Genomic DNA, 288,358 nt, shown 5'->3' on the forward strand with positions numbered 1-288,358 from the left:
GAAAATATGATCCCAAAAAAGTGTATGTATATCACACGTACACAACCACACTAGGCCCCAATTACTATTGTTTGTACCCCTAAAAGGCTAGGAGTAGGGGGAGTATGGAACAGGCAGCACCCTCAAACCTTCAGAAGTATGAGATGAACCCCAACAACTTGGAAAGGTGGATCTCTCTCACACGTACCAACACAGACTATCCCCCAATTTAACTGATCCCCAAAGGTTTTTGATTAAATAGCGGAATAGAAAATATGATCCCAAAAAAGTGTATGTATATCACACGTACACAACCACACTAGGCCCCAATTACTATTGTTTGTACCCCTAAAAGGCTAGGAGTAGGGGGAGTATGGAACAGGCAGCACCCTCAAACCTTCAGAAGTATGAGATGAACCCCAACAACTTGGAAAGGTGGATCTCTCTCACACGTACCAACACAGACTATCCCCCAATTTAACTGATCCCCAAAGGTTTTTGATTAAATAGCGGAATAGAAAATATGATCCCAAAAAAGTGTATGTATATCACACGTACACAACCACACTAGGCCCCAATTACTATTGTTTGTACCCCTAAAAGGCTAGATGAGGAGTAGGGGGAGTATGGAACAGGCAGCACCCTCAAACCTTCAGAAGTATGAGATTGTGTTCACTGTACCCCACAAAGATTGAGTTCACTGCACCCCACAATGATTGTGTTCACTGCACCCCACAAAGATTGTGTTCACTGCACCTCACAAAGATTGTGTTCACTGTACCCCCCAAAGATTGTGTTCACTGCACCCCACAAAGATTCTGTTCACTGTACCCCACAAAGATTGTGTTCACTGCACCCCAAAAAGATTGTGTTCACTGCACCCCAAAAAGGATGTTGTTCACTGCACCCCAAAAAGGATGTTGTTCACTCCACCCCAAAAAGATTGTGTTCACTGCACCCCACAAAGATTGTGTTCACTGCACCCCAAAAAGATTGTGTTCACTGCACCCCAAAAATGATTTTGTTCACTGCACCCCAAAAAGGATTTTGTTCACTGCACCCCAAAAAGGATGTTGTTCACTGCACCCCAAAAAGATTGTGTTCACTGCACCCCAAAAAGATTGTGTTCACTGCACCCCACAAAGGATTTTGTTCACTGCACCCCAAAAAGATTGTGTTCACTGCACCCCAAAAAGGATGTTGTTCACTGCACCCCAAAAAGATTGTGTTCACTGCACACCAAAAAGGATTGTGTTCACTGCACCCCAAAAAGATTTTGTTCACTGCACCCCAAAAAGGATTGTGTTCACTGCACCCCAAAAAGATTTTGTTCACTGCACCCCAAAAAGATTGTGTTCACTGCAGCCCAAAAAGATTGTGTTCACTGCAGCCCAAAGATTGTGTTCACTGCAGCCCAAAAAGGATTTTGTTCACTGCACCCCAAAAAGATTGTGTTCACTGCACCCCACAAAGGATTTTGTTCACTGCACCCCACAAAGATTGTGTTCACTGCACACCAAAAAGGATTGTGTTCACTGCACCCCAAAAAGATTGTGTTCACTGCAGCCCAAAAAGATTGTGTTCACTGCAGCCCAAAAAGATTGTGTTCACTGCAGCCCAAAAAGATTGTGTTCACTGCACCCCACAAAGGATTTTGTTCACTGCACCCCACAAAGATTGTGTTCACTGCACACCAAAAAGGATTGTGTTCACTGCACCCCAAAAAGATTTTGTTCACTGCACCCCAAAAAGATTGTGTTCACTGCAGCCCAAAAAGATTGTGTTCACTGCAGCCCAAAAAGATTGTGTTCACTGCAGCCCAAAAAGATTGTGTTCACTGCAGCCCAAAAAGATTGTGTTCACTGCAGCTCACACACAGAAAAATGGATGTGGATCACTGACACCTGCCTATCTCCAATCCCACACCACACAGCAATATCGATTGTAGTTTGTAGAACACAGTTTCCCTAAAATTCAGCAGACTCTGTCCCTAACAGGATTGAGAAGAGATCGTAGATCAGGATTGAGTGCAGACCCCACCCCCCACACAGCAATATCGATTGTAGTTTGTAGAAGACACTGACCCTATAATTCAGCAGACTCTATCCCTAAAATGCCTACAACTCGCCCTGCCTAAACACTCCGACCTGTCCCTCAATTCTATCCGGACACAAATGGTTTTTTCCTGCCTATCTTTCCCTAATCAGCAGCCAGCACGTTGATGTGTGCTCTGTCCCTGAATCTAAGCAGCATAATGACGCCGCTGCGGCTGCCTCGAACTTATAAAGACTTGGTCACATGCTTCAGACGGCCAATCACAGCTACTGAGACATTTGCAGGCATGGCTGGGATGGCTTAAGGCACACCAGTTAAACGATTGTTGATTGGCTGTTGAAAGCCCGCCATGAAAAGAGCGCCAAAGCATGCAAAACCCGGAAATAAAACGACCGAACACGGATTTTTACCCGAACATACAGTAAAGTGTCCGTGTCCGTGTTCGGGTACAAAAAATCCAATTATTCGGTACGAACACGAATAATACAGTCCGTGTTCGCTCAACACTAAACATTAGCAAAAACCTGAGGACTCAGAGTGGAGATAGGGACACATCCTCAAAAGCTTTGTCAGTGTTTAGTCACCTGAATGTTCCAGGCTATAACCAGGGTCTATGGACTACACGGCTTGTGTCCTATACTGTACAATTAGGATATTCCTTCTCTGCTTAGTTTTTGTGGGCCAGTGGATCAGTGTAGCAGGAAACAAACCTATTTAGAAGGAAATGTCAGCAGTAGCAGCCTATGTATGTTTATTTAAAGCCTAACTGCACTTTTAGGGCTCTTTCACATGGAGCGGACCGCGTTGCGATCCGCTCCGGCACTTTTTTTTTTTCACGGAGCGGATGACATTTGTGTCATCCGCTCCGTATGTCCGCATATCATCCCATCCGTTTGTGGATGATATATGGAAATTATGTAATCTATGGGCATTGCGGATGTCAGCTGATGACACCGCTGACATCCGATTTTCCTTCCTTTCTGCTTTTTGAACGGAGGAAAAATTTTTGAATTTTTGTAAAATCTTACCTGTAAAATTCCTCTCTCTGAGTCCTCCGACAGTCACCGCCTCTTCATATTCGTCACTATGGGTTATTGACCTTTGCTCCGTAGGAGTAGCTAGGCAACAGAATATGTCAATATTAAAGCTTTTAACATATCCCACCCCAAGGGGGTGATCCCCTCAGTCAATACCCTCCTGCTTCCTGTATCCATACCTCAGTTTCAGTAGAATAGCAGTAGAGTACACAAACCCCAAAAGAGGGGCGGGGGCGGCGACTGTCGGAGGACTCAGAGAAAGGAATTTTACAGGTAAGATTTTACAAAAATTCCGTTTTCTCTTACGTCCTCCGACAGTCGCCACCTCTTCATATTCGTCACTATGGGGACGTCCCAAAGCAGTGCATACATGAGGGGTGGGAAACTCAGCCACGCCTAAGGCAACGCAGTACCCACAGCAGAAAAAAAAGGAACCTTACCGAAAGGAAGGAAACCAGCTGGGCAGCATGAAAAAAACTTGCTCAACAGGAGCAACAACCCAGGAAAAAACAAATAACCTAGGGATAAAAAAACATCCCAAACAGCCAAGGGCCCAAAAACAAGGGACCCTAAGGCACTGCCGCACTAAGAACCTTGCGGCCAAAGGAAGCATCTGCCGATGCCTGAACATCCACTTTGTAGAACTTTGAGAAGGTGTGAACGGACGACCAAGTCGCCGCCTTACACACCTGAGCCACAGAAGCCCGATGATGACAGGCCCAAGACGTACTCCGAGATCTGGTAGAGTGCGCCTTCACAGGCATAGGGGGAACTTTTCCCTGCAAAGCATATGCCTGTTCAATGGTCTGTCTGATCCATTTGGCGATGGTAGAAGCCGACGCCGCCATGCCCTTCCGAGGCCCCTCTGGAAGGACAAATAGAGAATCCGTCTTGCGAAAGGATTTAGTCGATGACAGGTAAACCCTGATCGCCCGAACAACATCCAAGGAATGTAAAGCCACCTCCTTTGGATGTTTAGGCTTCGCGCAAAGCGAAGGCAAGACAATGTCCTCATTGAGATGAAATTCCGAGATCCTCTTCGGAAGAAAAGAAGGGTTAGGTCGCAAGACCACCTTATCCAAGTGAAACACCAAATACGGAGACCTGCAGGACAAGGCTGCCAGCTCCGACACTCTGCGAGCCGAAGTGATCGCCACCAAAAAAGCGACCTTCTTGGACAACATGGACAACGAGATCTCCCTGATCTTTTCAAAAGGAGCATGTTGCAACACGGACAGAACAAGGTTCAAGTCCCATGGAGGCAAAGGCTCCCTCCTAGGAGGGACCAGGTGCCGCACCCCTTGAACAAAAGTGCTAACCAAGGGGTTAGACGCCACAGGGCGTTGAAAAAGAACGGCCAGCGCAGAAATCTGACCCTTAATCGTGGCCAACGCCAAACGCTGGTCCACACCCGTTTGAAGGAAAGACAACACCCTAGACACCGAGTATGAGCGAGGGGAAAACCCCCTGGACTCACACCAGGCAAAATAGGCCTTCCAAGTACGGTAGTAAACCTTCCCCGAAGAGGTCTTTCTAGCGTTGATCAAAGTGTGAATGACCTCAGGGGAGAGACCCCTATCCCTCAGGACCTCAGTTTCAACAGCCAGGCCGTCAAAGCCAGCGACTGTAAAGCAGGATGGAATATAGGTCCTTGAGACAGAAGATCTTCTTGAAGAAGCAGACGCCATGGAGCGTCGACCGCCAGATTCACGAGGTCTGCGTACCAAGACTGGCAAGGCCAGTCTGGCGCCACCAGAATCACCGTGAGCGGTTCCGAGGACAACCTGCGAAGGAACCTGGATAGCAGCTGAATCGGTGGGAATGCATACATCAGACGATACTGATGCCACGGAGCCACTAACGCGTCCGACTCGTCTGCCCGAGGATCGTGCGTCCTTGCCACGAACCTTCCCACCTTGTTGTTCAGAGGCGGCACACACCAACGTTCATCAGTGGCGGGTGTGAAGGGATAACGTAGCTTGAACCTACTTGGCACAGCAAAAGGCTTCTTTATATTGCGCCATTGTTCACTAACAGCGCGCTGAAAATCCTCAGTGCAAGGAAAAACCTGCGATGATTTGCGCCTCCGCTGCGTCCCATAAGAGGCCAGGACGGCAGGAGGACATGGTTCATCCTGCAAATGCAGTGTTTGTTTGATAGAAGCAACCAATTCATCCATGATTGCAAGCTCTTCAGACGAGCCAGGAGGGGAATCATCAACCCCTTCAACCTCTGCCTCCCCTTCCGACCCTACAAGGTCCAGGGACGAACGGGACCCCGATAAGGTGACCCCAGCCATAGCAGCCCCATCACCATCGCCCTCTGAATCAGAGGAAATTGAAACTCTGGGCCGTTTTGTGGATTGAGCAGCCACAAGCATCTGCACTTGAGCAGCTAGGTTAGCCACAATGGTAGCCAAATCGCCCCCCTCGGGGGAAGCAGCAGACCCTTGGCCCCCCACTAAAGTGGGAGGAAATTTGCTTTCCTGAGAATCCATGCCCCAAAAGTTTGCAGGAAAAAAAGGGGTACTGCCCCTTTAAGATCGCGGCGAGCGCAGCCCACCACACACACACAGCACACACCGACCCCCACAGGGAGAAGTACAAAACTTAGGCAAGGAACACAGGAATAAGGAAGGTAAACCTGGAGAGATCACTCAGGATGCTGCATCGATCACTGTTCTCTGGGCAAAGGAAGTGATGCAATACCGACCACTCCTATAAAGCCTATGGAAGGCTACACAAAAATGGCCGCCGGAGGAGGACTGCAAAGGCAGAGATCATGCAGCGCTGACATGTGGCCTGAGCGATCGCCGCCAAAATGGCGGCGCTTGGCGCCAAAAACGCCGCTCTCCCCACACAGTATCGGCCACCATAAGCCTGCTGCAATAAAATGGCGGACCGCAGCAGCGGTCGCCGCAAGTATGCCCACAAACATGTCTCACATCATGCCCCACAGCATACAGCATGTCACACAGAAAAAACACAGCCTGCAGCCCACAGAAAGCAGCAATCCAGACAGGGAGCCCAATAGTGTTTACAGACATGCAGGGTTACACAGTCCCAGACTGACACCCACTAAACAGACAGGTCCCCACACAGAGTACACTTACCTCCTGAATGGCGTGGGGAGCCCGCCCCAAGCGATCAAGCCACTGCACAGAGGACAGGGAGAGTCGCAGCCAGGACGCAATAGAACTACGGTGCGAAACCGCATGGCGTCCAGTGAGGTAGCCACCTCACCGCAGCATCCCTGCAGCGAACAGGGATGGGTCGTTCACACATGCCAGGAAAAAAACCTGACTGAACGCTCGATGGCAGGCTGGGAAGCCACTGGCCCTGAGCCCCGGAAAACCAGGGAGGCCAGCCCGAGACCCAGCACCGCACGATCATCTTCATCAGAAGAACCTAACTAGTGCTGAAAAATAAACAGCTATAAAAGGAAGAGAAAAAAACTTCAAAAGAAATCAAAAGAGAAAAGAAGCTGAGACTGAAAAGCCCCAGCACAGAATCAGCCAGCCTACTCCTGAGCTAGACAATTGAAACTGAGGTATAAATACAGGAAGCAGGAGGGTATTGACTGAGGGGACCACCCCCTGGGGGTGGGATATGTTAAAAGCTTTAATATTGACATATTCTGTTGCCTAGCTACTCCTACGGAGCAAAGGTCAATAACCCATAGTGACGAATATGAAGAGGCGGTGACTGTCGGAAGACATAAGAGAAAATAGGGTTCTGTTCCGTTCCAAAAAACGAAACAGAACTGAAAGGAAGAAAATCGGATGTCAGCGGATGGTATTCCGCTGACATCCGCAATGCCATTGACTTACATTATGTCCGTAAATCAGCCGCAAAAAAATAGGATGATTTGCGGACATACGGAGCGCCCGTGTGAAAGGGCCCTAATTGTCCCTTTATATTATAGTCTGTTTGGGCCAAGCTAGCCCAAACTATTTACTGCACTAACAGGTGTGCTTTGCTGGGGATGCATACTACTACTACATACAGTATACAGCGCTTTTTTCTGGCAGTGGCACACAAGACTTTCCATCCCATTCCCAGGAAAGAATAAAATCAGGATGAGCCCTTCTCAGCCATTCACAGGAAGCATAGTATTCTATGAATGAATACAAAGCTTCCTTTAATTGTCTGAGGTAGGCAGATGTTAGGTTTTATTATTCAGACAGACTAACCAACCAAAAATGTATGCTCTTAGCTGACAAAAGCCTGTTAGAAAACAGATTCCGATATCCTAAGATGATGGAAATACAACACAAATCTCTCCAGGAATGTGTGTGTTGGAACCAATGCTACTTTGTATAATGATATTAACTGGATTGCCAATGTCAACTGTTGTCACAGGCACTTATTCCCTCTTATTAAGGCATTTACCGGTCAGAAATCCCATCTTACAGCGATAACATTTCTTGTTCCATTTACTCCAGTTCCCCAATTTCCTTCTATGGGGCAAGGTGGGACAGGGTGGGACACTTCGGGCTAGAGCTGCACAATATTGAAAAAAAAAAAAAAAAAAAAATCACATTGCGATATTTTTTTCCCCACAATATAGATTGCGATATTTTTTTGCGGCGGAGCCTCTTCGTCACGCATTTTTAGTAGTGATGAATGTTGTGAAGGTTGGCTGCGACTGAGCGGTGAGCACCGTGAGCAGTGGCACAGCAAACCAATGACGTGCGACTGTGCAGGCACGCAGAACGTCCAGCCTTCTGACCATACAGGGTTAAGGTAATGTAGGGCAGAACTGCAGCCTTCTGATTGTACCATACAGGATTAACATTACTGTAGGGAACTGTGTGGGAAGTATCACAGCAGGTTAAGAGCACCCCCCTGCCCCACAGGCTGAAATTGCGCCGCACTAAAAGTATTGAGTGCACTACTGTGTAAAAACGCACTTCAACTAGATTACATGGTATGTTACCATGCGATCTGGTGCGGGCAAACGCACTGCATTTGGGGTGTTCTTTGCACTCACACCCACTGTAGATAGCAAGGGCAGTGCAAATGGAATGCAGGATACCATACGGGAATGTGGGTTTCCAGCACCACATTCTATATGAATAAATAAAGAGAAAAAAAGGGTCTGTTTACTTAAAACCAAATCTGCCCATACACTATGAAGTACCCTATAAACTGGCTGAAACCCACACCCATGGCTGGCCTGACACAATCCTCTCACACTTCAACTGAAAATTCATAGTCCCAAACTGTAGTTGCATCCAATCAGATGCAGCCACTGTTTAGGTATTCTGACAGCTGCTTGTGCCGGCTGTCAGAATACAATAGCCACAATTGAGATTCACCCAGCCACACTGCACAGATTCATTGCAGGCTGAATGAAAAATTCTAAGTGTATGGCCAACTTTATTTCAGTTACTGGTAGAACCAGGCAGTTTGTCTCATTTCTGGTAGACACCATATTTGGGATTTCAGTTCCACCCACTTTCCATGGCTAATGCCGGTGTAACGTTAGAAAACCATACCTCGTTAGAATTCCATACCCTCGTCACTTCCTGTCTGAAACAGCTGAGCAGCGTAGCAGTGCGCATGCTCAGAGCCCCGGATACGTCATTGCACAGCAGAGAAGTTCACAAGTACGCATGCTCGGAGGGAATGAAATTATCACGGCACTGTGTGTAATGTTATACTTGCGGCGGTTACATTAAAACAGTTTGGCTTCAACATGGGTCATCTCCTCTCCTATCCCTGTCACTTCCCTGATCTCGGCTAATAAATATAAAAGCGGCGGCGGGTGTATGAAATGTAAATGACGGCGATCTCGGCTCCGTGATCCGCTTTTATATTTATTAGCCGAGATAAGGGAAGTGAGAGGGGAAGGAGCAGAGATGATTCATGTTGCAGAGGAGTTGTTTTAATGTAATTGCGGCAAGTATAACATTACACACTACTATGAGAAATCCATACCCTCTGTAGGTGCACCGGAAGTGACGAGGATATGTTTTTCTCACGGGTATGGTTTTTTCACGGAACACCGGTGTACTTGTAATGTCAACATGACTAAGTAGAATAGATGCCATTATGGCTATGTAAACTCCTCCAGATGCAACAGGAAAAGTCACACTTAGTGGGGGAGGAGCTGAACCAGGAATTAAGTAGCGAGATCTCACAAAGCAGCTAGGTAATTTAACTCATCCATCCAGAATTTGAATTCAATTGAAATCCAGAAATTAAATATTTTATTTGGTGGATTCATTTTGTCAACAATTTGAACATAAAAAACGTTTAAAGGAATACCCGGTTTCCTGGAACAGAGATACCAGTATAGCTCCAAATGACATTTGTACAGTACAAATGTCAAGTAAAAAACATTATGTCAAGAAGGCAACGCTACAGGTCTGCCATATAGTAGAATACTCCGTATTCATTCACTTACCTAGAACATTAGTTTTAATATGAACCATTTCAGTGTAAAGCAAGGTCATCAATTTTCTCTGGCATGAGAAATCTTATATTTTATTTAGATTTTACAACTATAAATAGAAAATATAAAAGTTAACCAATATACAGTGCTATAAAGTTATTTTCCCTCAAGATGTTAATATGTGCAGCAAAAAGGAGGGACAAAACACAAATACAGCTATCTCCCAAGTCAAATCAGTGCAATTTCAAAACCTGTGCAAAACTGTGTAGAGTCCTTAATTTGTGGACAAAATTAGAAATGCTCTTCTAGACCATACTCCTTCATTCTTCTAAACGTGGTGACAAATTCATGAGTAGCATTAAAAAGGCATCTGGTCAAATGCAAACATAAGAAAAAAAAAAAGGAACTTCTCCACTTGGACTTGGGAGTCTTCTTGATTTTACACTGCAGTGGTTGGATTACATCACAGAACAACTGGGATCCACAGCCTGGTGGCCCTAAACAAAGTGCAAAAGGAAAGAGATCAAAAATAATGTACTTTTACATCAGGCTGAACCTAAAGTCTAGATGAGTTCATGCAATTTTTGTTTTTTGCCAATTAGTCCACTCTCACAGTATGTCTAGCACAAAATAAGAAGATCAATTCTACAGCGCTCTGTACCCACATTTGCCATCGTACTCCATAACAGTGCAGAGGGCAATTGTTATGTGCAAAGTACATTCACCCAAATAATTTTTTTTTTCAAACACCCACGACCTTATTATTTAGGGTTTTAGCAAGACCAGCTCCTGCTTCCGAAACAGTCACAGCACACCTCCAACCATTACCATCACATCTGGAACACAAATAAAAACCCTTAACCTAAGGCAGGCTACAGAGGTGCGAATTTTGCAGGAAAGAAATTTGCACAATTCCTCCCATCAAACACTGACAGTGCTGACAGGGTAATCCCTCCCGCCGAGACATTGTATTCTACCTGCAGGGGAAGCCTTGCCAGCTGGGAGAAGACAGTGATTATTGCTAGCGGCTATAACAGCTGCTAGCGATAATCGCAAGTAAATCATCAACTTGGTACATTCAGCCTGCCCATGCATGGTTGGAATCTTGGCCTCAGTTTACATATGAGTAAATGGGAACTTGTAAAGGAAAGCCTGAATAAGTGAACTTGAAGGCATTCAAGAAAATATGTCAAAGATCCCTTGGGCAGGAGATTGTAAAAAAGGTAACCAAAGCCCCTTCAAACTGACTCGTCTCTCCCCTTCTCTGCCAACAAAAAATTGTATAGTTTAGGGCAGCCTTCCTTAACCCTTATACCCTACAGGTGCCCTTAAAACAATTGAAGTTTCAGGAAACTGCTAGAAAACATATCTACAGGTCATGGCACATAAACATGATCAGTAAGTTACAAAACATTTTAAGTAATGACTGAAGAAAATGACAAAACTAGAGTATCTGACTAAAAATTGTAGCCTCCCCTCAAACCAGTCGTCAATGGAAAAATGTCTCCTAAGGATGATCATACAGGATTTATTCTTTAAAATTTCAACAAGTGGGTTGAACAGATTCCCCTTCAATGTGGATGAAAGAATCACTGCCGCTGAGCCATTGTATTATGCTGACAGTGAGCCCTCCCTGTTGGCAGAATACAATGAACAGTGTTGCTGGCTATAGATCGGCTTGTGTGCTACCAAGCTAGTCCATACATGGAACAATATTTAAGCAGCTTCCTGCTGAATTGCCCAAATGTCAATCCATGTATGGATTCCTTAACTTTGATAGTCGGTGGAAAAAAGCCCCCCTATCAATTGGGGATAAGTGTAGAAGCGATCTCTACATTGGAAGTCAGTGGAGGTAGTTGTAGGTAGATCAATCTGCCAGTGCTCAAGGAACCCCTAGCAACCTCTCTGAAACAGCTAAGTTCCACTGATTTCTGATTGATAAAGCCTGCTTTAGGGACCCAGTTAGATCTCTGAATCTAGAAGTAGAATTCTGGGCTAATCTTAAAGTGGATTTTTTACCCTTCCTTCTCTGTCTTTTTTTTTATTTTTTAAACCCCTAGTTACCTGGTGGTGTGTTTTGCACATTTCAGATACTGACCCACCCAGCAGATCAAGAGTTGTCCAGTTGAGATCCTCTTCTCTTCAGGGAGAGATTGGTCCTGCGCCACAATGTTTTGATGAGACATCGAGAGGCGGCTGCCAGCTGTTCCAGGTTTAGCCGGTGTGCCACTCAATGCCTTGCTGCTAGCCCCGCCCCCTCCTCTATTGAATAAGACTATGCTTCCTGGAATATGTGACATGCATATGCCAGGAGGCAAAGAGGACAGCGCAAGTCATTCGCCCAGGTGAGTGTCGTGCAAGAGAGGCAGGGCCAGACAATTTCTTTAAAAAGAGCGCCATTTGTGTAGAGAACCGGAGGAGGGGTGGAGAGGAAGGATAATGTTTTTGAGGGTGAAGATCCGCTTTAAATAGGACCCCCAGAACCTATACTAACTAATCAGGCTTTGGCCATCTTGTTACCCCCATCCGATCTCCCTCTGGCGGCTGCAGGGAAGCAGGAAAAAAAAAAAAAAAAAAAAACCTTGGCATTACCCACCAATCACACATAAAACAGCATGGACACATCCATACCCGGTCATCTGCAGACTACCCCATATACTTTCCAGTCTGTATAAAGAGCCAAGCAGAGTAAAAACAAGGCATTCTACCACCTTAGTAATTCAGATCTCTACAAATTGTATAGTGAATCAAATAGGAGGTCACCCGTTATCTTCTCTTCCATATATGCCTGTACAAGTTAAAATTACCCCAGGGACCTTCCATTTTCAACAGGTGAACTGGTCTTCCATCAAATTTTCTGTATATAAAAAGATGACAGTTTGGTCCCTTAACCCCTTCATAACCAGGGTCTAAACAAACCTTAACCCCCAAGCCCAATTTTGCAACTTTGGCATGTGTTTGGATGATATGCAGTGTTAAACTATCTACTTCGTGTATCCAGGTGGATTATACCTTGTTTGTTTCCAGGCCAATTTAGGCTTTCATTAGGTGGGAATGGGAAAGAAAAATAATAATATAAAATAATTATAATATATATATATATATATATATATATATATATACATACATACATACATACATACATACATACATACACATACACACATATATACACACACACAAACACACACACAAACGCAGTATCTCACAAAGAGTACACCCCTCACATTTTTGAAAATATTTAATTATATCTTTTCATGAGACAACACTGAAGAAATGACACTTTGCTACAATGTAAAGTAGTGAGTGTACAGCTTGTATAACAGTGCAAATTTGCTGTTCCCTCAAAATAACACACAGCCATTAATGTCTAAACTACTGGCAACAAAATTGAGTACACCCCTAAATGAAAATGTCCAAATCGGGCCCAATTAGCCATTTTCCCTCCCCAGTGTCATGTGACTGGTTAGTGTTACAAGGTCTCAGGTGTGAATGGGGAGCAGGGGTGTTAAATTTGGTGTTATTGCTCTCTCTCTTACTGGTCACTGAAAGATCAACATGGCACCTCATGGCAAAGAACTATGAGGACCTGAAAAACAGAATTGTTGCTCTACATAAAGATGGCCTAGGCTATGTAAGACGATTGCTTAGACCCTAAAACTGAGCTGCAGCACAGTGACCAAGACTATACAGCGGTTTAACAGGACAGGTTCCACTCAGAACAGGCCTTACTATGGTTGACCAAAGCAGTTGAGTGCACATGCTCAGCGTCAAAGCCAGAGGTTGGCTTTGGGAAATAGACGTATGAGTGCTGCCATCATTGCTGCAGAGAATGAAGGGGTGGGGGGGGGTCAGCCTGTCAGTGCTCATACCATACGTTGCAAACTGCATCAAATTGGTCTGCATGGCTGTCGTCCCAGAAGGAAGCCTCCTCTAAAGATGATGCACAAGAAAACCCACAAACAGTTTGCTGAAGACAAGCAGACTAAGGACATGGATTACTGGAACCATCTCCTGTGGTCTGATGAGACCAAGATAAACCTATTTGGTTCAGATGGTGTCAAGTGTGTGTGGCGGCAACCAGGTGAGGAGTACAAAGACAAGTGTGCCTTGCCTACAGTCAAGCATGGTGGTGGGGCTGCATGAGTGCTGCCGGCACTGGGGAGCTACAGTTCATTAAGGGAACCATAAATGCCAACATGTACTGTGACATACTGAAGCAGAACATGATCCCCTCCCTTCGGAGACTGGACCGCAGGGCAGTATTCCAACATGTAAGGACCCCAAACACCTCCAAGACGACCACTGCCTTGCTAAAAAAGCTGAGGGTAAAGGTGATGGACTGGCCTAGCATGTCTCCAGACCTAAACCCTATTGAGCATCTGTGGGGCATCCTCAAATGGAAGGTGAAGGAGCGCAAGGTCTCCAACATCCACCAGCTCCGTGATGTCATCATGGAGGAGTGGAAGAGGACTCCAGTGGCAACCTGTGAAGCTCTGGTGAATTCCATGCCCAAGAGGGTTAAGGCAGTGCTGGAAAAAAAAATGGTGGCCACACAAAATATTGACACTTTGGGCGCAATTTAGACATGTTCACTTAGGGGTGTACTAATTTTTGTTGTCAGCGGGTTAGACATTAATGACTTGTGGGTTGAGTTATTTTGAGGGGACTGGAAATTTACACTGTTAAGCTGGCCAAACACTAGTTCCAACTCATTTTCGAAAAAAATAAAGAGCAGACGATCGTGCCATCATGTAATGACCGAATTTCGAACGATAAATCGTTCAATGGACATAAATGAACCAGTTTTGCCTTCAGTTTGTTACATACGCCTAGTGCAAACAGTTCGGGCAAGAAACACATTAACCTTTCAATTTATCGTTCGTTTGGAAGAATTTTCAAAACTGTTCCTTCGATTTTATGGGCTCTGAAAAGTTAAAACCGATTTTCTATTTGTGCCCATTAACTGGATGGACGAAAAATGAACAAACAGACCAAATGACAGATTTGAGCAATTTTTCGGCTAGTGTGTGGCCAGCATAATACAAGCTGTAGCAAAGTGTCATTTCTTCAGTGTTGTCACATGAAAAGATATTATATATATATATATATATATATATATATATATATATATATATATATATATATATATATATATATAAAATGTATTATATATACATACACGCGCACACACACACACACAAATAAATTCTACTCCTGTCAATCGCAGTGATACCACCTATGTGTGCGTGGGTTGTTCTTTGTACCTATAGCAGGGCAAAGAAACAAAAAATGGATTTTTGTAAAATCTTACCGTAAAATCCTTTTCTCTTAGCTCATTGACAGACGTAGTCCTCGGTGATACACCACCTTCGGGTTATGTTGCCTCCACAGGAGCAGGACTAGACAGGAAATTAAAAAGTTTTGGCCACACCCTAGGGGCAGTCCCAGAGGGTATATCCTCTCTCTCTCTGCCTCAGCAAATCAGTTATGTGAAAAAGCAGTCTTTAGAGATTTTAACCCAAATCAAAAAACAGAGGGGCGGGGACTACGTCTGTCAATGAGCTAAGAGAAAAGGATTTTACGGTAAGATTTTACAAAAATCCATTTTTCTCTAGCGCTCATTGACAGACGTAGTCCTCGGTGATACACCACCTTCGGGACGTCCCAGAGCAGTATCACAACTGAGGGGTGGGAAAATGAAATCAAATCCCAATCTAGAAGGCCCAACCGGTGCCAACTAGAAGTTTACAATGCTCATCCTTAATGATGAGACTCAACAAAAAAGAGAAAATTTTTTTTTTTTTTTTTTCCAAACAGAAAAAAACCCTCGAGGTAGACCACCGGTCTCCTCAAATTGCGGCCTGCAAAACCTTGCGGCCAAATGAGGCATCCGTCGATGCCGTCACATCAATTTTATAGAATTTTGTAAAGGTATGTACCGACGACCAGGTGGCCGCCTTACATACCTGGACCACTGACGCCTGATGGCGAAAGGCCCAGGAAGTACTGAGCGCTCGAGTGGAGTGCGCCCTAACAGGGAACGGAGGACTCTGACCCTTAATAGAATAAGCCTGTGCCACCGTTTGTCTAATCCATTTGGCAATGGTCGCGGCAGATGCAGGCAAACCCTTTCTGGGGCCATCCGTGATCACAAAAAGTGAATCCGTCTTACGGAAGGATTCCGTAGCTTTCAGGTATACCCTGATTGCCCGAACCACATCTAAGGAATGCAACGCATGTTCCCTATGATGCTTGGGCTGAGGACACAAGGAAGGTAGTACAATATCTTCATTCAGATGAAAATCTGAAACCACCTTAGGAAGAAAAGATGGCTTAGGATGAAGTACTACCTTATCCCTATGAATCACTAGGTAAGGGGACTGGCATGATAATGCAGCCAGTTCTGACACCCTGCGAGCAGAAGTGATAGCCACCAAGAAGGCCACCTTCTGGGATAAAGTAAGCAAGGGAATCTCCCTGATTTTTTCAAAGGGAGGTTTCTGTAGAACCGACAAAACCAAATTAAGATCCCAGGGCGGTAAGGGCGCGCGGACTGGAGGAGCCAGGTGCCGCACCCCCTGGATGAAATTCCGCACCAAGGATTTGGTAGCTAAAGGCTTCTGAAAGAAGATTGCTAATGCTGAAACTTGACCCTTGATGGTGCTCAAGGCTAGCTTCTGCTCAACCCCTTGTTGCAAAAAGGCCAATATTCGAGTCACCGAATAGGTACGTGGAGGAAATCCTAAAGATTCGCACCACGCAATATAAGTCTTCCATGTGTGATAATAGACTTTGCTGGAAGTCGCTTTCCTTGCTTTAATAAGGGTAGGAATGACTGAAGTAGACAAACCTCTGTCCTTCAGTACTTGGGTCTCAATGGCCAGGCCATTAAACCCAGCGACTGCAAAGCATGATGGTAAATTGGTCCTTGAGACCACAGACACTCCCTGAGACGAAGTTCCCACGGAACGTCTACGACTAACATGTCCAAGTCGGCCAGGCCGGCTTGAGGAGGCCAGTCTAGAATTTCTAGGACCACTGGCGCTGATAGAATCTGAACCAGGCGTCCCTAGAGGTATCTGGCCCCGACCATCCGAGAAAGTCTGGTCGTTTTCTGTTCCCACACATTTATCAGATACCTGATAGTTATCAGGAAAGGTGATCTTTTCTGGTTGAACCTCAGGGACCGAAGTCACCCGACTAGAGGCTACTTGGCCTATCTGGTCAACCAGATCCGATTCCTGTGAGGTATCGGGACTAATCTTAGGAAAAGGTAAAGGAAAAGATCTATTCAGGGAACGGTAACTACCGCTTCCTGTAGTACTTAAATGTTGGAAGGGAAGAATCGCACCGGTAGTAGTGGTTGATGCTCGATCTAATGTCCTGAATACCGGTGAAAACGTCCCCCCACCCTGAAACCGGGTGGGGGCGCACCTTCAGGCTGTTTACTCCTTTGCTTCGGGTTTGGCTGGGTTGGTCCTTTGCTTGTCCGACCAGCCCTTCTTGAACCCTCCTGGAGGAGTCTTGCCTTTCCCGCTAGTACCAGCCGGGCGCCCTTTATGGGCGGTAAAGAAAGGTCCTCGCTTGTTGCGAGGTCCCTTAGCTTTAGCAGCCTGTGGCAAAAAAGTGCTCTTGCCCCCAGTGGCATCCTTAATGATTTCATCTAGGTTGGCCCCAAATAGACGATTCCCCTGAAAAGGGAGATTTGTCAAGGTCTTTTTGGAACCTAGGTCAGCTGACCAGCATTTTAACCACAGCACACGTCTGAGGATCACCGCTGTCTTAGATGCATGCCCTAATAAGGGAGTAGTGTCCAAGGCTGCGTCACAGATAAACTGTAGCCCTTGTATAATCTGTTCCATCAAATCAGATGTCTCCTGGGGAATATCTTTTCCCCTAAGATCTTGGCGTACCATTTTCGCCCATTCCGTAAGTGTCTGGGAAACTAGACCAATAACAATTACTGGTCTAAATGCTGACCCTATCAGAGAGAAGATGGTGCGGGACTCTGCTTCCATCTTTCGATCCACCGGATCCTTAAAGGACGAAGTGTCCTCCACTGGAATAACCGTGGCTTTATTCAGCCTGGAAATAGGTGGATCCACCACTGGTGGTACCGTCCATTTCTTAAGGATGGATTCCTCAAACGGATAGCGTCTAGCAATACGCTTGGAAATAGTAAAGGTACGTTTAGAATGCTCCCATTCTCCTTTAATCTGATTACCGAAACATTTAGGTACAGGAAAAACCTTCACCGTTTTGATGGGCTTATTAGTACCAAAAGGAATCTCTGTTTCAGTTGCCTCTGCCGGTAAAGCCTCAAGTTTTAAGGTTTCCTGCACTGCCAAAACTAGTGCGTCCACCAATGCTTCTTCCTGAATTATAGCAGGAGAAGAAGCGTCCTCCTCACTGTCTGAGGGGGCTTTACCTGGGATAACAGCCCTTGCAGAGGAACCTGCAACTGCAGTGACCATCTCTGAATCAGAGTCAGAGGTGTCAGATAGTATAGGGGTAGGCGGGGGTCGCTTCCTTGACCCCCGTCCCTGACAGGCCGCCTCCACCCGAGCCACCATAGACTCCAAAATTGCTGTAAATGACTCTATACTCTGTGCACCGGCGGGTCCCGTGGCCCCCTCGAGGGAAACAGGTGGGGGAATATGTGTGGCAGGGTCCATGATAATTCCAGTCACTTCCTGGATAATAGGATTCAAAAATAAAAAACTTTTTCTTTTTTTTTTTTTTTTTTCAGACCCCCAGCGCCACAAGCCCCTTAGTGTTACCTGCTAGGGATCCCTATCGATCGAGAGAGAGAGAGAGATAGACCCCCAGGCTCACCACTTGATGCTCAGAGTTTAACTGCAACAGGTTACAGCGCTGTCTTGACAAACAGGAAGTCTTTTGGCTGGCTGCCCAGGAAGAAAGGAGGCGGCTCCGCCCCTCTGCACGCCTTCCGGCGCCTCCCCCAAGCTCCACGAGGTGTTAGATCACCTCAAACATGGCCGCCCCCATGCTGGAGACACGAGGCTACGCCAAAATGGCGGCTCGTGCGATCCAGCAAAAAAAATGGCGGCGGCCTGTACTGAATAGCGGTGTGCTGCAGGGCACACAACACTCTCTCTGCATGGGGATATGGCGTGGTTGGCGGTACCGGCCCTGGCGGACCGCATGGCCATTCGGGAGGCCTGCTAATAGCTGGAGATCTGATTAGGAAGGCAGTCTACATGTCCGTGGCTTCTGACTGGTAGGTAGCCTATTCTTAACACCGTAAGATTCCCAGAATGCCACAGATTACATCTTTTTAACATGTATACAATTAGATTGTTAGCTCCCAAACCAAGCCTCCTGGCTTTTTGCACATAAAATCACACTCAAAGTAGGAGGATCTGTGTCATGTTATAGGATAGAGAGGGACTCTATCTTACCATACAGAGAGGGGCCCGCGTTCACCACAAGACCCGCCAGGGGAAAAGGGGGAACATACTACTCACCATACCGGAACCAGGCGGGCACCAACTCCTGACAGTACCCCTCTCCACCGGGGCGGGAGGGCTGTCGACCGATACGGACGCCGTGACTCATGGTCTTTGGCGTTTCAGCGAGACGTTTAACTCGCGTGGACAGTCCTTTAATGGGACTTTGTCGCGGCCGACCCAGCGCGGAGCTATGGCCTGCACGCGCTCGTAGGCTGAACTGGGGTGACCACCGGATCTCAACATCCAGCCCGTCGCCCAGTTCAGCTTTCTTGCTTGAAGATCTCACAGGAACACTGGAGAAAAAAAGCTGTCTAAAAAATCCTTTAAGAAAAAATTCTTGCCAGGACCTAAGATCCCAGCAAGGTATCTAGGTCCTTACTCCTAACTAGACAGAAAATAACTGATTTGCTGAGGCAGAGAGAGAGAGGATATACCCTCTGGGACTGCCCCTAGGGTGTGGCCAGAGCTTTTTAATTTCCTGTCTAGTCCTGCTCCTGTGGAGGCAACATAACCCGAAGGTGGTGTATCACCGAGGACTACGTCTGTCAATGAGCGCTAGAGAAATATAACTTTTTTTTCCCCCCACTTTTGACCTACCTAAACACACTGACACTAAAGCCGGCCATAAATGGATCGAATATTGGCCAGTTCAGCCGGGACCAGCCGAGATTCAATCCATGTATAGGCAGGCTGATTGTACCAAGGTCAGTCCATCCATGGATTTGGGTTCAAACAGCATGTTGGATTTTTAGCATGCGATTAATGCCAGCAGCAGTAATCATTGTGCTCTCCCGGCAGGGACGCTTAAACTGAACTACACTCAAACTTAGTCAAACACTGAACAAACTAATCTTTTTTTTTTAAAACAATTTTTGGGCTTTTTTTTGTACAGAAATCTCCAGTGAGAAAGAGGTACAATGGATCTTTTCTTCCTCACTAGCAGAGAATCTGAATACAGCCCTATTCCATTTCAGAATGTATCAGAAGATACCCTCATACTAGACATCTCCTGCTACAGCCCTGTAGAGTCATACAAATCATCAGTGTGTCACAGTCCTGTAGCTGGCCAACATATGTCATGAAGCCATGGGGCCTGGTCAACGGTTATTAAAAATTACCATAAAATTATGGCACCACTTTAGTGACTAAGAAATATTAGGTGAAAAAAATAAAATTAAACAAACCACCTTCCCAAGTATTCTGCCTTCATATAGGATATAAATATATACATTGTATTGGATGCAAAAGACTCCATGAAAGTGAGCAAAGGTAAACAAAAACACACAAAGCATGGAAACAAGACAGCCAAACGTTGCAAAGGATTATAAACTAGGAGATGATTGTTAGTATATGAGGAAATCCGAATGGAAGTTATGAGGATAATATGTAACATTTACAGTGCTGGGAAAAAGTATTTGCCACCTTCCTGATTTATTTTTTGCATATTTGTCACACTTAAATGATTCAGATTAACCACTTGCCGACCGGGCCATAGCCAAAATAAGGCTACAGCGCGGTCGTCTAGTTCTGGGAGGGCGTACATGAAAGTCCTCCCAGAATCGCGCTCCCGGGGACCTGACGCATCACGGATCGTGGTAAATGAGAGCGGTCCTTTACCACGTGATCGCTCCGTCCAACGACAGGGCGATCACTTAAACTGGCGCATGCCCGGTTCATTTCTCTCCTCGCATGCTGTACATAGCGATCAGTACAGCGTACAAGGAGAGGAGAGAAACTGCAGCTGCACGCCTCCTCTGCCTCAACCATGCCCCATCCATGTGTAATCTGTGCCTGATCCATGCATCATCTGTGTCACATCCGTGCCCACCCATGCCACCTCAGTGCTCATGAATGCCACCTCAGTGCTCATCCATGCCTCATCCGTGCCCGCCCATGCCACCTTAGTGCTCATCCATCCCACATCTGTGCCCGCCCATGCCACGTCAGTGCTCATCCGTGCCACGTCAGTGCTCATCCGTGCCACACTCATGCAACTTCAGTGCTCATCCGTGCAACGTCAGTGGTCATCCGTGCCACATCAATGCCACGTCAGTGCTCATCCGTGCCACATCAGTGCTCATCCGTGCCACATCAGTGCTCATCCGTGCCACATCAGTGCTCATCCGTGCCACATCAGTGCTCATCCGTGCCACATCAGTGCTCATCCGTGCCACATCAGTGCCACATCCATGACGGTGCTCCCTGCATGTTGGGCCTCTGTATGTGGTCAGGCTGTGGAAAAGTGTCACACACGTGGCATCGCCATACTCAGGAGGAGTAGCAGAATGTATTTTGGGGTGTCATTTTTTGCTATGTGCATGCTATGTGTTAGAAATGTCTTATAAATGGACAACTTTGTGTTGTGTAAAAAAAAAAAATGCATTTTGGTTTTCTTTCCACATTTTCCAAAAACTTTTGGAAAAAAATGACATGTTCGAAAGACTCATTATGCCTCCTAGATTATGTGTTCGGGTGTTTTCTTTCCAAAATGGGGTCATTTTGTGGGCGTTTCCATTGTCCTGGTGCTCCAGGACTTTCAAAATTGTGATAGGTCGTCAGAAAATTATGTGTGTAATTTTTGCTTCTAGAACGTCTGACGGTGCTCCTTGGATGTTGGGCCTCTGTATGTGGTCAGGCTGTGGAAAAGGGTCACACATGTGGTATCCCCATACTCAGGAGGAGTAGCAGAATGTATTTTGGGGTGTAATTGCAAGTATGCCAATACAGTGTGTAAGAAATAACTTCGTAATATGACCATTTTGTTAAAAAAAAAAAAATGTTTTTTTTTTTTTGCAAAGAATTGTGGGAAAAAGTTACAACTTCAAAAAACTCACCATGCCTTTTACTAAATACCTTGGAATGTCTACTTTCCAAAAAGGGGTTATTTGGGGGGGTATTTGTACTGTCCTGACATTTCAGGGTCTCAAGAAATGAGATAGGCCATCATTACATTAGGGGTTATCAATTTTCAATGATTGGTACCATAGCTTGTAGACTCTATAACCTTCACAAAGACCAAAAAATATATATCTTTTTTGGGTTATGGTTACTAAAGATATGTAACAGTATACATTTTGGCCAAACTTTATGAAGAAAAATTACAAAATTTGCAAAATTTAAATCCAAAACGAAGAAAAATGCATTTTTTGTTTTACAAAATTTTCGGTCTTTTTTCATTTATAGCGCAAAAAATAAAAAACCCAATTATGATTAAATACCACCAAAAGAAAACTGTGTGGAAAAAAGGATGAAAATTTAATATGGGGACAGTGTTGCATGACTGAGTAATTGTCATTTAAAATGTGAGAGCACTGAAAGCTGATAATTGGACTGGTTAGGAAGGGGGTTTAAGTGCCCAGTGGGCAAGTGGTTAAACAAATGTTATTACACAACGATAACCCGAGTAAATACAAAATGCAGTTTTTAAAATGATGATTTATTAAAAAAGCAGTCCAAACCTGCCTAGCCCTGTGAAAAAGTAGTTGAGCGTGCCCCCCCTTTGCTAAATCATGAATGAACTGATTAACCACATTTTTTGGAAAGTGGTTGAGTCAAGAAATCAATTAAATAAATGCTGTCTGACTAAGCCCTCGTTCACATTGAATGCAGCTTTGAAATCATGTGACTTCATCTGAACTAGTACGATTTCAAAGCCGCATTTCAGTGCGACTTCAGGGACGACTTGAAAGACAACTGTGCAGGTTCATGCAGGTTCATGCATAGATGTCTTTTGAAGTCGCCCCCGAAGTCAACAAAAGTGCAGGAACTACTTTTGGAAATCATGGCGACGTTGCACCAATTGGGACGGTGCCATTGCCGGCAATAGACTGCAATTTGTTATGCGATATGACCTGTCAAATCGCATGTCAGAATGCACTGATGTGAACAGGGGCAAAGTGAAGCACGCTACACAATCTCAAAAAGCAACATGCCACGATTTAAAGAAATTCAAGAACAGATGAAAAAAAAAACTGACATGCATCAGTCTGGAAAGGGTTGCAAAGTAATTTCTAAAGCTTTGGGACTCCATTGAACCATGGTTGAGAGCCATTATCCACAAATGGAGAAAACTTGAACAGTGGTGAACCTTCCAGGAGTGGCCGGCCTACCAAAATTACTCCAAGAGGACAATGACAACTCATCCAGGGGGTCATAAAAGAACCCAGATCATCATCTAAAGAACTGCAGGCCTGACTTGCCTCAGTTAAAGCGGAGTCCCACTCTAAATTTATACTTACCTCCATCTTCTCGCTCCGGGTCACCTGAAAAACAAATGGATAATCGCAATTTTTTTTTTTTAACTTAACTTGTAGAGAAAATATACTTACCTTACTTCCTTCTTCCTCCCCTCGGCGGCCGCGGCGATTCTTCACTTCCTGGCTTTTGCAATGATTCCTGGGAGCTGAACGTCATCGCTCCCAGGAATCATTGCGCCTGCACCGGCCCCGACGTCATTTCCGGGGTGCGAGAGTCATTCCCTTCTAAACAGCTTCTGGGCATGCCCAGAAGCTGTGGAGGGATGACGCGCGCGCACCGGAAGTGACGTCGGGGCCGGTGCAGTGCATCGTGGGACCGAAGAAGAAGGAAGAGGATGGAAGAGGACGCGGAAGAGGATCGCGCTGGCTTCAAGCTGCCCACACCTGAGATGGCAGCGCTGGACAAGACATTTTCAAGGTAAGTATTTCTCCCAAAAGGTAAGTGCAACCCGGGACAGATCAGAGGCTAGCCATTGTGGAATGTGCTAGCCCTGACTGTCCCGGGGGTATTTTTATTAAAAAATGTATAACCAGGGTGGAACTCCGCTTTAAGTTGGGTGTTCACGATTCAACAAAATGGCTTCCATGGGAGAGTTCCAAGGTGAAAGTAACAACCAAAAAGAACACAAAAGGCCTGTTTCACATTTGCCAAAAAACATCTTGATTATTCAAGACTTTTTGGCAAATATTCTGTGGACCGAGAGACAAAAGTTTAAACTTTTTGGAAGCGGTGTCCCTCTTGACATCTGGTGTAAAACTAACAGAGCTTTTCAGAGATCATACCAACAGTCACACGTGGTGGCAGTAGTGTGATGGTCTGGGGCTGCTTTGCAGCTTCAGGACCTGAACAACTTGCCATAATTGATGGAACCATGAATTCTGCGCTCTACCAGAAAATCCAGAAGGAATGTCCTGCCATCAATTTGCAACCTCAAGTTCAAGTGCAGTTGGGTTATGCAGCAGGACAATGATCCGAGACACCAGCAAAATCACATCTTAATGGCTCAAAAAAACAAAAACAAATCCGATTGAGATGCTGCAGCGTGACCTTAAAATGGCCGTTCATGCTGGAAAACCCTCCAATGTGGCTGAATTATAACAATTCTGCAATGAAGAGTGGGCCTAAATTCCTCCACAGTGATGTGAAAGACTCATTGTTGGTGATCGCAAACGCTTGATTGCTCAGTCATTCGGTTAAGGAGGCAATTACTTTTTCACATAGGGCGCTGCAGGTTTGGGCAGCTTTTTTCCCTTAATAAATGAAATCATCCATTTAAAAACTGCATTTCCGGGCTAATAAAATATGTAAAAGAAAAAATAACCAGGAGGGGGGGGGGGGGAATTGGATTTTTGTACTTACCGTAAAATCCATTTCTCTGAGAGGAGAAACTGCGCTCCATAAATCTTAACTAGTGGGTTACATTGCCTCCTCCAGGATTAGGAGTAGGCAGAACAAAAAACACCTGGCTACGCCCATGGGCCATCCTCTGCTGGTATATAACCCCCCTCAGCTGGTATATAACCCCCCCCCCTCTTTGCTCCAGGTAATCAGTATTATAAGTATCAAGACTCCATAGAGGGGTGGGTGCGGTGTCCGTCGAACTCAGAGAAATGGATTTTACAGTAAGTACAAAAATCCTATTTTCTTTCGTTCATGGACGGACACAGTGCTCCATAAATCAATTAGTGGGACGTCCAAAAACAGTGCCAAAAGGAAGATGAGTAGTGGGGAAAATAACCCAAGGCTAAACATAAGAGCCCTTAACCGGGCCACAGGAGCCCTGTCTGAAAAATAATAAGGTTTAAAGAAAAAACACCCCTCAAGAGGGAACAGCCCCTCTTAAACAGCAGCCTGCAAAACTTTGCAGCCAAAAGAAGCATCGCAGATGCCAAACTATCTACCTTTTAGAATTTTGTGAAGGTATGCACGGACGACCAAGTGGCCTCCTTGTAAACGATATTGCGATATTGAAGCCTGATGACGAAAGGCCAAAGAAGCACTCAGCGCCCGGGTAGAATGCGCCGTGACAGGGAATAGGAGGGTTGGACACTGGTGGACTATCCCACTTTTTTTAAAAGTGACCCCTCAAAAGGGTAACGTACAGCAAAACCTTTGGAGACCGCAAAGGGTCATTTTGGTTGTTCCCATTCCCGCAAAGGAAAACCTGTCAAAATAAGGCACATAAGGAAACACCTTTGGAGTGCGAGGTGACTTATGCGTACCAGACGACACCGACACATCTGTGGCTACATCAGCCGCATCCTCAATTTTTAAAGTCTCACGCACTGCAGTGATAAGTGCGTCTACCAGTGCTTTTTCATTTGCTGCTGCGACCATGGAGGAATCATCCTCACTATCTGAAGGATCTGGGGGTGTAATATTAAGCCCCCCTGGACGGGCCGCATCCACGACGGCATCAGGCTCAGATGAGATAGACTGAGCAGGGGTAGGCGGGGGATGCTTCCTCCTGGGCCTTTGCCCACACGCCATTGCCAACCGCAACACTAAGGACTGCCGGACCGCCATCAGTGCAACCAGGGGAAGCTGGGGTTGAGGAACCTGCCACCTCCATGAGGGGGGTCAGTGGGGGAGATGTGACCCTGAGGTTCCATAAGGAAAGGAAGACCAAAACAATCTTTTTGGCACCACTAAACGATCCCCCCCCCCCCCCCCCAAGGCTCAGGGTACCTACCAGCACAGAGAGATAACAAAGACCCCCCAAAGACTCACCCTACGGACCCAGAGGAGTGACGAGAATTCAAACCCAAAATGCGCCGGAGGTAGAAAGGTAAGAACTTGGCCTTTAATAGAATAGGCCTGAGTCACCGTCTGTCTGATCCATTTAGAGATGGTAGCCGAAGAAGCGGCCAGCCCTTTTCATGGTCCGTCCGTAACCACAAAAAGCGAGTCTGACCTCTGAAAGGACTCAGCTGCCAGATACACCCAAATCGCACGAACCACATCCAAGGTATGCAAAGCAAATTCCTTGGGATGAGCCGGCTTGGGACACAAGGAAGGCAACACAACATCCTCATTCAAATTTAAGTCAGACATCTTTGGGCAAGAATGATGGACAGGAACGAAGAACCACTTTATCCCTATGGAACACCAAATAGGGACTGCAACAGGATAATGCCACCAACACAGATACCCTGCAGGTAATAGCCACCAAGAATGTCACCTTCTGGGATAATGTAGGCAAGGGAATTTTATGAATATTCTCAAATGCAGGTTTCTAGAGAATCGAAAGCACTAAATTTAAATCCCATGGTAGCAAAAGAGACCTACAGGTGGATACACATGTCGAACCCCCTGAATGAAAGTACCAACTAAAGAGTGCGTGGCTAGGGGTCGCTGAAAGAAGATTGCCAAGGAAGACACCTGGCCCTTGATGGTACTCAGGGTCAACGTCTGATCAACGTCCCGTTGAAGAAAGGTTAAGATCTGAGCAACAGAAAATGATCAAGGATGAGCGCCAATCAACTCACATCAAGAAATGTACGCTTTCCATGTACGATGGTATATCTTGCTGGAAGAGGACTTCCTCGCCTTCACCATAGTAGGGATCACTGATCCAGATGGACCTATATCCCTCAGTACCTGCCTTTTCAATAGCTAAGCCACTAAAACCAGCGACTAAAGCAGGATGGTAGATCTGCCCTTGGGACAACTGGTCTTCTCTGAGAGAAAGCCCCCAAGGGACGTTTACGGCCAACAGGATGATTAGAAGATCCTCGCTCTTGATTTCTCGCAGGAGCAGCAGAAGCAGCCTAAGCCAAGGATGATGCTGGCCTTAACATGGTCCTTGGACGCCTGCGGTGTCTGCCAGAGGAAACCTTGATCATGCCACGAACCTTGGTATCCTCCTGTGGCGCAAACGGAACTGTCTGGAAGGTGGATACCACCAGACTCATAACCTGTATGCAAATCGGGAGAGAGAACGGTCTGTGAGACAGCAGCTGGTGAATCACAGCCTCTGGTTCTTGAAATGTGTCCAGAGGAAGGACGATCCTGATCAGAATTAAAATCAGACCTAGGTAATTTAATTTACTGGATAGGGGAACCTTAGGTAGTTCGGACCTCACCTGAACCTTTGCAGGATTTTGCGGATCTCCTTGACGCTCACAAAAGTAGTCCACGGGACCAGAAACCAGCAAAGATGTCCCCCCACCCTAATAATGGGTGAGGGCAGACCTTCATGATGAAGGGGTCTTGTCTGCGGATCCAGAGAAGATAGCTCTAGGCTTACCAGATTAAGGTTAAGAACCTCCCAGGGAAGATTTGAAAGATCTATTTCTCTTATTCTCTGTCCCAGAAGCACAAAGGAATTTTCTATGGGCTGAGAAGGAGGGCCCCAGTTTCCAACTAGGCTCCTTCCCTTTCCGTGACTGTGGCAGGAAGGTACTCTTTTCTCCCGTGATACCCTGCGGACCAATTCTTAAACCACAGCACGCGCCTAATCATCACTGCCGAAACACCGCCGAAAAAGTTTTGACAGCACAGGAGCTGTATCTTAAGCTGCATCACAAATAAATTGCAGCCCATGGACCAACTGGTCCGCTAAATCAACATAAGCAGCAGGGACCTGCTCACCCCCCAGGCCCTGGCTTAAAAGCTTGGCCCATTCAGTTCAGGTCTAAAACACAAGGGCTGAGGCAATGCCGAACCAGCCATAGTTAACATGCTGCGTGCCACAGCCTCCGCTTTGTCAGCCGGGTCCTTACAGGACAGGGATTCCTTTACTGGGATCATGGTTGCTTTACTCAACCTGGAAATAGGAGGGTTGGACACTGGTGGACTATCCCACTTTTTTAAAAGGGACTGCTCAAAAAGGTAACGTACAGCAAAACCTTTGGGGACCACAAAGGGTCATTTTGGTTGTTCCCATTCCCTACAGGAAAACCTGTCAAAATAAGGCACATAAGGAGTGCGAGGTGACGTATGCGTACCAAACGACACAGCCACATCTGTGGCTACATCAGCCACATGCTCGATTTTTAAAGTCTCACGCACTGCAGTGATAAGTGCAACTACCAGTGCTTTTTCATTTGCTGCTGCGACCATGGAGGAATCATCCTCACGATCGGAGGGATCTGGGGGTGTGATATTAAGCCCCCCTGGATGAGCTGCGTCCATGATGGCATCAGGCTCAGATGAGATAGACTAGATAGACTGAGCAGGGGAAGGCGGGGGATGCTTCCTCCTGGGCCTTTGCCCACACGCCACTTCCAACCGTGACACTAAGGACTGGGGTTGAGGGACCTGCCACCTCCATGACGGGGTCAGTGGGGGAGATGTGACTGAGGTTCTATAAGGAAAGGAAGACCAAAACAATCTTTTTGGCACCACTAAGGGATCCCCCCAAGGCTCAGGGTACCTATCGGCAGAGAGAGAGAACAGGGATCCCCCCCAAAGACTCTACGGACCGGGAGGAGCACCGAGTATTCAAACCCAGCATCATCATTAATGCTATCCTAGTTCATATGTCCCGGGCACAGGAAGAGGAAACGAAGGAGAAAGCAGAAGAGGAGGAGGAGGAGCTTCAGCAGCTCAACAAGGCCTCAGTCCTCCAGCATCCCCGTGACATCATCACACAAACATGGCCGCCAGCCGGAGACCAGCCACACTAAAAGACAATGGCCCTGTGACATCATTCGGCTCCACAAACATGACCACCAACCGGAGACTATCTAGACTAAGGGAAAATTACCCCCATCAGCTACACTGAAGCATGCTGACAGGATCTTTCCTGCACCCTCTACAAAGGGGATCCCCCCCCGAAGGTAGGACACACGTTTAGGGGAGACTCTGCTGTGCACTCTGCACTGGGACCCCCTGCACTATACCACCACTGCAAACAGCAGGGCATTCACCCATGGACACTTACAGAGTGGGAATAGCAGGGGAGACCCCAGGGGGCTCTGCTGCATTCTCTGCCCTGCTCCAGACAGGGGGGAAGGGAGTGGGGGGGAAGCCCAGCTCAGTGAGAGATTTAAGGATAGGAGAAGGGAACTGTCCCTGAAGGTTACCCGTGTCCCCCCCCCCCAAAGAAAAAGGGGAGAGGAGGGACTGTACTTACCCTTCCATGGTGTGGGTAACGCTCCAGACAGAACTCCTTATCACTAAAGTAGGGGAGCTGTCGGCCAAGGGACCGCTGCGACTCAGACCCAAGCCCAGTGGTATGCGACCCTGCGAGAAGTTTAACTTGCAGGCCAGCCTCTGTCTGTGAGGATATGTTGAGGCCAACCTAGCGTGTAGCTGCGGTCTGCACGTGCCCGCTGGCTGGGGGGGGGGGGGGTTGGGGACACTGGATCTGGATTATCCAGCCCGTTGCCCAGCCCAACAGTTGATTGTAGATCTCCTGAGAGAAAAAAGACCAGAGATCCCAGCCAGGAGCATAGGTACTTACTCCTGACTAGACAGATTAAAACGGATTGCCTAGAACAGAGAGGGGGGGGGGGGTTATATAACAGCTGAGGATGGCCCATCGGCGCAGCCAGGCATTTTTTTTTGTTCTGCCTAGTCTTGCTCCTGGAGGAGGCAATATAATCAACTAGTTATAATTTATGGAGTGCTGCGTCCGTCGATGAATGAAAGAGAAATAAAAGCTTAAAGAAAAAAAAAAACACTCAAGAGGGAACAGCCCCTCTTAAAACAGCATGTAAAACTTTGTGGCCAAAAGAAGCATCCGCAGATGCCAAAGTATCTAATTCAATATTCCAAACAACTGAATCACCCAATCGCTTACTCCACTGGGGAGGACAAGCGTGTCGCTCTCCTCAGGCAGGGAACTCCAAGCATAAGCACATGAAATAAAAAAGAAGGTGCAAACACCTGGTGCATTACCCTTGGATACCTTTAAAAAGTTTATTAAAATGCCAAAAACATGCTCACAGACATGAAGAGCAAAAATCGGATGTAGAGAATCCACCAAATGTGGAAATGAACATGTCCATGTAATTGGACAGTTGACGCATGTTTCGGGAGTCACACACTCTTCCTCAGAGCTGGTCTGTCTTTCAGGAGACCCAAATATATACTGAATTCACTTGTATAAGTTCCTCCCCTTTCCCCTGTGGGCGGGACCAACTGGTATCTAAACCAACCAGCAGCCTCCATGGCTTCCAAATACTTCTACTGCCTTACAATGTATGGCGTATAGTCAAATGAAAAAAAAATGAATGAATTAAAAATGGATTAAAAAAGATGAACTTGAGATAATGTTAATCTGGGGATGGCTCCCAGAGCTAGGATACTGAAGAAGCCTCAAGAATGTAGGATGCACAGCTCGGTAAGTGGGACCATGGATCCCCAGGGGCAACCTTTACATTGTGATTTGATTCTTTATGTATATTGATTATCATCTTAAATTCATCTTTAATTTTTATTTCAATTTAAAAGACAAACAAAAAGTGAGTCTGACCTCCAAAAAGACTCAGTAGCTGCCAGATACCCCAGAATCGCACAAACCACATCCAAGGTATGCAAAGAAAATTCCTTGGGATGAGCCAGCTTGGGACACAAGGAAGACAACACAATGTCCTAATTCAAATGGTAGTCAGAGACAACTTTTGGCAGGAATGATGGACAGGGACAAAAGAACCACTGTCCCTATGGACCACCAAATAGGGACTGCGACAGGATGATGCCACCAACTTCGATACCGCGGGCTGAGGTAATAGCCACCAAGAAAGTCACCTTCTGGGATAACTTAGGCAAGAAAATTTCCTGAATATTCTCAAATGGAGGTTTCTGGAGAATCAAAAGTACTAAATATTAATCCCATGGCAGCAAAAGAGGTGGAGTCACATGTCAAACCCCCTGAATGAAGGTACCAACTAAAGAGTGCGTGGCTAGGGGGTCGCTGAAAGAAGATTGCCAAGGCAGACACCTGGCCCCTGATGGTACTCAAGGCCAACTTCTGATTAAACACCCTGTTGAAGAAAGGTTAAGATCCGAGCCACAGAAAAGGATCAAGGATGAGCGCCAATCGACTCACACCAAGAAATGTATGCTTTCCACGTATAATGGTATATCTTGCTGGAAGAAGACCTCTTCCTCGCTTTCACCATAGTAGAGATCACTGATCCAGACAGTCCTCAGTACCCGGCTTTCAATAGCTAAGCCACTAAAACCAGCGACTAAAGCAGGATGGTAGATCAGCCCTTGGGACAACTAGTCTTCTCTGAGAGAAAGCCCCCAAGGGAGGTTTTTCAGCCACCAGGATGATTGGAAGATCCTCGCTCTTGATTCCTCACAGGAACTGCAGAAGAAGCCTTAAGCAAGGATGATACTGGCCTTACCGTGGCACTTGGACGCCTGCGGTGTCTGTCAGAGGACCCCGTGACCTTGTCACAAATTTCAGTATCCTTCTGTGGAGCCGAACCTGCTAATAGGAGCTGCATGTAGGACTGTGCACACAGAACTGTCTTGAAGGTGGATACCACCAAACTCGGAACCTGCATGCAAAAATGCGAGAGACAACTATCTGTGTGACAGTAGCCGGTGAATCACGGAATGTGGTCCCTGAAGTTTGTGCAGAGAAAGGACAACCCTGGTCAGAAATCGAATCAGACCTAAGTAAATCAATTCCCTAGACAGGGATAGGGGGGACCTTAGGTAGTTCAGACATCAGCTGAACCTTTGCAGGAATTAAATCCCCACAAGGAGACTCAAGACCTAAAAACCTGAAAAGGACAAGCTTTGTCCCCCTTTCTGGGTACCCCCAAAAGAAACATTTAGCAGATCTCCTTGACGCTCACCAAAGTCGTCCACGGGGCTGGAAACCAGCGAAGATGTCCCAGCACCCCATTATTGCTTGAAGGCAGACCTTCATGCTGAATGAGTTTTGTCTGCTGGCCCGGGGAAGCTAGCTCTATGCTTGCCAAACCAAGATTGCTTGGAACCTCCCAGAGAAGATTTGAAAGATCCATTTCCCAGAAACCCGAAATAATTTACTATTGTCTGAGAAGGAGGGCCCCCGCCTGCGACGAGACTCCTTCCCTTTCCTTGACTGTGGGGCAAGAATGTACTCTTGCCTCCCGTGATACCTTTAATGATGTCATCCAGGGTAGCCCCAAACAAGCGATCGCCTTGAAAGGGCAGATCAGTGAGAGCTTTTTTAGAGGCTTGGTCTGTGGACCAATTCTTAAGCCGCAGCACGCGCCTAATCACCACCGCTGAAACAAAGTTTGGACAGCACAGGAGCTGTATCCAAAGCTGCATCACAAATAAACTGCAGCCCATGGACCAACTGGCCTGCTAAATCAACATCAGCAGCAGGGACCTGCTCATCCCCAAGGCCCTGGCGCAAAAGCTTGACACATTCAGTTAGGGTCTGAGACATCAGGACTGAGATTAAGACTTTTTTGTAAGGGTAACTGGGCTGTCAATTGCAGAGGCTGTCTTCTCCCACTGAGGCAGGACGTAGGATGTATTCCACGTCGTCAGACCTAAAACTTATGTACTCCGCTTACCTCTTGCCACGAGCAATACTCACTTATAACAGTGACTACAGAGATATCACACTGGCCCATTCACCCATGGGGACTATCTAGGACTAACAGTGGATCATCGGGGCGCCCACGATCCTGCCAATTATCGGCCATTGCCTTTACTATTTCTCTTCTCAGTGAACAATGTCCTAGTGAGATCAGACACTCGGTTTTAATTGACAGCCCAGTTACCCTTACAAAAAAGACTTCTCTTGGTATACATTGTGTATAGAACTCTGGTTGACCCCTGAAGAAGGGTTTTCATACCCGAAACGCGTAGGGTCCTGTCCGGTTCTTTCCACTAATGGTGCCTAGGAGTCTTCGGTTTGGATACTGGTCTGTCCTTGCATGCAGGTTTTAAATTCACATATATCTAGTTGTATGCTAGATATATAATTGTTTGTTCTTAATATTTGTGTTTTCTATGTAATAAAATTGTCAAATTATTTATACACAGTTGTATTTTTTGTTCAGTGTTTTAGTGGCACGTAAAGTCCCAAACCATTGGGGGAACCCTTTTTGTAACTAAAAGGGTAGAGGGGGAACTGTACTTCCCCCTTCCATAGTGTGGGTTTTGCACCAAATGGAACTCCTTACCACCAAAGTAGGGGAGCTGTCGGCCAAGGGACTGCTACGACTCAGACCCAAGCCCAGTCGTATGCAAAACTGCGAGATGTTTAACTCACAGGCCAGCCTCTGTCCATGAGGCTATGTCGTGGCCAACCTAGCACGTAGCTGCAGTCTGCACGCACTCGCTGGCAGGGGCGGGGGGGGGGGACGGACTACTGGAGATAGATTATCCAGCCCTTCGCCCAGCCCGGCAGTTGGTTGTGGATCTCCCGGGAGAGAACAAAAAAAGATGTAAACAAGGAGAAGGTTGCTAGGACCAGAGATCCCAGCCGGCAGCCTAGGTCCTTACTCCTAACTAGACAGATTCAAATTGATTACTTAGAGCAGAGAGGGGGGTTCTATACCAGCCCATGGGTGTAGCCAGGTGTTTTTTGTTCTGCCTAGTCCTACTCCTGGAGAAGGCAATATAACCCACTAGTTATGATTTATGGAGCGCTGTCCCAGTCGATAAACAAAAGCGAAAAAACTTTCACAGCACTGTACAACAGTATTATGCAGTAGGGGGCAGCATGCAGACACCGATCCATGCAAGAGGCCTCACCTGCAGACACTGTCATCATGACATTAAGCAACATTTCTTTTTCTTTCGTTTTGGCTGAATCACCAAACAAACAGCAATGTAAGACGGCATATTCAAATCTCTTCTCCCAGAAATAAATTACCAAATGAAATCAGGCTATATACATACCCTGGCTCGAAACTCTGATAGCTCCTCGTCCAAAAAGTCATCATCTGTCTCTCCTTCCTCTCTCTGTACTCTAATGAGGGTAAATTCAGCACACTCCTGGAGGAAAAAAATAAAAGTGCATTTGTGATTTGATAAGTGTGATAAATGGAAGCAACAGGAATGAACCAATACCCCGATAACACTTATGGGTATCTTCATGCAGTGCAGGTTGTCAAGAAGTACAGTACAGAAGATAAAACAAAACTGCAGAAGTAATTTACGTGCAAGTTCACCTTTTTACAATTAACAGGTCAACCACCGTACACTCTCCGCCCCCAGGCCCTTCTGCACACAGTGGGGTGAACAATTATTTGATACACTGCCAATTTTGCAAGTTTTCCTACTTACAAAGCATGTAGAGGTTTGTAATTTTTATCATAGGCACTCTTCAACTGTGAGACGGAATCTAAAACAAAAATCCAGAAAAATCGCATCGTATGATTTTTAAGTAATTAATTTGCATTTTATTGCATGACATGTATTTGATACATCAGAAAAGCAGGACTTAATATTTGGTACGGAAACCTTTGTTTGCAATTACAGAGATCATACGTTTCCTGTAGTTCTTGACCAGGTTTGCACAAACTGCAGCAGGGATTTTGGCCCACTCCTCCATACAGAGCTTCCCCAGATCCTTCAGGTTTCGGAGCGGTTGCTGGGCAATATGGACTTTTAACTTCCTCCAAATATTTTCTATTGGGTTCAGGTCTGGAGACTGGCTAGGCCACTCCAGGTAGTAGAACAATTCTCCTGCGCTCGAGTATAACATAGGCCGGAAGGAAGAGAGCTACTTCAAACTTGAGTGGGTAAGCTTGTGGTCTTGCTGCCCCTTCAGGATCTGAAACCAACTAGGAACAACAACAGAAAAGAAAAAGGGCGCACTGAAAAGCCAAAAGATGAGCAACTCTTTTTGGCTCTGAGGAAGGGGGTTCGCCCTTGAAATGCGTCAGCCTAGACAGCAGCCCCATGCGGCACACTGAATACCATTCAGCACAGTGCGGTTCCTTGGCACCTTGGAGACTATATGTGTATTATGTTGATGTATGTATGCACACCTGCTTTGTGAGTATAATGTATACTTTTTAAATATTTTTAATACATTTTTAGTGGTAATGCACTATGTCGGTGCACCCTTTTTCTTTTCTGTTGTTGTTCCTAGGCCACTCCAGGACCTTGAGATGCTTCTCATGGATCCATTACTTAGTTGTTCTGACTGCGTTTTCGTGGTCATGCTGGAAGACCCAGCCACGACCCATCTTCAATGCTCTGGAGGGAAGGAGGTTGCTGGCCAAGATCTCGCGATACATGGCCCCATCCATCCTCCCCTCAATACGGTGCAATCCTGTCCCCTTTGCAGAAAAGCATCCCCAAAGAATGAGGTTTCCACCTCCATGCTTTACGGTTGGGATGGTGTTCTTGGGGTTGTACTCATCCTTCTTCCAAACACAGCGAGTGGAGTTTATACCAAAAAGCTATTTTTGTCTAATGAGACCACATGACCTTCTCCTATTCCTCCTCTGGATCATCCAGATGGTCATTGGCAAACTTCAGACAGGCCTGGACATGTGCTGGCTTGAGCAGGGGGACCTTGTGTGCGCTGCAGGATTTTAATCCATAACGGCGTAGTGTGTTACTAATGGTTTTCTTTAAGACTGTGGTCCCAGCTCTCTTCAGGTCATTGACCAGGTCCTGCCATGTAGTTCTGGGCTGATCCCTCACCTTCCTCATGATCATTGATGCCCCACGAGGTGAGATCTTGCATGGAGTCCCAGACCAAGGGAGATTGACCGTCATCTTGAACTTCTTCCATTTTCTAATAATTGCGCCAACAGTTGTTGCCTTCTCACCAAGCTGCTTGCCTATTGTCCTGCAGGCCATCCCAGCCTTGTGCAGGTCTACAATTTTATCCCTGATGTCCTTACACAGCTCTCTGGTCTTGGCCATTGTGTGAGAATTTGGAGTCTGAGTGTGTGGGAACAGGTCTTTTATACAGGTAACAAGTTCAAACAGGTGCAGTTAATACAAGTAATGAGTGGAGAACAGGAGGGCTTCTTAAAGAAAAAATAACAGGTCTGAGAGCTGGAATACTTGTTGGTAGGTGATCAAATACTTATGTCATGCAATAAAATGCATATTAATTATTTACAAATCATACAATGTGAGTTTCTGGATTTTTGTTTTAGATTCCGTCTCTCACAGTTGGAGAGTACCTATGATAAAAATGACAGACATCTACATGCTTTACAAGTTGCGGCAAAACCTTGCGGCCAAAAGCAGCATCCGCAAATGTCAGTACACCCACTTTATAAAAATTTGTGAAACTGTGCACAGACGACCAGATGGCCGCCTTGCAAACCTGTATCACTGACGCCTGGTGGCGGAAAGGGTGATGAGCTGTGTTGCTTTTATGCCAAACATAACATTTTGCATTGTTGCCAAAAAGTTCGATTTTGGTTTCATCTGACCAGAGCTCCTTCTTCCACAAGTTTGGTGTGTCTCCCAGGTGGCTTGTGGCAAACTTTAAACAACACTTTTTATGGATATCTTTAAGAAATGGCTTTCTTCTTGCCACTCTTCCATAAAGGCCAGATTTTTGCTGTATACGACCGATTGTTGTCCTATGGACAGAGTCTCCCACCTCAGCTGTAGATCTCTGCAGTTCATCCAGAGTGATCATGGGCCTATTGGCTGCATCTCTGATCAGTCTTCTTGTATGAGCTGAAAGTTTAGAGGGACAACCAGGTCTTCGTAGATTTGCAGTGGTCTGATACTCCCTCCATTGCAGTGGTCTGATACTCCTTCCATTTCAATATTATCACTTGCACAGTGCTCCTTGGGATGTTTAAAGCTTGGGAAATATTTTTGTATCCAAATCTGGCTTTAAACTTCTCCACAGCAGTATCTCGGACCTGCCTGGTGTTTTCCTTGTTCTTCATGATGCTCTCTGCGCTTTAAACTGACCTCTTGAGACTATCACAGTGCAGGTGCATTTATACGGAGACTTGATTACACACAGTTGGATTCTATTTATCATCATTAGTCATTTAGGTCAACATCGGATCATTCAGAGATCCTCACTGAACTTGTGGAGAGAGTTTGCTGCACTGAAAGTAAAGGGGCTGAATAATTTTGCACGCCCAATTTTTATTTATTTGTTAACAAAGTTTGAAATATCCAATAAATTTTGTTCCACTTGTTGTTGATTCTTCACAAAAAATTACAGATTATATATATATATATATACACATATACATACATACACACATATATACACATACACATATATATATATATATATATATATACATATATATATATATATATATATATATATATATATATATACATATATATATATATATATATATATATATATATATATACACATACACACATACATATATATATATATATATATATATATATATATATATATATATACATACATACACATATACACACACACACATATATATTCACACACACATAATTTATTTTTATGTTTGGGAGTTCTAAGTAATTTTCTAGCAAAGAAAAAATTGTATTTTTGACTTACCGTAAAATCCATTTCTCTGCTGTTCATTGATGGACACAGCTCCTGATATTCATAACAATTGGGTATATACTGACCCCTATTAGGAGTAGGACACTAGGCAGAAACAAATTCTGGCTACACCCATGAGCAGTCCCAAGGGATAAACTCCCTCTCTCCATAGCCACTCAGGTTTGTTACAAGCAGTGTCAGGAGAGTTCTAACTCCACAGAGGGGTGGGTGCTGTGCCTGTCAATGAACATCAGAGAAATGGATTTTACACCAAGTCAAAATTTGGATTTTCGTTCTATGGACACCGCTCCAGAATCTTCTTAACCCTTGGGTTATGCTGCCCCCTACAGGAGTAGGACACTAGGCAGGAAAAAGCTTTAACACGCCTATGGGGAAGTCCCAGGGGATATACTCCCACACTCTTCTATAGGCATTCAGTTTTGTTGCAAGCCGTGTCAGAAGAAAAATAACCCAACTCAATAGAGGGGTGGGTGCTGTGTCCATGAATGATCAGAGAAAAGGATTTTACGGTAAGACAAAAATCCAATTTTCTCCTTTGTCCATTGCAGGCACAGCGCCAGAATCTTAACCACTGGGACATCCCAAAACAGTGTTAAACATAAAGGGTGGGGAAAACAACAGAAAAAATTCCCAATAGACTAAACCTAGCCAACCAGGTAACATGGAGCTCAACCAGGAACAACTGGAGCTCACCTGAAAACAATACACCCTCAAAGAGAACCAGGTCTTCTCAAACAGCGGCCTGCAAAACCTTGCGGCCAAAAGCAGCATCCGCAAATGTCAGTACACCCACTTTATAAAAATTTGTGAAACTGTGCACAGACGACCAGATGGCCGCCTTGCAAACCTGTATCACTGACGCCTGGTGGCGGAAAGCCCAAGAGGCACTCAGCGCCCACATGGAAAGTGCCTTAAAGTGGTTGTAAATCCACCTTAACTCTTACCCATAGGCAAGCCTTTAATAAGGCTTACCTATAGGTACTGTAACTACGCTTTTCCACTGCATGGAACCGAAACAGTTCGGCTCGCTTTTGCGCTTTTCCACTGCATGGTACCGCATAGTACGGTGTTGGAACGGTTCGGTACGGTGGCGCTTTTCCACTACATGGAACCGAACAGTACGGCTCGCTTAAACAGTACCCCCTATCCTTCAGCACCTTGCTTTCAACAGCCAAGCCGTTAAAGCCAGCGACTAAAGCAGGATGGAAGATTGGCCCTTGGGCCAATAGATCTTCTCTGAGAGGAAGTCTTCAAGGGCATCAGCGACCAGCCGTACCAGATCGATGTACCAAGATGGACGAGGCCAGTCTGGAGCCACTACGATAACCAGATCCCTTCTGCCTCGATCCTTCGCAGGAGACGTGGCAGAAGTTTTAGTGGGGGAAAGGTGTATATCAGATACTGGCCCCAAGGAGCCACCAGTACGTCTGTGGCGTCGGCCAGGAGGATCCCAAGACCTTGCCACAATCCTCTGTACCTTCCCTTTGAGATGAGAGTCCAACAGGTCCACCTCTGGAGTTCCCCACCGGAGACACAGCTGAATCTTAGAATGCCGGCTACCTCCCAAGGCCGGCAGGACACTTCTTGTGCCCCCTTGGCGATTGACATACGCCACGGCCGTGGCATTGTCCGATTTAATCCTTATCGGGCACCGCCGAAGGCTATTTGTCCAAAGAGCCAGACAAATCTTATCACCCAAAGTTCCAGTATATTGATTGGAAGTCATGACTCCTCCAGAGTCCAGACCACTTAAGCACATCCGTGCCCAAAACGCCTCCCCACCCGGACAGGCTGACAACCGTGGGAACCACTGCCCAGTATAGGGGGAAGGAAGGATTTCCCCTGTCGAAGCACCAGAGAGCGAAGCCAACATATCAGGGACCCTCTCGTATCCCGCTCAACAGGATCAGATAGTCTAGAGACTGTGGATTCTTGTCCCACTTGCCAAGAATGTCTCTTTGCAGAGGTCTCCAGTGGAACTGTGCAAACGGAACCGCCTCGAAAAAAAGGTAAACCCCATCAGGCACAGCCGACTGCAGGACAACAGGAGCTAAATCGCATCCTGCAGCTTTTGGAGTTTTTCCCCCTGGAAGAAACACCCTGGCTGAAGCAGAGTCCAGAGTCAGACCCAGATAGTCCAACTTGGTGGACGGAACCAGAGCAGATTTTTGGAAGTTAAATTACCAACCAAACTCCTTCAGTCCACACAATTTAAAAGTTGTTCTTTAGAGCTTGCAGAAGATAGTCCAGGTACCCAGTACCACAATCTTCTGCTGCCACTACAATGCCAACATCGGAGCCAACACTTTTGTGAATATCCGAGGAGCTGAGGCGAGACCAAAGGGTAATACCATGAATTGATAATGCTCCCCGCCCGCAGCAAGGATGACGAAACGCTGATGACCGACATATATTGGAATATGAAAGTAAGCGTCCTTTGATGTGGGGATGTGGGAGAACAAAGCGGGTCAAAACCTTGAGGTCTAGAATTGGACGTATATCAAAAGGAAAAAAAGTTTGTATGAGGCGCTACCTGTTTGAGCAGTATCTAAAAAAAGGAGGCATGGTAACCCCTATACAGGTGTATGTGCACCCAAAGAAACTTAATAAAGTGCTTAGTGCAAGAGGTGAATATTAACAAAACACCCCCCAAGGGGAAAAAAAGTGCACTGTGACAAATAAATAATATACTTAAAACGTGACTGCTCATACATTTAAATTATTATATAAAGCTGACAACATATAAAGTGCCAGTGAAAATGTGCAAAAAAACTGCAATATCCATAATAATATGCCAATTATTTTATTTTTTATAGAAACACACCCTACAAGTGTAATCGGTAATGGTGAATAAGTGAAAGTTCAACCACAAAGTATATTGTGAGTGAGGTGCCCAAAGATAGCAACCGATTAGTAACACTCTCACCCAAATATTCCTCTTCTGGGCCAGAGAACTGGATATGTAGCCACAGAGGAAAAAATCCAAAGCCAGGGGTTCCTTCAGTCCTTCAGCCCAGCGAACCACGTTGGGAGCTGCCTCCCTCAAGATGTATTAATACTCTTCTAGTCCTAGCTGATAGGCCAAATTCTGAAGCCCACGAACCATCTCCATGAGATTAGTGATGGTTCGACTACCCAATTCTCTTAGCATTTCAATGTCATCATTTTCCAACTCAGCCATCCACTTGGGCGGAGAACTTCCAATTGGACTCTTAAAAGAGGCAGCAAATTCTGCAACTCCTGAGAGTTGCTCAGGCCACAAGTCTGGTGATGCCCGGTCCAGTTTCTCGAAGCTCAGTAAAGACGTCTCCAGATCTGTTCCTCCAATGATCAGGTAAAACCGGACGGGCCAGTTCTGGTCTCCTCGGGCCTCACACAGGACACCGGCCTGACTTAAGTGATATCATCCAGGAAAAGATCCAAACAGGCGACCCCCAACAAAGGGGAGAACCGATAAGGCCTTCTTGGAAGACTGGTCTGCAGACCAGCATTTCAGCCATACCATGTGCCGAAGGACCACTGCTATCACGGACAGCCTAGAAACTAAGGGAGCTGCTCCAGAGAGGTATCACAGACAAACCGCAAACCCCTGGACCAAATGGTCCGCCAGTTCTGCAAGGGCAGGGGGAAGCTGTTCTCCCTCCAGATCCTGGCGCAAAAGCTTTACCCACTTCGTTAAAGTCTGGGACATCGATGCTATAGTGAACACCGGCCTAAGGACCGAACCAGCCACAGTAAACATGTGGCAGGCCAAAGTCTCGGCTCTCTTGTCAAAGGGGTCTTTAAAAGCCGGAGATTCCTCCATTGGAATTAAAGTAGATTTATTCCTCCTGGAAATCTGAGAATCCACCACAGGTGGGACTGTCCACTCTTAACAGGGACTCTTCAAAGGGATACCAAGGGATTCCCTGTAGCAAAACGCTTAGGCACCGACTTATTGCGCTTAGGTCACTGACTCGCAACAATTTTGTCAAAGTAGGCGGTAAAAGGGAAAACTGTTGCCGCTTTAGGGGAGCTGCGGGTACCAAAAGGGACTGGCGCCTCTGACGCAGCAGCATCTACATACTCCATTTTTAAAGTTCAGAGCACTCGAAGTGCGTATACACAGACCCAGTAGGGTCGCTACCTAAGAACACCCCCGAAACAAAGACCCACAGTGACTGTTTAGAGAGGCTGGGGGTAAGGGAGGGGAACCCTAGGGTCCGACCATCACAGGGAGGGGCCAATGTCTACCAGGGTAGAAGGGGGGAAACTACTTACCACACCATGAAACCGGGTGGGCACCGCTCCGGGCCAAGAGGCACACTGCGACTCAGGCCAGGACCAGGTTGTATGCGCCCTCGTAGGTTTAACTCACAGGCCAGCCCCCATCCAGTGGGGCTAAGTTGCGGCCGACCTAGCGTGGAGCTGAGGCCTGCACGCGCTTGCTGGCTGAACTGAGGAGACCTTAAGAATTTAGAATATCCAGTCTGTTGCCCAGTCCAGCAGTTGATTGTAGTTCTCACAAGAACAGAAAATTAATAAAAAGAGAAAAAAAAGACATTTAAAAAGAAAAAAATGCTAGGATCAGAGATCCCAGCAAGGAACTAGATCCTTACTCCTGACTAGGCAGAAAAAAAACTGAACGCCTATAGCAGAGTGTGGGAGTATATGTACTGGGACTACCCCATAGGTGTGGGAAAGCTTTTTCCTGCCTAGCGTCCTATTCCTATAGGGGGTAGCAAAAACCAATGGTTAAGAAGATTCTGGAGCTGTGTCCCTCAATGAACGAAAGAGAAACCATTGGTTTTGTCCCAAAGCAGTGTTAAACATGAGGGGTGGGAACAAGAAAAAAATTCCCAAGGCTAAACATTAGCCAACCAGACAACAGGAGCTCAACCAAACAACTGGAGCCCACCCTGGAAAAAAAAAAAAAAAAAAAAACACACCCCTTCAAAGAGGATCAAGTCCTAAAACATCAGCCTGCAAAACCTTGCGGCCAACACTTCCACTTTATAAAACTTTGTGAAAGTGTGCACCGTTGACCAGGTGGCCGCCTTGCAAACCTGAGTCACTGATGCCTGATGACGGAAAGCCCAGGAGGCACCAAGTGCCCTAGTAGAGTATGCCTTGACAGGGAAAGGAGGAACCTGACCCCTGATGGAATAGGCCTGAACCACCGTCTGTCTGATCCATCTGGAAATAGTCGCAGAGGAAGCAGACAACCCTTTGAGGTCCATCCGTGTGCAGAAAGTGCAACTTTCTAAAAGACTCCATAGTTGCCCAGACCACATCCAAGGCATGCAAGGCAATTTCCTTTGGATGTTCAGGCCTGGGGCACAGGGAAGGCAACACAATGTCTTTATTCAAAAGAGAATCAGAGACAACCTTTGGAAGGAACGACGGACAGGGACGAAGAACCACCTTATCCCTGTAAATCACCATGTAAGGCAGACAGGATAACGCCGCCAATTTAGACACCCTGCGCACGCAGTGGAAGCTCCCAAATATTTTCAAAGGGAGGCTTTTGTAGCGCTGAAAGCACCAAATTAAGGCGACAATGGAGCCCGCACTTGAGGAACCAAATGTCGGACACCCTGAAGAAAGGTACGCACCAAGGAGTGTGTGGCCAAAGGTCATTAAAGAAAGACCGCCAAAGCAGACACCTGGCCCTTGATGGTACTCAAAGCCAATTTCTCTTCAACCCCCCCACTGAAAGAAGGTCAAGATCTGAGCCACCGAAAAAGAGCGAGGAAGAATCCCAAGAGTCTCACACCACGCAATGTACGTCTTCCACATATGATAGATCTTCCTGGAGGTAGATTTCCTAGCTTTAAACACAGTATAGGAATCACCGACTCAGATAAACCCCTATACTTTAGCACTTATCGTTCAACAGCCAAGCCATCAAAGCCAGCAACTGTAAAACAGGATGGAAGATCGGTCCTTGGGACAGCAGATCCTCCCTGAGAGAAAGCTGCCAACCAACGTTGGCAATCAGCCGCACAAGATCGGCATACCAAGCCCTTTGCCACTAAGATGACCGGAATCCCTTCTGCCTCAATCCTCTCTTGACCGAGCCACAAACCTTTGAACCTTTCTGTTTAGCTGAGACCCCAACAGATCCACCTCGGGGATGCCCCACTGGAGACACAACTGATGAAACACCTCCAGACTAAGGGACCACCCCTCCGTGGTCCAACGCCTGCCAACAGAAGTAATCCGCCTGCCAATTTTTCACCCCGGGAATATGTACAGCGGGGAGGGCTGAAACAAACCGTTCTGCCCACCTTAGAATGCTGGCTACCTCCAGAGCCGCCGGGACACTTCTTGTGCCCCCTTGGTGATTGACATAAGCCACGGTCGTGGCATTGTCTGATTGAATGCGCACTGGACATCTTTGGAGACAATCCGTCCAATGTTCAAGGCACAGTCTGATCGCTCGGAGATCCAAGACATTGATCGGGAGTCTGGACTCTTCCAGCATCCAGATCCCCTGAGCAGAATGCTTGCCAAAGATGCCTCTCCAGCCAGACAGGCTGGCATCCGTGGTGACTAATGTCCAATACAAGGGGAGGAAGGAATTTTCCAGCTGGAGTATGAACCCACCATATCAAGGACTCCTTTGTGCCAGATCTGATTGTCCAGAGACTACAGAGTCTTGTCCCATTTGGTCAGAATTTCCCTTTGCAGGGACCTCGTATGGAACTGTACAAATGGAACCACCTCAAAAAGGTAGACACCATCAGGCCCAGCACCCACATGCAAGTCTGGAGGGATGGCCATCTGCTGGACAGCAGGAGACAAATTGCAGCCTGCAATTTCTGGATTATGTCCAGAGGAAGGAACACTCTGGCTAAGGCCAAGTCCAGAGTCAGGACCAGATAGTCCAGATTTGTGGACGGAACCAGAGCAGAATTCTGAAAATTCAGAATCCAGCCAAACTCCCGCAGAGTTCGTATTGTGTTCTCCACCAGAGCAGAAGTAGACTCCGCTCACAGAAGGACATCGTCCAAGTAGCCCAGTACCGCGATCCCCCATTGGTGTAGCAAAATGTGCACTGGGGCTAACGCTTTTGTCTAAATAGGCAGGGAAAGACACCACCTTTGCCGCTTTGGATGGCTTGTGAGTGCCAAAGGGCACCTGCGCCTCCGTCGCAGCTTCACCATTCATCTTCAAGGTCTTACGCACAGATACAATCAGTGCATCCACCAGCGCCTTTTTCTGCGCGGTCTCCGACGTGGAGGAATCATCCTCACTATCAGATGATTCCAGGCGTGTGGTTGCAGACCCAGCAGGGTGACCCACATCCGCGGCTGAATCAGATTCAGAATCTGATGAGACAGATAAGGCAGGGGCGCTTTTTGCTAGCCCGTCGCCAGCAAGCCACCTCCACCCAGGACACAAGGGACTCCAGGACCGCCGTCAGTGCATGGATGGATGGTTGGGACCCGGAGGGCCCTGCAGCCTCAGAGGGGATCAGGTGGGGAAATATGCTCCAAAGAGTCTCCATTAGTCTCCAGGGGGACCCCACAAAAAGTGTAAAACACTGCTAAAAGGACAAATCCCACTGAGCTGGCAGCACCAAATGAGGGACTTGGCAGGGGGGGGGGGCCTGAAGGAAGGAGGGGAAACCCAGGGGTCCGACTCTCCCAGGGAGGGGCCCATGTCCTCCCCCTGGAGGGCTTTAGGGTGAGGGGGGACAGCTACTTACCATACCAGGAACCAGGCGGGCACCGCTCCAGACAGAACCCCTCTCCATCAAAATGGGGGTCTTTCGGCCAGGAAGAACACTGCGACTCGGGCCAGCCCCCGTCCAGTGGTGCTGTCTCGCCACTGACCTAGCGCTGAGGTCTTCGCGTGCTCACTGGCCAGACTGGGGTGACCACTGAATCTAGATTATCCAGCCTTTAGCCCAGTGCGGCCGGCAGTTGATTGTAGATCTCACAGGAAAAAAATCTATGAGAAAAAAAACTTTTCTATCTGAAACATTTTTGCCAGGACCAAAGATAACAGCAAGGAAATAGGTCCTTACTCCTGACTAGGCAGAAAAACTGAATGGCTAAAGCAGAGAGAGTATACTCCCTGGGACTGCCCATGGGTGTAGCCAGAATTCTTTTCTGCCTAGTGTCCTACCCCTGAAGGGGGCAGTATAACTCAATGGTTATGAATATCAGGAGCTGTGTCCATCAATGAGCAGAAGAGAAATAATGATTTAAACTTGTAAGCAACAAGTGTCAGAAAAAGGCTAAGTCTTTAAGAGGTTAAAATGCCCTCGCTTACAGATGGAAATTCATTCCTTTGATCTAAAGGATTGTAAAACATTGTGTTTATAGTTATCTTGCAGCCTTATGGCACTTTTCCACTGCAAGTACCGGCTCGGCTCCACTCGGCCCTGCTTGGCTCGGTTTGGTTTTCCACTGCATGGTACCGCATGGTACGGTGTTGGAACAGTTCGGTGCGGTTTGCTTTTCCACTAATAGTAAGTGGGTAGGATAACAACGATTCTCTGACCAATCAGTGGCTAGTAGTGACAAACAGTGAAGGCTGCATGCAAAGGATTGTGGTATATGGTACCGGCCTTCTTGGAACCACAACCGAGGTGGTACTGTTTAAGCGAGCCATACCGTTCGGTTCCATGTAGTGGAAAATCGCCGCCGTACCGAACCGTTCCAACACCGTACCATGCGGTACCATGCAGTGGAAAAGCGCAAAAGCGAGCCGAACCATTCGGTTTTGTGCAGTGGAAAAGCGCCATTAAAGTTGGTAGACATTTGCTGGAGGCTCTTTTTTTTTTTTGACAGCTGAGTGAGCAGAGAAAAGCTCTGTAAGAATCAAGGACGTTTTAAGATCATGAGGGGGGTGAATCGAGTTCGAGATTTTTTAACGATTAATCGTGCAGCTCTATGACACTCTGGCAGCAAAAGAGGTTTAAAAGAGCAAAAGTATTTTCCATGAGCATACCAACTTGTCCATCTGACTTATTCGGTGCTAGAAACTTGCCCCGGCTGCTGCTTAGTTACGGCAGCTTCAGCATGTCCTGAGAAGCAGAAGATAGCTTTCAAACTCCCATGCGGCAATCACTGACCGCAATGGGAGAAGATTTCAGCCAGAGCGCATGCAACCAAAACTGCTCCTCCGTGCAAGCTGCAGCAATGCTTCTGAAGTGTTTACATTTATTGAAGTACTGTTAACATTTAACCCCAATCTATGAAAGTCTTTTGCTGCCATCTGCGTCTACCTGGTAGAGATTTCCCCTGCCTTGCCATCTCCTTTCCTCCTCTCATGCCCTGGTGACAACTGTTACCCTGATTTCTTGTCTGGGACAGAGACAAACACTGACAGGAAAACTCCACAATTAGGCAAAAAAAAAAAAAAAACACAAACTCTTCCACAAAAATGTGACTTTTAAAAGTTAACACCAAGTTAGGTCATGGTTTAAAAAATTAAAATATTTAGTAAACGTCTGCAAAACATGCAGCAAGCATAGGAAAAAAAAAAGAAAATCAAGTTTATTGTGCCAAAAATCCAATAAGTATCAACAGTGCCTTGAAAAAAAAGTATTCATACCCCTTGAAATTTTCCACATTTTGTTATGTTACAACCCAAAACGTTAATTTTTTTTTTATTGGGATTTTATGTGATAGACCAACACAAAGTGGCACATAATTATGAAGTGGAAGGAAAATAATAAATGGTTTTCACATTTTTTTACCAATAAATATCTGAAAAGTATGGCGTGCCTTTGTATTCAGCTCCCTTTAGGCCCCTTTCACACTTGTGCGACTTGTCCTGCGATTTGGGACTGCAGAGTCGTATGACAAGTCGTACTCCATGATTTCCATGGAGTACCGTTCATATCTATAAGACTTCAAGTTGCAACGACTTCAAAGCAGTCTCTGCACTACTTTGGTCCGAATTTGATGCGTTTTGAGGTCCATAGACAAAGGCCACAGGACAACCATTAGTCGTGCACTCCACAAATCTGGCCTTTATGGAAGAGTGCCAAGAAGAAACCCATTGTTGAAAGAAAGCCATAGTCGTGTTTGCAGTTTGCAAGAAGTCGTGTTTGCAGTTTGCAAGAAGCCATCCATGTGGGGGGGGGGGGAAGACACCGAAAACATGTGGAAGAAGGTGTCTGGTCAGATGAAACCAAAATTGAACTTTTTGGCCTAAAAGCAAAACGCTATGTGTGGCGGAAAACGAACACTGCAAATCACCACCATGAAACATGGTGGTGGCAGCATCCTGTTGTGGGGATGCTTTTCTTCAGCAGGGACAGGGAAGCTGGTCAGAGTTGATGGGAAGATGGATCTAGCCGAATGCAGGGCAATCTTAGAAAAAAACCTGTTGGGAGTCGGCAAAAGACTTGAGACTGGAGCAAAGGTTCACCTTCCAGCAGGACAATGACCCTAAAAATACAGCCAGAGCTACAATGTAATGGTTTAGATCAAAGCATATTCATGTGTTAGAATGGCCCAAAGTCCAGACCTAAATCCAATTGAGAATCTGTGGCAAGACTTGAAAATTGCATCCAATCTGACAGTACTGACTCAAATGCACGCTACACTTATTTGTAAAAAAAAGTTTAAAAAAAAAAAATTATTTTCCTTCCATTTCTCAATTATTTGGCACTTTGTGTTGGGTCTATCATACAAGATCACAATAAAATACATTTATATTTTTGGTTGTGCGTGACAAAATGTGGAATATTTCAAGGACTATGAATATATTTTCAAGGCACTGTAACCACATTCGGTCTCTGCTGCAATGAAAAGTCAAGCAGTGTTATCCGCCCTGCCCAGTTCTCCCTCTAAACTACAGAGGAAGGCTCCGATTAGTGGAGGTAACAGGGAGAACTGGATGGACTGATGTCTTTTTTCAACCTCACTAACTATGCAAGATGTTCTGTAGTCCAGCAGGAGAGAACTGAGCAGGACTGACAAACACTGCTTGGTAGTTTAGTGTAGCAGGGGCATTGTGCTGTCAGCGCAAACTGGACGTTAGGAGCAGATTGGATTTTGGCAGGATAAAAAAGGTCATATACAGTAAATGTACCTGCAGTTTGTTTTTTTTTTTTTAAAAAGAGGCAAAAAACGTATGGAATGCGCAGGCATTGAAGAGATTTCCTGAATATATTTATTTTGATCAGACATACAATAATCTTAAAATAAAAATGCAACACAAAAGATGCCAGAGTAGCTCCTAGCAGCTATTATGCTGGTTATTGTATTTAAAGTTAAGAGTCTGCCCTTTAAAGTGATATTAAAGGCAATTTTTTTATTTTTTAAAAATAAACATGGTATACTTACCTGCTGTGTGCAGTGGCTTTGCAAAGAACAGCCCCGATACTCCTCTTCTCAGGTCCCCCGACGATGCTCCTGGCCCCTTCCTCCTGCTGAGTGTCTCCAGAGCAAACAGCTTGTAATGGGGGCAACCAGGCAGGCTTGCTCCTAAGCCATGGCTCTGCGAATCTATTAGCACACAAAGCTGTAACTCGGCCCCACCCGCTCTCTCTCCTCAATGGCTCCCATTGCTGTCTCAGCCAATGAGGAGGGGCTGCTGCAAAGAGGTTTTATTTAACCTTCATGCATAGAATGCATTAAAAGGTAAAAAAAAAAATACTTGAGCCTTTAGAACCACTTTAATAGCAATGCACTTTTGTTCAAGTGAACTTTCAGCAACTACAGACATGCACAAAAGTAAAAACGAAAATCAATTTAGAGGAAAAAGCTACATCAGCATTGCTGGGCCCCATACAATAAAACCACTATGAATGGAGATGTGATATATGCCCAGAAATGTGCTGCATGGGAAAAACTGGATTTTTGACTTACCGTAAAATCCTTTTCTCTGAAGTTCATTGACAGACAGCTCCATATTCTTGACCATTGCTGCCCCTTACAGGAGGAGGACCCTAGGCAGGAAAAATCTTTACCACGCCTATGGGGCAGTCCCTGCAGGGATACACCCACTCTGCTATAGGATTCAGTTTTGTTGCAAGCAGTGTTTTAGAAGAAAAAAAAAAAAAACACACACATCCCACTCAGAAATAGAGGGGCGGGTGCTGTGTCTGTCAATGAACTTCAGAGAAAAGGATTTTACAGTAAGTAAAAAATCCAGTTTTCTCCATCCTTCATTAACAGACACAGCTCCATATTCTTCTTGATCATTGGGACGTCCCAAAGCAGTATTTGCATGAGGGGTGGGAAAACAATGCAGGAAAGAACGTAATTCCCCAAAGGCTAAACTTGGCCAACTAGTGAACATGGAACTCAACCAGGAACAACTGGAGCTTACCTAGAAAACGTACACCCTCAGAGAAAATTTTCGCTTTTAACCGCTTGCCGACTGCTCACAGTATATTTACTGCGGCAGTCAGCCCCTCACAGGCAGAGTGACGTAGGTCTACGTCGCTCGCCTGTGAGGCTCTGGGGAGCGGGCGCGCTCCCGCGCGGTCATGGACCCCCCCCCGCGCGTGTGACCAGCGGACCCGATGTCCGCCGGTCACTCGGCGATCGGCGGGGGAGAGGGACAATGTCAGGCAGCTTGTGTAAACAAGCCACCTGTCATTCTCCTCGGTGTAAAGACACTGATCACACGGATCTATGTAGATCCGTTGATCAGTGTCCTTACAGCTCAAGCCACAGCCAATCACAGTAGAAAGCACGCCCCTAGGGACACACACAGCCCCTCCCTCCCAAATAAAGTTAACCCCTTCACTACCAGCGTATTTTTACAGTAACAGTGCATATGTATAGCACTGATTACTGTAGAAATGTCACTGGTAACCCCAAAAGTGTCAAAAATGTCAGTCAAGGGTCCGATCTGTCCGCCCCAATGTCGCAGTACCGCAAAAAAAAAAAATCGCAGATAGCCGCCATTACACGTTAAAAAAAAAACAACAAAAATTACAAAAATCTTTCCCTTTGTTAGTAAACGCGATAACTTTTGCGCAAACCAATCAAAATACGCTTTTTGCGATTTTTTTACCAAACATAGGTAGCATAAAACAAATTGACCGAAAATGTTAAAAAATTTAGATTTTTACATTTTTTTTGGGGGGAATTTCAAAAAATGTGAAAAATATTGTTGTTTTTGCAAAATGTACGCTCTTTTTTTGTTTATAGCGCAAAAAGTAAAAATCGCACGGGTGATCAAATACCACCAAAAGAAAGCTCTGTTTGTGGGAAAAAAGGACGTCAAATTAGTTTAGGTACAGCGTCGCACGACCGCGCAATTGTCCGTTAAAGTCACGCAGTGCCGAATCGCAAAATACCCCCTGGTCGTTAAGCAGGAAAATCCTCCGGGGCTTAAGTGGTTAAACGGCAGCCTGCAAAACCTTGCAGCCAAAAGAAGCATCCAAGGATGCCTACAACTCTATTTTGTAGAATTTTGTAAACGTGTGCACAGACGACCGGGTTGCCGCCTTGCAAGCTTGCATTACTGACACCTGATGGCAAAAAGCCCAAGAGGCACTCAGCACCCTAGTAGAATGCGCCTTCACAGGGAAAGGTGGAACCTGACCCTTCAGTGAATAAGCCTGTACCAACGTCTGCCTGATCCATTTGGATATGGTCGTGGCAGACGCAGCCAACCCCTTCTGAGGTCCCTCCGTGAGGACAAAGGGTCAGATTTCCTGAAAGTCAGTAGCCGCCAGGTAAACCCTTCTGAGGTCCCTCCGTGAGGACAAAGGGTCAGATTTCCTGAAAGTCAGTAGCCGCCAGGTAAACCCTAATTGCTCGATCCACATCCAAAAAACGCAAGGAAATTTCCTTGGGATGCTTGGGCTTAGGACAGAGTGAAGGCAGCCATATGGCAAACCCCTTGAATAAAAGTGCAAATCAAAGCATGCGTAGCGTAGCTAAAGGACATTGGAAAAACACAGCCAAAGCTGACACTTGGCCTTTAATAGTACCCAAGGCCAAGCGCTGTTCAACCCTTCTTTGGAGAAAGGTCAAAATCCTAGCCACCGAAAAATCCTAGCCACCGAAAAAAGGCGAGGATGCACCTTCAGCGATTCACACCATGAGATGTACGATTTCCACGCACAATGATGGATCTTCCTGGAGGTAGATTTTCTAGCCTTTAACAGTGTAGGAATCACCGAGTCAGAAAGACCCCTGTCCTTCAATACCTGGCTTTCAACAGCCACGCCGTTAAAGCCAGCGATTGTAACACAGGATGAAAATTGGCCCTTGAGACAGCAGATCTTCCCTGAGAGGAAATCTCCAAGGAGCATCTGCGTCCAACCTTACAGAGCTACGTACCAAGACTGGCGAGACCAGAATCCCTGGTCGCAGGGGAGGGAACGCATAGATCAGCAAACACTGACTCCAAGGAGCCATCTGTGGTGTCGGCCGGAGGATCCCGAGACCTGGCTACAAACCTATATAGCTTCTTGTTGAGTCGAGAGGCTAACAGGTCGACATCAGGTGTTCACCACCGGACACAGCAGGTGAAACACCTCCAGGTGCAGGGATCATTCCCCAGGTAATCCGCCTGCCAGTTCTCCACTCCTGGGATGTGCACAGCGGAAAGGGCTGGAACAAAATTTTCTGCTTATTTCAGGATCTCAGCCACCTCCTGGGCCGCCAAGACACTCTTGGTGCCTCCTACAGCGAAGCAAAGAAAACGCTGGTGTCCAGCGTAAATAGGGATGTGTAGATATGCGTTCTTGATATCAATGGAGGCCAAAAAGTTTCCTTGGTGTAGGGACGCCACTACCATGAGAATGGACTCCATTCCAAACTTCTATACCCACACAAAGCGCTTCAAAGCCTTGAGGTCCAGGATTGGACGCACTTTGCCTTCTTTCCTGGGAACAGTGAACGGGTTTCAATAGAACCCCTGAAAGCGTTCCCGAGAGGGAACCGGCACAATCACCCCTTGCGACAGTAGATCTTGTACTGCCTCTCTTAGATCCCTTAACCGACCTGGAGATAGGCGTAGATTGGATGGGAAGAATCTGTCCGACGGTTGATACCTGAATTCAATCTTGTAACCCGATGGGATCAGTTCGTGGAATAATTTGTCCTGAATCAAGGCGGTCCATGGTTCCGGAAAGAAGCGAAGATTTCCCCCACCCCTGTTACGGGTGAGGGCATCCCTTCGTGCAGATGGGGATTTGTCTGTAGATCTGGATTGGCCTGCTCTCGGCTTACCCGGATCATGTCTTCTTGGAATCCCCAGAAGACCTAAATGGCTTAGATCCTTTCTCCTGCGTGTCGGGGTGAATGAAAAGGCCACCTGTGGGCTGTAAAATAAGGCCCCCATCTATTATGTGGTGACTTGCTCTTAGAGGATTGAGGAAGAAGAGTACTCTTCCCACCTGCAAGACCCTTGATTGTTCCTGGGACTCCATATGAACCCTGGAATAGCGTGATATCATCCCTTTAAAATACAAAAGGCAAGCTAAGACCGAAGTCCCAGCCGGGAACTAGGTCCTACTCCTAAACTAGGCAGAAAAACAATCCTATAGCAGAGTGAGTGGGTGCATGCCTGCAGGGACTGCCCCATAGGCGTGGTTAAGATTTTTCCTGCCTAGTGTCCTACTCTTGTAGGTGGCAGCATAACTTAATGGTCAAGAAGAATATGGAGGTGCTTCTGCCAATGAACGATAGAGAAACCAACAATTCTGAGAAAGAATTGTGATCTTGCAAATTAAAACTGAAAAAAGCATTGATGGCAAAAGGTAAGCGTTAAAAAGATGCCATATCCAGTATTAAAATGTAAATAAAGGGTTCGGACAAAAAAAGAAAAGAAAAAAATAAATAATAATTCTCACCTCTCTGGTAGAATCCAGGAGAGTTATTTTGACATCATCCTCTGTTCCCCAGGTCTTTTGAGATTTCCAAACCAGGTCAGCGGGAGGACTGTGCAAAGCTCCAGCACCAGCAGCCCATATCTATTATAATAACATGACATATAAATGCAAAATGATACCCTTAATACGGTGTAAAAACCGACACGTAAAATTTATGGAGCTCGTCTGTGCATTAAACAATTAAATTACACTTCTTTAAATGTTGTTTCATTTTGGCAGTTGTAAGCACAGACTGCACAGCATACACAGCCTGCCTGCACTATAAATAAAAATTAGACACAGGGGATTTTGCAGGGAGTAAAAAAAAAAAAAAAAAAATCCTATTTTCAATTTCTCGTTCGTTTTAGGACACGGTCTTAAACCATTAGGACATCCAAAATCAGTCCAACTGAGGAGTAGCACCAGGAAAAAAAAAAAAAAAAAAAAAACACACTAATAATAGGTCCTACATAACAAGAACTAGGAACCGTCTGCAGTTCAAAAAGCTGCCCCAAGGACCTCACACCCCATGCTGGCATCTGATGATGCAGAAAAGTCTACCAGGTAGAACCCTTGTAAACAGAATACCAAGTGGCAGCCTTGCAAATCTGGGGAACAGAGGCCCAGTGCAAGAAAGCCTCAGGATGTGCGCGCTGCCCTAGTGGCTTAGTGGAGCGAGCCCTGACTGCAAGTGGGGGCCCTATCCTAAACCCATAAGCTTGAGTGACAACCTGTATATGCCACCTAGAGATGGTAGAATGGGAAGCCGATGCACCCTTTCTATGCCCATCCAAAATGACAAAAAGGAATCGGTCTTCCTGAAAGAAGCAGTGGCTGAAAGCCTTGCACAGCCCAAACTACATCCAAAGAATTGAGGGAAATTTTCCTCTGATTAACTAGAGGGAGAAAGAGAGGGATGCAAGAACAATAAAGATTACAGCGATTGTAAAGCCAGGTTTTTTTTTTATCTTAATGCAACAGGAGGTAGGAGCCAGGAGAGGAGAAGGATCCGGGCCATTCTGTGAAAAACCACTTCACAGAGCAGGTAAATAACATGTTTGTTATTTTTATGGGAAAAAAAAGACTTTACAATCACTTACAAACCACAGGTCTCAATACCACCTTTTTCTTGTGCAAAGCAAAGAATAAAATAAAAATTCCTTGCAGAATAAGGACAAAGCGCGTAAAAGGTGTAAACAGGGGCTTCTGGAAAGAGAGAAAAGGAAAAGAAACAAAAAAAAAAAAAAAGTCTGAACTGGGGGGGACCCTCATGAAGACTCCCTGCACAAAAGTTCCTAATAAGAATGTGGCAAGCCAATAGTCTCCAAAACAGAAAAGAAAGAGCAGAGACCCTTGATTAAAAGCAAAACAATGATCCAAAACCAACTGCAGAAAAAAAAAATTGCAAATGGTTGCCAGCAGTTACAGTGTATCATTACTGCTCACTCACTGACTGCTAGAGGTTACAGCACACACTATGGCTCACTGTTTATTTTTTCGAGGTTACAGCACATGACTACTGCTTGTTGATTGGTTTCTAGAGATTACTGTACAATAACACTGCTCACTAATTGGTTACTAGAGGTAACTGCACATCCTTACAGATCAATAATTGGTTGCAAGAGGTTAGTGCACATCATTACTGCCCACTGATTGGTTTCTTGGTGCACACCATGGACTGGGGAGGTGACGGGACCCATCAATAGATAGAAAACTCCTAATGATACTAGTACTCCTGGGATCAGTGGCATTGCTGGGGAAAGGGAGTGACCAGTGGCAATACTGAGGGGTAGATGGGATCAGTGGCAGTGGTGGAGGGATGGGATTAGTCAGGAGGCAGTACACTGTGGCAAATTCTGAATCATGTAGAGCAAAGCAGGAAATCTTTGGCAAGTATATAGTAGGGGATTCTACACTGACCACCAATGTGAGGGGAGATTCTACACTGACCACCAATATGAGGGGCAATTTGCACTGACCACAATGCAATGGGTGATTTTACGCCCCCCCCCCCCACCCATATAAAAAGAGGGATTTCTACACTGACACCAATGTAATAAGAGTATTTCTACCAACCACCAGTGTAAGGGGGAATATACAATGACCTCCATGTAAGCGGGAGTTTACACTGACAACCATTGTTGAATAGATTTGTACTGACCACCAATGCAAGGGCAATTCTGCACTTACCACCACTGTAAAGGGAAGTGTACATTGATCACCAATGTAATGAAGACGTTACACTGACAACCAAAGTAAGGGGGACATTTACACTGACCACTAGTGTGAATGAAAGGATTTTTCACCAAGCCCAATGTAATGAGAAGATTTACACTGACCACCAATGTAACAGACATTTAGACTGCATTCACATTTCTTGTGTCAGGAAAACATGCAAAATTGTTTTCCTAACACCACAGAAATGTGCTGCCCTTCATCTGATACACAGCAGTGGCATTAATTGTTAATGACACCTTCACGCATCTGCTGAGATGTGCGTATTCACATCCACCAAAATTCAGGGTGCTGTGCCACCATGGTGTTTTGAAAAAAGGTTCCCCCTCCAATTTGCTTACATTTGCAGAACAGGCTGATGGTAGGCTTAATGACCTCAGTTGTAGGCAGGACTTTCAAGCCTTTATCTCCCCAGTGGGCAGCATTCAACAGAAGTGAAGGTAGATATGACCTCAGGGTGTCATGATATACATATCAATGCTGCCTCTATTTACATATCAATGCAGCTGGTCCACGGCTATTTACATATTAATGCCACACAATTTACATATCATTGCAGGTTATTTACAGGTAAACACAGGGTCTGCAGGTGAGTCATCTGTACATGGCAATAGGGCAGAGCTGGGCAGCTATGGGACTAAAACTTTAGGGGAATTTAAACAGGGATAGTTGGCAAGTATGAGGCAGCTGCTTTGGGCCCCACAACAATGATGGGGCCCAGGGCAGCTGCACCTTTTGCCCTGCCTTAAAGATGGCCCTGGTCCTATAACACCTTTAGGTGCAGGAAGCATTCTCCCAGATGACAACACTTGCCTGCAAATTGTCTATACTGGGATAGTAAAAAGCTAATAAGGCAAGAATCCGCAGTTCCATCCAAGACAGCATCTGCTCTACCTCTCTTGCCTCTGCAAGAGGTCATGTTACTTATCTGATGATTTAACTGAATCCAAATAAGATGGCCACCCAAAAGCTTAATTCAATACCGAAGGGACATCCAGATCACTTGATGTTCCAGGATGTGGATTGGGAAACTAGGTTCCTCTGTCAACCAAAGCTCCTGCACCAAAAGGGGCCCAGCACCTGGCAGCAGAGGGCTTGAAAATGATTTGCAGAGCCTTGGAGTGCCAAACCTTGTGCCTGGTTAGAGAGTCCCCCTCTGGAAGGAAGAGGGTCACAATGTGGAAGCTAAAACCAAAAGGAACACTTCTTGGAGGAACTGAACAAAAATCTTGGCAGGAACAGATGGAGGGGACTTAAATTTGCTCCTTAGGTTCTTCTGTCAACGGAAAAAGCTATTGCTCCCAAGAGCATTTCTGATGAATGCATTCAGAGCCAGCCCAATAAAACCAAATCAAAGGTCAAAAGGTTCAAATAATTTAATTTAGGAAAGTTCCGCAGTCCACCACTTTAACCGCAGAGCCCTACATTAGAGTATGTGCTCTAATAAAAGACATATCTGAGGCCATCGCAACTAACCTTTGAACAGCCCATACATATGGTCCTCACGCACAATGATCTAAAGGGTCAATGACATCAGCAGTTAAATCCTTTAGAAATTTGGACCAATCAGACATGGTTTGGCAAAGAAAAATTACCCTCCAAGGGTATTGTAGGCAACTTGAAGAAGGAGAGAAAGGGCTGGATCAACAGTGGGAACGAACCACTTTTGAACAAAAAGGACAGAACCCATGTGGAGCCTACTTCTTGATGGTCACTTCCAGGCTCATCCCACAACATCCAGTTTAGTGAGGTCTAGTGCACTCCAAACCACAGGCTAAGCATGAATGTACTCCATAGCAGCGAGTCAGGGGAGTACACCAGCAGCTATGTAGAGAGCCTTGAGGGGAAAAAGTTGGTAAGAAAAAAAAAAAAAAAAAAAGAAGAAGAAACACAAACTAGGTTTGTGTAACATAGCAGAACTAAAGAAAATACATTTATCCTCCTAGGACTCAAACCGCTCAGGCATGACCAGAGTAGGAGAGTTTATATTCTCTTGGACTAGCCGACAGTTTTTTTTTTCTTATTTCCAGTGTCCAACACTGCCAACTGTATAATGTAAAATCTAAAAGGTTTAAGACTTCTTTTGTCCCTCAATGGGGAAGAAAAAAACAACAAAAACATTTGCGTACTTACGAATGCAGACGTAGGAAATGCTTTAAAACATTTGTCTGAGAACATATTTAGTGTAGATGCCAATAGCCATTGCCTTCTAAAACTAGCTTGAAAAAGCCATCTTTGGGCACCAGTGTGTTCCAGCCTTTGTTGAAAAGCTACATCCACATTTCTGATAACTGAGCGCTGCTTAGCCTGTTAAACACCTTATGTCCATTTGCACATATACGATACTCAAAAACTAAGGTACTCAACAGGACAGACAACTAAATTTCTAATTTGAAAGTCCCAAATATTTTCCAGCACACATTTTATTTTTTATGACATAAATGATGCTTTTTTTTTTTTTTTAAAAAGGCAACAAATAACAGTTAAGGGTTCTATCACTGCTGGCTTGCTTCTAAAGGTATTACAACAACAAAGGTAAGAATACTTACCTATGGGATTGTGCTTTAAACCATAAAACACAGTGGTTAACCTAAAAAAACACAGAATACAAGGTCTCTTCATTTAGTACTTACAGTAACACGTTGGCCAGCTTTAAGGATGAATCGCCCTGGAAGCTTATAACTAATCTCAGGAAGGCTTCCATGCTCTCTATTAACTGTCCATGCACTTAGTTGTTGATCCTGTGTAACAAAAATAGTTTTATTACAGCGAATACAATTCAGTGAAACACGTAAAAAATATATACCAATAAACCTAACCGTAAGAAACAAAAAAAAAATGTGATTTACAGATGAGTTCAAAGACTTTAAAATTCCATCCACATGGCCAAAATAAAGATCACTATCTCTGTTAAAGCGTTGCAAGTTGAATCTTATACATGTGTTGGGTGCACTGCTGTACCAGCCTGTATAAAAGATTTTGAATAGCTTGCAATATACACATCTTCAAGAGAGGGGAAAAAAATGGATTTTTGTAAAATCTTACCGTAAAATCCTTTTCTCTTAGCTCATTGACAGACGTAGTCCTCGGTGATACACCACCTTCGGGTTATGTTGCCTCCACAGGAGCAGGACTAGACAGGAAATTAAAAAGCTCTGGCCACACCCCAGGGGCAGTCCCAGAGGGTATATCCTCTCTCTCTCTGCCTCAGCAAATCAGTTATGTGAAAAAGCAGTCTTTAGAGATTTTAACCCAACTCAAAAAAACAGAGGGGCGGGGACTACGTCTGTCAATGAGCTAAGAGAAAAGGATTTTACGGTAAGATTTTACAAAAATCCATTTTTCTCTAGCGCTCATTGACAGACGTAGTCCTCGGTGATACACCACCTTCGGGACGTCCCAGAGCAGTATCACAACTGAGGGGTGGGAAAATGGAAATCAAATCCCAATCTAGAAGGCCCAACCGGTGCCAACTAGAAGTTTACAATGCTCATCCTTAATGATGAGACTCAACAAAAAAAGAGAAAACAATTTTTTTTTTTTTTTTTTCAAACAGAAAAAAAAAACCCTCGAGGTAGACCACCGGTCTCCTCAAATTGCGGCCTGCAAAACCTTGCGGCCAAATGAGGCATCCGCCGATGCCGTCACATCAATTTTATAGAATTTTGTAAAGGTATGTACTGACGACCAGGTGGCCGCCTTACATACCTGGACCACTGACGCCTGATGGCGAAAGGCCCAGGAAGTACTGAGCGCTCGAGTGGAGTGCGCCCTAACAGGGAACGGAGGACTCTGACCCTTAATAGAATAAGCCTGTACCACCGTTTGTCTAATCCATTTGGCAATGGTCGCGGCAGATGCAGGCAAACCCTTTCTGGGGCCATCCGTGATCACAAAAAGTGAATCCGTCTTACGGAATGATTCCGTAGCTTTCAGGTATACCCTGATTGCCCGAACCACATCTAAGGAATGCAACGCATGTTCCCGATGATGCTTGGGCTGAGGACACAAGGAAGGTAGTACAATATCTTCATTCAGATGAAAGTCTGAAAACCACCTTGGGAAGAAAGGATGGCTTAGGATGAAGTACTACCTTATCCCTATGAATCACTAGGTATGGTGACTGGCATGATAATGTAGCCAGTTCTGACACCCTGCGAGCAGAAGTAATAGCCACCAAGAAGGCCACCTTCTGGGATAAAGTAAGCAAGGGAATCTCCCTGATGTTTTCAAAGGGAGGTTTCTGTAGAACCGACAAAACCAAATTAAGATCCCAAGGCGGTAAGGGCGCGCGGACTGGAGGAGCCAGGTGCCGCACCCCCTGGATGAAATTCCGCACCAAGGATTTGGTAGCTAAAGGCTTCTGAAAGAAGATTGCTAATGCTGAAACTTGACCCTTGATGGTGCTCAAGGCTAGCTTCTGCTCAACCCCTTGTTGCAAAAAGGCCAATATCCGAGACACCGAATAGGTACGTGGAGGAAATCCTAAAGATTCGCACCACGCAATATAAGTTTTCCATGTGTGATAATAGACTTTGCTGGAAGTCGCTTTCCTTGCTTTAATAAGGGTAGGAATGACTGAAGCTGACAAACCTCTGTCCTTCAGTACTTGGGTCTCAATGGCCAGGCCATTAAACCCAGTGACTGTAAAGCATGATGGTAAATTGGTCCTTGAGACCACAGACACTCCCTGAGACGAAGTTCCCACGGAATGTGTACGACTAACATGTCCAAGTCGGCCAGGCCGGCTTGAGGAGGCCAGCCTAGAATTTCTAGGACCACTGGCGCTGATTGAATCTGAACCAGGCGTCCCTAGAGGTATCTGGCCCCGACCATCCGAGAAAGTCTGGTCGTTTTCTGTTCCCACACATTTATCAGATACCTGATAGTTATCAGGAAAGGTGATCTTTTCTGGTTGAACCTCAGGGACCGAAGTCACCCGACTAGAGGCTACTTGGCCTATCTGGTCAACCAGATCCGATTCCTGTGAGGTATCGGGACTAATCTTGGGAAAAGGTAAAGGAAAAGATCTATTCAGGGAACGGTAACTACCGCTTCCTGTAGTACTTAAATGTTGGAAGGGAAGAATCGCACCGGTAGTAGTGGTTGATGCTCGATCTAATGTCCTGAATACCGGTGAAAACGTCCCCCCACCCTGAAACCGGGTGGGGGCGCACCTTCAGGCTGTGTACTCCTTTGCTTCGGGTTTGGCTGGGTTGGTCCCCTTCTTGAACCCTCCTGGAGGAGTCTTGCCTTTCCCGCTAGTACCAGCCGGGCGCCCTTTATGGGCGGTAAAGAAAGGTCCTCGCTTGTTGCGAGGTCCCTTAGCTTTAGCAGCCTGTGGCAAAAAAGTGCTCTTGCCCCCAGTGGCATCCTTAATGATTTCATCTAGGTTGGCCCCAAATAGACGATTCCCCTGAAAGGGGAGATTTGTCAAGGTCTTTTTGGAACCTAGGTCAGCTGACCAGCATTTTAACCACAGCACACGTCTGAGGATCACCGCTGACATAGATGCATGCCCTAATAAGGGAGTAGTGTCCAAGGCTGCGTCACAGATAAACTGTAGCCCTTGTATAATCTGTTCCATCAAATCAGATGTCTCCTGGGGAATATCTTTTCCCCTAAGTTCTTGGCGTACCATTTTCGCCCATTCCGTAAGTGTCTGGGAAACTAGACCAATAACAATTACTGGTCTAAAAGCTGACCCTATCAGAGAGAAGATGGTGCGGGACTCTGCTTCCATCTTTCGATCCACCGGATCCTTAAAGGACGAAGTGTCCTCCACTGGAATAACCGTGGCTTTATTCAGCCTGGAAATAGGCGGATCCACGACTGGTGGTACCGTCCATTTCTTAATGATGGATTCCTCAAACGGATAGCGTCTAGCAATACGCTTGGAAATAGTAAAGGTACGTTTAGAATGCTCCCATTCTCCTTTAATCTGATTACCGAAACATTTAGGTACAGGAAAAGCCTTCATCGTCTTGATGGGCTTATTAGTACCAAAGGGAATCTCTGTTTCAGTTGCCTCTGCCGGTAAAGCCTCAAGTTTTAAGGTTTCCTGCACTGCCACAACTAGTGCGTCCACCAATGCTTCTTCCTGAATAATAGCAGGAGAAGAAGCGTCCTCCTCACTGTCTGAGGGGGCTTTACCTGGGATAACAGCCCTTGCAGAGGAACCTGCAATTGCCGTTACCACCTCTGAATCTGAGTCAGAGGTGTCAGATGGTATAGGGGTAGGCGGGGGTCGCTTCCTTGACCCCCGTCCCTGACAGGCCGCCTCCACCCGAGCCACCATAGACTCCAACATTGCTGTAAATGACTCTATACTCTGTGCACCGGCGGGTCCCGTGGCCCCCTCGAGGGAAACAGGTGGGGGAATATGTGTGGCAGGGTCCATGATAATTCCAGTTACTTCCTGGATAATATAATTCAAAAATAAAACTTTTTTTTTTTTTTTTTTTCGACCCCCAGCGCCACAAAAGCCCCTTAGTGTTACCTGCTAGGGATCCCTATCGATCGAGAGAGAGAGATAGACCCCCAGGCTCACCACTTGATGCTCAGAGTTTAACTGCAACAGGTTACAGCGCTGTCTTGACAAACAGGAAGTCTTTTGGCTGGCTGCCCAGGAAAAAAGGAGGCGGCTCCGCCCCTCTGTACGCCTTCCGGCGCCTCCCCCAAGCTCCACGAGGTGTTTGGATCACCTCAAACATGGCCGCCCCCATGCTGGAGACACGAGGCTACGCCAAAATGGCGGCTCGTGCGATCCAGCAAAAAAACTGGCGGCGGCCCGTACTGAATAGCGGTGTGCTGCAGGGCACACAACACTCTCTCTGCATGGGGATATGGCGTGGTTGGCGGTACCGGCCCTGGCGGACCGCATGGCCGTTCGGGAGGCCTGCTAATAGCTGGAGATCTGATTAGGAAGGCAGTCTACATGTCCGTGGCTTCTGACTGGTAGGTATTCCCAGAATGCCACAGATTACATCTTTAAAACATGTATACAATTAGATTGTTAGCTCCCAAACCAAGCCTCCTGGCTTTTTGCACACATAAAATCACACTCAAAGTAGGAGGATCTGTGTCATGTTGTAGGATAGAGGGGGACTCTATCTTACCATACAGAGAGGGGCCCGCGTTCACCACAAGACCCGTCAGGGGGAAAGGGGGAACATACTACTCACCATACCGGAACCAGGCGGGCACCAACTCCTGACAGTACCCCTCTCCACCGGGGCGGGAGGGCTGTCGACCGATACGGACGCCGTGACTCATGGTCTTTGGCGTTTCAGCGAGACGTTTAACTCGCGTGGACAGTCCTTTAATGGGACTATGTTGCGGCCGACCCAGCGCGGAGCTATGGCCTGCACGCGCTCGTAGGCTGAACTGGGGTGACCACCACTTTGATATCCCAAAGCAGTGTCAACATGAGGGGTGGGAAAACACAGCAATACACAAATTCCCAAAAAGGCTAAACAGAGCCAACCAGGTAAACCAGGAGCTCAACCAGGAACAACTGGAGTGCACCAACCAGAAAAAATACACCTTCAAGAGGCAGGAGCCTCTGCAACAGCAGCCTGCAAAACTTTGTGGCTGAACGCAGCATCCGCAGGTGGGAGTACATCCACCTAGTAAACTTTGTCAATGTATGCACAGAGAACCATGTTTCCGCCTTGCACACTTGGACCACTGACGTCTGATGAAGGAAGGCACAGAAGGCACTAAGCGTCCTTGAAGAATGAGCCTCAACAAGGAAAGGAGGTACCTGACCCCTGATGGAATAGGCCTGCACCACCGTCTGCCTAATCCATCTAGAAATGGTCACAGCAGATGCGGCCTGCCCCTTATGAGATCCATCCATAAGGACAAACCGGGAATCCGATTTCTGAATTGACTCAGTCGCCGCCAGGTACACCCAAAATCCCCGAACCATATTCAGGGTAAATAAAGCAATTTCTTTAGGATGTTTTGGCTTAGGGCATAAGGAAGGCAACATAATGTCTTCAGTCAAGTGGAAAGTCGAGACGCCTTAGGAAGGAACGACTGACAGGGACACAGCACCACTTTGTCCCTGTGAACACCAGGTAAGGTGACCAACAAGACAATGCAGCCACCTCCGACACCCTGCGTGCAGAAGTAATAGCCACCAAGATGGCCAACCTTCTGTGAAAGATTCTGGAAGATCGGCCCTTGAGACAAAAGATCTTCTCCGAGAGGGAGTCTCCAAAGAGCATCGGCTACCAGCATTACGAGTCCTGCATACCAAGACCGGCGAGGCAAGTCTGGAGCCACCAGAATGACTGGAATCTCTTCTGCCTTTATTCTGTGCAGAAGCTGTAGTGAAGGAAAAGCGTAAATCAGATGATACTGACACCAAGGGGCCACCAGAGCGTCGGCCAAAGGATCCCGAGATCTTGCCACAAACCTCTGAACCTTCTGGTTGAGATGAGAGGCCAACAGGTGCACATCGAGAGTCCCCCACCAAAGACACAGTTGTCTAAACACTACCAGGTGCAGAGACCATTCGCACGGCTCCAATGCCTGTCGACTGAGGTAGTCCCATCTGCCAATTTTCCACCCTTGGAATGTGCACAGCAGAGAGGGCTGGAACATATCGTTCTGCCCATCTTAGAATCCTGGTTACTTCTCTGACCGCTAGGGCACTCTGGGTGCTCCCTTGATGATTGACATATGCCACAGCCGTGGCAGTGTCCAATTGAATCCTTACCGGGCACCCTTGCAGACGATCCATCCACATAGACAAGCAAAGTCTGATAGCCCGAATCTCTAGGATATTGATCGGCAGACTGGACTCCTCCTGCGTCTAAACCCCTTGAGCCAAATCTGTGCTCAAGACATCCCCCCACCCGGACAGGCTGGCGTCCGTGGAAACCACTGTCCAGTACAGGGGGAGAAAGGACTTCTCCTGTCGAAGCGCCAGGGAACGGAGCCACCAAATCAAAGATCCCCTCACAGCCCGGCTCAACAGGATCAGATTGTCCAGAGATTTAGGATTCTTATGCCATTTGGCAAGAATCTCCTTTTGCAGAGGCCTGGTATGGAACTGAGCAAACGGAACCGCTTTGAAGGTGGAGACCATCAAGCCCAGCACCTGCATGCAAGTTCTGAGAGACGACCGACTGTTGGGCAACAGGAGCAGAATCGCATGCTGCAACTTCAGCAGTTTCACCTACAGAAGAAAAACCCTGGCTGAGGCTGAATCCGAAGTCAAGCACAGGTAGTCCAGGTTGTTGGACGGAGTCCGATCTGATTTCTGAAAACTCCGTTTCCAGCCGAACTCTTGCAGAGTTCGCACAGTGATGTCCAGATCGTCTTTTAGGACAGACGGAGACTCTGCTCGCAGAAGGAGATCGTCCAGGTACCCCAGTACCACGACCCCCCTCTTCCTGAGCAAGGCTAACACAGAAGCCAACACTTTTAAAAACACCGGAGGAGCTGAGGCGAGACCAAAGGGTAAATGGATAATGCTCCTCTCCCACGGCAAAGCGAAGAAAACGCTGGTGCCCGACATATATTGGTATATGAAAGTAAGCGTCCTTGATATCGACAAAGGCCAGAAAATCCCCTTGATGAAGGGATGCCACCATTGTGCAAAAGGACTCCAGCTGAACTTTCTGAACCTGCATAAAAGCAATTCAGGGCCTTGAGGTCCAAGATTGGATGGACCTAGCCTTCCTTCCTGGGAACAGTAAACAGATATGAATAAAATCCCTGAAAACGTTCCAACTCTGGAACTGGCACAATTACTCCTGGTGATAGCAGATCCTGCACCTTCCTGTAAAGGCCCTCCAGTGGATCCAGGGACAGGCGCAAGTTGGACGCAAAGAACCTTGCCAGAGGCAAGGACTGAAACTCGATCTCGTAACCGGACAAAATCAATTCGTAGACCTATTTGCCTTAAAAGAGGTCCACGGGTCCGGAAAAAGGTGAAGACGTTCCCCCCACCCCAGATACTGATGAGGGTGCCCCTTCTGGCAGAGGAGGGCTCGTCTGTGGGACCAGTGGAACCCACTTGACTTACCAGCCCAGGGTCTCTTGGTCCCGTGAAGTTACGGGTGGATTTTGAGCCCTTGTCCTGCGAGCACACGAGACAAAATGGCCGTTTGTGAGCCGAGAAGAAAAGACCACGTTTATGACGGGGCTCTTTGCTCTTGGCAACCTGTGGAAGCAGAGTACTCTTACCTCTCATAAAACCTTTAATGATCTCTTCCATAGAAGCTCCGGACAGGCGGTCTCCTACAAAAGGGGTATCAGTCAACTACTTTTTGGAAGTGTGGTCCGCAGACCAGTATTTGAGCCAAATCATGCAGCAAAGGATCACAACTTTTACCGGCACTCTGCAGGCTAAATGGGCCTCATCCAGAGAGGCATCACAGATACTGTAACCCCTGTATGAACTGATACTCCAGCTAAGAAGGCTATTTGAACCCCTTCCAAATTCTGGCACAGAAGCTTTGCCCATTCCGTTAAGGTCTGGGAGACCAAGGTGATGGCAAACACTGGCCTCAAAATTAAATCTGCCATTGTGAAAAGGTATCGGACCAGAGCCTCAGCTCTCTTGTCCACAGGGTAATCCTCCACTGGTAGAAGCGTGGCTTTATTTAATCTGGAAACCTAAAAATACACCACCGGTGGTCAGTTTCTCCCAAAGGTGCTCTTCAAAAGGATACTTCCTAGCGAAACGCTTCTGTATCCCAACCATGCTTTTCAGGGATCCCCACTGACTTGCGACAATCTCGTCTAAATAGGTAGGAAAGGGGAACACCTTCGTCACCTTGGATGGTCTGCGGGTACCAATTTGCGCCGACGCAGCATTAGCTGTGTCCTCCAATTTTAAAGTTTCCCACACTGATACAATCAGTGCCTCCACAAGCACCTTTTCATTTATAAAGGCAAAAAAGCTGCCCAAACCTGCCAAGCCCTATGTGGAATAGTAATTGCCACCATCCCCTGCCCCTTGCTAAATCAATGAACTGTGATTAACCAAATTTTTTTGGAAAGCCGGGTTAAAATACAATTTCCACACTCAGGCCTGATTACTGCCAGAGCTGTTGAATCAAGAAATCACCTAGGTGTACGTTTATTAAACTGAGAAGTTTTTTTCCTCAATTCAGTTCTCAGAGGAAAATTCTCTCCTCTGCAGCCAGTTTATGAAGCCGAGAAGGTCAGTTCTCATAGGGAGAACAGAGGAGAAGTTTTTCCTCTGAAAACGACCGAGGTCCATGTAAAACTGGGTGGTCTGCATGTGATCCCACGAGATATTATGAGATTACAGCGCCGCCCAGTTTAAAAAGAACATGTAATGACTAACGAAACATCAATCTAGCTACAGATATATACATTTTTACAGATATATACATATATAAATAAATAAAAGGGGTGTTGAAATTAATCGTAGCATCAATGCATCGCGATGCAGCCTTGAACAATTCAAATTCGATGCCGAAGAACGGCCGCATCGATGCATGGATGTCATCCCGGCTCCCCCCGCCTCTCCCAGGACATCCCGGCCAGTACACTCTAAAGTTAAAACAAATCAGTGTCAGTGTTTCAGGGACCCCTTCCTACAGTGTGTAAGGGTTAATGTAAACCGATGCCTCTTACATTATGTCCGATCTTTTATCCCCGTCAGTCACGTGCTCTCTGGCCAGCCATTCCCCTCCTCCCCCTCTTCCCAGCCGGCCGGAGTGCACCAGACCGACGGCAATGAAAGATCGGACATAATGTAAGAGGCATCGGTTTACATTAACCCTTACACACTGTAGGATGGGGTCTCTGAAACACTGACACTGATTTGTTTTAACTTTAGAGTGCACTGGCCAGGATGTCCTGGGAGTGCGGGGGCTATATAATGTAAATTGGCTGTCTTATGTAAATGGGGGGCTGTCTTATGTGCGGTCTTATTTAAATGGGGGGGCTGTGTTATGTAAATAGGCTGTGGAATGTAAAGGGGACTGTTTAATGTGCAGGGGGGCTGTGGAATGTACTAAAGGGGGCTGTGCCATTTCGTATTTACGGTTCTAAAAAAAAAAAAAAAAAAAAAAAAAAAAAAAAACTGTTGTGTTCAGACTTTGCTAAATGCAGGGAGTGTCTTTTTTTTTTAAGAGCAGATAAAAAAAAAATGGAGTTCATCTGATAGCTTGAATTGTTTTAATGAAAACCACAGGCAGTAATTAAGATGCAAAAAAGACAAGTAAATGTCTCCTGCGCTCAAATGTTGCGTAAAAACCAAAGAGATAGTGGCTAAATTGTTGGCATCTGAAGTCTTGCTGCCCTCTCAGGATGATGGGTGTCCACACAAACTGAAAGCATGAAAGACAAGAGAAGTTGCACCAACCTAGAGCGATACCATAAAACATTTATTGGAAAATTGTTAAAACCACATCATACATTATACTCACTAGAGTATTCTATAAAGAAGCATAAAACCAAAGGATTCCTTTGACTGTCCAGAGACTGCAGGACCATATTCCTTAAATAGGACAAGCAAACTTGAAGGTGTCCATAGAGATAGGGCTCTGAGGAAGAGGGTTCTCCCTCGACACACGTTAGCCCTATCTATATGGACACCAAGTTCGCTTGTCCTAATTAAAGGCATATGGTCCTGCGGTCTCTGGATAGTCTAAGGAATCCTTTGGTTTTATGCTTTAATATAGCACACTCTTGTGAGTATGATGTATGACGTGGTTTTAACAATTTTCCAATGTTTTATGGTATTGCATTAGGTCAGTGCACCCTTCTCTTGTCTTTTATAGTAATTGTGATGCACCGTGGAATCGAATCGCTGACAGGATAATCGTAATTGAATCGTGAGACCAGTGTGAAGATGCGCACCTCAAATATATACATACATACATATACATATACACAGTGCTTTGCGAAAGTATTCGGCCCCCTTGAACTTTGCGACCTTTTGCCACATTTCAGGCTTCAAACAAAGATATAAAACTAATTTTTTGTGAAGAATCAACAAGTGGGACACAATCATGAAGTGGAACGAAATTTATTGGATATTTCAAACTTTGTTAAATAAAAAACTGAAAAATTGGGCGTGCAAAATTATTCAGCCCCTTTACTTTCAGTGCAGCAAACTCGCTCCAGAAGTTCAGTGAGGATCTCTGAATGATCCAATGTTGACCTAAATGACTAATGATGATAAATAGAATCCACCTGTGTGTAATCAAGTCTCCGTATAAATGCACCTGCACTGCGATAGTCTCTAAGGTCAGTTTAAAGCACAGAGTGCATCATGAAGAACAAGGAACACACCAGGCAGGTCCGAGATACTGTTGGAGAAGTTTAAAGCCGGATTTGGATACAAAAAGATTTCCCAAGCTTTAATCATCCCAAGGAGCACTGTGCAAGTGATAATATTGAAATGGGAGTATCAGACCACTGCAAATCTACTAAGACCTGGCCGTCCCTCTAAACTTTCAGCTCATACAAGGAGAAGACTGATCAGAGATGCAGCCAAGAGGCCCATGATCACTCTGGATGAACTGCAGATATCTACAGCTGAAGTGGGAAACTCTGTCCATAGGACAACAATCAGTCGTATACTGCACAAATCTGGTCTTTATGGAAGAGTGGCAAGAAGAAAGCCATTTCTTAAAGATATCCATAAAAAAGTGTCGTTTTAAAGTTTGCCACAAGCCACCTGGGAGACACAAACATGTGGAAGAAGGTGCTCTGGTCAGATGAAACCAAAATCAAACTTTTTGGCAACAATGCAAAACGTTATGTTTGGCGTAAAAGCAACACAGCTCATCACCCTGAACACACCATCCCCACTGTCAAACATGGTGGTGGCAGCATAATGGTTTGGGCCTGCTTTTCTTCAGCAGGGACAGGGAAGATGGTTAAAATTGATGGGAAGATGGATGGAGGCAAATACAGGACCATTCTGGAAGAAAACCTGATTGAGTCTGCAAAAGACCTGAGACTGGGACGGAGATGTCTTCCAACAAGACAATGATCCAAAACATAAAGCAAAATCTACAATGGAATGGTTCACAAATAAACATATCCAGGTGTTAGAATGGCCAAGTCAAAGTCCAGACCTAAAAGCAATCGAGAATCTGTAGAAAGAACTGAAAACTGCTGTTCACAAACGCTCTCCATCCAACCTCACTGAGCTTGAGCTGTTTTGCAAGGAGGAATGGGCAAAAATTTCAGTCTCTCGATGTGCAAAACTGATAGAGACATACCCCAAGCGACTTACAGCTGTAATCGCAGCAAAAGGTGGCGCTACAAAGTATTAAATTTAATTTTACATGCCCAATTTTTCAGTTTGTTAAAGTTTGAAATATCCAATAAATTTCGTTCCACTTCATAATTGTGTCCCACTTGTTGATTCTTCACAAAAAAATTAGTTTTAGATCTTTAGGTTTGAAGCCTGAAATGTGGCAAAAGGTCGCAAAGTTCAAGGGGGCCGAATACTTTCGCAAGGCACTGTGTATATTATAATATATATATATATATATATATATATATATATATACACATACACACACACACACACACACATTATATACACATATACATATATACATACACACAGGGCTCAAAATTTCAAGTCATGAGCTACTAGCCAGGCCTTAAGAGTGAAGCCCCGTACACACGTACCGAATGTCGGCCCGAACGATCGGCCGTCTTTTGTCCGGTGCTGTCCTGTCGGCTGAAAAGTGCTAAAGACTGCACACGAATTTTGTCGGCCAACAACAGCCGACTGCAGAAGTGATGTCATGTGATGGTTAACTTTCCATGTGTTTTTACTTTTCTGAGCATGCCCAGTCTTGCTAATCTGCTGTTTGTCAGCCGAATTCTGTACTGACTGAGGAACAATCGGCCGTTCTGGTGACGGCCAACAAATATTTTTAAAGTCTGCACGACAGCTTCTGTTCGGCCGAAAATGCGCTGTCGGCAGCATCATACTAACAAGCCTACAATCGGCCGATTGGTCGGCGGCCGAATATTTACGGCCGACAATCAGTACGTGTGTACGGGGCTTTACTCGCCACTTGTTGCCCCACCCAAACCCTACCCTGCTCTACCCCTAAACACGCCCTCATAAAATATCTAAAAAAATTACACTGTTAATGCTTTAGCATGTCCCCTTAAATTGCAGAGCGCCCACAGCATGTCCCCTTTCATTGCAGAGCGCCCACAGCATGTCCCCTTTCATTGCAGAGCGCCCACAGCATGTCCCCTTAAATTGCAGAGCGCCCACAGCATGTCCCCTTTCATTGCAGAGAGCCCACAGCATGTCCCCTTTCATTGCAGAGAGCCCACAGCATGTCCCCTTTCATTGCAGAGAGCCCACAGCATGTTCCCTTTCATTGCAGAGCGCCCACAGCATGTCTCCTTACATTGCAGAGCGATCATCACCGTGTGCAGAGACCAGCGTGCACTTACCTGCAGCGGGCGGCTTCTCATCAATCCTGCGCGTCCTCCGTGTCTCCCTCCTCCTCAGCCAGTTACAATCGTTTGCCTTTTGGCCAATCAGGAAACACCTGCCTCCTGATTGGCCAGTAGGAGGAGGATCCCTGTGACAATCGCGAATACTCATTCGCTATTGTCACACAATGGGTGGGCTCAGGGCACAGTGCTCTGTTCCCAGAGCCCATCCTTTTCTAAAGTAATCGCAAGCTGCCGTTAATGGCGGCGGCGGCAGGCACAGCTCGCCATCCTCAAAATTCCACTCGCAAAATGCGAGTAGGCGAGTGGATTTTTGAGGGCTATATTATATATCTATATCTCTATTCACACCAGATTCTCCACCTCTGAGCTGGAGAATCTGGGAGAGAGATATTTCAGAGTAACGGCTGTGAGATCTTCAGATCTCACTTTCATAAACTGGCAGTTTGTGACAGTACAGTCATGTACTGTGAGCAGCGGAGAATATGCTCTCTGCTCTTCATCTCAGCTACTTAAACCAGTGTTCACCAAAGATCAGCCATGATCCTGAGGAACAGGGCTTTTCTCGGTTTCATAAATAGACACCTTAAATAGAAGCTGTCTGACAAAGTAAAGCACGCTAAAATATCTCAAAAAGCAACACATAATGCCGCGATCTAAAGAAATTCAAGACGAAAAAGTAAATTATATTTATCAGTCTGAAAAGGATTGCAAAGCAACTTCTAAGGCTTTGTAAAAGACTCCAGTGAACCACAGTTATAGCCATTATTCACAAAAGGAGAAAACTTGGAACAGCGGTGAGCCTTCCCAGCAGTGGCCAGCCTGCCAAAATTACTCCAAGAGCACGACGACGACTATCAGGTGGTCATAAAAGAAACCAGAACATCTAAAAAGAAATGCAGGCCTCACTTGCCTCAGTTAAAGTCAATGTTCGTGATTCAACAATAAGACAGACTGGGCAAAAATGACATCCATGGGAGAGTTTCAAGGCGAAAGCCACTGCTGACCAAAAAACATCATTGATTTTTTTTTTAAACCATTTTTTTAAACCATTAATGAAAAAAAGAGGTGGTCCTGTACTCAAAGGGAAATGTTTATGTGTAGAGAAATGTAATAGTCTGTGCCGGTATACGTAACCTTTGCCTGGATCTGCTTATTGGGAGGTCAAGATACCTTTTTGTCTAGGCCACTACTTTAATGTTGTTAATTTTGTAGAGTTTGTTTATTTCTTTGGGTTTCTAACCCATATGTTAATAGATATAAACATATAATAATATGCGGTTTCTTAGATGTACAACAGCACATTGACTTTACTGCTTTAGATACAATTTGTCTTATCAGTAGTGTCGTATTAACCTTTGGCTTGACATTGGCAAACTTTTTTTTTTTGCATGTAATGAAGCTCTTAAAATGAGCTGTACCTACTTATATTCCACTATAAAAATTAAGTTAAAAAAAAAAACAAAAAAAAAAAAACAACAACAACAACAACATGGATGGTGGTAGTGTGATGGTCTGGGGCAGCTTTGCAGCTAGAGGACCCGGGTCACTTGCCATAATTGATAGAAACATGAATTCTGAGCTCTACCAGAAAATCCTGAAGGAGAATGTTTTGCCATCAGTTCATTACCTGAAGCTCAAGCGCAAGGTTATGCGGCTGGACAATGATGCGCAAACACACCAGCAAATTCACCTCTGAATGGCTCAAAAAAAACAAAAACAAAATTAAATGTTTTGAAGTTCCCTAGTCAAAGTCTGGACTTAAATCTGATAATTAGGTTTAGGGGGCAATTACTTTTTCACATTGCGCCAGGCAGGTTTGGACAGCTTTTTTTTTTTTTCACTTTGTAAATTAAATCATTTAAAAACTGCATTTGGTATTTGGGCTGTGTAATATTAAAATTTGTTTGATCTGAATAATTTAAGCGTGATGAATATGCAAAAAAATACAATAATCAGGAAGAAGGAAAACGGGATTTTTGTTACCATAAAATCCCTTTCTCTGAGCTCATTGACAGACGCAGCGCTCCATATTCAGAACCATAGGGTTATATTGCCCTCTACAGGAGTAGGACACTAGGCAGAAAAAACAAAACTTGGCTATGCCTATGGGCAGTCATAGCTGGTATAAATCCCCCTCCAGTTTAGTAGCAAGCAGTATAGGAAATATCACAAAAAAATCCAGAGGTGCGTGCTGTGTCCGTCAATGAACTCAGAGAAAGGGATTTTACGGTAAGTAACACAAATCCCATTTCTTTCGTTCATTGACTGACACAGCACTCCATATTCAAAACCATAGGGACATCCCCAAGCAATGCCAAAAGAAAACAAGGGGTGGAACAAAAACCTAAGGTTAAACACAAGAAGCCAAACAGAGTAACAGTAGCTCAATAAGAACAGCAGGAGCCCCACCTGGGGGGGGGGGGGGGGGAATAAAAAAAAAATAAACCCCCCAAAAGAGGAAACAGTCCCTCTGAGCAGCAGCGTGCAAAACCTTGTGGCCAAAGGAAGCATCCTCAGATGCCAAAACATCCACTTTATAACACTTAGTGAAAGTGTGAACCGACGACCAAGTGGCGGTCCAAACTTTCAACGCTGAAGCCAGATGATGGAAGGCAAAAAAGCACTAAGCGCCCGAGTAGAGTGCACCGTCACAGGGAAAGGATGAACCCGACCCTTGATGATAGAATAGGCCTGAATAACCGTCTGTCTGATCCACCTGGAGACAGTAGCAGAAGAAGCGGACAGTCCTTTCCTTGGTCTGTCCGTAATCACGAAAAGAGCATCTGACCTCCATGGCTGCCAGATACACCCAAATCACATCCAGAGTATGCAAAGCAAATTCCTTGGGATGAGAAGGCCTGGGACACAATGAAGGCAACACAATGTCCTCATTCAAATGGAAGCCAGAGAAAAATTTAGGTAGGAACGACAGACATGGACGAAGAACCACCTTCTCTTTGTGGACCACGACCAGATAAAGCCGTCAGTTCCGATACCCTGCGAGCAGAGGTAATACCCACCAAGAAGGTCACCTTCTGGGACAACGTAAGCAAGGGAATCTTCCGAATATTCTCAAATGTAGGCTTTTGGAGAACAGAGAGCACTAAGTTTTTCCCATGGTGGCAAAGGAGACCACTCTGGTGGAGACATGTTGAAACCCTTGAATGAAGGTACAAACCAAAGAACGCATGGGCCAGCGGGGTCGCTGAAAAAAGACCGCCAAGGCAGACACCTGGCCCTTGATGGCCAACTTCTGCTCAACACCCCATTGAAGAAAGGCCAAAATCCGAGCCACCTAAAAGGATCAAGGGTGAGCGCCGACTGACTCTCACAACGAGACATACGCCTTTCAATGACGATGGTATATCTTCCTAGAGGCTTCCTTGCCTTCAGCATAGTCAAAATCACCAACTGACAAACCTCTATCCCTCAACCCCTGGCTCTCAACAATCAAGCCGTCAAAGCCAGCAATTGTCAAGCAAGATGGTAGATTGGCCCTTGGGACAACAGATCCTCTCTGAGAAGCAGTCTCCAAGGGACGTCCCCAACAATCACACTAAGACGGCGTACTAGGACCGGCGAGGCCAGTCCAGGGCCACCAGAATGACCTGAATCCTTTCCGCCTTGATCCTGCACAGAAGCCACAGAAAAAGCTTTGGAGGAGGGAAGGGGTAAAGCAGACAATACTGGCTCCACCAGGGCATCTGTGACATCTGCCAAAGGATCCTAAGACCTTGCCATGAACCTCAGTAGCTTCCTGTTCAGCCAAGACGCCAAAAGATCTACGTCTGGGATGCCCCACCGCCGATGAAACAGGTCTGGATGCAGGGACCATTCCCCTTGGTTCAGCGCCTGCCGACTGAGGTAATCCACCTGCCAACTGTCCATGCCTGTGACATGGACTTTCATTGTATTGTTAATTTAAGCACAAGAGACTCCATCTTCTTAATGTTGAAAGGTGCTCTGTAACCTTCACTTATCACACAGACGCAACTTCTGCTAGAAGCTCTCTGTCTTTACTCCCCCTCCCCATATCAGGGTTTTACTTTTGCAATTGTCATGATGGGCTGCACTGCAAAAGGTGTCTTGTCCCCGTGCGCTGCCCGGACTAAGATGCCGCGTGGGTTGGTAATTGAGGCTGTGGCTTTGCGGCCTTCTTGAGTGAGACTTCTATTGGGTAACTGGCGCCCTCTTGTGGTGGCCGGGGGTATGACAAGCATGTATTTTTCTTCTACATTAGTTGAACAGCAGAAGGAAATGCCAAGTAAAGCAGGAGGATTGCAGATCCATCCTCTCCACGTTAGGCAAAGGTCAACTTGGGACAATATAAAATAGGAAAACTTAACGTGAAACTAAACCCACCAATTTAACGCTCTCAAAAAAACAGTTACCCTGGCAATTGTGAGGCATGCCTTGGTTGTGTTTAGGATGGCTCTCACCCAATCTTTTCCAGAATGGTTGGTGTTTGAGCCGATCACAAGGCAGCACCATGGCAAATGCAGATCTAAATAGAGGTGAAGATAGTACAATCTTAGGATGAAAAAGGAGTTTAGTCCAGGGCTCGATAAACCCCAGGCACCAGGTCGCATTGGCAACTAGAATTAGCAACTTGGCACCTGGGCTGCACTGCATGAGGTGCCTTGTCCATGTGCGAATGCCTCCGCCGCCCCCCACGCGCGCAGGTGTGCGGAATAAGATGCCGAGCCAGGCAGTAATTGAGGCAGCGGCTTTGCAGCCTTTGAGTGAGACGCTTCTATTGGGGAACTGGAGTCCTCTTGTGGTAGCCGGGGGGGGGGGGGGAGGGGTGACAAGCAGTCACTGATGGCGCCGAGTGTTTTCCCTGCCTCTTCTCCCTGCCTTCCCATTCAGCTTCCCAAGAGGAGGAGAGACTGAAGTTGTTGCAGGCTTCCCACTGAGTACCCATTGAGCATTGCTCAGACTAAGAGGATAAAGAATCAGATCACTCAACTGAAAGCAGCAGAGGTTTTTGTACCAATTAACTCCCAAGCCAATATACACCCCTGTTCCCAATTGCAAAGAAGCCAGATAAGAAGGGAGGGCAAGTGACATACCGCATGGTGCCTGATTGAAAATCCATTAACAATATAACTGAGGCACGCACCCCTGCTCAGCCCCCGCACTTTACTAAGTGGAATACTTGCCTCCAGCACTTGCTTTACAGTGATTCATCTTGCAAATGCTTTTTTTCGGTGCCCCTAAACCCAGATTGCTGGCACCTTTTTTCATTTACCCATAATGCCCAAAAGTTAGCCTGGACAAGATCGCCTCAAGGCTGTGTGAGTAGCCCTTCTGAATAGAATACTGCATTAAAGTATTGGACCACTGGTCCCCCTCACACCCAAACACAGTTTTGCTTCAGTACATAGATTTGCGTGTTTGTTCAGATACAAAGGACATACAGTGCTTTGCGAAAGTATTCGGCCTACTTGAACTTTGAGACCTTTTGCCACATTTCAGGCTTCAAACAAAGATATAAAACTGTAATTTTTTGTGAAGAATCAACAAGTGGGACACAATCATGAAGTGGAACGAAATTTATTGGATATTTCAAACTTTAAAAAATAAAAAACTGAAAAATTGGGCGTGCAAAATTATTCAGCCCCTTTAAGTTAATACTTTGTAGCGCCACCTTTTGCTGTGATTACAGCTTTAAGTCGCTTGGGGTATGTCTCTATCAGTTTTGCACATCGAGAGACTGAAATTTTTGCCCATTCCTCCTTGCAAAACAGCTCAAGCTCAGTGAGGTTGGATGGAGAGCGTTTGTGAACAGCAGTTTTCAGTTCTTTCCACAGATTCTCGATTGGATTCAGGTCTGGACTTTGACTTGGCCATTCTAACACCTGGATATGTTTATTTGTGAACCATTCCATTGTAGATTTTGCTTTAGGTTTTGGATCATTGTCCTGTTGGAAGACAAATCTCTGTCCCAGTCTCCGGTCTTTTGCAGACTCCATCAGGTTTTCTTCCAGAATGGTCCTGTATTTGGCTCCATCCATCTTCCCATCAATTTTAACCATCTTCCCTGTCCCTGCTGAAGAAAAGCAGGCCCAAACCATGATGCTGCCACCACCATGTTTGACAGTAGGGATGGTGTGTTCAGGGTGATGAGCGGTGTTGCTTTTATGCTAAACATAACGTTTGCATTGTCGCCAAAAAACTGGATTTTTGACTTACCGTAAAATCCTTTTCTCTTAAGCTCATTGACAGATGCAGACTTCTTGATTAATATCAGTAGGGTTATACTGCCCCCCACAGGAGTAGGACACTAGGCAGAAAAAAGTTCTGGCTACGCCTATGGGCTGTCCCAGGGGGTTTACCCTTTCACTTCCTGCTATAGGATTCAAGTTCTGTAACAAAGCAGTGTCAGAGAAATCATACCAACCCAACTCAAAAAAACAGGGGCGGGTACTGCGTCTGTCAATGCGCTTAAGAGAAAAGGATTTTACGGTAAGTCAAAAATCCAGTATTCTCTGTCGCTCATTGACAGATGCAGACTTCTTGATAAATATCAGTAGGGATGTCCCAAAGCAGTGCCATAAATGAGAGGTGGGACAGCAGAAACAAATCCACAAGGCTAAACATAGCCCACCAGGTAAAAGAGGACTCATCCGAGACCCACCTGAGAAACAGAAACCCTCAAGGGAGACTAAGGGCCCCCTTAAACAGCAGCCCGCAAACTTTGCGGCAAAAAGAGGCATCCGCAGATGCCAGCACATCAACTTTATAAAACTTTGGAAAGGTGGGACCAGACGACCAGGTAGCCACCTCGCCAACCTGAAGCACAGAAGCCGGACGGCGAAAAACCCCAGAAAAAACTAAGCGCCCAAGCAGAAAGCGCCTTCACAGGGAAAGGAGGAACCTGACCCTTATTGAACCATCCTGTACCACCGTCTGCCTGACCCATCTGGAAACAGTAGCAGCAGACGCAGGCAACCCTTTCCCAGGGCCATCCGTGAGCACAAAAAAAGGAATCTGACTTGCGAAAAAAGTCAATAGTTGCCAGGTACACCCAAAATGCCCGAACCACAACCAAAGCATGCATGCAAGTCTTCGGATGTGTAGGCTGAGGACACAAGGAGGCAAACAAGACGACTTCATGCAAAGTAAAAACCAGAAACCACCTTCGGAAGGAAGGATGGTTCCGGACGAAGTATCCTGTATCCCTATGCACCATCAGATAGGAAGAACGACAGGACAACGCCGTCAGTACCGACACCCTGCACGCAGCAGTAATAGCCACAAAGAAAAAGGCCACCTTAAGGGACAAAGTGAGCAGGGGAATCCCCTGAAAATTTGCAAAGGGAGGGTTCTGAAGCACCAAGTAAGGTCCCAAGGTGGTAACGGAGGTCGCACCGGAGATAGCAGGTGTCGCACCACCTGGATGAAGTATGCACCAGGGAAAAAAATGGCCAATAGCCTGAGGAATAATATTGCCAAGGCCGAGACATGACCCTCGATATACGCAAGGCCAACCTTTGAGAAACTCCCCGTGGAAAAAAGGCAAACAATCGAGCCACGGAGCAAGAGCTTGGGGAACCCCAACAGACGCACACCACGCAATATATGACTTCCACGTACGATGATCCATCGTTCTAGAAGTCGCTTTCCTCAGTGTGAGCAGAGTAGGGATGACAGAAGTAGACAATCCTTTTCTTCAGCACCCGGCTATAAACAGCCAAGCAATCAAAGCCAGCGACCATAAAACAGGATGGAAGATTGGTCCCCGACAGCAGGTCCTCCCTGAGAGGAATTCCCCAGGGAGCGTTCGCGACCAGCCAAACCAGGTCGGCGTACCAAGCCCAACGAGACCAGTCTGGAACCACAAGAATGATCGGAATCCCTTCCACCTCTATCCCGCAAGTCACAGTAGTAACCTGAGAGAAGTAAAGGCATACAGCAGCCGATACAGACCCCACGGGGCCACCAGCGCGTCAGCGGCGTCTACATGGGAATCCCGGGAGCAGGCCACAATCCGCTGTACATCACTGTTGATCCGGGACACCAACAGATCCCTATCTGGAGTGCCCCAACTTGGGCACAACTGGTGGAACACCTCCGGATGGGGAGACCATTCTCCTAGATCCAAGGTCTGTCGACCGGGGAAATCCGCCAGCCCATTTCCCACTCCAGAAAAGGGAACAGCGGAGAAGGCTGCAACAAGCATTCCGCCCATCAGAGGATGTCGGCCACTTCCAAGGCCGCAGGGGCAATTAAGGTACCCCCTCAGCAATTGACACAAGCCACGGCCGTGGCATAGTCCGAATGAAAGCGCACTGGACAATAGGGCTGCTGAATATAATCGCTGAATCGATGCATCGCGATGCGACCCTTCGCGATTCTGCATCGATTCGGGGTGACTGCAAAATCGATTACTTAATGACGTCATTTCCGGGGGTGGGGTCAGTACAGATTGTCATGGCGGCGCTGGCGCATGATGAGTGGCGGCCGGGCCTTGCAGGAGAGGAGAGCGGAGCTATCAGTGCTCTGGCCCCAGGAAGGTTTGGGGCGGCCGTGGCCTTCCCAGCCGGAGATGTGACGGCGGAGGATGACAAGAACCGGAAGAGCGGCAGAGCCAGGTGAGGGGGCGGATAGGGGAAGCACACTGAGGGAGAGGATCTCATATGCTACTCGTTGTGTGGGTGGGCCGGGGATGCGGCCAGCTTTTGAGATATCACCCGCCTGAACCCCCTGCTGCCCGCTCACGCGCCTGCCTGCCCGCCTATTTGGTCACTCGCCTGCCTGTCCGGCCACCCGCCTGTCTGCCTGCCCGGCCACCCACCTGTCTGCCCGCCTGCCCGGCCACCCGCCGGCACTCGGAGAGAGCAGCCGACCAGGAGCATGTGATGTGTGAGAGCCTGCGAGGTAAGCTAAGCTTTTCCCTTATTGCCAGTGTGTTCCCTGATGCAGGTGGGGGATGGGGGAGTCAGTGTCAGTTCCCCGCATCCTCCACCTTGCACTGTCCGACTCCGCAGTGACATTTTAACCCACCTTCCCCCCTTCTGCATTTGTGGTAATGTAGTATTATTACTCCCTCCCCCCCACATTAGGGGGTCATGGAAGGGGTTAATTTTCAATGCCACTGACCACCAATGTGGGAGAGGGGGTTAATAATACTGACACCTGTGCTGGGGGTTATTAATGCAGCCTCTGACACTAATGCTGGGGGGTCTTTAATGCGTCCACTGACACTAATTCTGTGAGAGTGGTGGCGAACCCTGACAGCGGGACATCGCCTCCTCTGTCACCCTCTTCTCGGAGTCTGGGAAAGAACAGGCCCAGAACGGCCTCCCCGCACAGACCTCCACAGTTCCCAGGTATGCTTGCTTCTCAGCCCCCCCCCCCCCCCCTGCCATGATGCCTGCCTCCCAGGGTGTAATGGATCCCTTTGCAGAATTTCCATCAGGGGATCAGCCTGTATCTGTGTCTCTCATCAAGGACATGCTATATGCCCTAAAATCCTCCATGCACGCGGACATGATGTCCTGCATGCATCAATTCAGAATTACAGTCCCTGGGCTCAAGGGTGGATTGTGTGGACCCTGGTAAGGAGGAATGCTGTGCTCTGTAGTCCCCCTAGTTGTAGTACAGTAGGCCCTGGTAAGGAGGAATGCTGGGCTCTGTAGCTCTGTACAGAGCCCAGCATTCCTCCTTGCCAGAGCCTGTTATACTACAACTAGGGGGACTACAGAGCCCAGCATTCCTCCTTACCAGAGCCTGCTATACTACAACTAGGGGGACTACAAAGCCCAGCATTCCTCCTTACCAGGGCCTACGGTACTACAACTAGCATCAGGTAACTCTTCTAACCTGATGTGGCCTGCTCTAAAGGGGGATCTATGAGGGGACCTGCTCTACTAAAGGGGGATCTATGGGGGGACCTGCTCTACTAAAAGGGGATCTATGGGGATGCTGGCCTGCTCTAAAGGGGGATCTATGCTGACCCTGCACTAAAGGGGATCTATTCCATAGATCCCCTTTAGAGCAGGGTCCCCATAGATCCCCCTTTAGAGCTCAGTTCCCCTGGATCCACTTTAGGGCAGGCTCCCCATAGATCTCCTTTACAGCAGGGTCCCCATAGATCCCCCTTTAGAGAAGGGTCCCCATAGTTCCCCCTTTAGAGCAGGGTCCCCATAGTAATCGTGATGCATCGCGGAATCGAATCGTATAGAATCGCAACCCTAATAATCGTAATCGCATCGAATCGTGAGGTAAGTGAAGATGTGCAGCCCTACTGGACAATCCCAAAGACGTTCGGTCCAGCGAAACAGGCAAACCTGATCGCTCCCAGTGCCAGCACAGTAAGAGGCCAACCTGGACACTTCCATGGACCAGACTCCCTGAACAGAAAATCCACGAGAACCCCTCCCCACCCAGATAGACTGACAGACTGACATCCGTGGTAACATAGACCAATAAATCGAAAAGGAGGGACTTACCTGGAGATAGCATCAGGGACTGAAGCCACCATATCAGTGACCCCCTGGGCACCAGGCTCAGCTGAATCGGATTTGTCCAGGGAAATGTGATTGTTCCATTTGAGAAGGGTGTCCTGCTGGAGGATTCTCATGTGGAATAAGCGAAAAGGAACGCAGCGAAGGACGACACCAGCAGTCCCAGAACACACATACAGGCCCGAAGGGACGACCATTTGCTGGACAGCAACAGCTGATTGCAGTCCGAAGCTCGTGGAGTATGTCCGAAGTAAGAAACATCCTGGCTAAGGGCGCCGACAGTCCCCGCTGTCACAACAGCGCCAGAACTAGAGCCAACCACCTATGTGAAGACCTGAGTAGCAGAAGCGAGACCAAAGGGTAACGCCACAAATAGATAATGGGCCACTCCCACTGCAAAGAGCAGAAAACGGTGTCCTGCACATAGGGGATGTGAAGGCAGGCATCATTGACAGCCATGGAGGCCAGAAAGTCCAATGCAGGGAGGCCAACACCATGTGATGGATTCCATCTTGAAACTTTGAACCAGCACAAAACATTTCATCTCCTTAAGTCCAGTATCGGACGCTGTCTTGAATCAAGGAGAGCCACGGGGCCGGGAACCGGCAAAGACGTTCCCCCACCCCAGATATGGGTGGGGGTATCCTTCAGGCCGAAGCGGCCATGTCCGCAGGTCTGGAGAGAATTGATTCTCGTTTTCCAGACCAGGGTCGCTTGGAACCCCCCGAGGGAGCCTTGAAGGACTTCGCCCCATCGACTGACCCTGAGGGACGAGAGAACTCCCTGTGTGCTGAAAGGAAGGGTCCTCATCAGCGACGGGGGGTCCACACCCTTTGTAGCCTACGGGAGAAAGGTACTTTAACCCCCAGTGGGACTTGGAAAAAGTAAGCCAAGGAAGTCCAAAACAGACGATCCCCAGAGGGAAAGATCAGTGAAGCAATCATCCAAGGCTGATCCACAGACCAACACTTCAGCCACAACATGCGCCAGAGGACCACTGCCCAAAAGGACAAACGGCCCAGCATGGGAGCAGTGACCAATGTAGGAGCACAAACAACTGCAGCCCTTGCACCAGTTGGTCCATCAGCTCTGAAACAGCAAGTAGCCTCCCCTCCAGGTCACGGCGTAGTAGCGTAGCCCATGCAGCCAATGTGTGTGACACCAGGGCACCCAGCAACACCAGTCTTAAGCAGGCCCCGCCAGAGAGAACATAGTGCGGGACACAGATTCCGCCCTCTGATCCACCGGATCCTCACCAGGATGGGGGAACCTCCACCGGGATCACAGTAGCTCCATACAGTCTGCATACCGGCGGATCCACAGTAGGTGGCACAGACCACTATTCAATGAGGGATCCTGCAAAATGATAGCGTCTAGCACCCCCTGAGGCTGGGAGCAGTGTCCAAACCCCAGACGAACGTTTTGGATGGTCCCACTCTTGTTTGAGCATATTGTCCAAGTACGCAGGAAAAGGAAAAACCTTTGCTGCTCTGGAAGGCTCGTGAGCGACAATGTAGCCTGCGCCTCAGTCGCATCCTCCATCTAACACTATCACGCACAGACACTAACAGTGCGTCCACCAGCGCCTAGGCTTGCGAGGCAGCGAAGGCAAAAAGGGACAGAAGACCCGACAGGGAGACCCGTGTCAGCAGCGACTGATGCAGACCCAGAGTCTGAGGCATCAGATGAGGAAGGGGTAGGCGGAGGGTGTTTTTTAGCACCTTGTCCTTTAAAGGCCACCTCCAGCCGGGAAACGAATTAATCCAGGACCACCAAAGTGCATCTATAGCCAGCCGGGAGCCCGGCAGCCCTTTGGCCACCTCGAGGGGGTCAGGTAGGGACTCATGTTCAGCAGGGTCCATTTTACACTAGGGGGACCCGTTCGCACAGTTTGAGAATTTTTTTTTTTTTTTTTTTAAATGTCCCGCCGCTCTATAGCGCCCCCAAGCGGCCAGGCAGCGCGCACTAGAGACCCCCCTGCAAAGAGAGAGAGAGAGACCCCCAAGGCTCACCAACCCACAGCCAGATGCACCAGAAGGCCCAGAGTGTCGCAGCAGCACGTGTCAGCAGCGATCCTTGTGCAGAGTATTGCGCCCGGGTCTGGGGAGGTCAGCAGCGATCCTGCTGCAGAGTATTGCGCCCGGATCTGGGGAGGGGCTCCACCCACATGCACGCCTCCAGGAACTCCCATACAGTGAACCCATGCACTGACATATGAGCCGGGTGTACCAAGATGGCCACCGCCATGCAGAGCACATGTAGGCTACAAGAAAATGGCGGTCCGCAGCGCCAAAGGGGACCCCCGTGGGCCCCCCTCGTGCCTACTCACAGATCGAGCGGCAGATGGGCCTGAAAAACACAGGTAGCAACCCCCCCCCCCCGCACGATCGTCAGGGCGTCACCGGGGGCGCATCCCCCCGCCCCCATCTGTGGCCTGTAACCCAGATTCAGCCCCCTGGAGTCACCTCCCAACAACCACACTAGTGAGGGGGGAAGGGGGGGGCAGATAGGTGGGGGTGCGTAACAGGACAGAGGGGAACCTGGGATTGTGGGGGGTCCGACCATCCCAGGGAGGGGCCCACGTCCACCCCAAAACCCGGCAGGGGGAGAGGGGGAACATTTTACTCACCATACTGGAAAAGGCGGGCGCCAACTCCTGACAGAACCCCTCTCCACCGAGGTAGAGGGGCTGTCTGCCAACAAGGACTCTGCGACTCAGGCTCAGACTGGCCGTAGGCGACCTGGCAAGACATTTAACTCGAGGGGCCAGTGGGACTATGTCGCGGCCGACCCAGCGCGGAGCTAGGGCCTGCACTCGCTCGTAGGCCGGCTGGGGTGACCACTGGATCTCAACATCCAGCCCATCGCCCAGATCCGGCATAGATGCTTGTAGATCTCACAGGAACAATCCGGAGAAAAAAACGAGCTAAAAAAAAAATGATCTTAAAAAAGGCTTGCCAGGACCAGAGATCCCAGCAAGGGACTTAGGTACTTACTCCTGACTCGGCAGAAAAAAACTGGCATCCTATAGCAGGAAGTGAAAGGGTATACCCCCCGGGACTGCCCATAGGCGTAGCCAGAACTTTTTTTCTGCCTAGTGTCCTACTCCTGTAGGGGGCAGTATAACCCTACTGATATTAATCAAGAAGTCTGCGTCTGTCAATGAGCGACTGAGAAAGTTCGATTTTGGTTTCATCTGACCAGAGCACCTTCTTCCACACGTTTGTTGTGTCTCCCAGGTGGCTTGTGGCAAACTTTAAATGACACTTTTTATGGATATCTTTAAGAAATGGCTTTCTTCTTGCCACTCTTCCATAAAGGCCAGATTTGTGCAGTATACAAAACAGAAAAATAGTGCAGCGCTATGAAAATATGGTGCAACCCATACAGTTGTGATATGACAAAAAATGTTAATTGAATAACACTAGATAAGAAGTGAACATAAAAATTCCATAAATCAATATTCGTGACTCCAAAAAAAAAAGTCCCAGAAAGGTGATGTCAGAGCGGAAGGCTTAAATCCCAAGGAAGAGACGGGAATACATCCGTGACATATATCAAGATGGCAGCTTTCCAGAAGCTAAGGCCTACAACCTAATGGAACGGCCATACACGCTAAGATATCAATCCGGATAAATCGTGTCTTTCATGGACCAAGGAAAGCGGATAGTTCCACTATATCATGTAGAGTGTGTGAACAGACGTAATGTCATGAGTATGTAGGGAGAAAACAAGGTACACATAGCGTAATCCCGTTTATATTACACACAAGAATTTGGAATTGCACTTACAATGGGTGTTAGGCATGAAGGTGCTTCTGCGTTTCTTATATGGTGTGGATTTTCAGCTGCAGAAATAGTTCGTCAGTAGTCATGTAAGAGATATGCTGAGATACCATTCCCAACCTCAATGACTCATGTGTGGAAGGTCTTATTTCAGCCAGTAAATACACACAATTAGCAAGCTGGTTCCTAGAGTGACTTTATGTATGTGGTAACACAATGATGAAGGTTGAGGGATAGGTTGAGTGGAGGTGGTAGGTGATAGACACTTGAAGGTGAGACAGTAGCAGATGGATGCAGGAAGGTTTAGCAATGTTGTATGATAGCAGATGATAGAATAGCAGGTGGACATACAAAAGAGATCAACCCAGTGCAGAAAAGTAGCAGTAGTCTCAAGAGCTAGCAATCTAGTTATGCAGATGTGATAAACAGTCTTTACTATGCAGAGCTAGATAGTGTAAGCTTAGTATAAGTTTATAGAGAATTCCCCTGCGGGGTACTTAGCACTATTAGCGATACAGCCGAAGGGTGGTTCAGGAGAGGCGGATGATCCAGTAGCGGGATACAGGGATCAGCGCAGCGAGGTTCCGTCAGCGAAGTAAGCTTGCAAGCATGGAAGCTTCAAGCAAGGTTAGCATCCAGGTAAGGGTGTTTGAACGAACACATGTGAGTGAGAACTGGCGCTTTAAATAGCCATCTAGTCCGGCGCTGGGTGATGACAGCTCCAGTCTTAAAGGTGTATGCGCACCTTTCCAAAAGTAAATGGTGGGGCGCATACACTTGTGGAAAGTGTAATTTAGGGTACCAAAGGTACCGGAACATTACAATACCCCCCCTTAAGGCCTGCTCCTGAAGGCCTCTGGAGCTGGTTTGTCTGGGTATCTCGCATGAAAATTGCGGATTAATCTAGGGGCATGTATGTCAGAGGTGTTTAGCCAGGTGTCGTCTTGGGGCCCATAGTTCTTCCATCTAACCAAGTACTGAAGTCTTCTTCTGTAGATACGAGAATCCAGAATCTTTTATCTCGTATTCTTCTCCACCTTCAACTTGTACAGGAGGGGGAGGTGGAATATTAGGCCTTATTCCTTGGTCCGGAACATGGGGTTTTAGTAGTGACACATGGAAAATGGGATGGATTTTTAGGTCCATTGGCAATGTAAGCTGCACTGCAGCTTTTCCAATAAGTTTCTTGATTGGGAAAGGTCCCAAGAACAGAGGTCCAAGCTTTTTGCTAGGGATCTTCAGTCTCAAGTTTTTTGTTGAGAGCCAAACGAGGTCCCCGATAGTATACTGTGGAGAAGGTCTTCTACGAAGATCATAGTACTTCTTTTGTTGACTGTGAGCGTGTGCAATGGTAGTATTTAGTAAACCCAGAGAATCCTTTATTTGGGTAAGATAGTCTGAGGCTACTGGGTTATTTGAAGGAAGGATGCGTGGAGGGAGAATAGAGGGATGGAACCCATAGTTCAAGTAGAACGGACTCTGCTTGGTTGTACTGTGAGTTGCGTTGTTGTAGGCAAATTCTGCCAGGGGGAGAAGATCCAACCAATCATCCTGTTGGTAAGAAGTGTAACAACGTAAATACTGCTCGATGCATTGGTTGACTCTTTCAGTCTGTCCGTTGGTCTGCGGATGGTAAGGAGAAGTGAGCTTCTGCTCAATCCGTAGTATGTGACATAGTTCTTGCCAGAATTTAGAAATAAATTGGGATCCACGGTCAGACAGAAGAGTTTTTGGGATACCATGTAATCTGAAGACATGTTTCATCAGGAGTTCTGCCGTTTGTTTGGACGAAGGTAGTCTGCGAATAGCAATGAAATGTGCCATCTTTGTCAGATGGTCCACTGACACCAAGATGGTATTAAATCCTTTGGAAGGAGGCAATTCTACGATGAAGTCCAATGACAAAACCTCCCATGGAGTTTGGGGTATTGGTAGACTGCATAGTAGACCGGATGGTCTCGTAGTGTCAATTTTGGACCTGGCACAGACATTGCATGAAGAGACGAATTTTTGTATAGATGTTTTCATGTCAGGCCACCAGAATTGTCGAGAAATCAAACTGAAAGTCTTTGTCATACCCATATGTCCTGCCATAGGCACATCATGCGATAATTCCAAGATCTTGGTGCGTAGGGTAGGTGGTATGTAAAGTTTGTCGTTGTAGTAGAGGAAGCCTTCTGCATCAGTATTTAGTTGTGGTGGGGGTGAATCCAAACTTATACCATGCAGAACCTCTTCCTTTAAGGAACGGACAACTCCAATAATGCGTTTGTGAGGTATTATAGGAACGGAAGGGATTTCAAAGTAGTTTTCTTCAGTTAGTTGTGATAGTGCATCCGCCTTTTTGTTCTTATCTGCAGGTGTGTAGGTCACTAGGAAGTTAAACCTTAGAAAGAATAGTGACCATCGTACCTGTCGATGCGAGAGAGTTTTGCTAGTCTGAAGATATTGGAGGTTTTTATGGTCCGTGTATATAATTATTGGTAATTGGGTGCCTTCGAGTAAATGTCGCCAATTCTCCAGAGCCAATTTTATAGCAAGCAGTTCCTTTTCACCCACGGGGTAATTTATCTCGGGACTGCTCAGGGATTTAGAAAAAAAAGCGACTGGATGAAGTGGTGAAGTGTGGGTAGGTCGTTGGGAGAGTATTGCTCCTACTGCCATGTTTGACGCATCTACCTCCAGAATGTATTGGAGGGATGGGTCTGGATGGCGTAATATGGGAGCGGAAGTAAACCTTGTCTTTAACAAGTGGAAAGCCTTATTTGCTTCTTCTGACCATTTAAATGGTATTTTTATGCTAGTGAGCTGTGTGAGGGGTCTCACAATAGCAGAAAAGTTTATGAACTTCCTGTAGAAATTTGAAAATCCCAGGAATCGCTGTAGCGCCTTGCGTGTAGTTGGTGTAGGCCAATCCTGAATGCAGGATATTTTACTCATGTCCCATCTCGATTCCTGTTTTGGATATGATGTAGCCTAGAAAGAGTACCTCATCTTTATGGAACAAGCATTTCTTCAGCTTCACATAAAGATTATGTGCAAGCAATCTCGATAATACAAGTCTTACATGTCTTATGTGTTCAGACAGGGTCCGTGAATATATAAGTATATCGTCCAGATATACCACAACACAGACATCTAGTAAGTCTTTAAAAATATCGTTTATAAATCGTTGGAAAACTGCAGGGGCATTGCATAGGCCGAATGGCATCACAAGATATTCGAACAATCCGTATCTAGTTCTGAATGCAGTCTTCCACTCGTGTCCATCACGGATTCGAATGAGATTGTATGCTCCTTTCAGGTCTAATTTTGAAAAATAGGTAGCTCCACGCACCTGCTCAATGAGCTCAGGGATAAGCGGTAGAGGATAGCGATCTTTTATTGTGATGGCATTCAATTTCCTGTAGTCGATGATAGGTCTGAGACTTGAATCTTTATTGCGAACAAAAAAAGAGTCCTGCTGCTGTGGAAGAAGTGGAAGGTCTAATAAAACCTTTTTCTAAGTTCTCATCCAAATAGGTTTTGAGATGGGCAAGTTCATCCTGTGAAAGAGGATAAACATGACCGAACGGCAATTTGCTATTTGGGAGTAGATCAATGCTACAATCATAGTCTCGATGAGGAGGTAATGCTTGAGCATTTTTCTCAAGAAAAACCTCAGAAAGATCCTGATAACATAGTGGTGCAATCTCATCTGTCACCACAGACAGAATCTTCCCGGAAAACGGGAGGTTACACGTTTCCTCGCAATAACAAGAAGGGAAGGTCAAGGACCGTTTCTTCCAATCTATGGTTGGTTGGTGTGTGTGCAACCAGGGAAGTCCCAACACAATGGGAAAGTGGGGTGAAGGTATTAAATCGAAGATAGAAGTCTCCCTATGAGACTCGTTAATAGTGACTAGAAGTGCTTGTGTCTGATCGGTGATCGGACCAGAGGATAACGAAACACCGGTAATAAGACTTACTGAGACAGGTTTGAGTTTAGAAATAATAGGAATTTTATTTAAAGCAGCAAAACATATATCCATATAATTTCCACAAGATCCTGTGTCAATCATGGCCTTAGTAGTAATCCTGTTCTGGTCCCACTGTAATGTAAAAAAAACAGAAATTTAGGGGTTAGTGAATGAAGTTGTCAATCCTCCTAGAGAGACATGTGAACACTCACCCTTCTTTTTGTTGACTAGGGGACAGACGTTTATCTTGTGATCCGGGGATGCACAGTACAAGCAGAGATTTTCATTTCGTCTTTTGGCTTTTTCCATAGTTGATAGCGGTGGGCGTATGGTTCCTATCTCCATAGGAACGGGGTCAACGGCCAGACTCCGAGAGGAAACGGATAATGGCATTCCCATCTTTTCAGCCTTTCTTTCTCGTAGTCTTCTATCTATGGTAATACTGAGTTGTATTAGTGCATCCAGGGTTTTTGGCAGATCCGCTCGGGCGAGCTCGTCCTTAACGGCTTCTGATAGGCCAAGCCTAAATTGGGTTTTCAGAGATGCATCATTCCATTCTGAATCAAGGGTCCATCTCTTGAACTCTGCGACAAAGTCTTCTACAGGCCTCCTTCCTTGTTTCAAGGATCTTAACTGAAGATCAGCAGTACTCTGCCTATTGGGGTCATCATATAGGCTAGTGAGCTCTGCCAGGAACAAGGCATAGGAGTTGAGAAGCTGGTCGTTTTTCTCAAAAAGAGAATCTGCCCAGGCTCGAGGATCGTTTGATAGGTAAGAAATAATAGTACAAACCTTAATGTGATCAGTAAGGTAGGTACGAGGTTTTAGCAAAAAAAGTAACTCGCATGCGTTTTTAAATTCGCGAAATTTTTTGCGATCGCCTGTAAATACCAAAGGGGGATTTATCTTGGGTTCAGGGGACTGAGCAGAGGTAAGTTGTGTCAGTCTAATTACCTGCTGCGACAGAGCCTGATTATCTTCTTTTAATTCAGCAAGTGCGTGTATTAACGCAGATACTTGCTGTTTAATTGTGTCACCTGAGTGGTTATTTCTGCTGAATCCACTTTTTGGTTCGTTCAATCTGTAACGCTTCTGCGTTTCTTATATGGTGTGGATTTTCAGCTGCAGAAATAGTTCCACGTCAGTAGTCATGTAAGAGATATGCTGAGATACCATTCCCAACCTCAATGACTCATGTGTGGAAGGTCTTATTTCAGCCAGTAAATACACACAATTAGCAAGCTGGTTCCTAGAGTGACTTTATGTATGTGGTAACACAATGATGAAGGTTGAGGGATAGGTTGAGTGGAGGTGGTAGGTGATAGACACTTGAAGGTGAGACAGTAGCAGATGGATGCAGGAAGGTTTAGCAATGTTGTATGATAGCAGATGATAGAATAGCAGGTGGACATACAAAAGAGATCAACCCAGTGCAGAAAAGTAGCAGTAGTCTCAAGAGCTAGCAATCTAGTTATGCAGATGTGATAAACAGTCTTTACTATGCAGAGCTAGATAGTGTAAGCTTAGTATAAGTTTATAGAGAATTCCCCTGCGGGGTACTTAGCACTATTAGCGATACAGCCGAAGGGTGGTTCAGGAGAGGCGGATGATCCAGTAGCGGGATACAGGGATCAGCGCAGCGAGGTTCCGTCAGCGAAGTAAGCTTGCAAGCATGGAAGCTTCAAGCAAGGTTAGCATCCAGGTAAGGGTGTTTGAACGAACACATGTGAGTGAGAACCGGCGCTTTAAATAGCCATCTAGTCTGGCGCTGGGTGATGACAGCTCCAGTCTTAAAGGTGTATGCGCACCTTTCCAAAAGTAAATGGTGGGGCGCATACACTTGTGGAAAGTGTAATTTAGGGTACCAAAGGTACCGGAACATTACAGAAGGCACATCAAAGACATCACAGACAAGAGGCAAAACTGCGGCGTCCCGCGTGTGTGGAAGAGCCGGCGTCTAGGGGGCGTGACAGTCGTGCGTCCAGTACCGCCCGACCGGTTTCGTCATACGCAACGTCGTCCGAGGCGTGGTTACCGGACGTTACCATCACACCAATAAAAACCCCCAGAGGCAATGACGCGTCCGCACTGCGAGCCAATCATGTGAGGTGAGGGCACCCCAGGCGGAAGTGTCACACATGCACATAAACGAAGTGAGGGCAAACAAGCCCATCAAAGCCACCTCAATATGCAGCGTATACCTAATTGAAAATGAATATATATATAAATACTCGTAACTAAACCACTTTATAAGGTGTAATGGCGGAATATAAAAGGAACACCTGTGCATTTCCAATGACATCGCTGACATTGATTAATGCAGAGGCCTCCAAAGCTAAATAATTTAGAAACAACTATCATAAGTATGAGAAACCTGTATATAAATAAATACATACATGTTATAATAGAAGAGAATTAAAATGGTGTGTAAAACAATCTTTATTGTGGATGATAATCCATATAGTAACGAGGAGTGGTTGAGCTCCACCTAGTGGTAAAAATAGTGTATGCAACCTAATGTTTAAAATTTTAAGACAATGGAGTGGATATATGGCACTTCTCCAAGTTTAAAATTACATAAAAATCACATTAAAAATGAATATAAATAAAAATATAAAAACAACAATGCAAGTTCAGATATAAAAAATCAAGTGTAAAAAAGCCCCCCCCCCCCCAAAAAAAAAAGGGATTGCCAGATAAAACTACATATTGTACCAATATAAAAAAATGCACAAATCAGCTATTATTGATAAAACAATTAATATCCCATTCGATATTTAAGCCATGGGGGACAAAGGTTTTGAGGATATACATCCACCGAGTTTCGGCACGGGACAATTCTCTCTTTATATTGGATCCTCGCCAATTGGGAACAAATCGATCAAAAGCTACAAACAAGGTATTGTTAGGATTTCTCCGGTGACACAAGTCAAAGTGTTTTGAAACACTGACCGTGGAATCCTTGACGAATGTTGGCTACATGCTCCCCCATGCCTATTTGCATGTTGCGCAAAGTACGGCCGATGTACTGTTTGCCGCAACCGCATTGGAGCATGTAGACAACATTCGGTGGAACATGGAAAATGTAATAAAGGAATAGTATATTCCCTTCCTGTACTATTTGATTTAATCTTTTCTATTTTCCACCCTTTCCCCCCCCCCCCATTCCCTTAAAGGAATTTAGAGTACAGATATTACATCTTTTGCACGGATAGTAGCCCTTAAATTCAGGGAAAAATAAGGGTCTTACAGGTTTTTTTATCACGTTGTGAGCAATTTGGTTCCGTAAAGAGGGGGCTCCCCTAAAAATAACATTTGGTTGTTCAGGGAGTGTTGGACCTAAGATACGGTCAGTATGCAATATGTGCAGTATACGACTGATTGTTGTTCTATGGACACAGTCTCCCACCTCAGCTGTAGATCTCTGCAGTTCATCCAGAGTGATCATGGGCCTCTTGGCTGCATCTCTGATCAGTCTTCTTGTATGAGCTGAAAGTTTAGAGGGACGGCCAGGTCTTCGTAGATTTGCAGTGGTCTGATACTCCTTCCATTTTAATATTATCGCTTGCACAGTGCTCCTAAGGATGTTTAAAGCTTGGGAAATCTTTTTGTATCCAAATCCGGCTTTAAACTTCTCCACAACAGTATCTCGGACCTGCCTGGTATGTTTGTTCTTCATGATGCTCTCTGCGCTTTAAACTGACCTCTGAGACTATCACAGTGCAGGTGCATTTATACGGAGACTTGATTACACACAGGTGGATTCTATTTATCATCATTAGTCATTTAGGTCAACATTGGATTATTCAGAGATCCTCACTGAACTTCTGGAGAGAGTTTGCTGCACTGAAAGTAAAGGGGCTGAATAATTTTGCAGGCCCAATTTTTCAGTTTTTTATTTGTTAAAGTTTGAAATATCCAATAAATTTAGTTCCACTTCATAATTGTGTGCCACTTGTTGTTGATTCTTCACAAAAAATTACAGTTTTATATCTTTAGGTTTGAAGCCTGAAATGTGGCAAAAGGTTGCAAAGTTCAAGGGGGCCGAATACTTCGCAAGGCACTGTATGTAGCAGAGAAACAGTAAGACTTCTCATGTTCCTCTACAACAGTAACAAAGTTAGCAAAGATGAGCTACAATACTGCCAAGAGAAAGGGATCTTCCTAGGTCACTGCATTTCACATGGAATCCGTCACCTAACCCCAGATCGAGTAAAAAGTCTATAAAAGTTTGAAAAGGCAAGAAATATACAGCAACTACGTGTCTTCCTGGGGTTAGTGGTATTTTTTAGGGACTGGATTCCAAATGCATCAGAACTTATGGCTCCTCTTTTTGAGGCTACCACTAGAAACCCTTTCAAGCTCACATGGGACAATGAATTGCAGATGAAGGAGCTTATTAAAATTTTGTCTAAAGCTCCCGCCATTGGACTTCCTGACTATACTAAGACCTTATTGTTTTGTCATGAAGTCAATGGTTTTGCTGCAGGTGTACTCACTCGGCTACATGGAGACAGAGGCCCGTGATGTATGCATCAGCCTCAGACCCCATAATCAAAGGCTCCCCCAGTTGTATGCGAGCCATAGCAGCCTGCATTTTGCTGCTAGACAAAGTAACTGAGCTTGTACTAGACTCTGCTCTGACCCTGTATGTGCCACATGCAGTACAGGAAATCCTGAATCAAGTGAATACCAGACATGTGTCTGCAGTACAGGAAATCCTGAATCAAGTGAATACCAGACATGTGTCTGCCAGTAGATTTGACAAGTACCAGTCTTCTCTTTTTGCGCCTTCAAATGTACCAATCAAACGAAGAGTTACATTAAATCAGGCTACTTTTCCTAAGATTAAAAAAAACAAATGGTAATGATATAGAACCTGAGTGTTTTTTCTTATGATTGTATGGCTTTGATGAGGTAGAAAAGGCCTCTGTCATACCAGCAAAAGATGAGCCTTCATCAGATTGTAACACACACCTATTCGTAGATGGTTCCAGATTTTACACTGTTGAATGTCAGCCACACACAGGGTTTGCAGTAACCACTACAGACACCATTTTACATAAGAAGCATTGACACCCCAAATGTCAGCACAGGAAGCGGAGTGGTGTGCTGTAGTCAAAGCATGTCAGCGGCTATTTGAGGCCTTTCAGAAACCAGAAGTTGCCACCTTGAAGGTAAAAGGACATGCAAGGGGAAATTACATGACAGCCAGGGGAAATGCATTAGCGGACCATGCGGCAAAGGATGCTGTCCTTATGCATTTGGAGTCACACCCACTGTATGGGTCTCCCAGGTAGCGGGGAAAGATTCCCTTCATCAAGAGCAGTGGGATACAGCAAATCAAATTTAGTTGCAGAACCGGGTGCCCTACGAAGAGAAGGATAAGTGGATTAAATGTAATGCTACCCAAAATGAGCAGGGCCTGTGGAGCGCTGAGAACAGGTGGTGTCTACCCAGGACCTTATATGCAATTTTAGCACAAATGCCACATGGAGTCAGTCATCTTGCTAAAGGCACGATGGTGGCACTTACTGACTGCTATTGGATAGCACCTGGATTTAGTGCACTTGCAGCCAGGTTTTGTACTTCATGTCTCACTTGTGCTCTCACTTGTGCTCTGTACAATGTAGGGAGGCCTGTCCACGTTCCCCAAAAGCATTCCTAAGCCATATTTCCCTTTTCAAATAATTCAAATAGACTACATTCAGTTGCCCAGAATAGGCACCTATGAGTATGCTCTAATGTGCATTGACATGTTCTCAGATTGGCCTGAGGTCTGGCCAGTAGCTAAAGCGAATGCCAAAAACTACAGCAAAGAACATTTTGAACAAAATAGTTTTTAGATATGGAGTTCCTCAAACTATTGAGAGTGACAGAGGAACCTATTTTAATTGGAAAAGTAATGAGAGGTAATGGAAGCCCTTTACATACAGCAAGCTTTCTAAACACCTTTTCCCCAATGCAGTGGTAACGTCGAGAGACTCAATGGAATTTTGAAAAACAGATGTGCAAAAATTAAAGCAGATACAAGAAAAAGAAAAAGGATGGGTGGAAGCTTTGCCAATAACCCTATATTCTGTAGGAACTACCCCTAAAAAAAAAACCACATGTGCTGTCCCCCTATGAGATTTTATTTGGAGGGCCACCCAAAAAAGGGCTATATTTTCCCCAACAGTTGCAGGCTTCTCACTCTAGTCTGTTAGAATAAGTTCAGATTCTGCAACAAACATTGAATAAAGTACATGAAGGTGTTTAGAACTCTGACCCAGATTCTGTTTCAGGTGTTCAAAGAATCCAACCAGGTGACTGGGTGGTGGTCAAGGTACACATCAGAAAGCTGCTAGAACCAAAATTTGATGGACCACATTTACTGCTTTTGACAACAGGTTCCACAGTCAAGTTGGAAGGAATCCAATCCGCTGTCATTGCAAGAAAATCCTGGAGTGAGGATACCCTTTGAAAAAAAAAAAAAAACAAAAAGAAAAAAAAACGGAGACATGGAAAAAACCCTTTCATCCAAAATGTTAAAATAGTATGCAACCCATAGCAACGCTAGTAACTACTGGGTGTGTTCTTACATCCCCAAACAGCAGGAGCAATACACATGACCCTCTCCGCTGATCTAAAAAGGACCAGAAAAAAAAAGGCTCATAGTTTCACAGCTAATGAGTACAGATCAGTAACTTTGATGGTTTCAAAACACAGACACTCCACACATTTGTCTAAACATTACATGCCCATTTAACACTAAATGTACAGTTGGGTAGATCAGATTGCAGTGGAGAAAAAATGACAATTTATGGAGGAAACTATGCTCAGTATATTCCAGAACTAAATAGAACCCTCACAGTTCCCAATATGTAGAAATATTGGTTACCTGAGATTCCATGTTATTGCATCTAGTTTAGCAGCAGGAATACCATCCATACATAGAGGGTTATATTTTATAAGTGGAGATAAAGCTTACGCCTGGCTTCCTGCTAATGTTACAGGTACATGTTATATTGGGAAGTTTTCACCTGCTTTGGCTGTTCGCAAATATACAGTGCAACCAGGTCAAAGTCCAGGATTCCTTTTAGTGTTCAAGAGAGCTGTTCACTGACGGTGACACAGTGGTCATGGTTCCCTTCCTGGACAGGATAGGGAATTGAAGCAATGAAAAGAATAAATAATTACACTAGAATTGTAGATGAGATTATTAACCTTACTACCACTATAGGTTTATTTTATGAAGAAACAGCCCAGCTAAAAAAAAAAGTGGTATTAGAGCAGCCTTTCTCAACCTTTTCAACACAGAGGAACCCTTGAAATAATTTTTAGGTCTCAGGGAACCCCTGCTAAAAAGGACTATATTTACAACTCATGAAACATTAGTGTGATGGTCAGTAGGATGAATGCTCCTTACACTTGTGGTCATTGGGAAGAATTACCTTCTTCCAGATAGCTAAAATATCAATGGTGTCAGGGGAACTTAACTGAGAGGCAGAAATAGCTCATTGCTCAAGGAACCCCTAGCAACCTTTATAAGAACCTTGGTTGAGAACCCCTGTATTAGAGTATAGAACGTTAAAATCAGCTCAAGGTGGGATGTGTAAGGTTATTCACAGACGGTTGTATATACATTTCTGATAATGAGGACATTGTCAAAGCAAATATCTAGAGACAAAGTAGGGGTTTCCAGGCTAATTTGGGAGAAGACAGACCAGAGAACCAGTACACTAAAATAAACTCATTTATTGATATATCTTCAAAAAAAGTATGTATACAATGGGGGGGGGGGGGTGTATAATGACACATAAAACATCCCTAATATACAAGACCTATATTAAAAACCACAGCACAGAAATATCTCCCTGTTGTGGGAGCAATACATGCTTCAAGCTGATGTTGGTGCAAGAAGTCTTTGATGATATTCGGTTTGTGGGTCCCAATGAGCCAACGCGTTTCGCATCAGGCTTCGTCAGGGCCAGAGAGACTGAGCAATACCGATATTTCTTGCTGTGTATGGAGGTTAGGATGACAGGTAGGGAGAATCACGGTCCCTATGGTCAGGTATATGATTAGAGGTGTCGCGCTTTGTTTTTAGTGCTCTCCTAAATGGATAATATGGAGCCCCCGTATAACGGTGACAATCATTCCATCGTGTCCTCTGTAAGAATTTATTTCCTCTTCCTGGTTCACAAAGCCAGGGGGAACATGATAACCGGGCTCTTGTGTTATAATTTAACTCCCCCAGGGACACAGGTACACATCAGAAAGCTGCTAGAACCAAAATTTGACAGACCACAGGCACATATGGAGAATCACGGATACCAAGGCTACCTATAGGGTCATGAATGGGTATCATGACTCTGAATGGTGTATAACCTAAACCATTCTAAAGCCTGCCTCCATATACTTATAGTGGACTATTTGGAAGTATATAACCCGGCATCATTTGGCATGCTCCCTATTGCTCAATAAGGTGGACTCTATATGCGAGTCGGACAAGTGTGTCCCTGGGGGAGTTAAATGATGCTAGAGACCTCCAGTGCGGCCAGTACACTTTTTGTTTTGCCCCGGTCAGGGTTCATACACATTTTAACCAATACAATTCCATGACTTTTCCATGACTTCACGTAAATTTTCATGACCTAATGTTTCATGAAATGTCTATGTATACATGTTAAATAAGAAAATTCATGTCACAACCGGCATATTTTTACTAAAATAAATGACAAGCTTTGTAGTGTACAGTACCTCTGCAGTAAGAGATTCGTTACTGGATACAGCGTGACTCAAAATGGTCCCTTGTTTTACAGTGGATGAGATGAAAGCACGGGTGAAAAAGCCAATCAGATTGGAAGCTGTCGAGCATGCAGCTGCAGACTGGTGCTTTGGAACTTTAGCGTGGCTAGACAGCGCTGCCTCTCCCATGTTCGATATGTCAAACGTTTTACGACACACACTGTACATTTAGCACGTCCTGGGTCCTGATCTTTCTCCAGCCACCTCTCATACTTTTCATCATGAAGCCATACATTTTTAAATCTGCATTTCCCTGGCATTGCTACACACTAACTTTAGCTGAAACGGTGTTACCCCCATAAAGTTAACTATTGTAATTTGACCAATATACTGGAGAAAGAAGATTAATGGGCGCTCCTGCTTGGGGATAAAGCTTCAGTTCAGGCAGTCATGAAGGTGCAGCCCGACTGGTATGGATGGCACAGATGCACAAATGCAGCGCTTACTCTTTGTTAGCTAGTCCCAAGAACAGGCAGAAAAGACAGAAAGGCGCCACTCAGTGGAGCAGATGCTTAATAATTATATTACATGTTACATGGTGTAAGCGTCTATCTGCATAGGAGGTAGGCTTCCTTCCAGGTCCACGGTTTTTCCCTGAGACTGGCCAGCAGCAGCCGAGAGATGACACTAGAGAACCAATCAGGGCACTCACTTCTGATCGAGGCAGCGATGAAGCGCATAGTCACTGGAGGGCCGCATGAACGCGATGACGGGCGGGGCCGGTAACCGGTTTCCTTCAAGGAGCGGTTCACGCATGCTCCGAAACTGGTTACCACCCCCCCCCCCCCTCATCATGTTCATGCGGCCCTCCAGTGATTATGCGCTTCACCGCTGCCTCGATCAGAAGTGAGTCCCCTGATTGGTTCTCTAGTGTCATCTCTTGGCTGTTGCTGGCCAGTCTCAGGGAAAAAACTGCAGACCCGGAGGGACGCCTACCTGCTATGCAGATAGACGCTTAGCCTGGGTTCACACTAGTGATGGGAAGTTCGATTCTTTTAAAAGAATCGGTTCATTTTAAACTACTCACTGAAATGAACCGATTCATGAATCAAATCTTCAGTTCACTTGCTGAGTCTACTGACAAGCAAGTGAACCGAAGCTCCGACTCAACCCGAAGTAAGGGTGAGTGCCGGTTCACACTACTGCGATGGCAGACATCGCATGTGGTTCGGAGCACACTGCTCCTAAAATCACATGCGATGTCTGTGCAGTGCAAATTCAGCCATACTTTGTGGGGTTCAGTCATTTTCCAAAACTTTCCCAGGCCTGGAAAAGTCATGTCAAAATCCCATGACTTTTCCAGGAATTTCATGACCGTACAAACTCTGCCCGGTGATTGACATAAGCCACCGTCCGTCTGGATCTGTACTGGGAGCCCCCAGAGACGTTCTGTCCAGTGATCCAGGCACAGCCTGATCGCCTGAAGTTCCAAGACATTGATCGGTAGCCTGGATTCCTCCAGCATCCAACAATCCTGAGCTGATCACTGCCCCAGGACACCTCCACACCCTGACAGGCTGGCGTCCATCATGACCAGTGTCCAATAAAAGGGTAGAAAGACTTGCCCTGTCGAAGAGCCGGCTTAGACGAATCCGATTGTCCAGGGAATTGGGACACATGTCCCACTTTAACAGGATCTCCTTCTGGAGGAGCCCCATATGGAACTGTGCAAACAGAACCACCTCAAAAAAGGTAGACCCCATCAGGCCCAGCACCCGCATGCAAGTCTGAAGGGAAGACCACCCGTGGGACAGCAACAAATAAATCTCGGAATGCAACTTCTGGAGTTTTTCCCAAAGGGAGGAACACTCTGGCCAGCGCTGAATCCAGAGTCAGATCCAGGTAATTCAATTTTCTGGGTGGGGTCAAGGCAGACTTCTGGTAGTTCAGAAACCAACCAAACTCCTGTAAGGTCTGGATTGTGATCGCCACCTCTTTCGTCAATGCAGACAAGGACTCTGCCCTCAAGAGACGGTCATCCAGATAACCCAGCACAGCAATCACTAAGACCAGAGTCAACATCTTTGTGAAGATCTGAGAAGCGGAGGCGAGACCAAAGGGTAATGCCAGGAACCTATAGTGCTCCTCTACACAGCAAAACTGAGGAAACGTTGGTTTCGGACACAAATTGGAATGTGCATGTGCATCCTTGAGGTGGATAAGAGGCCAGGAAATCCCCCTGATGCAGGGAAGCCACAACCAATCAAATGGACTCCATCCTAAACTTCTGCACCCACACAAAACCATTTAGAACCTTGATGTCCAGAATTGGACGAACCTTGAATTCTTTTTTTCATGACCGTTAACCGGTTTGAATAAAACCCTTGAAACCGTTTGCGCAACCAGGACGATTACCCCCTGGCACAACAGGTCCTGCACCTCCCCAAAAAGAGCTTGCAGACGATCCGCTGGCAGACGCACATCTGCCTGCGAAGACTTCTCCCCCACCCCAGACATGGGTGAGGGTGACCCTTCATGCCAAAGAGGCCTTGTCTGCGGGTCTGGAGAAGCCCGCTCTTGGCTTGCCAGACCAGGGTCGCTTGGAGCCTCCCGGGGAGGGCTTGAAGGTTTATTACCCTTGTCAGCAGCCCCAGGGGAACAAACAAAACATTATGTTCTGAGAAAGAAGGACCTCATCTACGACAAGGCTCCTTAACCTTCCCATAATGTGAAAGACAGACTCTTAATGATGTCATCCAGGGATGCCCCAAACAGGCGGTTGCCTTGAAAAGGCAAATTGGTGAGGGCCTTTTTGGAGGTTTGGTCCACAGACCAACGCTTAAGCCACAAAACGTGCTGAAGCACCGCTGCTGAAATGTAGAGCTTGGAAAGCAAAGGAACCGTATCCAGAGATGCATTGCACACAAATTCCAGCCCCTAGACCAACTGGTCCGCCAACTCAACATAAGCAGGGGGAACATGCTTACTAGCCAGTCCGTGGCACAAGAAGTTTTGCCCACTCAGTGTTTAGGACACCATGGCAGTGGCCAGTTCCGGCCGCAGTTCCGAACCGGCAATAGCAAACATGTTAAGGGCCGTAGACTCAACATTTCGGTCTTTAAAAGCAGGGGATTCCCACGGCCGTGGAGGAGTCAGCCTCACTATTAGACAGATCAGGCCCACTGGCCAGGCCACGTCCATGGTGGCAGAGCCAGATTCAGGATTCAAGGAGACCAAACAAGCAGGAGAGGGCGGACCATGCTTCCTACTAGTCTTTTACAGTACTCCGCGATCCACGCATGCAGGTACCACTACAGACAGAACCCCTCGCTAAAGTGGGGAAGCTTTTAGCCAGTAGAACGCTGCGACTCAGACCAGGCACCTGGTCGTATGCAACCTTGACAGGGTAGTCAACTCATTGGCCAGCCCCTGTCCGTGGGGCTAGGTTGTGGCCGACCAAGCACGTAGCGGACGGTCTGCAGCATTTGATGGCTGGACTGGGGGGACCACTGGATCTAACTATCCAGCCTGTTGCCCAGCCCGGCAGTTGATTAAAGATCTCCGCAGGAAACAAGGAAGAAAAAAAAATAAATAAGGAAACAAAAAGAAAAAAGTCTAGAACCAAAAGATACCAGCAGGGAGCTAGGTCCTTACTGCTAAGACTAGGCAGAAAAAAAAAAAAAAAAACTGGGAGGTTCTATAGCAGGGAGGGGGGTTTATACCAGTTAGGACTGCCCATAGGCGTAGCCAAATTAGTTTTTTCTGCCATGTGTCCTACTCCTGTAGGGGGCAATATAATCCTATAGTTCTGAATATGGAGTGCTGTGTCCATCAATGAAGGAATGAGAGAATATTTTTTTCACAGAACCATCAGAACCGTAAATGGACAATTCTGTGAGAACTTACTTGTTGGGACTGTTATCAATGTCCCTGGATGTAGGCGGCAAATAAAATAATTCTCTTCAAGAGGAAGTAAACTTCCTCTGGAGACATTTACTTATAGGTAAGCCTATAATAAGGCTTACCTATAGGTAGTGAAACTATCTCCTAAACGCGTACCGTTTAGGAGATATTTACATTACGTTCAGCCAGTGACATGGTGCCATTCCATCCGAGCCTTGTTCCGTGAATGGTGGCTCCTGTGCGCATGCGCGGGTGTGGCGTCATCACGGCTTTGGCCAATCAGTGCCAGAGTCAGCGAACCCAGGAGAAACTCTGGGGAAAATGTCAGCCGTGTGCAAGCGCCGCTCAAACAGCTTAGTTCTAAGGGAAGTATTACATAATGAAATAGTATGCGATGCATACTAGCTCAATATGCCTGTGTCTTCCAGAGTTTTGTTTTTCTTTTTTGCAGAGTTTACAACCACTTTAAAATTGACAAATTTGTGAATTGCTAGATACCTAGTATAGTCTATGTCATGACCTTCAGGTGTGGTACCTTCTATATGGGGAAAACAGATTCAAGGCCATATTTAGCTCATTTCCAATGGCAAAACAGAAGCTCCCATTAGCAAACACCTTCATCTGTATCATAACTTTAATACTGTCAAAATACAGTTTTTTTGCATTAGATCATGTCACCAACACAAAACGAGGTGGCAAAGGTTGACATACTTCTGCTTCAAAGGGAGACTAAATGGATACACAATCTCAAAGTGTCAGTACATCCTGGCCCTAATGAGGCTTTTAGTTTCAAGTCCTACTTATGAAGGCTTTTATCATCAAGGGTAACATTCACAGTCTCCGTGTATTATTTGCGATACTTGGTTATTGTTTTAGTGGAGGTTCTAGAATTATGTGTGTGGCAGTCAAACCTTTATGCTTGGTCAGTGCCATGAGGTGGTAATTCTAGTCCACCTCCGATTGGGTGAGTGGGATGATATTTTTGGTGGTTTATAAGGACACAAGGGGCAGTGAGGATGGTGGCAGTGTGGGTCTACTACTCTTTTCCTGATCATACATATTCTGCCAGGTGATAGATGTCGCATTTGATACACTGCCGATTTCACAGGTTTTCCTACTTCCAAAGCAAGTAGAGGTCTGTAATTTTTTATCATAGGTACTCTTCAACTGAGAGAGACAGAATCTAAAAGAGAAATCCAGAAAATCATATTGCATGATTTTTAAATAATTAATTTGCATTTTATTGCATGACAAGTATTTGATACATCAGAAAAGCAGTTTGCAATTACAGGGATCATAAGTTTCCTGTAGTTCTTGACCAGGTTTGCACACACTGCACCAGTGATTTTGGCCCACTCCTCCATACAGAGCTTCTCCAGATCATTCAGTTTTCGAGGCTGTCGCTGGGCAATACAGACTTTCAGCTCCCTCCAAAGATTTTATATTGGGTTCAGGTCTGGAGATTAGCTAGGCCACTACAGGACCTTGAGAGGATTCTTATGTAGCCACTCCTTAGTTGCCCTGGCTGTGTGTTTCGGGTCATTGTCATGGTGGAAGACCCAGCCACGACCAATCTTCAATGCTTTTACTGAGGGAATGAGGTTGTGTGCCAAGATCTCGCGATACATGGCCCCATCCATTCACCACTCATTACGGCGCGTCGTCCAGTCCTCTTTGCAGAAAAGCATCCCCAAAGAATGAGGTTTCCAGCTCCATGCTTTACGGTTGGGATGGTGTTCTTGGGGTTGTACTCATCCTCTTTCCTCCAAACACGGCGAGTGGAGTTTAGACCAAAAAGCTCTATTTTTGTCTTTTCAGACCACATGACCTTCTCCCATTTCTACTCTGGATCATCCAGATGGTCATTGGCAAACTTCAGACGGACCTGGACATGCGCTGGCTTGAGCAGGGGGACCTTGCATGCGCTGCAGGATTTTAATCCATGACTGCATCTCATGGTTTTCTTTGAGACTGTGGCTCCAGCTCTCTTCAGGTCATTGACCAGGTCTTGCCTTGTAGTTCTGGGCTGATCCCTTACCTTCCTCATGATCATCGATGCCCCACGAGGTGAGATCTTGCATGGAGTCCCAGATCAAGGGAGATTGACCATCATCTTGAACTTCTTCCATTTTCTAATAATTGCACCAACAGTTATTGCCTTCTCACCAAGCTGCTTGCCTATTGTCCTGTAGCCCATCCCAGTCTTGTGCAGGTCTACAATTTTATCCCTGATGTCCTTACACAGCTCTATGGTCTTAAGCCATTGTGGAGAGGTTGGAATTTGAGTGTGTGGACAGGTCTTTTATACAGGTAACGAGTTCAAACAGGTGCAGTTAATCCAGGTAATGAGTGGAGAACAGGAGGGCTGCTTAAAAAAAAAAAAAAAACAGGTATGATCACCTACCAACCAGTAAGAAATCCGGCTCTCAAATACTTATGTCATGCAATAAAATGCAAATAATTTAAAAATCATGATTTTATATTCAGTTTATAGTCTCTCACAGTTGAGTACCTATGATAAAAAGTACAGACCTCTACATGCTTTGTAAGTAGGAAAACCTCCAAAACCGGCAATGTATTAAATACTTGTTCTCCCCACTGTATGTGGAGCCTTGGTTTGTCTCCTGTACCCGCTGGCTTGCTTGGAATGTGAGGGCAGATAAGGGGTGCTGCCCGCTCAGTTCCTAGCCTCTGACCACACGAGGGATGTATATCTCTTCTAGCTGATCGGGATTGTGGGAAGGCCTTATTTCGAGGTATGCACGTCCTCTAGCCCAGGGCTTCACAAATTTGTTTGGAATCAAGGAGCCAGCTAAAAAAAAAAAAAGTTAGAACCCAGTTTTTTTTGCGCACCCCTAATTGCTGGCTGCTGTCGGACTGGCTGCCATAAACACAGACCGAATAACAGCCATTTTTTATTTAAACGGCTGATGTTGTCTGGCATTCAGCCCTTGTGTATTTGGGTTTGATGGTGTGATTGGCAGTGGCTCACCAGGGAAGGACTAGGGAAGCCCTTAGACCCCCTATCATAAGGGCAGCTCCGCTAAGCGGAATCCGCTTACTCAGCGTGGATTTCTCAGCTAATCCCAGCTGAGCAGGCGGATGACCACTCCTGTCCACTCCGCAATGTGGAGCGAACACTGACAGTCCCGCTCTACTTAATGGGGCAATTGGATGGAAATGGACTGCCTGTCCAAATACATCCAATGCCATCTGATTCGATCCGCCGGATGGATGGAAAATAGAAACACCATCCTTGTGTTTTTGGTGGATAGGATCAGATGGCGGCTGTTGTCTGCGGACATCCGCCGCTCCAAAGGAGACTTGGGTCCGATCAGGTCAGCCTGAAAAACTGACAGGTGGACTTGATCAAGACAGCCCGTGTGAAAGGGGCCTTTGGCTGTGGCATGGCAGGGAGATGATAAATAATCAATTATTAATTTTAAATGAAAGAAAAAAAATTAAACTGTTTCCATCTTTTGTGAGGGTGTGAATAGAACTGAGGCGGTTCCAACCAACTGCCCCACACTCCATGTCTACCATTAAGCAAAGGGCGCCAGATGAAGCCTGCAACAACTTCAGTCTCTTCTCCTCCTGGGAAGGAGATGGGCGGGCAGTGAGAACATGCAGGGGAAACTCAGCGCCGTTAGTGACTGCTCGTCACACCCTCAGCCACAAGAGGGCGCCAGTTCCCCAATAAAAGCGTCTCACTCAAAAGCTTGGCTGCCATGACATCTTAGTCCACGCACCCGCGGGAGGGCACACGGGGACAAGACAACACCTCATGCAGTGCAGCCTAGGTGCCAGGTCACTAATTCTAGTCGCCAATGTGATCTGGCACCTGGGGTATGTCGAGCCCTGCTCTAGCCTATGGTTGGCGCTGTGATGACAGTTGCTCTGCTGCCTTCCCGTCCCTTCCTTGGATGGAGTCTTTGATTTCAGATGTGGTGTGACTAGAGAGGGTGGGGTTTGGGTGGTGCCACTGCCTGGTGCTGTTGCTGGGCCGGACATATGTGGTAGAGTCTTGTGTCCGCACCCCATAATGAAATTATGGCCACAGGGTTGGAGGGTAGTATCTTGCCAGAGCCTGAGAACGCCCACGGTAATCAGCTGCTTGTCAAAGCAAGTTTAAACTGGCGATTTCTTTTTATTTGCGGCTAGATTTTTTTCAACTTTATATTTGCTTGCTGATGTTACCATCTTGGATTACCACTCTATTTATGAACATAAAGAGCATTTATGGAAGGTTAAACTCTGTTACACTCTGGGCAGCATAAGGCGTGGTAATATTTGTAAAGTAGGCATGATTATAACAAACAAGTCTGTTTGGAGTGAATTTGGCCACATACATGGAGGGGGGAAGCTGTTTTTACAGTGAAGTCTCCCCTTAATAGAGTCCTATTGAAGTGATATTTGATTATATGCTTTGTTTTTATTATATAGCCCTTTGCTATTTTATTGCCCTCTCTATATGTGGTAATGAAAATCTTTCATTCACCGGCACGCATCACTTTATCCCCACACCAAGAGTTTTCTGAGCACGGCTTTTTGCACTTTATTTGTGTTAACCTCACGGACTATTTTTATTGGACTTTCATGTAATCATTTTTTGTGAGATATATATATTTCAAGCAATTTTATATATTATACATTATCATATCACAAGTTTGCACATGCACTTTAAGAAGATCACCACGGTATCTCACAGAATTATTTATTAATATATTTTTTTATTATAATTTATTATAATTAATTTATTTACCAGTAATAAGTTAAGTTATATTAAGCATTGTTTACAAGATTGCACGAGCACTTTGTTATTACTTTCATATTACAAAAATCTACCAGGGTAGCGCAGTATTTTTCTACACCTATTACTTACCTATGAGATCACTACTACAGTAGTGACTTTGACTGCTTGCTGCTTCCCCTAATAATAATATATACATAAATACCTAGGCGCGAGTACACCATCCTTCACAATGAAAATCTTTGTTGGTTTGTTTTATAGATCATCTTTTTTACTTTTGAAGCTAGAACATTACGTTTCTCTGTTCCTTGTCATCTTAAAAATGCAGTGTTTGGGTGCCCTCTAGTGTTCATTGTTATTGGTTTTACCAGTATGTATATACCTGAAAGACGGATTTAGATATACATTTTTTTTTGTCAAGCTTTGTATAAAACTTTTGCAGACAAAATATTCAAGACACAAAATAAACTGCATTTGTACTATACTCAGGATAAACTCCTCCATGAGATCATATAACAAGAACCCCTGAAGAAAATTGGGGAGCTTGTATCATATAGACTGACAATACGTCATTCATTTATAGATGCAAGCTTATTTACTTTTGATGTTTTAATAAAATACTTGATAGTAAATGTTGGTGGGATACGGTTTTATACCATCATTAACCACTCCTGGACCAGACGTTTTTACCCCCTTAATGACTAGGCCTTTTTTTGCGAGGAAAGGAGGAGGAGGAGAGAGCCAGAAGTCACGTGACGACCAATCGGTGCTGTAAAAACAGGTAGAAATCGGCACTAGGATACAGTATGAAATCTAACCGAGGGAATGATGTAAAGATCACAGTTTTGGGAGGGGAGCAGAGCTGTGCTAGTGAAAGCTGACAGGCAGGGAGGGGAGAGGGGAGGACGACAGAGGGAGACAGGAGAGCTGCAGATAGCTGTGGATGACAGACACGTATGCTGACCACGGTGTCAGGGCTCAGCCGCCATGATACACTGAAGTCAGTGTACAGTAAGGAGGGTAGAAACTGGCAGGATCAGCCAGTTATTTGAGGTGATAGAAGGGGCCCAATTGCACAGCACAAGCACTGTGCTGTATATCATGCTTTAAGGGAACAGGATGATTTTTTTTTTTAGAGTAACAAATTCTTTAACTTTTGGTCTTCTCTGCAGTTTTTATTTTTAGCGCTATAAACAAAAGAAAGAGCGACAATTTTGAAACAAAAATAATATTTTTTACTTTCGGCTATAAAACACATCCAAAAAAAAAAAAAAAACATCCAAAAAAAAAAAAAGGGGGGGGGGTGGATTTTTAACTTACCGTAAAATCCATTTCTCTGATGTTAGTTGACGGACACAGCTCCTGATCTTCTTGACAGTTGGGTTATGCTGCCCCCTACAGGAGGAGGACACTAGGCAGAAAAAAAAAAAAAAGTCTGGCTACGCCTATAGGCAGTCCCAGGGGGTATACTCCCTCTCTGCTATACAGTGGGTACGGAAAGTATTCAGACCCCCTTAAATTTTTCACTCTTTGTTATATTGCAGCCATTTGCTAAAATCATTTAAGTTCATTCTTCTTCCTCATGAATGTACACATAGCACCCCATACTGACAGAAAAACACAGAATTGTTGACATTGTTGCAGATTAAAAAAGAAAAACTGAAATATCACATGGTCCTAAGTATTCAGACCCTTTGCTCAGTATTTAGTAGAAGCCCCCTTTTGATCTAATACAGCCAGGAGTCTTTATGGGAAAGATGCAACAAGTCTTTCACACCTGGATTTGGGGATCCTCTGCCATTCCTCCTTGCAGATCCTCTCCAGTTCTGTAAGGTTGGATGGTAAACGTTGGTGGACAGCCATTTTTAGGTCTCTCCAGAGATGCTCAATTGGGTTTAAGTCAGGGCTCTGGCTGGGTCATTCAAGAACAGTCACGGAGTTGTTGTGAAGCCACTCCTTCGTTATTTTAGCTGTGTGCTTAGGGTCATTGTCTTGTTGGAAGGTAAACCTTCTGCCCAGTCTGAGGTCCAGAGCACTCTGGAGAAGGTTTTTGTCCAGGATATCCCTGTACTTAGCCGCATTCATCTTTCCCTCGATTGCAACCAGTCGTCCTGTCCCTGCAGCTGAAAAACACCCCCACGGCATGATGCTGCCACCATCATGCTTCACTGTTGGGACTGTATTGGACAGGTGATGAGCAGTGCCTGGTTTTCTCCACACATACCGCTTAGAATTAAGGCCAAAAAGTTCTATTTTGGTCTCATCAGACCAGAGAATCTTATTTCTCACCATCTTGGAGTCCTTCAGGTGTTTTTTTTAGCAAACTCCATGCGGGCTTTCGTGTCTTACACTGAGGAGATGCTTTCGTCGGGCCACTCTGCCATAAAGCCCCGACTGGTGGAGGGCTGCAGTGATGGTTGACTTTCTACAACTTTCTCCCATCTCCTGACTGCATCTCTGGAGCTCAGCCACAGTGATCTTTGGGTTCTTCTTTACCTCTCTCACCAAGGCTCTTCTCCCCCGATAGCTCAGTTTGGCCGGACGGCCAGCTCTAGGAAGGGTTCTGGTCGTCCCAAACGTCTTCCATTTGAGGATTATGGAGGCCACTGTGCTCTTAGGAACCTTAAGTGCAGCAGAAATCTTTTTGTAACCTTGGCCAGATCTGTGCCTTGCCACAATTCTGTCTCTGAGCTCTTCAGGCAGTTCCTTTGACCTCATGATTCTCATTTGCTCTGACATGCATTGTGATCTGGAAGGTCTTATATAGACAGGTGTGTGGCTTTCCTAATCAAGTCCAATCAGTATAATCAAACACAGCTGGACTCAAATGAAGGTGTAAAACCATCTCAATGATGATCAGAAGAAATGGAAAGCACCTGAGTTAAATATACGAGTGTCACAGCAAAGGGTCTGAATACTTAGGACCATGTGATATTTCAGTTTTTCTTTTTTAATAAATCTGCAACAATGTCAACAATTCTGTGTTTTTCTGTCAGTATGGGGTGCTATGTGTACATTCATGAGGAAGAAGAATGAACTTAAATGATTTTAGCAAATGACTGCAATATAACAAAGTGAAAAATTTAAGGGGGTCTGAATACTTTCCGTACCCACTGTAGGTACTCAGTTTTGTTACAAGCAGTGTCAGAAGAATTACAACTCCACAGAGGGGTGGGTGCTTTGTCCGTCAAACAGAGAAATGGATTTTACGGCAAGTCAAAAATCCCATTTTCTCTTTTATTCATTGATGGACACAGCTCATGATCTTCTTCTTAACCATTAGGATGTCCCAAACCAGTGTTAAACATGAGGGGTGTTGGCGCTTCACCTAAATAAGGCCATACTTTCCTTGATACACTCTGATCAAACTGGCTTTATGCCAGGCAAAAATACTGAAATGAATATTCGCCGTTTATATATGAATCTGCAGGCTGTTCATGAAGGGGTGGGTACTAGAGCCTTGGTGGCGCTAGACGTTGCCAAGGCCTTTGACTCCGTTGAGTGGAGTTATCTATGGGAATGCCTGCGTGCTTTTGGATTTGGTCCAGAATTTATTAGATGGGTCCAAGTACTATATTATAAACCTGTAGCCAGGATATCGGTCAATGGATGGACATCAGATTCTTTCCTTCTAGGCCGAGGTACCAGACAGGGCTGCCCTTTATCACCCTTGATTTATGCGTTGGCTGTGGAGCCTTTGGCTTCCCAGCTTCGGTGTCACCCTGATGTCCATGGATTGTGTAATTTGGACCTGACTGAAAAGATCGGTCTTTACGCGGACGATATAATCCTATATTTGGAAGACACGGATGACTATGCTCCGCGTTGCGTATAATAGAACAGTTTGGATCCCATTCAGGCCTACGTTATCAACTGGTCTAAATCTGGTGGACCCATCCCCACCCTCAAAAGTTTCTGCTTCCCTCCCTTTGCAGCGATTCGGTAGCTTGGGGTTACGATTACTAAATTTCCTACAGACTATGTGCGGGAAAATATTGAACCTCTAATTGATATGCTTAAACAACGTACTCAAACATGGGCTAGGTTGCCATTGGGATTAATGGGTAGGGTGAATCTTATTAAAATGATTTTATTACCAAAATTTCTTTATGCCTTTTGGCACTCCCCTGTCCCAATCCCACTGAAATTATTTAAAATTGACCGTATCCTGAATTCCTTTGTTTGGGGACCCGAGCGCCATAAGTTAACATGGGTGTCACTTAAAAACCCTACGGATAAGGGGGGTGTGGCTATACCGGATTTTCAATCTTATTACCTTGCGTCGCAACTTTCCCATCTTTTTTATTTTAATAAATTGGAGGCTACTAGATATCAAAACCTTAGTTTGTCATGGATTTCCTCAAGGTGTTTACACCCCTATGCAGGTACTTTTACAAAAATGTGGTCCTTCGCCTCGAGCGATGGTGATGAATAATTTGTTGTTCCATCACCGGAGGATTTGGGCGATAGCGGCAAAAAAGTTAAATTACCCTCAGATACACACCATGACCCCCTTATGGCATAACTCAGGCCTGCGAGAGCTTCCATCTATCCCGGATTGTCAGTTGTGGGCAACTAGGGGCATACTGTATCTGGGCCAGGTGCTTTGTGATTCTGGCGTTCGTTCCTTTCAATCACTTAAAGCTGAGTATGATCTCCCTCTGCATATGTTTTTTGATACGCACAGTTGCGTCACGCATTACATGCACAATTCTTGACACAATTTCCCGTTTTACAAGATATCCCTCTGCTTGAGGTGCTGTTGGGCGACACGCATGAGGGTCTTATCTCATCCTTATACATTGAATTGCGTGGTGTTGAGGATGATCGCCAGGTGACCCGGATACAGGCACGCTGGGCTGTGGATACGAGTCCCCTGGATCAGATGGATTGGGACGATATCTTGGTGGGCCCTAGGTTGGCTTCGCCCAAACTTTCAGAGCGTGTGACTCAGCTGTACATCTTGCATAGAGCTCATCTTACTCCGCTTAGAATATCGAAATATAGGCGGTCATACAACTCCTCCTGCCCTCGTTGCCCCCTGCAACCGGGTACGTTTATACATCTCATTTGGTCTTGCCCGGATATTCAGGCTTACTGGACACAGGTTATTAAGTTTTTGCACGATCATATGGGCTCCCCCTTAAAGTTGGATGTTTTGCCCTGTGTGTTAGGTTTGTTCCCTGACTGGGACATTGATACATTTTTTACCATTTTTCTTCAGGAATCTATTTTTAGCGCTCGCAAACCTATAGCCAGACAGTGGATGTGCGAATCAGTCCCTACTCTTCAGGACTGGATCGCGGAAATAAATTCTGCTCTTCATTATAAACTATTGATTTATAAACACAGGGGGTGTCCCAAGAAATTTAATAAAATTTGGAGTCGGTGGTTAGAGAGTACTCGTAAATTTAATGTATACATTTTTTGTGATTTTATTTTTTCTGAAGTCTTTGGAGGATGGGGGGAGGCGGTGGGGCCAGGGTATGGATATGATTGTTTGAATTTTGCTCATAGTGACAGGATGTAATTGATATATCACCAGGGCGGGGTGCTGCTGAGAGATTTATAACATTGCATCATTGTATCTCTTCTTTTGTACGGTGAAGGTATATCTCGTTTCACTTATTTCACTTTAAGTGTTTCACAAGTGTGTAACTCACGTGTTAATGAGTTTTTGTATTTTGTATTGTATTTTTGCAGCACAAATACTTATTTTCTATTTAAGAAAAAAAAAAACATGAGGGGTGTGAACAGTGAAAAAGAAATTCCTAAGGCTAAACTATATAGCCAACCAGGTAAAGGGGAGCTCAACCAAAACTGGAGCCCGCCTGAAAAAAACAAAACAATACACCCTCAAAGGAGCAACAGGTCCTCTAACTGCAGCCTGCAAACCCCTGCAGCCAAAAGAAGCATCCGCAGATGCCAACCCATCCACTTTATAGGACTTCGTGAAAGCGTGCACCAACGACCAGGTGGCCGCCTTGCAAACCTGCGTCACTGAGCGCCTGAGTAGAGTGTGAATCACTGTATGTCTGATCCATATGGAAATGGTCGCAGAGGAAGCAGACAACCCCTTCCAAGGCCCATCCACAAGCACAAAAATAGCGAGTCTGACCTCTTAAAAAAGACTCTGTAGCTGCCAGGTACACCCCAATTGCCCAGACCACATTCAAGGCATGCAAAGCAATTTTCTTCGGATGTTTTGGCCTGGGACACAGGGAAGGCAACACGCTCAAATTAAAATCAGACAACCTTTGGAAGGAACGACAGACCAGGGCGAAGAACCACCTTAGCTCTGTGAACCACCAAGGTGAATGACAGGATAATGCCGCCAATTCCGACACCCTGCACACAGCAGCGATAACCACCAAAAAGGCCACCTTCTGAGACAGCGCAAGCAGAGGAATCTCCCAAAGATTTTCAAAAAAGGAGGCTTCTGGAGAACTGACAGAACCAAATTGAGGTCCCAAGGCAGCAATGGAGACCGCACTGGAGGCGCTAAGTGCCGAACTCCATGAAGAAAAGTATGCACCAGGGAGTGTGTGGCCAAGGGCTGTTGAAGACGACCGCCAAGGCCGACATCCGTTGAAAGAAGGTCAAGATCTGAGATACCGAAAAGGAGCGAGGTTGAGCCCAAAGAGACTCACACCACGCAATGCAAGTCTTCCACGCACGATGGTAGATCATCCTAGAAGTAGATTTCCTAGCTTTTACCGCATTGGAATCACTGACTCAGACAAACCTCTAGCCATCAGCACCTGGTGTTCAAAAGCCAAGCCGTCAAAGCCAGCGACTGTAAAGCAGAATGGAAGATTGGCTATTGGGACAGCAGCTCCTCCCTGAGAGGAAGCTTCCAAGGAACATCAGCGACCAGCCGCAACAGATCGGCGTACCAAGCCCAGCCAGGCCAGTCCAGGGCCACCAAGATGATGGAAATCCCTTCTGCCTCTATCCTGCATAGAAATCTTGGCAGAAGTTTGGGAGGAGTGAAGGTGTAAAACATACAATTTGACCCCAAGGGGCCACCACTGTGTCTGTGGCTACCGCCAGTGGATCCAGTGTCCGTGCCACAAACCTCTGCACCTTTCTGTTGAGCCGAGACACCAACAGATCCACCTTGGGGATGCCCCACCGGAGACACAACTGATGAAACCCCTTCTGTTGAAGGGACCACTCTCCTTGGTCCAACGCCTGCTGACTGGGGAAATTCGCCTTCCAGTTTTAAACCCCGGAATGTGCACGGCAGAGAGGGCTGGAACAAAATGCCCACCTTAGAATGCCGGCTACCTCCAGAGCCGCCAGGACACTTCTTGTGCCCCCATGGTGATTGACAAGACATGGCTGTGGCATTGTCCGATTGAATGCGCACTGAACAACCCTGAAGACGATCAGTCCAAAGTTCAAACTTTTGCCGAGGACGTCTCCCCACCTGGACAGGCTGGCATCCGTGGTGACCACTGTCCAATACAAGGGAAGGAAGGATTTGCCCAGCCGAAGCGCCGGAGAACAAAGCCACCATATCAGGGATGCTTTTGTTCCCCGGCTCAGCTGGATCGGATTGTCCAGAGACTGCGGATTCTTGTCCCTTTTGCTCAGAATCTCCCTTTGCAGGGACCTCATATGGAACTGTGGAAACAGAACAGCCTCGAAGGTAGACACCATCAGGCCTAGCACCCGCATGCAAGTCCAGAGGGATGACCATCTGCTGGACAGCAGGAGACGAATTGCAGCCTGCAGTTTCTGGAGTTTGTCCAGAGGAAGGAGCACTCTGGCTAAGGCAGAGTCCAGAGTCAGACCCAGATAGTCCAGCTTTGTGGATGGAACCAGAGCAGACTTCTGAAAATTCACAATCCAGCCGAACTCCCGCAGAATTCGTATGGTGATCTCCAGGTTTTCCACCAGAGCAGTAGGAGACTCTGCTCGCAGATGGTCGTCATTCAAGTAGCCCAGCACTGCGATCAACCAAAAATGATCCAGGCGCTAATCCTTTGGATAAGTTCATGAGGGGCCATAAAGACATGGCTGTGATGTTGTAAGTGAAACCAATAAATACTATTACACTCAGGCTGCCAAATCCCTGGCACGGGATGATGTGCAGACTATCAAAATTGTTGCGAGGGATGGCGCACTGCGGTGTAAAAATACTCCATAAATAAAAAATAATAGCAAGAAAGTGTTGATGAAAAAATGTCAAAGTTTTAATGGGTGAAAGATGGAATTAAAATAAAAACCAAACCAGTCCTGGAGTCTCCGGTATCTCCCTGGGGTGCTGTGGGAATCCCATGCTGTGGAAAGCAGGACGATCCAGACCCAAAGATGGTGAAAGGAGGGGAGAGATGGTATGTGATCCCAGGGGTGCAGGACGACGTCAATGCCGCTAGAGAGGACCTTGTGGGTACTGTGTGCGGCCGCTACACAGACCTGGTGCCGTATCCACCGCAATCGCCGGAACTACGGCCTGGATGACGTCACCGGAAGTGACGATCGGAACTCCAGTGGAGCGCTTGGCTGGATGTAGGAGATGAAACGCACGCTTCTGGTTGCCGCAACTACATGTTTCGCGCGCATGCACTTTGTCAACACTTTCTTGCTAGTATTTTTTATTTATGGAGTATTTTTACACCGCAGTGCGCCATCCCTCCTTCCAACAACTTCGACAGCACTGCGATCCCCCGCTGATGTAACAGCTCCTTATCTTCATGACTCATAGGGATGTTCCAAAGCAGTATAATCATGAGGGGTGGGAAACAATGCAGAAACAAAAACGCAGGTCCCCAATGGCTAAACTTAGCCAACATGGAGCTCAACCAGGTACAACTGGAGCTCACCCGGAAAAAATTGAACCCTCAAAGAGAAACTAAATAGAGTTCTCTTCTCTTTTCAACTTAGGAAGGAACGACTGATTAGGTTGAAGTAACACCTTATCCCTGTGTACCACCAGATAAGAAGAGCGGCAAGACAACGCTGCCAATTCAGATACCCTGTGGGCAGAAGTGATTTCCACCAAGAAGGCAACCTTCTGAGACAAAGAAAAAAGAGAAATATCCCAATTTTTTTCAAAAGGAGGCTTTTGAAGAACAGATAACACCAGATTTAGATTCCACGGAGGTAACGGGGATCTCCTTGTTAGAGCCATATGGCGCATTCCCTGGATAAAAGTCTGGATTAGGACATCCGTGGTTAACAGGCGTTGAATATATAGCCAAAGCCGAAACTAGGCCTTTGATAGTACCCAAAGTTAACCGCTGTTCAACCCTTTTCTGCAAAAAAAAAAGGCCAGAACCCTAGTGATCGAAAACAAGCGAAGGTGCACCTTCAGTGATTCAAACCATGAAATATACAATTTCCGTGTACAATGGTAGATCTTCCTGGACGATGACTTCCTAGCCATCAAGAGTGTAGGAATCACAGTCAGAAAGACCCCTATCTCGCAACACCCGACTTTCAACAGCCATGCCGTTAAAGCCAGCGACTGTAAAGTAGGATGGAAGATTGGACCTTGAGACAGCACATCTTCCCTGAGAGGAAGTCTCCAAGGGGTATCGGCGACCAGCCTGATCAGGTCTGCGTACCAAGACCGGCGAGGCCAGTATGGAGCCACCAGAATGACTGGAATGTTTTCCACCTCCATCCTGTGCAGAAGCCTCGGCAGGAGTTTCAATGAAGGAAATGCATAAATCAGTCGATACCGACCCCAAGGAGCTACCAGTGCATCTCTGGCATTGGCCAGAGGATCTTGAGATCTGGCTACGAATCTCTGCACCTTCTTGTTGAGGCGAGAGGCAAACAGATCGACCTTGGGAGTCCCCCACCGGACACACAGGAGGCGGAACACCTCCGGGTGTAGGGACCACTCCCCTTGATCCAACACCTGACGACTCAGGAAATCCGCCTGCCAGTTTTCCACACCTGGAATATGTACAGCAGAGAGGGCTAGAACAAGGCTTTCCGCCCAGACCAGAATCTCGGCCCCCCTGGTGATTGATGTAAGCCACAGTCGTGACATTGTCTGATTGAAACCAAACCCGGACAACCTTGCAAACGAGTCATCCAATGACTCAGACAAAGCTTTATGACTGAGCTCCAAAACATTTATCAAAAAAGTTTTGACTCTTCTATCGCCCAGGTATGAAAAAACGAGAAATTAATGCTGCGCTATGGTGATATATTAGTGCCTCAAAAGTGCTGCTGTGCATAAAATCAAAAGGATTTTAGAACGTGAAAATACAAAGGAACAGCGCAGATTTGATATGATGAACAATAAAGTGCTTATCGTGAAAATATATATATATATATATATATATATATATATATATATATATATATATATATATATATATATATATATATATATATATATATAAAAATCTAAATAGCAAAAAATGCATTCAATCACTAAAAAACACCCGGTGAAGTGAATAAATGGAGTTCATGAATCTCAAAAACAGTCCAAATAATATTCCAAACAAGTGCTTCAGCAGGTAGCCAGTGAAAGGTATCAGGCAAAAAAACAGAAATAAAGTGCTCAAGTGCTAGAGATCATGTGCAAATTCATGCTGCAATGGTGTGGCGATAGGTGACTTTTTTTCCTCTCCCCCAGGATGTTACACTTACCGGACAAAGTGGACCCCTAGACAGTATAGTGTAAGGGTCACAAAGGCAAAGTCCGGCATACGATCCGGGCAATACTCCTTTGGTCTTGGTTAGGGCCACTTGGGGGTCTCCTACAGGCTCTCACCAGGGTAGGGCCATATATGGAAGGAAGAAATTCCCAATAGTGTAATATTGCTAAAAACTCATGTTTATTAAACTTGCAGATAAAACACTCACATTTATTGAAGTAAAAACAGGCGCTGTACAGTCATAGATCGGTATCACAGATCGCTAGGATCACGGTGAGCAGCGGGCTCTCTGGCTCTAGCGTGCGTTCCACCGCTACCAGAAATGACGTCTCGAAAGGTGTGGAACCGGAAATTGCGTCTCTGTAGGAGACCCCCAAGTGGCCCTAACCAAGACCAAAGGAGTATTGCCCGGATCGTATGCGGGACTTTGCCTGTGTGACCCTTACACTATACTGTCTAGGGGTCCACTTTGTCCGGTAAGTGCAACATCCTGGGGGAGAGGAAAAAAAGTCACCTATCACCACACCATTGCAGCATGAATTTGCACATGATCTCTAGCACTTGAGCACTTTATTTCTGTTTTTTTGCCTGATACCTTTCACTGGCTACCTGCTGAAGCACTTGTTTGGAATATTATTTGGACTGTTTTTGAGATTTATGGACTTTATCATTCATGAACTCCATTTATTCATCGCCCAGGTACCCTGGGCACAGAGCTTCCCCGGCACCACGTCCCAGCACGACATGCTGGCGTCCGTGGTTTCCACTGTCCAAAACAACAGAAGGAAGGACCTACCCTGGCACAGTAGTGTTGGAGACTGAATCCACCACAACAGAGCAGATTTTGTGTTGTGGTTCAACCGAATCAAAAAAAGCCAAGGACTTTGGATCCTTGCTCCATTTTACAAGAATCTCCCTTTGAAAAGGCCTTGTACGGAACTGAGATAACGGAAGCGCCTCAAAAGGTCGATACCATCATACCCAAGGCTTGCATGCAAACTCGTAGAGAGGACAGATTGTTGTCCAACAACTGAATCGCCCCCTGCAACTCTTGCAGCTTGTCCGGGGGAAGAGAAACCTTTGCCAAGGCTGAATCCAGAGTCAGGCCCAGATAATCCAGTCTCAGACCTGGAGTCAGCGCAGATTTCTTGATATTGAGGTTCCAACCGAGCTCCTGCAGAATTCTGACCATGATCGTCAGATCCCCCAACAAGGCTGAATGAGAGTCCGCTCTCAACAGGAGATCGTCCAGGTACCCCAGTACTGCAATCCCCCGCCGGCGCAGCAGTGCTAATACCTGGGAGCGGAGGTGAGACCAAAGGGTAACGCCACAAATCGATAACGCTCCTCTGCTTCCGCAAAGCGAAGAAACTGCTGGTGTACAGCTTAGATAGGGATGTATATGAGTCCTTAATATCTATGAATGCTAAGAAATCTCTCTGATGCAGAGACACTACTACCGTGCGGATGGACTTTATCCCAAACCTCTATACCCGCACAAAATCGGTTTAGGGCCTTGATATCCAGGATGGGACGCACCTTGCCTTCTTTTCTGGGCATGGTGATTACCGAGCGGGAACCGGCACAATCACTCCTTGCGACAGTCGTGTACTGTCCTTCGCAAGTTCCTTAACCGGACTGGCGATAATTGAAGATTGGACAGCAAGAACCTGTCCGACGGACGAGACCGGAATTCGATCTTGTATCCTAATCTAATCAGTTTGCGAACCCATTTGTCCTGAATCAAGGAGGGCCAGGGTTCCTGAAAGAATCAAAGACGTCCCCCCACCCCAGACTCGGGTGGGGGCGCCCCTTCATGCAGGTGAGGACTTGTCTGCAGGTCCAGATTGGCCAGACTTCGATTTTCCTGACCATGGCTTCTTGGAACCCCCAGAAGACCTAAATGGTTTACCTTTTTTCTTGCGACCCAGAGGAATCAAAAAGAAGAAGTTTGTGAGCAGTAAGGGAAGGCCCCCGCCTAGTACGTGGCGCCTTGCCCTTAGAGGATTGGGGCAGATTAGTGCTCTTACTCCCAGTGATACCTTTGATCAACTCGTTCAGGGTGGATCCAAACAGCCTCTCCCATGTAAAAGGAAGAGCAGTCACATCCTAAGAAGCCTGGTCAGCCGACCAGCATTTTAGCCATACCATGCGCCTAATAGCAATCCCCACTGCTGACGTCCTGGCCACCATTATAGCTGAGTCCAGGGATGTATCACACATGAACACCAGGGCTTGGGTCAACTGGTCTATTAGTTCCAGTACCGCAGGGGGAAGCCGTGCCGTTTCCAAGTTACTTTTCAGTAACTTCACCCATTCAATAGCAGTCTGCGCTACTAAAACATTAACAAAAGGTAGCCTTTAACATGTGATCTGCTACCACATGTAAATGGCGGGGACAAGGATTCCACCCGTCTATCCACGGGATCCGGAAAAGTTGGAGATTCTTCCACCGGTACCAGAGTCGCTTTATTCAACCTGGCCAACGGAGAATCCACTTTAGGTGGTACAGTCCACCTATTGGACACTGCACCTGCAAAAGGATAACAGCATGCAAAACACTTAGGGACCACCAACATGTGCTTAATGAGTCGCCATTATTCATCCACAATAGTATGATAATTCTGGATAACCAGAGGGTCCCACAGTCGCTTCCAAGGGGTCTTCAGGGGAATTTTTATCCTGGGACTCCACTGCTCAAATAAAAATGTATTTTGTGTAATGTCCCTTTAAGACCGCAATAAACGTCCCTTTAAGACCGTGGGATATAAACAGTCCCGCATATATGCAACATAGTAAATTGCAAATGCCACCTGTTTTATTCTACAGGGTCTCTGCTTTCAGAAAATATATAATTGTTTGGAGGATTTCTACCCAAAACGCAGATTTTTACCAGTTGTGTTATAAACTCAAAACAGCTCCAGACTTTAGGCAGTTAAATAAAGACTTCTAAAGTTAGATATAGCTATAACATAAATCATGGTGCTAATTTTATGACACGTTGAGCTACAAAAGAACTCCCCTCTATGATGATTAGACATTGTACATAATATGAGTGCTCTCTACAAGTACTTTGATAGTTCCTTCTGTAATACTCTTATGACTACACATGACACAAAAACAGCAGCAACATGAAAACAAATACACAGGAAAGCAATATGGCATACGTGATTATGTGACCTATTTCCTAAGGGCAGCAGTGAAAATATATAAGAGACATTGTTATGCAGCACTGCAGAATACACAATGCATTCAAGAAGTACTTTTTGCAAAGTTGAGCTGGTCATACACAGATTTTTTAGATTGCCAACCTTTGAGCTAAACAGAAAAATGTAAGATTTCTTCATCCATGCTATACAGCTCAGATTGGCGAACTCCCCCACTGCACTATTGTGTGCTGACTGATGACAGCTGAAAGAATACCCCGAACAGTGGCTGAATCTGACTTGATGCAGCAGCTGTTCGCTCGCCAAATTTTCCAATCTCAGAACGTCAGGAGGGAGGGGGACCAACAAGGTGACACACTAAGCAAAATTACTGACGTCCCAACCTAAACATGAATGGTGTATGACCAGCTTTAAATTGGAGTGTAGCAGTTTAGACACAAATCTGATAGCAGGTGTGTACCAACAACTTTTAACACCCAGTTGGACGTACTATTGCCTCACTTGTAACACCTTTGTGAACAAAATCAGAATTATTTGGACTGTCAAAATGAAATGTGAAACATACCGCATCTGAACTGTTCCAAAGTCTCACATACTTCCCCTCAGGGTCTACATCTTCTATAGATACGGGTCCTGAAGCGTTGGCATTCCGAATGATCTTATACCCGGTACTGCTCGATGTGCTCCCACTCTCTTCCAATTTCCTCTTCTTCCCTCGTACCACACGGCTTGTGTATCTTGAGCTGGTCCGAGACACTGTGCTCCTTTGTGCAGGACTTGGTGACAGTTTCAGCCTAAATTTTAGGGCAAATAGTAAAATGCAAAGGTTTATTGATTGACTAACCAGCCTAATAACTTTCCAATAATTGTGAAACATCTTCCCTTAAGACAAATCTGACACCCAAGGCTTTTATTTTTTCACCAGCATAAACATGCAGATTGCATACTATTCAAGTACTCTTACAGAGACTGAAATGTACCTTTTTGTAAAGTATTTATGAAGCCAAAAAGCTTTTGTTTTTTTTTTTTTGTTTTTTTATACAGAAAAATAAAGAGCAAATAAAAGAGAAAGATAAATCCTGTGTTTTGCAGTGTTTGTTCTGTGCCATGTTGGATAGATTTCACATCCTGTCCTGAGTGATAGAAGTGAGATGAAATCTCTCCAAAATAAGGGGAAATTCCCTCTTCCACAGCGATCACTGCAAATGTTTGTCCTCACCCAGGTTCCCATCCCATAATGGTCACTAAATAAACATTAAAACGCAAAAAAGAGCCCGCACAAAAACAGACAAGGTTCGTATGAACTATAGGGAGGAGGTATTAGCAGGTTAAGAGCCAGAACACCAATTGGGAATCCGGGGAGAGGTGGGAGGGGGGGTGGGGGATTTACTGAACTGTCAAAGTACAAAAAAAGAAACATATGGGTTATGTAGACCCTCAAACACACACACACACACACACACACAAACCGATGGGCAAACCAACAGAATTGTCCCCCTACAAGTCACCACACCAGAACCAAGGTATCCACAGAGAAGGCCTTATATTTGGAAAAAAGAAAATATACAGGGCACCCTGTGACTGGTGGCAGTGACAAGCAAGTGACTCCCTGTGTTAAGTTTGTGGAGGGTGAAGCTGCTTATCACAGGACCTGAGGGATTGTAGCCTCAAATACAGCAACTGTCAGCTTCCACAGAGGCCCCTCTGGTATGAGATACTGCTATTTACATGCTGGACCAATATAAGTATGCAATAAAAAACATACCTGAGTCCAGTTGTAAAAGTTAAAACCATACCACACCCAAAATGCCCACTTTATAATTGCCTTCTCACAAAATTACACATGTACTGTTTTATCTCCTCACCTTTGTTCTTCTCCTTCCAGCATTTTCCTGTAGGCATTTATTTCCATATCTAATGCAAGCTTCACATCCAACAATTGTTCATATTCCTCCAACTGTTCTTGCAGTTTGTGCCTCATCTCAGCCATTTCCCTGTCCTTCTCAGTCATCTGCCTCCGATGCATATCTTGTGTATGGTCCAGCATCTCTTGCAACTCTCTCACTTTGTTTTGCAGTGCAGAATTCTACCAAAAGTTTTTTTCTCCCATTAGCACAGTAATAACCTTTACTGATCTTCAAGAACATACATTGTATGCATATTAAAACTGTATCCGATGTGAATAAGCCCCTAAAGTCCTCTCCCCTATGTAAATTCCAAGCTACTGCATCTGATGTAAATATGCCCCTAAAGCCCCCCAAAATGTAAATCCTAAGCTTAAGCTAAGTCTAAGAAGAAAAATTCTTAGACTTTGGGACTGGTGTAACTTAGATGAAAGGAATACTGAAGCTGTAGCCCAAACAATATACTTCAGTTTTAACTATGTATATCCTAGCTACACCAGAGTAAGTCACAAACAGCAAATATCTCTTGCGCATAAGTGTGACAGCCCAGCAAAAGTATAGGTGGTACTCCACATCACAGGTATGTTGCTCCAAGCCTTGCTGTGCTCTAAAGCCTATTAGACACGGGCCGAATGTCGGGCAACAGCAGATTAAAAAAAAAAAAAATCAACTGACTTTTGGCCCAAGTGTATGGCAGCCGGTCTTTTGGTCGGCTTCGGTTAGATGTGCATGCTCGAAAACCAGCAGCCAACCGGCTCTGATCAGTGCACTCAGCTGGGAGCACTGACCAGTGTTCTGGTGAGGGGGCCACCCCCATTGTCAGAACACAATAGCTCAGCGGGGTGGGTGGGGGGGTAGTCGCTGTACTAACATCGGATTATTAGTACAGCTGCTCCGACCGCTTGGCTGCACAAAAAAAAAAGCCTTGTACTAGGCTTAAGACTGGGGATGCCCTTGAGCTTCTATAAAAACGAACAAAAAAGAGGGCGCACCAGCCTAGTGCATTATCCGCACAACATTAAAAAAAAATAATAATAAAAAAAAAAAAAAAAAAATAATAAATATCACTTTACTAGGACTTCCAAGAACTGGAATAGGAGGAACTCTTATGTTGATTAAATTCCAAGCCTTATTATTCTGGTAAAAATGGACAGAAGAGGGTGCACCAGCCTAGTGCATTACCCCACAACCTTATATTAATTTTTAATAAAGTACTACTTACAAGCACATGAATAAAAGACAGAGTTGTATAATGTACTCGAAACCCATACTTGAGTAAAAGTACAAGTGCTCGATCAAAAAGTGACTTGAGTAGAAGTGATAAAGTATTCAACATTTTTTGTACTTAGTATTGCAAGTAGTTTTTTTTTAAATTTTGCTACTCAAGTACTGAAAGTAAAAGTACCAGTAGTGTGTTATGTAGTTATTAAAGAAAGAAGTCAAAAGTTTGAACATCATATTGTTTTTTATTATTTCAAATGCAGCTTTTATTTATACATACAGTAGCATTTATTTTCGTATGCGCTGATAATACACATGTTTTGAGCTTCATGAAACCTGCCATCTACTGTTCTGGCAGTGGTAATTTTTATAATAGTAACGAGTAACTATGCAGCACAAAAAAAAAAAAAATATTGGAGTAGAAGTATTGAAATCATCAAAAAAATGTAGTGAAGTAAAAGTGGAAGTAGGAGAAAAAAAATTATACTCTAGGAAAGTACAGATACCGCCTTTCGGTACTTAAGTACAGTAGTGAAGTAGTTCTACTTAGTTACTATACATCTCTGATAAAAGAACCTCTCGTCCGTAGCTCAAGAGTCTCAACAAGGAACTCTTGCTGTTAGGCTGTGATGGAGGAGATTTTTTTCAAAACGTATTAGCTAGCAGGAATCCCGGTAAGGTCCCCCCACGGTCTGGAGACTGTCGAGTCTAGGACTCTTGAGCTATGAACGAGTGGTTTGGAAATCAAGCTTTTATTCATATGCTTGTAAGCAGTACTTATATTAATTGTTAATAAAGGTTGTGGGATAATGCACTAGGCTGGTGCACCCTCATTCATTTTTACCAGAATAATAAGGCCTGGAATTTAATCGACATAAGAGTTCCTCCTATTCCAGTTCTTGGAAGTCCTATTAAAGTGATATTTTTTTTTTTTTAAAAGAAAATCCTAAATTTTGGTTTGTCCCCAGAATAGCAATAGAGAGGAACGCTTACAATTGGGGACACTCGTTTTTGTGACCTAGGGGTTCAAAAGGAATTCCCTTACTTTGTGGGTATTTCCTCTCACTTCCGGTTTTGGCTACGGGACAGGAAGTGAAGAGAAATCTCTCCAAATCGGACACAGATGGCAGCCAAAAAAAAAAAAAAAAATCAAATCTGACATGGGTTATAAGCTCTATCCAAAATGGAAAAAAAAAAAGAAAGTAGTTTTGCCTATAGTTCTACATTAAGTAGTGGATGTGTATGGATTATTTTTGGAGAATAGGGATATTGCTTAGTGTCACTTTAAGCCTACTATATCAAGACACACAATTCCAAACCTAATGAGCACACTTACATTTAGGAGAGAGAAATCAGTACCTGTTTTTGAGATTGGTTTAGCTGCGAGGCCAAAGAATCTATTCTTATTTTCGTAGACATGATCTCTTCCCTGGTTGCACTGGCATAATCGCTGTTCTTGGCAGCTGCAAGCTGTGCGTTCTCCAACTGAGAAAAAAACAATGACTATTACTATCCAAATGAGAATGTACTTTTAGAGGGAAAAAGGGCCTTTCCAATTTCCATAAATAAATATAATAAATAAATTTTTATTGTCTGAGATTGTTCCAAGGGCACTTTCACACTTATACGTAGCAAGAACGTGTTAAAAACGCACATGCGTTTTTCCTGCGTTTGCGGTGCACTTTTCACAGGACATGGGACTCAAACCTGTGGTTGTGTTTTTGATGCATTTTAATGGGAATGCTTGTTTTGGGGCAGGACTGAACGCAGCGAACCCACAACAGACCAGTGTGAAGAGTTCCATAGGAATACATGGTCACACGTAGACATTGGGAATAGGAAGAAAGTCAAGCAAAGCAGACAGTTATGGCTACTATGGAGTAGAATTACAAATGCATATTATCAAAGTTGAAGTGAAAAAAAAACACACTATAAAACAAAGAAGGCCTTTGGTTCTTTGGTACAGCGCCCAGAAATAAAGCAATAAACAAAACATTGAATTACATTATACAGACTAAATCTATAGGTTAAGATTACATTTTATATAGATTCCAGTTCACCAGGTGTTGAATCAGATGTGTTGGAGGAGATCTGGACAAAGACATCAGTGTGCGTCTGTTGTCATCAGGGGTCAAATGACTAGACACCCCTCATATACCCAATTTCTGACGTTCTCAATATGTAAAATATTAGCAGTAAATGAACTATCTGAATGGGTGGGGATGGTTTGGATTTCATTAGCATTGATTGCTATAGAAGGATGAAAATGGGATATACAAGAGGAGGCAATGTATCCAGTCATCTGAAACCTATTGAGGTCAGAGACACACTGATGAAACACATAGGATGGGACTTACCAGAACATGTCATTTCCGGCTTCTGGAACACAGGTGGAGTGCAAACCGGTGTTCTACATTTCTTTATTGATACTCTTTTTTCGTTAAAAGCGTAAATGTAATTTTTATTACTTGGCAATAATCTTTGGAAAAAATAAACCATAAGTGAATCTTTTGGGTCTCCCCCTTGCAAATGAGGTTCAAAAAGAATTGTTTAAAGATACAAGAAAGCCTTTTAGGATGGGTGGACTTCTATTCTTCCAAAAAACAAAACAAAAAAAGAGCCCAAAACAACGATGGAGGATTAACCATATTAAAGCGGAGTTCCACCCTCAGAATATTTTTTTTTAACAAAAATAGCCCATTAATATTAATACATCTCGCTTGACAAAACCGCTATTTGCATATTTATGAGTTGAACAGTGTGTTTAGTGAAAATCTTAAGGCCCGTACACACGTAGCGATTGTCGGCCGTAAATATTCGGCCGCCGAACGATCGGCCGATTGTCGGCTTGTTAGTATGATGCTTCTGACAACCGACTGCGACTTTTCGGCCGAACAGAATCGGGTGTGCAGGCTATAAAATTTTTGTTGGCCGTCACCAGAACGGCCGATTGTTCGCCAATCAGTACAGAATTCGACCGACTAACAGCAGATGAGCAAGACTTGGCATGCTCAGAGAAGAAAAAAAACACACGGAAAGTTAACCATCACATGGCACCACTTCTGCAGTCGGCTGTTGTTGGCCGACAAAATTCGTGTGCAGTCTTTAGCACTTTTCAACCGACAGGACAGCACCGGACAAAAGACGGCCGATCATTCGGCCGATATTCGGTACGCGTGTACGGGCCTTTACTTTTAAAACCGCTGCCTGTGCATTGTCATCTTTACTAAGGGCATCTGAAGCCACAGTGTAAGACTTAGTGACCTTCTTCCTGCTCATTCTGGCTACCCAGAATGCAGCAGGAAATCCCGGAAAGAGAAAGAAAGAGAAAGAAAGAGAGAGAGAAAGAGAAAGAGAGAAAGAGAAAGAGAAAGGAGAAAGAGAGAAAGAGAAAGAGAGAAAAAGAGAAAAAAAAGAGAAAGAGAAAAAAAAGAGAAAGAGAAAAAAAAGAAAAAAAAGAGAAAGAGAAAAAGAAGAAAAAAAAGAGAAAGAGAGAAAGAAAGAGAAAAAGAGAAAGAAAGAAAGAGAAAAAGAGAAAGAAAGAAAGAGAAAAAGAGAAAGAAAGAGAGAAAGAGACACTGCCAGCTATTATGGTTAAGAAAGCTCTTGTCTGGCTGATGACTTTAATGTAACGGATGGATGGCAGCACTATGAATGGGGGCAGCATGGTTATTGTGGCAGCAACACTGTGATGGCACCCTTTGATTTGGGGCAGGATTTTGGAAGTATGGCTGGATGGATGTAACACAGTGATGGGGGCAGGACAGTGATGGGGTCTGCAATGTGCATTGATGGATGCATGTCACACTGTTATGGGGTCTGCACTGTTGATGGATGGATGCATGTCACACTGCTATGGGGTCAGCACTGTGCATGCATGGATGCATTTCACACTGTTATGGGGTCAGCACTGTTGATGGATGGATGTCACATTGTAATGGGGTCAGCACTGCGCATGCATGGATGGATGCATGTCACACTGTTATGGGGTCAGCACTTTGCATGGATGTCACACTGTTATGAGGTCAGCACTTTGCATGGATGGATGGATGTCACACTGTTATGGGGTCAGCACTGTTGATGGATGGATGTCACACTGTAATGGGGTCAGCACTGTGCATGCATGCATGGATGGATGCATGTCACACTATTATGGGGTCAGCACTTTGCATGGATGGATGGATGTCACACTGTAATGGGGTCAGCACATGGTGTGTGTTTGTGTATATATATATATATATATATATATATATATATATATATATATATATTTGTAATATAGAGAGAGATTTTGAAGATATTAATTTTTTGTATATGAATTATTTGATAGTGTATTAAAGATGATGTAAGGTGAGCTACTATGGCTGTCATTCAAAATCTGTAATTTTTAAAAAGTATATTTAAAAGTGTATATTTAAAAAAAAATTGCAATGAAAGTGCCCCCATCAGAGTTGCCCTCTAATTGCACGGACAAAAATGTTGCCATCACATTGCCCTAAATAGAATATCACCCACCACATTTCACCAATAATAATGCCCCCATCACAGGCCTGCTTTCACAATGCTGCCATCACATTTCCCCCATCACAGTGCTGCTATGATATTGCCCACCATCACAGTGCGACATACACCCACCAATAGCAGTGCCATCACATTGCTACCCCTTTGACAGTGCTACCTCTATCAGTGTACATTCCATCCATCACATTTCTGCACACATCACAGTGTGACATATACCCACCCATCCAGCCACATTGCTGCAAAAATCAAAGCTCCGATCGATCTGCAACTATCTGACTCCCACTCCGCTATTGAGGACAATAGGGTAACACTGGCAAAAATAGCAGCGTTTCCCTACTTAAAGATGGCGCCGGATGCGCTTGACTCCGCCTCTCATGCGTCATTTCCGGTTTGGAAAAAACACGATATGAGGAGAGGCCGGCCACCACGTCACTGCCCATTGCCTCCTGGGAGTGATTACAAACCGCTCCCATGAGGCAACGCAGAACAGAAAGTGACTACGACGGCCACGGCCGAAGAGGGGGGGGGGGGGGGGGGAAGGAGGAAGTGAAAATTAGAATGCACTAAAAATAAGGTAAGAAACACCAAAAAAAAAAATGCCCAATTGTTGTTGAGAATGGACAGCCCGAACTAAAACTTTAAAGTTGTGAAACAGGGTGGAACTCCACTTTAATGCAAACCATAAGGATTTTTATTCATGAACTTATTAATGCAATTTGCACTAAGCGCATTTTTAGGATCACTGAAGGCACTTTGTCGTTTAAATTTTTTACCCAATCATTTATATTGTTTATGTATACCTTTATGAATTTATTTATGCATTTTTGATATAATTTATGTTAATAAAATTCATTTGATGTTATTGATTTTGATAAGCGCGGTTTGTCTTCGAATTGCGGTATAATCCCTTCCAGCTGAAAGACTTGCAGCTCTCTTCTAACACTTCATATCACTATTTGTGCAGGGGCTCATTATTGTATACATTGTAGAGAGGAATGACAATGTATTATCTCTGTCATGTTGGAAATAATGTGGAGTTTTTCCGAGTTAAGAAAATAATGGGATTTTTGTAAAATCTTACCGTAAAATTCCTTTCTCCGAGTCCTCCGACAGTCGCCGCCCACTCATACAGTCTTCACCAATGGGGGTATTGACTTCCTCTCCGCAGGAGTAGCTAGGCATAAGACTTCAGAACAAAGCATTTACATAGTCACACCCATGGGGGCTGTCCCACTGGTCCAATACCCCCCTGCAATAGCCATCCCAACTCAGTTTGGTAGCAAGGAGTTAAGTGTATAAGAACCCCAAAAGAGGGGCGGGGGCGGCGAATGTCGGAGGACTCAGAGAAAGGAATTTTACGGTAAGATTTTACAAAAATTCAGTTTTCTCTTACGTCCTCCGACAGTCGCCGCCCACTCATACAGTCTTCACCAATGGGGATGTCCCAAAGCATTGTAGACATGAGGGGTGGGAAACACAACCGTCAGAAAGGCAACGCAGTACCCACATCAGAGAAAGGAACCTTACATGAACAGCAAGGGAACCTCCTGGGCAACAAAAAAGCTCAACAGGAGCAACAACCCAGGAAAGCAAATAACCAAGGGGGTAAACAACCCCAACAGCCAGGGACCCGCAAAAACAGGGTCCCCTACGGCACTGCCGCACAGAGAACTTTGCGGCCAAAAGAGGCATCAGCTGATGCCAGAACAACAATTTTGCAGAACTTGGAAAAAGTGTGCACTGACGACCAAGTCGCAGCCTTGCACACCTGGGCCACCGAAGCCTGATGCCGGAGGGCCCAGGACGTACTCACCGCCCTGGTAGAGAGCGCCTTGAGAGGGAAGGGCGGAACTCGTTCCTTCAACGAATAGGCCTGAACAATTGTCTGTCTGATCCATTTTGAAATGGTCGCCGCAGACGCAGCCATACCCTTCCGCGGTCCCTCAGGAAGGACAAAGAATCAGATTTTCGAAAGGATTCAGTCGACGACAGGGAAACCCTGATCGCCCTGACAACATCCAACGAATGCAAGGAAACCTCCTTAGGATGCTTAGGATTCGCACAGAGCGAAGGTAAAACAATGTCCTCATTAAGGTGAAAATCCGAAACCACCTTTGGAAGCAAGACCACCTTATCCCTATGAACCACCAGGTAAGGGGAGCGGCAGGACAATGCCGCCAATTCCGACACCCTGCGAGCCGAAGTGATCGCCACCAGAAAGGCAACCTTTCTAGACAGCAGAGGTAATGAAATTTCCCTGATGTTTTCAAACGGGGAACGTTGTAACACGGACAGAACCAAGTTCAAGTCCCATGGAGGTAGGGACTTCCTTCTAGGAGGGGCCAAGTGAAGCACACCTTGAATGAAGGTGCGAATCAAAGAATTAGACACCACAGGGCGCTGAAAAAGAACAGCCAGTGCAGTTACCTGGCTGTTAATCGTGGCCAACACAAGGCTCTGGTCCACATCAGACTAAAGGAAAGCCAACACTCTCGCCACCAAGAACGAGGAGAGAAGCCCCTGGACTCACACCAGGCAAAATAAGCTTTCCATGTACGGTAATAAATCTTACTAGACGAGGCTTTTCTAGCCTTGATTAAAGCAGTGGTCCTCAACTCCGGTCCTCAGGGCCCACTAACAGGCCAGATTTTAAGTATTACCTGGGGGAGATGCAGACTAGAGTACTGCAATCACTGAGCAGCAAATGATATCACCTGGGATGTATTTCAGTTATCTTGCAAATCTGGCCTGTTAGTGGGTCCTGTAGGCCAGGGTTGAGGACCACTGGATTAAAGTAGGAATGACCTCTGAGGAGAGACCCCTGCAGTTAAAGCCATGGAGGCTCGATGGCCAGGTGAACGATGTCCGCGTGCCAGGACCGGCGTGGCCAGTCGGGCGCAACCAGAATAACCAATGTTGGTTCCGAGGCCAACCTGCGAAGGAACCTGGACAACAACTGAATCGGAGGAAAGGCATATATCAGACGATAATGATGCCAAGGCACCACCAGCGCATCCGAGGCGTCTGCCAGAGGATCGCGCGTTCTTGCCACGAACCTTTCCAACTTGTTGTTCAGCCGAGACGAACAGATCCATATCCGAGAATCCCCACCTCGCACACAGCATTTGAAATGCCTCCGGGTGCAGGGAACATTCCCCCTGGTCCAGGGTCTGGCGGCTCAGATAATCGGCCTGCCAATTCTCTACACCCGGAACGTGAACTGCCGATATCGCCGGGACATAAGTCTCGGCCCAAGACAGAATTACTGGTCACTTCCTGGGCCGCCCGGGCACTCCTGGTGCCCCATTGGTGGTTGATGCAAGCACCCGCAGTGGCATTGTCCGTCTGCACCCATACAGGATGGCCCTGAAGACAATCCGACCAGTGGAGCAGGCACAGCCTGATCACTCTCAATTCCAAAATGTTTATCGGAAGGGAGGATTCCTTCTCCGACCAAGTGCCCTGAGCAGACAGGTTGCCCAGGATGCCACCCCAGCCCGACAGGCTGGCATCTGTGGTGATCACCGTCCACAGAATTGGCAGGAAGGATTTTCCTTCCCGACACAGCCGGGGACTGAAGCCACCACAAGAGATCCATTCTGGTCTGGCGACTCAGAGACACTATGTGAAAAAGGTCCAAGGACTGAGGTAGTCTGTCCCACCTGGCCAGGATCTCCGCTTGGAGAGATCGCGTGTGAAACTGTGCAAATGGTATCGCCTCGAAGGCTGATACCATCAACCCCAGGGACCGCATACAGGTCTTGAGTGACGAGGATTCGTTGTCCCTGAGGGACCTGACCTCGGACTGCAGGGTCCAGGGCTTGTCCTCCGATAAGAACACCTTTGCTTGAGCAGAGTCCAGAACCATTCCCAAATATGGGAGATGAACCGAAGGAGACAAGGTCGACTTCTGAACGTTGATGGTCCAACCGAACGTCTGGACCGTAGTGGACAGATTGCGCAACAGGCTCTGACTGGCACTCGATCTTAACAGGAGATCGTCCAGATATCCCAAGACCGCAATGCCCTGTGCCCGCAACAGGCCCAGAACAGGCGCCAACACTTTGGTAAAGACCCTTGGTGCCGAAGCAAGACCAAAAGGTAACGCCACAAACTGATAATGATCCTCCGCGATAGCGAATCAGGGGTACCTCTGATGACCCTCGAAAATGGGGATGTGCAGATACGCATCCTTCAGGTCAATAGAGGCCAGGAATTCACCCGGATTTAGGGAGGCCACCACCGAGCGGAGTGATTCCATGCGGAACTTTCGAACGCGCACAAAGCGGTTCAGAGCTTTTAAGTCTAGAATCGGACGCACTTTGCCCTCCTTTCTGGGCACAGTGAACAGGTTTGAGTAAAACCCCCGAAACCTGTCCCGATGAGGCACGGGGGCGATTACCCCCTGGGCGAGGAGATCCTGTACCGCTTGATGCAGGTCTTGTAACCGCCCTGCGGTCAAATGAAGATTTGAGGGAAAGAATCTGTCTGCCGGCCGTGAAAGAAATTCGATCTTGTACCCTGATCGAATGATTTCCTGAACCCACCTGTCTGGAATTCGGAGCAGCCAAGGTTGGAGGAAACCGCGCAAACGTCCCCCCACCCCTGAAATGGGTGAGGGCACCCCTTCAGGCAGAGGCGGACTGAGCTGCCGCACCAGCTTGGCCGGATTTTTTTTTATTTGCCGGCCCAGGGCTTTCTCTGGCCACCCTGGCCCTTGAAGGGTTTTCCCTTGTTCTGTGCCTTGACGGCACGAAAGGACCCCTGATTTGGTTTAAAGGTGGGACCCCGCTTGCCGCGGAAAAACTTGCCCTTAGGATTCTGGGGTAGCAGAGTGCTCTTGGCCCCAGTGACTCCTTTTACCAATTCATCCAGGGAGTCTCCAAAAAGGCGAGACCCCGCATAGGGAATATAAGCCACCGTCTTTCTGGATTTCTGGTCAGTCGTCCAGCTTTTTAACCATATCAGTCGACAGTTAATCACCGTGACACTGGACAGGCGCGCAGCCAATGGGGCCTCATTTAAGGCCGCATCGCACAAATACATGACCCCTTGATAAATCTGGTCCACCATCTCCACGGTAGTGGGGGGGGGGGGGGGGCAGAATCAGCCACGAGGGTGCGTCTGAGCACCTTGGTCAAATCCGCCACAGCCTGAGCCACCATAACAGAGGCAAAAATAGGTTTTAGCATGGAACCCGCCACCATGTAAGCATGGCGGGCAAGAGATTCCAGCCTCCTATCCGTAGGATCCCTAAATACCGGAGAATCTTCGGTGGGAACCAGAGTAGCCTTATTCAATCAGGCCACAGTGTGATCAACTTGAGGAGCCACACACCAGCGCGAAACCGTAGGAGACGCAAAAGGGTAAAGAAGTTAAAACCTTTTTGGCACCGTGAAGGTGTGTTTCAAACTGCACCATTGCTCATTCACTGTGTGATGAAACTCAGCGGGGCAAGGAAAAACCTGCGCCGTCTTGCGGATCCTGTGTGTTCCAAAAGAAGACAATGTCCGGAGGATTGGGCTCATCCTCTAAATGTAGCGTTTCCTTCACGGCAAGAATCCGTGCATCCATAGCTGCGCGTTCCTCGGGCGTCCCAGGGGGGGAATCATCCACCTCTGCAACCTCCGCCTCCCCCTCAGACTGAGAAGAGCGAGACCCAGAAAGGGGCACGCTACCTACAGCAACCATGTCACATACAGAATCAGAAGAAAAAGGAATCCTAGGCCTTTTTCTAGCAGCACGTTCAGTCATTAGCACATCCATTTTGGACACCGAAGTCGCCACTACAGAAGACAAATTAGTCAGGGCAGAGGATTCAGAGGAACCTGAATCCCCCACCAAGGCTGGAGGGAATTTGCTGTCCTGGGATTCCATTGCAAAAAAAGTTTTTTTTTTGTAAGGTACTGGCCCTTTAAGAGCCCTGCGGACCACGCAGCACACCGCTACAATGACTGTGGAACACAGACCCCCGCAGGGACAAACTGAAAGCCAGGAAGATTGTACAAGGGAGGACCAAAGGACAGCAGAACAGAGCCCCACAAGTGTGTTACCACCGCAGTCGGTCGCTCCTGAGTGAAAGAAGGAAGCGATGTCACCGCCAGAGACTGAACTGAGGCTGCAGGCTAAGGAAAAATGGTTGCCTATGGAAAGTAATGGGAGGCTCCGGTAAAATGGCCACCGATATGTGCTCGGAACGATTGTTTGCCACACACAAGATGGCGCCGCAAGGCGTCAAAATACACTACATACTATGCTGTATAAACGCCCATAGTGAAGCCAGACATGCTGCCCACACCTAAAATGGCGGACCGGCGGTTTTTAACCCCGCAGCGGTCGCCGCACGTGTCTGTACCTCCAAGCACCCTAAAGTGACACAGGAGAGGGACACCCAAAAATCCACACAGCGCTGGCTGTGACAGAAAAAATCCCCGCAGGGATCAGGGAGCCCAAAACGCACAGACATAAGGAGACACCACAGACACACAGGACTGCCAGCCCCAGACAGAGTGTACTTGCCTGTACTCAATGGCGTGTGGTGCCTCATATCAAACGGGAAACCGCCCGCCCTCAGATGGCAGGGGAGTGCCGTCAGCCAAAAAAGCGCAGGGCACCAGTAGTGCACGGACGAACCGTGAATGTGTCTGGTGAGGTAGCCACCTCACAGGCTGCATCCCTGAGGACAGGAATGGGTCGTTTGCGAGGCAAGGGCGAACACATAGCCTGCTAAACGCTCAATGGCGGGCTGGGATTCCATCTGACCCTCTGTCCCGGAGAACCAGGACGACCAGTCCGATTCCCAGTTCCGCAAACGCAGTCTTCATCCGAAGATCCAACTAACGCTGACAAAATAAAACAGCTAGTAATGCAAAGAAAAAATTACATTTGCAGAAAATAAAATCATAAAATAGAAGAAGGCTGAGACTGTAGCCTCAGCACAGGGAAGCCTATCTATTCCTTAACTAAGCAGAAGACAAACTGAGTTGGGATGGCTATTGCAGGGGGGTATTGGACCAGTGGGACAGCCCCCATGGGTGTGACTATGTAAATGCTTTGTTCTTAACAAGTCTTATGCCTAGCTACTCCTGCGGAGAGGAAGTCAACACCCCCATTGGTGAAGACTGTATGAGTGGGCGGCGACTGTCGGAGGACGTAAGAGAAAGTCTTATTGGAGAAAAACAGGATAAATCCGGATAAAGTGTGAGTATTTAGAGATCTGGAGTTCACAAAAAATGTCAAGCAGTAAATTCTTAGGATAACATATTAGGAATCTGCAAGGCAGGTTAAGGTGAAACTTTAGGCTCTAAAGTGAAAATAGGCAGACAGGCAGAATTTTTTTGCAGAAAAGACCTGCTTCTTATATCTGCTTAAAGCAGAAAATTTACTCATAACAATTTAGAAAGAAAAACAGGGATTTTTGACTTACCGTAAAATTCATTTCTGTGATGTTCATTGATGAACACAGCTCCTGATCTTCTTAACAATTGGGTTATATTGCCTCCACAGGAGTAGGACACTAGGCAGAAAAAAAGTCTGGCTACGCCTATGGGCAATCCCAGGGGGTATACTCCCTCTCTGCTATAGGTACTCTGTTTTGTTACAAGCCATGTCAGAAGAAAATACAACTCCACAGAGAGGTGCTGTCCCCGTCAATGAACGTCAGAGAAATGGATTGTATGTCAAAAATCCCATTTTCTCTTAAGTTCATTGACGGACACCACTCCTGATCTTCTTAACCATTAGGACATCCCACAGCAATGTTGAACATGAGGGGTGAGAACAGCAACAGATTCCCAAGGCTAAACAGTAGCCAACCAGGCAAAAGGGCAAAATACACCCCTCAAAGAGGACCAGGTCGGTCCTCTAAACAGCAGCCTGCAAACCCGTGCGACTAAAAGAAGCACCCGCAGATGCCAACATATCCACTTTATAGAACTTTGTTAAAAGCCTGAACCCGACGACCAGGTGGCCACCTTGCAAACCTGCGTCTAAGACGGAAGGCCCAGGAGGCATTGAGCGCCCGAGTAGAGTGCGCCTTGACAGGGAAAGGAGGAACCTCACTTTTGATGGAAAAGGCCTGAATCACTGTCTGTCTGATCCATCTGGAAAATGGTCGCAGAGGAAGTGGACAACCCTTTCCGAGGCCCATCCTTATCCACAAATAGGGAGTCTGACTTCCTAAAAAAAGACTCCGTAGCTGCCAGGTACAGGTACACTCTAATTGCCTGAAGCACATCCACGGCATTCAAGGCAATTACCTTAGGATTTTTTGGCCTGAGACACAGAAGGCAACAAAATATCTTCAAATGGAAATCAGAGACAACCTTTGGAAGGATTGACAGCCCGGGCCGAAGAACCACCATATCGTAGATTTCCTAGCTTTTAACAGCTTTGGAATCACAGATTTAGACAAAACCCCTATCCTTTAGCATCTGGCTTTCAACAGCCAAGCCGTCAAAGCCAGCGACTGTAAAGCAGGATTGAAGATTGGTCCTGGGGACAGCAGATCCTCCCTGAGAGGAAGCTTCCAAGGAAAATCGGTGACCTGCCGAACCAGATGTGCACATTAGGCCCGCCGAGGCCAGTCTGGGGTCAATAAGATGACCGGAATCCATTCTGCCTCGATCCTGCGTAGAAGTATTGGCAGAAGATTGAAAGGAGGGAAGGCGCAAAACAGAGGATACTGACCCCAAAGGACCACCAGTGCGTCTATGGTGTCCGCCAGAGGATCCTGTGACCATGCCACAAACCTCTGCACCTTTCTGTTGAGCCGAGATGCCAACAGGTCCACCTCAGGGGTGCCCCACCGGAGACGCAACTGATTAAACACTTCCGGATGAAGAGACTATTCCCCCTGGACCAATGCCTACTGACTGAGGTAATCTGCCTGCCAGTTCCCCCCCCCCCCCCCAGGAAGGTGTATGGCGGAGAGGGCTGGAACAAAACATTCTGCCCACCTGAGAATGCCGGCTACCTCAGGTGCCACCAGGACACTTCTTGTGCCCACTTGGTGATCGACTAAGCCATGGCATTGTCTGACTGAATGCGCACTGGACATTCTTGGAGACAATTCGTCCAATGTTCCAGGCACAGTCTGATCGCCCGGAACTCCGAGACATTGATCAGTAGTCTGGACTCTTCCAGGGTCCAGATCCCCTGAGCAGAATTTCTGTTGAGAATGCCTCCACACCCAGACAGGATGGCATTGGTGGTGACCACCGTCAAATACAAGGGGAGGAAGGATTTGCTCTGCCAGAGCACAAATCCACCAGATCAGGGACCCTTTTTTACCCCGGCTCAGCTGGATTTGGTTGTCCAGCAACTGCGGATTCTTGTCCCATTTGATTAGAATCTCCCTTTGGAGGGACCTTGTATGGAACTGTGCAAACAGGACTGCCTCCAAGGTCGACACTATCAGGCCCAGCACCTGCATGCAAGCCCGGAGGGATGACCATCTGCTGGACAGCAGGAGACGAATTGTAGCCTGCAGATTCTGGAGTTTGTCCAGAGGAAGGAGTACTCTAGCTAAGGCCGAGCCCAGAGTCAGACCCAGACAGTTTAGCTTTGTGGAAGGAACCAAGGCAGACTTCTGAAGATTCAGAATCCAGCCAAACTCCTTCAAGGTCCATATGGTGATCTCCAGGTTTTCCAACAGCGCAGTAGGAGACCCTGCTCGCAGAAGGAGGTCGCCCAAGTAGCCCGGGACCACTGATCCAATACTAGCACCGGGGCCAACACTTTCGTGAAGACCAGAGGAGCGGAGGCTAGACCAAAGGGTAAGGCCACAAACTGATAACGCTCCTCTTCCATGGCAACGCTCCTCTTCCATGGCAAAGTGGAGGAAGCACTGGTGACCGACACATATTGGAATGTGAAGGTAAGCGTCCTTGATGTTGATGGAGGCAAGAAAACCCCTTATGATGCAGGGAAGCCACCATTGTGCGAATGGACTCCATTCTATACTTCTGAACAGGCACAAAGCAGTTCAGCGCCTTGAGGTTCAGAATTAGACACACCTTGCCTTCCTTCCTGGGGACTGTAAACAGGTTTGGGGAAAAAACCCCTGAAAACGTTCCGAAGTCGGAACCGGGACGATCACCCCTTGAAGCAAAAGTTTATGCACTGCTCCAAAGAGCCTGTAAAACGGACCAGGGACAGTCGAAGGACAGTTTGAAGGAAAGAACCTTTCCGGAGGGCAAGAACAAAACTCGATCTTGTAGCCAGACCGTATGACTGTGGACCCACTTGTCTTGTACCAGGGAAGTCTACAGGTCCGGAAACCAGTGAAGATGTCCCCCCACCCCAGATACGGCTGAGGGAACACCTTCATGCTGAAGGGGCCTTGTCCAAGGGTCTGGAGAAGCCCACTCTTAACTTGCCAAACCAAGTTCACTTGGATCATCCAGAGGAGGCCCTGAAAGGCTCTGACCCCTCATCAGTCGACCCTGAGGGACAAAAAACAAACACTTATGAGCCGAGGAGGGCCCACGTCTACGACGAGGGTCCTTGCCCTTAGTAGCCTGTGGAAGAAAGGTACTCTTCCCCCTGTAAAACCTTTAATGAGGTCATCCAGGGTAGCACTAAAACAGGCGATCTCCTTGAAAGGGAAGATCAGTCAAGGCCTTTTTAGAAGTCTGGTCCACAAACCAGCATTTGAGCTAAAAGACCACCGCCAAAACAGAAAGGCGAGCTATCAGAGGAGCCGCATCAAAAGAGGCATCACAGATAAACTGCTGCCCCTGTACCAGCTCGTACGTCATCTCAGCAAAGGCAGAGGGGGGGGAACTGGTCTTCCTCCAGGTCACAGTCTACGCGCTTAGCCAACTCGGTCAGTTTGCGACACCATGGCAATGGTAAATACCGACCTCATTGCTGAACCAGCTAAGGTGTACATAGTGCGGGCCACAGCCTCCGCCATCCCATCAGCTAGGTCCTTAAAGGCCGGGGACTCTCAAACGGAATCATGGTTGCCTTGTTTATTCTGGAAACCACTTAAGGACTCCTCGTAGGGGTAATGCCTAGTAAAGCGCTTAGGAACCCTACAGGGACGCTGTGGTCCTCCCTACTCTTTAGCGGCAATTCTGTCAAAAATAAAACAGCGAAAGGAAACACCTTCGCCACTCTGGATGGCTTGGGAGTGCCAAAGGGCACCTCCGTTGCAGCTTCAGCTGTGTCCTCCATCTTCAGTGTCTCACGCACAGATACAATCAGTGCATCCACCAGGGCCTTGTTATGCGCGGTCGCAGATGTGATGGAATCATCCTCACTATTAGAGGATTCCAGGCACGTGGTCGCAGACCCTGAAGGGTGAGCCACATCCGCGGCACCAAAATTAGATTCAGGATCTGATGATAGATAAGGCAGGGGAAGGGGGGGCTTTTTGCTAACCCATCACCTGCAAGCCGCCTCCTTCCAGGACACAAGGGACTCCAGGACCACCATCAGTGCATGGATAGTTGGTTGGGACCTGGGGGGCCCGCAGTCTCAGAGAGGGAATCAGGTGGGGAAATGTGCTCCAAAGACTCCATGAGTCACTAGGGAGTACCAACAAACAAGTTTAACACTGCTAAGGGACAACCCCCATTGCGCTGGCAGCACCACCCGGTCGCCAAACAAAAGGCACAGAGATCCTCAGCAGGGAGGGAGAGGACCCGACCAGATTCACCACCCCTCGACACAGGCACCTGCAAACACCAGGAGAATCTGCACTACATGTGCGGCGATCAGGAAGCTAGATGATCCAGGATATAACCCCAGGGGATAAGGAGGGGCACCCACTGCCGAAATAGCCACCCACAGGGCTCCACTGTCATGGCCGCCACTTTTTGCAATGGCAAACCACAATAAAATGGCCGCCGGACTACACAAACATGGCCACAGTGTATAGGAATATACAGGCTACAACAAAATGGCAGCATCACGAGGTATACAGGGACCCAGAAATCGGAGACTAGGCCTTAAGGACAGATCCAGGCAGGACAGGGGGCCCTGGCAGGAGCCTCCACCAGGTAAAGAGCCCCCCACACAGTAGATCGTCGGGTCGCTGGCGGCGCCCATCACCAGTTAACGCCCTGCCCCTATCCCAGGCCAGTCACCACACCACCCAAACTGCCCCAGTGGGTGGGACTGAGGGACTCGGCAAAAACAAGGGTGGGTGCCTGCGGCAAGGAGGGGAACCTGGGGGTTCGACCATCCCAAGGAGGGGCCCACGTTCGCTCCAAAACCCTCAAGGGTCAGAGGGGGGGGACAGCTACTCACCATACCAGGAATCAGGTGGGTACTGCTCCAGACAGATCCTCCTCTTCATCGAAATGGGGGGGGATGTCGCCAGGAGAAATGCTGCAACTCAGGCCGAGGCCTAAGAAGTGGCCAATCCAGTGCAGAGCTGAGGCCTGCACGTGCTTGCTGGCCAGACTGGGGTGATCCCTGGATCCAGATTATCCAGCCAGTCACCCAGTCCGGTAGTTGATAGTAGATCTCACAGGAAAAAATCCAGGAGGAAAAAATTTCTTTTAAATTTTTTTTTTTGCCAGGACGAAAGATCCCAGCAAGGAACAAGGTCCTTACTCCTGACTAGGCAGAAAAAAACTGAGCGACTATAGCAGGGAGTGTGAGTATACCCCCTAAAACTTCCCATGGGTGTAGCCAGAAGTTTTTCTGCTTGGTGTCCTACTCCTGTAGGGGCAGTATAACCCTATGGTCAAGAAAGACCGGAGCTGTGTCCCTCTCTGAGTTCAATAACAGACAAAGCTCCACATCTTACCATAGGGTTATGCTGCCCTCTACAGGAGTAGGACTAGGCAGACAACACAAAAGCTTGGCTACACCCCATGGGCTGTTCTCAGCTGGCATAATCCCCCTCTCTGCTTCGAGATACTCAGTTTTGTAACAACTAGTAACAGAAGCATAAAAACTCCTTAAGAGGGGTGGGTGCTGTGTATGTCAAAGAACTCATAGAAAAAGGATTTTATGGCGAGTACAAAAATCCTATTTTCTCTTCCATTTATTGACAGACAGCTCCACATTCATTACCATAGGGACATCCCAAAGCAGTGCCAAACATGAAGGGTGGAAACAACAAACCCAAGGCTAAACACAAGCCAATCCAGGTAATAGTAGCTCAACTAGAATAGGAGCCGAACCTGAAATACACCCTCAAAAAGGTAAAAACAGACCCTCCAAATGGCAGCCTGCAAAACTTTGCGACCAAAGATAGCATCCGCAGATGCCAAAACATCCACTTTGTAAAACTGTAAAAAAAAAGGACGCACCGTCGACCAAGTGTTGCCGCCATGCACACCTGCACCACTGACTGAAGGCCCAAGAAGCACCAAGTGACCGAGTAGAATGTGCAGTCACAGGGAACGGGGGGAACCCAACCCCTAAGCGAATAATAAAATATAAAAATATAAAATAAAAAGTGCAGCGCAATCATATGGAAATACACATTGCAACAGCAATTGATGTATCCAAGTCCACTTATATGGAGACAAATCTCCAATACACCATGTAGCAAATAAATGAAAGACGCCAGTAAAGTGCAAAGTGATAGGAACAGTCCTTCTGTTGGTATTAAGAAGCAGAAACCAAAGCGCTGATGGCAAATTCATGCAATGAATGGTTTAGGTGCTCTTATCCCACCACCAAGGCATTCTCTGCCTCTCACCTTCATATACAGACCCTACAAGGCCCAACAGCGTTCAACCAGGTATCCCGATAGTGAAACTTCTGATCCCCCTAGGGGTAACTTTCCCAGGTCTTCTCTGCAGTAATCATACGCATAGATATTGCACTCACATAAAAAGACAATGAAAGCATCAGACAAGCGAACAGGGTGTGCATCGGCGTGTTCCCATTGTCTTTCTGGTGTACCAAGATGGCCACACGGTCACATGATTCCCCCCCCCCCCGTACGTGTTATGTCCTTGAGTTTATATTTCATGCAGGTTTTATGGGATTGCCCTTGAGTGTTCAGCTGCTAATCTATGTATGGTCTAGAGTAGAGTTCAGTTCAGCGCTGAATATGGTTTTATTTATTTAGAAGTTTCCTCAATCCTTTTTTTATATTTAGCTGCAGAACATGAATATCTTCCAAGATTTTGAAAAAAAGGAGATTGAGATCAGTGAGGTTTTTTCAAATCCCCCCCCCCCCCAAAACACACACATAAAATCCTAGTGATCTTAATTATTTAAAAAGTTGGGACATTTATTTGAAAAAAAGATTAAAGCATGGTGGGACAAAGTGTCTTTTGAACACTATTTATCAGCAAAAAATATAGTCCCACAACGTCTGAGGTGGGGCTATCACTCCTAATGACAGGCTGCTAGATGAGGGGGCTCTAAAAGAATGGGGAGACTTTTTTTTACTAACAAAGGTCTTGAACTTTTGATATTTTTATTAAACCGCAAACGAAATAAAATGGAAAATCTAGATTAACTTAAAGAAATAAATCCGAAAAATAAAATGGAAAAATGAGATAGAGAAACCCAGGATAAAAAAAAAGAACCATATTTGAGAGATGTAGCAGATTTTGGGTCTAATATTTACAAATTGCAACAATCTAATAGTGGACAGGCCCCTCTTTAATATAGAATATAATGAAAATAGGTCACATCCTGTTGCCAGTGAGGATAGGCCAGGGGTTCACCCCCAGGGTTATCTCCCTTATGAAACAGCAGCCCCCCCCCCCCCCCTCAAAGGCATTTTTCTCCTCAGATTAGGGGAAAGAGGTAATAATAGACGGGGTAGGGGGAGAGGTAACTTTCAACGGCCTCCCAATAATGGCCCATATAATCAACGACCACCACAGAGGAAAACTGAAACCTGGCAAGTTGAGAGAGGCAATGGTAGAGGAGGTCCCTTGAATAGAGACTCCTTCCCACGTAGGGGAAATTCAGAGGCTTTTACCCACAATAGAGTCACCTCTCTACAGGATGATGGTGAGGATTATTCCAATCGCCAGCATTGTTTAGAGGAAGGGAGGTCCCCATGGAGGGGACCACAAACCCATCCCCTCTCTCCAAGGGCTCCAATTCAGGATTATGCTTGGAGAGGGAATTACCTCCCCCCCCCCCCCCAAACCAGATAACAACAGCGTAAGGAAAAGAAAAGACACAGGGGATGTAGAGGAGGACGAAGGTTTCAAAAGACAGAGACCCCGTTAAGTACCGGGATCTACAATCTTAGTGGTGTTCCCCTTACAGAAGACAAATTGAGAGCCCTGGATAAGGGTTTAAAATTTGCACCCATTAGAAACCTGAATAAATTCCAAACATGTGAATATTCAGAAATTCACCAGGCAATTAAGCATTAAGAAATATTTTTTTTTCTAACCCAATTGCCAAGAACGCTGTTCCCTCTACAAATAACTATTCCCATTAAAGAAATAAATCAACTTTTAATCCACCAGGTTTGGATGTTAAACATCTTGAGGTGTTCAAGAATATGGTTTGTAACGATTTGGATAGGTTGAAAGTTAAAAAAAGATTATGATCCTCAGTATATTAAAAGAGGTATCCTGTCCCTGGAGAAAGAGTGATATCATCATCTGTCCAGCAGACAAGGATGGAGATCTTGTGGTACTGAGTGGGACCTACTATAGAGGAGATGTCCAGGCTTCTTAGTGATCAGAGCACTTAACAGATCCTATGTTGGGAGTTTAAAGAGGAGTTGCATACTCTGATCGCTAGGGGGGGAACAAAATGGAGTACTTAATTATAAAGAGGCATTATATCTGGACCCTCTGTTCTGTAGAACACCTATAATATATTGCCTAACCAAAGTGCACAAAAATTCAGAGAATCCCCCCTGGTCGCCCAATAGTGAACGGGATTGATTCCGTTTCAGCCAGGTTGGGACAATATACTGATCATTACCTTTAACCTGTTGTACAAAAAAACAAATCTTACCTTAAGGATACAAAACACATTATACAGATATTGAACACCATATCAAGTTCACCAGCCAGTATAATGGTCACGGCTGATGTCGGATCATTGTACACCATTATTGGCCATACAGATGCGCTGGAGGCTGTTAAATGGTCTTTTTCTGACTCCAAACTTTCCAGAAGGCATAAGAGGTTTTTATACAGAAAATTGAACTTCTGTTTATGCAAGAACTACTTCTGGTACAGTCGCCGATATTTGCAGACCAGAGGAGTAGCAATGGGGGCTTGGTTCGCTCCCAGTGTGGCCAATTTATTTATGGCCCACTGGGAGGAGGTCATTGTTTTTCATGATCCGCCCCCTCAGTTGACTTGCTACAGGCGATATATCAATGACTTGTTTATGGTCTGGAAGGGAGACATGAACAGCCTCCAGGAGTTCATAAATAAAATAAGAATGACAAAAACAGTTCTTACCTGGAATATAGAGAAAGAGAAAATTGTGTTTCTAGACTTGGAGATTTACAAGGAGGAAGGCCGGTATTAGACACGGAATTATTTAAAACCGACGGATCGTAATGCTTATATCCCATTAGACAGCTGTCACCACAGATTATGGCTGTGCAATATCCGAAGGCAGTTTATGCGCCTTAGACGCAACTGTACCTCGGATGTGGATTTTGTTTCACAATATGGGGTATTGGCAGACAAAGTATTCGGCCCCCTTAAACTTTGACCTTTTGCCACATTTCAGGCTTCAAAGATATAAAACTGTAATTTATTGTGAAGAATCAACAAGTGGGACACAATCATGAAGTGGAACAAAATTTATTGGATATTTCAAACTTTAACAAACAAAAAACAAAAATTGGGCACGCAAAATTATTCAGCCCCCTTAAGTTAATACTTTGTAGCGCCACCTTTTGCTGCTATTACAGCTGTAAGTCGCTTGGGGTATGTCTCTATCAGTTTTGCACATCGAGAGACTGAAATTTTTGCCCATTCCTCCTTGCAAAACAGCTCGAGCTCAGTGAGGTTGGATGGAGAGCGTTTGTGAACAGCAGTTTTCAGTTCTTTCCACAGATTCTCGATTGGATTCAGGTCTGGACTTTGACTTGGCCATTCTAACACCTGGATATGTTTATTTGTGAACCATTCCATTGTAGATTTTGCTTTACGTTTTGGATCATTGTCTTGTTGGAAGACAAACCTCTGTCCCAGTCTCAGGTCTTTTGCAGACTCCATCAGGTTTTCTTCCAGAATGGTCCTGTATTTGGCTCCATCCATCTTCCCATCAATTTTAACCATCTTCCCTGTCCCTGCTGAAGAAAAGCAGGCCCAAACCATGATGCTGCCACCACCATGTTTGACAGTGGGGATGGTGTGTTCAGGGTGATGAGCTATGTTGCTTTTACGCCAAACAACATTTTGCATTGTTGCCAAAAAGTTCGATTTTTGTTTCATCTGACCAGAGCACCTTCTTCCACATGTTTGGTGTGTCTCCCAGGTGGCTTGTGGCAAACTTTAAACGACACTTTTTATGGATATCTTTAAGAAATGGCTTTCTTCTTGCCACTCTTCCATAAAGGCCAGATTTGTGCAGTATACGATTGTTGTCCTATGGACAGAGTCTCCCACCTCAGCTGTAGATCTCTGAAGTTCATCCAGGGTGATCATGGGCCTCTTGGGTGCATCTCTGATCAGTCTTCTCCTTGTATGAGCTGAAAGTTTAGAGGGATTGCCAGGTCTTTGTAGATTTGCAGTGGTCTGATACTCCTTCCATTTCAATATTAAATCGCTTGCACAGTGCTCCTTGGGATGTTTAAAGCTTGGGAAATCTTTTTGTATCCAAATCTGGCTTTAAACTTCTCCACAACAGTATCTCAGACCTGCCTGGTGTGTTCCTTGTTCTTCATGATGCTCTCTGCGCTTTAAAACGGACCTCTGAGACTATCACAGTGCAGGTGCATTTATACCGAGAGTTGATTACACACAGGTGGATTCTATTTATCATCATTAGTCATTTAGGTCAACATTGGATCATTCAGAGATCCTCACTGAACTTCTGGAGAGAGTTTGCTGCACTAAAAGTAAAGGGGCTGAATAATGTGTACGCCCAATTTTTCAGTTTTTTATTTGTTAAAGTTTGAAATATCCAATAAATTTCGTTCCACTTCATGATTGTGTCCCACTTGTTGATTCTTCACAAAAAATTACAGTTTTATATCTTTATGTTTGAAGCCTGAAATGTGGCAAAAGGTCGCAAACTTCAAGGGGCCAGAATACTTCGCAAGGCACTGTGTATGTGTGTGTATGTAATATATATACACACACACACACACACACACACACACACACACACACACGTCCCTCTCAAAAAAAATGGATTTTTGTAAAATCTAACCGTAAAATCCTTTTCTCTTAAGCTCATTGACAGACGTAGTCCTCCTTGATTAATATCAACTCGGGTTATACTGCCCTCTACAGGAGTAGGACTAGACAGGAAAGAAAACGTTCTGGCCACACCCTAGCGGCAGTCCCAGAGGGTATATCCTCTCACTTCCTGCTACAGCAAATCAGTTATGTCACAAAGCAGTGTTTAGAGAATTTAACCCAACCCAACTCAAAAACAGAGGGGCGGGTACTACGTCTGTCAATGAGCTTAAGAGAAAAGGATTTTACGGTAAGATTTTACAAAAATCCATTATTCTCTGTCGCTCATTGACAGACGTAGTCCTCCTTGATTAATATCAAATCGGGACGTCCCAAAGCAGTGCCACAAATGAGGGGTGGGATAACAGAAATCAAAATCCAGAAGGCCCAACCGGAGCCAACCAGAAGCATCAAGGACTCATCGAGCAAAAAGATGAGACCTAAGTGAAAAAACCCAACAAACCCTCGAGGTAGACCAACGGTCTCCTCAAATTGCGGCCTGCAAAACCTTGCGGCCAATTGAGGCATCCGAAGATGCCATCACATCAACTTTATAAGATTTTGTAAAAGTATGAACCGACGATCAAGTAATCGCCTTGAAAACCTGGACCCCCTGACGCCTGATGGTGGAAGGCCCAGGAAACACTAAGCGCCCAAATAGAGTGCGCCTTAACAGGGAACGGAGGATTCCGACCCTTAAATAGAATAAGCCTGTACCACCGTCTGTCTAATCCATTTGGAGATAGTCGCGGCAGACGCAGGCAACCCCTTTCTGGGGCCATCCATGATCCCAAAAAGTGGATCCGTTTTACGGAACGATTCCGTAGTCTTCAGGTATACCCCGATTGCCCGAACTACATCCAAGGAATGCAACGCACATTCCTGAGGATGATTGGGCTTAGGACACAAGGAAGGTAGCACAATATCTTCATTCAGATGAAAATCTGAAACCGCCTTAGGAAGAAAGGATGGCTTCGGATGAAGAACTACCTTATCCCTATGAACCACTAGATATGGGGAATGGCATGATAATGCAGCCAGTTCTGACACCCTGCGTGCAGAACTGATAGCCACCAAGAAGGCCACCTTCTGGGATAATGTAAGCAAGGGAATCTCCCTGATATTTTAAAAGGGAGGTTTCTGCAGAACCGACAAAACCAAATTAAGATCCCAGGGCGGTAAGCGCGCGCGCACTGGCGGAGCCAAGTGCCGCACCCCCTGGATGAAATTCCGCACCAAGGAATGAGTAGCCAGCGGCTTCTAAAAGAAGATTGCGAACGCTGACAACCTGACCCTTGATAGTGCTCAAGGATAGTTTCTGCTCAACCCCCTTTTGCAGAAAAGCCAAAATTCGGGTCAACAAATAGGTATGTGGGGGAAATCCCAACGATTCACACCACGCAATATAAGTCTTCCATGTGCGATAATGGACTTTGCTAGAAGTCGCTTTCCTTGCTTTAATTAGAGTAGGAATAACTGAAGCTGACAATCCCCTGTCCTTCAGTACCTGAGTCTCAATGGCCAGGCCGTTAAAACCAGCGACTGTAAAGCACAATGGAAGATCGGTCCTTGAGACCGCAGATCCTCCCTGAGAAGAAGTCTCCAAGGAGCGTCTGCGACTAACCTGCCCAAGTCGGCGTACCCGGCTTGACGAGGCCAGCCCGGAATTACCAGGATAACTGGAGTTCCCTCCACCTCTATCCTGCGGAGAAATCTCAGCAGTAACTTGAGAGGGGGGGGGGGGAAGACATACAGTAGCTGATACTTCCCCTACAGGGCGCTCAGCGCGTCTGCTGCGTCCGCTAGAGGATCGCGGGCGCGAGCCCTGTTGAGCCAACCTGCCAACAGATCCATATCCGGGGTGCCCCAATGAAGGGACAGCTGGTGAAATACCTCTGGATGAAGAGACTATTCCTCTTGATCCAGAATTTGACGTTCTATCCTGTTCCCCCAATAAAGAATGTTGGCCACTTCTATGGCCGCCAGGGCACTCTTGGTGCCCCTTGGTGATTGACATAAGTCATGACCGTGGCATAGTCCGATTGGATCCGAACCGGACTGCCCTGGAGCTGCTCGGTCCAGTAAATCAGAGTCAAGTCTGATCGCTCTCAGTTCCAACACCTTTATCGGTAACCTGGAATTTATCAGAAGAAATGACTTCCCCTGGCTGAGCATCGGAGACCGAAGCCACCAGACCAGAGCCTCCCTGGTCTGCTCGCTCAATCGGATCCGATTGTCCAGGGAATCGGGATTCCGATTTCATATGAGAAGAATCTCCTCTTTGGAGAATTCGGGTATGAGACTGGGCAAACGGTACTGCCTCTAAGGAGGCGACCATCAATCCCAGCCAGTTGACGGACAGCAACATCCGAATCATTGACTGAATCTTCTGGAGTTTCTCTGCCTGGAGAAACACTCTTGCCAAGGATGTATCCAAAATTAGGCCCAGATATTTCAGTCTCCTGATGGGAACCAGGGATGATCTTTGGGAAAAGCAAGAAAACGCTGATGTCCTGCAAAGATGGGGATATGAAGATAGGCATCCTAAATGTCTATGGATGCCAGGAAATCTCCCTGATGCAGGGAGGCCACCACTGTATGGATGGACTCCATCTCTTCCAAGACCAGAATTGGACGCACCTAGCCCTTTTTCCTGGGCATTGTGAACAGGTTCGACTAGAACTCCTCCAAGGAATGGGAACTACCACTGCTTGTTGCATCAAGCGGTTCCCCGCAAAGCTTTTTAAGCGACCCGGGGATGTCGAATATTGGAAGGGAAGAATCGCACCGTTGGAAGTGATCGAAACTCGATCTTGTATCCCGACCATATGACCTTGCGAACCTCTTTATCCGGGATTCTGGAAAGCCCTGGATCCGGACACCGGTGAAGACATCCCCCCCACCCTAGAGATGGGTGGGGCCCATTCTGTCAATCCAACGAGATAACAGTGGCTTTATTTAGTCTGGAAATCGGTGAGTCCACTATTGGTGGTACCGTCCATCTTTGTAATGAGGGATTCCTCAAAATGATAGCGCCTAGCAATGCGTTTGGAAATAGCAGGGGCTCGCTTACGGAAGACCCCATTTGGGCAAGGGAAACCCTTCACCATTTTGGTAGGCTTGCTAGTACCAAAAAAGGAATATGAGTCTCAGCTACCTTTGCCGGTGTAACCTCAAGATTTAAGGTTTCCCGGCAATGACAAGCTCAGAATCCGTATCTGAAGTATCAGATGACATAGGGGTAGGCGGGGGTCGCTCTTCTTGACCCCCGTCCCTGACAGGCTACCTCCACCCGGGATACCAAAGACTCCAAAACTGCTGATAATGCATCACCACAAGTGGGGTACTGGAGGGTCCTGCGGCCACCCCGAGGGGATCAGGTGGGGATACATGAGTGGCAGGGTTCATGTAACAAGACACTTGCCAGCAAACAAAAAAATTGCAAGAAAAAAACTTTTTTTTTTTTTTTAACTTGGTCCCCCAGCGCAGTAGCGCCCCTCAGTCTACCTGCTTGGACCCCTCAGAAAAAGAGAGAGAGAGAGAGACCCCAAGGCTCACCTGATGCACAGAAGTTTCTTATCAACCTGCTTCCAGCACTGTCTGTTACAGACAGGAAGTCTTTGGCTTGCTTTCCCTGGGCCAAGGAGGCGGCTCCGCCCCTTTACACGCCTTCCGGCGCCTCCCAATTACTACACGAGGTGTTTGGTCACCTCAAACATGGCCGCCCCCATGCTGGAGACACGAGGCTACGCCAATATGGCGGCCTCGTGTGATCTGCAGGAAAATGGCGGCGGCCTGTGTAGGATAGCGGCGGCTTGCAAGCTAGCAGCGGCCTGCGGGATGTGTGCATGCGGCCTGTGCGGCCTGCGGAAGTGCCTCGGCCTGCGGGAGGTGTCCTCGGCCTGCGGGAGGCTGTGTGGCCTGTGGAAGTGACCGGCTTTCTGGAGGGATGGCGATATGTGGCTGTAGTAACTCAGGCATAGGCATCGGCCTGTGTACACACTAGACAGGTAGGATACCTCTATACCTCAATAGTAATGCTTTTTAGTAGTCTGCCACTGACTTCAGTCACCCTTACAGTCATATAGTGACTTTAGATAGTCAGCTCCCAAACCAAGCCTCCTGGTTTCTATTCACAAAAATCACACTCAAATTGGGGGATCTGTGACCTGTTATAGGATAGAGGGGAGACCCAGAAAACCGAGTGTCCGACCATCCCAGAGAGGGGCCCGCGTCCACCAACAAACCCGACAGGGGGAGAGGGGGAACATTCTACTCACCATACCGGAACCAGGCGAGCGCCAACTCCTGACAGAACCCCTCTCCACCGGGGTGGGGGGGCTGTCGACCAATACGGACGCCGTGACTCTGTTGGTCATTGGCGTCCAGGCGAGACGTTTAACTCGCAGGGTCCGTCCCCGTCCAGTGGGACTATGTCGCGGCCGACCCAGCGCGGAGCTATGGCCTGCACGCGCTCGTAGGCTGAACTGGGGTGACCACTGGATCTCAACATCCAGCCCGTCGCCCAGTTTCAGCGTACTTGCTTGAAGATCTCACAGGAACACTGGAGAAAAAAATCTGTCTAAAAAAAGTATTTCTAAAAAAAAATCCTGCCAGGACCGAAGATCCTAGCAAGGAATCTAGGTCCTTACTCCTAACTAGACAGAAAAAAACTGATTTGCTGTAGCAGGAAGTGAGAGGATATACCCTCTGGGACTGCCCCTAGGGTGTGGCCAGAACGTTTTCTTTCCTGTCTAGTCCTACTCCTGTAGAGGGCAGTATAACCCGAGTTGATATTAATCAAGGAGGGCTACGTCTGTCAATGAGCGACAGAGAAATTAGCATATTTCATCCGACCAATAAAAGAAAAGTGGCAAAAGGTTGCAAAGTTCAAGGGGGGCGAATACTTTCGCAAGGCACTGTACCAACAAAATGATATTCTTATAGAATTGGATAAAGTTGGAAACATCCAACAGGGAATCCCTAATAAATAAGGAGAAAGCCGGAAGAATTGATACTGATTTTCACATTGTGCTTGATTACAACTTCCAACATAAAAAAGTTGAAAGGATTAGGAAGCACTGGGATATTGTGAGACAGGATAAGTTCTTGGGCCCGTCTATCTGAATATCCCAAGTTTGTGTATAGAAAAGCACCCTCCTTAAGAGACAAAATAGCCCCGGCAGTTGTAGATCCCCTATAATCAAAGAGAATCGCCTATTCTCTTTTTTTGTCTGGCTTTTATGCATGTGGTAAATGTGCCACATGCAGAAGCTGCAAAAAAGAACATCAAAAAGAGAAAGGACTGTCTAAGGCTACACAAAAAATCTATAAAATTGATAATCTCATTACATGTGCTACGCAGGGAGTGGTGTACATGTTGGAATGAGAATGCGGAATACAGTACATTGGACGAACCTCACGAGCACTTCACTCCGTTGGTACACGTAAATAACATCAAAAAGGGCCTAGTCAGTCACTCAGTGTATCCCAACATTTTAGAAATTACCATCAGAGAAATCCAAGCGGTTTGAAATTCTGGGGTATAGATAAGGTGAATCGCCACTGGAGAGGGGGGAATTTTATTTGCCAACTTAGCCACAGAGAGTCCTTCTGGATATACGAGGTCAAAGTTTTGACTCCATTGGGACTCAATGTGGACTTTGACTTAAATTGCTTCATCTCTGATAGATCGATAAATGTATTATCTTGGTTCTCTTTATTTATTGTATTTTGCGGTTGAGTTTCTCAATTAGAAGCTTTTTAACCACTTCCCGCCCGCCCTATAACAGATTGATGGCAGGAATGTGGTTGTATTATCCTGACCGGACGTCATATGACGGCGGCAGGATAATACAGCTCTGAGAGCCCATCGGTGATGCGAGGTGTCAGCCTGACACCCTGCATCTCCGATCTCGGTAAAGAGCCTACTGACGTAGCTCTTTACCATGTGACCAGCCGTGTCCAATCACGGCTGGTCACATAGTAAACAGGAACAGCCATTGATCGGCTTTCCTTAGTTCGCGCCGATCGGCAGCTCCCCTGACGGGGGGGGGGGGTTTCGGCACTGGTAATCAGATCATTGATTACCAGTGCAGACCCTCGGGGGGGGGGGGATGCCACTAGAACCACCAGGGATGCCCACTATGACCCCAGGGATGCCCACTATGGCCAAGGGATGGCAATCAGGGCTCAGGGAGCCCCCATTTGCCCTCCCCATCAGTGCTGCCCACAAGTGCCCATGATTGCCATCTTTCAGTGTCGCCAACCAGTGCCCATTATTGCCCACCAGTGCCGCCTATCAGTGCCGCCTATCAGTGCCCATCAGTGCCACCTATCAATGCGGCATATCTGTGCTACCTATCGGTGCCACATATCAGTGCCGCCCCATCGGTGCCGGAAAAAACGTATTTACAAAATTGTATAACAAACAAAAAAACTTTTTTTTTTTTCAAACTTTTCGGTCTTTTTTTATTTGTTTAGCAAAAAGGAAAAAACCCAGAGGTGATCAAATACCACCAAAAGAAAGCTCTATTTGTGGGGGGGGGGGGGGGGAAGGACATAAATTTGGTGTAGGTACAGTGTTGCATGACCGCGCAATTGTCATTCAAAATGCAACAGCGCTAAAAGGGGAAAATTGGCCTGGGCAGGAAGGGAGCAAAGTGCCCTGTATTGAAGTGGTTAAATCAATTTAATATATTTGGTTTTATCTATTGCTTTTGTCAGACCTATGATCCGAAATAGACATACGTTTTTTAATATTACAGGTCAATAATTGTGAACTTTGAGGCCTCAAATGACCTCATCACTATTTCAATCAGTATCCATTAGGTTTCAAGGACACATTGCTTTATTTGTTGAACTTGTTTAGCCATTATTTACATGTCTGAGATAAAAAGCTACATCCTCTGGTCACCAAAGGAGATTGTATTTGGAAAACCTTGAGTATAATCCTCTGAAGAGAAAAAACAGCTACATTGTTTATCCCAGGTGAGATATCCTGGGCGGAGGAGAGTTACAAGACAACAGGTCTCAAAGAGAAAGCAGTTGAATGGGTTATTCAATTACCAGACTATTGTCTCTATTTTGGGAAAGTCAAATACAGATAGCCCTCAATTTTTTTTCCCCTTCGTCACAAATACACCTTAATCAGAGAATATTTTTAAAAATATTTGAGAATATGATCATAAGTACCTACAACTTCCATGGTCCATCATATACCAAGAGGGGATGTAGAGAATATGGTTATATGGATAATCTTCTATTTGAGAATTACAGTATATCTAGTGTATAATGGTCAGAATATATCCCAAATCATGATTGTATTGTTTGCCAACATTCCTCTAATAGATAATATTCTGATAGAAAATAACCCAGATATAGAAAAATTTACATATACCAGTTGTTGTGTAGCAATATATATGTATCCACGTGGTTTTCAACACTAATAAATGTATATAGTATCTGGGTAAATCAGTTCAGTTATTCCAAATCAATATAGACTGAACTAATAATGCATCCCTATTAAACAGTGTTACCAGATCCAATCCTTACATAGATACATGATGGAAATATCAGATGGCCATATCATGAGAATATGGACAGATTCTCATATTGTTTTTATGATTATAACTAAATTAAGAACTTATCACATAATTGTAATATACAATATACTGGGTAACTAGTAGAGGTGTCGCCCAATAACCCCACCAGTTAATGGTTAAAGCGGAGTTCCAGCCATTTACTCACCTGTCCAACGATGCGGCCGCCCGAAGCCTCGATCCTCTCCCTCGGCGCCGGCATCACTGCTGTGGGCACCCGGCTGTGACAGTTTGCGGCTTCACAGCCGGGTACCCACTGCGCATGCGCGAGTCGCGCTGCGCGCCGTGATTGGCCGGCAATCTTCTGGGACCTCTGATGTGTCCCAGAAGATTGCAGGGAGGGAGGGGGAGAGGAGAACTTCCGTTCAGGGCGCCGCGGCGCTCCGAGCGGAAGTGGGAGCGGGTACCTGTCAAAACTAGGTACCCGCTCCCCCCCCCCAAAAAAGGACATGCCAAATGTGGCATGTCAGGGGGTTAGGACTCCCTAAAGCGGAAGTTCCACTTTTGGGTGGAACTCCGCTTTAAGTAATCCCAACCAATGGGAAAGAAGTTCCTCCTTCTGGGTTCGGCTTATTATAATTTTTATGGCCCTTTTGTTCAACACAAAAGGAACCCAGATGTGAGAAGAAACACTACATCACTTCAATACACTTCAACACACACACGCAACTACATCCATACTCATACATACTCCCTCTTGCTCCATTGCTCACTTGAAACTCTGAAGGACGCCAGACGCAACTCCTCCCTAACCGGCCACCATTTTGGGAAAGGCAGCCATCTTAAGGACTCTTAAGGAATTATTTCCTTCCTTATATGCTTTGAATTTTATGTGAAGGGTAAATGGATTATATCCCCAGTCGTATTAACTATAGCAGATTTTTCTGTAAAAAAAACGGAATTTTTGTAAAATCTTACCGTAAAATTCCTTTCTCTGAGTCCTCCGACAGTCGCCGCCACTTCATAATCTTCACGAATGGGGTAATTGACCATTGCTCCGCAGGAGTAGCTAGGCAACAAGATTTGTTAATATCAAAGCTTTTAGCATATCCCACCCCTAGGGGGTGGTCCCCTCAGTCAATACCTCCCTGCTTCCAGCATTCTCAACTCAGTTTCAGTAGCATAGCAGTAGAGTACATAAGCAAACCCCAAAAGAGGGGCGGGGGCGGCGACTGTCGGAGGACTCAGAGAAAGGAATTTTACGGTAAGATTTTACAAAATTTCAGTTTTCTCTTACGTCCTCCGACAGTCGCCGCCACTTCATAATCTTCACTAATGGGGATGTCCCAGAGCAGTGTAGACATGAGGGGTGGGAAAAAAATGCAGCCGCGCCTAAAGCAACGCAGTACCCACATCAAAGAAAGGAACCTAATGCCCCGTACACACGTGCAGATTATCTGAAGACTTTTGTCTGCAGACTTACCTTTTCTATGTAGTGCAAGGGCCTGCCGGATTGCATACAAATTGAAAGTGTTTAGGTTTGACCTCATATTATATGGTTTTGGTAAGTCTGCAGACAAAAGTCTTCAGATAATCTGCACGTGTGTACGGGGCATTACCAAAGTAAGAGAACCAACCTGGCAACAGGAAAACGTGCTCAACAGGAGCAACAACCCAGGAAGAACAAGTGACCCAGGGGTAAAAACACCCCAACAGCCAAGGGCCCAAACAAGGGACCCTAAGGCACTGCCGCACTAAGAACTTTACGGCCAAAGGAAGCATCTACCGATGCCTGAACATCCACTTTGTAAAATTTGGAGAAAGAGTGAACAGACGACCAAGTCGCCGCCTTACACACCTGGGCCACAGAAGCCCGATGACGATAGGCCCAAGACGTACTCAAAGATCTGGTAGAGTGCGCCTTCACAGGGAAAGGAGGAACCTTCCCCCTCAAAGCATAGGCCTGCACAATCGTCTGTCTGATCCATTTGGCGATGGTAGCAGCCGACGCCACCATGCCCTTCCGAGGTCCCTCTGGAAGGACGAATAGGGAATCCGACTTGCGAAAAGACTTAGTCGATGACAGGTAAACCCTGATCGCCCGAACAACATCCAAGGCATGCAAAGCCAACTCCTTCAGATGCTTAGGCTTCGCGCAAAGCGAAGGCAAGACAATGTCCTCATTCAGGTGAAATTCCGAGATCCTCTTCGGAAGAAAAGAAGGGTTAGGTCACAAGACCACCTTATCCAAGTGAATCACCAAGTAGGGAGAGCTGCAGGACAAAGCTGCCAGCTCCGACACCCTGCGAGCCGAAGTGATCGCCACCAAAAAGGCAACCTTCTTGGACAACAGAGACAACGAGATCTCCCTGATCTTTTCAAAGGGAGCCTGTGGTAACACGGACAGAACCAAGTTCAAGTCCCATGGAGGCAAAGGTTCCCTCCTAGGAGGGGCCAAATGTTGCACCCCCTGAACAAAGGTGCTAACCAATGAATTAGACGCCACAGGGCGTTGAAAAAGAACGGCCAGCGCAGAAATCTGACCCTTAATTGTGGCCAGCGCCAAAACGCTGGTCCACTCCAGTTTGGAGGAAAGCCAACACTCTCGACACAGAGTATGAGCGAGGGGAATACCCCCTGGACTCACACCAGGCAAAGTACGCTTTCCAAGTACGGTAGTAAATTTTTCCCGAAGAGGCTTTTCTAGCCTTGATCAAAGTGGGAATGACCTCAGGGGAGAGACCCCTATCCTTCAGGACCTGGCTTTCAACAGCCAGGCCGTTAAAGCCAGCGACTGTAAAGCAGGATGGAATATCGGCCCTTGAGACAGAAGGTCTTCCCGGAGCGGCAGGCGCCACGGAACGTCGACTGCCAGATTTACGAGGTCTGCGTACCAAGACCGGCGAGGCCAGTCCGGTGCCACCAGAATCACCGCATGCGGTTCCGAGGCCAATCTGCGAAGCAGCCTGGACAGCAGCTGAATCGGTGGAAAGGCATACATCAGACGATACTGATGCCAGGGCGCCACTAACGCGTCTGAGGCGTCTGCCCGAGGACCGCGCGTCCTTGCCACGAACCTCTCCACCTTGTTGTTCAGACGAGATGCGAACAGGTCCACATCCGGAAGACCCCACTTCGCACACAACATCTGGAAGACATCCGGGTGAAGGGACCATTCTACTTGGTCCAGGGTCTGGCGACTCAGATAGTCCGCCTGCCAGTTCTCCACCCCCGGAATGTGCACAGCCGTTATCGCTGGGACGTGCGTCTCGGCCCATGACAGAATGTCGTTTACTTCCCGAGCAGCACGGGCACTCCTGGTGCCCCCTTGATGGTTGATGTAGGCCACCGCTGTGGCATTGTCAGTCTTAACCCGAACCGGACGGCCCTGAAGCCGTTCCGACCAATGCAGAAGGCAAAGTTTTATGGATCGCAATTCCAGAATGTTGATTGGAAGGGAGGACTCCTCCTCCGACCAAGTTCCCTGGGCGGATAGAACGCCCAGAACACCACCCCAGCCCGACAGGCTGGCATCCGTGGTGAGCACCGTCCCTGACAAGGGACGAAAGGACTTGCCCCCCGACACCGCCGGGGAATGGAGCCACCACAAAAGACCCCTTCGGGTGTGGCGGCTCAACTAGATCCGCAGATCCAGAGATTGCGGACGCCCGTCCCACTTGGCCAAGATCTCCACCTGAAGACCCCGCGTGTGAAACTGGGCGAAGGGAATCGCCTCGAAAGCCGAGACCATCAGACCTAGACATCTCATACATGACCGGAGGGACGAGCACTGAGTGTCCCTGAGGGACCTGACCTCGTCCTGAAGTGTCCGGAGCTTGTCTTCCGGTAGGAAGACCTTCGCTTGAGCAGAGTCCAGGATCATCCCCAGGTAGTGAAGACGAACAGACTGACAACGTTTATTTTGGAAAATTTATCGTCCAACCAAACTCCTGCAGAGTCTACATCGTGGTGGACAGGTTGTTCACCAGGCCCTGACTGGTCGCAGACCGAAGCAAGATATCGTCCAGATATCCCAAGACAGACGCCCTGGGCTCTCAATAAAGCCAGGACCGGCGCAAGCACCTTGGTGAAAACCCGCGGAGCCGAAGCGAGACCGAAGGGTAACGCCACGAATTGGTAATGATCCTCCGCAATGGCGAATCGAAGGTACCTCTGGTGACCCTCGAAAATGGGGATGTGAAGGTACGCATCCTTCAAATCGATGGAGGCCATGATTTCCCCCGGACTCAGGGCAGCCACCACTGAGCGTAGGGATTCCATGCGGAACTTGCGAACCCGCACAAAGCGGTTCAGAGCTTTCAAGTCCAGAATCGGACGTACCTTGCCCTCCTTTCTGGGCACAGTGAACAGATTGGAGTAGAACCCCCGAAATCTGTCCCGATGAGGCACCGGAACCACCACTCCCTGGGCCCGCAGGTCCCGCACCGCCAGGTGCAGATCCTGCAAACGCTCCAGAGACAGCTGAAGATTTGAGGGAAAAAATCTGCTCGCCGGCCGAGAGAGAAATTCGATCTTGTATCCAGATCGAACGATTTCCTGAACCCACCAGTCCCGAATGCGGGCCAGCCAGGGTTGAAGAAAACCGAGCAAACGTCCCCCCAACCCAGAACCGGGTGAGGGCGCCCCTTCAGGCCGAATTGGTATGGGCAGCGGACCCGGACTGGCCGTACTTCTGCTTCCCTGCCCACGGCTTCTTCTGGGAGCCCTGGCCCTTGAAGGGCTTGCCCTTGTATTGTGACCGAAAGGCACGAAAGGACCCCTGAGAGGGCCTGAACGAGGTATTCTTCTTATCGCGAACAAACTTATTCTTCTGCGGCCCATCTGTAAGCACAAAAAGCGAGTCTGCCACCTGAAAGGAAAGGAGTGAGTGACTGCCAAAAAGACCCGAATAGCTCGAACAACATCCAGAGTATGCAAGGCAAATTCCCTGGTATGAGCTGGCCTGGGACAACAGGACGGCAGCACAATGTCCTCATACAAATGAAAATCAGGAACAACCTTCGGGAGGGGCGGCGGCCATGGTCGCAGGAGCGCCTTATTCCTGTGGACCACAAGATAATGACAAGACAAAGTCGCCAACTCAAGACACTCTGCGAGCAGAGGCGATAGCCACCAAAAAAGCCACCTTTGTGACAGCGCAAGTAAAGGGATCTCCCGTATGTCTTCCAAGGGAGGTTTTTGAAGAACCTACAGAACCAGGTTCAATTTCCAAGGTGGCAGAGGAGAACGTACAGGCACAGTAAAATGATGAACCCATTGAAGGTATGTATGCACCAATGGATAGGAAGCCAAAGGTCGTTGAAATAAAAAAAAAAAAAAGAAGGAATACCAAGGCAGACACGGCCTTTCACCGTACTCAAGCCAGTTTCTGATCAACACCCTGTTGAAGGCAGGCCAGAACCCCGAGTCACCGCAAAGGAACGAGGATGGACTCCTCGAACCTCCCACCAGGAAATGTACACGTTTTACGTCCAATGATAAAGCTTTCGAGATGTAGATTTTCTCGCCTTCAACATGGTTGGAATCACCGAGCCATAAAAGTCCCAGTCCTTCAGCACCTGACTCAACAGGCCGTCAAAGCCAGCGACCGTAAAACATGATGGAAGATCGACCCTTGAGAACAGATCATCAACTTAGAGGAAGCCTCCAGGGGACGTCAGCGACCAGTCGCATCAGGTCATCGTGCCAAGACCAGTGTGGCCAATCCGGAGCCACCAGAATGACTGGAATCCATTCAGCCTTGATTCTGCTTTGAAAGTCACAAAAGAAGCTGGAGTGGAGGAAAGGCGTAAATCCGATGGTACCGACTCCATGGAGCCACCAGAGCATCCGTTGCGTCTGCCAGAGGATCTCGCGACCTGGCCATGAGCCTCAGCTTCCTTCTGTTGAGCCAAGATGCCAACAGATCCAGCTCGGGTGCCCCACCGCAGACAAATCTGATGAAAACACGTCCGGATGAAGGGACCATTCCCCGTGGCCCACCGCCTGATGACTGAAGTAATCCGCCTGCATTTTTCGACACCAAAAAGGTGCACGGTGGAGAGGGCCGAAACGAATAATTCTGCCCACCAGAGAATGCCGGACAGCTCCAGGGCCGCTAACACACTCTCCGTGCTGCCCTAGTGATGATCCACATAAGCCACAGCCATGCGTTGTCTGAATCCGAACCAGGAGCCCCTGGAGCTGCTCTGTCCAATGACCCAACAAAGTCTGATCGCTCGAAGTTCGAAGACATTGATGGGCATCTGTAGCAAGGTCGGGGAGCGCAGCCACCAGACCAGAGAACAAACGGAACCGCCTCAAAAGGTGGACACCATTAGCCACAACACTAACGTGCACTCCCGAAGGGATAACCACGTGTGGGTTAGCAACAGTTGTGAAGCTCCTGGTTGGAAACCAGGGCAACTTTCGAAAATTCAGAAGCCACCCGATCTCCCACAAAGTCTAGAGAGTAATTGCCACATCCGCCATCTGAGCAGACGGAGGTTCTTCTCGCAAGAGGAGGTTATCCAGGTACCCCAGCACAGCAATCTCCCACTGACGCAGCAACACTAAGACCAGGGCCAATACTTTTGCAAAGAACCGAGGAGCAGAGGCTAGACCGAAGGGTAACGCAACAAACTGATAGTGCTCCTTTCTCACAGCAAAGCAGGGGAAACGCTGATGCCGGGGTGCAAATTAGAAAGTGCAGGTAGGTATCTTTGACGTCTAAAGAAGCCAGGGAACCCTCGATGCAAGGACAACACCACCATCAAAAAGGACTAGTTCTGAATTTTTACACCCGCACACAAAAACGGTTCAGGGCCCGAGGTCCAGAGTCGGACAAACTTGCCCTCCTTCCTGGAAACCATTACAGGGTATGAAATAAAAACCCGACATCGGAACCCTAGATGATCACGCCCTGGGACAAAAAGTCTTGCCCACAACAGAGCTTGCAGCCGATCCGGGGGAGTGCACAGTGGAAGGAAGGAAGGAACCATTGCAGAGGAAAAGAATGAAATTCTAGCTTGGAACTGGAAACAATCACCTCGTGGACCCACAGCCCCAGAACCAACTAAGCTGTCCCCCCATTCCAGATATGGATGGGGCAAACCTTCATGCCGAAGGGGCCTTGTCAGCAAGTCTGGAGAAGCCTGCTCTCCAATTGCCAGACCAACGCCACTATAAACCTCCCGAAGAGACTTCGAGGAGCTTGGAACTTTTTTCTGAAGTCCTTGAGGGGAGAAAAAAACAAAAAAAAATTATGGGCTTAAAATGAAGTCCGCAGACGAGGCACCTTCCCAGACTGGGAAAGGAAGGTACTCTTACCTCCCCCATCAGACTCCTAATGATGTCATCCAGGGTAGCCCCAAACAGGCGCTCACCCTGAGAAGGCAATTCAGTCAGGGCCTTCTAGGAGGTTTGATCCGTAGACCAACACTTTAGCCCCCAAATACACTTAAGTACCACTGCCAAGAGATAGCTTAGAGACTCACGAGAACCGCATCCAAAGATGCATCACAAACAAACTGCAGACCCTGGGCCAACCGATCCGCCAGTTCGCCATAAGCAGGGGGAAACTGGCCGCCCACCCCCATGGCCAAAAAAAGCGTTGCCCACACTGAGTGTCTGAGACACCAGAGCTGAGGCCAAAACAGGCCGCAATAAGGCACCAGCCTTAGTAAACCGTTAACAGGCCTTAGAGATTCTGCCCACCTGTCAGCTGGATTCCTAAAAGCTGGGGATACTACCACCGGAAACATGGTTGCCTTATTCAACCTGGAAATAGGGGAACCCACCTCCGGTGGGACCGTCCACTTCCTCAGATGACTCTGCAAAGGGATACCGGACAGCAAAGAGTCTTGGGACTAGCAAGGGTAGTATTGGACGTACCCAAAAACTAGACACACAATTGTCAAAATGAGCTAGGTAAGAGAACACCATAACCACAAGGGAGGGCTTGTAAGTGAAAAAACGGAACCGATACGTCCGCAGCGTCCTCGGCTGCATCCTCCAACATAAACGGCTTCTGCTAGGATGCAATCAGTGCATCTACTAACTATTTTGTGCAGCGCAGCAGCCATGGAGGAATCATCCTCACTGTCTGATGGGTCAGGGAAACGCAACGACTGAACCAGATGCAGGATCTGATGAGACAGGAGAGGGCAGGAGGGTGCATTTGCTAAGCCAAAGCCTAATGTTATCCTCACAGATGGTCGGCGACTCAAGCTCCCCATAAGGGGCATCGACTGAGGCCCGCAAAAAAGGGGAGGGGGGCCACCAACAGGACCCTGCGAGGTTCCAAAAAAGGCCCCCAGAGAAGACCGCAAACGGGGCCACCGCCACTGATACTGCAAAACTCACAGACAGGCTACCCCCACAGTGCCACTAGGAAAGGCGGATGCCCCACAGTACCATGGCAAAGTCGGGGCCTAAAGTTTCGAACGCGGGAGAGCGATCCGCGGGGAACGCGTGACCAGCCCGGGGAGCGGAAGGGAGACGGATGTCCCGGGGTACAATGGAGGCTTCAGCCGCCACAACTGGGGCCACCCCATCCAGGATTCAGTTAGTAGGCCGCAAAGCCGCGGCCTAAATTTTCAGCCTGCACGACCGCGTGGTACTTGGAACCCACGGACACCGAGCCACCCGCCCCACAGCTGTCCCAAGGAGACCCAAAAAAGGCCACCCACCCCACAGCAAGCCCATCGAGGGCGACGGGGACAGTACACTTGCAGGCGCCCAGGCCAGGGGCACCCACAGCCTGGGCATCAAGGGGGGGGGGTGTGGAAAAACCCCAGGGGGACTGACCAGGGAGTCCCCGCACCACATCTACAGAAGGAGAGGAGGGAGCACTTACCGATCTAGAGAAGCGTGTGGGTAACACTCCCAAGACAGTAACCTCCTCGCCAATGAAGTGGGGGAGCTGTCGGCCAGAATGATGAGACTCGGGCTGAAACCCGGTCGTATGCGACCTTGCGAGACCTTTAACTCACGAGCCTGCCCCCGACCAGTGGGGCTATGTCGCGGCCGACTGCGCATGGAGCTACGGTCTGCGCGCACTCGCTGGCCAGGCTGAGGGGAACACTGGAACTGGAATAGTGCAGCTCGTTGCTCAGCAGGTGCTAGAAAATCTGCACAGGAAACAAACCGGAAGAAATCCAAAAACAAAGGGCGAAAAATAGACAAAAATGCCAGGACCAAAGGCCCGACAGGGAGACTAGGTCCTACTCCTGAACTAGAACAAATACTGAGTATCTCTAAGCAGAGAGGGAGATTATGCTAGCTGGGGACAGCCCACGGGGCATAGCCAAGCTTTTGTGCTACCTGCCTAGTCCTATTCCTGTAGAGGGCAGCATAACCCTATTGTAAAGGGTATGGAGCAGTGTCTGTCAATGAACAGAAGTGAAGATGTTCTTTAGCAAGGAACATACAGCAGATCAGATTCTACATTTTCATGCCAAAAAAAAAGAGCAACTGAGCATGTGCAGAGTAGGGTGAAACTTTACGTGGATTTTAAACAGTACAGGTACTTATTTTTAATGTTTTACATACCTGCAAAAAAAGGGCCAGCATAAAGTGATGTAGCAAGCCTTAATTTTTCCACTATAAGCTGGCCATTGAAATCATTTGATTTTTTTTCCATTGATTTGAACCAGGCTATTTTGATCGTTTCAACCATCCACTTGTGGTTAATCAAACCAACAATTTTCGTGTTAGACCCCCTGGAAATTTTGATTCCAAAAGTGATTGAAATTCTCAGAAAATTGCCATGTGTACGGTCAGCTTAACTGAACGGGGGGGGGGGGGGATTAGATTCCACACAATCGGTTAGTAACCCCTTGAAGCAGAGAAAATAAACTGACAGGCGCTATAACCCTCCCTTGCTCTATCCAACATGAAAAAAAAAAAAAAGAAAAAAAAAAACTTTTAAATGCTTGCAATGGCCTGACTCCCAAACTTATAGCCCATACAGGTACACTTTTGGATCAAATATTAGAAATTTCTGCCAAGAGATCTGTACCTGATCTATTCCTTTCCTTGTCGCTACCTGTTATGGTACCCCACTTTCTATTAATCTGCTTTGCAACATCATATCTTCATTTGACTGCTCTACAACTGCTTTGGTTATCTCAATAACACTTCTACAATACATCTGTAAATAATTAAATGATCTCATAACCAATAAATCTACTCAAGACTCCAGAACATGTAGACACATATTAGTCATTATTGACTGATCAAAAAATAGTTCAACAAAATGTACTGCATTTTACAAGGACTATTCTGAGCCAGATCACTTTACAAATCCAAAATTATTTACGAATCATAGCTGATAAAATAATTCTGTCTAGCAATTGTGTTTTCAAGGCAGGATTTCTGGCGCCCAAAACCCTCACCCACTTCATGAACATCCTCTGACCCAAGGGCAGTTTTGAACTGGATTCATTTTGTGAATAGGTACAAGTACAATTCTTCCATGGTAAGTCTGAGCAGTGTTTAAGGTAAGTAAACTCTTGCTTCAGCCATCCAAATAATTAGGTAACCTTTTCTGCAAGTTTCATATCTACATACACTCTATTACCAAAAGTATTGGGGAAACTGCCTTTACATGCACATGATCTTTAATGGCATCCCAGTCTTAGTCCGTAGGGTTCAATATCGAGTTGGCCCACCCTTTGCAGCTACAACCGCTTCAACTCTTCTGGGAAGACTGTCCACAAGGTTTAGGAGTGTGTATATGGGAATGTTTGACCATTCTTTCAGAAGCGCATTTGTGATGTCAGGCATGGATGTTGGACAAGGCCTGGCTTGCAGTCCCCGCAATAATTCATCGCAAAAAAGGGCTGTGTTCTATTGGGTTGAGGTCAGGACTCTGTGCAGGCCAGTAAAGTTCCTCCTCCCCAAACTCGCTCCTCCATGTCTTTATGGACCTTGCTTTGTGCACTGGTCCAAATAATTTGGTGGAGGGAGGGGGGGGGGTGATTATGGTGTGGGGCTGTTTTTTAGGGGTTGGGCAGGCGTCAATACTTCTGGTAATATAGTGTACATCATAGTTAGGAAAAAAAAAAAAAAAATAATACTAATAAATATATATACACATATATACATACATACATACCTCCATCGCAACATTTTCACAGGTGTGCAGGGGTTGTGCGGTAACAGAAGTCTGGTCATACTCTGGCAGAACCAGTGTGTTCCACATAGTATTTGCTGGCTAAGGTTGTACAAATTTTTTTTTAACCTTAAATGCATTCTCTGCGTTAAGGTAAAAACCTTATCAGGATCTCAGGACCCCGCCCAAATCTACAGGTGCTTCTCATGAAATTACAATATCAAAAAGTTAATTTCAGCAATTAAATTCAAAAAGTGAAACTAATATTTTATATAGATGCATTACACGTGGAGTGATATATTGCAAGCATTTCTCTCTTAATTTTGACGAATATGGCTTGCAGCTAGTAAAAACCCAAATTCAGTATCTCAGAAAATTAGATTACATAAGACAAATATAAAATAAAAACAAAATTGGATTTTTGTTTTACCGTAACACCCTTTTCTCTGATGTTCATTGACTGACAAAGCTCCAGAATCTTCTTGAACATTGGGATATGCTGCCCCTAAAGGAGTAGGAAACTAAGTCCCTATGGGACAGTACAAGAAAACAACAAGAGAAGGGCGCACCGACCTTGTGCATTACCACTAAAAAAGTTAATTAAAATCAAAGAAGGTAGCTTACAATAGACTCACAAAACATAGGATATGTACAAGCATGTAGGAAATCGGGACTGGAAAAAAGGGGGGTGTGGGTAACTATAGTTACTCACGTGACCGCGCCTAGGACTCGTGCAGTGACTTATATGTTCAAAATTATTCCAAGGATATTCAAAGAAATTATATTCAAAAAATGAGCAGCTAGTCAGAAACACAAAGTGTTAGTGAATATAAAACAAAAAAAGGGGGACAGCGCTCAATATTGACTGTGCAAAACAAAACCACAAATCATAAATAAATAGATATTGGTTGGGTTGCCCCAAAAAATTCGATATAGAATGACTGTGCAACTATAAGTGGTTAAAAGACAACTTAAGTCCAACAGTGCAAGTGCAATTTGTGCAACAAAGGTAATTCGACAAAATGTCCAAAAATATCCAAAAATAGTGAACAAAAAGGTTGAGCAGCTGATCTAAAACACAAAACCAGTAAAACACGAACCAGGCAAAAGGCAGCGCTCAATTTTAACTGTGTATATCAGAAATCACAAATAAATGAATACAATTGGGTTGCCCCAAGTAATTCAATAAAAGTGACCTGTGCGATATAAATATATATATGAAAATATTGCAACTAAAGTCCATTCATAAATGTGCAGGTGCAATTTGTGCAGCAAAACAGGTTTAAAGTGACTGCAGTGCTCAGTGTTCAAAAAGGGTGCATCCTTATACAAATTCGGATAGAGGAATCCGTCACCAGGTGTCCTACTCACTTACCAGATGACCCCTTGGGGTCTAGCATAGGCAAGTGATAACCTCAGGGAATCTCCGGTGTTTTGGCCAGACTCTCGTCTCCCCGCTCTCTTTAAACGTCCGGGACTGTCTCCACTGTATTTAGGAAGGACTGGTGCAGAATCCACTAAGTTTTCCTCTCAAGCATACGATAGTTCCATTATGCCATAAAAAAGTAGAGGACGCTCATGGTGTAGTATGTATAGATCAAAAAGTAATAAAATATAGCCACTACATCAAAGTTCGCAGGGAACAGCTTCACAGAAAGCGCCGCAGCCGGTTTTGTGTTCCGGCTGCGTTCCAAGGATCCGGAAGTGGCATAGGGCGTAACAAGGGACCAGACGCGTTTCGTCATCCAACATATGACGTCATCCAGGATCACACAGGAAATAGGGACTGCTCACTTCCAGGACACTTCTCTGATGCAGGATAGCGTGATGGCAACCTCACAACCTTGTATGGCTTACGTGTTTCGAGGGAGGTTCCCCTTCCTCTGAGCCAAGGTTGCCAACAAGGTTGTGAGGTCGCTATCCAGCAGTAGAGAAGTGTCCTGGAAGCGAGCAGTCCCCATTTCCTACGTACATATTCCTACATGCTTGTACATATCTGAGTATATTGTACGCTACCTTCTTTGATTTTAATCACCTTTTTTAGTGATAATGCACAAGGTCGGTGCGCCCTTCACTTGTCATTGTGCTTTTTGGATACCCTTGGTCCTGAGAAGGGCAGCAAGACTGCTCCATTTGTGCCTAAAAAAACACCTAGATCATTTACCTTTCTGCACACCACTCGAGCGCAGGAGAGATACTGTTTTTTTGGACCCTATGGGGCAGTCCCAGGGGGTATACTCCCACTTCCTGCCATAGGCACTCAGTTTAGTTGCAAGTAGTGTCAGAAGAAAAAAATAACCCAACTCAATAGAGGGGTGGGTGCCGTGTCTGTCTGTCAATGAACATCAGAGAAAGGGATTTTACGGTAGGACAAAAATCCAATCTTCTCTTTTGTTCATTGACTAACAGCTCCAGAATCTTCTTGACCATAGGGACGTCCCAAAACAGGGTCAAACGTGAGGGGTAGGAAAAACAGCAGAAAAAAAAAAAATTCCAGGCAACATGGAGCTCAACCAGAACTGGAGCTCACAAAAAAAAAAAAAAAAAAACACACCATACACCCTCAAAGAGGACTAATCATCTCAAAAATCAACCTGCAAAACTTTCCGGCCAAAAGCAGTATCCGCAGATGCCAGCACATATTTTGTAAAATTTTGTGAAAGTGTGCGCAGAAGATCAGGTGGCCGCCTTGCCAACCTGCATGCACCACTGAAACCTGATGGAGGAAGGCCCAAAAGGCACTAAGCTCCAGCGTAGAAAGCACCTTAACCACTTAAGCCCTGGAGGATTTGGCTGCTAAAAGACCAGGGGGTATTTTGCGATTTTTTACTGCGTGACTTTAACGGACAATTGCGCGGTCGTGCGACGCTGTACCTAAACGAATTTGACGTCCTTTTTTTCCCACAAACAGAGCTTTCTTTTGGTGGTATTTGATCACCTGTGCGATTTTTTGATCATGCGCTATAAACAAAAAAGAGCGTCAATTTTGCAAAAATAACATTTTTCACATTTTTTTATATGAAATTTCCCCCCCCCCCCCAAAAAAAAATGTAAAAATCAAAATTTTTTAACATTTTCGGCCAATTTGTTTTATGCTATATAAAAAAAAAAAAAAAAAAAAAAAAAAAAAAAAATCGCAAAAAGCGTATTTTGATTGGTTTGCGCAGAAGTTATTGCGTTTACTAACAAAGGGAAAGATTTTTGTCATTTTTGGTGTTTTTTTTTTTAACGAGTAATGGCGGCGATCTGCGATTTTTTTTGCGGTACTGCGACATTGCGGCGGACAGATCGGACCCTTGACTGACATTTTTGACACTTTTGGGGTTACCAGTGACATTACTGCAGTAATCAGTGCTATACATATGCACTGTTACTGCAAAAATGACACTGGCAGGGAAGGGGTTAACTGTATTGGAGAGGGAGGGGTTAAGTGTGTCCTAGGGGCGTGTTTCTAACTGTAAAGGGACATGGCTATTTGTGTAAAAACAAAGATCAACGGTCCTACATAGTAGAACCGTCTGATCTTCATTTTTACACCAGGGAGAATGACAGGCAGCTTGTTTACATAAGCCGCCTGACTTTCTCCCTTCACCGGAGCGATCGTGAGTGACCGGCGGACGATCGGGTCCGCCGGTCACACGCACCGACTTGTCAGTGAACGAGCCGGAGCGAGCGCGCGCCTCGGCGGGCGCGCGCCCGCCCGCAATTGGCTCGCAAGTCAGCGATAGGCGAGTGACGTACCCCTACGTCACTCTGCCTGGCCGGGGCTGACCGCTGCAGTATATAGTCGTGCGGCGGTCGGCAACCGGTTAACAGGGAGCGGAGGAACCTGACCCTTGATGGAATAGACCTGCACCACCACCTGTCTTGTCCATCTGGAAATGGTCATGGCAGACATGACCAACCCTTTGCAAGGTCCATCTGTAAGAGCAAATAGTAAGGCTGATTTCCTAAACGACTCGGTTGCCGCAAGGTACACCCTGATGACCCGACCCACATCCAGAGAGTACAAGGCAATCTCCTTAAGATGTTCAGGCTTACAACACAGGGAAGGCAACACAATGTCATTAATCAGATGGAAACCAGAAACAACCTTAGGAAGAAAACGACTGACAAAGGTGAAGCACCAGATAAGGTGAACGTCGCTAGCTCCGACACCCTGTGTGCAGAAGTAATAGCCACCAAGGAGGTTACCTTCTGGGACAATGTAAGCAGAGGAAGCTTGCAAATATTTCCGAAAGGTGGGTACTGGAGAACCGACAGCACCAAAATTAAGATCTCACGGAACCAACAGAAATTGTACTGGGGAGCCAAATGGCGAACCCCCTGAATAAAAGGTGCAAACCAAAGAATGTGTAGCCAAAGAACAGCAAAAGACGAATGCCAAGGATGAAAACCTGCTCAACACCTCATTGGAGGAATGCCAAAACCTGAGCCACCGAAATGGAATGGGGATTAACCCCAAGAGGCTCGCACAACACAATGTACGCCTTCCAGCGCTATGGGAAAAACTCCTTCCTAGGAGGAGGAGTTTTTAGTCTTTTACAACTCTGGAATCACTGATTCAGACAACCCCCTATCCTGCAACACCTGGCCCTCAACAGCCAGGCTGTTAAAGCCAGCGACTGTAAGCAGGATGGAAGATTGGCCCCTGGGCCAACAAATCTTCTCTGAGAGAAAGTCTCCAACAGGCATCGGCGACCAGCCGTACCAGATCGGCGTACCAAGACCAGCGAGGCCAGTCTGGAGCCACTACGATGACCCTTCCCTTCAGCCTCGATCCTTCGCCGAAGACTCGGCAGAAGATTTAGCGTGGAAAAAAAAGCGTACATCAGAAGATACTGTCCCCAAAGAGACAACCGAGTGTCTGTGGTGTCGGCAAGAGGATCCTGAGACCTTGCCACAATTCTCTGTACCTCCCTGTTGAGATGAAAGGCCAACAGATCCACCTCGGGAGTTCCCCAACGGAGACACAGCTGAACCTTAGAATGCCGGCTACCTTCTGAGCTGCCACGACACTTCTCATGTCCTGTTGGCGATAGACAGACATACGCCACAGCCATGGCATTGTCCTATCAATACTTAGCTGGCATTCCTGAAGGCGATTTGTCCAACAAGCCAGACATATCTTATCACCCGAAGTTCCAGTATATTGATCAGTAGTCTGGACTGCCCCCAGAGTCCAGACCCCCTTGAGCAAATCCGTGCCCAAAACGCCTTCCCACCCGGACAGGCTGGCAACCACAGGGACCACCTTCCAGTACAGGGGAAGGAAGGATTATCTAGAGACTGTGGATCCTTGTCCCACTTGGCAAGAATATCCCTTTGCAGAAGCTCGATTGGAACTGTGCAAACGGAACAACCTCAAAAAAGGTAGACACCATCAGGCACAGCACCTGCACGCAAGTCCAGAAAGAAGACTGAAAAACAGTCGCATCCTGCAGCTTTGGAGTTTTTGTTCCCCTGGAAAAAAAACACCCTGGCTGAAGCCAATCCCGAGTCAGACCCAAACAGTCCAACTTGATGGATGGAACAATAGCAGATTTTTGGAAGTTCAATTTCCAATCAAACTCCTACAGATTCTGCACAGTAATGTCCAGATTTTGTCCTTTAGAGCAGTCAGACTCTGCTCACAGAAGAATATAGTCCAGGTACCCAGTACGGCAGTACCTTGCTGCCTCTGCAATGCCAACACCAGGGCCAACACTTTTGTGAATACCCGAGGAGCCGAGGCGACCAAAGGGTAATGCCATGAATTGAGCATGCTCCTCACTCACTGCAAGCGGAGGAAACGCTGATGACCAACATAGTGGAAAGTATCCTTGATGCAAGGATGCCACTACTGTATGAATGGACCCCATTCAGAACTTCTGTACCCACACAAGCGGTTCAAAGCCTTGAGGGCCAGGACTGGACGTACCTTGCCTTCCTTCCTGGGAACTGTTAACAGATTTGACTAGAAACCTTGAAAACGTTTTTGGAACCGGATCACCCCTTGTAGTAGAAAGACTTGCACCGCCCAAAGAGACCCCATAGGCGGTCTGGGGACAAACGCAGATTGGAAGCGAAGACCCTCACTGGAGGATAAGACCGAAACCTGATCTTGTAGCCGGACCGGATCAGCTCGTGGACTCACCTGTCTTAAATCAGGAAGGTCCATGGTCCCTGAAAGAAGCAAAGACGTCCCCCCACCTCCGAAACAGGTGAGGGCACCCCTTCAGGCAGAAGAGGGCTTGTCTGCAGGTCTGAAAGAACCCGCTCTCTGTGACTAGACTCCTCGCCCCTTGCAGCCCGTGGAAGAGGAGTACTCTTCCCCCCTGTAAGACCCAAGAATATCATCTAGCACCATTGGGTGCTTCAAGACTGTTCATAATTATAAAGGATGCCTTGACTGAAAAAAGGTTGAGAAACTCCGGTTTAGATCACTGACTCGTGACAATTTTGTCAAGTAGGATCTAAAAGGGCACACCTTTTGCCACTTTTGGGGAGCTGCGGGTACCAAAGGAGACCCGCACCTCTGACGCAGCAGAAACTGCATCCTCCAATTTTAAAGTTGCCCACACCGATACAATCAGTGCATTAGCCAGCACCGTTGCATGCATGGCTGCAGTAGAAGAGGAAACCTCCTCACTATCAGAGCACTCAAAGTGCGTGGACACAGACCCAGTAGCATGGCAACATGCTAAGCTCACCCTGAAACATAACAATCAGGATTGTTTTCATAGACAAAAAAACAGGCAGGCGAGGGTCGCCGACTGCGATCACGCAAGGGGACGCCCGACCCAGAGCCCACGAATCGACCACCTACTGGTACCCGTGGGGGGAAAAAAAAAAAAAAAAGGGGGCGCCTTCCGAGCCCCTCCATAGAGGCCGCATGAAAATAAATTGCCCCCCTTAAAAAGAGGGCCGCACATTGTGACGCGGACATGCAGGCAAGGTACCCAGGGGCTCCGCAGTGTTCAGGGGGGGGGGGGGGGGTGTCCTTCGCAAAATGGTGGTATGCTATCATCAAACAAAGATGACCTCCAACCACAGTGCCCCCCCCCCCCCCCCCCCACAGGGAAGGAGCTAAGTAGGTGAAGGCCCAGCCGCACAGATCCCATCCAAGGGGAGAGAGGGAGGCAGGTAGCCACAGGAAACTCACTGGGGGCCTAGTGTCCTATAGCTGTAGGGGGGAACATAACCCAATGCTCAAGAAGATTCTGGAGCGGTGTCCTATAATGAATGAAAGAAGTATTTTTAATACAGAAATGTTGGCTTACTGAAAAGTATGTATACGTATAGTATAGTATTCACTCATGCTCCTTTTTCATTAATTAATGCATCAATGTAGCGTGGCATGGAGGCGCTCAAACTGTGGAACTGCTGAGGTGTTTGACTGTGGAAACTTCACACTAGACCTCATGCAACTTGGATTCTGTGCCTCTCCACTTTTCCCCCAGACTCTGGGACCTTGATTTCCAAATTACATGCAAAATTTTCAAGAATCTTTGATGCCACACCGCATTGATGCTGTAACTGATGCAAAAGGAGCCCTGACTAAGTATTGATTGCATACTATACTGTTTATAGACATGCTTTTCAGTAAGCCAACATTTCTGCGTTAAAAAAAAAACATATATATATATATATATATATATATATATATATATATATATATATATATATATATATATATATATATTTTTTTTTTTTTTTTATTGGTCTTATGTAATATTATAATTATCTGAGATACTGAATTTTGAATTTTCACTAGCCGTAAGCCATAATCATCAGAATTAAAAGAAAGAAATGCTTAAAATGTATCACTCTGTAACGTATCTATATAAAAAAAAATATGCGTTTCACTTTTTGAATTACTGAAATACATTTTTTGATGATATTCCAAATTTTTTTTGAGATACACCTGTACTTACCTGAGCCCAATCCTGATCCAGCACTGGGCCGGAGAGCAGACGCTTTCTCCTCACAGAACAGAGAGGCAGCAGGAGTGGTAACGGTCATTCAAATTCTGTGATGAGGGGTTGGGGCAAATGAACGCAGGCAGTACAGCTCAGGATCAAGCTTGCTTTGGGACCACTCACCAAAGAAGAGGAGCCAGGTGTGGCAGTGAACACCCCAGAAGAGGAGGAGGATGAGGGCTTTTGGACAGAGACAGGTAGGTAGAACATGTTTATTATTTAATTAAACAAAAAACAAACACGCTTTAGAATCACTAAGGCCCCTTTCACACAGTCGGCGGACTCCGTTTTTCTCAGTGGGGGATCGATCCGCCCATCGACCGCTGAGTAGGCAGATGGCAGCTCTGTCTCCGCGCTGTGTGCGGAGACAGAGCTGTCAGGTCCCCGCTGTTCTCTATCAGGGAATCGGATGGGAACAGACCATCTGTCCGTTCTCATCTGATCCGCTGGACGGATGGAAAATAGGGTTTCCATCCGTCCAGCTTTGACGGATCGGATGTCAGCGGACATGTCTCCGCTGACATCTGATGCATTGGGGAATTCGTTCAGATCCGCCAAAAAATGGACAGGCGGATCTGAACAGTCCACCTATGTGAAAGGGGCCTAAAGAGTATCAAAACCCAAAACAATTTATTCCCCTAACTGTTCTTAGATGTGATAGCTGCATTAGTTTTCTTTTTTCAGGCTTTAATTTGCACCGGATTATTCTGCCAATAACATTTCCTGTCCAAGGGCTATCAGCTACACCACCCCCAACTATCAGATAGCTTTGTAGTTCAAAGAAGATAGCTGAGAAAGCTAAAAAATATTGCATTAGACTTCTAAGAACAAAGCAAGTCACAGGATAGAGGGTTATTTTTCTGTACTTCCAGAAAATGCATACAACCTAAATAAAAACATAATGCAGCCATCAGATCCAAAGACTGGTACACTATTAAATGTTTTCTTGTATTTAAATATCCTGGACTCCAAAATCAGCATTGAGCGCTACAACTAAACTTCTAAGGAAAAAGCAAAAAACGAAAAACAAAAAAAAACGCGTTTCAGAGAAAATAGGAGGTTTCACCGAAGGCCTCCCAAAGTCCTAAGCAACATACAAAGGCTATTTAAAAAAAAAATAGGTTTTAAAGGCTATTTAAAAAAAAAAAAAATACATGTTATACTTACCTGCTCTGTGCAATAGTTTTGCACACAATGGTTTCTCACCTCTTCTTCCAGAGTCCACCACTGGCACTCTCCTCCTCTACTGCGTGTGCCACTATAGCAAGTTGTATGCTTTGAAAGCACATGTGCAGACATGGTCCCGAGGTGGGTTGTGTGCCCCAGTCTCCCTCGAGACTAGAAAGTTGGGAGAAAAGAGATGAAGATAGGCACAGAGATGGCTTGGGAGGGAGGGGGAACAACTCCAAGACGTAGCCAGATTTTTATCACTGGTGCTTGTAGACAAATAAATGCAGCCCTAAGTAACACCCTTTTCGAGAATCACCTCTTCTACAAAAGGAATATGCCTATTTCTGTGCCCATAATCTGGTTCAGACTACAGAGAAAATGTGTAAACAACCTTCTAGGAGGAGATTACTGCTCCTAAAGTAAAGAAAAATATGAAGTGTGGCAAATTACACATGGAAAAGCCACCTCTTTGCCTCTGCCACCTACTGGTTAATCCAACCTTGCTTGAAGCCTATGAGTCAGAAAATGTCAATCGTCAAAGGGGTTGTCACATATTTTGTTTTGTGATCATGTGTTTAGACAACTGGAACAGCTCCAGCATGAAATACTTTGTTAGCCTAAATACTAATAGCATAGCCATATTACAAACAGTAAAATAACCTTGGCACTGAATGTTTTCTCCAGCTGGTCCTTGTATTCCTTGATCTGCTGCTCATGGTCTTGTCTGAGCTCTTGAAAGGCCTCGGCCAACTTGCTCTCAAATTCTACCCGTCGACCAGAATCTATTTCTACAATCCTGGTATCATGTCGTGTCTTCATCTCATGCAGCTCCTGCAAAACACAAGAAACAAGAACATATTTCATATTATTAGGTAAATAAGTATGTCTGGAAAGCATGCAGTGCATTTCATGGAATATATCTGATAATTTTCTATAATGCTGCCTGTACATACAGATTACACTTTTTTATTGGTTATTACAAGCGGCTGGTAACCAATGTCTTACCCGTAACTGAAGAGTAGAGATCGGTGTCATCATGAAGACCACTGTGGCTGTATATCTCAAATCTTGTTTCATTAAGACTTGGTGCACAATAAATGGTTCTTTCATAGATAGAAAGTGCTATGGAGAAACCATTATTTTACAAAATGGAGTTTAATGAAAAAATAAATAAGGGGGGGGGGGGGTTGAATTCGTGATCACAACTGGGTATGAGAAACCCCGCAAGCCAGGTAAGAAAGCTCTTGCAGTGTAGACCATCTGCTACCAGACCACTATAAAGGCCCATTCACACTGTCCACATGCTAAGATGCTGCATTTTAGCGCTGCAGTGAGGCGTGGCAGTGCGAGTGTTTATCACAGTTCTTTTTTGTTAACTTTGGTGTCCTTTTATGAAAACGGAGATGAGCAGTGATCCTGCTGATCGCAGCTCATTTCCGATCATTCTCAGTTTATGAAACAGAAATGATCAGTGGAGAACATGTTCTTCGCTGATCATCGCTTCACGTGGGAATCTGTCATTGACTGGCACAGAAACAGCCAGGTTATGAACCTGCGATCTCCGCACTTCACTGGTGATCTGTGCCAGAATTCACACTCCCGGATTCACCAGCCTGGGGCTTGTGAAGCGGGGAGTGAAGACCAAATCGGGGGAGAATTGAGGGGGGAAGAAGGAAGATTATCGACTTCCTTCTTTATCGTTCAGACCCCCCAACACAGTAATCATGTCCCCCTGCCATATTTATGTATGTGTAATATATATATTATATTATATATACACACACACACATACATACACACACATATACACACACACACATACATGTAGATCAGGGTTTCTCAACTCCGGTCCTCAGAGCACACTAACAGGCCAGATTTTAAGTATTACCTTGGGGAGATGCAGACTAGAATACTGCAATCACTGAGCAGCAAATTGTATCACCTGTGATGTATTTCAGTTTTCTTGCAAACCTGGCCTGTTAGTGTGCCCTGAGGACCGGAGTTGAGAAACACTGATGTAGATACATATTTAATGGGTGTGTATATATATATATATATATATATATATATATATATATATATATATATATATATATATATATATATATATATATATATATATATATATATAAATATAATGTATGCGTGTGTGTATTCAGTATAAATAAAATATTTATATTTATGTAAGGGGACTATTATTTATTAACATTAGTGGGGATCGTGTACTCAGCAGTGATAATTTATCACTGCTTGTTAAAGAGCGCCAGTGATTTTCATACTACGGTAATCTCGCTTTGTCTCACGAGATTACAGGCGCCCCCATTCACTTCTACACAGATCTCCGAGAAAAAACAGTTCTCCTCTGATCACCCTGGGAGAACTGAAGTTCTCCGCTTCATAAAAAGGGTGCCAGAGGAGATAATTTTGCCCGGAGAACTGCAGAGAAGCAAACAGAAAAAAATTCACCCTTTCATAAAAGTACACCTTTATTTGAAGTGCACGAAATGGACACTTCATTCATGCCACTGCACAGCAGTGCTGTGCGATGACAAAATGCAGCATGTCTGCTTTTTAATCACAGCTCAAAACGGCATGGTAAAAAAAAAGGGTAGGTTATAACTTAAGTAACCAACTCACCATAATTCTTGATGTGGTCCTGGTAACTAATAAATCTAGGTAAAACAGACCAAGAATATCCTACTGAAATAAAGTGGTTACAACCAGGAGGTCCATGTAGTTTACCATACACATTTTACTAGAAAACTGCTAGAAATGTAAACCAAAAAATAAATAAAATGGAAAAAAAAAAAAAATCAACCTTCAACAAAAAAATAAAACACTCTCAAAAAATGTAATTCAGCGCCCGGACATCAGCTACAAATTCTAACAAAAGGATAAAAGGTGACCAAACAGGGAGAATCACAGCTCACTGCAACACACCTCCATGCTGCATTGCAGCACAAAGGGAGCACAAAGAAAACAATTGTTTTCCATGTGCCTGTAGCACCCTCCTAGGTAGGTGCTAGTGAGAGAGTATAGTTTTGATCCATGTCTGCTTATCAGAGGGGCTGCAGGTAAATCTATATTGTTTCTGCCTACCAGAGAGCAGGATCTGTTACTGAGGTCTGCTCGTTGGGCTCAGTAAGCGATTCATTCAGTCTAGAGAGCGTTTCACACTGGTCCAATAGGGAGGCATGTTGGACAGTGGGAGCAAACCTGAAGAATGGGTGCATACGCTTTTGATACAGTCCTGCTGATTGGCAGAGGGCAGGTCGCCTCGGTGCATTCTGGGATACTGTATAAAAGCCAGGAGCACATGTGCTGCGGGGTCTTTGGCTGGAGAGTAGAGTTCCGGAGGGAGGGGGTGGCTGCCTCCTTTTCTGTCAAGGTGCCAGCCGGTTGCAGGGGGTCGTACTGAGGAGTGGTTAAGAGGAGCTGAAAACAGAGGTCTAGGAAGAGGGGAGACACTGGAGACCCTGGGACCACAGTATCGTGAGTACAGGGACTCGAGTCAAGGGGCCTAGCCTGAGGGGGGCCACCCCTGCGTGTAGGATAGTCAGTGGACGGGTGTCAGCAGGTCAAGAAAGGATGCTAGGGAGAGCGTCCTGAAGATAAAATGTCTATTCACTGAGTTGTCTCGGGAGAAGAGACTCAATTACAAATTCATCCATAGTGGCATGGTGAATCAATAGCCTGGCTGTACCAGGAGATAGGAGTCCTCTACATTGTGTATAGTTAAAATGGAGTATTCCACCGTTTCCTTCTCCTATCCCCAAATTATCAAACAAACAAAAAACAACCACATACCCCTGGACTGATTATTGGAGCGAGCTTAAGAGGGAAAAATTGAGAACTTTATTTGCTAGGACTGTGTGCTGGTAACTGGGGACCCGTGAACCAAGATCTAGCAGTCCTTACGGGGGCAGTGCTACATTTGGGGCTTCGTCTGGGATGTACCCCTGGGTTACAGCAACGGTTGCTAATGGCAACGAATGAACAGTCGCATCAAGTAACGTCATGTCTTTCCAAGTAATGTGCTAGAGTGTCAGTGAAGAAAGTAATGTCTGCTCTACAGTGATCAGTGAAAGTGTGTTGATAAGATTGCAGCAGCGGCTGCTATGGGCAACGGACAGACATTTACTAAAGAAACAGTATGTTTTCTTAAGTAAAATGCTGGGGAGTTGAAGAAGAAATGCACTGTATTGTACAAGAGAACTGTGCCTGCTTTACAGTAAATCGGCACAAGTGTGCTTTCAAGTGTTGACGGAAAAGGCAGTGACCTGGAATCGGTGCATCCGGGGTCATGTCTGCATGTACTGTGGAGAACAAAAAAAAAAAAAAGTGTTGGCCCTGCAGTTAATGACAGCGTGACAATTTTCACAGGCAGTAAGGGAGATCAGTTGGCTTGTGTACAGATGGAGGAGGCAGATGTGTGTGTGTGTCGTGAGCACAGTCTGCAACGCAGTACCATTCGTGCTGACTGAGCAGAGTTACAGCAGCAGCGAAGGGGTTATTGCACTGCGCGGGAAAGCGTGCACTAAAGAGATCTGCCTTACAGGAGAGGCCACCCCCAGAGAGTCAGCTAGCCTGGAGTCGTGGGCTGAGTCGCCGCCCACGAGCTGCCAATCCGAGTGGAGGAAGAGAGCTGAGATCACTTCCGCCATCGGGTGTAGCTGAGGGGCAGACACGTGTGTGGAGGAGCAAGATGGCTGATGCCACAGTGAGCCGGAGCGCAGGGGCTATTCCATGTGTTGGAGGAGTACCTAGAGAGCAAACTGAATCACCAGATACGATCCTGTGGGATACAGGAGTGCGATTGGTGCCCATCGGAAGACTGGCACTATGCAGCGGAGGGGACAAAGAGCATTGTGGGCTGGTATGCAGCCAATGCTTGAATGTGTCCATGCAGCTGCGGGCATGGAGTCAGTGTGGGCACTGAGGTGACATGCTAGCGCAGGCAGTGCGGAGTGATTGTTGGCCCAGGAAGCTAAGTGTGAGCTGGGAGACAGGATTCACTCAAAAATTTCTCGCGCCTATGAGGATACCTGTGGGCAGAGGAAGAGGAGTGTCAAGAGCACTGCTGGGGCCGGGACCAGTGGCGCAGACCTACACTACTGTATGCCAGGCCGACTCACATTTTGGAGGGGAGATGCACACGGATTGTGCAGGCCGAGTAGTGGCCAGAAGAAAGGCCAGCAATTCCTGCAAAGGCAGAACCCGTTGCTCTCAACATGGCAGAGGGGAATCAATGGGCTCCTGAGAGGAAGGCCTCGTGTGTCCAGTGAAGAGGTTAGAGCCATTGATATAGGGTCACCCCATTTCAAACATTGGTTCGTATACCTGGAAGAGGGTATTGATGTATGGAAATCTGAAGAGGAGACTGAATGGGACTGGGGAATAGAGAAGAGAAGCAGCTCTGCGAGTCCCAGTTCACTCGATGAGACAAATGAGGCTGTGGTGCATATGCTGTGTGCCAGGAACTTGGGGTTCTGTGAGGCCTATGCCACGAGGGTCCCAGATTTGTCCCCACATTGCATCTACACCCGAGCTTGGGATCAGAATGAGGCCTACGCTAATCTCATCAAGAGGGAGGAGACCCTATACACCCCACCTGGGAGAGGATACAGACAGAAGCTTCCCAGGTTCTCTAGATGCCAGAGCCTAATACAAAAGAAAGTGGCCCTGGAGTATGGGTATGATTACCCCTATGCTCCCCGGGAGCTCATAGAAAAGATCGAGGCCGGAAGAGAAGGATGGTGTAACAAAGCGATTTGGGAACTTCTGTACACCCCCAAGCCTTATCGCAACCGTTAGAGGCCTGAGCTGTGGGACACCTTTCTTTCTGTGAAGGCTAACTGGAAGCTGGGGTGGTCCATCCACATAGACCGTGTGGAAGTTCACAGCCCAGATGGAACAGGTCAGGCTTGGGCTGTTCGGGTTCAGGACTCTACAGGGAAGACTGTTTGGGTGCCTCAGTGTGACTACTACTGCTGAGGATGCAGTTTCCACCCCTGTAGGAGTGGCTATATTACAGGGCTGGCTAGCCTGGAAGTTCATTGAAATGGGGCTGGAGAGCCAGGAGGGAAGTTACCAGAAAATTTGAATTTTTCGTCTTACCGTAAAATCCTTCTCTCTGAAGTTCATTGACGGATGCAGTTCTTCTTAACAGTAGGGTTATACTGCCCCCTACATCAGTAGGACACTAGGCAGAAAAAAAAAAAAAGTTCTGGCTATTCCCCTTTCCCCTTTATTATTTATATTGTGCCTGGAGCCAATGGCAGAAGCAATACGCTCTCATCCCGATATTGCTGGGGTTCCTATGCGACATAGGGAATATAAGCTATCTTTATTCGCAGACGACGTGTTGCTGACTCTGACGAATCCCTTAGTCTTACCGTCCTTACATACCTTGCTGGACTCTTTTAGTGCTATTTCCGGCTATAAGATTAATGCTTCGAAGACAGAGGCCATGGCGATTCATGTTCCTTCGGAGCTCCTGTCCCAATTACAAGACGCATACCCCTATAGATGGTGCTCACAGTCGCTCAAATATTTGGGGGTTAACCTGACTCCTTCCCACTACCAGCTAATTTGTGCCCCTTTTTTCGTGAGATATCTATATCCCTTCAGCAATGGACCGCCTTGCCACTGTCTGTTAGGTCGTATAAATGTTTTGAAAATGTCTATCTTGCCGAAATTGCTTTATTTGTTTGATACCCTCCCTGTTGCAATTCCTATGCCTCAACTCAAACTGTTGCAGAGGTTATTCCTGTGGTTCATTTGGAATAATAAGGCGCACAGGGTGGCTTCCTCAGTAGTGTCCGCCCCTCGGAGACGGGGGGGGGGGTCTGGGTGCCCCGAATGTTATGAAGTATTATTATGCCTCCCACCTCCGGGTGGTGGCCTCCTGGTCTTCTTGGTTGGCCCCCAACCGATGGTCGGAGATTGAGAGGGGGGCAATACACCCGGTGCATCCTTGCTCGTTACTTTGGTCACCTATCTTGCATACAGATGGTGCCCTGAGGGGCATGTGTTTAGACTCAATGTCAGTTACCGTGGGAATCTGGCGCAAATGTATGAGCCAATACTCTCTCTCTTCGCCATGCCCCTCTCACCAAGGTCCTATTTAACCCATTGCTTCCTGATGGTCTCCGGGTGAGCCGTTTATGGGCCTGGACTCAGCCTCCACTTTTCCAGTTACTCAATCTGGTCCATCCAGTGTCCCGCACCTTCTTTACTTTTGAGAAACTTCGAGAGAAATTCACTTTGCCAAAACACTTTTTATTTTTATCTTCAAATTCGCAATTACTTTAGGACATTGTCGTCATCACTCACCCTGGAGAGACCCACGGCCTTTGAATTGCTGTGTGCTCGTGGTCCCCACCAGGGTCATTTGGTGTCTTCAATTTATAATATCCTACATGATGCTGCTCCGCTTACTGAGGACTACCACTTTTATATGCGCAAGTGGTCCGGGATATTGGCTCGACCTATTACATTGCCAATGTGGAATAGAATCTGGACGTCCACCTTCAAGTCTTCTCGTTGCGTGGCGCAGAGAGAGACCGCTCAAGATTTTCCTTTATTGGTACAGGACTCCGGTTGGCTTCACAGGATGAATCCCTCTTGCTCCGCCTTATGTTGGCGTTGTGGGGTGGAGAGGGGTTCTCTTTTTCATATTTTTTGGAAATGTTCCCTTATTACAACCTTTTTGGTCAATGGTGATGAATACGCTTCAGGCCGTGGTGGGTTTAGAATTGCCGCTTGATCCTTTGCATTGCCTGCTGGGCCTACAGTTTCCTAGGATCTCCAAACCGGCGAATAGACCGATTTCTTTCCTCTTGTTGGCAGCTAAGAGGGCTATTCCACTATGTTGGTTACAGCGCTCCCCTCCTCAAACTCCTTTTTCTGAAGCTGGTTGCGGAGATTCGGGAGATGGAGTCCTTGACGGCAAGGGTTCATGATGAGCTTATTAAGTTCAATGCTGTCTGGGATGATTGGGACTCTCATGCCTTGAACTCTACCTGATCTCATTGGTTCTTCCCGGATGTATGATCTATGCAATTGTTGTCTTGATACTTACCCAAAGTTGTGCAGTTCTGTGCTATTTGCATTCTTATTTCTGTAATTGAATTGTTTTATGCCTCCTTATTCTTAGGGGGGCACCACTCCCTTTTCTGTTTAATGACATTGCTTTGTTCCTGTAATGTGATTATCTTTTGTGCAAATAAAAATATAATTAAAAAAAAAAAAAAAAAAAAAAGTTCTGGCTATGCCTCTGGGCAGTCCCAGGAGGTATACTCCCTCTCTCTGCTATAGGTTGTCAGTTTTGTAACAAAGCAGTGTCAGAGAAAACAATACCAACCTAACTCAAAATCGAGGAGCGGGTGCTGCTTCTGTCAATGAACTTCAGAGAAAGGGGTTTTATGGCAAGACAAAAATACAAATTTTCGCTATCGATCATTGACGGATGCAGTCTCTGTTCTTAACAGTAGGGACATTCCAAAGCACTGCCTTAGAGCTCATCAGAACAAAAAGATGAGACCCACCCGAAAAAACCTTAAAGCGGTAGTATCCCGCTTTTTGACACTTTTACCTACAGGTAAGCCTATAATAAGGCTTACCTGTAGGTACAAATAATATCTCCTAAACCGGCACGGTTTAGGAGATATTTACAGTGCATGCAGCCGCTCGTGCGAGCGGCGCATGCGCTCTGAAGGTCCGGGGGACCTTCAATTAAGTTGCCGGGAGCTTGCCGGAAAAATTACTCCCGCGCGCATGCGCAGGAGTGACGTCATAGCGGCTCCGGCCAATCATCGCGCCGGAGCAGTCTCTTCCGGCCAATCAGCGTGCCGGAGCCGCCGAACCCGGAAGAGACGACGAGGGACCATGGCAGCGCCCGCAGCGATGTCCGGGGGTCCGTGTCGGGGCTTCGTTTTCAGGTAAGTTACACATAATGGGCTAGTATGCGTTGCATACTAGCTCATTATGCCTTTGTCTTGCAGGTTTTTTTTTTTTATTTTTTTTTTTTTTTATTGAGTTTACAACCGCTTTAAAACACCCTCAAGGGAGACTGAAACACCCTTAAAAAGGCAGCCTGCAAAACTTTGCGGCCAAAGGAGGCATCTGCAGATGCCAGCACATCCACCTTATAAAAAACTGTGAGAAGGTATGAACAGACAACCAGGTAGCCGCCTTGCAAACCTGAACCACAGATGCCTGATAGCGAAAGGCCCAGGAAGTACTAAGCGCCAAGTAGAATGCGCCTTAACAGGGAAAGGTAGAATCTTAATTGAATAAGGCTGTACAACTGTCTGTCTGATCCATCTGGAAATAGTCGCAGCAGACGCAGGTAGCCCTTTCTTAGGTCCATCCGCGAGTACAAAGAGCAAATCTGACTTTCGAAAAAAGACTCCGTAGTCGCCAAGTACACCTTGATTGCCCAAACCACACCCAAAGTATTCAGTGCAAATTCCTTAGGATGTTTAGGCTTAGGACACAAGGAGGGTAGCACAATCTCTTCATTTAAGTGGAAAGTGGAAACCACCTTCGGTAGGAGGGACGGATCCGGATGAAGCACCACTTTATATCTGTGAACCACCAGATAGGGAGGGAGAATGACACCCTGCACGCAAAAGTAATAGCCAACCAGAAGGCCACCTTATGGGATAAGGTAAGCAGCCGAATCTCCAAAATATTTTCAAAGGGAGGTTACCGGAGAACCGACAGCACCAAATTAAGAAGTTGGCAACGGAGGTGCCAAGTGTCGCACCCCCTGGATAAAGTTACGCACCAGGGAAAGGGTGGCTAGTGGCCTTTGGTAAAAAATTGGCAAGGCCGAAACCTGACCCTTGATAGTACTCAAGGCCAATTTTTGATCAACTCCCCGTTGAAGGAAGGCCAAGATTGGAGCCACCGAGTGCGAGGGGGGAACGCCAAGAGACCCACACCACGCAATATACGACATCCACGTACGATGATAGATCTTTCTAGAAGTCACTTTTCTCGCTTCAGGCAGAGTGGAAATCACTGCAGCAGACAATCTTCTGTCCTTCAGCACCTGGCTTTTAACAGCTAAGCTGTCAAAGCCAGCGACTGTAAAGCAGGATGGAAGGTTGGCCCTTGAGACAGTAGATCCTCCCTAAGAGGAAGTCTCCAAGGAGCGTCTACACCTAGCCTGACCAGATCGGCGTACCAATGGGAATCCACCGCAAAATGGTGGCCGGGCTACACAAACATGGCCACCGGTCTTATTAGCACATGGCAATCAATCCCCATACCTGGAACAGGCCGGCGCCATCTCCTGACAGAACCCCTCTACACCGAAGTGGGGGGCTGTCGGCCAATAGGTAAGCTGCGACACGAGCCTAGACCCAGTCATATGTGACGTGGCAAGACGATTAACTCGCAGGGCCAGACCACTGCCAGTGGGACTATGTCGCAGCCGACCTAGCGTGGAGCTGGGGTCCGCGCGTGCTCGCGGCCAGCTGGGGTGACCACTGGATTTATATATCTAGCCCGTCGCCCAGTCCGGCTTAGTTGATTGTAGAGCTCACAGAAAAAATCCAGATAAAAAAAAAACTAACTAGAAAAAAAACTTTTTGCCAGGACCTGAGATCCCAGCAAGGAACTAGGTCCTTACTCCTGAATAGGCAGAAAAAAAAAAAACTGACATCCTATAGCAGAGAGGGAGTATACCTTCTGGGACTGCCAATAGATGTAGCCAGAACTTTTTTTTCTGCCTAGTGTCCTATTCCTGTAGGGGGCAGTACAACCCTACTGTTAAGAAGAACAGAGACTGCGTCTGTCAATGAACAATAGAAAAAAAAAATCGGGACCAGCTCCTTCCGACGCGTTTCCACACAAGGGGTCGTCTACTGGGACTGGAGCATGCGTGTGTGGAAACGCGCCAGAAGGAGCTGGTCGCGCTGTCATTTTGTCACGATACCGTTCTGCAGACGGCCGTGACGTTCTTCAGCTTGTTGCATCTTTTTAACTTGGATTGCTGTAAGTGTATTTGCCTTTATTAAATTTGGTTTTAAAGGATAATGCACTATTAGTCCTTTTCTTTCTTTTGGGAATGCATCTCTGGGCAATTTCATCTTGAGCCGCACCAAGTTTTTTGCTGGATGCTGTGGGTGGATGTGATCTGGAGGATCCTCAAGGAGAGTGCTCCACCTCTTCAGTCCTGCTAACATGGGATCATCTACCTACCTTGTTTGAAGTTTTTACCTCCATCATCTCTGGTAAGAGTCCATCTTTATCACTGGGCGTTATTTTATTATCACATTGTCAAGTTTATTTGGAGGCTCTGCTTTGTCTAACACATGGTAAGAGGCCATTCACTACGTTGGAATTTGAACACAGTCACCATCTAAATGTGGACTCGCCACTGAACATATTATTTGCACATGTTTGATTATGGACTTTAATTGATAAACTGTATTTTGTTTACACATGATTCTGAAGTCCTCCAATTTTGTGCACTATTTTTGCACCTACAAGATTTGATTGTTTTACACATTAATATTGTTGGTTTACTATTTAAGCGCATTACTATCCACTTTCACAGAAGATATGTTGCCTAGGTGTTACAGGGGGAGAGGACACTGAGCACCAGTCGGATGGACTCCGCATTTCTTCATTCTGAACTTGTGGGTCTGACTATATTAGGAGAGTCAGTGCCCTGGTGTCTGAGAGGGACTATTTAGTCAACAAAATGGTTCTCAGAAGGAACTGATGGTGAAGTGTTAGTCAGCTTGGTAGGGTCTGTTTGTTGTCTATTTCAGGTACAACAGAACATCGAGTCAAGCGTGCCCTTAAGGGGCCTGGAGAGATGAAGATCTCTACAAGAATGTTATAGTCCGAGATAAAAAGGTGGTGAGAAGGTCGCCTCTGAGGAGAGGGCAGTCTCACTGTCAGTAGGTAACAATGTATCCATTCGTGCTTAACTCCTTTTGCTTTGCAGGCTTGCTTGGGACTTTCGGGTCTGGATAGGCCCTCCATTATTCAATGTAAATTTTTATGCAAATGTAGATATTGTACTTAGTAAGCCAGACAGGGCAATACTTGTCAAGCAGATTTTTGTTTGGCGGGGGATGCATTGGTCTAAATGCACCTGGTATGTGTACATAAGTGTGTGAATATTTGTAAAGCAGAGCCACATATTTCTTCACGTAATTTATTGTACCGCACAGGGCCATACCCCATATGTGACCAGTAATTTGGTATTTCCCTTCCCTCCCTTCCAAGTTTGTGGGATACTCAAGATTTTTGTGTAAGGAATTTAGCACCCTCCTAGGTAGGTGCTAGTGAGAGAGTATAGTTTTGAGCTCTGTCTGCTAACCAAAGGGGCTGCAGGTAAATCTATATTGCTTTCTGCCAACCAGAGAGCAGGATCTGTTCGTGAAGTCTGCTCGTTGTGCTTAGTATGCATTTCATTCAGTCTAGAGAGGGTTTCACACTGGTCCAATAGGGAGGCATGTTGGACAGTGAGAGGAAACCTGACAAATGGGTGCATAGGCTTTTGATACAGTCCTGGTGATTGGCAGAGGGCAGGTCGCCTCAGTGCATTCTGGGATACTGTATAAAAGCCAGGAGCACATGTGCTGCAGGGTCTTTGGCTGGAGCGTAGAGTCCCGGGGGGGGGGGGGGGGGGCGGCTGCCTCCTCCTCTGTAGAGGTGCTATGCGATCGCAGGAGGTCATTCTGAGGAGCAGTTGAGGGGAGCTGAACCCAGAGGTCTAGGAAAGCTGACTGAGAGGGGGAGACACTGGAGACCCTGGGACCACAGTATCGTGAGTACAGGGACTCGTGTTAAGGGGCCTAGCCTGAGGGGGGCCACCCCTGCCTGTAGGATAGTCAGTGGACGGGTGTCAGCAGGTCAAGAGAGGATGCTAGGGAGAGTGTCCTGAAGATAAATGTCTTTTCACCGAGTTGTCTTGGGAGAAGAGACTTAATTACAAATTCATCCATAGTGGCAGGGTGAATCAACAGCCCGGCTGTACCAGAAGATAGGAGTCCTCTACATTGTGCATAGTTAAAATGGAGTATCCCACTATTTCCTTCTCCTATCCCCAAATTAAGAAAAAAAAAAAAGCAACCACATACCCCTGGGCTGATTATTGGAGCGAGCTGCAGGGAAAAAATTGAGAACTTTTTATTTGCTAGGACTGTGTGCTGGTAACTCATGGGGACCCGTAAAGTGAATATCTGGCAGCCCTTAAGGGGGCAGTGCTACATGCCCTAGTGGTGACTGCCATTCTTCCAGTGTGGAAAAATGCCAGTCACCACACTAGAGTGCACAACACCTAAATTGCAAAAAATGACCATGCTCTGTCATAGGCATTTGCTAAGAAGCTTAGTCACTCCTCTCTGTGCATTCCATAAAAATGAATACTGTTTAAATAAATACATTTTAACGTAACGAAAATAGTTAACTTTTCAACCATTTGCTGCCAGTTTATAATGTACCTGACTGTGTATATGTTTTTCAAAATCCAACTGCTCCTTGAGGGTTTGCATTTTATTCTCCAGGTCCACTCTCCATAGCATTTCATCATGCAGCTGTTTTGTGGTGTCCTTCAGTGAAGATTCAAGCTGTAAAATAAAAACAGATGTAAAGAGAATGTATATTATACACATGCATACATAGCTATAAAAATAGTAGTAGGTCTAAGGCTCCGTTCACATGTAGGTGTTTTGGGGCGTTTTTGGGGAGTTTTTCTGCTCTAGGATCAGCTCTCAAAACGCCCAACAAGACAAATCCTATTCATTTCAATGGCCCCTGTTCACATCTGAGCGTTTTGACGCTGTGAGCAAAACGCCCAACGCTCAAAAAAGTACATGAGCTTCTTTTTGGGCAGATTACAGGCGTTTTCCATTGGTCTCTATTCAATCTAAAAACGCCTGCACAAAAACGCCTGTAAAAATCGCTGTAAAAAACGTGCGAAAACGCTACGCTCAGGTGTGAATGTAGCCTAAATGTTGTATTGCACAAAAAAAAAAAAAAAAAAAAAAAAAAAAACCTTGCATACACTGTACATCAAAAGCACATGTTGATACACAACTCTAGATGGCAGGTCACCAATCACATCCATTTGAACATGCAGTGCAGCACACACCTCTCCTGCTGTTGTATCTTGCAGTTGATAAAACCAGCAAGGTGCTGGTCATGTTCATAGATCTCTTTCATGATCACCTCCTCGTTCAGCATTAGTGCTGTGCAATGTAGCTGAGCAAATAGAGATTGGGGTGACTGGGGTCTGTTTTGACCTAGGAGGTCTCCCATAAAGAGGATCTGCTGTTACTCCGCATATACTGCCACCAGGTAGGCTTGTCACTCCTTGGTAAAATTAAGTTCAATATCTCTTTTATTAAATTTTTTCCACAAAACAAAATGACATACAAGAAAAAAAAAAAGAAACAGCAGCAAAATATAAACACACAATATTACAATAGACTTGTCAGTTATAACATTATACCTTACACAGTACATAATGGTAAAAAAAAATACCTGAACCATTGCAGGCAAATGGGCAGTTATTACTGCTTACAACAGAGGCAGAATTTATTGGTGTATTAGAACACCGACCTACTCTCTCTAAGGAGACACACAAATCCTCTGAGTAGGGCTCAGTCCCTGTCACTCCGTGCCTCCCCTTGCGACCCAATACAAATGATGACAATTTCCCTGTCTACTTGCATAAACCCCCTATCCCCCCCCTCACCACCCACCATTAGTTTACAGCTAACATTACTTTCTCTTTTACATCGTAATAATGCACTCGAGTAAGAATATCTCTTGGAACTGTGTCTGATAAAAAGTTTGGTTTTGGGATTCGATGAGCTCTATCTATACACAGTTCTACATCACTTAGTGTAGGAATAAGAGATTTCATATATTGTTGCACATAACCTGTTAGATCCCTACGGAGAACCGATTTAGAGACTCCTCTAAATGTAATGTTGTTTCTTCTTGCTCGGTCTTCCAAGTCTGCCATTTTATTTTGAAGGTGCTGAATCTCTGTTTCATGGTCTGCATAGGCATCCACCAATTCATTATGCGCAACATATAACTCAAGACATTTTTGTTTCTAGATGTTCAATCTTATCACCATGTAATTGTGCAATATTGCTCAAAGGAGTAATCATATCAGAAATATCTGAAAACAAAGATTTCCTGAAAGATAATAACCTTTTTTTTCATAGTAGTTTCAGATATCATTTGATCAGAAGTAGGGAACCCCTCAATCATTCCTTCTTTAGGTGGGTCTAATAATGGTGAAGACCTATGCTCTTGAACGATTATATCTGAATTAAGTCCAGTGGCCTCAAATTGATCCCTCTCATTAGGTCTATTGATCCCTATTTTAGCCGAGGGGTCAGGGGGCTCGGATATTGCATCCCAAGAAGCAGATGAGTTGGGAGCGTTAGATAAGTTGACAGTCAGTGGGGTTAAATTTTCCCTAAGATCCAACAATGGCTCCACCGATGGTTCAATTGTTTGATTTGAGAATTTGCCGTTCGTTAAGCCCATAGTATTAGACATTGTCGGATCTTGTGCATCCATAATCTCAATGCCTAAAACTTTTGTGTTTTCCCCTCCTGTTATCCCTAATTTTTTTGACCCAGAGGGGGCTTTTGTGGTCAAGAGGGAAAAAATCCGTAAGTCGCTGGGGGGCTTTGGGATTTTTACGACGTCTAGGCATCTCCTTATCTTCCGATAACTGTACAGTTGTTTTTCCAATTTGCTCAACAGAAAGGGTTTGTTCAGTAGCTGAAACAGAATAAGGGGCAAAAGTAGATGTAAGTGCAGAGGTGATATCCAAGTTTGAGGCACTGATGGAATTGTGAACCTCAATATCAGTGGGAGTGATAGCGATAGCAGGAGTAGAGGAGGGGGTATAAGTGGAATCAGAATTATGAGTAGTATAAGTAGTATGAATAGGAATATGAGCGGCAGAATGGGTCATAACTTGTGACCTTGTGAGCATTATCTTTTCTGCTTTAGCCTTCAAACCTTAGTATATTTCCTCTCCCCCTTGTTTTTTTCTCCCCCTTTCAACTCCCAATTTTTCAATTTTTCTCTGCTCCTTTATGAATATTTTAACAATGTTTAGTCCCAAAGTCTCAAATTTCCAAAAGAAAGGGATAAGGGTTAAACCAGATCACTTCGGCGAGAAGAAAAGATCACTTAGGCGAGAAGAAAAGTGCAGAGTCTTATATCGTATACCGCATATAGTTGTATACTTATATTCAAAAGGAACAGTCTCTCACCCACATACGTCTGTGGTACCTGGATTTAAGCTGCTGCTGCAGCCGAGTCCTTCCTGGCCGGTTCACACAAACAGTGTACTGCAGGCTATATGTTACACACAGTGACAGTACATACTAGTTGTTAGAGCGGAAGTTCACAACTAACTTGCTGAGTATATACCACGGTCTTTCCACCATCCAGCGGGCATCCACCGAGCATCGAACAAGCATTTACTGGGCACAAACTATGATCAGCTGTCCCGTATACTACAGCAGCAGGGCAGTCCAGTGAGGATTTGGGATGACAGCCGGGCAGCGGGGGGGGGGGTAAATTCTAATCGCTCCAACACAGTCCAGGACAGTCCCAAACCACCCCAGACAGTTTCCAGGGATCAGGGACCTCCCCACAAGATCCAGCAGTCGGCAAACCAAGAGATATGGACTAGCGGGGTCCGGCAAGAGGGCTAAGAACAGGTTCTGGGGACCGAGACAGAGGCAGGAGAGAGGGAGCAGGAGAGTAGGAAATAGAAAGCGGATATCCCGAAGTAAGCTTGTAACAAAAAAGGGCAAATCAGATCTCTCATCGGGCTTTTCATTCCACGCTGCATACTACTCATACCGCAATGGGGGGAGAATCAATCCATCGGTCCATCCACTTGTCTGCCCAGGCTCGCTCTTGTAACACCTCTAGGTATGCAAACATGCATGTATGTATGCCGCCGCTAATCATCCAGGTGAGCTGCCGCCAGACATCCGTTTATCATTCAGGTACGCCAACAGGTGAGCTGCCGCTAATCATCTCCGCACAGGGAGGCACTCAGGAGTAGACAGGAGACACCTACTCACACGGCCATTCTCAGCTGGCCACACACGCCGCCCCCTCAGCTGGCCACACACGACGCCCCCTCAGCTGGCCACACACGACGCCCCCTCAGCTGGCCACACACGACGCCCCCTCAGCTGGCCACACACGACGCCCCCTCAGCTGGCCACACACACACGCCTCCTCAGCTGGCCACACACACGCCTCCTCAGCTGGCCACACACACGCCTCCTCAGCTGGCCACACACACGCCTCCTCAGCTGGCCACACACACGCCTCCTCCTGCTTGGTGAAATTAAGCGTAGTAAAAAAATAAAGTGACCATGTCACCACAGGATCTCTCAAAAGAAGTCTGGCTTGCAAAAGGATGAGGTATTTCCAGCAGCCAGTGTCACTTTAATGCTTCCTTGACCGCTGCAGATATAGGACCCTTTCAGAATGGGGGGGGGGGGGGAAACATGGTGCGAGAAGCAGATATTCACACAATCCGGAGTGAGGAATACCCACAGCGATCGAGGAGCAGCAAAGTGACAGCTTTGAAAGACATGGGCCATCAGAAAGGTAAGTATACATGATCTTTTACAACTAAGGCTTCTTTTACAATTGATACCGCAGGGACAGGGTTTATTCTTTAGCATATATAGTACTTAAAGTAACCCTGTCACTGTAGTATCAATTGTAAAAGAAGCCTTAGTTGTCCAAGCTCATGTATACTTCCCTTTCTGAAGGTCCAGGTCTTTAAAAGCTGTCACTTTGCTGCTCCTCACTCACTACGGGTATTCCTCACTTTGGATTGTGTGAACATCTGCTTTTCCCATCACATGCTTTTTTTTTCTTTTAAAACAGGCTGCTTTAATGCAGCACACATTAATATGCATTATATGGAAATTATGGGGTGTGATTGGGCCCTTAATTTTACAATTCTTTTGCATAATGGCAGTCAATCACAGTGTGTTACTGTGTGCTCATTAACATGGCACACAGTACATTTGTACATTAATGGGTGCTGCCTTAAAGTGTAACTGTAGCATGCTCGAAGAGCTACTCAAGCAGCTACTGCTGTAATGTGCGGGTATGCACAGCATAAACAGCAGACTTGCCTTTGAGTTTCCCGTTCCTGATGTGGCTCTGTCCCCAGCCATCTCCATTTCCGCTTGTTTCAGATCCAGCGTCATTTGTTTTTGGCCATTCAGCACCCACTGTTGATTTAACTCCTGCTCATGCATAAATCCTGGAATTCATCTCCATTTTGACATTTACAAGATGCCCAGAATGGACCTGGGTGCTGATATGATATGCACCTCAAGAGGTGTACACAAAGAAAATCATTACCTAGCAAATTTTTATTTGTAAAGAGTTTAGTTCTGCTTTGAAGGCAGCCCAATAATTTAAATGGGCTGCCAATGCACCTCAACAGAATAAAAACTGGACATGGACTTGACAGCACACTGCAATACTGCAGGGGGGATGCATTGCCACATGCTGTAGTTGTGCATTGTGGTACCATTCTAAATCAATGGCACCACAACACACCAAGCAAAGTGTTCACATGCATTGCTGTAGTGGGAGCTAAAAAAACAAAAATGACTGCGCATTACCGTACTACAAAATTGTGTAGCCAACATTAGGGAGAAGATTTTAGAATAAAACTAGGTAGGAGAAGCAGTAAGAGGTTTCAATGTATGTCACATTTTTGCAATTACATATACCTACTATTAACTGTTTTGCATAAGGCCTCATTCCCACAGGCACTGCTCATCCTAATTTGACAGGTATGTGGGTGAGGGGCACAGAACACAGAGGGGTTAATTTACTAAAAGCAAATAGGCTGTGCACTTTGCACGTGCAGATATATTCATTTTCCCCAGATCTTAGTCAAAGTGGTAAAGCTTCACTTTGTAAAGAATACCCAATCAGGTGTGTGTGTTTTTTTTTTTTCAAACACAACACCACAGAATTTTTGCTTGCACATAATTGGACAATGGAATTTAGCAGAGCTTCACCACATTCAATAAGCTATGGGAAAAACGAGTGCAACTGCACTTTAGGAGTACACAGTCTATTTGCCTTTATTAAAGTACCCAAGACTCAAGTGTTTGCGGCCATTCACCCATACACCTATCAAATTAGCGGCTGTGTGCATACAGACACTACATCCCCTCAGACTTGTATAGGCTGTCTACATGCAGCACCTGGCGGCTTCAGCCGCATAAACCAATGGCAATGTGTGAATGAGGCATAAATATGCAATTTTATCCATTTGCCGACCGCCCTATAGCAGTTTTACTGCCACAGGGCGACCGCTGTGTGCAGGATCACACATTCACACAGACATACATATGTGATGCAGCACTTCGAGATAGGGGGCATGAATGCGCTCCGCGAGTGGCTCGCTCCCGCTGTGATCACACACAGCAGGAGCCGATCAGCCGGTAACATAAAATTGATGTCCGCTTGCACTGGTCATCACAGAGACAGAGCTTCAACCTACCTGTGTAAACAAGGCAGAATGCCATTCTGACAGGAGGGAAGGCATAGATCCTGTGTCTCTGCAAAGCAGGGACTAGGATTATTGTCTTCCCCTAGTAAAAGCACCTCCAACACTAATAAAAAACAGGCTAGGCAGTGGCACATAGTTAATCCTGATATTAACCCCTTCCCAGTGTCATTAGTACAGTGACTGCATATTTTTAGCACTGATCACTGTATTAGTTTCACTGGTTCCCAAAAAGTGTCAGTGTCAGAATGTCCGCCACAATATTGCAGCCCCACTATAAGTCACTGATTGACGCTATTGCTAGTTAAAAAAAAAAAAAAATACCCCATAGTTTGTAGACGCTATTACCTTTGCGCAAATCAATATACGCTTATTAGGATTTTTTTTTTTTTTAACCAAAAATATGTAGCAGAATATATATTGGTATAAATTTTTTTCTTCAAAATTGTCAGTCTTTTTTGTTTATAGCAAAAATGCAGGGGTGATCAAATACCACACAAGAAAGCTCTATTTGTGGGGGACGACGACGACAAAACACAGTGCAATTACACAAAAAATGGACTGGTCAGAAAGGGGGGGGGGTAAATCTTCCAGAGATCAAGTGGTTAAATGTAGTGCATAACAAAAATATTGTTTTGATAACCATTTGTGCAACTATCAAGGGATGTATGAAATAAACAATCTCTAAAAGTGTTACTAAACCCACAACAGTAAAATCAGTCTGTATATGCAGTAAAGCACGCTCGTTATACTCACTGTGGAACCTAAGGGATTAATCCTCCGTATTGTGTAAAAAGGCTGTATGATCCAGTCTTCTCCGATCCTCTCCTTCCACTGTCCCTAATCCATCTCCTGATAGTACAGAGCCTTAGAGGCACTCTGCACATACTCAGTTTGGTGTGGAATGCTAGAAAGTTTTTTTTTTTTTTTTTTTTTCGGGAAGGGTGCAAGTGATCAGCACAGAGCCAATCAGCACCGTTCAGACAGCGGGTTAGGAGTCATGAAGCCTCATAGGACAGTCAGATGAGAATGAAAACTCCTCCTACAAGCTTTAACTAGACACTGACAGAAGCCACAAGACTACTACATACTGCTGATAAGAAAAAATGTATTTTTAGTTTAGATTTACTGAAATAAATGCATTACCCTGTTCTGTGTACTGTGGGAGACCAGATAAAGTGTTACCAAACCCAAGACCTTGCATTCACTATAATTCTTCTCATCCTTTCATTCAGAATGTAAGGCTGTAATGTGCAAGTAAGGCTGTAATGTGCAAGTAAAAAATTGGTCCAGGCACCACATAATGGGAGGAAGCGCCTGGAACCCAATGGAACCCAAAGTGCTAAGTATAACTAAAAGGCAAAACTTTTGTTTTATCGTTTTGGAAGAGTGGAGAGGAATTAGAATGCCTGTCGGCTTTTATGGTCATTGCCAAAAGTGATAGTAAAAGAAAATCCTAAAATTTTGGGTAGACACTAGAAGAGAAATAGAGGGGAAATCCTCCAATGGGGACACTAGTTCTGGTGGCACCCTGGGACTTCAAGTCCTGTTTTTGCTAGGTGACAGAAGGTGAAAAGAAATCTCCCCAATTAGAAGAAAAAAAAAAAAAAAAAAAAAAAACTGACAGGGATAATCATCCTTTACCTATCCAAAATAAAATGTTTCGCATAGAGTTCTACTTTAAAAGTATCGCAAAAGGGGCACCCCAGAATGTTGCCTTTCCCTCTAGAAGTCTGAAAGGCATATCGTGCTACATTATGAACATACAGTGCATCACTTTTTCCACATTTTGTGATGTTACAGCCTTATTCCAAAATTGATTAAATTCATTAGTTTCCTCAAACATCTACACACAATACCCCATGATAATGTGAAAGAAGATTGTTTGAAATCTTTGCAAAATTTATTTAAAAAAAAAAAAAAAAAAAAAAAAATATCCTATGTACATAAGTATTCACAGCCTTTGCTCATTAATTTGTTGAAGCACCAATTACAGCCTCAAGTCTTTTTGAGTATGATGCTACAAGCTTGGCACACCAATTTTTGGGCAGTTTCTCCCATTCTTCTTTGCAGGACCTCTCAAGCTCCATCAGGTAGGATGGGGAGCATTGGTGCACAGCCCTTTTCAGATCTCTCCAGAGATGTTCAATAGGGTTAACTTTTGGGCTCTGGCTGGGCCTCTCAAGGACATTTACAGAGTTGTCCCGTAGCCACTCCTTTGTTATCTTGGCTGTGTGCTTAGGGTCGTTGTCCTATTGGAAAATTAACCTTCGCCCCAGTCTGAGGTCCAGAGCAGGTTTTCATCAAGGATGTCTCTGTACATTGCTGCATTCATCTTTCCCTCGGTCCTCACTAGTCTCCCAGTTCCTGCCACTGACAAACATCCCCACAGCATGATGCTGCCACCACCATGCTTCACTGTAGGGATGGTAATGGCCAGGTAATGAGTGGTGCCTGTTTTTTTCGACCAGACATGACGCTTGCCATTAAGGCCAAAGAGTTCAATCTTCGTTTCATCAGACCAGAGAGTTTGGTTTCTCATGGTCTAAAAGTCCTTCAGGTGCCTTTTGGCAAACTCCAGGTTGCTGCCATGTGCCTTTTACTGAGAAGTGGCTCCTGTTCGGCCACTCTACCATACAGGCCTGATTGGTATAGTACTGCAGAGCTGGTTCTTTTGGAAGGTTCTCCTTTCCCCACAGGAAAACTATGGAGCTTTGTAAGTGATCAGGGTCTTGGTCACCTCCCTGGTCTCCCCCGATCACTCAATTTGACCAAGCTGCCCACTCTAGGAAGTGTCCTGGTGGTTCCAAACTTCTTTTATTTATGGATGATGGAGGCAATTGTGCTCATTGAGATCTTCAATGCTGCAGAAATCTTTTCTGTACCCTTTCCCAGATCTGTGCCTCAATACAATCCTGTCCCGGGGGGACATTTAACTGTGGGACCTTATATAGACAAGTGTGTGCCTTTCCAAATCATGTCTAATCAAACCGAATTTACCACAGATGGCCAATCAAGTTGTAGAAACATCTCAAGGATGATCAGTGGAAACAGGATGTACCTGAGCCCGATTTCCAGTGTCATGGCAAAGCATGTGAATACTTCTGTAAATGGGATTTTTCATTTTTTTTAATGTCTAAGAAATTTGCAAAGATTTCAAAACAAACTTCTTTTAGGTTGTCATTATGGGGTATTGTTTGTAGAATTTTGAGGAAAAAAATTGGATTTTTGACTTACTGTAAAATCCATTTCTCTGAAGTTTATTGATGGAGACAGCGCCTGATCTTCCTAACCATAGGGTTACTCTGCCCCCTACAGATGTAGGACACTAGGCAGAAAAAAAAAAAAAAAAAAGTCTGGCTACGCCTATGGGCAGTCCCAGGGGGTATACTCCCTCTGCGCTATAGTTACTCAGTTTTGTTACAAGCAGTGTCAGAAGAAAATACAACTCCACAGGGGGGTGGGTGCTGTCCCCGTCAATTAACATCAGAGACATGGATTTAACGGTAAATCAAAAATCACATTTTCTCTTTCGTTCATTGACGGACAGAGCTCCTGATCTTCTTAACCATTGGTATGTCCCAAAAGCAGAGTCAAACATGAGATGTGGGAACAGCGAAAAAAGAAAATTCCCAAGGCTAACTATAGCCAACCAAGAGCTCAACCAAAACTGGAACTCACCTGAAAACCTATACACCCTCAAAGAGGACCAGGTCCTCTAAACAGCAGCCTGCAAAACCTTGCAGCCAAAAGGAAGCATCCGAAGATGCCAACACATCCACTTTGTAGAACTTTGTGAAAGTGTGCACCGACGAAAAGGTTGCTGCCTTGCAAACCTGCATCACTGAAGCCTGACGACGGAAGGCCCAGGAGGCACCGAGCGCCCGAGTAGAGTGCGCCTTGACAGGGAAAGGAGGAACCTGACCCTTGATGTAATAGGCCTGAATCACCGTCTGTCTGATCCATCTGGAAATGGTCACACAGACGGTCGCACGTTGGAAGGAAGAACCTTACCGGAATGTAAGAATGAAACTCGATCTTGTAGCCGGACCAAAAGACCTCATGGACCCACCGGACTTGTACCAGGGAAGTTCAAGGGTCCGGGAATCAGGGAAGACATTCCCCCACGGTTGAGGGCGCACCTTCATGGTGAAGGGGCCTTGGAAGCAAGCTCTTGACTTACAAAACCAAGTTCGCTTGGATCCTCCAGAGGAGGCCCTGAAGGGCTCAGATCCCTTGTCAGTCGACCATGAGGGACGACTGACATTTAGGACGAGGGTCCAACTTCCGGTTCTGGTGCCTCAAGAGACAGGTGTGAAGCGGGGCGGCTCCAGCATAATCAGCACATTAGACCGGCTCACTCCCGCTCACAAACACCGCAATGCCACCCACTCCTCTCACCGGTGCAGAGATACTCTTCATGGACCGTTTCATGGTCCACAACACTGCGGGGGTGCTCTCCACTCAACGACAGGACGGCTCTCTCCCTGCATCACAGGCAGGTAACATGGCCGCCGGACTACACGTGGGGGAACCACTTAACCCTGCATCTCCCACTGATCTGCAGGCAGATCCCCCTGATGAACAGTGCCAACATTTAGCACAGGCTGTAGCTGCACTTCTGTCCCCCACCATTTCAGAAACGGTGGAGAGGGCAGTGACAGCAGGGATATCCCAGCTCCGCAAATATTAAATATAAAATATACAATTGTCCATACTCACTAACGTCACCAGCTCCTATCTCACTGAGCCGATCGACATCTGCTTCAGCTTCATGTCATGGATGTTCTGCTCTTCTTTTAAAGATAGTTTCTAAGTGCATTACGGATTTTAATAAATATACTCATTCCTTACGGTATGCACTATTTTGCATTTATATATGTACTTGCTGGATTGTTTGGCAACCTCATTGGAGACACGGAGGCTTTACACCTTGCTCAGAGGTTATTCCTTACGGCCAGTGTCAAATGGATTGCTGACGAGTGTTCTCATGCCTCCTTGTTCTGTCTTCTGATGTTATGCAAGCCTGTTTGACCCACTGGTAAAACAGGAGTCTACGAATGAGGTGGGCGCATTTGAGTGCTTATTGGTGAAGGGATTGTCACCTTTATTGGATCGTGTTTCGGGCACCCTTTGGACTTCAGCTATTACTGGAAGACTTTTAAAGAGGGACTTTTGGGTTGTATTTATTTTTCTCCCACCGCCAAAATCACCACCCAGAAGGCTCCACTGTCATGGCTGCCGCTATATTCAATAACAAACCACCGAAAAATGGCTGCTGGACTAAAAAAACATGGCCATCGTGCATTAAAGCACACGAGCTGCAAGAAAATGGTGGCACCACGAGGCTCCCAGGGACCCAGAAGGGATTCCTAGGCCTCAAAAACACAGGCAGGAACCCCCACCAGCCGATTTCCCGGTCGCTGGCAGCGCATCCCCCTCATCCCCACCACAGCATCCTGCCCCCCCCCCCTCCCCAGGCGGTGAACCAGGCCACCCCACAGTCCCAGCAGAGGGGGGCAAGATGGCCCACAGGGACCACCAGACCAATGAGGGGGTGCTTAACAGGAAGGAGGAGAATCCAGGGGGTCCGACCGTCCCATGGAGGGGCCCACGTCCACCCCAAACCCTCCAAAAAGGGAGAGAGGGACAGTTACCATACCAGGAAACAGGCGGGCACCGCTCCAGAAAGAACCTTCTTTCCATCAAAATGGGGGGTTGCTGGCCAGGAGGAACCCTGCCACTCTGGCCGAGATCTGGTCGTATGTGACCTCGCGAGACATTTAACTCGCGGGCCAGCCCCCGTCCGGTGGGACTTTGTCGCGGCCGCCCTAGCGTGGAGCTGAGGTTGGCGCACTCGCTGGCCAGACTGGGGTGACCACTGGATCTAGATTATTCAGCCCGTCGCCCAGTCCGGCAGTTGATTTTTTTTCTCCTGGATTTTTTCCTGTGAGATCTAAAACTATCTAAAAAAGTGCCAGGACCAGAGAACCCAGCAAGGAACTAGGTCATTACTCCTGACTAGGCAGAAAAAACACAGTCTTTGAACAATCGGATCTAGCCAAGAGGGAGTATACCCCCCGGGACTGCCCATAGGCATAGCCAGACTTTTTCTGCCTTGTGCCCTACTCCTGTAGGGGGCAGTATAACCCAATGGACAAGATGATCAGGAGCTGTGTCCATTAATGAACAAAAGCAAAATAATGAATTTAATCCATTTTGGAAGAAGGCTGTAACATACCAAAATGGGGAGAAAGTAATTTAAAATGCTGTGAATGCTTTCCAGATGCACTGCAAAGATGCAATTTCACAAAAACCTTAGGAATATATCTGAGAGCAAAAGGAAAAAAGAGAATAGGAAACCTCGTACTCCAGCTATCTGTGCCTTCAGGTCTTCCAGCTGTTCTTCTAAACCTCTTTTGTTACTCCGAGCGGTGGCAAGCTCTGCTTCTCTTGAATTCAGCTTAGCTTCTGCATCTCTCAGCTGGTTCTGAACAAGGCTTAAATCGGATTCTTTCTTTGCATTTCTGTAATACAGGATACACAGTAAGTTATCCAATTATGCTACAAATTAACACACATTTCAGGTTACTGAGTTGCAAGAGGTAATCGCAGGAATTGCTGAAAAAACTGATTACTAGTGATTATTTGTGTACAAAAAGTAAGGATGGAAAGAACAAGTGCAAGGAAACACAAACCATTTGTTGGCTTTTTGAACTTGGCTCTTGAAGGAGGACGACTGGTCGTCCCAAACCCATCAGGAAATTCGCACACACACAGAAAAGAAACAAAAACGGTGCAAAAAAAGGTCATCTTTTGGCACCTATGGAAGCCTTTAATTTTGTACTAGAGGTATGATCCTTCATTTATAAAAGGAAACACGATGTACCTGCGCTGACATGCAGCATTTTCCTGGACATCATATTAGCAACATTGTGTGATCAGAGCACATAGGCAACAATTGTTTAAGTGCCATAGCAGTAAACCAAAGTTGAGAAATGCAGCTAACCAGTGTGCACAGTATGAATGAGCCCTAATCCCTTTCCCTGCCACCAATGTATTAAAAAATGTCAGCATTTCACGCTCCAGGGCGTCTTCTTTCAGAAAATACGTTTTGGGGGTTTAACCAATTGCAGACCGCCCACCGCACATTTACTGCAGCAGGGTGGACACTCTGTGCCGGATCACGTACCTAGTACATGATCCGACACTTCCATGTCTGGGGCGCGCATGGATGTCCGCCGGCACCAACCACTTACACAGTACATAGGCAGAACGGCAATCTGCCCTTTGTAAACAAGGCAGATTGTCGTTCTGTCATAAAGGGAAGGCATTGATCCAGTTTTTCTGCTAAGCAGGAACATTGATCTTTGCCTTCCCTTAGTCAAAGCACCTCCCCCACAGTGAGTAAGCACAGGCCAGGGAACACAGTTAATACCTTCCCAGCTAGTGCATATTTATTTAGCACTGATCACTATTCATGTCACTGGTCTTCAAAAAGTGTCAGGTAGGTGATTTAGATTTTTTAGTGTCAGGAGGTAGATTTTTCGGCCACAATATTGCAGTCCCACAATGGGTTGCTGAACGCCACCATTACTAGTAACAAATAAATAAAAAGAAAATATCCGAGCGTTTGTAGATGCTATAACTTTTGTACAAACCAATCAATATATACGCTTATCTGGGGTTTTTTTCCTACCAAAAATATGTAGCAGAATACATATTGGCCTAAAATTATGGAGAAAACTGGGATTGTCTTATCGTAAAATCCTTTTCTCTGATGTTCTTTGGCTGACACAGCTCCATAGCTTCTTGACCCTTGGGTTTATGCTGCCCCCTACAGGAGTAGGAGACTAGGCTGGAAAAAGCCTATAGGACAGTCCCAGGGGGTATACTCCCACTGCTATAGGTCTTTAGTTTTGTAACAAGCAGTGTCAGAAAAACATATAACCCACCTCAATAGAGGGGTGGGTGCTGTATCAGTCAATGAACATCAGAGAAAAGGATTTTACGGTAAGACAAAAAAAAAAAAAAAATTTCTTTCGTTCACTGACAAGACATATCTCCATATCTTCTTGACCCTTGGGAAGTCCCAAAGCAGTGTCAACATGAGGGGGTGGGAACCCCACAGCAATAAACATACTTCCCAAAGGCTAAACGTAGCCAACGAGGGGAAACAGGAGCTCAACCAGGAACCAACTGGAGCTAACCTGACAAAAAAAAAAAAAAAAAAAATACAACCTCAGAGGAACAACAGCGCCCTGCAAAACCTTGCAGCCAAAAGGCAGCATTCAAAGATGCCAACACATCCACAAATTTTGTGAAAGTGTGCACGGCCATCCAGGTGGCCACCTTGCAAACCTGCACCACTGACGCCTGATGATGGAAGGCCCAAGAGGCACTAAGCGCCCTCGTAGAATGCGCCTTAACAGGGAAAGGAGGATCCTGAACCTTAATGAAATAGGCCCACACCATTGTCTGCCTGATCCATCTGGAAATAAGTCACAGGAGACGCGGCCAGGCCAGCCCCTTACGGGGTTTATCCGTAAGGACAAAAAAGAAATCCAATTTTCAGAATGACTCAGTCGCCGTCAGGTACACCCTGACTGCCATACATTCTTTGGATGTGGTTCGGACAATCTCTTTATGGTTCTTAGGCCTAGGGCACAAGGCAGGCAACAATATGTCTTCATTTAAATGGAAACCAGAGACAACCTTAGGAAGGAACGCTTTGCATGGACGAAACACCAGGTAAATGGAGAACGGCAAGACAACGCAGCCAATTCCGACACCCTGCGTATAGAAGTAATAGACACCAAGAAGGCTGCCTTCTGTGAAAAAAGTAAGCTCCCGAATCTTTTCAAAAGGCGGTTTCTGAACAACCGACAGCATCAAATTGAGGTCCCACGGAGGCAATGGAGACCGCATCGGGGGAGCCAGGTGGTGGACCCCCTGAACAAAGTGTGAACCAAGGAAATTCGTGACCAATGGGCGTTGAAAGAAAAAAGCCAAGGCCGAAATCTTGCCTTTGATGGTACCCAAGGCCAAACGCTGATCTACACCTCTTTAGGGAAACTCCAAGACTTGAAACACAGAAAAACGCCTACTAACTGAGGTAATCTGCCTGCCAATTTTCCTCCCCGGAATATGCACAGCAGAGAGGACTGGAACAAAGCGTTCTGCCCACCTTAGAATGCTGGCTATTTCCCTGGGCTGCTAGGACACTTTTGGTGCCCCCTTGATTGCCATATGCCACAGCCGTGGCATTGTCCGATTGCATCCCTACCGGGCACCCCTGCAGACAATCCGTCCACAGGGACAAGCAAAACCTGATTGCCCAGAATTTCCAGGATATTGATCGGCAGACTGGATTCCTCCAAAGTCCAAACCCCCTGAGCACAATACGCCTCCCCACCTGGACAGGCTGGCATCCGTGGTGACCACCGTTTAATACAGGGGGAGAAAGGACTCAACAGGATCAGATTGTCTACAGACTGTGGATTCTTGTCACATTTTGCAAGAATCTCTTTGCAGAGGTATGGAACTGAGCAAACGGAACAGCCTTGAAGGTAGAGACCATCAGGCCATGCACTTGCATGCAAGTCCTGAGAGGTGACCTCCAGTTGGACAACAGGAGCCGAATCGCATCCTGCAACTTCTGGAGTTCGGGAAACACCTGGGCTGAGGCCGAGTCCAGGGTCAGGCCCAGGTAGTCCAGTTTGGTGGACCGGACCAGAGCAGATTTTTTGGAAATAGTTTCCATCCAACCGCTTGCAAGGTTCGCACAGAAATGTCCAGATTGACTTTTAAGACATGCGGAGAAACTGCTCGCAGAAGGTCAACCAGATACCCTCCCTTCTGCCGTAGCAATGCTAACACCTGGGCCAAAACTCTCGTAAACACGCGAGGAGCCGAGGTGAGACCATAGGGTAACGCCACAAATACAGGGAGTGCAGAATTATTAGGCAAATGAGTATTTTGACCACATCATCCTCTTTATGCATGTTGTCTTACTCCAAGCTGTAGAGGCTCGAAAGCCTACTACCAATTAAGCATATTAGGTGATGTGCATCTCTGTAATGAGAAGGGGTGTGGTCTAATGACATCAACACCCTATATCAGGTGTGCATAATTATTAGGCAACTTCCTTTCCTTGGGCAAAATGGGTCAAAAGAAGGACTTGACAGGCTCAGAAAAGTCAAAAATAGTGAGATATCTTGCAGAGGGATGCAGCACTCTTAAAATTGCAAAGCTTCTGAAGCGTGATCATCGAACAATCAAGCATTTCATTCAAAATAGTCAACAGGGTCGCAAGAAGCGTGTGGAAAAACCAAGGCGCAAAATAACAGCCCATGAACTGAGAAAAGTCAAGCGTGCAGCTGCCAAGATGCCACTTGCCACCAGTTTGGCCATATTTCAGAGCTGCAACATCACTGGAGTGCCCAAAAGCACAAGGTGTGCAATACTCAGAGACATGGCCAAGGTAAGAAAGGCTGAAAGACAACCACCACTGAACAAGACACACAAGCTGAAACGTCAAGACTGGGCCAAGAAATATCTCAAGACTGATTTTTCAAAGGTTTTATGGACTGATGAAATGAGAGCGAGTCTTGATGGGCCAGATGGATGGGCCCGTGGCTGGATTGGTAAAGGGCAGAGAGCTCCAGTCCGACTCAGACGCCAGCAAGGTGGAGGTGGAGTACTGGTTTGGGCTGGTATCAAAGATGAGCTTGTGGGGTCTTTTCGGGTTGAGGATGGAGTCAAGCTCAACTCCCAGTCCTACTGCCAGTTTCTAGAAGACACCTTCTTCAAGCAGTGGTACAGGAAGAAGTCTGCATCCTTCAAGAAAAACATGATTTTCATGCAGGACAATGCTCCATCACACGCGTCCAAGTACTCCACAGCGTGGCTGGCAAGAAAGGGTATAAAAGAAGAAAAGCTAATGACATGGCCTCCTTGTTCACCTGATCTGAACCCCATTGAGAACCTGTGGTCCATCATCAAATGTGAGATTTACAAGGAGGGAAAACAGTACACCTCTCTGAACAGTGTCTGGGAGGCTGTGGTTGCTGCTGCACGCAATGTTGATGGTGAACAGATCAAAACACTGACAGAATCCATGGATGGCAGGCTTTTGAGTGTCCTTGCAAAGAAAGGTGGCTATATTGGTCACTGATTTGTTTTTGAATGTCAGAAATTTATATTTGTGAATGTTGAGATGTTATATTGGTTTCACTGGTAAAAATAAATAATTGAAATGGGTATACTGTATATTTGATTTTTGTTAAGTTGCCTAATAATTATGCACAGTAATAGTCACCTGCACACACAGATATCCCCCTAAAATAGCTAAAACTAAAAACTACTTCCAAAAATAGTCAGCTTTGATATTAATGAGTTTTTTGGGTTCATTGAGAACATGGTTGTTGTTCAATAATAAAATTAATCCTCAAAAATACTCATTTGCCTAATAATTCTGCACTCCCTGTATATAGTGCTCCTCACCCATGCCAAAACAAAGGAAAAACGCTGATGCCCGACATATGGGGATATGAATGCAAGTGTCCTTGATATTGACGGAGGCCAAAAAAACCCCCTTGATGAAGGAACACCACTACCATGCGAATGGACTCCATGCGAAATTTCTGAACCCACACAAAGAGGTTCAAGGCCTTGAGGTCCAGGATTGGGACAGACCTTGCCTTGCTTCCTGGGAACAGTAAATCGGTTTGAACAAAATCTCTGAAAGCTTTCCGATTATGGAACTGGTACAATAAACCCTTGTGAGAGCAGATCTTGTACCTCCCCGAGAAGACCTCACAGGCGATTTGAGGACAAACGCAGGTTGGAAGGGAAGAACCTTGCCGAAGGCAAGGAATGAAACTCGATTTTGTGACCGGAACAAATCAACTCGTGGGCCCATTTGTCTTGAATCAAGGAGGTCCACAGACTTGGAAAGAAGCAAAGAACTCCCCCACCCCAGATACGAGGGAGGGTACTCCTTCAGGCAGAAGTGGGCTTATTTGCAGGTCCAGAAGAACCCGCTCTCGGCTTGCCAGGCCAGGCTTCCTTGAAACCTCCTGCGGGGTTTTGGGTCGATTTTGATCCCTTGTCCTGAGATCCCGAGAGACGAAAGGGCCACGTTTGTGAGGAGACTCTGCTCTCGGTAGTCTGTGGAAGCAGAGTACTCTTACCTTATGATCTCCTCCATGGAAGCTCCAAACAGGCCATCTCCTACAAAAGGGGAAATTAGTCAGTACCTTCTTGGAAGCCTGGTCAGCAAACCAACATTTCAGTCATATCATGCGGTGAAGGGTCACAGACACCCTGCAGGCTAAGGGGGCCGCATCCAGAGGAGGTATCACAGATCTACTGCAACCCCTGGACCAACTGGTCCTCCAGGCCCCATTCCATTGAGGTCTGGGAAAGCAAGGTTATGGCAAACACCAGCCTCAGAATGGAACCGGCCATGGTAAAAAAAGGTATCGAATGAGAGATTCAGCTCGCTTGTCAAAAGGGTCCTTAAAGAACAGAGTCTTCTACCGGGAGAAGGGTGGCTTTAATTTAGAAACCTGAGAGTCCACCACAGGTGGTACTTTTGTTTATTTAACAGAGACTCTTCCAAAGGATACCTTCTAGCGAAACACTTAGGTACCCCAACAATGAGTTTTGGGGAACCCCACTGACTTGCGACAATTGAATAGATAATCGCTTCAGGTGTCCTCTCTCCAATTTACACCTCCACCCTGCAAGTCTGGGTGCTGGCTCTGTCTTGTGTAGAAGTAAAGCAAAAAAAGTCCTGGATGGCCGCACTCCAGATGCAACCCCTTTATTGTGTATAAAAAAAACTCATACAGCAACGTGGAGATCAAGTACAGAAGCAATACCAGCTGATGCGTTTCATACCATAGTTAGGTGCCTAATCATAGCTATGATTACGCACCAGACTATGGTGTGAAACGCGTCAGCTGGTATTGTTGCTGTACAAATTTTTTTTATATATCGAATAAAAAGGTGTTGCATCTGGAGTGCAGCCATCCAGGACTTTTTTGCTTTACTTTACTTGCGACGTTGACAAAATAAGCGGGAAAAGGAAAAACCTGTCGCCTTTGATGTTCTGCGGGTACCAAAATGTGCTGACGCAGCAGTAGCTGTGTCCTCCAATTTCAAAGTTTCCTGCACTGATAGTGTATCCACTAGCGCCCTTCCATGTGCGGCTGTAGTAGTGGAAGAGGACTCCTCCTCACTATCAGAGCACTCAGCTTTATGGAGATGCTGATTTCCTTTTCCAGCAGGACTTGGCACCTGCCCACAAAAAGTACCAATACCTGGTATACTGATCATGGTATCACTGTGCTTGATTGGCCAGCAAACTCGCCTGACCTAAATCCCATAGAGAATCTGTGGAGTATTGCCAAGAGGAAAATTAGAGACACCAGACCCAACAATGCAGATGAGCTGAAGGCCGCTATCAAAGCAACCTGGGCTTCCATAACACCTCAGCAGTGCCACAGGTTAATCACCTCCATGCCACGCCGCATTGATGCAGTAATTCGTGCAAAAGGAGCCCTGACCAAGTATTGAGTGTATACTATATTGTAAATAGACATACTTTTCGATAAGCCAACATTTCTATATTAAAAATCCTTATTTTATTGGTCTCATGTAATAATGAGATTTTTGACTTACCCTAAAATCCATTTCTCTGATGTTCATTGATGGACACATCTCTATAGGAAAAAGCTTGATTAGGGCTATGGGGCAGTCCCAGGGGAACTCAGTTTTGTTACAAGCGGTGTCAGAAGAAAGCCAACTCCACAGGGAGGGGGGGGGGGGGTGCTGTGTCCATCAATGAACATCAGAGAAATGGATTTTATGGCAAGTCAAAAATCCCATTTTCTCTTTAGTTTATTGACGGACACAGCTACTTATCTTCTTGACCATTGGGACGTCCAAAAGCAGCGTCAAACAGGATGGGTGGGAACAGCACAAAAAAATTCAAGGTTAAAAACATTAGCCAACCAGGTAGCATGGAGCTCAACCATAAACAGGAGCTCACCTGAAAAAAAGTGTGAACAGACTACCAGGCGGCCGCCTTGCAAACCAGCATCACTGACCCAGGGCAGCGGAGGGGGAAGGTGGATGCCAAAAATGGAGGGTAGGGGCTTCCCATACGTCCCGACCAGTGGGCCGCAAAGCCGTGGCCTAAATTTCTGGCTGGTTCCAGGCCGCATGAGGCCCGGACCCGCAGATGCTAAACCATCTGCTCCCCCAGCCTAACACTGCAGCAGGGAGCCCAGAGGACATTACTGCCCTAGGCACCAACCTCCAAGGTGGCTGAAAGAAGCCCTCCTTTAGAGCAGGAAAAAGCCAGCTCAAACTCACCCAGGGAGGGGGGGGGGGGCGGAAGACCCACAGTGATCCTCAAAATTTTATAAGGAGCTGGGGTGGGAAGGAGGGAAACCCGGGGGTCCCATTGTCCACCCCTAAACCCTCCAGGGGGGGGGGGGGGGGAAGGACAGCTACTTACCATACCAGGAAACAGGGTAGGCACCACTCCAGGCAGGCCACCGCTGGATCAGAATGGGGGGGAGGGGGGCTGTCAGCCAGGAGGAAAGCTGCAACTCAGGCCGAGGGCAGTCCCCGTCCAGTGGGGCTATGTGGCGGCCAACCTAGTGCCGAGCCCTGAGGAAAACTGGCGTCTTGCCAGTGAAACGCGCCAGCGTGTGCGTCACTTGCCCACAGTCAATGGACCAGCTACCTCTAACGTCTGGACTATCGTACGGCTGCTTCCTCTGTGCGCCCCCGCCTCCAATCCTTTACACCGGACGTGACGTCAGGCCGTGTTCCGATGGTTCTGACCTCAGACCAGGAAGTACCCAGAGAGAGAGAGAGAGCGAGCAAAGGGAGAGCGCTGCTCGAGGAACGCCAATACCGGCAGGTCCGGTCACATTAATACAGAGGAACAGACATCCCCGGATTTCCCCTACGGCCTGCATTCATGACATCTGCATGGTAAAATAGAAGATTCACTTCTTACCTTTTACTTGTATATACCATGGCCCCAACTGGAACTTACTACTGATTTGAAGGCTGACGTTTCTGTCCCTTTACACCTGCCACTCATTCTCTGCCTAACGTCTCAAGGCCTTCCAGCATCAGTTCTTCCCCAACGGGGCACCCCATTGTGGTTCCATCATATTTTTGATGTTCTTTGTCATCTGGGACCTTGCTGGATTTCTTTGCTTAACTTGCTCATTTTAGCTATTTATCACCGGCATTTTGGGACAGTGCAATATTGAGCCTCATTTACTATCACAGGTTCCACTGTGTATTTTCATCAAACTTCCTGTAGCAATCTGGGCTGATGGTGGTCCATTCAATACTGTTTGTTTTTTAACCCTTTTATTGTACATTGTAGTGCCACATCCCATCACATGTGTATATATATCTTGTCATATGGCATAAGTGCCTAAATAAAGCTTTTTCACTTATTTTTGCTATCTACCTCAGTGGTGCCCTTTGTCGATCTCTTTTCTGCAGAGGATCCTATATCCCCTGCAGGTTTTTTCTATATTGTGGTTGCGCCTGATCAACAGTCACTCTACTGGGGATCTAACTTTAGTGAACTATGTAATCATTAAAGGCAGTTTATGGGAACACCTTTTTAGGTTTTTTCTACTAGTGCGGAGCAGAGACCTGCACGCGCTCGCCAGACGGGGGGGTTGGGGAACACTCTGGATCTAGATTATCCAGTCCGTTTGCCCAGTCTGAAGGTCCTCACTCCTGACTGGGCAGGAAAAAAAAAAAAAGGAGAGCCTATAGCTGAGAGTGGGAGTATACCCCCTGGGACTGCCCCAAAGGCATAGTCAAGCTTTTTCCTGCCTAATGTCCTACTCATGTAGGGGGCGGTATAACCCAATGGTCAAGAAGATAAGGAGCTGTGTCCATCAATGAAGGAAAGGGAAATTCTAATTTTTCTGAGATACTGAATTTTGGGTTTTCACTAGCTGCAAGCCATAATCATCAAAATTAAAGAAAGAAATGCTTGAAATATATCGCTCTGTGTGTAATGCATCTCAATAAAATATACAAGTTTCACTTTTTGAACTGATTTACTGAAATAAATTAATGAAAGTGGTTGTTAAGCCCTTATGTTAGGTTTACACCATCCCCTCTGTTAGATTACAAACTGTATCCTAGTGCCTGTGCTTTATTTAAAAAAAAAAAAAAAAAAAAAGCAGATTTCTAACAGTTTTCACAGCACCCATTGGCGTTCACGTGACTCCCAACTCTCGTCTCTACCCGTCTTGACATCTCCAGCGGGCGGAGCCTAAACCTCCTTCTGACTTCAGCTGGGGAGGCAGGGAGGAAAGGAGGAGAGAGTGGGGAGTCACATGACGGCCGAGCGGTGCTGAAAAAACAGTTCGAAATCTGACTTTTATTTTTTAATAAAGCACAGGCACTAGAATACAGATTGTATTCCAACAGGGGGATGATGTAAACATACATTGGTTTTTTTGCAGCTGGGTGGGGAGGGGTTGAACAGAAGGAGACAGGAGGACAGTGCAGGGCTGCGGATGACGGCGACAGATATGCTGACCATGGTGTCAGGGCTCAGTAGCCATGATACACCGTGGTCAGTGTACGGGGGGAGGGTTGAAACAGTCTCTCTCATACATATACACATTAAATATAATATATATACATACATACATACATACACACATACACACAGTCGTGCTCATAAGTTTACATACCCTGGGAGAATATGAACGATAACACCAGGGCTGTGGAGTCGGAGGAAATTTTGGGTAACTGGAGTCAGCAGACAATGCAGCGACTCCTAAATTTAGATTGGAATAAAAAAAAAAAAAAAAAAAGCAAGTTTAAATGTCCCAATTCACAAAGTTATAATTAATGACTTAGTATAAGGAAACTTATAATTGAGGAGGCCAAATGTAAAAAGGAAGAACTACAGAAAGTTCTGAAAGGACGTTTTGTCTTCCTTAAAATGGATGCATGCACACGTCACAGAGTCAATTATTTTGCTAGTAAAGTTAGATTTGTGGATGAAAATAACAAAACAATAACACGGACCCTCTGATTAAAGGACACTCAGGCACATCACACCACTGATTACCTTCAGAAGTTAGTGGAGGGTGTTCTAGAAGATTTTGAAATTACAAAGGAACAGATTTTATGTGTAGTGACAGATAACGCTTCTAACATGTTGAGCACAATTGAGAAGATGAACGCAGATGAAGGTAACAAACCGATATTAGAGTTAGAGGAAGACAGCTCTAAGTATTATTATATCTTATATAGCGCTGTCAATTTTCGCAGCGCTTTACATATACATTGCACATTCACATCAGTCCCTGCCCTCCCTGCCCTCAAGGGGCTTACAATCCAAGGTCCCTAACTCACATTCATACATACATAGTAGGGTCAATTTTATACAGGATCCAATTAACCTACTAGCATGTCTGGAGTGAGGGAGGAAACCCACGCAGGCACAGGGGAGAACATGCAAACTCCAGGCAGGCAGTGTCGTGGTTGGGATTCGAACCGGCGACCCTCTTGCTGCTGGGTGAAAGTGATAACCACTACACCACTGTGCCGCCCATATTGGAGAAAGTTTAGAAACTGAAGAGAATGCTGACAGTTTTTTTTAGACAACTTTGTTGGAGAAGCATTGAAGCTTGCTACTATCATATGCTATGTGCTGTTCATACACTGCAACTTGCCATAAGAGATGGATTAAAAGATCGCCATGCAGCTACACTAATTGGCAAATTACGGCAAGTAACTGTTGCAGCCAGGGCCCCGAAAACAGATACAATTTTGAAAAGACGTGCAGGAAAAGGAGCCATTTTGGATCAAACAACTCGCTGGGGAAGCACTTATTTAATGGTGAAGCATTTGCTTGAACTTAAAGACTTCATAGAAGAAATAAACAATGAAAATCTTGCATTAACCTAAAGCCAGTGGACACAAACAAAGAGCTGGAGAACCTTCTTTCTCACCCCTTCACTGTCACCAAGAGGTTGCAATGTGACGATCTAACCCCGGGTAAATTCCTCTTGGAATGGTAGAGCCTGTTACATAGTTACATAGTTAGTGAGGTTGAAAAAAAGACATCAGTCCATCCAGTTCAACCTATGATGTGAGTGTGTGTTTGCTTTTAACCGTACATTGTATACCCCCCTGTATGTTGTGGTCTCTAAGGTGCCCATCTAATAGGTTTTTTAAACTATCGATGCTCCCCGCTGATACGACTGCTTGTGGAAGAGAATTCCACATCCTTACCGCTCTTACAGTGAAGAACCCCTTACACATTAAGGTTAAACCGCCTTTCCTCTAGTTTTAGTGGGTGGCCACGTGTCTTATTGTATCTCCTTTCTCTGAATAGTTTGTTCCTTATGCTAGGGTCACCAGTACAGTATTTGTACATTGATATCATATCCCCCCTCAATCGTCTCTTCTCCAGAGAGAATAGGTTCAGTGCTTGTAGTCTTTCCTCATAGCTGATGTCCTCCATTCCCCTAATTATTTTTGTTGCCCTTCTCTGGGCTCTTTCCAGTTCCAGCACATCCTTCCTGAGGACCGGTGCCCAGAACTGGACAGCATACTCCAGATGTGGCCGGACCAGAGTCTTGTAGAGCGGGAGAAAAATTTCTCTTTATTTCTGGAGTGAATCCCCTTTTTTATACATCCCAGTATTTTGTTGGCTTTGCTTGCAGCGGCTTGGCATTGCATGCCACTGCCAAGCCTGTTGTCTACCAGTACCCCCAAGTCTTTTTCCATCCTAGACTGACCCAGAGGTTCCCCCCCTAGTGAGTAGATTGCTTTCTGGTTTCTGGCCCCCAAGTGCATTACTTTACATTTTTCAACATTAAACCTCATCTGCCATGTAGTTGCCCACCCCGTTATTTTGTTCAGGTCCGCTTGTAAGGTTTCCACATCCCCGTTATATCGCCTGAACAAAAATGGAGGGTTAATAGCTGAGGGCATTGCATCTTCAATGATGAAAAGAGAGAGTCTTTTGCTGGAAAATGAAATCTTGTTAGTTGAAGAAGCCATCCTTGTTTATCCAGAGATCGTTAGTGATATGGCCAGAATAGTTACTGCAATGCCCCCCACCCAAGTCAGTGTCGAAAGATTAATACATATTAATACAGAGGAGTCGGAGTCGGGCAGTCGGAAGTACAAAAAACGGAGTCGTCGGAGTCGGAACATTTATCTACAGACTCCACAGCCCTGGATAAACACAAACTTTTCTTTCACTCATGGTTAGTGTTTGGCAGAAGCCATTTATTATCGTTTTATTGTGTTTAATCTTTTTAAAATCATAAATGACAACAAACTACCCAAATGACCCTGATCAAAGATTTACATACCCCCTGTTCTTAATACTGAGTATTGCCCCCTTTAACATCAATGACAACTTGAAGTCTTTTGTGGTATTTGTGGATGAGGCTCTTTATCTTCTCAGGTGGTAAAGCTGCCCATTCTTCCTAGCAAAAAGCCTCAATCTCCTGTAAATTATTGGGCTGTCTTGCATGAACTGCACATTTGAGATCTCCCCAGAGTGGCTCAATGATACTGAGGCCAGGAAACTGAGATGGCCACTCCAGAACCTTCACTTTATTCTGCTGTAGCCAATGACAGGTCGACTTGGCCTTGCGTTTAGGATCATGGTCATGTTGGAATGTCTAAGTACATCTCATGCGCAGCTTCCGGGCTGATTAAAGCAAATTTTCCGCCAGTATTTTTTGATAACATACTGCATTCAGCTTGCCATCAATTTTGACCAAATTTCCTGTGCCTTTGTAGCTCACACATCCCCAAAACATCAGCGATCCACCTCCGTGTTTCACAGTAGGAACGGTGCACCTTTCATCATAGGCCTTGTTGACTCTTCCCCAAAAGTAGCGTTTATGGTTGTGGCCAAAAATCTCAATTTTGGTCTCATCACTTCAAATGACTTTGTGCCAGAAGGTTTGAGGCTTGTCTCTGTGCTGTTTGGCGTATTGTAAGCGGGATACTTTGTGGCATTTGCGTAGTAATGGCTTTCTTCTAGCGACTCGACCATGCAGCTCATCTTTCTTCAGGTGCCTTCTTATTGTGCATCTTGAAACAGCCACACCACACGTTTTCAGAGAGTCCTGTATTAAGTATCAAGTTATTTGTGGGTTTTTCTTTGCATCCCGAACAATTTTCCTTACAGTTGTGGCTCAAATTTTATTTGGGGTACCCGACGGTGGTTTGGTTTCAACAGAACCCCTTATTTTCCACTTCTTGATTAGAGTTTGAATACTGCTGATTCCCTGGATACATTTTTATATCCCTATCCTGTTTTATACAGTTCAACTACCTTTTCCCACACATCCTTTGACAATTCTTTTGCTTTCCCCATGACTCAGAATCCAGAAACATCAGTGTAGCACTGGATGAAAGATGCAAGGGTCTGTCAGGAGTCCAGAAACTCATTGACCTTTTATACACACACACTAATTACAAGCAAACAGATCACAGGTGAGGATGGTTACCTTTAATAGCCATTCAAACCCCTTTGTGTCAACCTGTGTGCATGTTATCAGGCCCAAATCACCAGTGTATGTAAACTTTTGATCAGGGTCATTTGGGTCGTTTCTGTTATTATGATTTAAAAAGAGTAAACACAGTTGATTAATAAATGGCTTCAGGGCTGGTTCACACTTATGCGAGTGCGGGAAGGCTGCAAATTCGCAGCCTGATCCCGCATCGCACACGCACCCCCGGCAGTTCACACTGCCATATGCGATACGCTGGGGGTGTCAATGTAATCTCAACGACACCCCCAGTTTGATCGCATATCGCAGTGCGATCGTGCAGTTCACACAGGATCGGATCGCACAAGTGTGAACCGCTGTGCGATCCGATCCTGATGCGGCTAGAAAAAAGGGTCCCTGTGCGTGTTTGGTGCGGCTGCGGTGCAAATTTAGCCATACAAACTGTATGGCTAGACTCGCACCGCACAGCCGATCGCATGTAATGTCGGAGCAGTGCGCTCTAACATTACATGCGAACCCCGCACACGCACAAGTGTGAACCGGGGCTCAGTCAAACACTAACCATGAGTGAAGGAAGAGTTTTTGTGTTATCATTCATATTCTCTGAAAAATAGCCAAGAAATCATAAATTTTGCCAGGGTATGTAAACTTATGAGCACAACTGTATATAATATTAAATATACATATACACACACACACACATTAATATATATATATTAAAAACCATGAAGCTCATTATCCTGCAATGGTGAAAGTCCGGTTTGAGTGGAGCACAAAGACATTTTCCATACACCCATTTTCTTCTACTGATAATTGAAATTTAATGACAGGGTGGGCAATCCCAGTGCTCACCCTAGATCCTAACAAACTGAAGCCAAACTCTAGCTTTAGAACCATCGATAGGGGGTACCACCGGTCCTCATGTAAGGGGCCCGAACAGCAGAGGGAAGGAATTGCGGAACTATGGCCTGTGCACCTCTCTGCGGCAGCAGAAAGCCATTTTCTCCCCCTCTCCCTCTGCTGGAGGTAGAGACATAAACATGGCTGGATCCAGGGAGTGCTGGGGTGAGTTTTCAGATTTAATTTGTTCCGGCCCTCCCTTGGATGTTGTGCCTGGCAGGTGGCTGCTGAGAACTCCCCCGCTCCTTCCCCTGCACTCAGGGCCGGACGGTAACCTGGAGGCTGGAGCAGTGAGAGAAGAAGTGGCAGAGAAGAGCCAGGTGGAGGTGCGCTGTGTTGTGCTCTCCCCTCGTGTCAGAACAGCGCTCACCCATACTGCACATAAGACAGGATTGATCCCATTGGACTATACACACACACAGACAGTGTTTGCTTACCGCACTCTACCCGCATTTCCTTCTGCCAGGAGAGGAGCAGCCCTTGGAGGAGATAGGTGGGGGTAATCAAAGTAAGAGTGTGTGTATACAGTCCAATGTGATACAAGAGCGATCCTGTCTCATGTGCTATATGGACGAGTGCGGTTCTAAAACATGTGGAGAGCACAACAGTGCACCTCCTCCTGGATTTGTAGTGTTTTTTCCCTGCAAGTTGGGGGTGGGGGTATGTGCTAGGAAGGTTTGGGGGGGATATAGGCAGGGACGAAAAATATTTGGTTGGAAGGGTAATTTGGAGGGGGTTGGGCTAGGAGGAGGGATTTGTCCTAGGAGGGGGGATTATAAAACGATTTGTGCTGGGAGGAGGGATGGGGGGGTTGGATTTTGTGCCAGGAGGAGGTGGGGGAATTTGGGCTAGGAGAAGGGATTGGGGGAGGGATGATTTGTGCTAGGTGGTGGGATTGAGGGGGGGGGGGGGAGGATTTGTGCTAGAAGTAAGCATATTTACATAGAAACAGAAGAGTGGCGGCAGAAAAAAAAAAAAAAAAAAAAAAGGACAGAATTCCCATCAAGACGGTCTTTTTTTTTTTTTTCGTTAACTTTATTGTCTGACTATAGATCTATATTTTCCCCCAAGCATGTGCTAGGTCTAGGAGGATTTGTGCTAGGAGGGGGGGAGTTGGGAAGAAGATTTGTGCTAGGTGGAAAATTTGAGAAGAAGAAAGAGGAGGTGTGCTGAAGGGGAGGGGATGATTTTTTTGGGGGGTAAGGGAGATTTGTGCTAGGAGGGGGAATTGGTTTGAGATTTGAGGTGGGATTGGGGAGCAAAGATTTGTGCTGGGGGGGGTTGCATTTTTGTAGGAAAGAATCTTGCTTAGGGGGCGTGTGCGCTACTTTGTGGAGTTTTTTTTTTATGGGGAGGGATTTATGCTGAGACAGAATGCTCACACTTTTTTTTGGGGGGGGGGTGTAGTTTGTCATCTTCTCCCTGGGCGCTAGATGACCTTGTCCCAGGAAATGCCAGCACTGCACACAAGACACTCAACAGAACTCCTTTCCCACACAGCTAAGATTGGATTCCCTTTCAGACACAGCCTCAATCTGCACAGTGTATAGCTAGCTAACATGTTGCAGTTCTGACCATTGCAATTCCCAGATCGGAATAGCAGCACAGCTGCAGAAGCCAGCTACACACTATGAGGATCGAGCCCGTCTCTGTAAGAGAATCTGATTTCAGCTATGTTCTGCGTGGGGCGGAATAGACTGGAAGAGTGCCCAGGCTGTGTGCAGTGTGAGGATGGCAGGAGGGGCTCTGCAGAGTCCTCTGCCACCAGTAAACCTGTCCTTTTCTCTGTTGACCGCCGTCTTTTGCCCTGATAACACCCGTTCTCCATCCTACTGACCCCTCCCGTTCTCCATCCTACTGACCCCTCCCGTTCTCCATCCTACTGACCCCTCATCTGCCCTGCTAATGGCCTGTATGCTGCCCTATTGATTTTCCTACACTCACCTGCTGATCTCTCATCCTCTGCCCTACGTATCCTGCCCCACAAACTGCTGAACCTATCCTCTGCCCTACTAACCTTGCATACTCTATCCCCCCGCCTTTTTTTAATGCACCCCCCTCCCCGCCATCAGAGAGGCTAGATCTGACCCGGTTATTAACTCAATAAAGATTTACAGAGTTACCTTTTAGATTGAGCAGGAACTGTACAAGTTAGGTTTTGTGTCCACCAATAACGAATTTAGTGTATTTTTTAGTGACAATTTTATTTTGAAATTTTTGTGGCGGGATGGTGGTTGCGTTATCAGGTATTCTGTACAGGGCCCTGTGTTTCATAACAGCAGTGGTTTGTCTCATCCATGCAAACTTATCCCCCCCCCCCCCCCCCAACAGTCAACCTAGCCCCCCCCCCCCATGACCAAGACCTCCTATGACCCCCAACCCCCCCCCTCCCTGCATAAGCCAATCACCTCTACTCCTTCAGAATGACCATGTCCCCCCCCCCCCAAGAACGAAGCAGGCAATCCCATGTTTTAGAACCCCCCTTCTTATGACCTAATACCCTCTTCCAATAACCCAATCCGCCCATCAAACAACAATGACAGCCCCCCATCCCCTAATCATCCATGCCACCCCTTGGCCTATTCACTAGCCTTGAGCTGAACACCCCCCCCCCCCTGGTCCATTGGCACCAGAACACCTAAACAGATAAAGTTCTGACGTGAACGACAAACAATATTTAAGTCTATGGCGCCCAAACTTTAAAAATCAAAAGTCCCCATTTTGAATGCTTATATACAATTGGCCATAAAAAGGGTATGGGGGTCCGGGTACTGCCCTGAGGGACATGTATCAATGCAAAACATTGTTTAAGATGGTTTTACAGGAGCAGTGATATTAGTGATGCTTAAATTGCAACAATAAAAATGAAAAATTCCTTTAAATATAGTGCCTGGGAGGGGGTCCCCTTAATCTGCCTGTAAAATTTTGCATCTGTATAGAATCAGCTGCAGCAAAACTGACATTTATAAAGAAAGAAAGAAAAAATAAAAAGATTGAAATGACATTTAAAGTGCAGGCAATACAATACCATTGCCAGCAATTAAAAAAAAAAAAAAGTGGGGTACCATTCAAAATCCATACAAGACCCTTATCCGAGCATGCAGCCTGGCATGGAAAGGAAAGGGGGGGGGGGTATGAGCAAACACTCCCCCACCCCCCCCCCTCCTGAACCATAACAGGCCACCCCCAAAGCACCTTGTTCTCATGTTGTTGGGGGCAAGGGACTCATCCCGACAACCCTGGGGCCCCCAGATCCTGCCCACCATGTGATGGAGTATGCGGTAAATAGCACCCTTACCCATTCACCAAAAAAGTGTCAAAGTAAAAAAAAAAAAAAAAAAAACAGTTTTTGACATTTCTTTATTAAAAAAATAATGTCCCCCAGTGTAGATCCATTGTCAATCACGACGCCCGCCGCACTATGCTGTCAAACAAGAAAACCTGCCGAATGCCTGCCTTATATAGGTAAGGGGTAGCGTCACCTGGTGGCACTGTCCCCTTGTGAGTTTACCAACCCAGCATGCACAGATCGGCGACATCACAAGAGGGTGGGCGGTGCCACCAGGTGACCTAGCAAGGTCAAACGGCAAACCAGGTATTTGGCGGTTTGCTTTAGTTGACAGCAGAGCGATTTTTTTTTTTCTTTCTTTGGGTCGGCGAAGTTGTGATGGATGATGGATCTACATTTGGGGGGGGGGGGGGGTATTGTTTTTTATTTTGTAATAAAGGAATTGTCAAAAACGATTACTTCTTGACTTTACTTTTGGTGAAGGGGTAGGATACTCATTCATACGGGTGATCAGATTCTGATAAGCCCCCTGCCCCCAGACCCCCACATTGTGGGGATGAGGCTCTTGTCTCCCGAAAGTGGGGAAGGGTACCTGTCGAAAACAGATATCCGTTCCCCCCTCCCCCCTGAAAGGTGCTAAATGTGGCACCAGAGGGGGGGGGGGGGGGGAGCAAATGGAACTCCGCTTTAACCACCAGCTATTGGCTGCGCCCTGATTGGGCAAAGCTCTGCCCAATCAGGGCTTAGAAGGCAATGTGCAGAGCGCAGTGCATTGCAAGGGCGATCACCCACTGAACACGCCGCAATTCCCGCTGTTTGGGCGATATTCAGCTGAACTTTTGCTCGACCCAAACCGTTCGCCCAACTCTACGAGTCACCCCATCCCCCCCCCCCCCTCACCCATAATCCTAACATAATAAACATAATTATGTAACTCCCCCCAAACACGACCATGACAGTCCTCACCTCCCAATGATCCACACAACCCCATGACCTGATCACCTCTACCAGTTGGTCCTGTCCTCCTCTCCATCAATCCAGTACTCCACCCCCCCCCCCCCCCCAATGCCCGCACTGACCTGGCCTGTAGCTGTCGGTGCTCCTCCCGGGTCTTGCCCAGCTCCACCTGCAGTCGGGCCTTCTCGTTGGCGGTGAGGTCCAGCAGTTTCCGGGCATCGGCCAGTTCAGTCTCATAGAGCTGCCTGAGGTTGGTCACCTCCCGGGAGCTCACCTCCTCCCTCTCCTCCAACTGCAGCCTCAGCAGAGACTTGTCCGCCTCCAGAGACTGGACCCGCTCGATGTAAGCGGCCAGCCGGTCATTGAGGTGCCGCAATTCCTCCTTCTCCTGTAACCGGGAAAAGCGAGTCGGGCTGCCCGGGGAAGGAACGGGGGGAGGCCGGGAGCCGCTTCTGCCTGGAGTGGACGCAGCCATGTCCGTTATGTGTGCGAGCGAGACCGAGTGTCCGCCTATAATGGTTCCCCCTGGAATCCCTGCTGGACCGCTCAGGTACCGGGGGGAGGAGAGATCCGGGTACCGCAGGTGACATGACTTCCGGAACCGAACCGTGCCTTATAGATGTATCACCTCATCCCGAGCACCGCCATCTGTCTACAGTAATATATCCAATATACACCTATATATCCCATATACACCAATATATCATATACATCCAATATACCCCTATACATTCCACATACCCCATATACATTTAATATACATATATACATCCAATATACACCTATACATCCCATATACCCCAATATACATCCCATATACACCTATACATCCCACATACCCCATATACATTCAATATACATCCAATATACACCTATACATTTCACATACCCCAATATACCCCATATACATTCAATATACATCTATACATCCCATATACCCCATATACATTCAATATACATATGTACATCCGATATACACCTATACATCCCATATACCCCAATATACATCCCATATACACCTATACATCCAATATATCCCATATATACCAATACATTCAATATACATCCCATATACCCCAATATACATCCCATGTACACCTATACATCCCATATATCCCATATATACCAATACATCCAATATACATATATACACCTATACATCCCATATACCCCAATATACATCCCATATACCCCAATATACATCCCATATACACCTATACATCCCATATATACCAATACATCCAATATACATATATACACCTATACATCCCATATACCCCAATATACATCCCATATACCCCAATATACATCCCATATACACCTATACATCCCATATATACCAATACATCCAATATACATATATACACCTATACATCCCATATACCCCATATACATTCAATATACATCCATTATACACCTATACATCACATATACACCAATATACATCCCATATACACCTATACATCCCATATATACCAATACATCCAATATACATATATACACCTATACATCCCACATACCCCAATATACATCCAATATACACCTATACATCCCACATACCCCAATATATCCCATATACATCCAATATACACCTATACATCCAATATATCCAATATTCATCCCATATACACCTATACATCCCATATACCCCAATATATCCAATATACATCCCATATACACCCATATATCCCATATACACCAAATACATCCAATATACATATATACACATATACATCCCATATACGCTAATAAATCCAATATACACCAATACATCCAATATACATATATACATCCAATATACACCTATACATCCCATATACCCTAATATATCCCGTATACACCAATACATCCAATATACATATATACACCTATACATCCCATATACGCTAATACATCCAATATACATATATACATCCAATATACACCTATACATCCCATATACGCCAATAAATCCAATATACACCACTACATCCAATATACACCTATACATCCCATATACGCCAATATACATCCCATATACACCTATACATCCCATATACCCCAATATATCCCATATACACCAATACATCCAATATACATATATACACCTATGCATCCCATGTATGCCAATATATCCAATATACACCAATACATCCAAAATACATATATATATCCAATATACACCTATACATCCCATATACGCCAATATGCATCCCATATACACCTATACATCTCATATACGCCAATATATCCAATATACATCCCATATACCCCAATATATCCCATATACACCTATACATCCCATATACACCTATACATCCCATATACCCCCAATATATCCCATATTTTCCTTTACATATACTCCTTTACATCCCATATACCCCCAATATATCCAATATACACCTATACATCCCATATACACCAATACATCCAATACACATATATACATCCAATATACACCTATACATCCCATATACCCCAATATAACCCATATACCCTAATACATCCAATATACACCTGTACATTCCATATACCCCAATATATCCAATGTACACCAATACATCCAATATACATATATACATCCAATATACACCTATATACATCCAATATACACCAATATATCTCATATACCCCAATATATCCCAAATACACTAATACATCCAATATACATATATACATCCAATATACACCTATACATCCCAAGTACACCTACACATCCCATATATATTCAATATACACCAATACATCCCATATACCTCATTATACACCAATTCATCCCATATACACCTACACATCCCATATATATATATATATATGTGTATTCAATATACACCAATACATCCCATATACCTCATTATACACCAATTCACCCCATATACACCTACACATCATATATATATATATATATATATATATATATATATATATATATATATATATATATATATATATATGTGTGTGTATATATATATATATGCCTATACATCCCATATACCCCAATACATCCAATATACACCAATATATCCCATATATAGTGTGACAGGAGGGGGGACAGCCAGATGAAAAGGAAGGCAGTGGGACAGGCAGTGGGCAGCGGAACAGTAGGGGCACTTGTCATAGGAGAAGGTCAACAGGTCAGGTGGGGGGCAGCAGGACAGGAAGGGGAGGTGTCATTGAAGGTGGCAGCCAGAAAGGTGGGGTGCAACGTCACAGGTGGGGGAAGCAGTACATGTGAAGGAGCAATCAGACAGCTGGGGGCAGCGTCACAGGTGGGAGGCAGTATCACAGGTGGGAGGCCGCGTCACAGATGGGGCAGTGTCACAGGTGGGTGGCAGCGGGACAGGTAGGAGGCAGTGTCACAGGTGGGGGGCAGTGTCACAGGTGGGGGGCAGTGTCACAGGTGGGGGGCAGTGTCATAGGTGGGGTGCAGAGGGACAGGTGGGAGGCAGTGTCATAGGTGGGGGGCAGAGGGACAGGTGGGAGGCAGTGTCACAGGAGGTGGAGGAAGCGGGACAGGTGGGAGGCAGTGTCATAGGTGGGGGGCAGAGGGACAGGTGGGGGGCAGTATCACAGATGGGGCAGAGGGATAGGTGGGAGGCAGTGTCACAGGTGGGGGGTAGCATCACAGGTGGGGGGGCAGAGGGACAGGTGGGAGGCAGTGTCACAGGTGGGGGGCAGCATCACAGGTGGGGGGCAGAGGGACAGGTGGGAGGCAGTGTCACAGGTGGGGGGGCAGCGGGACAGGTGGGAGGCAGTGTCATAGGTGGGGGCAGAGGGACAGGTGGGAGGCAGTGTCACAGATGGGGGCAGAGGGACAGGTGACATGTAGTTTCACAGGTGGGGGGCAGCGTCATAGGTGGGGGCAGAGGGACAGGTGGGAGGCAGTGTCACATGTGGGGGGCAGCATCACAGGTGGGGGGAAGCGGGACAGGTGGGAGGCAGTGTCACAGATGGGGCGCGGCATCAAAGGGGGGGGGCAGTGTCACAGATGGGGGGCAGAGGGACAGGGGGGAGGCAGCGTCACAGATGGGGGGCAGAGGGACAGGTGAGAGGCAGTGTCACAGGTGGGGGGCAGAGGGACAGGTGGTAGGTAGTGTCACAGGTGGGGGGCAGCATCACAGTTGGGGGGCAGAGGGACAGGTAGGAGGCAGTGTCATAGGTGGGGGCAGCGTCACAGGTGGGAGGCAGTTTCACATGCAGCACCAATCCTCCCAGCTCTCACCTGTCTAGCAGTGCCAGGAGGGGTAGCTGAGCCTGTGTCCCATCTTCACCAGAATCTCCAGCAGCTGCAAGAAAGAGCAGGGGGGGCTCCTCCACCCTGACCTCCTCCTCCATGGGGCCCTCCGCTTGCACCAACTGGCCTCACCCACCCCGCACAGCCCTCTGCATCCCTGCAGCCAGTCTGCTCTGACGGCAGCTGCCACGTGTTAAAGATGGACCGGGTTGTGACCCCGGGGTCCGGGCCCATCGGGACGCCTGGGCCCCTTACTTGTGTACCAGCTGTACCACCTGATGGCGGCCCTGGATCCAATATACACCTATACATGCCATATACACCTATAAATTCCATATACACTATTACATCCAATATACACCTTTACATTGTATATATACCAATACAACCAACATACACCAATATATACCAATACATTCCATATATACCTATACATCCCATATACACCAATACATATACACTAATACATCCAGTATACCCCCAATACATCCAATACATCCCCATACACCCAACATACACCTATACATCCTATGTATACAAATACATCCAATATACACCTATACATCCCATATACACCAATACATCCGATATACCCCAATACATCCCATATACACCTATACATCCCATATACCCCAATACATCCAATATACACCAATACAGCCAATATACACCTATACATTCCATGTACTCCAATGCATCTAATATACACCAATACATCCCATATACTCACCTATACATCCAATATACACCTATACATTCTATAGATATCACTTTATCCTATATACACCTATACATCCCATATACAACAATACAACCAATATACACCTATACATCCTATATACACACACCTATACATCCCATGTACATCAATACATCCAATATACACCTATATATCCCATATACCCCAATACATCCATAATACACCCATACATCCCATATACCCCAATACATCCAGTATACACCTATACATCCCATATGCACCAATACATCCAGTATACACCTATGCATCCCATATACTTCAATGCATCCAATATACACCTATACCTCCAATATGCCCCAATACATCCAATATACACCTATACATCCCATATACCACAATATATCCAGTATACACCTATGCATCCCATATACCCCAATACATCCAATATACACCTATACCTCCAACATACCCCAATACATCCAATATACACATATACATCCAATATACATCAAATATACACCTATACATCCCATATACACCTATACATCCAATATACACCAATACATCCAATACACCTATACCTCCAATATACCCTAATACATCCAATATACATAAATACATCCAATATACATCAATACATCAAATATACACCTATCACCATTCCACCTTCCATGTCCCCCCTTTACCATTCCCCCATCACCTTCCCCCCTTCCATGTACCCCCCATCACCCCCCCCCCCCATCACCTTCTCTCCCCCCTTTCCATGTCCCCCATAACCTTTCCCCCCATCATTATTCTCCCTTTCATGCCCCCCATCATATTTTCACCTTCCATGCCCTCCCCCATCACTATTCATGCCCTTTCCTGTCCCCCCCATCACCATTCCCCTCTTTAAAGTTCCCCAATCACCCCCCTTCTATGTCCCCCCATCACCACCCCCCCTTCCATGTTTCCCCATCACCATTTCCTGATTCCATGGCCCCCATTACCATTCCACCTTCAATGCCTTTCCCCTATCACCATTACCCCCTTCCATGTCCCCTCCATCACCATTCCCCCTCTTCCATGCCCCCCCATCACCATGCCCCCATTCCCCCCTTCAAGGTCTCCCATCGCCATTTCCCCCCTTCCATGTCCCCCATCAACTTCCCCCCCTTTCATGTCCCCCCTTTCATGTCCCCTCTTTCACCACTCTGCCCTTCCACATTCCCTCCCATTACTATTCCTCCCCCTTTCATATCCCCCCCCCCATCACCATCCTTCCCCTTTCTATGTCCCTCCCATCACCACCCCCCCTTTTTCCATGTCCCCCCATCACCATTTCCGCCCTATATAACACCATGTCCCCTGTATCCCTCCCCCACCCATTACTATCCCCCCATATCACAACATATCCCCCCCCCCATCACCATCCCATCTATAGTTTTATTTTAACCACTTCCCCACCAGGCCTATTTCGGACACTTTTTGTTTACAAGTTAAAATCAGTATTGTTTCCTAGAAAACCACTTTGAACCCCCAAACATTATATATATTTTTTTAGCAAAGACTCTGGAGAATAAAATGGCGGTCATTGCAATATTTTTTGTCACGCTGTATTTGCGCAGCGGTCTTTAAAATGCCATTTTTTTGGGGAAAAATTACATTTCACTGCATTTAAAAAATACTAAACAGTAAAGTTAGCCCATTTTTTTTGTATATTGTGAAAGATGATGTCACGCCGAGTAAATAGATACCCAACATGTTACGGTTTAAAATTGCGCCCCCCCGTGGGATGGCGACAAACTACGGTCAATAGAGATCTCAATAGGCGACACTTTAAATTTATTTAACGGTTACCAGTTTAGAGGTAGAGTGTAGCTCTTTTTTTTAAATTATTGCTCACGCTCTGGCGATCGCGGCGATACCTCACATGTGTGGTTTGAACAGCGATTTCATTCGCGGCTCAACTTCCGTATACGTTTTTTTTTGTGCGCGAGCTAATGGTGACCGGGGTGGCTAAATTTTTTTTTCCCCATTTATTTTTTTAACTTTATTACAGTTTTTTTTAAAAAAAAATAAAAATCTGATCACTTTTATTGCTGTCACAAGCAATGTAAACATCCCTTGTGACAGACTACAATAGAGGGGGGCAAGTGGGACTTTAACGGTGCTAAATGATGGAGAAAAATCTGAATTCTCAAAAATTGTACATTTTATTACACATAGAAAGTGAGGACAAGACAATACATCAATATAAAATGATAAAATCAAGAAAATGCACTAAAAATATCAACTCTACATGTTTCGCCATCTTCATAATAGCTTCTTCAGGAATTTTCATAGACATTTCTCGAGAGTGAACATTTCTAGGTAACAAAGGGAAAAGACATAAAAAACATGACATGTGTATGTATATAGGGCTTATCTCAACGGTCCTAATGTTGAGTGCCCAATTGATTTGCATAATTGTAAAGACAATGATACCAATAAAGTACCTTAAAATGACCTGAGCCCTTTCTTATGCCGAAGGTGGAGGTAATAGAGGTGACGCCACCAAAGCAAGCACAGAGGGGGAGGGGAGCCGAGACCTTCAGACTCCTAGAGTTGACCCATAGAGAGGGTGACAGCCAGGCTAGAGATGATAGATAGAGATAATAAAACCAGAGCATAGAAATACATTTCACCCAAAATTGCTATGTCTCCAATTGGTATGAGGCTAAATATCAGGTAGAAAAGTTACCAAGATAATCACCTGATTATGAGTAAATGTGCAGTTGATTCCCTAGGTACCTCAATGTAACAAAGACAGGAAGGGAAAATGAAGTCCCCTTAATATCCCCCAAATGGGAGATATCCCTTGAAACAAAGAGAAATGGAATTTGTTGAAGATAGTAATAAATATAATGAGGGTCTGTCAAGTTTTGAGGGTATAAGCACTTACCCAAAATTGACAAAATTCAGCGCCTAAATTGTCATGCAGTATTCAAAAGTTCACCGCCATTTCAATTCAGCAAATCTTCCAGTAGTACACAAAAAATGAAGGAGACTGCACGGGAAGAGAAAGAAAAAAGCAAGGAAGGACATCATCAGCGTTAAAATCTACCAGAGATATATGGAGAGAAGCAGGGTTTGAAAGATTTCATTTACTGCAAATGGTCTCAAAGATCATGTATCGTTCCCCGGTGGTCTAGTGTAATACTGACCTTGTGGCGCCGGCATTTATACACCCCCTCCACTCCCTCGGCGTCTGACGTCACCGAGGGAGTGAGAGCGAGGTACGCCCAGTGGTCCAATGGAGGCCAAAAAGGAAGTGCGTCATTAAGACGCGACCGCATCACGTGATTCCGCCGGAACCGGAAGGTCGGGGCTGACAACATCCGGTCCGGACAAGAATGTAAGCAGAGGAGGTAACAGATTGCCGAAGGGCAATCTAAAAAAGGATCCAAGATGAAACTGACAGCATCGCCAAAGACCGGATTTCAAGAAAATATATCCGCAATGCCTATACAATGGGGAAAAAATCCAAAGACACAAAAGGGTCATAAGACAAGGGAAATTGCCCCATCTAATAGATAAATCAGTGTATGTGATAAAGATGACAATTAAATAGAAAAGAGATGTTAGTAAAAACTCCATAAAAGGACAACTGGGCATTTTGAAGCGGTGCTGCTACTAACCAGGTTGGACCATTTTTCCTGGAAAATAAATGTAGGGCACCGCGGGTGCCCATATGGGCAACCATAATAGAGGCCGAAAATAGGCTCGAATCCAAGGGGTCCCCCAATGTGCCTGCCCCGGGGTATGCCACCTACAATCGCATCCACACATTGGCGGGGGTCAGGAAAAAATATAATGGACAATTCACAAAATATTCTTGTTCTTTAAACGGTAATTGAACCACATCTACAAAAATAAACGCATGTAGGCAATTTTGCCAAAATATATAAGATGTGCCAATAAAGGCACCTAGAAAAAGAGGACTTTGTAACAAGAATACAAGATCCAAAATGCTGACCAGCTGCAGGAATCCTGTGCTGAATCAGCAATAAATACAAATGACATTATCTAGCCTAGAAAGGGATTGAAACTAATGGATTCGTTTATACCTGGATACTGAATAGCTGATAAGTTAAATATCCACTTGGTTTCACGTTGCAATAAGTTTCTATCTACACTTCCACCTCTTTCGTTCAGTGGAATGTGTTCCAAAGCAAAAAAAGTCATCATCCTATCATCAAAACCATGGTATAAACCCATGTGTCGGCTAATGGGACTTACGAACTTTTTGTTTTTGACAAGTTTGACATGGTCACGAATTCGATTAAAGAAAGGCCTTTTTGTTTTGCCTAGATAAAAGGCTTTACAACTGCAATACATTATATAGACAATTCCTACTGTTTGACAATTCGCATAGAAATTCGGTCTATACAGTTTTCCATTTGGGAGAATAATTTCACTTGCATTAGGTAGATATCTGCAGAAATTACATTTTTTGCAGGAATATGTGCCTGTGAGTATTTTTTTGGGTTTGTTTGAAGGAGCATAATGGCTGTGAACCAATTGGTCCCTTAAAGAACGAGACCTTTTAAACGTTATCTGGGGGCGGACATCAATAAATTTGGATACCTTTTCATCTGCCTCTAGGAGGTACCAAAATTTTTTAAGAATTGACCGTACCTGGTCATGTTGACCAGAATATCGTGTGATTAGACGTACCCCATCAGTATTGGTTTTATTCTTCTTCTTGCCAAAAATCAAATCAGTCCTATTCCATTTTTTCGCTCTATGGTAAGATTTTTTCAAACAGGCCCTACTGTAGCCTCTTCCCAAGAGTCTCCTCTGTAAGCTCTTAGCTTCTCTCTCGAAATCCTTAGATTTCGTACAATTACGTCGTAATCTTAAATACTGGCTGTATGGTATACTAGACACTAAAGATTGAGGGTGGGAGCTGTCTGCCCTCAATATAGTGTTGCCTGCAGTGGTTTTGCGGAAGAGGGTGGAACCCAAAATGCCATCTTCATCTACATAAATAGTAATATCCAAGAAGTCCAAAGACCTTTGGCTGTAAGTGTGGGTAAATTTGAGATTGAAGTCATTGGTTTTCAAAACCTCAAAGAATCTCAAAAGCATACTCAAAGGACCTGTCCAAATCATAAAAATGTCATCAATAAATCTTCTCCAAAGGAGTATATAAGATAAAAAAGACTCCAGGTTAGCCCTGGAAAAAAGGTCCCGCTCCCATCCCCCCAGGTGCAGGTTGGCATATGAGGGGGCACACTTGGTCCCCATAGCCACACCCTGCACCTGGAGGTAATGGGAGCCATTAAACAAGAAGACATTGTTGGACAAAATAAATCTAAGAAGTGAGATGACAAAGGCATTATATTCCACTGAAGAACCTCCTCTTTCTGATAAGAAGCCCTCCACAACTCGGACCCCACAATGATGTGGGATGGAGTTGTAGAGGGCCTCTACATCGATACCCACTAGCCACGCCTCCTCAGGGACCTGGATGCCATCAATGGCTTTGATGAGATCACTGGTGTCCCTGATATAGGAAGGTAAAGCCAGTACATGGGGACGCAGGTAATCATCCACCAGTTGACTCGCTCGTTCCGTTAGGCAGCCATTGCCCGAGACTATTGGTCTCCCAGGGGGTTTTTTAAGATTTTTGTGAACTGACGAAGGCCTAATGGAGGAGTGGTATAATTTTTTCAACCGATGTGAGACTGAACTGCTGAAGCAGATAATAGGACGCAGGAAATTCAAATTAAGAGAAGTAGAGGAGAGAATCACCAGCTTGAAAACTCTACTGACTCCATTTGCTGACACCAACGATTACAAAACAAAAGAAAGGGAATTACAAACATACATCACTAAATACGATATGGAAGTGCAGAAAAAGAAACAGAAGAAATTCATTAGAGACACCCTGGATTACAAAAATAACAAGGTTTACAAATGGCAGGCATCCCTAGGAGATGAAGCCATGGAAATACCAGACTCAGTACCGGCTTACCTATCAAGGGAAACTACTCCAGACGATGAGGAAGATGAACAGGATGAAGAACCCATCACACCAATGACCAGGACACCGGCCACACCTTTTCCTAGAACACCTCAGGAATTGGAATTCAGACCAGCTAGGCCTAATAGAGAATCCGGGGATAATGCACCTAGACCAGAAAGGCAGCAGGGGGACCCTCCACCCAGACCCCCTAGGACCCCAAGGGGCCCCACTAATATGAGGAATAACCATTCTAACTACGAGACCCCGAGAGACACAAGGGAAACTAGGTTTCAGGATCGTGAATATATATCCCCCTATTATAGCATTCCCACCTTTAATAGGTTCTCACCATTGGGAAACCGCAGGAACTTCACCCCAAGAGAAGAAGGTTGGAATGACAGAGGATATAATTTTTTTCAGAGGAACAACAGAGGAAGACCCCCGAGACAACCAGGGTGGCAAAATTACCCACCAGGCCCAAGAGGCCCCAGACATCCAGGATACATGGAGAACCGATGGCGACAGAATTACGACCACAATTACAATCAAGGGCACAGAGGGAATCAATGGCGACAGGGCCACGACAACAACTTTGGACTAGGACACAGGGGGAACCAGTGGAGACAAGACTACAACCCAGGTTGGAACCCCCACAGAGGGGGGATGAACCAAGAATTTGGGGGACAGAACTTCGGAAACAGAGAATGGCAAGGAGGAAACGCACAAGGGGGAAACGCGGGGGCCGTAAGAAAAAGAAGGCGCGAGTTTTAGGAAAAGGCATTTTTAATCTGAGTAAAGTTGTTTTTAGTGAAGAAGAGTTAAGAATTTTAGACCTCGGCCTCAAATACGCACCGCAGAAGAACTTGGATAAATTTGAAACTTTTATTGATGTACAAAAATTCATTAGGAAATTGAACATCCAAAAATTTTTTAGCTTAAAAGGAACCCAAAATCAGACTACTAATCCCTATTTTAAACAAACCAACCTTAGGAACAAATCGACCTTTAACCCAAAAGTACCTAACAATGAATGCACGAATGCTTTTAAAAAAATGGTAGAATACGAAATCAGAAACCTAAAGATAGAAAACAAAAACAACAAAAGGGTTTGGAAAACCATTAAACAACTGGAGGAGAATAAACAAGTAGTTATCCGCCCCGCAGACAAAGGGGGAGGTCTAGTGATTCTTAATAAGGAGGACTACGAGGAGGAGATGAACAATCTGATTACCACGCCACATACCTATCAGAAATTGAGAAGAAACCCTAGGAGAGAATATAAGGAGAAATTGAAAAGTTATATAGAGAAAGGCAAGGAATTAGGCATTCTTACGGAAAAAGAAGCCAAATATCTACTTCCATCCTCATCAAAGACACCAGTAATGTACTATCTCCCGAAGATACATAAAAGACTAGAGAAACCCCCCGGTAGACCCATCATCAGTGGGGTGGACTCTCTTTTCTCCAGATTGGGAGAGTACTTAGATAAATATCTCCAACCCTTAGTACCGAAAGGGAAATCCTATTTAAAAGATAGTGTACAACTCATTAGGGAATTACAAAACTTGGAAGTCGATGAACAGAGTTTCCTAGTAACGGTGGATGCCAATTCACTATATACTAGCATCAAACAAAAGGACGGACTCAAAGGGGTAAAAAGAGCACTACATCTAGACTCGGACCTTAAACAAACGCAGATAAATTATATTTTAGAAGGCTTACAACTAGCCATGTCCCACAATTACTTTTGGTATTCTAAAGAGTTTTACGTTCAAACTAAGGGGGTGGCGATGGGAGCGAGATATGCACCGAGTGTAGCAAACGTTTTTATGAACCTACTGGAGGAAGAGTTGATTTATTCCACCCACAGACCCCACCTGAGCTTCTACCGCAGATATATAGACGACATCTTTATGATATGGAAAGGACCCCAGGATACATTGGAAAATTTTGTTAAGGAGCTGAACAATAATCAATATGGCATCAAATTCACTGGACATCAAGATTTTAAACAGGTTGATTTTTTAGACTTACAAATTTTTAAAGATAACGGGAAACTAAATACGCGCACCTTTTTTAAACCGACGGATAAGAACGGGTATATCCCCGTATCGAGTTGCCACCATCCGAAGTGGAAACACAACATACCCAAGGGACAGTATATGCGACTGAGGAGAAACTGTGGAAAATTAGAAGAATATGACATGCAAGCAAATACATTGACCGAGAAGTTCATGGAAAAGGGATACAACAAAGAACTACTGGATATCACAAACAAGAAAGTCAGAAACATGAGGAGGGACGAACTACTAAAAGAAAAACCTAAAGACAACAATAATGCATTTGAAATGGCTTTTATCACGGGTTTTAACCAGCAACATAAACAAATGGAAAACATTTTTAAGAAATACTGGCCGATTTTAAAAACGGATAGGACTTTAAGTAAAATTTTACCCAAACAACCAAAGTTTATCTATCGGAAAGCACCAGCACTTAGGAACAGGCTGGTTCACAACGTTATAGATCCACCAAAATCCATAAAGATCTTTCCAGATCTAAAAGGATTTGTAAGGTGCAGAAAATGCTTAGCATGCAAGAACAATAGATTACAACCGAGGAAGATAACCGAGTTCAGATCCTGTTTTAATAAACGGAAATTCAAGATTAACGAACTAATCACTTGTTCTAGTACACACGTGACTTATGTCATAGAGTGCCCATGTCACAAACAATATGTGGGGAGAACCACAAGGCCGTTGTATGTGCGAATTAGAGAGCACATAAAAAATATTAAAAAAGGCTTCCCCAAACATGATCTATCAAGACATTTCCTTGAGATGCATAACAAAGATCCTAAAGGCTTACTATTCTATGGTATAGATACCATAAAACCTCATTGGAGAGGGGAAAACAAAACTAGAAAAATCTCGAAAAATGAAACGAAGTGGATATTCCTATTGGAATCACTCCAGCCTGGCGGAATAAATCTCGATATAGACCTTAATTGTTTCATTTCAAATTACTAAGATTACAGCATTTTATGACTAGGAGGACTAATATACATCTTTTAAATAGTATATAGGGAAGGCCCTAGATTAATTACTTGAACAGGTGACCATAGTCCCTAGATATACCTCTTTACTTTTAATTATCCAGGTTTTACATACAAGTATATTTATGATTTTATTTTAACTATTACCAACTGCCTTAATCGAGCAGGGTATCCCTCTTTCTTATCACCCACAAAGAATGAGAATAGAAAGATAAGCCAGACATCAATACATTGACCCATTGGCACAAACAGAGCAAAAGATTACTTTACTTTATTCCATTAGAATTACAGATAGGCCCACATCCATTGCTGACCCCAAACAGTTCACTATGCTGAGTAAATTGACCATTGAACTTGTAAGATTAACAGGATGTGATTGTTTTATAAATAGTATTCATATGTAACATATCTCATCTATACGCTATATATCTGGTGTAGACATTATGTAAGAATTTTTTGCCGTTCCAGTATCATGGGTATTAAGATGATTTTATGGGTTTAACAATCAAGTATCGAGTGCTTACCAGACCACCGGGTGTACACAATACATTGACTTACCTATTACCACCATCAGTAATTTTAAAGTATACCTTTTTTAAAATTTTAGTATTATTTTTCAGGAGCCTTTTTGTCCCCTATGTCTTAATATATTCACCTTGTAGTCATCCCCCAGCCCAGTCCACCTTCTACATATTTAAACACTAGCCTTTTTTACACATAGATACATGCCTCTATATTCACAAGATTTGGGTCTCCTAGCATATGTAGCACACTATGGCACTTTATGAACCCTCATGCAGATTCCACAGATTCCTGACATACTTTAATTTATTCATTCCCAAGAATTCTCATACCATTTTTTTGCACATAAGAATGCACCCTATCAGTTTTTATGAGTAATTTATTTATATGGTAACTAACACTGATACTTCATTTAAACATTTTGTAATTGATAATCTCCAATAATTTTTAGATTAATAATGACTTTTATCTACAAAGCTCTGTTGTGAATACCCCTAACTATACCCCTCTTTATACCTATATATGAACTCTACCTATGGGACTTGCAAAAGAATACATATAGATTTTTTGGTTCATGAACGATATTATTTTACTATACACAAACCTTTTTTAACCAGACATTATTATATTTACATATATATTTTTCTAACAATTGATCAACACATATATACATCGTATTATTTTTAGCCCCCTATTGCCTTCTTCTTCTATGCCTGACATTAACATATTTATATATATTTAACCCATATATATTTCTTACCAATATATTTTTTACCAATTGATTAACACATATATACATCGTAACATTCTTAGCCCCCTACTACCTTCTTCTTCTATGCCTGTCCACACACTTAATCTGCCCAGCAACTTCTGACCATCCAAATCCCACTATCCTTACTTTCAGATTGGTTAACACACATTTTTTAGATTACACTTTTTCTGCCTAGTAACTAATGACACATCATGGCCAGGATTGGCCACAATAACTAAATTCCACACTTCCGGACCGGGTTGCCTGGTAACCACGCGAGTTATAAGGAGGCGGAGGAGACGTGGCCGGCGCTTCTCCAGATGACGTCAGACAGACGAAACCGGTAGAGAACGTGACCACGTCATTTCCGCCCTACACACCCGAGGCTTGGAACGCACATCCGGCGGTTGGGACGCACGCTATCTCTTAGTGTGCACCGCAAAAGAGGAAGTTGCGGGTCCTATGCCAGACGGGCATACTGTTTGCTTTTATAATATGTGAGTACTTGTCTTTTATTTGAATAAAGCCTTTTTACAAACTATATTACACTATTGGAGGCTGCTTCCCTTTTCTCCCATATACACGGTACTGCACTGGACTTCTATACATATATACTGAGCTGACATCTATGCACCAATAAGGAGAGGAGCAGAGATCTGGGAACATCCTGATTGCCAGAGTGTGGGAGCGATCCCCTAATTATCGACCCGCTGTTTACCCCTGTAGGGGTAAGGGAATCTGGTAAGCGCAGGACCCCAGGCTCAGGGGAACACTTCTTCTTTCCGCCCACTCTCCATATCTTTGGGCATAGATAAAGGAAAAAGGAGCACTTCTTACCACCATACACGGATTGCACTTATTTAAGACTCTTTTTGGATCTAAAGCCACTGAGACTGCACATGCCTTTGGACTTATTTATTTGACTAATTATACGGACACATCTCTGATACTGCTATATATACATATTTATATAATTTTTTTTCATCATTTGTAAACAGATATTTGCACTATTGCACTTTTGCACTCACTTATTTTATGGTTAGTCACATATATATATTTATTTTTGCACTTATATTTATTGGCACACTTAAGATCATATTTATTGATTGTCATTTTTATGGATATTTATTTAATACTGGTTGTTATTTATTGAACTCTATTATTACAATATTTGTCTTATTAATACACATTTGCTATTCACTTTTGCACCTTTTCTGCACGATTGCACCTATAGTATATATTTCCGCTGAGATTTTAAACAAGTTTTTTACCTAATGGTTTTTTGTGCATTAACCTGTTTAGATTTTTAGTAGGTTGGTAATCGCCACGCCAAATTACACAAACATATTATACACAGATCCTACCAGCAGAGTTTGTTCAGATCCCCATATAACAACCCACCTCCAGTACAGTAAGATCTTATTCCCTAAGCACCCCACTAGGCAGCGCCAACCACTTCCCATTCTCTTCTCAATACCCACTAGCCACGCCTCCTCAGGGACCTGGATGCCATCAATGGCTTTGATGAGATCACTGGTGTCCCTGATATAGGAAGGTAAAGCCAGTACATGGGGACGCAGGTAATCATCCACCAGTTGACTCGCTCGTTCCGTTAGGCAGCCATTGCCCGAGACTATTGGTCTCCCAGGGGGTTTTTTAAGATTTTTGTGAACCTTGGGTAAGACATACATAGTAGGGGTTTTGGGATCTTTGATGTTCAAAAATTCCCAAGTTTTCTTGTCTATCAGGGCTCTTGAATAGGCTTCAAAGATAAGCTGACGATATTTGATGATTATTCTTGCTAGGAAACTTTCAGAAATTTTTCTATACCAATCTTTGTTATTCAAAATATTCATAACCATAGCTTCATAACCTAATGTATCCATTACAACGACATTTCCGCCCTTATCTGAAGGTTTAATTGTAAGGGAGGAGTCGTTTTGAAGTGATTGAATAGCCCTAATTTGGCTATCACTGAGGTTGGAGGAATTCACATCCTTCCACTTAGTCTTCTGAATTTCCCTAATCACTTGTTGGGTGAAAGCCCAAATGTTAGGGTAAGATTGCAATATAGGAAAAAATTGGGATTTGGATTTGTATGAAGATGGGGGGGGGGAGATGGGTTCCACTTCACAATTTTCTGAAGTGGCCATCTGATCAATTAGTTCATCAGAAAACGGCCAACCTGATGAGTCTCCTTCTTCCCAGAGTTCCATCAAATCATTGAGTGCCTGCATTTCGGCCAGAGATAATTCCTGGTCTTGTGCAGGTAGACAATTCGATTTGGTCAGTTGATCTGCTATGGATTGATTGTCTTTGTCATAAATTACTTTAAACATCAACCTACGAGCAAATAAGTGAACATCCTTAATTAGCTCGAAGGTATCAATTTTTTGCGTAGGACAGAAAGTTAGACCAAGAGATAAAACATATATTTGAGTTTCATCAAGTTTTTTACTAGATAAGTTGATAACTTTTAAGGCATCAGAATCTGAAGTCTGAAGCTCAGAGAATAGTTGCTAACTAGATGGGTTTTTTGAGGGCTGAAAAATAGGTGCAGTGCGAATTTCATTGTTCACCACTGTGCTGTGATTCATCTTAAAGGAATGTGTAGCATTGAGACTTGGGGTAGCAACTGAATTTTCAATGGCTAACTCACCAAGATTTTGTGATGAATGGGAAGGGGATTGGTGAAATTGTTGGTGATGTTCCGAAGGGAAAAGTGGGGTGCGTTTAGAAGAAGTGTTGGATTCTTTTTTATTTTCTATTTTACGTTTGTGAGAGCCATTCATTTTAATGTGACGTTGCAATTTAGTGTGGGAAAATGATGTAGATGATTGGGATGATAAGTCCGAATCACTCACATCATTAGTGTTAGTTTGTGAATGAAAAGAGCTAGAGTGAGGATTTTTAAATGTATTTTTTGTTATACGTTTATTATTTCTTTCTCTGGTCCAGTGATAAGCTTCATCCTGTTGGTATGCTTGCTTATCTCTGGCAAATTTATTTTCTTTGGTCTTAATCAAATTGCCTACGAAAATTTCTAATTGTTTTTGCATTTTGTTATCTCTCTGAGAAAAGGAGGGATCATTTAATAATGTTGCACTATCTAAGTAGAGTTGTTTAATATTGTTATTCACAATTTCCAAATCTTTGGTATATTGTGAGCACAATAAATTCATCATTTTTAAAGAGCAAGTATGCAGATTTGATTCCCATTCACTTTTTAATTCGGCATTGACTGTTTTAATTAGGGGAAAAATCTGAATTCTTAGTCCCCAAGGGACCAATTTTTCATCAATATACTTCAAAAAATATTTTTTACTCCAAAATATCTTGGATTTTTTTTCCAATAATCTACGCAATCTCAAGAAGAAGTGGTCAAGGGTAATTCCTCCCACTGATGAACTTTGAGCCTGGTGGAACTTGTCCATTAATCCATCGAAATCTTTCCCACAGTAGCCATCCATGGTTATGAGAACCGGGGCTACTGGGGGAGAGGTTTCTAAGTCACAATACCACTAAAACGTAGCTAAAGAATGTCTACAAGTCAAAATACCTCATAGAAAAAGCAAAAATTGTAAATATATATAACAAGAACAAGCTAAACTTGATTAATATAATGAATACACATTTTTCTCCAGCAATACAGGGGTAGTGGGAAATAAAATCCCTAATCGTAAATTTTGAAGAGATATTGCTAGAGATGAAGTGAGAGGCACCACATCCCATAAATTGAGTAACTACAATAGAGGGGGGCAAGTGGGACTTTAACGGTGCTAAATGATGGAGAAAAATCTGAATTCTCAAAAATTGTACATTTTATTACACATAGAAAGTGAGGACAAGACAATACATCAATATAAAATGATAAAATCAAGAAAATGCACTCAAAATATCAACTCTACATGTTTCGCCATCTTCATAATAGCTTCTTCAGGAGTTTTCATAGACATTTCTCGAGAGTGAACATTTCTAGGTAACAAAGGGAAAAGACATAAAAAACATGACATGTGTATGTATATAGGGCTTATCTCAACGGTCCTAATGTTGAGTGCCCAATTGATTTGCATAATTGTAAAGACAATGATACCAATAAAGTACCTTAAAATGACCTGAGCCCTTTCTTATGCCGAAGGTGGAGGTAATAGAGGTGACGCCACCAAAGCAAGCACAGAGGGGGAGGGGAGCCGAGACCTTCAGACTCCTAGAGTTGACCCATAGAGAGGGTGACAGCCAGGCTAGAGATGATAGATAGAGATAATAAAACCAGAGCATAGAAATACATTTCAACCAAAATTGCTATGTCTCCAATTGGTATGAGGCTAAATATCAGGTAGAAAAGTTACCAAGATAATCACCTGATTATGAGTAAATGTGCAGTTGATTCCCTAGGTACCTCAATGTAACAAAGACAGGAAGGGAAAATGAAGTCCCCTTAATATCCCCCAAATGGGAGGTATCCCTTGAAACAAAGAGAAATGGAATTTGTTGAAGATAGTAATAAATATAATGAGGGTCTGTCAAGTTTTGAGGGTATAAGCACTTACCCAAAATTGACAAAATTCAGCGCCTAAATTGTCATGCAGTATTCAAAAGTTCACCGCCATTTCAATTCAGCAAATCTTCCAGTAGTACACAAAAAATGAAGGAGACTGCACGGGAAGAGAAAGAAAAAAGCAAGGAAGGACATCATCAGCGTTAAAATCTACCAGAGATATATGGAGAGAAGCAGGGTTTGAAAGATTTCATTTACCGCAAATGGTCTCAAAGATCATGTATCGTTCCCCGGTGGTCTAGTGTAATACTGACCTTGTGGCGCCGGCATTTATACACCCCCTCCACTCCCTCGGCGTCTGACGTCACCGAGGGAGTGAGAGCGAGGTACGCCCAGTGGTCCAATGGAGGCCAAAAAGGAAGTGCGTCATTAAGACGCGACCGCATCACGTGATTCCGCCGGAACCGGAAGGTCGGGGATGACAACATCCGGTCCGGACAAGAATGTAAGCAGAGGAGGTAACAGATTGCCGAAGGGCAATCTAAAAAAGGATCCAAGATGAAACTGACAGCATCGCCAAAGACCGGATTTCAAGAAAATATATCTGCAATGCCTATACAATGGGGAAAAAATCCAAAGACACAAAAGGGTCATAAGAAAAGGGAAATTGCCCCATCTAATAGATAAATCAGTGTATGTGATAAAGATGACAATTAAATAGAAAAGAGATGTTAGTAAAAAGAGATGTTAGTCGCTCTCACTCCCTCGGTGACGTCAGACGCCGAAGGAGTGGAGGGGGTGTATAAATGCCGGCGCCACAAGGTCAGTATTACACTAGACCACCGGGGAACGATACATGATCTTTGAGACCATTTGCAGTAAATGAAATCTTTCAAACCCTGCTTCTCTCCATATATCTCTGGTAGATTTTAACGCTGATGATGTCCTTCCTTGCTTTTTTCTTTCTCTTCCCGTGCAGTCTCCTTCATTTTTTGTGTACTACTGGAAGATTTGCTGAATTGAAATGGCGGTGAACTTTTGAATACTGCATGAAAATTTAGGCGCTGAATTTTGTCAATTTTGGGTAAGTGCTTATACCCTCAAAACTTGACAGACCCTCATTATATTTATTACTATCTTCAACAAATTCCATTTCTCTTTGTTTCAAGGGATACCTCCCATTTGGGGGATATTAAGGGGACTTCATTTTCCCTTCCTGTCTTTGTTACATTGAGGTACCTAGGGAATCAACTGCACATTTACTCATAATCAGGTGATTATCTTGGTAACTTTTCTACCTGATATTTAGCCTCATACCAATTGGAGACATAGCAATTTTGGTTGAAATGTATTTCTATGCTCTGGTTTTATTATCTCTATCTATCATCTCTAGCCTGGCTGTCACCCTCTCTATGGGTCAACTCTAGGAGTCTGAAGGTCTCGGCTCCCCTCCCCCTCTGTGCTTGCTTTGGTGGCGTCACCTCTATTACCTCCACCTTCGGCATAAGAAAGGGCTCAGGTCATTTTAAGGTACTTTATTGGTATCATTGTCTTTACAATTATGCAAATCAATTGGGCACTCAACATTAGGACTGTTGAGATAAGCCCTATATACATACACATGTCATGTTTTTTATGTCTTTTCCCTTTGTTACCTAGAAATGTTCACTCTCGAGAAATGTCTATGAAAACTCCTGAAGAAGCTATTATGAAGATGGCGAAACATGTAGAGTTGATATTTTGAGTGCATTTTCTTGATTTTATCATTTTATATTGATGTATTGTCTTGTCCTCACTTTCTATGTGTAATAAAATGTACAATTTTTGAGAATTCAGATTTTTCTCCATCATTTAGCACCGTTAAAGTCCGATGTGGTGCCTCTCACTTCATCTCTAGCAATATCTCTTCAAAATCCCTTGTGACAGCAATATGCGGTGACAGATACATTTTATGGAGGGATCGAGGGTCTAAAAGAGCCTAGACCCCTCCACTACACTTCCCTGTATGCAAAACGCCGAAAACGGCGTTTTTGCATACAGCCGTTTTTCAAATTTGCCGCCGTTTTGCAGCACACTAACCCGGAAGTGACGTCATGGACGCTGCCTCCGGGTTACGTCATCGGAGACCCGATCAATGCCGTTTCTGGCATTCATCGGGACTCCATCCGGTGGGACGGGAGCCCCGAGCAATGCCACGGAAGGCGGCGGGAGGGGGGGGTGTCCCCTCCCGCCCCCCGGGTAACGATCGGAGCCGCATCGATCGGTACCAACGGAAAGCCGACCGTCGGCTTTAAACCACGGTACCGGGATGATGCCTCTAGCTAGAGGCATCATCCCGGTATAAGCCCGCAAAGTTTAGGACGTCATATGACGGCCACCCAGGGGGAAGTGGTTAAGCAAGCATATCATAGAGTCATATGATTAGAGTGTGGTGTATAGCTAGAAAATTTAAGTAGGGGCATATCTAACATAGGGACTCAATGGAATAGCTAACCATCTACCCCAGAGTTTGTGGAATGTTTTAACTCTTTTCTGGTTCTGAAAGGTGAACTTATACAGTGCAACAGAGTCATTGACTAATTTCAGCCAAAGGGATTGTCACGTAGCGGGTGGAAGAGCCTGATACGATGAGGATGGCCTCTTATACACCTCTGACTCGGGGGGCCCTGATAGAGCAGACAGGTAGCACAGGAGTGCAGAGTGCTGGGCTGGACAGTCAGGACCAAGCAGGGGGAGACCGTCAGTGGACCGCAGCGGAGCAGGAGGGCCGTATGGACACCACTGAGCAGGATACTGTCAGTAGTTCGCAGCGAAGCAGGAATGCGGGATGGACACCAATGGAACATAGGCAGGGGCTAGCTGCAGGCAGTCCAGCAGCAGTAGAGATAGGAGCAGAGTCAGACAAACCGTGTCATACACAGGCAGAGGCGTGGTCAAAGGCAAGCTGGGGTAACTACAAGCAGAGTTCAGGAGAAGTCGAAGCAAGCCGGGTCGGTAACAGTAGTCAGATGCAGATTACCAGGTAGCAAGTATGCACAGGAACGCTGTAGACAAGACAGCACTGAAGCACAGCACAGGCTCAGTTTAAATAACCTTGTAAACATAAACACAAAAGAAGGGCGCACCAGCCTAGCGCATTCTCCTCAGTAGGCTTTTATTAATAAATTGTTAAAAAATATCTACTCACAAACGAGTGATGCAAACCAGCATATCAAATCCGACTAGCAACGGCCATGGTGTTGGAGTCCAATATCTTGTCAAGATTAACGGCTGATGCGTTTCAAGGCAGTGCCTTTTCTTTAGAGCCTAAGGGCCATGTCTGAACCCTTGGTATATATACATATAATCTTGACAAGATATTCAACTCCACCACCATTGACGTTGCTAGTCGGATTTGATATGCTGGTTTGCATCACTCGTTTGTGAGTAGACATTTTTTAACAATTTATTAATAAAAGCCTACTGAGGATAATGCGCTAGGCTGGTGCGCCCTTATTTTGTGTTTATGTTTACAGTGTTTTGTCGACCACTACGGTCGTAGAGGGCAGCAATGTTTAGCCATTTGGGGATGCCAAGTGCGAGTCTCGGGACAGAGGCAGTCTGAGAACCAGGAGCAAGGTGCTAAGCATCACATTTTTCTTTTCAGTTTAAATAACCCCCTTGGCGCCAATGTGAGCAGCAGATGCGCGCACCCGAGCAATAGACGTCCCCGCATGTGCACGAATATGCGCATACCCGCGTGCATGAGCACTTGCACAATTTTTATTAGCATTAACAGGAATACGGGTTAGCCTGTGCACAGGAAGCTGTCTAGAAGAGCCATTATGTCTGCTGCAATGTCCTTACTGACAGGGATCTTGTTAACCACTTTACCACCGGAGGATTTTGCTGTCTTACGTCTCGGCCACTTTTTGCGATTCGGCACTGTGCGACTTTAACTGACAAACGAAATTTACGTCCTTTTTTTCCCACAAATAGAGCTTTCTTTTGGTGGTATTTGATCACCTGTGCGATTTTAACTTTTTGCGCTATAAACAAAAAAAAGCAACAATTTTGAAAAAATAACAATATTTTTCACATTTTTTGATATGAAATTCCCCCCCAAAAAAATGTAAAAATCCAAATTTTTTATCATTTTAGGCCAATTTGTTTTCTGCTACATATTTTTGGTAAAAAAAATCGCAATAAGCGTATTTTGATTGGTTTGCGCAAAAGTTATTGCGTTTACTAACTAAGGGAAAGATTTCTGTCTTTTTTGGTGTTTTTTTTTTAACGAGTAATGGCGGCGATCTGCGATTTTTTTTGCGGGACTGCGACATTGCGGCGGACAGATCGGACCCTTGACTGACATTTTTGACACTTTTGGGGGTACCAGTTGCATTAATACAGTAATCAGTGCTATCAATATGCACTGTTACTGTAAAAATGACACTGGCAGGGAAGGGGTTAATTTTATTGGAGAGGGAGGGGTTAATGTATGCCTGGTGCTTACTGACGTGTGTGGGGGGAGGTGACTGAGTGACACAGGGACAGATCGCAGGTTCAGCTATGCTGAACCCTGCAATCTGACCCTGCCTGTCACTTAGGAGATCCGCCCACTTTGTTTACACAAGCGGGCGGATCTCCACACTCGATTCCCCAACTATCGGGGAAGAGCAGCGGCGATCGCCGCTGCTCCTCCCCTGGCCCGACTCCCGCTGTGACTGAATACAGCGGGAGCAAGCCCCCGAGAGAGGGGAGTGTCTGGCGACGTAGGTCTACGTCGCCAGACGTTATCGAACCACTTTGCCGCAGTAGAGCTCTAGTGAGCAAGACAACGATCACTTCCATGACAATAGAAGGGACTTCTTCGCGTAACAAAAAAGGATGCAAAGCAGTCTCTTAGCATGAGAAGTGATGGTCAAGTCACCGAAAATGCCCAAAAGACAATTTTTGGGGTTTACAATATTTGGTAGGCACAATGCAGTGGAGATAAAGGAATTTATATCTACCCAGAAGTCCCAAACTATAGGGCATGTCCAGTACAGTGGAGAAAATCAGCATTTTGACCACAACCCCTGAAGCATTCAGCTGAGGGAGATAACCCCATTTTAAATAGTCTAGCAGGAGTAAAATGGGAGTGGTGAAAGACTTTATGTTGCATAATACGGACTCTAGAAGAAAATGACCGAGGTCCCTTACGTGTCACTGAACTCAGACCAGTCCGACTCCGTGAAAGATATAACTTTGGAGGCCCATCTGGGCTGTGCGGCCTGGAAGCTAAGGTTAGAGTCAGCAATGAGGGCAGGATAATATGTGGAAATACGTTTAGTAGGGTCTGGGTGCCTCAACATCTTCTCCAGGGGTGAAACCTGGATAGGGTTATCCAAAGAACCATGCATGTGCTGCATGACTGAGTTGATAGCAGTAGAATAAGTATGTTCGTGGCAGATTGAAGTTCATGTGCAGTTGGTAGAAGGATTTAGAATTTTGTGGGGTATACAGGTGACATAAGTATTTGACTCCCTCCGAATACCATCTCTGTGGGCCAGGTATGGAATACAGTTCCTGAAGGTTGGGGGTTAAACCACAAGAGATTATTGGGGGGTGTTGACCATGAACTCTTGGATATTTTAGCTACTATGAACTGGAACAGGGAGAGAGATGTACGTAGAATTGATGTGCCCAGTCGATCCAGAACACGGCCCTTATAGATAACATTATAAAGAGTTTTTAAAGAGGAGGGAATGGCCCCCTCCGTAGTGGTAAAGGCTTTAGCAGGAACCGGATGCATCCAATCATGGATGGGAACCAGTTGGGATGCCAAGTAATACAAGTAGAAACTAAGGAATGACAGTCCCCGCCAAATGATTTGGGAGTCCTAATGTTTCAAGTGCTACTCTAGGGGGACAGCCATTTCACAGGATTGCCATGCATATTGTGTCAATACGTTTAAAAATTGATTTGGGGATATTAAATGGAGAATTGGCCATATCATAGAGCAGTTTAGGTAGATAAATCATTCTAATGACATTAGCCCTTCCCATGAGGTCCAGAGGTAGATCCATCCATTGTATGGTTTACAATTGCAGGGGAGCAAATTATTGTTAATATACGAGGAAAGGGGTAGTTGAACCACAATACCCAAGTATCTAAATGAGGGTACAACCTGGAATCTGGGTGAATCCTGGGGACAGTAGTTTGGTCTGAGGAAAGAGAATGGATTTATCGCAGTTCACCTGGAAGCCAGAGTAATTAACAATGTGTTGTCTGCGTAAAGAGAAATATTTTCCTCTATGGTGCCAATGGGAGACCTTTGATTAAAGGGGAGCTACGAACGAACCTTTACGGCGAGTGGTTTCATCGCTGGGGGGGATAGGAGAGGTGATAAAGGACACCCCTGCCTAGTGCCCCTGGTTATTGGGAAGGTATTTGTGATATGAGAGTTAACCCAAATACCCAAATGAAGTGTAGAGGAGTTGTATTCATGCTGTAATACGAGGGCCAAAGCCATAAAGTTGCAGTACACTAAATAGGGACGTATATTTTCAATGTGTTTTTGAATTTAGAATTCGGAGAGGATAGGGTTACCAATCATCAACCAAGGCTTGTTTTTTTTTATATACATTTTATCAATTCTCACATTATACTTATTACACATTTTAATTCTGAAATTCAAAATTTCAGACAAAGACAACAAAAAAACAACCAATAGAAAAGAACATTTAGAGCCCATTCAGACAGGGGCGACACGACTTGCTGGGGCGAACTGTGAAGACATATAATTGAAGTCAATGCAAGTCACCTCCAGGTCGCCCCAAAGTAGTACAGGACCCTTTGTCTAAGTCGGAGCGACTTGTGTCGCTCCTATTAGAACGGGTCCTGTGCTAATCAATGGCAGGCGACCGACCGCGACTTGTCAGGCGACCAAGTCGCCCAACAAGTTGCGCTAGTGTGAATGGACCCTCATTCTTACAAGTATAACAAATACCCCCCCCCCCCCCAACCCAGCCACTTCTTCCTACTCCCTCTGTTTAATCTTAAATATTGATCCCTCCTATACTCTTCACACTCCTCCTTCTTTTCCCCTTTTTACACACCTCCCACTTCTGCAAACCTCTCTTTACCTTTAAACTCTTTCCAGTGTTTCCAGATTTTCAAACATGTTTCTAATTTATTTTCTCCCATATAATACAGCTCTTCCAAATTATAGATGTTACTGTATCTACCTTCCTTACCCAATCTCTTGCCGTTGGACTTTCTGGTATATGCCAGAACTTTGGGATTAGACATTTTGCAGCATTTATTTTGTGCGGTATCACCGTCATTTTATATTGTTTTGTTGTAAGTTTGGTATTATGAAATAGATAGATTTCATGGGTTTTTGACATTTTATCTCCCGTTATTTGCTGAATGAGTTGTATTACTTCCTCCCAGAATTTATATATGATTGGACACTCCCACCAAATATGTGACATATTTCCCCTCATCCCACATCCCCTCCAACATAGCGGGGATTTTTCAGGTTGATATTTATTTGCTTTACTAGGTGTTATATACCATCTTGATAAGCACTTATAGTTCATTTCCCTCGTTTTTATATATTTTGCTGTCTCATGTGCTAAACTCATTATTTTCTCCTTTTCTTCCTCATTCCATTTTACATTAAGTTCCAGTTCCCATTTTCCCAGGAATGGAGATCTAACAGGGTCCGCCATTCTGGTAAGAATCTTATATATCTGGGATGTGCATTACTTCGGCGTAATTTTTTAACCACTTGCCGACTGCCTAACGCCGATCTACGTCGGCAGTCAGCCCCTCACAGGCAAAGTGATGTAGGGCTACGTGACTAGCTTGTGAGGGTCTAGGGAGCGAGCGCGCGCCACCGGACCCCCCCCCCCCGCGCGTGTGACCGGCGGACCCGATGTCCGCCGGTCACTCTGCGATCGGCGGGGGAGAGGGAGAAAGTCAGGCGGCTTGTGTAAACAAGCTGCCTGTCATTCTCCCCTGTGTATGAAGGATGATCATACGGTTCTACTATGTAGAACCGTTGATCACTCTTCATACATCTGAAGCCACAGCCAATCACAGTAGAAAGCACGCCCCTAGGGACACACATAGCCCCTCCCTTTCAAAAAAAGTTAACCCCTTCACTGCCAGTGTATTTTTACAGTAACAGTGCATATGTATAGCACTGATTACTGTAGAAATGTCACTGGTAACCCCAAAAGTGTCAAAAATGTCAGTCAAGGGTCCGATCTGTCCGCCGCAATGTCGCAGTACCGCAAAAAAAATCGCAGATCGCCGCCATTACGCGTTAAAAAAAAAAACAACAAAAATTACAAAAATCTTTCCCTTTGTTAGTAAACGCGATAACTTTTACGCAAACCAATCAAAATACGCTTTTTGCGATTTTTTTTACCAAACATAGGTAGCATAAAACAAATTGGCCGAAAATGTTAAAAAATTTTGATTTTTACATTTTTTGGGGGGGGGGGGGAATTTCATATAAAAATGTGAAAAATATTGCTATTTTTGCAAAATTTACGCTCTTTTTTTGTTTATAGCGCGTGATCAAAAAATCGCACAGGTGATCAAATACCACCAAAAGAAAGCTCTGTTTGTGGGAAAAAAAGGACGCCAAATTCGTTTAGATACAGCGTCGCACGACCACGCAATTGTCCGTTAAAGTCACGCAGTGCCGAATCGCAAAATACCCCCTGGTCAGGAAGGGGGTAAAATCTTCCGGGGCTTAAGTGGTTAACTTAATTTTTTTTCAAACGGCATTACGTTTTCTCCTGATTTTATTGGGTGAGGCAATGTTTTTATAAAATGTTTTAATTAATGGTATCTCCAAACATCTATCAACAAAATATTTTTTTTTATATCTCAATTCATTAATTGTGCATATTTCCCCTCTTTTCATAATATCTCTTAACTATGCTTTTTTATCCTTTATTCACCCCCCCATGTGTCTCATTCTCAGGTGGAAAATAATCTGTTCCTACTAATGGAATTAGTGGTGAGTTGTAGTCCCATTCTTTTTGTCTGTGTATTAAGTTCCACTCCCTGATACATCCTGTGTTAGTGTACTAGTGTGTTTAGAAAAGTGTCGGTACCTTTGGGACCAATATCATCTTATTTAACCTCTTCCGGACCGCCCGCCCGCAGATATACTGTGGCAGGCTGGCCCTCCTGCGCGAACCGACATAGCCCTAGGTCGGTCGCGCACCTGCAGCTAGGGGGGCGAGCGCACGCCGCCAGCGGTGCGCTTCCGCCCCGACTTGGCAGCAGGGAACTCCAATGCACGGGGACGGCGACTCTGATTGCCGCCGTCCACCCGCGATCGCTCTCCGCTGAGAGAGAAGGACTGTCAGCTATTGTAAACACAGCTGACAGTTCTTCTTTCTGGAATGATCACAGAGCGTCTGTGATCCTTCTCTATAGGATCACAGGTCTCTGTGATCATTTCAAAAGCCCAACCCCCATACAGTTAGAAACGCTCCCCTAGGCTTACATTTAACCCCTTGATCACCCACTGTGTTAACCCCTTCCCTGCCAGTGTCATTTTTTACAGTAACAGTGCATATTTTTAGCACTGATTACTGTAGTAATGTCACTGGTACCCCCAAAAAGTGGCAAAAATGTCAGTTAGGGGTCCGATCTGTCCGCCGCAATGTCGCAGTCCCGCAAAAAAAAAATCGTAGATCGCCGCCATTACTAGTAAAAAAAAAAAAATTACATAAATCTTTCCTGTAGTTAGTAGACGCAATAACTTTGGCGCAAACCAGTCAAATACGTTTATTGCGATTTTTTTACCAAAAATATGTGGCAGAAAACAAATTGGCCTAAAATGTTAAAAACATTTAATTTTTTTAATTTTTTTTGGGAATGTTATATAGCAGAATGTGAAAAATATTATTTTTTTTTTTTTTTCAGAATTGTCGCTCTTTTTTGGTTTATAGTGCAAAAAAAAAAAAAAAATTTCAGAGGTGATCAAATACCACCAAAAGAAAGCTCTATTTGTGGGGAGAAAAAGGACATCAATTTTATTTAGGTACAGCGTACAAGACCGTGCAATTGTCTGCTAAAGTAACGCAGTGCCGAATCACAAAAAAAGGCCTGGTCATTAAGGGGACAAATCTTCCGTTCCAGAAGTGGTTAAAAGTGTCTCACTGAACCATTGGGAACTGGCCATGAAACTTCTTCATAGGAGCTACTTAACCCCTGTACGCATGAACCGCATATTCGACCAGTCCTCTGACTTGTGCTGGAGGGGCTGCGATGGTACAGGCACCTTGTTGCACATAATGTTTGGCTGCAGATGCCTCCGTAGCTTTTGGAACGCTGTGGCCAAGCTGATAGCCCAAGTCACGGGTCTGATCTTCTCCCTTAAAGCAGATCTTGCAGTCCTGAACTTAGGGATTGATCGGTTTCCCAAACAATACAGAGTGATCATAACCCATATCTTAGTGGCAGCACAGCTAGCTATCACATCTAAATGGAAGTCACTTGATGCACCAAATATTCCAGATGTTATTAAAAGGGTACTGGCCCATTGCTCCTATGAGGAATTCTTTGCTTGTTACAATGGTTCTCTTAAACGATTTTCGAATGTATGGTTAGCCTGGTATGCACATTTCCCGAAACCACACCCTAAATAGGGTGTAGCCCAGGTTAATACTGTCTCTCTTGATGACGATATATCTTTGACATTTTTAGTGTTTTTTTGTAATTTTTTAGTTTCTTATTGTCTGTCTGAACCTTTTTCACCACACTTTATATTGTTGTTTTTGTTCCCCATCCATCCCAGTGGTCAGCTACTGACCTAGGTGTTCACACTCTTAACCCATGACCGCCCTTGGGACGTCACCTCCCCATTAGGAATTCCCCCCTGACAACTGGGTGGGCCCTGGACAAGGACACAGTTATTGTTCCCATTGGGGGTGTCCGAGTCAGAGAATCACCCTGACCGAAACTCAGGGAAAGTTATACGGCCTTTCTATAGCATGATGTTTCTAGTGGCGGCATATATATCACACCACTGCCTTATAGTTCTTGTGTTATTTATATCATTTGCACAGATGTCTCTACTAGTATGTGAACACTGCTATGTTTTCTTGTTTTAACATTGTCCGATTGTTGGACTGTTTGAATGTTTGTAAGCTTTTACTTACCTTGTTTGAAATTAATAAAAACTAATTGAAAGAAAAGTGTCTCACTTACTGCGTTTTCTATTTTTACCTAAATTTTCTCTTGTGCATTAAATTTCCAATCTATAATTCTAGTTAATAAAACTGCTTTATAATATCTTTTAAAATCTGGCACTGCTAACCCTCTTTGTATTTTATCTTCACTTAATACTTCAAAATTTTATTCTAGGTATTTTTATGCCGCCATATAGCTCTGTGGAATATGTATCAAAAGCATATAAAATGTATAAAGTATTTTTAGTAAGATCCCCATTTTTATCATATTAATACGTCCCAACCACGATAATGGTTTATAGAAGTTTTTGCTTAAATCTTTTTAAATTTCATTTAGTAGCGGTATATAGTTTATATGGTATAAATCTTTGCACTTTGATGTTAATTTTACCCCTAAATATCTTAAATTTTCCTGCCACTTATATGAGAATTCTTCCTGTAATCTTTTCCCTTGTTTCCTATCTATATTTACGTTTAAAAATTCAGATTTCTGGGGATTTATTTTAAAATTTGATAAATCTCCATAATATTTCAAAAGTTTCCTTATATTAGGGTGATTCTAGGAATAGAAACATAAAATAAAATATCGTAAGCATATGCTACAACTTTGGGTTCATCTCTTTCTGTTCTCAGACCCCTAATGTCTGTACAATTCCTGATAGTTGCCAATAAGGTATCCAGTATCAGAATGAACAATAAGGGAGATAAAGGACACCCCTGTCTCGTGCCATTTCTCAGCTCAAAAGCCTGTGACAGAGTCCCATTTATCTTAATTGCTGTCATTGGCCTTCTATATAACATTGTGATCCACTGAATCATTCTCGGTCCAACACCTAAATCTTCCAATGTTGCCATCATAAAACTCAAAATCCACTCTGTCAAGGGCTTTTCCACTTCTACTGACAAGATAAGAGCTAGTGGACCTTCTTTTTTCACTTTTTGAATAAGTAGCAAAGATCTTATCCCATTATCTCTTCCTTTGTGCCAGGGAGAGAAAGGATCGACTAAAGCCCCGTACACACACGCAGATCGTCTTCATACAAACGTCTGCGGACGAAAGATCTGCCGATTGTATGCGTGTTAGTATGGTGCCTCCGACAGATGTCTGCACACAATCTGCGGACAAGAGTCTTTCTTGCAAACATGAAAATTTTTGTCTGCAGACACCAGAACGGACGATTGTTCGCCTGTCAGTACAGAATTCTGCCGACAGACCGCAGATTTGCAAGACTGGGCATGCTCAGAAAATAAAAAACACAGGGAAAGTTAACCATTACATGACATCACTTCTGCAGTCAGCTGAAGTCTGCAGACAAAATTCTTGTGCTGTCCTTGTGCTGTCTTTGCACTTTTCAACAGACACCGACATCCCGGGGAGAAAAGATGAACATTTGTATGACGACGATCTGCGTGTGTGTATGGGGCTTTAGGCTTGTTGATACCTGTGGCCAAGTGATCAAAGCGTGCGTTTGTAGAGGAGCTGCCAGTCATTTTTATGAGCCTCCAAACACCCTGTTTTCACATTCACATTTTAGCATGTATGACAGAACTCAAGACAACGGACTTTACCATAGAAAAAACAACAAAGATTGGGATTTTTCAGGTGCCAGAAAGAGAAAATGACATGCAAAAATTATAATTGTATTCACATAATTCAAAAAATCCATTAAACAATATCAATATATTAAAAATGTCAAAATTTCTGGAAGTCTATTTGATAATTTTTTTTATAACATTGGATACTCTATTTATCCCAGTCATGGCTGTTTGATTTATGCCTCGTACACACGCAACGATTATCGGCCGACCGATCGTCCGAAGTTGTGTTTTGTTGGTTGGAATGTGCCTAGACTGCACATGAATTTTCTCAGCCAACAAAATTCTACTTCAGAAGTGATGTCATGTGTTGGTTAGTTTTCTTTGTGTTTTTTCTTCACTGAGCATACCCAGACTTGCTCATCAACTTTTTCCCTGTCGAAATCTGTACTGACTGCACGAAAATCGGCCGTTATGTTGACGGCCAACAAAAATTTCATAGCCTGCACACCAGATTTTTTTCGGCCGAAAAGTCGGAGTTGGTTGTCGGAAGCATCATACTAAAGCCTCGTACACACGCACCGATTGTTGGCCGTAAATTCTCGGCCAACGTCCGATCAGCCGATTGTCGGCTTGTTAGTATGATGCTTCTGACAACCGACTGCGACTTTTCAGGCGAACAAAATCTGGTGTGCATGCTATAAAATTTTTGTTGGCCGTCAGCATAATGGCCGATTGTTCCTCAGTACAGATTTCGGCCGACAAAAATGTGATGATCAAGACTGGGCATGCTCAGAGAAGAAAAAACACACGAAAAGTAGACCAGAACATGACATCACTTCTGCAGTTGGTTGTTGTTGGCCGACAAAATTTGTGTGCAGTCTAGAGCACATTTCAACCAACACAACAACACTGGACAAAAGACGGCCGATCGGTCGGCCAACAATCGGTGCGTGTGTACGAGGCTTTACAAGCCGAAAATCGGCAGATCGGACGTTGGCCGAAAATTCCCTGCCAATTTTCGATGCGTGTGTATGGGGCTTTAGTTATCAAGCAGCTAGGACTGGCATAGAGTTTTCAATGTTATAAGTAATTATCAAGTAGACTTGCATGAATTTAGGCATTTTTTAATATAATGATATTGTTTTTTGGATTTTTGAACTATGTGAAAAAAATTATATTTTATTAATTGTATGTATTTTTCTCTAAAAAAAATCCCAATGTTTGTTGTTCTTTTTTTGTGTTGATATATACAGGAATGTAGTTCCCATGGTTCCTCCTCTAGTCCACATTTACACAAAGACAACAGTAGTGTCAAAGGAGCATGTCACACAATAAGGGACGCGCTGCATTTTCAAAAATGAGACATGTCCATGTTTCTGTGTATTTTTATGTGCTGGCAATGCATAAAAACATACATACTGTATAGTGCGTTTTAAGGCGTTTTCATGCTTTGCCGGTTCCTTTAAATAGATCCTTTCAAAGTTCATAACAATGACGTCACTACAGGAAAGAAATGCATATAAGTGCGTCAAAAATACACCATAAGGCATTATTAGAATGCATGCCAAAGCACCACAGTGGACACAAAAAAATACACTAAATAATGGACAAAAGTGGACACATATAGATGTGAACCTGGCCTCCGGCCTCATTCACACAGGAACATGGACACCCGTGCAAAGGGCCATGATTACTTACCTGTTATTTTTTTTCCCCCCTCTTACCTGTCTTTTTGGGTTATGCCGTAGGCCTCATTCACACGGAGCGTACTAAAGCATACACACGTAGAGGGCAGTGTAAAGCGCCCCATATGCACACCATAGGGATACCTTCTAATAAGAGAACATTTGATGTAACTGAATTTTGCCACCCAAATTAAAGGAACATTTTTCTTTTGACTTTATCTTGCAGTATACCTAGGGGCAAGGAGTCTCCAGGAAGTATCTTCAGTATGGACTGCGGGGGTAGGTCTTATGTGCGACACACATATATATTTGGGTGCCTCCCAGCTAACACATTCACACACTCTCTCCAGATGCTGGCAGCACTACACTCTTCACATCTTTACAGGATTATTTCCTTCAGCATATTGCTTCAGCATATTGCCTCAGTGCAAGATCTTTATCACCCCAATTTCACAGTAATACACGTGGGACCTTTGTCGCCCCATTGCCACTGTGTTATATGTGCCCTCTCCCGCCATGTCGGGCCTCTGGTGTGGCTCCTTGCAGTCCAGTGTGTGTCTGGGTCCTCCTCTTTAGGAGCACGATAACCCTCTCCATCTCTGGGGAAGCTCAAGAAACCATGAAAAAGTTTTTTGGTCATTAGATAGTCACTATTGCTTAGATGTCACATACCCCTTGAGAAAGACCTCACCTTACAGGTCGAAACGCGTCAGAGTTCCCTCTTCATATGTGATGGTTTGCAATTGTGACTATATCTGAGTAATCTATGACTAATGTATTTTTGACTATAACCAAGCTCATAGCTTACGCTCTATTTTTTAATGGATTTTATAAAAAAAATTCAATAAAGATATTATTTTTATACATATAGTTCTACTCATTGCTGCCAAAAAAACCCTGGGGGCCCATTTTGTCTATTTTCTTTCCAGATCTTATGTGTAAGGCCAGCAATAGACGATTCAAACCATGTATGGGCAGGCCGAATGTACTCAAGTTGATTGATCGATTAACTTCGGTACAACCAGCAGTCGGATTTTACATGTGATTATTGCTAGCGACTATTTTAGCCACTAGCAGTAATCATTGTGTTCTCCCAGCGGGGGGCAATTGTCCCTGCCAGGTGAACACAATGGCTCCATAGGAGGGATTCCCCTGTCAACACTGTCTGTGTTGATAGGGGAATCGTGTGAATTACTTTTCTGCAACCCGAGGTTGCAGGAAAGAAATTTACCCCGTCTATGGCTGGCCTAAAGCAGCCAATACACGGAGCATTTTTTTTTCCTGCAACCACGGGCTGACAGACAGTGTTGACAGGGGAATCCCTCCCGCCGAGCCATTGTACTCTCCCAATGGGGCTGGAGGGAAAGCTGCCCCTGCCGGGAGAAGATAGTGATTATTGCTGGTGGATATACTAGCCCCTAGAGATAATCGCATGCAGAATCTGGCAGACTGGTTGTACCCAAGTTAATCGATCGATCAACCGGTACATTCAGCCTGACCATACATGGTTCAAATCTTGGTCGGTTTAGCAGGCATTAATCACATCACCTTTCTGTCTTACCAGAGAAACAGCTGTCAGAAAATGCTAAAAACGCTGTTTGCTGACTGCACTCTGTCTGCCATTCTTTGAATTAAATTAGCCACTACAATGGATGTCTAAAAGATTGCCAATTCTGGGAATAATTTCATTCAAATGATAGCTTCCTCCATTATATCACACAATGTACCCCCTTTTAACCTTTATCCCCCAACCTCCCCTTTGAAACACCATGTCCCCCCATTACCATTTGCCTCCTACCACCATTCCTCTCCTACTGTATATTGCACCATGTACCCCCTGTTACCCTTTGACCCCATGGGGTCCGTCTCACATACACCCAAAACTGTGTACACTGCCTGCACCCTCTGAATATATCTTAGGGCCCATTTAGATCTATGCGTGTGCAGAGAGGTGTGTTATTTTGTGTTGTTAGGTGCAATGAGCTGCGTCAACATGCTTTTATTAATAGCCTCATTTACATAGGCAACAAGGCCAGTAGTCCTGTGAAAGGGCCATGTGTTTTTGCATCTAGAGCCACACACAGGCAGCCCATAAGTATATTATAGAACAAAAATAGTGCAGCACTGTGATTATAACAAAAATGTTTTTCCAATAATTATATATAAAAGTCCCAAAATCCAATGAAGGTGATAGTCACACAACTGTTGCCATAGGTAGGAGAACTGATGTAGACCCAGTGACACCTCTCACACTCCTCCCAGATGTCACCTCTCCTCCACACAGCAGCTGGGAGTGTATATACAGCAAGACGAGGGGACACGCAGACAGCGTGCAATACACTCTCTTTTTGGCGTTTTGGCGCTTATCCACTCATTGCATAGTGTGAACATTCTTTGACTCAAGGATAAGGCTAAAATTGAGAGAGAGTGAAGAGAGATGTTCATTGATGCACTGTATAAATAGAAGCTGATGTTATGGGAGGTCATGAACTGGCCAAGACATCCACTGACTATGCCAGCTGAACAGATTGCTGTCTGAGCTGCAAAAGTGTGGTCAGCCACAAAAACACTTCCTGCTAACTTTATATCAGTTGCACTCATGCCAACAAATCAAAGGATGAATTTTACTGGTAAGTTGGTAATATATATGTGCTTTAAAACAAATTGACTAAAGTCGGTCATAGACGGTTTGAATTTTGGCCAGTTCAGCAGGGACAGGCGGAGATTTGAACCATATATGGGCAAGCTGAATGTACCAAAGTTGATCAATTGATCAACTTGGGTACAACCAGCCTGTTGGATTTTACACGTGATTATTGCAAGCAGCTGTTATAGCCACTAGCAACAATCACTGTGTTCTCTTTGCGGGGATGGTTACCCCTGCCCCTCCCCCCACCTACGCAAAGGAGAACACAATGCTTTTGCAGGAGAGATTCTATTACTTACATATATATTACATATATAAAATACACTGCTCAAAAAAATGAAAAGAACACTTTTTAATCAGAGCACAGCATCAAGTCAAACTTCTGGGATAATGATCTGGTCAGTTAAGTAGCAGAGGGGGTTGTTAATCAGTTTCAGCTGCTTTGGTGTTAATGAAATGAACAACAGGGGCACTAGATGGGCAACAATAAGGGCTCTTTCACACGGCCGCTCCGCTTGTCCGCAAATCATCCTATTTTTTTGCGGATGATTTGCGGACATAATGTAAGTCAATGGCATTGCGGATGTCAGCGGAATACCATCCGCTGACATCCGATTTTCTTCCTTTCAGTTCTGTTCCGTTTTTTGGAACGGAACAGAACCCTATTTTTCCTCCGTGTAAAAAACGGAAAGGAAGGAAAATCGGATGTCAGCGGTGTCATTCGCTGACATCCGCAATGCCCATAGACTTACATTATGTCCGCATATCATCCGCAAACGGATAGGATGATATGTGGACACACGGAGCGGATGACACAATTGTCATCCGCTCCGTGAAAAAAAAAAAAAAAAGTCCCGCAGCGGATAAGAACAGCGGAGCGGCCGTCTGAAAGAGCCCTAAGACAAGCTCCAAAACAGGAATGGTTTTACAGGTGAAGAACACTGACATTTTTACCTACTTATCTTTTCTGACTGTTTGTCACTAGTTTTGCATGTGGCTAGGGTCAGTGTCACTACCGGTAGTATGAGGCGATACCTGGACCCTATAGAGGTTGCACAGGCAGTCCAACTCCTCCAGGATGGCACATCAATACTTGCCATTGCCAGAAGGTTTGCTGTGTCTCCCACCAAAGTCTCACAAGCATGGATGAGATTCAAGGAGACAGGCAGTTACTCTAGGAGAGCTGGACAGGACCAAAGAAGGTCCTTAAACCATCAGCAGGACCAGTATCTGCTCCTTTGTGCAAGGAGGAACAGGATGAGCACTGCCAGAGCCCTACAAAATGACCTCCAGCAGGCCACTGGTGTGAATGTCTCTGACAAAACAATTAGAAACAGACTTCACGAGGGTGGCCTGAGGGCCCAACGTTCTCTAGTGGACCCTGTGCTCACTGCCCAGCACCGTGGAACTCGATTGGCATTTGTCATTGAACATCAGAATCGGCAGGTCTACCACTGGCGCTCTGTGCTTTTCACAGATGAGAGCAGGATCACCCTGAGCACATGTGACAGGTGTGAAAGGGTCTGGAGAAGCTGTGGAGAACATTATGTTGCCTGTAACGTTGTTCATCATGACCGGTTTGGTGGTGGGTCAGTGATGGTCTGGGGAGGCATATCCATGGAGAAACGCTCAGACCTCTACAGGCTAGAAAATGGCAAACTAACTGCTATTAGGTATTGTAATTAAATCTTTGGACCCATTGTCAGACCCTACGCTGGTGCAGTGGGTCCTGGGTTCCTCCTGGTGCACGACAATGCCTGGCCTCATGTGGTGAGAGTATGCAGCCAGTTCCTGGAGAATAAAGGAATTGATACCATTGAATGGTCCCCATGCTCGCCTCACCTAAATCCAATAGAACACCTCTGGGACAATATGTTTTGGTCCATCCGACGCCATCCGACCAGGTTACACCTCAGTGTGTTCAGGAGCTCAGCGATGCCCTCGTCCAGATCTGGGAGGAAATACCCAAGGACACCATTTTGAGTTGCTGCATTGAAATTTCAGCAAAATGGATTAGCCTGCTGCATCATTTTTTTACTTTGATTTTCAGGGTCTTTGAATTTAGCCCTCTGTAGGTTGATAATTTTCATTTGCATTAAATAATGTGGCATCCTTTCATTCCTAACACATTACCCAGTCCAACTCACTATAGATATCCAGCATGATACTTTTCCTCATTGAGATCTGATGTGTTTTCAAAGTGTTCCTTTAATTTTTTGAGCAATGTAGAACAGGAACTAGCTCAGTGCCTTATGGTGCACCACTACTGACTGCTCTCAGTTCTGAGTGAACCCCATTTACAACCACACTCTGGTATCTATCCTTTAGCCAACTACATATCCACTGAACCACTCAAGAGTTAAAGTAATTGTAAAGTCTATTTTTTTTTTTTGTTAAAAATAACAAACATGTTATACTTACCTGCTCTGTGTAATGGTTCTGCACAGAGCAGCCCGGATCCTCCTCTTCTTTTGTCCCTCTTCGGTCCTCCTGGCCCCTCCCTCCTGTTAAGTGCCCCCACAGCAAGCAGCTTACTATGGGTGCACCTGAGATTTGCTACAGCTCCCTGTGTCCATTCAAAAACGGAGCCATGACCCAGCCCTGCCCCCTCTCTCTCCTCATTGGCTCACTGAATTTCATCAACAGCAGCGGGAGCCAATAGCGCCGAACTGCCATCTCAGCCAATGAGAAAGGAGAGTCTCGGACAGCTGAGAAACTCCTGCAACATCGTTGCATAGAGATGAGCTCAGGTAAGTATTAGGGAAGCTGAGGGGGGCTGCTACACACAGAAGGCTTTTTATCTTATTGCATAGAATGCATTAGGATAAAAAAACCTTCTGACTTCACAACCACTTTAAGTCCTAGCTAGTACAACTTTTGTATTAGATCATTCTGTGGAACTGTATCAAATGCCTTGCTGAAATCAAGATATGCTATGGCCAGAGCACTTCCCCCTGGTCCAAAACATTGTCAAAAAATTCACATTAGCCTCCTACATACTAAAGCCAAACCATAGATGGTTTGCATCTAGGATGGGTCAGTAGGGACCATCTATGGGCAGCCTGAATTTACCCAAATCGGTCCATCGATCAACTTGGGTACAACCACCATGGTGGCGCTGATGGCTGGGCGGGATGGGGGCAATTCAAATCTGTAAAGAAAAGCGCACGCAACCTCAGGCAATAACGCTTTAATAAAGGACAATAAAACAGTACATTGGAATTGCACTCACACTTTTTCCTTTAAGACAATCGCTTTACAGCATTCCAACAAGAGCTACTCACTCCTCCCGTCCCTCCAGATGGTGACTCTGCTGTCTCCTCATCCGCGGCTGCCACCGCTGTATCCCCGCTCTCCTTCACTTCCTGTGTTGCCTGGTCACCGGATCCTGGTTCTAGTGCGCCTGCACACTATACCGACGTGATCTACGACGCCTCAGGAGAGCCTCAGCCAAAGCCGGAGCCACAAGTTGTACGGAGCTGCGAGGTGGGGGATTCAAGACACGGGTGTACTGCCTCTGCTGTTACTACGGACAATGCGTTTCGGAGGCTGAGCCTCCTTCCTCAGGTCCCACCTGGGGGCAAGGCCAGGTGGGATGGGAGCGGCTTACCATGGGGGCACTGGGCAGGGAGGAGGAGCCATGAGCGTCTGCGGGGGACCCCAAAAATAGGAGGATCAGGTCTACTCTAGACAAAATCATTGCACAGAGCAGGTAAGTATGACATGTTTGTTATTTAAAAAAAATATATATATATCCTTTAGAATCACTTTAAATAGGAGCTGCTAACATGTACACTAGAACCAGCTTATAGAAACTATGATATGTTGTTTTTCATCCAAATAGAAACAATGTTATAGATAGTTTACCTATTATTTATTTAGCCTGGGTAAACACTAGATGCGGTGCGAATTCACAGAGAATTTGCAGCGGATTCGGCACCGCATTTAAATCGCAACCTGTCCATGCAAACCGATTGCAGAGTATAAGTTAAATTATTGACACTGGCAATCAGTTTGCCAAACGCGGCACGATTTGATTTCGTATCGCATGGGTGTGGACAAAAAAAGTCTTGTGCCAGTTTGGTGCAAATCCATGGCTCAAATCACATCCCAGAGAAACCACAAGTAATTTGCACGAAAATGTGCTGAGTTTCCGGTGCGCATGACATGCAGTATCGTGCACCGCAGCAGTGTGAACACAGGCTAAACGTATTTATATAGCATCAACAATTTATACAGCATTTTACATATATTTTGTACATTCACATCAGTCCCTCTCCTCAAGGAGCTTACAGTCTACGGTCCCATCTCACATACACACCAGCATGTCTTTGAAATTGAAATGTTGATATGTTCACTTTGCAGGAATAAAGATACAGAGTATGTGGATTTATGTGGTAATAGGGACTCTATAAAAAAGAAATAACAGAAAAGGAATGCTGTGCATGATATAAACCAAGGCTGGCCATAGATGGGTCATTTTCTTTTTTCAATCAGCTAGTAGACTGTAATAAACTGCAGGCAAGCGGACTCCTTATTGCAGAAGAGACATGCATGGCATGTAAACTGAGCTGTGCATGCCCAGTTCAGCTCATATCACCAAAATGGTCCCTATGGTTATGATTTACTAAAGGCAAATAGACTGTGCACTTTGCAAAATCCAGTTGCTCCAGAGCTTGGTAAATGAGGCTTCACTTTGCAAAAAGTACCCCATCACATGCAAGGAAAATGAAAAAAAAAGAACAGCATTTTTGCTTGCAAATGGTTGGATGATGGTAGTTAGCAGGGTTTCTGCTCATTTACTAAGCCCTGGAGCAACTGCACTTGCAGAGTAGAGTGCAAGTGCACTTTGCAAGGTGCACAGTCTTTTTCCCTTTAGTAAATCTACCACTTTGTGTCAGGATGACTGATAAGTGTGTCAGGAACTGGAACACAGAAGAAGATGTCAAAGAGGGACGGGGACTGTTGAAGAAAAGGTAAGTTTGGTTTCACTTTAACCTCCCTGGCGGTATGATTATGTCTGGAATTACATACCAAAAGCGGTACAATTCTTTTCATGGAAATTTGGCGTTATGTATTATAGGCCTACAATTCTTAGTAATTACTGACTTAAACCTGACCAAAACAAGACTCTAGTAGACATCCCAGATGTGATAAATTTGAAACACAAACGCATGAATTATAATCGAATCAATAATATTATTTTATTATTTAATATATAATATATATAATAAAATTATATTATTGATTAGATTATAATTCATGCATTATATATTATATATAGATATGTGTGTATGTGTGTGTGTGTGTGTATATATATATATATATATATATATATACACACACACACATATATATATATATATATATATATATATAATATATAACGCATGAATTATAATTGAATCAATAATATAATTTTATATATATATATATATATATATATATGTGTGTGTGCATATTATATATATATATATATATATATATATATATGCGGAACTAGGAAGTGATCGTACCGACGGAGGGACGGAGGAGCGGCGGGACTCTCGGCTGGCGGTCGCAGCAATGAGAGATCATCGCTGGATCGCCAGGAGAAGGTAAGAGAACACCGCTGCGCTCTCTGCAATCCACCCCGAGCGTGACTCGGGGTTACCGCTCCTGCAATGAAAAATCAACCCCGAGTCACGCTCGGGATTACCGCTAAGGCGGTTAAGGGAAATTGTGTGATCAGGTGACTTAAAGTGGTACTAAAGTCAGAAGGTTTTTTACCCTAATGCATTGTATGCATTGCCTGAATATTTACATGAGCCCCATCTTGATCCAACAATGTGCAGGAGAGCAGTGGCTCCTGGTTCTCTACCTCCTCATTGGCTCACACAGCAGCAGGAGCCATTGGCTTAAGCAGCAACCCATTGTGCTATCATTCTGTGCTTAAATTGTCGAAAATTTGCCAATCTCTTACCCAGGAGAGAGCTGGAGGGGAGAGGATTGTTGGAGGGAGATGTCAATATGGGCTGAATAGGTGTGAACAGATTGTGAGTGAGTGTACCAGACCCGTGATTTGGTATACCCACCAGGAACGTTGATCACTCCTTGCAAGATCTGTTTCTCGACCCTTATTTGAAGCTTACAACCTCTCCAAACATAAAGTTAGCACAAAGAGATCAATGTTCAGTTTGTCCATGGCAGCAACATTATTGAGGCTGCATTCACATTGAGCGTAGCGTTTTCGCGTGTTTTTTCCTGCGATTTTACCGTGTTTTTACCAAGTTTTTGCGCGTTTGTATTTGGTGTTTTTGAGCTTTGGCGTTTTTTTATTAGCCAATAGGAAAATTCATCATCTGTTACATCATTTGTTGCTATGTTTTAATATTTTTTCATCTGCTTCCTGGGGGGATTTAAAGCGGAGTTCCGACCTCAAATACCTTTTTTAACTGAAAATACCCCTATAATACTAATCCATCACTCTTTACAGAACCGCTATTCTCATACTTACAAGGTGTACAGTATTGGATTTTAGTCAAAATCTTACTTTTAAAAACGCTGTCTGGGCACGGCCATCTTGGATGTGGGCATCTGAAGCCGCAGTGTAATCTGCTGTGTCCTTCTTCCTGATTCGAGGGAGTGTTCTGGGAGTTCTTCCTGATTCCAGCCTCCTGGGAGTGATAACAAACAGCTCCCAGGGTGCAATGCAAAGGCGGAAGTGATGTCGGTGGCCGTGGCCACAGAGGGGGGAGAAGGAGGAAATAGAATCAAAAATGCCCTGAAAATAAGGTAAGGGTCCCCCCCAAAAAAAATTGAAAATTCCCAAATGTTGATCAGCATAGCGAGCACTCCAGGAATCACTAAAGTTGCAAAATAGGCCGGAACTCCGCTTTAAGTACCGTAGTTTGTCGCCATTCTATTGGTGTGCGCAATTTTAAACCGTAACACGTTAGGTATCTATTTACTCGGCGGGACATCATCTTTCACAATATACAAAAATATTGGGCTAACTTTACTCTTTAGTATTTTTTAAACGTGGCGAAATGTATTTTTTCCAAAAAAAATGGCATTTGAAAGACTGCTGCACAAATACCGTGTGACAAAAAAATATTCCCACGACGCCATTACATTCTCCAGAGTTTTTGCTAAAAAAATATATTTATATAATGTTTGGGGGTTCTAAGTCATTTTCTAGCTAAAAATATTGATTTAAACTTGTAAACAACAAGTGTCAGAAATGGGCTCAGTCTGGAAGTGGTTAGAGAATATTAGCTATATTTTCCTATAGGGACCTGTCAGGGTAAGGTGTATGGGGTACAAAGATTAATAAAAGCAGCCTGCATGCTAAACTCAATTCAAACGTGCAGTCAGATAAATACCATGCAGTGACATTTCTAAACATATGCAGAATGATTTCTAAACTTATTTTTGTCATCTTTCACATTTGCATCAAAAGCATTCCAGTCTGTGAAAAGCTGCAGCCAATATTGTCCCAGGCCCTCCTCTTCTTGGCCCTGCCTGTAATTTGAGTCCTTCTTGTCGTATACGCAAGGGTGCTCCTACCTTGACCATGGGTATGAATGACTCCGGATCAAACGGGGTTAAATCCTCCATTTTTCCAGGTGTGATATGGCTGCTTTGGGACTTCCTGCTAAAAATGTTGTCATTTCCTTTTGGGAGGTAACTTTTCATTTGTGGAAAAAAAGCACCAAGTCGCGCGACAAAATGCGCAAAAAATGCGCAAATTGCGTGTTTCAATGTTGGAAGTAAAAACGCTCCAAATATGCCCAAATCTGCCCAATTTGAGCTACAAAAAAAGTTCCAGAACTTTTTTGAGCTTCATGCTTCAGCTTCAGGCGACTGGGAGTGGAGATGTGAACCATCTCCATAGAGAATCATTGATTATTTCTCAGCCAGCGTTTTGTAGCTTCGAGCTTCAAGCTACAAAACGCTCAGGTGTGAATGGGGCCTGAGTGTTGATGTTTTCTCTCAAAGGAGAAATCTCAAAATGTTGCATTATATTCCACCAATAAGCATGTAAGTGTCGGTTCACACTACCGCAACTTGTCAGGCGACTGGTCAGCCTGACAAGTCACGCTCCATTCTGTGCTACGGGATCCTTTCTAATAGGAGTGACTCAAGTCGCTCCAACTTAGAAAATAGTTCCTGTACTACTTCGGGGCGACCTCGGAGCGACTTGCATTGACTTCTATTATGTGAAGTCCGTGCAAGTCGCCCCCGAAGTCGTGCCACGGTAGTGTGAACCGGCACGTTTATAAACGTATACATATTTAAAAAAAATAAATTAATAAAATAAAATATAAATAAATGAATGTATTTGGCTATTTCCTGTGCTGGTCATATGTTTTTCATTTATTTCAAAGATAAAATACCATATTTGGCCACTAGATGGCACTAAGCACCACAAGATAATCCTATGACAGGTAGTGCCATCTAGCTTCCAAATGTGGTATTTTCGTTTTTTAATAAATAAAAAACATTTGATCAGCACAGGAAATAGCCTAATAACATTAAGATTAATACCACATTTGGCCTCTAGATGGCACTAAGTACCATAAGATATCCCTATGACACATAGTGCCGTCTACTGGCCAAATTTGGTATTTCTCAATTTAAATCAATATAAAACATTTGACCTGAACAGGAAATAGCGTAATAACATTAATCTAAAAAGATATTTATAGGTAAACACTCCCCTAACATGTTTTTTTTTTTTTAACTATTTTTTTGAAAGTATGCACAATAACATAGGTAAATGTACATGTACAAGATGAAATCTTGATTGTAAATAATAACAGTATCTATATGACTTCAAAGTACATATATGCCAGCAAAATATTGGAATACAGGACCAACAGAGCTCAACCTAGTACAGCACTTTAGTGCACATAAAAAAAGGGAACAAACAGAAAATGATAAACAGTGCAGGAACTCATCAGCAGATAGAAACCTCAAACAAATGGAACCCTATTTGGACGGTGTAGTGCATATACTTTCAGTCATCCAGCAAATCACCCGAGTCTAAGAACCAGTGTGGTGGCCATATAACCTCATGTGCCCAGAAATATCAAGATCCAGGAATCATTGTTAGGCTCCTTTCACACGGCCGCTCCTCTGCTTTCCGTGTGTCCGCAAATCATCCTATTTTTTTGCGGATGATTTGCGGACATCAATGTAAGTGAATGGCACTGCGGATGTCAGCGGAATACCATCCGCTGACATCCGATTTTCCTCCTTTCAGTTCTGTTCCGTTTTTTGGAACGGAACAGAACCCCATTTTTCCATCCGTGTAAAAAAACGGAAAGGAAGGAAAATCGGATGTCAGCGGTGTCATCCGCTGATATCCGCAGTGCCATATACTTATATTAGGTCCGCATATCATCCGCAAACGGATGGGATGATATGCGGGCACACGGAGCGGATGACAGAAATGTCATCCGCTCCGTGGAAAAAAAAAAAAAAGTCCCGCAGCGGACCTTTCACACGGAGCGGCCGTGTGAAAGGAGCCTAACTCTAAATGGGGTCTGAAATCAAAGAGAGCATAGAGTCATTAGTCTCCTGAGTATCGAGCCAGGGGCCCCAAAGCCTATAAAACTTACAAGGACATCCCGTGGCCTCATACGTTAATTTAGGGCTTGATTAATTATCTTCTCCCACAAGCCAATATGCAGGACCTCCTTACCCATCCAGTGAAGCCCCTTCCCTGAATTTTTTTAAATAAATAAACCCCTTAATGTTATGGCATTCCTTGCTTCCTTTCTTTCTTTCAGCAAAGGCTGTATATTGAGGACAATGTTTTGGTGTATTTATATCAAAGATTTAATATGTTTTGATAGCTGTACATGTCCATCGTGGCATGAGGGCTCCAAATTGTCAGTCAGCTCCAATCTCTAATACAGTTGCCTTAATAATAACAAGCCATGTTATTTTATGTCTACTAAATATTTGAATTGCCCAGCACATATTTCTCTTGGAGGGGTATTGGATGGCAGAAAATAGAGTATCATATCTGCAATAATATCCCAGAGCTCTGAACTATCTCCTGGAGGTAAGAAAGGGTAATAATATCCCAAGATAAATCCTATCACCTCTAAACCATGATGTAACATAATCTGATGTTTAATATTATTACCGGTAATAACTTCATTTGTGTATTTTCCTTTACAACATATGTATAATGGCATTGGCCTCTGTAGTCACCTGTAAAAGCACACAATATATCAATTGAACAAGAAAAGTGAAAAAGTTAAAGCCCCACTCTGGGAAAAAAACCTAACTTTTATCTACAACGTTGTATACCTCCCTAACACCCACCCACCTAACCACCCACCTCTAACTTATTCTTCTAGTCGTTTTCGCCTCCTTACAATTTAAAGATAGATTTATAGACACGCATAGTTGCCAACATTTAAAAAAAATTTCCTGGGACACTGCAGCACAGCTATCAATTACCGCACCCACTTCCCTGAAGCTCCGCCCACTCTACATAATTAATCTCACCTACTTATCAGATTATAGAGTCTACTCAATATAGAGAGAATTACAGGAGATTTAAAAAAGGGAATTTCAAATTTAAGGCCACAGTAGCAGAGTTGGAATAAGTCTCCCATTCAGCTGCACTACTTCTGCGTAACATTTATGGGCAGCCCAATTCAGGCACTTCCAGGGACAATATGAATTACCTGGGACAGGCTCCTATTTGCAGGGACTGTCCCTGGAAAAAAGGGACAGTTGGCAAGTATGAGACAGATATGTCCCCTGTCCAGTTCCCTCACTGCCACTGTTTCTGGTGCTGGGGACATCTAATCCATTACTGCAATGGTGCCCCGATACCACCGGTCCACTGATGTTTCCTTGAAATTATGTTGTCCTCCCCTCTTTCCTGAGAAGACTCCACTGGTGGCCATCCAATATCAAGTGTCTTACAAGTAGTGAAACCCCCCGAAAAAAAAGGATCCCTCACAGAAGTTAACAGGAGAGGAGAAGACTTGGTCTGACAATAATGCGTTATCACGTCAGGTGGGTTTAACCAGTTGCCGACTGCGCACAGTATATTTACTGCGGCAGTCAGCCCCGGCCAGGCAGAGTGACGTAGGTCTACGTCGCTCGCCTGTCACCGGGTTTTGAGCCAATAGCGGGCGAGCGCGCGCCCGCTGAGGCGCGCGCCTGCCTCGGCTCGTTCAGGGAGGAGTGCGGGCGTGTGACCGGTGGACCCTATGTCCGCCGGTCACACTACGATTGTCGGTAGAGCGGGAGAAAGGCGGAACAGCTTATGTAAACAAGCCACCTGTCATTCTCCCCTGTGTAAAAATGGAGATCAGACGGTTCTACTATGTAGAACCGTTGATCTCTGTTTTTACACCAATAGCATTGTCCCACTACAGTTAGAATCACGCCCCTAGGACACACTTAACCCCTCCCTGTCCAATACAGTTAACCCCTTCCCTGCCAGTGTCATTTTTGCAGTAACAGTGCATATGTATAGCACTGATTACTGCAGTAATGTCACTGGTACCCCCAAAAGTGTCAAAAATGTCAGTCAAGGGTCCGATCTGTCCGCCGCAATGTCGCAGTACCGCAAAAAAAATCGCAGATCGCCGCCATTACTCGTTAAAAAAAAACACCAAAAATGGCAAAAATCTTTCCCTTTGTTAGTAAACGCGATAACTTTTGCGCAAACAAATCAAAATACGCTTTTTGCAATTTTTTTTTACCAAACATATGTAGCATAAAACAAATTGGCCGAAAATGTTAAAAAATTTTGATTTTTACATTTTTTTGGGGGGAATTTCATATAAAAAAAGTGAAAAATATTGTTATTTTTGCAAAATTTACGCTCTTTTTTTTGTTTATAGCGCATGATCAAAAAATCGCACAGGTGATCAAATACCACCAAAAGAAAGCTCTGTTTGTGGGAAAAAAAGGACGTGAAATTAGTTTAGGTACAGCATCGCACGACCGCGCAATTGTCCGTTAAAGTCACGCAGTAAAAAATCGCAAAAAAACACCTGGTCAGGAAGGGGGTAAAATCTTCCGGGGCTTAAGTGGTTAAATGGGCATTTATTTTTGTTACCACATTGATTAGCTAGAGGAGGATGGAATGGGTATCGTTTTATCCCAGCAAAGGGCTTTAAAGCATATGTCAAATGCAAAATGCAAAAAAAAAAACAAAAAACACACACACACTCACGGATGCATGAGGGTGATTAGACTGCAGCCTTCAAATGTGACTAAACTCCACATGTAGATGCAGCAGCACCACAAACTGGAAAATGAGCTGTGCTCAATTTTTGTACGGCCAAAACCATTGGTCCTGCACCCAAACTGTCTGGGTCAAGGGCCGGTTAAATTCCCTGATTGCATGCAATTGCACGGATTGGCAGGTACATATGAACAGCGGAGGCACAACCATTAATATGTACAGGGTACAAATCGGCTGCACCACTGCTGGCTGTAGGTATTCACAAACAGAACAAGCATGGAGATTGTTTCTTCATCAGCAAGAACTGCAAAATCTCATCGGGGGTTGTCCATCTAAATGTGTCTAAAGAACTGACAATTACAGAAAAATACCAGTTGATCTATCTGCCAGAAATACACTCAGCTCTGAAGTCTTGCTGTAGGGTGACAACCCACAGCTTTTGTGTGAACTGAGTGGTGTCAGCCCTGCCTAGTGTCTTTTGCTAAACTGCTCAACCCCTCCTACTCTAAGATCTCCACAACACAAATTCTAATTATTCTGTAACCCAAGATGAGAACTAGGAGGGCTTAATAAGTTCATTGTTGGGGTTTACATACACTTTAAAGTCTGGTACACACGGGCCAAATTTTGGCCGGTTTAACAGAAACTGGCCAATATTTGGCCTGTGTGTACATCAGCCAATGGGCGGCTTCTGTCGAAAGGGCATACGGGAAAACCAGCATCCAATTGGCATCCGATCAGCCATTGGCGGCCATCGCTGACTGGAGTGCTCTGACTGGGGGAGGTAGTCTCCCTGTTAGAACACAATGGCTCAGTGGGGAGGGAGATCGCTGTACTAACATAGCATAGTTAGTTCAGCGAGCTCCTTGCAAGCTCCTCAGTTTTTTTTTTTGTTCAGATCGTTGGTTTGATCGAAAAAAAAAACAAACGAATATGTGTAGCTGCTGACTTTTAATTTTTGGAGGGGGAGGCTGGAGGCTGGAACACCCAGTGGTGTATTTAGATTTTGTGCTGCCCTAGGCCTGACTAAACCTGTGCACCCCCAATTTAAATATGACCCACCCCTTCCTGTAAAGGCCACACCCCTTCCTGTATATGACCCGCCCTGTTGTTGTATTAAGTGTGGTCGTCAGCCTGCGGTCTGTCTGAATGTCCTGACCGGCTGGTATTATCATACTGGTAGGTAGCAGTGTGACCGCTTTATGGGGGTACCAGACTGATTTGCCTCCTGGACCCTGCCCTCCGGCCCAATTCACCATATAAGACTGGCACTATACAAAAAGTTTAGCGCAAGCCGGCGGGGACCCTTTTCGTGCCGGGAGGAGGCTGTTTCTTTTTTTTCGTGCAGGGTGCAGCTTTTTGCTGCCCCCCCTGCAAAGTGCCGCCCTAGGCCTGGGCCTTGTTGGCCTAGGCCAAGATACAGCACTGGGAACACCGTGTTAAAATCTGCACATTTATTATAATATAACACTCACAGAACGATCCTCTTGATTAACAGCATATATCAATAAGACAGAACGCCGATCTCGTGACGGCAAGACAGGATAGCTGCGGGTGAGGTCATCGGATGTGGCTCCTCGTTCCATGTGGGGAATAATTTCTTGGCACACGTTGGGCCCCTTAGTACCAATTGAGCTTTGTTGCTGACCATGACTACAGTGTACCCATCTTCTGATGGCTCCTTCCAGCAGGATAATGAACCATGGCACAAAGCTCAAATCATCTCACCACTGGTTTCTTTAACATGACAATGAGGTCACTGTACTCCAATGGCCTCCACTCTCACCAGATCTCATTCCAATAGAGCACCTTTGGAATGTGGTGGAACGGGAGATTCCCATCATGGATGTGCAGCCGACAAATCTGCAGCAACTGTGTGATGCGATCATGTCAATATGGACCAAAATCTCTGTGGAACGTTTCCAACACCTTGTTGAATCTATGCCATGAAGAATTAGGCATTTAGGCAGGGTCCAACCCGGTACTAGCAAAGTGTACCTAAAAAACTGGCCAGCGAGTGTAGATACCAAACATGTCAAGATTTAAAATGAATTGCGCATGCCTGTAAAATGGTGACAAACTATTATACATAAAACTAAACAGATTTTCGGTCATCTCCTCTGTGGCAGGGTACCCAATCACTTAAAGTGGTTCCAGGCTCACAGGAGCCCAAAAGCAGCAGTGGGCAGCTTCGGAAGGAGGGGAAGTCATTGATTGGCTGTTATGCTGCTCAGATCACGGATCATGGGCTGTAAAAAACAATACCAGGATCGTGGTATAACCACTTGTTATCCAGGACGTATACTGTATATAAGTACACTGGACGACAAAGTAGTTGAAGAGTTTGTTCACTCAGAAGCGATACCCAAAATGGCAATCTCTCATAATAGTTTAAGTAGATATGTAGACCCCAGAATACAGGAGCAGCGAACTCCCCAACAGAGTCCCTTCTCATTCAGGTACTCATTCTGCTTGCATTAAAAAAAAGAAAATTGATGAGCATTTATCAGAATTGGAGCCGTCAGAATCTGGAGCAGCAGTGTATGGTAACTGATCAGCTTTTACCTTTCGTTTTCAGTGTTACCAAACCCACAACAGTAAAATCAGTCTGTATATGCAGTAAAGCATGCTTGTTATATTCACTGTGGAACCTAAGGGGTTAATCCTCTGCATTGTGTAAAAAGACTGTTTGATCCTGTCTTCTCTGTTCCTCCCTTCTTCCGCTATCCCCAAACTATCTCCTGATATAACAGAGCCTTGGGGGACAAGCTGCACATGCTCAGTTTGGTGTGTATTGCTAGAGAGTTTTTTTTTTTTTTTTCTTGGGAGAGTGCATGTGATCAGCACAGGGCCAATCAGCACTGTCCAGACAGAGGGTCATGGGTCCTGCAGCCTCATAGAACAATCAGAGAAGAATGAAAACTCCTAATACAAACTTTAACCAGACACTGATAGAAGTCACAAGACTGCTATATATTGCTGATAAGAAAAGGTATTTAGCAGTTTATATTTACTAAAATGATTACATTTCCATGTTCTGTGTACTGTGGGAGAACGGATATGGTGAATGCAGAGTCCTGGGATTAGTAACACTTTAACCACTTTATCCCCAGCCGCCGCAGATATACTGCGGCAGGCTGGCGCTCCCAGGCAAAAGCCCGTACATGTACAGCGCTCACCTGGGAGGTGCAAGGGGGTGATTGCGTGCCGCCGGAGGCACGCTCCCGCCCCCCTTCCTCAGCGGGGAAGCCAGTGCGTGTGACAGGCGGCTCCAATGGCCGCCAGTCACTCGCAATCTCCCACTGCTGACAGAGAAGGACGGTACTTCTCCCTGAAGTTATCACAGCTGTCATGTGATCCTGCTATATAGGATCGCATGTCTCTGTGACGACTTCACAAGCCACGCCCTCCCACAGTTAGAATCACGCCCCTAAGGTCACATTTAACCTCTTGATCACCCACAGGGTTAACCCCTTCCATGCCAGTGTCATTATTACAGTGACAGTGCATATTTTTAGCACTGATTACTGTAGTAATGTCACTGACCCCCCCAAAAGTGTCAAAAATGTCAGTTGGGGGTCCGATCTGTCTGCCGCAATGTCGCAGTCCCGCAAAAAATCACAGATCGCCGCCATTACTAGTAAGAAATAAAAATAAAAAAAAAACAATAAAAATGACATAAATCTTTCCCGTAGTTAATAAGCGCAATAACTTTTGCACAAACCAATCAAAATGTGCTTATTGTGATTTTTTTTAACCAAAAATATGGAGCAGAAAACAAATTGGCCTAAAATGATAAAAAAAAAAAGATTTTTACATTTTTTTTTGAGAATTTCATATAGCAGAATGTGAAACATAATGTGTTTTTTTCAAAATTGTCGCTGTTTTTTTGTTTATAGGGCAAAAAAGGAAAATCGCACAGGTGATCAGATACCACCAAAAGAAAGCTCTGTTTGTGGGAAAATAAAGACGTCAATTTTGTTTGGGTAAAGCGTCGCACAACTGCGCAATTGTCCGTTAAAGTCACGCAGTGCGGAATCGCAAAAAAAGGCCTGGTCATTGAGCAGCCAAATCTTCCAGGCTGAAAGTGGTTAAAGCTAAACTCGCAAACACATAAGCACTTTCATTGAAATATATTCCAATGAATGCTTTTGCAAACCCTGATATTACCTTTTAAAGTAATGGTGACATCATCACTGTACTCTACATATACTGTACAGAGACAGCCGAGCTGTGGGAGGGGCCCAGCAGGCTCCACCTACTACAGGCTTCCTGCAGAAAACTATAGCAGGGGGCAGAGACCAGACCAATCACCTTGCATATGGATAGAGAGCTGCAGTGAGTGGTCTTTATTACAGCGAGCTTCTGAACAGAGGCAAAGTTTCACACTGAATTACTACACAGATCTCTTACAGTGGTAAAAAATTGCTGACAGGCATTGTATGTATGACAGAAGAGAGTCCCTATCGGTCTCTTCAGTCATAAATGCATCCTCCTGCCAGCCGTGCATGCGCAGCTCAGCGAACGTTTATGGTCCCTGATCTGTGCCGCTGTAATGTGACTCCTGTGTATGTGCGCGGGAGTGACATCATTGCGGCCCAGTCATTCAAGCGGCCTGAAAGCACAGAACCCAGTAGGAAGACCATCTTCGCCGGGGACCTGCTGGATAACAGCGCTTGACAGCTAAGTGTGCCATAATATGCTACTATGCTGTGCACCACGTTCCAATCGAAATTATCTTTGCGATCAGCAGCTGGTGTCAGTTTAACCACTTTACCACCAGAGGATTTTGCTGTCTTATGTCCAGGCCACTTTTTGCGATTCGGCACTGTGCGACTTTAACTGACAATTGCGCGGTCGTGCGACGCCGTACCCAAACGAAATTTACGTCCTTTTTTTCCCACAAACAGAGCTTTCTTTTGGTGGTATTTGATCACCTGTGCGATTTTTACTTTTTGCGCTATAAACAAAAAAAGAGCGTTTATTTTGAAAAAATAACAATATTTTTAACATTTTTTTATATGAAATTCCCCCCAAAAAAGATGTAAAAACCAATTTATTTTTACATTTTTGGCTAATTTGTTTTCTGCTACCCATGTTTGGTAAAAAAAAATCACAATAAGCGTATTTTGATTGGTTTGCGCAAAAGTTATTGCGTTTACTAACAAAGGGAAAGATTTCTGACATTTTTGGTGTTTTTTTTTTTAACGCGTAATGGCGGCGATCTGCGATTTTTTTTGCGGTACTGCGACATTGCGGCGGACAGATCGGACCCTTGACTGACATTTTTGACACTTTTGGAGGTACCAGTGACAGTGACTGCAGTAATCAGTGCTATAAATATGCAATGTTACTGTAAAAATGACACTGGCAGGGAAGGGGTTAATTTTATTGGAGAGGGAGGGGTTAATGTATGCCTGGTGCTTACTGACGTGTGGGGGGGGGAGGTGACTGAGTGACAGAAGGACAGATCGGATGTCCAGCTATGCTGAACACTCCGATCTGTCACTCCCTGTCACTTGGGAGATCCGCCCGCTTGTGTTTACACAGGCGGGCGGATCTCCACACTAGATCCCCGACGATCGGGGATGAGCGGCGGCGATCGCCGCTGCTCTTCCCCTGGCCCGACTCCCGCTGTGACTGAACACAGCGGGAGCGAGCCTCCGGCGGCGCGCAAGCGCCGCCCAGAAGGGGGAGTGTCTGACGACGTAGTACTACGTACCACGAGCCACTCTGCCGCAGTAATATTACTGTGGGCGGAGGTAAAGTGGTTAATATTAACGTCACCCCAAATGCAGGTCGCAAACTAATTGCATTTGCCTGCATTGGATCGCATGGTACAAAACTACCATGCGATCCACCATGCAATCCTGTTGCAGTGTGTTTCCAAAAAGTAGTGCATGCACTACTTTGGTGCAATGCAGTGGGATTTGAACCAATTCATAATGAATGGCTTCAGATCGCATGCACTGAATCACATGTGAATCAAACAGAAATGCGGTGTGCATTCCTATGCGATTCATAGGGGTTTATTTACTAAAGCTAGAGAGTGCAAAATTAGTCACACTTCTGCAGAGAAACCAATCGGCTTCTAACCTCAGCTTGTTTAATTAGGCTTTGTCAATAAAACCTGAAAGCTGATTGGTTTCTCTGCAGAAGTGTGACTGATTTTGCACTCTCTAGCTTTAGTAAATAAACCTTAGTGTGAACCTAGCCGAAACCATTTCATTCCACTAGGTGGTGCTCTGTGCACAACACACTGAAGCCTCAGTGCACATTTCTTCCAGGCTATCTGCCACAAACATCTGAAGAAACCATTACCGGTATCTAAATATATTGAAATCATTGATCACCTTGTCTCATGAAAGTTGTAAAAACATTAAGGCAACTTTAGGCCTAAATCTTGTTCCTTAGGGAAATTGTGGCCATTTTTCTTCTTTCTCTTTCAAACCACTAACTTGACTGCTCCAACATAGACATCTTCTGCGATACGCTACTGCAGGTGTGTTTATCCCAAAATGCAAACAGGGCGCATTTCTGTAAAATAAACATCATTTTTTTTTCACATAAAATATAAATGGTCTTGGTTCAGCATTATAATAAAGGTAATGGTGTAACCAGCTTGCTATTTTCCATAAAGTGACAGTAAAAGATATCCTATTCTTTAACAATAATCCATACACACCTGCTACTTAAGAGCCCTGTAATCTATTTTTCATGAAATTGTTTCTTACTGTGTTTTTCTGTCTCCTTATAACATCCTCCATGAGCTCCCGGACCTCTCCTCCTCCCCCCCCCCCTCACTTTCATAACTTTGGAATGAGTAGTGCACATTAGTTGTGGTCATGTACACTGCAAATCCCATACTTTTTAGTCCATAGTCCATCTCAAAAACGAGCAAGAGAGGGTGGCTATGTTCCAACATACAGTGGGATCATGGAGAAGGAATAGAGCCAACTTCTAACACAGCAGTCTTCAAACTGTGGCCCAGGGCCAGATATTACCCTTTGCTTGCCTTTATCTGGCCCCTGGGGCACTATTTCTCCCACAGACATTAACAATGGGACATAATTCCTGCCACTGACACCAACGAATGGGGCACTGTTCCTCCAACTGACACCAATGATGGGGCACTATTCCTCCCACTGGCACCAATGATGGAGCACTATTCCTCCCACTGACACCAATGATGGGACACTATTCTTCCCACTGACACCAATGATGGGACACTTTTCCTCCCACTGACACCAATGATGGAGCACTATTCCTCCCACTGACACCAATAATGGGGCACTATTCCTCCCGCTGACACCAATGATGGGACACTATTCCTCCCACTGACACCAATGATGGGACACTATTCCTCCCACTGACACCAATGATGGAGCACTATTCCTTCCACTGACACCAATGATAGAGCACTATTCCTCCCACTGACACCAATGATGGAGCACTATTCCTCCCATTGACACCAATGATGGAGCACTGTTCTTTTCTTGGACACCAATGATGGGGCACTGTTTTTCCAACTGACACCAACGACGGGCACTATTCTTTCCACTGCTGCTAAAGATGGAGCACTACTCCTCCCACTGACGCCAATGATGGGGCACTATTCTTCCCACTGATGCCGATGATGGGGCACTATTCCTTCCACTGACGCCAACGATGGAGCACTATTTCTTCCACTGATGTCAAGGATGGAGCACTATTCCTCCCACTGATGCCAGTGATGGAGCACTATTCCTCCCACTGACACCAACAACAGGGGAACTATTTTTCCTACTGACACCAGTAATGGGGCACTATTCCTCTCACGAACATTAAAAATAGGGCACTATTGCTCCCACTGACACCAATGATGGGGCACTGTTCTTCCAACTGACACCAACGACGGGCACTATTCCTTCCACTGACGCCAAGGATGGAACACTATATCTTCCACTGATGTCAAGGATGGAGCACTATTCCTCCTACTGACGCCAACGATGGAGCACTATTTCTTCCACTGATGTCAAGGATGGAGCACTATTCCTCCCACTGATGCCAATGATGGAACGCTATTCCTCCCACAGACACCAACAACAGGGGCACTATTTTTCCTACTGACACCAGTAATGGGGCACTATTCCTCTCACGGACATCAAAAATGGGGTGCTATTCCTCGCACTGACAGCAATGATGGGGCATTGTTACCGACGTCAGGACATTTTCTACTCCCACTGACCACACTCTGCCCCTTTAAAGTCTGAAGGACAGTAAACTGGCCCTTTGTTTAGAAAGTTTGGAGACCCCTGGTCTAACAGGAAATCAGAACACAGTAGCAAAAAAAGGAATTTGGAGATTTGGAGAAGGCGGAGAGCAATAGAAAATACTTTTTTTTTTTTTTTTTTTGTGCGTTAAGAACACATATTGGAATATAATTTTATTTAATTACTTTTTAAAAACCAAAGTCTAGTGTCACTTTAATTGGTTCATTTTGCATTAGTCTCATTAAAATATTGGTATCTAACCCTATCTGTTGGTTTATGGGGCTTGTGAAGTAGAACATTTTAATTTGGATAGAGTAAGGGAGGGTTATAAGCCCTTCTAGTTTATTTTTTGCCATATGTGCCCCATTGGGTAGATTTCCCTTCACTTCTTGTCTCATAGCCAAACAGGAAGGGAGAAAATAAAAAAAGAGAGGGAATCCCTGGTTGTCTCCAGAGCTAGTGTCCTATTGGAAGATCTCCCCACTATTCCTGACTTAACTATCCAAAATTCAGTGTTTTCTTTGATGATGGTGGTAACCAGGAAAGTGGTGAATCTCCTGAATGGGGACATAGACAGAAATAAAAACCTGATAGGTGTTCTAATCCCTCTTCACTCTATCCACAACTAAAAAAAAAAAAAAGTTTTGCTGTTAGTTATACTTTAGGATTTGTAGTTCTCCAATGACTCGGGAGCAACTTGAAATGTATTGCTAAAATGGCTCTGCTCAATTAGATTTTTTATCACACACTATACCTGCTGTGTATTTCTTATATATACCTGGATTTGGGTTTATATCTTTTAGGGTTCTAGCATTACTGCATCAGCAGGGGATCCTGGTACTGGGGTACCTGGATGATCTGCTTTTCCGAGCAGAGTCTTCGTCCGCCTTGTTGGACAACTTGGAGATTACTCTGCAAATGCTAAGGGAGTTCGGTTGAATTCTGAATCTTCAGAAGTCTGCCCTGGTTCCATCCACAAGCCTAGTCTATCTGGGTCTGACTCTGGACTCGTCCTCAGCCAGAGTGTTTTCTTCTTCGGGAGAAACGTTAGAAGTTGCAGGAGGTAATTCGGCATTTTCTGATCAGCAGACGGTTGTCTCTTTGGTTTTGCATGCGTCTGTCCGGGTGGGGAGGCGTCCTCTGCACAGATTGTGCTCAGGGGGTCTGGTCTCAGGAAGAGTCCAGATTACCAATCAATGCACTGGAGCTCAGAGCGATCAGATTTTTCCGGATCATTGGACAAGTCGTCTCCAGGGGTGTCCGGTGCAGATTCAATCGGACAATGCCACGGCCGTGGCTTATATCAATCACCAAGGGGGCACAAGAAGTGTCCTGGCGGCTCGGGAAGTAGCCGGCTGATACAGTACTCACGGTCACTGGGAATGAAAGACAGACAATATGCTAATATCATCAGCTCAACCACCTGTCGATCAGACATCATTGAATATGCTGATGTACTCACCTGTTATCTACAATAGGTTCTGTATTTACACCTATTGTTAGTGTATTGTATTGCAGGAGCTCGAGGACGGCCTGCTGCTACTTAATTGGCTCAGGTTGATTGAATCACTGTCATCTATTAGTTGCTGAGTGGAAATAGTATACTGTTTGTGTTGGTTGTTCTTTAGCTATGTTAATTCTATTTCTGTATACAATTTCATCTGCATATATATGGCTAATGTAATCAGGCAACCCCTGACCTGTGTGTAGTAATTTGATCAGGAAGGGATGTGCTTATGTGTGTATAAATTGAGTGTGAAACTGTTCAATAAAGAAGGTTCCAAAACTTGTACAAGCTAAGTTGTTGGCTAGCTTTGTATGAGGCAGCTGAGAAAATCTGGTATATGTGTTCATGACTGCAAGGAAGCCGTATACTGACGGAAGACCACAAGTACAGTGTGGGTCAGCGGTTCTGTTTCACCGGCATTCTAAGCTGGGCAGAAAGATTCATTCAGCCCTCTCTGCTGTGCACATTCCAGTGGTGGAAAATTGGCAAGCGGACTATCTCAGTCGACAGGCATTCGACCAGGGAGAATGGTCTCTTCATCCGAAGGTGTTTCATCAGTTGTGTCTCCAGAGGGGTACTCCAGAGGTGGATCTGTTGGCCTCTCGCCTCAACAGGAAAGTTCAGAGGTTTGTGGAAAGGTCTCGGGATCCTCTAGCTGTCGTTACAGGCGCTTTAGTGGCTCCTTGGAGTCAGTATCGTCTGATTTACGCCTTTCCTCCTCTGCAGCTTCTCCTGAGACTACTACGCAGGAACAATCCAGAAGGGATTCCGGTCATCCTAGTGGCTCCAGACTGGCCTTGCCAATCTTGGTACGCTGATCTGATACCCGATGCTCCTTGGAGACTCCCTCTCAGGGAAGATCTGCTGTCAAAAGGGCTAATCTTCCACCCTGCTTTACAGATGCTGGCTTTGCTGTTGAATGCCAGGTGCTGAAGGATTGAGGGTTGTCTGTCTCTGTGATTCCTACGTTGTTAAAAGCTAGAAAATCTACTTCTAGGAAGACTTACCATCGTACAGGGAAGATGTACATTGCGTTGTGTGAATCCCTCCGGGTTCACCCTTGTTCCTTTTCGGTGGCTCGGATCTTGGCTTTCCTCCAATGAGGGGTTGTGCAGTGCTTGGCCTTGAGCACCATCAAGGGCCAGGTCTTGGCAGTTTTCTTTCAACGCCCGTTGGCCACACACTCCTTGGTGTGTACTTTTCTCCAGGGTGTGGGACACTTGGTTCCTCCAGTGCGGTCTTCATTGCCACCGTGGAACCTCAATTTGGTGTTGTCCGCACTCCAGAAGCCTCCCTTTGAAAATATTTGGGAGATTCCCCTGCTTACATTGTCCCAGAAGGTGGCTTTTTTGGTGGCCATTTCTTCGGCGTGCAGGATGTCTGAACCGGCGGAGTTGTCTTGTCGTTCACTTTACCTTGTGGTTCACAGGGATAAGGTGGTTCTGCGTCTATGTTCGTCGCTCCTTCCGAAGGTCGTCTCAGACTTTTACCTGAATGAAGATATTATGTTGCCCTCTCTGTGTCCCAAGCCTAAGCATTCTAATGAAGTTGCCATACACTCCCTGGATGTGGTTCGGGCAATAAGGGTGTATCTGGCAGCTACAGAGTCTTTTAGGAAATCAGACTCACTATTTGTCCTAATGGATGGACCTCGCAAGGGGCTCTCTGCTTTTGCTGCAACCATTTCCAGATGGATGAGAAAGACTGTAGTTTAGGCTTATTCTATTAAGGGTCAATTTCCTCCATTCCCTGTCAAGGTGCACACTACACGTTCGCTTAGTGCCTCCTGGGCCTTCCGTTATCAGGCATCAGTTATGCAGGTTTACAGGCGGCTACCTGGTTGTCTGTGCGTACATTCATAAAGTTTTATAAAGTGGATGTGTTGGCATCTGCGGATGCTTCTTTTGGCTGCAAAGTTTTGCAGGCTGCTGTTTAGAGGACTTGTCCTCTTTGAGGGTGTTTTTTTAGGGGAGCTCCAGTTGTTGACAGTTGAGCTCCAAGCTACCTGGTTGGCTATGTTTAGCCTTCAGGAAGATTGTTTTTTCTGCTGTTCTCCTCTTATGTTTGACACTGCTTTGGGATGTCCCTACGGTCAAGAAGATGATGAGCTGTGTCCGTCAATGAACAAAAGAGAAAATTGGATTTTTTGTCTTAACGTAAAATCGATTTCTCTGACGTTTATTGATGGACACAGCACCCGCCCCTCTATGGAGTTGTTTTTTTTCTTTTGACACTGCTTGTTACAATTATAGATAAGTATACTCTGCGCTGAACTCTGAAAAAATTTTTGATTGCTAGCTGAACACTAAAGGTCAATCTCAACAAAGCCTCTATAACAATAAAACATACAAGTGCAGCGCAATCATAATATAACTCTTTTCCACAGAATCAATGGAATAATGGATAAAGATGTGCACCAATCCATAAATCATTACACCCAGCATGCCAAATGCAATTGAAATCAGATGTATATTAGACCATAAAGTGAATAAACAGAGCAGACTCCTCTTAATGCAGGCTCTAAGGCTGCATTCACATGTCAGCTTATAATCGCGGGCAGAACCGCCGCGGTTCCGCCCACGATTCCGCCCACGATTCGGAGATTTATTGCAAATCGCGGGACGCCTAGCGTTGCCCGTTGATTTGCAATAGCCCCCCAAACGCCGAGCGATGTTGCCGCGATTTACGCCCGCCGAATCGCGGCAACATCGCGCAAACAAAATCGCGGGACGCAATACGCTCCAAAGAAGCTCTTGTACTTTTTTGGAGCGTATTGCGTCCCGCGATTTTGTTTGCGCGATGTTGCCGCGATTCGGCAGTATAACCCTACAGTCAAGAAGATGAAGAGCTGTGTCTGTCAATGAACATCAGAGAAATGGATTTTACGGTAAGAAAAAAAATCAAATTTTTTAAATTTCAATTGTCAGAATAAAATAATATTCTGGCCAATTAAATAAACACAAGCCCATGCGCTTGACGCACCTAAGCGTGTTTGCCAAAACACAGCTTAGATGAGTTTTTGAAGCTGCTTCTCTCTTGCTATGAGAAAAGTGTTTACACGCTTGCAGGGGCTATTTTTTTTAGTATATATATTTATATATATATATATATATATATATATATATATATATATGTATCTTTTGTATGTTTTTTAGTATATATATATATATGTATCTTTTTTCCCCCCCCCTTTTATTGGTTGAACTAGATGAAATTGTGTCTTTTTTCAACCAGACCGACTATGTAACTACGTGTATGAAGCCTTTCTCAGTGTTTTGTACCTACAGTAGAAGCTCAATGCTCCAAAGCACCCAACAAGCAAACCCCACGCTTAACGACTAGGTTCACATCTTGATGCTTTTTTCCGGCGCACTTTCAATTTTTAAACCCGCTTTTTTTTATGCGTTTATTGCACGCAGTTAGAATGCATTTTGCATTTTTTTTTCTTTAAACACACTGTATATAGCTGTTTGCTAAGGAGTAGAGGTGATGAGTAGTGTTGAGCGAACACGGACTGTATTATTCGTGTTCGTACCGAATAATTGGATTTTTTGTACCCGAACACGGACACGGACACTTTACTGTATGTTCGGGTAAAAATCCGTGTTCGGTCGTTTTATTTCCGGGTTTTGCATGCTTTGGCGCTCTTTTCATGGCGGGCTTTCAACAGCCAATCAACAATCGTTTAACTGGTGTGCCTTAAGCCATCCCAGCCATGCCTGCAAATGTCTCAGTAGCTGTGATTGGCCGTCTGAAGCATGTGACCAAGTCTTTATAAGTTCGAGGCAGCCGCAGCGGCGTCATTATGCTGCTTAGATTCAGGGACAGAGAGCACACATCAACGTGCTGGCTGCTGATTAGGGAAAGATAGGCAGGAAAAAACCATTTGTGTCCGGATAGAATTGAGGGACAGGTCGGAGTGTTTAGGCAGGGCGAGTTGTAGGCATTTTAGGGATAGAGTCTGCTGAATTATATAGGGTCAGTGTCTTCTACAAACTACAATCGATATTGCTGTGTGGGGGGTGGGGTGAATCTGCACTCAATCCTGATCTACGATCTCTTCTCAATCCTGTTAGGGACAGAGTCTGCTGAATTTTAGGGAAACTGTGTTCTACAAACTACAATCGATATTGCTGTGTGGGGGGTGGGGTGAATCTGCACTCAATCCTGATCTACGATCTCTTCTCAATCCTGTTAGGGACAGAGTCTGCTGAATTTTAGGGAAACTGTGTTCTACAAACTACAATCGATATTGCTGTGTGGGGGGTGGGGTGAATCTGCACTCAATCCTGATCTACGATCTCTTCTCAATCCTGTTAGGGACAGAGTCTGCTGAATTTTAGGGAAACTGTGTTCTACAAACTACAATCGATATTGCTGTGTGGTGTGGGATTGGAGATAGGCAGGTGTCAGTGATCCACATCCATTTTTCTGTGTGTGAGCTGCAGTGAACACAATCTTTTTGGGCTGCAGTGAACACAATCTTTTTGGGCTGCAGTGAACACAATCTTTTTGGGCTGCAGTGAACACAATCTTTTTGGGCTGCAGTGAACACAATCTTTTTGGGCTGCAGTGAACACAATCTTTTTGGGCTGCAGTGAACACAATCTTTTTGGGGTGCAGTGAACAAAATCTTTTTGGGGTGCAGTGAACACAATCCTTTTTGGTGTGCAGTGAACACAATCTTTGTGGGGTGCAGTGAACAAAATCCTTTGTGGGGTGCAGTGAACACAATCTTTTTGGGGTGCAGTGAACAAAATCCTTTTTGGGGTGCAGTGAACAACATCCTTTTTGGGGTGCAGTGAACACAATCTTTTTGGGGTGCAGTGAACAAAATCCTTTGTGGGGTGCAGTGAACACAATCTTTTTGGGGTGCAGTGAACACAATCTTTTTGGGGTGGAGTGAACAACATCCTTTTTGGGGTGCAGTGAACAAAATCCTTTTTGGGGTGCAGTGAACAAAATCATTTTTGGGGTGCAGTGAACACAATCTTTGTGGGGTGCAGTGAACACAATCTTTTTGGGGTGGAGTGAACAACATCCTTTTTGGGGTGCAGTGAACAACATCCTTTTTGGGGTGCAGTGAACACAATCTTTTTGGGGTGCAGTGAACACAATCTTTGTGGGGTACAGTGAACAGAATCTTTGTGGGGTGCAGTGAACAAAATCTTTGGGGGGTACAGTGAACACAATCTTTGTGAGGTGCAGTGAACACAATCTTTGTGGGGTGCAGTGAACACAATCATTGTGGGGTGCAGTGAACTCAATCTTTGTGGGGTACAGTGAACACAATCTCATACTGAAGGTTTGAGGGTGCTGCCTGTTCCATACTCCCCCTACTCCTCATCTAGCCTTTTAGGGGTACAAACAATAGTAATTGGGGCCTAGTGTGGTTGTGTACGTGTGATATACATACACTTTTTTGGGATCATATTTTCTATTCCGCTATTTAATCAAAAACCTTTGGGGATCAGTTAAATTGGGGGATAGTCTGTGTTGGTACGTGTGAGAGAGATCCACCTTTCCAAGTTGTTGGGGTTCATCTCATACTTCTGAAGGTTTGAGGGTGCTGCCTGTTCCATACTCCCCCCTACTCCTAGCCTTTTAGGGGTACAAACAATAGTAATTGGGGCCTAGTGTGGTTGTGTACGTGTGATATACATACACTTTTTTGGGATCATATTTTCTATTCCGCTATTTAATCAAAAACCTCTGGGGATCAGTTAAATTGGGGGATAGTCTGTGTTGGTACGTGTGAGAGAGATCCACCTTTCCAAGTTGTTGGGGTTCATCTCATACTTCTGAAGGTTTGAGGGTGCTGCCTGTTCCATACTCCCCCTACTCCTAGCCTTTTAGGGGTACAAACAATAGTAATTGGGGCCTAGTGTGGTTGTGTACGTGTGATATACATACACTTTTTTGGGATCATATTTTCTATTCCGCTATTTAATCAAAAACCTCTGGGGATCAGTTAAATTGGGGGATAGTCTGTGTTGGTACGTGTGAGAGAGATCCACCTTTCCAAGTTGTTGGGGTTCATCTCATACTTCTGAAGGTTTGAGGGTGCTGCCTGTTCCATACTCCCCCTACTCCTAGCCTTTTAGGGGTACAAACAATAGTAATTGGGGCCTAGTGTGGTTGTGTACGTGTGATATACATACACTTTTTTGGGATCATATTTTCTATTCCGCTATTTAATCAAAAACCTCTGGGGATCAGTTAAATTGGGGGATAGTCTGTGTTGGTACGTGTGAGAGAGATCCACCTTTCCAAGTTGTTGGGGTTCATCTCATACTTCTGAAGGTTTGAGGGTGCTGCCTGTTCCATACTCCCCCTACTCCTAGCCTTTTAGGGGTACAAACAATAGTAATTGGGGCCTAGTGTGGTTGTGTACGTGTGATATACATACACTTTTTTGGGATCATATTTTCTATTCCGCTATTTAATCAAAAACCTCTGGGGATCAGTTAAATTGGGGGATAGTCTGTGTTGGTACGTGTGAGAGAGATCCACCTTTCCAAGTTGTTGGGGTTCATCTCATACTTCTGAAGGTTTGAGGGTGCTGCCTGTTCCATACTCCCCCTACTCCTAGCCTTTTAGGGGTACAAACAATAGTAATTGGGGCCTAGTGTGGTTGTGTACGTGTGATATACATACACTTTTTTGGGATCATATTTTCTATTCCGCTATTTAATCAAAAACCTTTGGGGATCAGTTAAATTGGGGGATAGTCTGTGTTGGTACGTGTGAGAGAGATCCACCTTTCCAAGTTGTTGGGGTTCATCTCATACTTCTGAAGGTTTGAGGGTGCTGCCTGTTCCATACTCCCCCTACTCCTAGCCTTTTAGGGGTACAAACAATAGTAATTGGGGCCTAGTGTGGTTGTGTACGTGTGATATACATACACTTTTTTGGGATCATATTTTCTATTCCGCTATTTAATCAAAAACCTCTGGGGATCAGTTAAATTGGGGGATAGTCTGTGTTGGTACGTGTGAGAGAGATCCACCTTTCCAAGTTGTTGGGGTTCATCTCATACTTCTGAAGGTTTGAGGGTGCTGCCTGTTCCATACTCCCCCTACTCCTAGCCTTTTAGGGGTACAAACAATAGTAATTGGGGCCTAGTGTGGTTGTGTACGTGTGATATACATACACTTTTTTGGGATCATATTTTCTATTCCGCTATTTAATCAAAAACCTCTGGGGATCAGTTAAATTGGGGGATAGTCTGTGTTGGTACGTGTGAGAGAGATCCACCTTTCCAAGTTGTTGGGGTTCATCTCATACTTCTGAAGGTTTGAGGGTGCTGCCTGTTCCATACTCCCCCTACTCCTAGCCTTTTAGGGGTACAAACAATAGTAATTGGGGCCTAGTGTGGTTGTGTACGTGTGATATACATACACTTTTTTGGGATCATATTTTCTATTCCGCTATTTAATCAAAAACCTTTGGGGATCAGTTAAATTGGGGGATAGTCTGTGTTGGTACGTGTGAGAGAGATCCACCTTTCCAAGTTGTTGGGGTTCATCTCATACTTCTGAAGGTTTGAGGGTGCTGCCTGTTCCATACTCCCCCTACTCCTAGCCTTTTAGGGGTACAAACAATAGTAATTGGGGCCTAGTGTGGTTGTGTACGTGTGATATACATACACTTTTTTGGGATCATATTTTCTATTCCGCTATTTAATCAAAAACCTCTGGGGATCAGTTAAATTGGGGGATAGTCTGTGTTGGTACGTGTGAGAGAGATCCACCTTTCCAAGTTGTTGGGGTTCATCTCATACTTCTGAAGGTTTGAGGGTGCTGCCTGTTCCATACTCCCCCTACTCCTAGCCTTTTAGGGGTACAAACAATAGTAATTGGGGCCTAGTGTGGTTGTGTACGTGTGATATACATACACTTTTTTGGGATCATATTTTCTATTCCGCTATTTAATCAAAAACCTTTGGGGATCAGTTAAATTGGGGGATAGTCTGTGTTGGTACGTGTGAGAGAGATCCACCTTTCCAAGTTGTTGGGGTTCATCTCATACTTCTGAAGGTTTGAGGGTGCTGCCTGTTCCATACTCCCCCTACTCCTAGCCTTTTAGGGGTACAAACAATAGTAATTGGGGCCTAGTGTGGTTGTGTACGTGTGATATACATACACTTTTTTGGGATCATATTTTCTATTCCGCTATTTAATCAAAAACCTCTGGGGATCAGTTAAATTGGGGGATAGTCTGTGTTGGTACGTGTGAGAGAGATCCACCTTTCCAAGTTGTTGGGGTTCATCTCATACTTCTGAAGGTTTGAGGGTGCTGCCTGTTCCATACTCCCCCTACTCCTAGCCTTTTAGGGGTACAAACAATAGTAATTGGGGCCTAGTGTGGTTGTGTACGTGTGATATACATACACTTTTTTGGGATCATATTTTCTATTCCGCTATTTAATCAAAAACCTCTGGGGATCAGTTAAATTGGGGGATAGTCTGTGTTGGTACGTGTGAGAGAGATCCACCTTTCCAAGTTGTTGGGGTTCATCTCATACTTCTGAAGGTTTGAGGGTGCTGCCTGTTCCATACTCCCCCTACTCCTAGCCTTTTAGGGGTACAAACAATAGTAATTGGGGCCTAGTGTGGTTGTGTACGTGTGATATACATACACTTTTTTGGGATCATATTTTCTATTCCGCTATTTAATCAAAAACCTTTGGGGATCAGTTAAATTGGGGGATAGTCTGTGTTGGTACGTGTGAGAGAGATCCACCTTTCCAAGTTGTTGGGGTTCATCTCATACTTCTGAAGGTTTGAGGGTGCTGCCTGTTCCATACTCCCCCTACTCCTAGCCTTTTAGGGGTACAAACAATAGTAATTGGGGCCTAGTGTGGTTGTGTACGTGTGATATACATACACTTTTTTGGGATCATATTTTCTATTCCGCTATTTAATCAAAAACCTCTGGGGATCAGTTAAATTGGGGGATAGTCTGTGTTGGTACGTGTGAGAGAGATCCACCTTTCCAAGTTGTTGGGGTTCATCTCATACTTCTGAAGGTTTGAGGGTGCTGCCTGTTCCATACTCCCCCCTACTCCTAGCCTTTTAGGGGTACAAACAATAGTAATTGGGGCCTAGTGTGGTTGTGTACGTGTGATATACATACACTTTTTTGGGATCATATTTTCTATTCCGCTATTTAATCAAAAACCTTTGGGGATCAGTTAAATTGGGGGATAGTCTGTGTTGGTACGTGTGAGAGAGATCCACCTTTCCAAGTTGTTGGGGTTCATCTCATACTTCTGAAGGTTTGAGGGTGCTGCCTGTTCCATACCCCCCCTACTCCTCATCTAGCCTTTTAGGGGTACAAACAATAGTAATTGGGGCCTAGTGTGGTTGTGTACGTGCGAGATACATACACTTTTTTTGATCATATTTCCTATTCCGCTATTCAATAAAAACCTTTGAGGATCAATTGAATTGCGGGATAGTCTGTGTCGGTACGTGTGAGAGAGATCCACCTTTCCAAGTTGTTGGGGTTCATCTCATACTTCTGAAGGTTTGAGGGTGCTGCCTGTTCCATACCCCCCCTACTCCTCATCTAGCCTTTTAGGGGTACAAACAATAGTAATTGGGGCCTAGTGTGGTTGTGTACGTGCGAGATACATACACTTTTTTTGATCATATTTCCTATTCCGCTATTCAATAAAAACCTTTGGGGATCAATTAAATTGCGGGATAGTCTGTGTCGGTACGTGTGAGATCCACCTTTCCAAGTTTTTGGGGTTCATCTCATACTTCTGAAGCTTTGAGGGTGCTGCCTGTTCCATACTCCTCCTCCTCCTCATCCATCCTTTTAGGTGTACAAACAATAGTAATTGGGGCCTAGTGTGCTTCTGTACGTGTGAGATACATACACATTTTTTGATCATATTTCCTATTCCGCTATTCAATAAAAACCTTTGGGGATCAATTAAATTGCGGAATAGTCTGTGTCGGTACGTGTGAGATCCACCTTTCCAAGTTTTTGGGGTTCATCTCATACTTCTGAAGCTTTGAGGGTGCTGCCTGTTCCATACTCCTCCTCCTCCTCATCCATCCTTTTAGGTGTACAAACAATAGTAATTGGG

At 45.3% G+C, this 288,358-nt stretch overlaps 1 protein-coding gene across 3 annotated transcripts; it reads right to left on the reverse strand.

The window, feature by feature from the left end:
• Window positions 1–9,469: 9,469 nt before the first annotated feature.
• Window positions 9,470–219,987, reverse strand: LOC309554092 (lamin-B3-like). 3 transcript variants are annotated; one of them, XM_082255632.1, is made up of 11 exons: window positions 219,627–219,987; window positions 200,171–200,327; window positions 187,697–187,822; window positions 174,885–175,055; window positions 124,955–125,080; window positions 122,336–122,556; window positions 121,036–121,264; window positions 58,272–58,379; window positions 53,386–53,505; window positions 34,016–34,111; window positions 9,470–9,967 (listed from the first exon to the last, which is right to left on the reverse strand). In XM_082255632.1, the coding sequence occupies exons 1-11, from the start codon at window positions 219,977–219,979 to the stop codon at window positions 9,929–9,931; spliced, it is 1,746 nt and encodes a 581-aa protein (XP_082111758.1). In that variant the 5' UTR covers window positions 219,980–219,987; the 3' UTR covers window positions 9,470–9,928. The 3 variants fall into 3 exon arrangements, with proteins under 3 accessions (XP_082111758.1, XP_082111757.1, XP_082111759.1); XM_082255631.1 differs by lacking the exon at window positions 9,470–9,967 and adding an exon at window positions 33,868–33,922; XM_082255633.1 differs by lacking the exons at window positions 9,470–9,967; window positions 53,386–53,505 and adding an exon at window positions 33,868–33,922.
• Window positions 219,988–288,358: the final 68,371 nt, after the last annotated feature.

This window comes from Pelophylax lessonae (genome assembly GCF_965119305.1).
Source record: "Pelophylax lessonae genome assembly, chromosome: 4".
NCBI lineage: Eukaryota > Metazoa > Chordata > Amphibia > Anura > Ranidae > Pelophylax > Pelophylax lessonae.

Excerpts from the sequence above, each read along its gene's own strand:
- LOC309554092 (XM_082255632.1), bottom strand. The coding sequence starts at position 219,979 with ATGGCTGCGTCCACTCCAGGCAGAAGCGGCTCCCGGCCTCCCCCCGTT. Across the intron at positions 200,328-219,626 it reads CACCGACAGCTACAGGCCAG|AAATGCAAAGAAAGAATCCG; the intron begins GTCAGTGCGGGC and ends CCTGTATTACAG. Across the intron at positions 187,823-200,170 it reads TGAAGGCACAGATAGCTGGA|CTTGAATCTTCACTGAAGGA; the intron begins GTACGAGGTTTC and ends TTTATTTTACAG.